General features: G+C 43.6%; 1 protein-coding gene and 1 long non-coding RNA gene across 4 annotated transcripts; one reads left to right on the top strand and one right to left on the bottom strand.

The window, feature by feature from the left end:
- Positions 1–5,249: 5,249 nt before the first annotated feature.
- LOC144499000 (uncharacterized) lies at positions 5,250–18,333 on the bottom strand. The gene is made up of 3 exons (XR_013498783.1): positions 18,232–18,333; positions 13,429–13,652; positions 5,250–8,822 (listed from the first exon to the last, which is right to left on the bottom strand). It is a non-coding gene; the product is annotated as an uncharacterized LOC144499000 (long non-coding RNA).
- Positions 17,923–206,505, top strand: bbox1 (butyrobetaine (gamma), 2-oxoglutarate dioxygenase (gamma-butyrobetaine hydroxylase) 1). 3 transcript variants are annotated; one of them, XM_078221036.1, is made up of 8 exons: positions 17,923–17,974; positions 40,281–40,761; positions 59,154–59,268; positions 121,929–122,127; positions 165,399–165,504; positions 191,605–191,801; positions 202,383–202,549; positions 203,797–206,505. In XM_078221036.1, exons 2-8 carry the CDS (start codon positions 40,390–40,392, stop codon positions 203,955–203,957), a joined length of 1,317 nt encoding a protein of 438 aa, XP_078077162.1. In that variant the 5' UTR covers positions 17,923–17,974; positions 40,281–40,389; the 3' UTR covers positions 203,958–206,505. The 3 variants fall into 3 exon arrangements, with proteins under 3 accessions (XP_078077162.1, XP_078077164.1, XP_078077163.1); XM_078221038.1 differs by lacking the exon at positions 17,923–17,974 and adding an exon at positions 18,420–18,501; XM_078221037.1 differs by lacking the exon at positions 17,923–17,974 and adding an exon at positions 18,918–19,352.
- Positions 206,506–243,793: the final 37,288 nt, after the last annotated feature.

Below are 243,793 nucleotides of genomic sequence, written 5' to 3'. Positions count from 1 at the left end.
ATTGCTTTTTTTTGCCTTTCACGAGTTGTGTCTTTCACCTCGCCAAAGTCTGAAAAGAAGTGCCAAGGTTTTCAACGGAGTCAAGTAGACAAAGCAAAGCAAACCGAATGCTTTTGGAAAGACATTCCTCCACGAGTTTACCTAGTGAGCAAAACATATCCAGAGATCTTGGGATGAATTTTCCCAGGGTTGGGCATCTCTGGAGACCTTTAAAATGATGGGCAGGGCCAGGTATTGCAATTCCCATCCCCATTCCAGACAGATCTCGTTTTTGCCAGCGGGAAAAAGGGGAGGAACAGGCATTTTACAGGTGGGAAACCCAAACTTTGCAGGGCCATGGGAAATCAGAGCCGAGTTCAAATGGACCCCATTTTCTCTGTTCCAAAGTTCTTACCCTGCAGAGTGAGAGTCGCAAATATATGCAGTAGGTATAAAAACTTGTGAAAAGTGGATACATTCTGTTTAAGGTTTTTTTAAATCCACCACCCTTTAAACATGAAATAAAAACAGGCTGAATTTGTCAGTTAGAGGTAAAAACATGTCTGCCGGATTGCTTTGTTTGACAGGTTATCTGGTACAAGTTTTAAAAAGTCTGTTCCTGTAGATTCAGTAGGGTTCTTTTTTGACCCAAGGGCAGTTATTCCAGCTGAGGTCATTACAAATGCTTGGCTAATCTTCAAAATCTAGAAAAGCATTTATCTCAGCTTGGGGTGGAGCTGCTGAATTTTGATTGAGTTTACAGAGGCTATTAAATGATTAGCTGTCCCTGATTATGGTTGCTGAATAAAATTGTATTTTTATAACTGATTGAGTACGAGAGGATTTAAAGGGGGCAATTCTCTGGCCATGTGTGCTCATGCACATATTGAGTTGGGGGCCACATGTGTCTGAGAATCATGCAGGAGGGGGCTATAGTATGTTTAGCACTGGCGAGAACCCCCTTTAGGATTCTTCCCATCCCCATGCCCAGTGAGCATGTTTAATTCTTGTTTAAATATGCCACGTCGGTTTGAAGCTGGACTCTCCCTACTCCTGGGATTCCCATAGCATCCCTACAGTGTAGGGATCCCTTCAGCCCATCTGCACCAGCTCTCTGAAACAGATCCCATTCAGACCCATCTCTCTGCCACATCCCTGTAAACCCACACATTTACCATGGCTAATCCACCTAATCTACACACTTTTGTGACACTAAGGAGCAATGTAGCATGGCCAATCCACCTAACCTGTACAGCTTTGGACTGGTCCTTGGGGCAGCAGGAATCTGGTGCCAATCACTACTGGTTCCAAAAAAGGATATCAGTCATAATGGCCATGTATTGGGGCTTGGGGGCCATTGAAGCCCCTGGGGTGGTGAGGGAAATACCTCTGCACTGCCAGGTTGACACTGCCACAGGGGGACTTAAAAAGATAGGCCGGAGGGGGGGGGGGGCCTTTAATGATACCATAGCGTGGTGTAGCTCACTTGAGGGGATGTGCTGGTATCAGTGAGTGGGGAGCGGTGGGGGGGGGGGGCAGGGTGGAAGTTGACATCGCTGCCTGGGACAGCATTTAGTGCCCATCTCTGATTGTCCTTGAGAAGATAATGGTGACCTGCCTTCTTGAACCACTGCAGCCCGTGCTGCAGATACACCCACAATGCTGTTAGGATGGGAGTTCCAGGATACCCTAACATTTGATATCTACCATTTATAAAATATCAAACCATATACACTTCACCCATAATAATTACCTTAGATTTACAAATTAACATGACAAACTATAGACATCCATTTTAATTGTCTAACATTGATAAATGTTTGAAGTATTTATTCGCTAGTACTCTTTTTCATTAGTATTTATACATTTACAATGAAATTGAATCATCAACATCTGCAGAATTATATTTTGGTTCTGAAATGTTTGGGATTTTATCCCCGATACATTAGGGGTCAACTTTTACATGAGCTTTATGAAAAATTTCGGTCAAAAGTCACGGAGGTGAACTTTTACATGAGATTGACTTTTATGCGAGTATATACAATATGCACGTGTGAACCTATTGGCTTTTGACCCATGTCACTTTCTTCTTCTGGGAAGAACTAATAACAGTAAGAAGTTTAACAACACCAGGTTAAAGTCCAACAGGTTTATTTGGTAGCAAAAGCCACACAAGCTTTCGAGGCTCTGAGCCCCTTCTTCAGGTGAGTGGGAATTCTGTTCACAAACAGAACTTATAAGACACAGACTCAATTTACATGAATAATGGTTGGAATGCGAATACTTACAACTAATCCAGTCTGGATTAGTTGTAAGTATTCGCATTCCAACCATTATTCATGTAAATTGAGTCTGTGTCTTATAAGTTCTGTTTGTGAACAGAATTCCCACTCACCTGAAGAAGGGGCTCAGAGCCTCGAAAGCTTGTGTGGCTTTTGCTACCAAATAAACCTGTTGGACTTTAACCTGGTGTTGTTAAACTTCTTACTGTGTTTACCCCAGTCCAACGCCGGCATCTCCACATCAAGAACTAATAAGACAGATCATCGTAATTACTAGAAATTAAAAGATGGCCCACTATACTGCTCAAATTCACAACCAAACATTTTAAAAAGCATCAGTTAAAAAATGGGTTTTAAAGAAAGTAAACCATCTCTCGGAGATCGTCCTTGGTTACAGCTATCAAAACAAACAACTCTCCAGGCCACTTGGCACTGACCCACAGTATATCCATCATATGTTTCAATGTAGGAGGGAAGGGAAGAATATTTTCAAGAATTTGAAATTCTTGAAAATATAGGAAGAAAACACCCACTAATCACGTGAATAACGGCAACCTTTCTATCAACAAGCTACCACATTTGTCTTGCTTAAGTGAGCAAACAGAGATGCTGCAAGATTTAAATATTATTTTAAAATTAATACACCTTTTCTTGATCCCAGCATTACTTCTAACAAACAAATTTGTTGGAAGACTGTCAAATGAAATGGCTGAATGTTAGAAACAAACAAACAGATCGGTGATAAAAGACCAATGGCAGTGGGGACCATAAAACGTGGCGAGCCGTTCAGAAGTCCATTGGCTTCAGTGGGACAGGTACACCCCACTGGCGACAGGGGTCAGAAAACTCCACCCCAAATCTTTTCCTAATATGTTACAGAAAAAGCATTTTACATAATTTTGCTATGTTTTCTGGGGGCTAGTGAGTGAGGGCATTAGAATCATAAAATGTTGCAGCACAGAAACAGCCTATTTGACCAATCGGGACTGTACTGTCAATTGTTTCCACCAGAGATCTTGTCTGATCCTATGCTACAGCTTGATCTTCTCTGACCCTTTAAAACAACAGGCCAGAACTTTCCGGCCTTTCACACCATTGGGATCTTCCAGTCCCGCAGACGGCACACCCCCACTACAGGTTTCCCGGTGGTAAGAGTTGCATTTAATGGGAAACTCCATTGAAAACGGTGGGACCAGAAGATTCCACTACCAGCCAATGGCGGGCCACCTCCGCCACTCCGAAACATGCAGCAGGTTGTGGTTAATCCCGCCCTCTAATTCCCCTTTTAAATAACTTGTGTGGATGGTGAGTGGGGCAAGCAAGGTGATGAGGACATGACCACAGGGGAGGTGATTTGATTTTGATTTGAATTGATTTATTATTGTCACATGTATTAACATACAGTGAAAAGCATTGTTTCTTGCACACAAAACATACTGTTCATAGAGAAGGAAACGAGAGTGCAGAATGTAGTGTTACAGTCATAGCTAGGGTGCAGATAAAGATCAACTTCATGCAACGTAAGTCCATTCAAAAGTCTGACAGCAGCAGGGAAGAAGCTGTCCTCGAGTCGGTTGGTATGTGACCTCAGACATTTGTATCTTTTTCCCAAAGGAAGAAGGTGGAAGAGAGAATGTCCTGGGTGCATGGGGTCCTTAATTATGCAGGCTGCTTTGCCTATGCAGGGAGAAGTGTAGACAGAGTCAATGGATGGCAGGCTGGTTTGCGTGATGGATTGGGCTACATTCATGACCTTTTGTAGTTTCTTGCGGTCTTGGGCAGAGCAGGAGCCGTACCAAGCTGTGATACAACCAGAAAGAATGCTTTCTATGGTGCATCTGCAAAAGTTGGCGAGAGTGAAGATGTGTGAGAGAGTGAGTGAGTGGCAGTGTCCCTTGAGCTGACAGTGACTGAGATTTTTGTAGACATGCAATGGGTGTGTGAGTGATGAAAAGAGTGATTTAGTCTGGCAGAATGAAGATCATTCATCCTCTTGCGGCACTGGATGGCTGTCCTCTTCTGCAGGGCGTTGGCATTGACTATGCTGCCACTGCCTCCCATGCTGGATGTGTCACCTTGGTTGCTGGTCTGCGCCAAGAGCATGGGTACAGTGCATCATGGGAGTGCATCCAGGGAGGTGTCAGTAAACTTGGAATGTTTCCTGGGTCTGGTAGCCATGACATCCCAGTGAACTCCAAAGTGTGCAGGGGCAGCCTTTAAATAGAGGGCATTGAAGTGATGGTGGGTGGGTGAATCAGAGGCTGCCTGCCAGTGATACGGTGTGGAACCCATGCCTGGAAGGGTTTTTCACCAAGCGCTGCACCATATGGCAGAAAAAAAATTGCTATTTCCGTCGGCAGGCAAAATGCCGCTTTCCCTGCCCGAAATCAGATTTTGCCGATTTCTAAGACAATTCCTCCGTCTAGTATTAAGCCTACAAGCAACTAACTTTGTGACCTGATAAAAACCCACCTCTTTGAGGGAATCCTGCAATGATTTTGAGAATAGATTTTAGTTATTGAATTCAGCGAGCTACAGTTCAAAGTGGAAAAGAACTTCTTTACCAGGCCTGCACCAAGGTGAGCAAAACACTGACTTGCAATGTATTCCTTTGTAATTTGTTAAAAGTGCATGATCTTCCTGAACTGTATTTGTCTTCTCGTGTGTCTATGCGTGTGTGCACGCATGCGTGAATGGCAAGTAAGTCACTTTGAGTTAGATTTTCAGGGTGAACAAGTCACCATGAAAAGCATGCTGCTGGTTATTCAAATTGACAGTATACTCAGGAGTTAAGATACACGCATCTTCCTTTTGAAAAAACACAATTACGGAGGGAATAGGGGTCTTAGTTCTCTCTCATCCCTGTCCATAACACTGTATGGAGTAGTGGCCTTTAATGAATGACTCCTGGGAAGTAGTCCAAAGTAAGCCAAGGAGCTGGAGGCCGGCTTTTTGCAAGCCCCAACTGGATGCAGCTGCCATGTGAAAAGTGGAGAGCGTACATGAAGGAACACTGAGAACAGAATGAAGATTTACAATGTGAGCAACCCTCTGATTGACTGTCTTTCTGACTTGCATTGAGCACCGCAACAGATTTAACTGAAGAGTTTTAAATTGCCAGTGAGCATAGAATAGGTAGATTATTGTTAGTGTGCCTTTCAAATATTTTAATTGATTTGGCAACAAATATTTTTGACATTATTTGAAAATATTTTAGAGTAGATGTGAATGCGAATGTGTATGTGATTTGCTTATCTGTAATTGTTAAAATTATACCATCTGAAAGTTTATAACTGAGTTTTATTTTGTTTTACCACAATTTACAGCAGTTGTAAAGTAGGCAGCTGTACAGTTTTAATACGAATGGCTAAGGTAAGATTTGGGTAAACCTGTATCATTAGCAAGTTAATAAGTATCATTTTTCTTAAATGTGAAAGTACGATAAAGGTTTCTTCCTATAATAAGTGCATTAACAGATTTTAATGCCAGCTGCAAACACAATACATTCTATTGGTGCAGCCCCCACTGACTAACCAAACGCAAGTAGCTCTGCTGTTCAAATAATTCCCTCCCCCGCTCCATTTGAGGAACTAGCAACTGTACAGATGCAATGGGATTAGTAGCCCATCCATGCTGTATGTTTTTATAATTCCAGTTTATGCAAAAAAAAGGAATAGTTTAGTATAAGGAAAATTATATCATATCGATAAGTCATCACAGTACAGTGACAATTTTCTGACATGCTAAGACTAAAGTCAATTCCACTGAGTTGCCATTTATTCACTTTCTCAAGTAAATTACATTCATTACCATGACCTCAATCACAATGTTAATTTTTTTTTACATATGCTAGCTTTCAATGTGTGGTAAAGATCTTTTAAAAAGTAAATGGCAATATGGTTTATGTCTATAGTGCGTCTTGGGAATCATACATCTTTGGCAGTTACATGTAGTAAAATTACCGATCCTATCAACGGCCGCCAGCTGCACAAAATGTTCCCAAACATTTAACCACATGCTGGCAAATTTAACCTCCCACTATAGCTGAAGTCCACAGAATAATCAGACTACAGTGCCTCACTAATGAAAGGGTTTTCTATGCAACTTCATGCTTACAAGACTTCATAAATCAGTCAACATTTGTGGCATCAATATTATAAATCTTTAACAACAATAAACAAACTATAAGCAACTCTCACTCAGCAGATAGCTTCCATTTATCCAATGTGTTTATAACAGTTGAAGGCCAGAAGTCTGTACAAGTCGCAAATTCTCCCCGTGTCAGCATGGGTTTCCTCCAGGTGCTCCGGTTTCCTCCCACACTCTAAAGATGTGCAGGCTAGGTTGATTGGTTATGCTAGATTGCCCCTTAGTGCTGGGGGATTAGTAGGGAAAATACGTGGGGTTACGGGGATAGGGCCTGGGTAAGATTGTTGTCGGTGCAGGCTCAAATGGGCTGAATGGCCTCCTTCTGCACTGTAGGGATTCTATGGAGTCAAAAGTCAATTTCATCATATTATTTTTATTATGGACATATTGTGATTTGGATTATTTTTAAACAAAGGTGATGCTATTTTGAACATAATTGTACCCTCCTCCGTGATCAGCAAGGCACAGAAATATGATCGATTTAAATATAAATGTACAAAGTGGTTCATTTCTCTTGAAACCACTGCTTATAGGCAATGAAGTCTCTGGAGCCAGATTTGAACTCATGACCTTCTGACTCCAAAGGCGAGACAGGGGATTTTCAGTAATCTCATTGCAGTGTGACTGTAAGCCTACTTGCGACACCAATAAATAATCATGGCTGACAAAAGTTCTATTGAATTGTAATTACCTTAATGTATTTATTTTTAAATATAGAAAAGCTTCTGATAACATAATATAGTACCTAATTTCAGGTACTATATCGCAAAATAAATTTCCAAGTAACTATAGCTTACATCATTAACATCATAATGTTTTGTTAATTATCCAATTATGTTATCAGAAGCTGTTATTTTCTATATTTTAAAAAAAATCCATTAAGGTTCTATAGAATTGTTGTCAGCCATGATTTTTTATTTATTTATTAGTGTCACAAGTAGGCTTACATTCACACTGCAATGATATGACTGTGAAAATCCCCTGTCTTGCCTTTGGAGTCAGAAGGTCATGGGTTCAAATCTGGCTCCAGAGAGTTCATTGCTTAATTTCACTGATGCCTCATGGCATACTGAGTCAGATGGTAAAATAAGGTATTGTGAGCCCTCTCAGGTGTGATTTGACGTTCTCTTGATAACCTGGTCAACCTTTATCCCTCAATTGACAATACTATAACAGTTAAGACAAATCAATTGATCATTTATTTCATTGATGTTTGTGGGATCTTGCTTTGCCTAAATTTGCTGCCGGGTTTCATAACATTCCAATCGTAACTATGTTCGGAAGTATTTAATTGCCCACAAATTCTTTTGGATATGCAGAGGTCCTAAAATAGTGCGTACAGGTTTGGTCTCCTTATCTAAAAAATGGACCTGGTAACATTGGAGAGACTCCAAAGAAGATTAACCAGGCTAATTCCTGGGATGAGAGGGTTGTCTTATCAAGAGAGACTAAATAGTCTGGTTCTGTATTCCTTGGAGTTTAGAAGAGTGAGGGGTGACCTTATTCAAACACATAAGATCCTGAGGGGGGTTGATTGGGTAGATGGTGAGTGTGTAGAAATTTCTTCTCAGAGGGCGGTGAATCTCTGGAATTCGCGGCCCCAACGGGTGCTGGAGGCTGGATCATTAGAAGTATTCAAAGTGGAGGTGAATAAATATTTGATAGACCGAGGAATAGAGGGCTATGGGAAATAGCACAGAAAAGGAGTAGAGGCCGGCATTGATCAGTCATGATCGTATTGAATGGTGGGGCAGGCTTGAAGGGCGTGATGGCCTACTTCTGCTTTTTTTCTTGTGTTTTTGTGTTCTAAAAGGCACCACCGTTAGAAGCATCCTGTACCAATGCACAGTGGCTGCAACGTGGACAATATCTATGGGATGCTGCAGTGCCAGAAATTTCTAATGCTTACTTTTGCTGACTAATGGATTCCCAGCTCTAACCTTACCATTACACTTTGCAGCATCTGCATTTTTTGACTGAGACGAATAATACATTTTAAATACATTCAATACTTTGATATATATATATATAAAATAGATATACTTTAAAATCATATTCATTTGTTTTAATACTGTTATTGCATTAACATATGAGCAAACAGTCCATATTAACTTGCGATAAAGAATCATTTAACCCCTTCTAGCTATCCTGTCACTGAAAAGATTACATCTGTTTGTCAATATCACTAGCTGATTAAAAATTCCCATCTCCAATGGTCTGTTAGCAAACAACTAAGGAAAAAATGTTCCGATGAGAGGTTATATAAAAATATTAGCTTATTTCTTTTTGCAGGTCTTGACAGTCCTGCTGTGGCCCTTGCAGCACTTCAGCGGGAGAGTGGCACTTAGGCGGCACCAGTAGCACGAACATGCATGAGAGCCATTTGCAAGGTCAGATGGTGAACAGCAAGTGCTAAATTAATGTCAGAAAACAACATTTACAGATGTAAGAGCACAGGTTAAAATATTTTGTTACCAAATGAATAAAAAAAAGCCTTCTAATTTCAGGCAGGTATACAACTATAAAGTAAGCTGAAAGCTCACCTTCTGAAGCTACAGTTCTTTGATTTGATTTATTATTGTCACATGTATTAACATACAGTGAAAAGTATTGTTCCTTGCGCGCTATACAGACAAAGCATATCATTCATAGAGAAGGAAACGAGAGCGTGCAGAATGTAGTGTTACAGTCATAGCTTCAGATGCAGATCATCTTCATTTATGCAAGGCCATTGTACAAAATTAAATAATCCAATCTGGCCTAGTGGGTATGGGGAATCTTGAACATATGACCATCTAATTCATTGAAGTGCTGCCATTTGTAATACTGCCTAAATAAGAACATAAGAACATAAGAAATAGGAGCAGGAGTAGGCCATCTAGCCCCTCGAGCCTGCCCCGCCATTCAATAAGATCATGGCTGATCTGACGTGGATCAGTACCACTTACCCGCCTGATCCCCATAACCCTTAATTCCCTTACCGATCAGGAATCCATCCATCCGCGCTTTAAACATATTCAGCGAGGTAGCCTCCACCACCTCAGTGGGCAGAGAATTCCAGAGATTCACCACCCTCTGGGAGAAGAAGTTCCTCCTCAACTCTGTCTTAAACCGACCCCCCTTTATTTTGAGGCTGTGTCCTCTAGTTTTAACTTCCTTACTAAGTGGAAAGAATCTCTCCGCCTCCACCCTATCCAGCCCCCGCATTATCTTATAAGTCTCCATAAGATCCCCCCTCATCCTTCTAAACTCCAACGAGTACAAACCCAATCTCCTCAGCCTCTCCTCATAATCCAAACCCCTCATCTCCGGTATCAACCTGGTGAACCTTCTCTGCACTCCCTCCAATGCCAATATATCCTTCCTCATATAAGGGGACCAATACTGCACACAGTATTCCAGCTGCGGCCTCACCAATGCCCTGTACAGGTGCATCAAGACATCCCTGCTTTTATATTCTATGCCCTTCGCAATATAGGCCAACATCCCATTTGCCTTCTTGATCACCTGTTGTACCTGCAGACTGGGCTTTTGCGTCTCATGCACAAGGACCCCCAGGTCCCTTTGCACGGTAGCATGTTTTAATTTGTTTCCATTGAGATAGTAATCCCATTTGTTATTATTTCCTCCAAAGTGTATAACCTCGCATTTCTCAACGTTATACTCCATTTGCCATATCCTCGCCCACTCACTCAGCCTGTCCAAATCTCTCTGCAGATCTTCTCCGTCCTCCACACGATTCACTTTTCCACTTATCTTTGTGTCGTCTGCAAACTTCGTTACCCTACACTCCGTCCCCTCCTCCAGATCATCTATATAAATGGTAAATAGTTGCGGCCCGAGTACCGATCCCTGCGGCACGCCACTAGTTACCTTCCTCCAACCGGAAAAACACCCATTTATTCCGACTCTTTGCTTCCTGTCGGATAGCCAGTCCCCAATCCACTTTAACACACTACCCCCAACTCCGTGTGCCCTAATCTTCTTCAGTAGCCTTTTATGGGGCACCTTATCAAACGCCTTTTGGAAATCCAAAAACACCGCATCCACCGGTTCTCCTCCATCAACCGCCCTAGTCACATCTTCATAAAAATCCAACATGTTCGTCAAGCACGACTTTCCCCTCATGAATCCATGCTGCGTCTGATTGATCGAACCATTTCTATCCAGATGCCCTGCTATCTCCTCTTTAATAATGGATTCCAGCATTTTCCCTACTACAGACGTTAAGCTGACCGGCCTATAGTTACCCGCCTTTTGTCTCCTTCCTTTTTTAAACAGCGGCGTAACATTAGCCGTTTTCCAATCAACCGGCACTACCCCAGAATGCAACGAGTTTTGATAAATAATCACTAATGCATCCACTATTACCTCTGACATTTCTTTCAATACCCTGGTTATTCACAATAAGTGTGTGAATGTCTGGAATCCAATATTCCTTCTGCGACCACTTGATGGCAAATTGAAGAGACGTCTATCAGTAACTGTGCCAAACATCAGTGGATTCCATCGATTCTATCTACACCCTGCAATTTGCAGTATAGTAAGTGGCTAATTGGATCAGCATGTCTGTGCTTGTTCTTTGGCAGAGTAATCCAAAATTAATCTCAACTGTCCTGTAACTTCCTCTGCTTCTAATATTTAGATAATATTCATCCAAAAGATAGAAAGATCTCCATCTCAATTATTCCCTATGAAAAAAACATTCTTTGTTCTAATAACACTGTGCAAAGTGATGCACAAGTGATGATATTCAATTGGCAAGCCCTTCTCGCGAACTGAAGTGAAGTTATTTTTAAAAATTGAATTTGCGGGATGTGGATGTTGCTGGCTAGGCCAGAATTTATTGCTCATCGATTATAAAAGCATCATAATTTTAAACAAAATCTATCTAGGATCTGAAAGTCAAGAAGAAAATAGTGATCCAATAATGATATCCATGGCAATGCAATTAATGAATGCCATCACTGAAATACTAAAAGTTATTAATGTGTTACTGGTACGATTTTATTGGAAGATAACCATTAGCTATATTTCCAGAGAAGAATCACACAAGATTAATGAGAAGAAAATGCAAAATGTTCCATGACTGGGCCATGCAAGTAATTTGGTAACTATTAATTTTCATAATAAAAGCACAATGAATCATTTAATGGAACTGGTTCCAACGTAACATAAACCTATGAGCACACATCTCATCATGGCAGCTGGGGCAATTTAAATTCAATTAATAAAGCATGAATTAAAAAGCTGCTCTCAGCAGTGATGATCATGAAACTAACGTGTGGAGGAAATATTGGTGTAGTGGAATATCACTGGACTAGTAATCCAGAGACCCGATTAATGGTCCGGCGGAATTTAAATTGAATTAATAAATCTGGAATATAAAGGAGGGCTCATTAACTGTAACCATGAAACTATCATCGATAGTTGTAAAAACACTTCTTGTTTACTTATGTCCTTCAGGGAAGGAAATCTGCCACCCTTACCTGACCTATGTGGCTCCAGATCCACAGCAAAAAGATTGACTCTTAACTTTCCTCTGAAAAGGGCCTAACAGACCATTCAATTACATCAAACCGCTACAAAAAGTTGAGGAAAAATAAGGACATGGGAACATAGGAACAGGAGTAGGCCATTCAGCCCCTTAAGCCTGCTTCATCATTCAATAAGACCTTGTCTGATCTGTGACCTAAATCCATGTATCTGCCCATATTCCTGGATACTTCTACTGAATAAAAAATTCTCTATCTCAGACCTAACCCGAACAATTGAACCAGCATCCACCGGCGTTTGAGGAAGAGAGTTCCAAACCCCCAGCACTCTCTGCGTGTAGAAGTGTTTTCTAACATCTCTCCTGAACGGCTTGGCCCTAATTTTTAGATTATAGGCCTCAACTAGTGGAAACAGTTTATCCTTATCCACCCTGTCCTTCCCTGTAAATATTTTGTAGACTTCTATCAGATCATCCCTCAACCTTCTGAGTTCAAGAGAAATAAAGGCCTAATCTCTTCGCAACTTAACTCTTGAAGCCAGGTATCATTCTTGCAACTTTGAGTTGAATTCCTTCCAGGGCCAAAGCATCCCTCCTAAGGTGCCGTGCCCATACCTGCTCACAAAGGGGTCTAACTAAGGTTTTGTACAACTGCAGCATTACATCTGCATTCCTGTACTCCAGCCCTTTATATGGTGAAGGCCAGCATTCCGTTGCCCTTTTTGACTATTTTAAGGAGCTATGCACCTGAACCTCCCAAATTTCATTGGGCGCCACTGAATTTAACTTTGTGCCTTCTAAAAACTACCCTGATCTATCCTTTTTTGATGTGAAATGGATAACCTCACACTTGTTTATATCAAAATCCATTCACCCAATCTATCAATGTCCTGCTGGAGTTTTATGCTGTCCTCAACACCATCTACAATACTGCCCAATTTTGTGCCATCTGCAAATTTGGATATTTAACATTTTATGCCATTATCTAAGTCGTTGATGAATATTATAAACATTGAGGCCCCTGCGGGACACCACTAGTCACATCCTCCCAATTAGAGGACTTACCCATTACTACACCTCCCTGTTTCCTGTTGCTCAACCAATTTCCTATCCATGTCAGTAATCTACCTTCAATTCCATGGGCTTCCACCTTAGCTAACAATCTCGTGTGCAGGACTTTATCAAAAGCCTTCTGGAAGTCCACATAAACAGCATCCATTGACTTACCTTTGTCTACCATCTTTATCACCTCTTCAAAAGAGTTATATGTGGTTTGCCAGGCATGACCTATCTTTCATGAATCGATGCTTACTCTCCCCGAATAACTGAAATTTCGAGGTGATCAGTTATCCTATCCTTGATTAATGACTCCAACAATTTCCCCACAACAGATGTTATGCTAACTGGTCTGTAATTCCCTGGTTTCCTTCAGTCATGAGCCAATTACTAGTCCAGAGGTATGATTCCTGAATCTAGGGAATTCTGAAAGATAATAGTAAGGACACCAGCAATGTGTTCACCTACCTCCTTTAACACGCATAGATGGGAACCATCAAGTCCTGGGGATTTGTCACTCTTTCCCATTATTGATAATTCAGTTAAGCTCATTTTAATTAGACCCTGTCCCTGATCCTCTGTTAGTGTCCTTGGGACTTCCAGCAAGCTATCCTCTCTTTCTACTGTGAAATAGAACTGGATCAACCATATAAAAAGGAAGTGATGCAAAAGCTCAGCCAGTTCAACAGCATCTGTGGAGAAAAAAAACAGAGTTAATATTTCGAGTCCAATATGACTCTTCTTCAGCAGGTCAGAGGCTGGGAATTCAAAGTCAACTAAGCTTCTGATTCCCCAAAGCCTTTCCACCATCTGCAAGTAGCAAGTAAGAAATATGATGGACTACTCACTCCACTTGCCTGACAGTTTAAATAGTGGCACTTTTAAAAATGCAATCAAAAATGATGTTTCAAATGTTGTTTCTATCAACTTTGTTGTTGGGTCCAGCATACCATTGCGCAATAGAGATCATACAGTTGTCAATGTTTACTGCAAGATCTTCGTGAACATGGCCAAGCTGTTTGACTCATACTTACAAGTGAAAAAAATGATTGAAAATATGTTTTTCTTTGGAAAAACGAGAACTATAATCTTTGTTATATCAAAAAGTGACATTTTTATGAACTAACATTTGTATATTGTCATCTCAATTCAGTTTGTTTTTGAGTTCTTCTTTTTAATGTAAACAGGACAGTAAAAATGATTTTTTTGTCCAATTTACAAGATTTAGAGTAAACAATCCAAATTGAGCAGAGGAACAGTTCTAATGGACAACCAAAAACGTTAACTTGTGTGTTCTCTCCACAGTTGGACTGTGGGTGGCACGGTGGCATAGTGATTAGCACTGCTGCATCACAGCTCCAGGGACCCGGGATCGATTCCCAGCTTGGGTCACTATCTGTGTAGAGTTTGCACATGCTCCCCGTGTCTGTGTGGGTTTCCTCCGGGTGCTCCGGTTTCCTCCCACAGTCCAAAGATGTGCGGATTAGATTGATTGGTCATGCTAAATTACCCCTTAGTGTCCCGGGATATGTAGGTTAGAGATTAGTGGGGTAAGTGTGTGGGGTTGTGGGGATAGGGTCTGGAGTGGGATTGTTGTTGGTGCAGACTCGATGGGCTGAATGGCCTCCTTCTGCACTGTAGGAATTCGAAGATGCTTTCTGGCCAGTTTGTTTAGTTCCTTAGACTGGAGAAAGGTTGGAAAGTAGTGTTTTGTAAGGCCCTGTAATGTTATTGACGTGAATTTAAGCAAAAGAATCTTGAAATTTATCGACAACCCCAAAGGAAGAGGTTTATTATACTGAGGACTGTAAAGTATGATTAAATGAGAAATCAGGTGGTAGATCCAATTTGGTGCACGCTGGTGTTGGGGGAAAACGCAAAGAATCAGTGGATAGATGGTTGTGGAAGAACAGCTATTCAGTAGTACAAATACCTAGTAGATAAGCCTTAAAATAGGCATTTTGGAAGGGAGACGTGATCACCTATTGCTTGGTTAGTAAGATGCTAAATGTGGGAACAGAGCAAAATGGATTTGAGGATACAATACATAAATGATGAAACATAGTGGTGCAGGTTAACAAAAAATGCAAGTCAAGCAATGATTTATTTCTGGTGCTTCAGAATTGAAAAGTGGCAATGTAACATTAGACTTTTATTGGGCCTCAGTTATAACACATGGAGTACAGTACACACTTCTTGTCTCCATTCTATAAAAAAGTGCTTTATGTGATGATAGTGTGCCTTTAAGAAATGTACTTTAATCATGTTTCTCTGCAGGATGTTTCAAACAGTCCCAGGCATTTTGTCAGAGTTGTTTTGTCTGCAGTCCGTATCCTCTATTGTTACTGAAGCAGTATGGTTGACATCGTGTTTGTTTCAATCTGAACTAATGCAGTGTTCTGTTGTTTCGATGTTCCTCTGGGATTGCAGTGTAGAGCTTAATTGGAATAATTGACAGGTCAGGCCATATGACTGGGGACAGCTATGTTTTCACAGAGAATTCCAGTTTAGTTTATCAGATGCTGTTTTAGATGCTGCAGAGAGAGAGAGAATTATCCTTTTCACTTTCTAAAGTCTGGAAGCTGCTAGACAGTGGATTTATTTCTGTTTTTGTGTCTTGAGGATATCTCCTCTGAAAATGGCTGTTTGGATTTCTGTCTATAGGTGTTAAATGCTGGAAATCTAGGAACATGTGAGCATACTTGTTTTAATGCTAACTAATTCTGAAGAAGGGTGTATGCCTATGGGGTATTGCTCTTAAATTGGAACAGCAGAGATAGCTAGCTGTTAAAAAGTTATACTGTGTCATGTTTAAGTTTTGTATTGGTAAAGATTATGCTAATTATTTTTTGTTATATTCCAACTGTGTTCTTAAATAAACTTTGTTTGACCTAGTGGGTCACTTGAAACATTCCTGAAGTGAAACCCCTTGCGGTCACCAAGCCAAAGTCAAATGTAAATCTTAGGGTCTAGGTTAACTTCACAAGACACCTTGGAGTTTCTGGCCTGGGCTTTAACATTTGGTAAAGATGCAAAACAGATTTGCAAAGATTACACAGAACAGAGAGGTTATACCTGTCAGGAAATATTAAACAGACTCTAGAAAAAAAAGAGAGGCTGGTCTCTTTAGAACAGTTTTAAAGAAAGGTTCTTGGCCTCAAACATTAACTCTGTTTCTTTCTCTACAGATACTGCAAGACTAAGATTTCCATCATCCACAGTTTTTTTGATAGACCAATAGGGTTAGATGGAGACAAGCAGGAAGAGGCGGAAAGAAGAATTTGGTGCTCAGCTGCAGATGAGGCCGGAGAATCCGGCCCGGAATAAATGTACCTTCCCTTTGATGTTTGAATGTTAAGCCCAGCAAAAACGATGTTTTGTTGAAGCTTTTCGTCTTGCGTTCATCAGAACACTCCTGATGTGTGCAGGTAATGCATGCAGGATGAAAAGAATTAACAAAGTATTTTGGGTTTTTTTCAGTAACACAAGTTCTGTACTACCTAACGACACTTCATAGAATCCCTACAGTGCAGAAGGAGGCCATTCAGCCCATCAAGTCAGCACCAATCACAATCCCACCCAGGCCCTATTCCCGTAACCCCAAATATTTACCCTGTTATCCGCCTGACACTTGGGTAAATTTAGCAGGGCCAATCAATCTAACCTGCACATGTTTGGACTGTGGGATGAAACCGGAGCACCCCCACGCAAACACAGGGAGAACGTGCAAACTCCACATAGACAATGACCTGAGGCCGGATTTGAACCCAGGTCTCTGGTGCTGTGAGGCAGCAGTGCTAACCACTGTGCCACCCTTCAGCTTAATATATCAACCAAAGGAAAATCCTAAACACAATCATGGCCAACTCAACCTCTGTATAATCTTTCCTGATAGGTATAGCCTCTCGCAAATCGTTTTTGCTCAGCTTTACCAAGACTCTTTTGGTGAAAATTGGGAGTAAATAAAAACTCTGCACCTGTGCAGGTTTCATTCACTGTGAAACCTGGGCAACCTGGTCTGTAAAAAGGTCGTGAATGTACCCCAATCCATCACACAAACCATCCTCCCATCCATTGACTCTGTCTACACTTCCTGCTCCCTCGGCAAAGCAACCAGAATAATTAAGGACCCCACGCAGCCCGGACATTCTCTCTTCCACCTTCTTCCATCAGGTAAAAGACAGAAGCAGGGAAGTTGTTTCCACTGGCAGGTGAAAGATAGAAGCAGGGAAGTTGTTTCCACTGGCAGGTGAAAATAGAACTAGGGTGTATGCCCTCAAAATAAGGGGAAGCAGATTTAGGACTGAGTTAAGGAGGAACTTCTTCACACAAAGGGTTGTGAATCTGTGGAATTCCCTGCCCAGTGAAGCAGTTGAGGCTACCTCATTGAATGTTTTTAAGGCAAGGCTAGATAGATTTTTGAACAATAAAGGAATTAAGGATTATGATGAGCGGGTGGGTAAGTGGAGCTGAGTCCATGAAAAGATCAGCCATGATCTTATTGAATGGCAGAGCAGGCTCGAGTGGCCGGATGGCCTACTCCTGCTCCTAGTTCTTATGATACAAAAATCTGAGGACCCGTACCAACCGACTCAAGAACAGCTTCTTCCCTGCTGCCATCAAACTTTTGAATGGACCTACCTCGCATTAAGTTGATCATCAACACCCTAGCTATGGCTGTAACATTACATTCTGCAGTCTCTCCTTTCCTCCTCTATGAACGGAATGCTTTGTCTGTATAGCGCGCAAGAAAGAATACTTTTCACTGTATGCTAATACATGTGACAATAATAAATCAAATCCAACCAAACCCAGTAGGAGACATCTGTTGTTTAAAAAGACAAGTCACACCTTTTTGTTCACTTTAGTGAATTAGTGACAAGCACCAAGGATCCCATTGGTAAGGTATTTTTAACCATGCAAACATAAGGCCACACAGAGCTCCTCCTCCAAACAATAGCTGATTGTACTGGTTTGTTGTGCTGAGCACAATCCCAGGGAGCTGTGGCAGCAGGTAGGAGACTATTTTAAATGATGCATTTGACATTCCAATAGCAGGTAACCAGATGTGTGTGTGAGTGAGAGGGAGGGATCTGGAAATTTCCAGTAAAACAATAATTTAACCTCCCCTCACCAATTCTCAGGGAGAGGGGAGGGGAACAAAGAATGAAAAGAGATGAGGGGCAGGAAAGCAGGTGTAACTGGTGCTGGAAATTTTAAAATCACACACACTTGTAAAACAGAGCGCGGAAAGAAATAAAAATAAGTCACCCCCTCCGAACGGGCGCCGCTCCGGCCTGCGAAAAGGGAAGCCCGACTTTATGTTGACAACTGGCCGGCGCCGACACAGGGGGGAGGGGAGGGAGTGCGCGCATGTGCAGCTCCCGGCGGCGCAGGGGAGGGAGTGCGCGTGTGCAGCTCCCGGCGGGAGCGGGGAGGGAATGCGCACGCGCAGTTCCCGGCGGGGCCGGGGAGAGGTCACCCGGTTCCGCGCCGGGCCGTTGATTGGTAGACTGGAGTCGGCCCCTCGCACGGCGATTGGTGGGTCGGTACTGTCAAGCGCGGGAGTGGAGAGCGCGCACGCGGGGTGACAGTTGTGGGAGGGGGAGCGCGTGCGCGCGCGGGGTGACAGTTGGGGGAGGGGGAGCGCGCGCGCGCGCGGGGTGACAGTTGGGCAGCAGAGATGACGACACGTTCACCGCCATCCTACAGTGGCGCAATACAAATCAAGGCACAACACCGCGGATGCTGGATGTGTTTTAATGTTTATTTATTAGTCACAAATAGACGTGCAGGAACACTGCAATGAAGTCACTGTGAAAATCCCAGTGTCCTCACACTCCGGCGCCTGTTCGGGTACACGGAGGCAGAATTTAGCACGGCCAATGGACCTAACCAACATTTGGACTGTGGGAGGAAACTGGAGCAAACCCACACAGAACTTTCCAACAGTCACCCAAGGCTGGAATTGAACCCGGATCCCTTGCCCTCAGGGGCAGTGGTGCTAACCACTGTGCCACCATGCCACACACAATGGAAACACAAAAATGCTGGCAATATTCAGTGGCTCTGACAACGTCTGTGGACAGATTTAAGGATTTGCAACGATGCATAGAGTAACTCACCTGACTCCCCAAAGGCACAGATTAGGAGTGTGATGGCATACTTTCCACTTGTCTGGATGAGTGCAGCTCCAACACTCAAGAAACTTGGCACCATCCAGGACAAAGCAGCCCTGCTTATTTGGCATCTCTTTCCACCACCTTGACCATTCATTCCCACCCCCAATGCACAGCAGCAGCTATGTGCCCCATCTACAGGATGTATGGCAGCAACTCACTGAGGCTTCTTCGACAATATTTTCATAACCCGCCACTCCTAACAACTGGAAGGTAAAGTCACCATCGTCCCAGATGACGATAGGTGCTTTGACTTATTTGATTTGTATTAGTATACAGTGAAAAGTATTGTTTCTTGCACACCATTCATGGAGAAGGAACAGGGAGAGTGCAGAATGTAGTTGGTTGCAGTCATAGCTAGGGTGTAGAGAAAGATCGACTTAATGCGAGGTAGGTCTATTCAAAAGTCTGATGGCAGCAGGGAAGAAGCTGTTCTTGAATTGGTTGATACGTGATGTCAGACTTTTGTCTCTTTCTCCGACGGTAGAAGTCGGAAGAGAGTATGTCCGGGGCATGTAGGGTCCATAATTATGCTGGCTGCTTTTCGAAGGCAGTGGGAAGTGTAAACAGTGTCAATGGATGAGAGGCTGGTTTGAGTGATGGACTGGACTTCATCAACAACCCTTTGTAGTTTCTTGTGATCTTGGGCAGAGCAGGAGCCATACCAAGCTGTGATACAACCAGAAAGAATGCTTTCTAAGGTGCATCTGTAAAAGTTGTAAAGAGTCACAATGGACATAAAGTTTATTTATTAGTGTGACAAGGAGGCTTACATTAACACTGCAATGAAGTTAGTGAAAATCCCCTCATCTCCACACTCCGGTGCTACCAAATTTCCTTAGTCTTCTGAAAAAAATGGTGGACTTTGACTATAGTGTTGACATGGGGGGGCGGGGGGGCGGGGAGTTGAAAGAGAGAGAAGAGAACTAGGACAGGTTCTTGGTGATCTGGACACCTAAAAACCTGAAGCTCTCAACCAGTTCTACTTCATCCCCATTGCTGTAGACAGGGACATATCCTCATTCAGAATGGAAATTGAACTCATTGTGTTGGTGTTGCTCTGCATTACTATCCTGCCAACTGAGCTAAACCAACACCCAGGGCATGGAACACTGGCACCTGCAAGTTCCTCTCCATAAGAAATACAAGTATATTGTGCCCAGGCATGACTCTCAACCCCTGGGGCCGTAGGCCTCTCCACACTTCTGACATGTCATCACAACTGGATTTGGAAACTAGTAGCAATTTGCACTGGCATGACGTCACTCTGCCTGGGGAGAGAAAAAACTGTTGTGGGTGAATGTAATGATATCAAGTTCATTAATTTAAATACATAAATCTAATAACTGGAAATCAGCTTCATGCCCTCACTGGGCATGAACCTGATTGTCACCAGCAATGATTGGTGGGGGAAGACAACCTCAAAACAGATCTCGCTGGCACAAATGCTGTAGCAGCAACAGGGTTGTTAGATCACAGCCACTAACTCGGTCATCATTTACAAGTTTAAGTCTTATACTGGTCTGTGTATACTTGGCATTTTCATTGTAAATATGGATAGAGGAGTTAGTATGAAATAAATTCAACAAAGTGCCTTGTAATGTTTTATTATGTCAAAGGTGCTATATAAATACAAGTTGTTGTTACACCCATCATATAATTTATTATATTGCTGCTGAAACCCTTGGGCATACTTTGGTTACTTTCAGGCTTAACTATTCCAATGCATTCCTTGGATGCTCAGCTACCCTTGTAAACCTGAACTGATTCAAACACTGCTGCTCATCATCCAATTTGCACTCCAATCAGCCTGCACTTGCCAACTACTTTGACCAGCTCGGTTTTAGAAGTTCTCATCTTGTATTTTAAATAAATTTTATAGCCTTACTCCTCCCTACCTCTGTAACCTCCTACCAGCCCTGCAATCCTTTAAGGTCTCTGCACCCCTTACACATCTTTGATTCCAATCTTTTTAGTAGGTTGTTATCTCTAAACTCATTTTGTTTAGTAAACTTTAGTTAACTATAATTACAAAAGATTGTTAGATCTGAGCAATTCACTAACTTTGAAATATTTCAGATACAGAAATAATAGATGCTAGATACGAGTATATGGTTGAGAATATCAGTTCAGAATTGATCAACTGTAATAATGTTAAAATAAGATAACATTACCAGGCCACCTTGTTTTGTACAAAAGCCTTTAATTGCAATCTACATTTGGCCAGAGCCTCAACAGCTGGTGGCCAAGTCTCTGATTAAATAGTTATGGAAAAGTTTCCAGTGTTTCTGTTGAACTAGGAAGTTTGGTTCTTCTTTTGGTGCTTTCATGAGAGGCCAAAAGTAAAGTAAATTTCTTGTTGTTCTAAATAATTAGAAAACATCTTGCACATTAAAAACATTAAGCTTTTATTGATAACAATATCCAGTCAATGAAATTCCACTGTCTTCAGCATTTAGACCTTTCACCAAGTAGGGGTGAGGGAATCATTGCACCAGGTTTACACCCCAAAAATCTATGTCCTCAGTTTTCCTTGACCTTTGTCCCATTCCAAGATGGAACTGGTGGCACAGTGGTTAGCATTGCTGCCTCAGTGCCAGCTTGGGTCACTCTGTGCAGAGTCTGCCCATTGTGCCTGCATGGGTTTCCTCCCACAGTCCAAGAGATGTGCTGGTTAGATGCATTGGCTAGGCCTCAGTTTACCAGAACAGGTGTCGGAGTGTTGGGACTAGAGGATTTTCACAGTAACTTCATTGCAGTGTTAATGTAAGCCTATTTGTGACACTAATGAATAAACTTTAAAACCTGCAGAGTTCCAAATACTTGCTGTGCAGTAAGTACAGGTTAGAAGGTGGAACTGAGGAGCTTTTAAATTGGAGTAGTGATCATTGCAGTTGAGTTCAACCTCTTGGAGTTGCTTCCAATTATCCTTCGACAACCCTTCCTCATTTGACAGGAACCCATGACCTCTATTATTTGGAACGACAAGGGCAGCAGACTCATTGAACATCACCTGCAGGTTCTCCAAGCCACACTATTCTGACTTGGAACTATAAATCGCTGTTATTTACAGTCAGTGGTTTATAATCATGGAACTTCCTTCCAAACACCAGCAAAGTACATACACCCTTGATTGTATCAATTTAACAAAGCAGCTCATCACAACCTTCTCAAGCACAATTAGGGATGGGTGCTAGCTGGCCTAGCCAGTGCCACCCACAACCTGTGAAAAAAAATATAAATCACATTAGTTAGCACTATTGCCTCACAGCGCCAGGGACCCAGGTTCAATTCTTGCCTTGGGTGACTGTGGAGTTTGCATGTTCTCCCTGTGGCTGCATGGGTTTCCTCCCACAGTCCAACAATATTAAAGGAGCAGATCAGAAACTCCAAAGTATATTATGAAGTTAACCTAGATCCTAACTTTTACATTTGATTTTGACATTAGTGTGAGCATAAGGTGTTTCACTCCAAGTATGAAACAAGTCAACCACAACGAGGCTTTTATCAAAACAAGTTTTATTTAACAGTTGAAATGTAACAAAGAATTAGCATAAATTTTACTAGTTAAATACTTAAACATGACAAAATATCATTCTTAACAACTGGCTATCTCTATTGGTTCAATTTAACTGTATCCCCCATAGGCATTAATCCTTTCTTTAGAAACAGTTAGCACAGAAACCAAAGATGCTTACATAAATACTCGATTTCCAGCCTTCTAACACTTCTGGAGAGTGATCCAGACAAACACCCGTCTTCATGCAGCAACTTCGAGAAAACCCCAGCCCCGACAGTAGAATCAGAGGAAAAGACTTATTTCTTGGCAGATTTCATTCTCCACTCCAAACAGAGCAAGAAATACAGAGAAAGCAACCTCTAAATATCTCAAAGCAAACTGCCTCGAGTTCTGTGAAAGTCTCGCTGTACCCAGTCAAAGGACCTTGTACACCAACCTAAATCAAGCACTACTCTGCAATATCCTAGGCAAAAACCACAAAGTAGAACCCTACATTAGTTCAGATTTAAAAAACATTGGAGCAATCAAGATCAATTATGTTGCTGCAATAATAGTGTTTTTGGATCCAGCCAAAACGATTCTGATAAAATGGAAGGGACTAGTAAACACACAGCATGAAACATGACTAAAATACTGTCTTAAAAGCACAGTATTGTCACAAGATGTGCAGGTTAGGCAGATTGGCCATGTTAAATTGCCCCTTATGTCCCAAGGTGTAGATTAGGGGGATTCACAGGGTAACTCTTTTAAGGTACCAACGTAATAAACTAACTCAAATTAACTGAGGGACAAAGTAAAAGGGGCAGCTCCCCAAAAGGAAGGGGGGGAACAACCCGAACCAAAAACAAAGTTGAAAGAAAACTTAAAACGTCAAACCAAAAGGTGATTATCGGGGTCGATAATACACCCCAGCCCCTGCAGCGCCCAGCAGTCACGGAAGGTGTCAACCACGCCCGTGGACACCGCATGCTCCCTCTCCAGAGACACCTGGCCGCAAATGTAGCCGCGGTAGAGGGGCAGACAGTCGGGATGGATGGCCCCGTCGATCGTCCGCTGCCTGGACCTATTGATGGCGCGTCTCGCCAGGCCCAGGTTCACGAGGAGGTCAGCATCCCGACCCGCCCCTCTCCGCACATATGTGGGGTTACAGGGATAGGGCCTGGGTAAGATGCTGTCAGAGTCAGTGCAAACTCAATAGGCCAAATGGCCTCCTTCTGCACTGTAGAGATTCTAGAAGGCTGAAACCCTCACAATCTTAAAACTAGAAATGCTGAGTGGCTGATATTGCAAAGGCTATGGGTCTTGACAATATTCCAGCAATAGTACTGAAGACTTGTGCTCCAGAACCTCTTCAACCCCAGCAAAGTTGTTCTAGTACAGCTACTGTAAGTTCCAGTTATTATTTGAACTTAAAATGTTTGTTGTGTTCATTTTAGACTTTAACTATTAGGCTAAAAAGGCAGTTTGGTGAAGCAAGTCAGGATTTTTAAAATAAGTTGTAGATTAATACTTCCAAAAGTAGGGCAGGACTTGACTAGCATGCTACAGCTCTTGCTTTCTGGTTCATCCTTAGGTGCAAGTTGTTACTTGGGGCGGGATTTTCTTTGCACATCCAAAGACTAGAAATCCCACCCAAGGTCAGCAGACCTTTAAATGGTTTGCCAAATCTTCTACCCCCACTCACGACAATTCCCATAGCAGGCAGGACAGGAATTTTCCAGCCTTGCTCTCTGTTCTCCCCCCATAATTTCTGCTTTCCTGTAAACAGCAAACTCTTTCAAAGTTGGTCAGTGAAAGCTGCTGTTTATTAACTGCTTACAGCATGATCAATCATGTTATTGGCTTAAGGGATACATGATCATCCTGTGATTGGCCCAAGTGGCGCATGATCAGTCTCTGATTGGTTTCTCAAGGGTGTAATCATCTATTGATTTCATTTCTCATTGGCCCTTAACTGGTCCTGGAAGGTGTCAATTACTTGTAGGACCATTGCTCTCATTAAAGTTTGTTTCTGTTACTTCCTCCTTGTTAAGATAAAATGTTTTATGATATCTTCCTTATCTATTTGTTCAGGATGTGGGAAAATATGCTTTCATGCCCCCATCATTGATGTCATTGTCTCAGACTTTTGTTTAATTAGTATGATCAGACCCCAATCAATGACTGTTTTAGAGGCCATTTTGGGTGATGTTATTTATCACTGGTTTCTTGGAATGAGTTATTTTGTTTTTAAAACAAAGGATAGAGTGATAAAGTTCCTTATTATCTTAAAACTAATAAAGAAGATTACAAAGTGGGTATTGGTTAGAATTTATATAACAAAGAACAATACAGCACAGGAACAGGCCCATCGGCCCTCCAAGCCTGCGTCGCTCATGTGCCCAACTAGACCATTCGTTTGTATCCCTCTATTCCCAGTCTGTTCATGTGGCTATCTAGATAAGTCTTAAACGACCCCAGCATGTCCGCCTCAATCACCTTACTTGGCAGTGCATTCCAGGCCCCCACCACCATCTGTGTAAAATACGTCCCCCTGACATCTGTGTTGAACCTTGCCCCCCTCACCTTGAACCCGTGACCCCTTGTGTTCGTCACCTCCGACCTGGGAAAAAGCTTCCCACTGTTCACCCTATCTATGCCCTTCATAATTTCATACACCTCTATTAGGTCGCGCCTCATCCTCGGTCTTTCCAGGGAGAACAACCCTAGTTTACCCAATCTCTCCTCATAGCTAAGACCCTCCATACCAGGCAACACCCTGGTAAACCTTTTCTGTACTCTCTCCAAAGCCTACACGTCCTTCTGGTAGTGTGGCAACCAGAACTGGACGCAGTATTCCAAATGTGGCCTAACCAACGTTCTCTACAGCTGCAACATCATATGCCAACTTTTATATTCTATACCCCGTCCAATAAAGGCAAGCATGCCATATGCCTTCTTGACCACCCTCTCCACCTGTGCTGCCACCTTTAAGAATCTGAGGACTTGTACACCCAGGTCCCTCTGTGTGTCTATACTCCTGATGGTTCTGCCATTTATTGTATAGCTCCCCCTTACATTAGATCTACCGAAATGCATCACTTCGCATTTATATGGATTAAATTCCATCTGCCATTTCTCCGTCCAATGTTCCAGCCTATCTATATCCTGCTGTATTCTCTGACAATGTTCATCACTATCCGCAACTCCAGCAATCTTCGTGTCGTCCGCAAACTTACTGATCACACCAGCTACATCTTCCTGCAAATCATTTATATATATCACAAACAACAGAGGTCCCAGTACAGAGCCCTGCGGAACACCACTAATTGGGAAACCATGCAGACGCTACGACAACGGATGAATGAACACCGCTCGACAATCACCAGGCAAGACTGTTCTCTTCCTGTGGGGGAGCACTTCAGCAGTCATGGGCATTCAGCCTTGGATCTTCAGGTAAGCGTTCTCCAAGGCGGCCTTCACGACACACGACAGCGCAGAGTCACTGAGCAGAAACTGATAGCCAAGTTCCGCACACATGAGGACGGTCTAAACCGGGATGTTGGATTTATGTCACATTATCAGTAACCCCCACAGCTTGCCTCCTGGACTTGCACAATTTCACAAGCTGTACTGTCTGGAGACAATACACATCTCTTTAACCTGTGTTGAATGCTCCCTCCACCCACATTGTCTGTACATTTAAGACCTGGCTGGCTGTAGAGATTTGCATTCTAATCAGTATTCTGTAATTTGATTTCTGTGTCTGTGCCCTGTTTGAGAACAGAGACCACTCCATCTGACGAAGGAGCATTGCTCCGAAAGCTTATGGTATTTGCTACCAAATAAACCTGTTGGACTTTAACCTGGTGTTGTGAGACATCTTACTGTGCTTACCCCAGTCCAACGCCGGCATCTCCACATCATGAACACCACTAGTCACAGACCTCCAAACGGAAAAAGACCCCTCCACTGTTTCCCTCTGTCTTCTATGGCTAAGCCAGTTCTCCACCCATCTAGCTAGCTCACGTTTTATCCCGTGAGATTTAACCTTTTGCACCAGCCTGCCATGAGGGACCTTGTCAAACGCTTTACTAAAATCCATATAGATGACATCCACGGCCCTTCCCTCGTCAATCATTTTTGTCACCTCCTTAAAAAACTCAACCAAATTTGTGAGGCATGACCTCCCTCGTACAAAACCATGCTGTCTATTGCTAATGAGATTATTCAGTTCTAAATGCACATATATCCTATCTCTAAGAATCTTTTCCAACAATTTCCCTACCACGGACGTCAAGCTCACTGGCCTATAATTACCCGGGTTATCCTTGCTACCCTTCTTAAATAACGGGACCACATTTGCTATCCTCCAATCCTCTGGGACCTCACCTGTGTCCAGTGAAGAGACAAAGATTTCTTTTAGAGGCCCAGCAATTTCATCTCTTGCCTCCCTGAGGAGTCTAGGATAGATGCCATCCGGCCCTGGGGACTTGTCTGTCTTAATGTTTCCTAAAAAACCGAACACTTCCTCCCTTGTAATTGAGATTTTTTCTAACGGGTCAACACATCTCTCTGAGACACTACCAGTCAACATGTCCCTCTCCTTTGTGAATACTGATGCAAAGTATTCGTTTAGGATCTCTCCTACTTCCTTTGGTTCTAAGCATAATTCCCCTCCTTTGTCCCTGAGAGGTCCGATTCTTTCCCTAACAACCCTCTTGTTCCTAACGTATGTATAAAATGCCTTAGGATTCTCCTTAATCCTGTCTGCCAAGGACATTTTGTGACCCCTTTTTGCCCTTCTAACTCCCTGTTTGAGTACTTTTCTACTTTCCCTGTATTCCTCCAGTGCTCCATCTGTTTTTAGCTGCCTGGACCTAATTTTTGCCTCTTTTTTCTTTTTGATTAGACCCACAATTTCACTGGTTATCACGGCTCCCGAATCCTACCTTTCCTATCCTTCCTCTTTACAGGCACATGCCTGTCCTGCAGTCCTATCAACTGCTCCTTAAAAGACTCCCATATGCCAGATGTGGATTTACCCTCGAATAGCCTCTCCCAATCAACAGCCACCAAATCCTGCCTAATCCAGCTGTAGTTAGCCTTCCCCCAATTCAGCACCTTACCCATAGGACAACACTTATCTTTTTCCATTACTATTCTAAAGTTTACAGAATTGTGGTCACTATTTGCCACATGTCCCCCTACTGAAACTTTGATGACCTGACCGGGCTCATTCCCCAGTCCTAGGTCCAGTATAGCCCCCTCTCTATTTGGACTGTCAACATATTGTTCCAAAGAACCTTCCTGTACGCATTTTATAAATTCTTTCCCGTCCAGGCCTCCAGCCCTAAGCGATTTCCAGTCTATACAACAGAAATTAAAGTCTCCCACTACGACAACCCTATTTTTTCTGCACCTGTCCAGAATCTCCTTACATTTCCGTTCCTCAGCTTCCCGTGGGCTGTTGGGAGGCCTGTAGTATACCCCCAGCATAGTGACTGCGCCCTTCCTGTTTCTGAGCTATGTAGGATATATATAGAATATAATGAGCAAGATTGGTTGCAATATCTGCTTTTATTTGAGATAAGACAGCATGTGATGTCTGGGAACATGGATTCATCAGTCCAGATGTCTATTTGACCCATAGGATCCAGTATATCCTGTAAAATGTCATTAAAATAGTTGCCTATCAATGTGTTTTTTTTCCTGAGAGAACTGCTTTTTCATAGTATGTCTTTGTTGGATCTGATGTGGAGATGCCGGCGTTGGACTGGGGTAAACACAGTAAGAAGTCTCACAACACCAGGTTAAAGTCCAACAGGTTTATTTGGTAGCAAATACCATAAGCTTTCGGAGCACTGCTCCTTCGTCAGATGGAGTGGAAATGTGCTCTCAAACAGTGCACAGACACAGAAATCAAGTTACAGAATACTAATTAGAATGCGAATCTCTACAGCCAGCCAGGTCTTAAAGGTACAGACAATGTGGGTGGAGGGAGCATTAAACACAGGTTAAAGAGATGTGTATTGTCTCCAGACAGAACAGCTAGTGAGATTCTGCAAGACCAGGGGGAAAGCTGTGTGGGTTACTGATAATGTGACATAAATCCAACATCCCGGTTTAGGCCGTCCTCATGTGTGCGGAACTTGGCTATCAGTTTCTGCTCAGCGACTCTGCGCTGTCGTGTGTCGTGAAGGCCGCCTTGGAGACCGCTTACCTGAAGATCCAAGGCTGAATGCCCGTGACTGCTGAAGTGCTCCCCCACAGGAAGAGAACAGTCTTGCCTGGTGATTGTCGAGCGGTGTTCATTCATCCGTTGTCGTAGCGTCTGCATGGTTTTCCCAATGTACCATGCCTCGGGACATCCTTTCCTGCAGCGTATCAGGTAGACAACGTTGGCCGAGTTGCAAGAGTAGGTACCGTGTATCTGGTAGATGGTCTCACGTGAGATGATGGCATCCGTGTCGATGATCCGGCACGTCTTGCAGAGGTTGCTGTGGCAGGGTTGTGTGGTGTCGTGGTCACTGTTCTCCTGAAGGCTGGGTAGTTTGCTGCGGACAATGGTCTGTTTGAGGTTGCGTGGTTGTTTGAAGGCAAGAAGTGGGGGTGTGGGGATGGCCTTGGCGAGATGTTCGTCTTCATCAATGACATGTTGAAGGCTCCGGAGGAGATGCTGTAGCTTCTCCGCTCCGGGGAAGTACTGGACGACGAAGGGTACTCTGTCCACCGTGTCCCGTGTTTGTCTTCTGAGGAGGTCGGTGCGGTTTTCGCTGTGGCGCGTCGAAACTGTTGATCGATGAGTCGAGCGCCATATCCTGTTCTTATGAGGGCATCTTTCAGCGTCTGGAGGTGTCTGTTGCGATCCTCCTCATCCGAGCAGATCCTGTGTATTCAGAGGGCTTGTCCGTAGGGGATGGCTTCTTTTACGTGTTTAGGGTGGAAGCTGGAGAAGTGGAGCATCATGAGGTTATCCGTGGGCTTGCGGTACAGTGAGGTGCTGAGGTGACCGTCCTTAATGGAGATGCGTGTGTCCAAGAATGCAACCGATTCCGGAGAGTAGTCCATGGTGAGTCTGATGGTAGGATGGAACTTGTTGATGTCATCATATAGTTGTTTCAGTGATTGCTCACCATGACTCCAAAGGAAGAAAATGTCATCGATGTATCTAGTGTATAGCATCGGTTGAAGGTCCTGTGCGGTGAAGAAGTCTTGTTCGAACCTGAGCATGAAGATGTTGGCATATTGAGGTGCGAATTTTGTCCCCATGGCTGTTCCGTGTCTCCGTGGATCTGTCAGTGCTTGAAGTAAGTCAATTAAAAATACAGAAAGCTTTACAAAACTTACAGAAATTATACGAAGTCTATATAAAACAATGCTCGAAAGTGATTGGTGTGCCAAATATACCAGAACACATTCAACTAATACATATTAAAATTTAAAAGAAGTATGGAGTTACAAAAACTAATTATAGAACTTAATTCAAACTTACAAAATCAAAGAATGTGACATGCTGTGAAAGAAAGTGACTTATTTAAAATATTTCAACTTCAATTGCACTAATTTAATTTAACTGCACAAGGCTGAATGTTTAAACACTTGATTTTCTTTGCACAATAGGTCTTTGAATTTAGAGAATGCAGCTGATAATTTTAACTGCATGGGAAGTGCCTGGTTCCATGCCAGTACTGTTCAACATTGGCGTCTTGCATCACTGGCTTAAGGGCTATAAGTTTTTCCTCCCTTGTCAATTGTGAGTGTGATGCTAAGACCAAGTCATTTGATGAGCTAGTGTCCCAGAATTCGGCATACAATTATATTGGGTTGACATACTTTGATTTGACTAATGCCCAAAACTAAACTACAAACTAGTTGCAAATAACTATCAGAATTAACCTTTCCCACACTACAACACTGGCACCTACCCGGCATTGTGGAAAATTGCCCAGGTATGTGCTGTACATGAAAAACAGGACTCGAAACATAGAATCATAGAATTTCTACAGCACAGAAGGAGGCCATTCGACCCATCGAGTCTGCATCGACCACAATCCCACCCAGGCCCTATGCTCGCAACCTCATATATTTACCCTTGCTAATCCCCCAATACTCCGGGGTAATTTGACATCTTTGGAGTTTGGAAATGTTGACTCTGTACTCTCTTCATATATGCTGTTAGCTTTGCTGAGATTTTCCACCATTTTCTGTTTTTGCAGCAAATTATTGCCCTATCAATTTACTCTTGATTGTTAGTAAAGTGATGGAAGGGATCATCAATAGTGCTATCAAGCGGCACTTGCTTAGCAGTAAAATGCTCACTGCCACTCAATTTGGGTTCCATCAGGGTCACTCAGCTCCTGACCTCATTGCAGCTTTAGTCCAAAATGGACAAAAGAGCTGACTTCCAGAGATGAGGTGAGAGTGACTGCCCGTGACATCAGGACAGCATTTGACTGAGTATGGCATCAAGAAGCCCAAGGATTATTGGAATCAATGAGAACCAGGGGCACACTGTCTGCTGGTTGGAATCATACCTGGCACAAAGGAAGATGGTTGTGATGGTTGTGGGTCAATCATCTCAGTTCTAGGACATTACTGCAGGAGTTCCTCAGAGTAATGTGTTAGGCTCAATTGACTTCGACTGCTCCATCACTGACCTTCCTTCTATCATTCGGTCAGAAGGGGGGATGTTCGTTGATGATTGCACTATGTTTCGCACCATTGGCGACTCCTCGGATACTGAAGCAGTCCATATTCAAATGCAACAAGGCCTGGACAATATCCAGGCTTGGGCTGACAAGTGGCATCGTGCCACACAAGTGTCAGGTAATGACCATCTACAACAAGAGAGGATTTAAAAATTGCCCCTTGACAATCAATGGCATTGGCATCACTGAACCTCCATCTGTCAACATCCTGGCGGTCACCTTTGACCAGAAACTGAACTGGACTAGCCATATAAATATCGTGGCTACTAGAGTAGGTCAGAGGCTGCTAATTCACCTTCTGACTCCCCAAATCCCTTCCATCATCTACAAGCCCAAGTATGACTGAATACTTTCCACTTCCCTGGATGAATGCAGCTCCAACCAAATTCAAGTATCCTGACATCATCCAGGACAAAGAGCTCACTTGATTGGCATCCCTTCCACAAACATTTACTCTCTCCACATCTGACAAACAGTGGCAGCAGTGTAAGATGCATTGCTGGAATTCACCAAGGCTCCTTGGGCAGTATGTTCCAAACCCACAACTGCTACCATCTGGAAGGACATGGGCAGCCACGTGGGAACACCACCATCTGGAGGTTCCCTTGCAAGTCATTCACCATCCTGACTTGGAAATATATCTTCATTTTTTCATTGTCACTGGGTCAAAACCCTGGAACACCCTCCCTAACAGCATTGGGTGTGTACCTACACCACAGAGACCACAGGGGTCAAAAAGGCAGCTTACCACCACCTTCTCAAGGGAAACTAGGGATGGGAAATAAATGTGGCCTAGTCAGCAAAGTCCACACCCCATAGATAAATTTTTTAAAAGATCTAGAAGCCGACCGTTTAAATCAGCTTTGCGACTCTGCCTTCTCAAATAGTTGAAATTAATCTAGTTGTTCCACATTAAACCAAATCAAAAATGTATCTGCATTCTTTTACTCCCTACCCCAAATCCCAAAATGGAACCCCTTTTGTCAAGTCGCAAACTAGTTTCTGGTTAGACTTTAGGGGGTTGATTCTCCCACCTCACTGTGCTAGTTTTCTAGTGCATCGTGGTGGGAGAATCTCGTGTCCGGGCATGTGCGGGATTCGCACATGTGTTCCCATCGTGCGTGCGTCTCCCAGCACCGGATTTCTGGCGCAGTCAGATCCAGGTAAGTTATTTGTGATGCGCGATTAATTCACTCGGGAGGCTAGGACGTACCCGGGAATAAAGGCTTTTATTCACAACAAGAATAGAGCATACTGCTTAACAATACTATCCCAGACTAAGGGCCACTCGGAAGTAGCAGTGACCTTTATACTCCTGTAAGAAGGCGGAGCCAAACGGAGTGTACCACAGAACAATGCTAACAGGTGGAACACCCCAATCCTAACCCCAACAGTAACAAGAGTAACATATGTAAAGTACCCATAGTGGTAACCATCTATGGTTCACCACAATTTGCATCTATTTTTAATGAAATTTTAATATGATTAGCAGGCCTGGGACTGAATTTGCCTGGCCCGCAAGCCTCAACCACCCCTCCAGAGTATTTCACTCCAGCGGGGTTTACAGTATGTCCCCACTTTTGGGGAACTATTGGGACGATCCCACTGGAGTGAAAGGGGGGCAATCCAGGACCCCGGAGGGTCAGGCGGTGGGGGGATGGTGCCCCCTGGGCATGGGCACTCTGGCAGTGTCAGCCTGTGCCCCAGCACTGCATAATGGGCAAAGTGTCAATGCCCATTGGGCATGGGGCAGTGCCAAGGGGGTAGGGCTTGGTGGGGCAAGGCTTAGGGGGTAATCAGTGGGGGTGGGGGTCCGCTGCCACTCTGCATGGGGATCGATGGGCACAGGAGGGAGGCCATTGGTCGATGGGGGTGTCCGATGCAGGGGGGGGCTCTGCCTGCTGTGGGGGGGGGGTAGGGGGATGCTGGAGATCGGGGCGGGCTGGGGGGTCAGGACTAGAATCTCCCACACTCCCACACTCTGTGTACTGCGTGAATATCATTAGATTAGGGGTCAGGAATCTGTTTTTGGGGGGGGGTTGGAGATTGGGACAGGCTGGGGTTGCCTGCCGAGGGGATGGGAGGGTCTTCCAAGGTAATTGACACTGTGGGGAGAGTTGGGGGGTTGCTGGCTGGAGATAGGCCGTTCAGGATGCGCGGGGGGGGCACAGTTGAGGTCTGGGAATGGTCGGGAGGGCCGTGATTAGGCCATGCGGAGTTTGGGGGGCAGCACTGTGAGGTATTCCAGGCTGGCCAGTGATTGAGCTGGCCACAAATGGGAGGCTGACAGTTCGAGACCACTGCGCATGTGCAGAGGCCTGCTGGTTTCAGCCTCCCGAGCAGGAATAGGCCCTGCCAACTGAAATCTAATGATATTCACGCAGTACACAGAGTGTGGGAGATTCTAGTGTGAAATCCCACTGAAAAAAACCAGTGTGAATTATTCCAATTTTCCCACAAATTTAACACTTAGAATCTTTTAGGGAGAATCACCCCCAACATTTCGAGTCATAGAGTCATAGAGGTTTACAGCATGGAAACAGGCCCTTCGGCCCAACTTGTCCATGGCGCCCTTTTTTTTTAAAACCCCTAAACTAATCCCAATTGCCCGCATTTGGTCCATATCCCTCTATACCCATCGTACCCATGTAACTATCTAAATGCTTTTTAAAAGATAAAATTGTACCCACCTCTACTACTACCTCTGGCAGCTTGTTCCAGACACTCACCACCCTATTGTCTAATTTCCATTGTATTCTTTCTTCTCTTAATTTGTGTTAGGGTTTTTTTTAATCGAACAATCTATTACTGCAAGGCACTAAGGACATGATTGTACTATTAGTAGGAATGCAGAGGTGGGTGTTACCCAGGGCTACTGTCCTTTATTGTTTACCGTATCCCATCAATAATTCTTGGGTAGGAATTGTTTAGTATCATCATTCTGTTGCTAAAAAGTGCTGCTGCATTGCAATACAAGTTTAAGACTTAAAAACAGGGCAGAGTGGAAAATTTACAGCTGCTGGTAAGGCTTCAATCTAGAGGACAATGTTTATTTAATTGTGGGCCCTAACTGGAACAAGTACTTTATCCCCAGTTTTAGTCATATTTGTAGGTGTGGGGCAAAATATTGACCATTAACCAGACACAAAATGGCCCACTGTGTGTTATGCTTCTCATTATTTGTAATGCAATATCCTCCTCTTCCCTGAATAAACAATTTTGGTCATCTTGGAATTCTACTGAATAATTTGAGTAATATAATTTAGAGATGCTTCATCCAAGGTGAAACCACAAGCTGACTGTGTGCTTTTAAAACATCACATCTGCAAAAGTAGCCTCATGTTTACTGGAACAGCCTAAAGTGTATACTGTTAACTGAAACTCATTACTTTTCCCCTCACTAATATCTTTGGATAATATACAAATTCATCCCCCAACAAACTTTGACTCCATACACTTTGAATACTTCAAACATATCGCAATGTTATTGCCGCTATCAGAGGAATCATTCCAGAACTAATATCCTTAATGGCTATTAATGGTCTGAAGCAGTCCATGTCTATACGCAGCGAGACTTGAACAACATTCAGGCTTGGGCTGGTAAGCGATTCGTGCCACACAAGTGCACCATCACTGGCAAAACAGAATCTAACCAATACCCCTTGACATTCAATGGCATTGTCATCATTGAATCCCTCATAGTCAACATCTTGGTAATTACCACTGATCAGAAACTGAACTGAACAAACCATATAAATGCTATGGCAACATGAGCAGAGGCTGGGAATGCTGTGCAGAGTAATTCATCTCCTGACTCCCCACATTCTGGCCACAATCTACAAGGCACATGTCACAAGTGTGATGGAATGCTCCCCACTTGCCAGGATGAGTTCAACTCCATCAACTGAACTGGCGTTGAATGGCAGCAGTGTGTACCATCTACAAGATGCACTGCAGCAACTCAACAAGTTTCGTTTGACAGCACTTTCCAAACCTTACCACCTAGGACAAGTCCAGCGGGTGCATAGGAATACCACCACTTGCAAATTCCCCACCAAGTCACACAAACTATATTGCTGTTCCTTCACTGTCACTGGATCAAAGTTCTGGAAGTCCCTTTTAACAGCACTGTGTATGTTCCTACAACATATGGCTGCAGCAGTTCAAGCAGGCTGCACACCACCAACTTCTCAAGAACAATTAGGGAAAGACAATAAATAGTCAGCAATGCCCATATCCCATAAATGAATACAAAATGGCAGCAGAATCCCATTTCTTGAATCTCACCCTTCAACTTGGCACCCACCATATTCACCAGAAGATAATGGCGGCGGATGTAACTCACACATCTATGGTTCACGGTGGTGTCTGCACATGGAAAAGCTCCCTTCAAACAGATCCAATTTTTCTTAGTGGGATATCCAAAACATGACTCATGGGCTTTAAACCTTTGAGGAAAAGACTAGAGTTATTTGGAGAGGTAGGATACCCATTTGTTAAGTTGAGGGACCTGTTGAATAGGTTAAAGCACTTCTTTGATAGAAGTAAGGTGTCCTTTAGGAGAGGTAAGTGACCTTTGGGATTGGTAAGAGTGGACATGAATGTGTAAGAAGTGGGTATGCTCTGTGGAACTCTCAAGTTTTCTAGGCATTTAAATCTCCTGTCCTTTAAAATTTTAAAACATCTACTATTTTTAAAAAGTCAGTTCTTCAAATTTCACTTTTGACATAGGCCTGAGAGTTACGATTATAAGATTAGTGCTGCATGTCTGATTCCACAACCTATCATTTTCACAATGGGGTGCGTGTCAATTCAGTATTTGATTGACAGCTCCAAATAACCATAACACCTATAATATGAGTCTATAAATACACATGTATTTTCATAATGGATTAAGTAGTTGAAAGTAGTTAAATGTATTGAATGGGTATTTAATCAACAAGTTTTTTTTAAATAGTGAAGTCCTCAGTAGACACTGGGTGGAGTTTTGTTCCCACTCTGCAGCATGTTTTGCTGTGGCAGGAGGCAGTGCGTACTCGCTGGTGGCAGGATTATACGATCCCGTCGCTGTCAACGGGGTTTTCAGTTGAACAACCTCGCTGCCGGGAAACCTGTGGTGGGGTGCACCATTGGCGGGATCATAAGATCACGCCGGCATGAATAGTAGCAGGGTTTTGGCAACTATTTTATTTCATTTCAGCATGGGTCCTGAGGACTGCCCATGGTAGATACTGGGTGAGTTAACCCGAAGGATGTCAGGGTAAAAGGTGGTGAATGAGGCACATGGGATTGCATGAGTTGGCTCTAAGTTGGCATAGAGGTATGAAGCATCATGGGGGTGGGAAGTGGGGCATAGGTTGGCATGGAGGGTATGAGGGGCATAGAACATGGATGAGGAGGTACGAGTTGGCTTGGGTAGGGCAAGGGGAATGTGTGGGGTGAGGGGGTATGAGGGATGAGATGCAGAATTTTTGTTTTATTCTTTCTCTTACAAATCCCATACACCAAGACTGGCCCTCTGCACCCAGCAGCCCTTGTGGCTGCCTCCAAACTCTTTCTCTTGGGGAGGGCCTGACTTCTAGAGGCAAATGAAATTTTGTCCTTCAGTGCTAGAGGGATGGAGTTTAAAAACAGCGAGGTTATGTTGCAGCTGTATAAGGTGCTGGTGAGGCCACACCTGGAGTACTGTGTACAGTTTTGGTGTCCTTACTTGAGAAAGGATATACTGGCACTGGAGGGGATGCAGAGGAGATTCACTAGGTTGATTCCAGAGTTGAGAGGGTTGGCTTATGAGGAGAGACTGAGTAGACTGTGGCTATACTCTTTGGAATTTAGAAGAATGATGGGAGATCTTATAGAAACATATAAGGTTATGAAAGGAATAGATAAGATAGAAGAAGGGAAGTTGTTTCCACTGGCGGGTAAAACTAGAACTAGGGGGCATAGCCTCAAAATAAGGGGAAGCAGATTTAGGACTGAGTTGAGGAGGAACTTCTTCACACAAAGGGTTGTGAATCTGTGGAATTCCCTGCCCAGTGAAGCAGGTGAGGCTACCTCATTGAATGTTTTTAAGGCAAGGATAGATAAATTTTTGACAGTAAAGGAATTAAGGGTTATGGTGAGCGGGTGGGTAAGTGAAGCTGAGTCCACAAAAAGGTCAGCCATGATCTTATTGAATGGCGGAGCAGGCTCGAGGGGCCAGATCGTCTACTCCTGCTCCTAGTTCTTTTGTTCTTATGTTCCAGAACACCGCCCCTTCCCCCTTCCAAAATGAAAATGAGAAAATCTGGGATTTCTCCCTAGTCCGGTTTGTGCAGTCAAGAATTTTCCTGACTCTGCACTCCTGTCTGGAGAGTGAAAATTCAGCCTAATGTCACTCTGCTTGCAAAATTAACTAATCACAGTACACTGATTCAAATTTTCACACCTTACATCAGTCTACCTTTCCATCTGATTTACAGATTCTCATTTGTTGTGTAATATAAATTTTGAGATTCAGTTTATTTTTATAACATGTAACTCTTTATGGATTGAACTACATGAATGCCTTTGAGACCAGTTTGTTGATTGATGAATATTCATAAAGGCACGAACAAAAGGAGGACAACAGGAAAGTCTGATGGTTAAAATGGTTAACTCTGTATCAGGCTAAGGACTGTGGAAGCAGCAAAGAACAGAATGTGCAGCTATGGAACAAGCACGGGAGTTGATTGCACAGTGGCTCTTGCTGTGTTTTGTGCTTCTGAAAGAATTACAACCTCCTGACAGGTACGACTCTTCAGCATTCATGACCAAAAAGACAGTGATTGATTAGCGCCTGTCCTGTGAGTACGTGACTAGAAGCATGATTAATGCCAGTAATATCTGTATAAGAATAAAAGATTTAGAGACATCCGCAGCAATGGGATCACCCATTGCCAAAGAAGCAGCATGACCCCAAGTCTCGGATTTGGAGATGTCAGAACAAAGCGTATCGGGAGGGAATCTGATCACTTCACCTCGTTACGTGTCTAAGTCCAAGTCGTGAGTTTGGATATTTTGTGAAGTTTTTGATATCTTCTGGATACTTTGTGTAAATCAAAATAGGTCAGATATTAGTTACTGTGTGTGCAATGAAGTAAATCAGAGGTTGGTTACTTTGTGTATAGCAAAGTTTTATGCCTGCTGTACTAATGTTTATGTAGTAGGGTTTGATACTTTTGTGGTAACTTGGTAGAATACAATAAAGGAGATTTGTTGTGCAACAATTCAAAAGTATGAGTGTCTTTGTCCATGTCATTATTTGGTCTGGGTTCGAGGGCAACAAGTTGTATTTTATTATCTTTGCTCTTTACAGATGATTGCTGTATAAGCCATATCCCTAAATTGCCCTGACATATATATACACTGACATCTGGATAATTTCCATGTCCTGACTTTGCACCACAACCAAATCGCTCATATGACACAATAATCACATGTTAAATGCCATTAATGGTGCAGTGGTGAGCTCAGCACCTAATTAATGGCATTGAGGTCTCCAGGGGGCAGGAGCTGCCTGTAGACTGCAACCGGCAAAGGCAGATGGCAGCCATAATGGAGACTGCTGCTGCCTTGCCAAAGAGAGCAGGGAGCAGTCTCACTGTGCAGGTAAGTGGCCAAACAGCCAAATGGAAGGTAATACAAATGATCTCCCAGGTCCTGAAACTTTTCATTATATAAAAGATAAACCTTTACTAATGTGCACAAGACTTGTCAGTTTCCAATTTGAATATTCCATTCTCACCCTCCTGGCCCATTAACAAGCTGGTCTATGAACTTAAAAGCGAAATACTGTGGATGCTGGAAATGTGAAATGAAAAGAAAACGCTGGAAAAATTCAGCAGACGTGTCAGCATCTGTGGAGAGAGAAACAGAATTAACGTTTTGAGTCCATATGACTAAGTCATATGGACAAGAGATATTAACTCTTGTTCTCTTTCCACAGCCGCAATCAGACTTGAGTTTTTCCAGCATTTACTGTTCTTATTTTAGTCTAAGTACTTAATGGGCTTTAAATTTATGGTGAGCAAGTTCCCTGTTACACCTCCACTTTGTCCCAGAGTGTCGGGATCCAGTGCTGCCCTCTGAGAAGGTGATTTTTAAATCAAACCCGCATCTGGAACCCTGCCAGCAATTGAAAATCCAACCCATAAAAATATTCAGTTAAATACATCACCTCAAACATGGAAATGTTTCATTGTAGGAACTTAATAAAATATACTGGAGTAGAAACGTTGACTCAACAGAATCAACACTGTATGGGCAACACTCACCAAGAGGCCTGAGGCCCATCCCCAAAGTTGGACCATGTCTAAATATTGTGGGTGAGCTGCCTATTCCACTTCCACAGGTAGTTTGCTCATCAAAAGGATTGCATTTTAGAATGCTTGCTAGGTAGAAGCAACCTCTGGTAAATCCTAAGAGGGTGGTGGAAGGACAGCTACTGGGGCAGTGGTAGGTGGGGGATGTTTTAGGCTCCTGTAAAACATCCAATCCCATTATGGTGCGAACATTGTTGGGAATCTTTGAGCACTGGTTATATCTCGGGGACACTCGTCAATTTGCTCCATGATCTCAAATATAGATTTTTAAAAATATTAGTAATTGCAATTGGTTGCTGTTATTAATTCTGAATTTTAAAAGCAGCACAGATTTTAAATTTCTCATTCTTGGTAATTGATAGGTTGTGTTTTCAATGCCAAGTAATGATAATTAGCAACAATGTTTTCTATAATTATTTTATTCTTCAAAGTCTCTACAGGAATCTTTGTATTCATTAGGATTGATTTCCCGGAATGGAGTTGTTTTACTTGACGATATCGTGATTCTGTAGTTTAAGTATGTGTCTGAGTTGCTTTCACATTAACAAAAATGACAATTCACTTCTCTTGATTATGTTTTGATTTATAGAAGCATCGCTGAATTTTGAGTGGACAGTGAGAATCCTGCTTCAAGCATTTGGACTGAAGATTCCGGGTGAGAGGCAGCTGACATCTTCTGAAAGATTTTGAAAGCGAAAATGTGGCGAACAATTACAAAACATTTGCTCAACAACAAAATGTATCAAAATGGAATGCAAATTCTACAGGCTGGACAGATATGTCATCCCAAACCAGTTGTTCCTTTCCAAGTTCACAGACAACACACACCTGCAGCTTTTAATATAAATGTGCCAATTCCAGCTATCCAAAAAGTAGAGACCTTTGATAAGCAGCGATGCATCACTGTTCACTGGGACGATGGAAACTACAGCCAATATCCTTATGTGTGGTTAAGGGATAACTGCCAATGTCCCCAGTGCTTCTTACCCTCAGCTAAAGCAAGAAAGTTTCCCATAGAAGATTTGGATGTGAACATTTCTGCAGAGAAAGTCACATTGACCAATTCAAAGGTACTGTTAATTTTTAAAATTCTCAATACAGTGTGTATACTGCTATATATTAAATTCTACATATTAATTTGGAATCATTTAGTGTGCTACAAAAGATTGTACCTATCCCTTTTTACTGTCATGTTTTACCTTGACTATAGCTCCTCACATCCTGTTTCCTGTAAGGTTACTTAACTACAGCTCCTCACACCCTGTTTCCTGTAAGATACCTTGACTACAGCTCCTCGCACCTGTTTCCTGGAAGGTACCTTGACTACAACATCTCACACCTTGCTTCTTGTGAGGACTTCATCCCATTCTCCCAGTTTTTCCACCTTCATTGCATCTGTTCTGATGATGCCACTTTTGAAAATGGTGCTTCTGATATCTGCCTTTTTCCTAAACTGAGGTTTTCCCCCTGTGGTTGACAAGACACTCAACTGGATTCGACCCATTTTCTGCACCTCTGTCCTCGCCCCTTCCCCTCCCTCCCAGAACCACTTTCCGCCCCACCAGCCTCTGTATCCAAAAGATCATCTTCTGCCATTTCCGCCAACTCCAGCATGATCTTTCCTTCATCCTCACCAGGAGGGAGGGTTTCAGATACGTGGACTACTGGGGTCTCTTCTGGGGCAGGTGGAACCTGTACAAGAAGGAGGGTTGCATCTAAACTGGAAAGGCATAAATATTCTGGCCGGGAGGTTTGCTAGTGTCACACAGGAGGATTTAAACTAGTTTGGCAGGGGGGTGGGAACCAAAGCAAAGGTGAATTAACTGAAGAAGAACCAGTGAGTAAGGCCATTAAGACTCAGAGAAAGAGCAGGCAGGGTGTGGTTGCTAATCAAAGTGCGTCTGGTGGACTGAAGTGCATTTGCTTCAATGCAAGAAGTGTAACAGGTAAGGCAGATGAACTTAGAGCTTGGATTAGTACTTGGAACTATGATGTTGTTGCCATTACAGAGACTTGGTTAAGGGAAGGACAGGATTGGCAGCTTAACGTTCCAGGATACTGATGTTTCAGGCGGGATAGAGGGGGATGTAAAAGGGGTCGGGGAGTTGCACTACTGGTTAAGGAGAATATCACAGCTGTACTGCGGGAGGACACCTTGGAGGGCTCATACAGCGAGGCAATATGGGCAGAGCTCAGGAATAGGAAGGGTGTAGTCACAATGTTGAGGGTTTACTATAGGCTGCCCAACAGCCAGTGGGAGATCGAGGAACAGATATGTAGGCGGATTTTGGCAGGGTGTAAAAGTAACAGGGTTGTTGTGGTGGGAGATTTTAACTTCCCCTATATTGACTGGGACTCACTTAGTGCTAGGGGCATGGATGGGATACAGTTTGTAAGGAGCATCCAGGAAGGCTACTTGAAACAGTATGTAGATAATCCAATTAGGAAAGGGGCCAAAATGGATCTGGTATTGGGGAATGAACCCAGCCAGTGGTTGACGTTTCAGTAGGGGCGCAGTTCGGGAACAGTGACCACAATTCAGTAAGCTTTAAGGTACTGATGGATAAAGATAAGTGTAGTCCTCAAGTGAAGGTGCTAAATTGGGGGAAGGCGAATTACAAGAATATTAAGCAGGAACTGAAGAATGAAGGGGGCAGATGTTTGAGGGCAAATCAACATCGGGCATGTGGCTGACTTTCAAGTGTAAGTTGATAGGGATTCAGGGCTGGCACATTCCTATAAGGATGAAGGATAAGTATGGCAAGTTTTGGGAATCTTGGATAATGAGAGATATTGTGAGCTTAGTCAAAGAGAAAAAGGAAGCATTTGTCAAGGCTAGTAGGCTGGGAACACAGGTAGCAAGTGTGGAATACAAGGAAAGTAGAAAGAAACTTAAGCAAGGATTAAGGAGGGCTAAAAGGGGTCACGAAAAATCATTGGCCAGCAAGATTAAGGGAAATCCCAAGGCTTTTTATACATATGTAAAGAGCAAGCGGGTAGCCAGGGAGAGGGTTGGCCCACTCAAGGACAGGGGAGGGGATCTATGCATGGAGCCAGAGAAAACGGGCGAGGTATTAAATTAGTACTTTGCATCAGTATTCACCAAAGAGAACCATTACCCTCCCTCCAGGAAAGGGTGTGTAGATAGTTTGAGTCATGTTGATATCAAAAAGGAGGAGGTATTGGGGTTCTTAAGAAACATTAAGGGAGACAAGTCCTCAGGACCTGATGGGATATACCCCAGAATACCAAGAGAGGCGAGGGAGGAAGTTGCTGGGGCCTTGAGAGAAATCTTTGTATCCTCACTGGCTACAGGGGAGGTCCCAGAGGATTGGGGAATAGCCAATGTTATTCCTTTGTTTAAGATGGCAAGAATAATCCAGGTAATTACAGGCCGGTGAGCCTTACATCAGTGGTAGGGAAATTATTGGAGCGGATTCTTTGAGACAGGATCTACTTCCACTTGGAAATAAGTGGACGTATTAGTGAGAGGCAACATGGTTTTGTGAAGGGGTGGTCGTGTCTCATTAACTTGATTGAGTTTTTCGAGGAATTGACGAAGATGATTGATGAGGGTAGGGCGGTTGTCTACATGGACTTCAGTAAGGCCTTTGACAAGGTACCTCATGGCAGACTGGTGCAGAAGGTGAAGTCACATGGGGTCAGAGGTGAGCTGGCAAGGTGGATACAGAACTGGCTCGGTCATAGAAGACAGAGGGTAGCAATGGAAGGGTGCGTTTCTGAATGGAGGGCTGTGACAAGTGGCGTTCCTCAGGGATCAGTGCTGGGACCTTTGCTGTTTGTACTATATAGAAATGATTTGGAGGAAAATGTAACTGGTTTGATTAGTAAGTTTGCAGATGACAGTTTGCGGATAGTGATGAGGACCATCAGACGATACAGCAGGATATAGATTGATTCGAGGCTTGAGCGGAGAGATAGCAGATGGAGTTTAATCTGGAGAAATGTGAGGTAATGCATTTTAGAAGGTCTAATACAGATAGGAAATATACAGTAAATGGTCTCTGAGTATTGATAGGTAGAGGGATCTGGGTGTACAGGTACACAGGTACACTGAAAGTGGCAATGCAGGTGGAGAAGGTAGTCAAGAAGGCATACGGCATGCTTGCCTTCATCAGTCGGGGCATTGAGTTTAAAAATTGGCAAGTCATGTTGCAGCTTTATAGAACCTTAGTTAGGACACACTTGGAATATAGTGTTCAATTCTGGTCGCCGTACTACCAGAAAGATATGGAGGCTTTGGAGAGGGTACAGAAAAGATTTACCAGGATATTGCCTGGCATGGAGGGCATTAGCTATGAGGAGAGGTTGGAGAAACTTTGTTTGTTCTCACTGGAACGACAGAGGTTGAGGGGCGACCTGATAGAAGTCTACAAGATTATGAGGGGCTTAGACAGAGTGGATAGTCAGAAGCTTTTTCCCAGGGTGGAAGAGTCAATTACTAGGGGGCACAGGTTTAAGGTGTGAGGGGCAAGGTTTAAAATTTCAGTTTCTTACTGGACATTTAGGGGGAAATTTTCCCATTCCGACCCTCTAAATTTTTGGTGGGTCGGAATGGGAGATGCATGTGTGCACCGATTTGTGGGATTCGCGCATGCGTTTTCGACGCATGCGTGTCTCCCACCGCCGGAAGCAGGCGCGGTCGGGACCATGCTGGAAACCAGTGGGAAGACCAGATAAGTAATTTTAATCTAATTTTAATGTTATTTAAATGTGATTATAGGGCCCGGGACTGAATTCTCCGCCCCAATAGCATCTCCTACCCTGCCAGGAGTATTTCACTCCGGCGGGGTTTAGAGTAGCTCCCGACTTTCAGGGAATTAGCGGGAGACCCTGCTGGAGTGAAGGGGGGCAAACGGGGCCCCCCCAGGAGATGGGTGGCAGGGAGTGGTGCCCCTCGGCATGGGCACCCTGGCAGTGCCAGCCTGTGCCCCCTGGCACTGCCCAAGGGGCAAAGTGCCCATGTTCTTGGGGCACTTTGGCACTTCCCACTAGGCATTGGGCAGTGCAAAAGGGGTGGTGCATAGAGGGCAATGCCAATGGAGCTGGGCTTAGGGGCGGGGCATATTGTGGGCGGGGCTTAGGGGCGATCGGTGGGGGTAGAGGTGTCCCGCTACCATTCTGAAGACAGGATTGGTCGGGGCTGGAGGAAGGCCAGCGATCGGGGCAGTTGGGATGGAGAGGGTGGTCTGCCGGGAGGGTCTGCCTCCCTGGAGGGGGTCTGCCTCCTGGTGGGGGGGAGGGGAGGGGGGGGCGGGATCTGCCAAGGTGGGGGTGGGTGGGTGGATGCTGGAGATCCGGGCGTTCTGGGATGAGGGGGGTTGGGGCTGGCCCGGGAATGCTTGATGTGGAGATGCCGGCGTTGGACTGGGGTAAACACAGTAAGAAGTTTAACAACACCAGGTTAAAGTCCAACAGGTTTATTTGGTAGCAAAAGCCACACAAGCTTTCGGAGCTCCAAGCCCCTTCTTCAGGTGAATGGGAATTCTGTTCACAAACAGGGCATATAAAGACACAAACTCAATTTACATGAATAATGGTTGGAATGCGAATACTTACAGCTAATCAAGTCTTTAAGATATAAACAATGTGAGTGGAGAGAGCATCAAGACAGGCTAAAGAGATGTGTATTGTCTCCAGACAGTGAGACTCTGCAGGTCCAGGCAAGCTGTGGGGATTACAAATAGTGTGACATGAACCCAATATCCCGGTTGAGGCCGTCCTCATGTATGCGGAACTTGGCTATCAGTTTCTGCTCAGCGACTCTGCGCCGTCGTATGTCGTGAAGGCCGCCTTGGAGAACACTTACCCGAATATCAGAGGCTGAATGTCCGTGACCGCTGAAGTGCTCCCCAACAGGAAGAGAACAGTCTTGCCTGGTGATTGTCGAGTGCAACAATCACCAGGCAAGACTGTTCTCTTCCTGTTGGGGAGCACTTCAGCGGTCACGGGCAATCGGCCTCTGATATTCGGGTAAGTGTTCTCCAAGGCGGCCTTCACGACACATGACGGCGCAGAGTCGCTGAGCAGAAACTGATAGCCAAGTTCCGCACACATGAGGACGGCCTCAACCGGGATATTGGGTTCATGTCACACTATTTGTAATCCCCACAGCTTGCCTGGACCTGCAGAGTCTCACTGTCTGGAGTCTCTTTAGCCTGTCTTGATGCTCTCTCCACTCACATTGTTTATATCTTAAAGACTTGATTAGCTGTAAGTATTCGCATTCCAACCATTATTCATGTAAATTGAGTTTGTGTCTTTATATGCCCTGTTTGTGAACAGAATTCCCACTCACCTGAAGAAGGGGCTTGGAGCTCCGAAAGCTTGTGTGGCTTTTGCTACCAAATAAACCTGTTGGACTTTAACCTGGTGTTGTTAAACTTCTTACCGGGAATGCTTGTCAGGGCCACAATTGGGCCGCTATCGTGCCATGGGGAGGAGCGGGGAGCTGGAGGGGCAGCAGTGTGAGGGTCCCAGGCTAGCCAGCGGTCGAGTTGGCCAGCGATCGGGGGGCTGATAGTTCGGGGCCATTGTGCATGCGCAGAGTTCCGGAACTGTCAGACATGGGCATGAATAGATGAATAGGCCCTGCTCCCCCAGCTTTTAATCATATTCTTGATTGTGATCTCTGCATTGCACAGAATTTGGGGCGGCACAGTAGCACAGTGGTTAGCACTGCTGCTTTACAGCTCCAGGGACCTGGATTCGAATCCCGGCTTGGATCACTGTCTGTGTGGAGTTTGCACATTCTCCTCGTGTCTGCGTGGGTTTCCTCCGGGTGCTCCGGTTTCCTCCCATAGTCCAAAGATGTGCAGGTTAGGTTGATTGGCCATGCTAAAATTGCCCTTAGTATCCTGGGATGCGTAGGTTAGAGGGATTAGTTGGTGGATATGGGGGTAGGACTTGGGTGGGATTGTGGTCGGTGCAGACTCGATGGGCCGAATGGCCTCTTTCTGTGCTGTAGGGTTTCTAAGAATGTGGGAGATTCGAGTCTGAACTCCCACTGAAAAAACAATCGTGTATTCCACCATTTTACCCGCCAATTCAATACTTAGAACTCCTTTGGGAGAATCGTCCCCTCAATGTCAAAAAGTTTAGGTTCCTCATCTAAAGGGGTTTGGGAAGAGTAATCTTGAAATGCATCCTGCACTGGGCAGGAATTCAGGGGCAAATATTTGGCGACGCTATAACCAAGCCCTTGAACCCACAATGACTCATTAGTCATGGAAAGAAATAAGACCTTTGGAGGCTCATGCTGACTCATTTCTTTTTCTCATTGATGCTGCAGAGAGAACCATCAGGTTGTTGGAGGCTAGATTTATTATTGCCTGCATAATTGTAGACAGGAGGACAGAAGGAGGAGAAAACTATGATGGCAGTGACAGGCTCGCCAAAATGTGGAGCTCCTTCCCACACGGAGGATGAGGCTCACAGAAACATTGTGTGTCGGTGCCTTGCAAGAGCCAGGGTGTACAGGACACACCTGTCTTTCCTGCAAATCAGTGAGAGACAGTGTCGCCAATGCTTCCACATTTCCATGGTCTCATGGCTCACAATTGACACATTCCCCAGGAATTAGTGCTTCAGGGACTGGGAGGACATCCATTGCCTGTGGCTCTGCAAGTCACTGTCACTGTGAACTTCCACTCCATTGACTGTTTCCAGGGTGAAACTGGGGACTCCTGTGAGATATCTCAGGCTTCTATGCATAAGTGCATGCAAGAGGTAACAGACACCCTTTTTGTCAAGGCCCACAATTACTTGCATGTCACAAGAGATCAAGCAGTCAAGCAAACCAGGATGCCAGATCACTGGTCTTTGCAGCAATTTCTGGTTTCCCACTGATGAAGGGTGCCATTGACTGTGCTCATGTGGCCATAAGATCTCCCTGGCAGCAGGCACTCCAACACATCAGTGGGAAAGTCTTCCAATCGCTGAATGTTCAGCTGGTCTGTGACCACAACAAACAAATCCTGCAGGTTTGCATAATGTATCTCAGAAGTTTCAATGTTTTCTACATCTTAACTACCACAGGGATCCGTACTAGGTTCCTTATTGTTTGTGATATATATAAATGATATAGATGAGAATGTGAGGGGAGGGACATGAAGATTGGCAGGGTAGTTAATAGTGAGGATGAAGGTCTTAGGTTGCAGGAAAATACGGATGGGTTGGTCAGGTGGGAAGATCAGTGGCAGATGGAATTTAACCCTGGTTAGTGCAAGGTGATGTACTTTGGAAGGAGTAACAAGAAGAGGGAGTACTCAATGAATGGCAGCCACCAGGAAGCTCAGAAGAACAGAGGGATTGAGGGGTGCTTGTTCACGGATTCCTGAAGGCAGCAGGACAGGTTAATAGGGCAGTTAAGAAGGCATACGGGACACTTGCCTTTGTCAGTCCTGTGAACAGGGAGGTTATGTTGGAGCTGTACAAAGCTTGGATTAGGCAGTACAGGTCACCTCATCATAGCAATGATGTGATTGTACTGGAGGGGTTGCAAAAGTGATTCACCGGGATGTTGTCGGGATGGAGCATTTGAGCTATGAAGAGAGGCTGGATAGGCTCAGGTTGTTTTCTCTAGAGCAGAGAAGTGTGAGGGAGAGACCTTATTGAGATATATAAATTTATGAGGGGTATAGATAGGGTGGATAGGAAGCAACTGTTCGCCTTAGTTGAAGGGTCAATATTGAGAGGGCATAATTTAAGGTGAGGGACCAGAGGTTTAGATGGGATTTGAGGAAAATTGTTTTTACTCAGAAGGTGGTGGGAGTCTGGAATGCATGCTTGGGTGGTGAGTAGAGGCAGGAAACCACACAACCTTTGAAAAATACATGATGTGGAGATGCCGGCGTTCGACTGGGTGGGTGGGTACAGTAAGAAGTCTCACAACACCAGGTTAAAGTCCAACAGGTTTATTTGGAATCACGAGTTTTTGGAGTGCTGCTCCTTCCTCAGGTGAGTGCAGAGTTGGGTTCACAAACACAGCATATATAGACAGAGACGCAATTGCAAGATAATGGTTGGAATGCGAGAATTTTCAGGTAATCAAGTCTTTACAGGTACAGACAATGCGAGTGGAGAGAGGGATAATCACAGGTTAAAGACATGTGACTTGTCTCAAGCCAGGACATTTAGTAGGATTTTGCAAGCCCAGTCCAAATGGTGGTGGTTAAATGCAGTGTGACATGAACCCAAGATCCCGGTTGAAGTCGCCCTCATGCATGCGGAAGTTGGCAATCAGTTTCTGCTTGGCAATTCTGCGTTGTCGTGTGTCTTGGAGGTTGCCTTGGAGAAAGCTTACCCGAAGATCGGTGGCTGAATGCTCTTGACTGCCGAAGTGTTCCCCGACAGGAAGAGAACACTCCTGCCTGGTGATTGTCGCACGGTGTCCGATAAGACACTATTATCCTATTGATAATATAAATGTTACATTCAAATTTGATGGCTAAATTTTTTTTTCTGAATTAAAAATGCACTCCCTTCAACCTGGCAGAGTTTGCAGTGTTCCATGATGCAGAACAATAGTTGAAACCTGCACTAACCATTCCTGATCACTTATAATCATTTTGTGACATTTGCAGATTGAATCTTACACTTCAGCTGCTTTTTGGGGACTTAAGTTTTTGATTAAAAAATTACAGTTAGCAGATGTAACCACATTCCTTTTTACCTGAAGTGTTCTCTCAAGGTGCAGGCCGGTGAACACATTGTACGTTACAGACAGTTACAGAGAGAACAGCCGGAAAGTAATAGTGAGACAAAACAGTAAGATAATTATCTTTTCAAAAGGAGTATTGGGTGCTCATTTTGAATTTTTTCAAAATTAAAGCAAAAAATCTGATCAGAATTCAGGACTGGCATGTTCCAGTAAGGAGGAAGGACACAGATGGTAAGGTAAGGGACCCTTGGATAATGAGGGAGGTTGTAAATTTAGTCAAAAAGGAAAAATAAGCATATAAAATCGGGCAGGGCCTGTATATAAGGAATATAAAGAAAGCAGGAAAGAACTCAAGCAGCGAATTAGAGCAAGGAGGAGCAATGAAATGACCTTGGCAAATGGGGTTAAAGAGAATCCCAAGGCATTTTTTACATACATTAAAAACAAGAGGATAAATAGGGAGAAGGTAGGACCCCTCAAGGATAAAGGATGGAACTTGTGCTTGGAGGCAAAGGGTGTGGGCCAGATTCTAAATGAGTACTTTCCATTGATATTCAGCAAGGAGAAGGACATGGAGGATCGTGAGATTGGGGGGAGCATGCTAATATGCTTGGGCATTTTGAGATCAAGAAAGAAATGATTTTGGGTTTCTTGTTGAGCATTAAGATGGACAAGTCCCCAGGGCCTGATGGGATCTACCCCAGGTTATTGAGAGAGACAAGAGAGGAGATTGCTGGGGTCCTGAGAAAGATCTTTGTATCCTCGCTAGCAACTGGAGAGGTCCTGGAGGACTGGCGAGTAGCTAATGTTGTTCACTGTTCAAGAAAGGAGAAAGAGATAATTCCAGAAGTTATAGACTGGTGACTCTCACATCAATATTTGGAAAGCTATTAGAGAGGATTCTTAGGGATAGGATTTATGCACATGGCCTAATTAAGGAAAGTCAACATGGCTTAGTGCGGGGCAGGTCATGTTTTACTAATTTGATTGATTTTTTTCAAGGAGGTGACAAAGGTGATTGATGAGGGTTTGGAGTGGATGTTGTCTACATGGATTTTAGTAAGGCTTTTGATAAGTCATCCAGAAGATTAAGATGCATGGGATCCACGGTGACTTGGCCACATGGATTCAGAATTGAATTGTCCATAGAAGTCAGAGAGTAGTGGTGGAAAAGTGTTTTTCTGGCTAGAATTCTGTGACTTGTGGTGTTCCACCGGGATCCGTACTGGGACCTCTGCTGTTTGTGATATATATAAATGACTTGAATGAAAATGTAGATGTAAGTTTGTAGATGACACAAAAATAGTTGGAGTTGAGGATAGTGTAGAAGGTTGTCAAAGGATGCAACGGGATATAGATCAGTTGCAGATATGGGCGGAGAAATGGCAGATGGAGTTTAATCCGGGCAAGTGTGAGGTGCTGCACTTTGGGAGATCAAATGTTAAGGGTAAGTATACAGTTAATGGCAGGACCCTGAACAGCATTGATGTATAGAAGGATCTTGGGGTTCAAGTCCATAGCTCCCTGAAAGTGGCCACACGAGTAGATAGGGTGGTAAAAAAGGCATATGGCATACTTGCCTTTATTGGTCGGGACACTGAGTACAAGAGTCAGGATGTCATGTTGCAGCTTTGTAAAACTTTGGTTAAGCCGCACTTAAAGTTAAAGTTAGAGTTTATTTATTAGTTACAAGTCGGCTTACATTAACACAGCAATTAAGTTACCGTGAAAATTCCCTAGTCGCCACACTCCGGTACCTGTTCGGGTCGGCTGAGGGAGAATTTGGCATGGCCAATGCACCTAACCTGCACATCTTTCGGACTGTGGAGGAAACCGGAGCATCCGGAGGAAACCCATGCAGACATGGGGAGAACATGCAAATTCCGCACAGACAGTAACCCAAGCTGGGAATCAAACCCAGGTCCTTGGCACTGTGAGGCAGCAGTGTTAACCACTGTGCCACCATGCCGCCCTCTTGCCACCACGCCAGCATTGTGTTCAATTCTGGTTGCCACATCACAGGAAAGACATGGATGCTTTAGAGAGGATGCAGCAGAGGTTTACCAGGATGCTACCTGCATTAGAGGGTATGAGGAAAGGCTGGACAAACTAGTGTTTTTTTCTCTGGAGCGGCAGAGGCTGAGGGGAGACCTGATAGAAATCAATAAAATTATGAGAGGCATAGATAGGGTTGATAGTCAGAATCTTTTTCCCAGATTTGAAATGTCTAATACTAGGGGGCATGCACTCAACGTGAGAGGGGGAAAAGGACAAGTTTTTTACACAGAGTGGTAGGTGGCTGGAACAGACTGCCAGGGGTGATGGTGCAGGCAGATACGATAGGGGCATTTAAGGGGCTTTTAGATAAGAACATGAGTATGCAAGGAATAGAGGGATATGGACCAAGGGCAGGCAGAAGGGATTAGTTTAATTTGGCGTCATGTTTGGTACAACATTGTGGGCCTAAGGGCCTGTTCCTATGCTGTACTGTTTTATGTTCTATGTTTTATCTTTAAAATCACAAAAGTTTCTCATACCATAATTTTTTAAAAAGAACGAAGAAAAGTACAGCACAGGAACAGGCTCATCGGCCCTCCAAGCCCGTGCCAACCATGATGCCCTAAGTAAACTAAAAAAACCTTTTGCCCTTAGTCCGTACCCCTCTATTCTCTCCCGATTCATGAACCCATCCAGATGCCTCTTCAATATTGCTGATATGCCTGCTTCCACCACCTCCTCTGGCAGCATGTTCCAGGTACTTTATCAATCGAGGGATTGAGTTTAGGAGTCCAGGGATAATGATGCAGCTATATAAGACCCTCATCAGACCCCACTTGGAGTACTGTGCTCAGATCTGGTCACCTCATTACAGGAAGGATGTGGAAAAGATTGAAAGGGTGCAGAGGAGATTTACAGGGATGTTGCCTGGATTGAGTGACATGCCTTATGAGGATAGGCTGAGGGAGCTCGGTCTTTTCTCCTTGGAGAGACATAGGATGAGAGGAGACCTAATAGAGGTATATAAGATGTTGAGAGGCATAGATCGGGTGGACTCTCAGAGGCTTTTTCCCAGGGTGGAAATGTCTGCTATGAGAGGACACAGGTTTAAGGTGCTGGGGTGTAGGTACAGGGGAAATGTTAGGGGGAAGTTTTTCACACAGAGGGTGGTGGGCGAGTGGAATCGGCTGCCATCAGTGGTGGTGGAGGCAAACTCAGTAGGGTCTTTTAAGGGACTCCTGGATGAGTACATGGGACTTAATAGGATGGAGGGTTATAGGTAGGCCTAAAAGGTAGGGATATGTTCGGCACAACTTGTGGGCCGAAGGGCCTGTTTTGTGCTGTAGTTTTCTATGTTTTTCTATGTTTTGTTTCTATGTACCCACTACTCTGCATGAAAAACCTCCCCTGCATATCTCCCTCAAACTTTTCCCTTCTCACGTTGAACTTGTGCCCCCTTGTGATTGACACTTCCACCCTGGGAAAAAGCCTCTGACTGTCCACCCTGCCTATGCCTCAATAATAATTGGCAAGAACTAAGCAAGAGTGTAAAACCAACCCTAAGGGAAGGAAAGCCAGGGTCATTTACATTCATGTAATGTGTGACTAAGATTTAAACTTTGGTCTCACTTATTGAGACTCAAATGTTATAATGTGATAGCTGCAAGGCTTCTCATGTGTACATTACACTTAAGTGCTTAGTGCTCTGAGAAACAAATGGCTCTCTGCTTATTTCTGTGGGAACTGGTTCGCTTAAGTATATGGTTCAAACATTTAAGATGATAATTTTCAAAGACACACTATTGACCAGTAAATGACAGCTATTTATTTTTACCATTATTTGTCTGCTAGCCCGCAATGCCGGCAGCATTGGTGCTTTTGTTCTACCTTATCATTGATCCTGGTTCATTCACATTCTTTTCCACAAAGTAGAAAAAGCTATAATTTTAGGTAATCCATATAATTTTGTTTTCCACACTATATTTTTCACTATTTTACCGCAGGAATGATATTCTAGTCTTCCAACAAGCCAAAATTTGAAGGCAGCGAGAAAACACAATGGTTTTGATATGTCTGACCTTCTTTAAAATAGTGATTGAAGCTAGGAAATGTGTTAATGTAGGAGTCCCTTGAAGTTATTTTGCTGCAAATTAGCTTGGGGCACAAGTCATTTACTGCTAAGTTGGATATAAAAGATGCAGTTATATTTAAGCTTATTTACAAGTTGCAGTATACTTTTCCAGTGATCTGCCTGTCAATTTTCTTAACCGGTAATCTGAAACAGTGAGTTTAAAATTCCTCAAATGGGACTGATGCTAATTCTACCTGTGGAATATGTGTCCTGCCCTTGGATGCAAAACAATGGATTTTTCCAAAGAGGAGGGAGAGTATCTTACAAAGTTTCAATACTTTTATCCTGGATTAATGTTACAGTAAACAGCAACTTGAAAGGAAAATGAAATGATTTGTGCAAAGATGAAGTTACATTTCTTTCGTCTCACAGATTATGTAAATGTTAACACTGGAGAATAGAAACAATTCTGGACACTCTGGGCTTCTCGGCAGAACAAGTTTCTTAAAATGCTGAAATGCTTTGACATTCTTTTAGTTGATATTTGTTAACCTGTTGCTTGCCATGTAACTTTTTTTGATGATGAATTTGTTGTAATGAATGTCAAAAATATATTCCAGTATCTGTCTTCAATACCCCACCATCTTTCTTTGTTTGCAAGTTCAACTCAAAACTACATTCGAACTAGCCAACAGCAGATTTTTAAAGGTCAAAGTATTCAACACCTGCAGAAAGTACAATCTAGCAAGCACTGTACAACTTACTTCCTTTCCTTGAGGCTTGCTATCACTATCAGATTTTCCTGCTGAAGCTCTTGTACACTGTTACATAAGTATTATTGTTTTTCACAGTAAAAGAAACATGAGGCAGAATGTTCTCTTTTATTTGACTAAGTGCTGGTTCAGGTGAGAAAAACAGTGGAGCATGCCAATTGCATAATCGGCTTTTCTCACCATATTTTTCAAAAATTAGACAAAAGAAATGCGCTAGCAACGTCAGTTTTCCAGTGATCAGAGCACCATTTTTTTAAGGGCATCCTGATCTTCACATCAAACCCTCCCCTCAAACCCACGAACATGGGGAAAGCCCCCAGTCCCCATGAACACAAGGAAATTCCCCCCCCACCACCGACATGAGGAAGACCCCATCCCCCCATGGACATGGGGAACATTCACCCCATGGAGCTTTTTAATTTTTTTTATCTGCCTGAGAGCAAAGTTCAAAAAAACAAGAAACCACAGAGACATACAAGATTAGAAAATATTTACAGTGGAAAGAGGCCACTTAAGGGCTGAATTGATGGTGGGGCTTAATCAGTGTCAAGGTGCTCACTTTCCACCCTCCCATCAGATTGAATGCCACACACCACCTAACACACCACAGTGGACGGCAATAAACTCTCCACTATGATTCATTGGTACATATTGTTCCATATTCATTACCCTATTAATTTTTAATTGCTTATCTTCTTAAGTCTTCTTATACCACACAGCATTTTCTGAGTTAGCAGATCACATAACCTACTCCCAAATGTCTATCAATAAAATTCTTGGCCAAACCATTAGTCAGCATTTGAAAGCAATCCATTTTGACTGATTCTTCTATTCCTTTTCTAGATTGGCAGTTTGCCTCCATTCAAGCCCTTTACACAAAAAATTCAGTTACTGATGTGAGTTTCTATTTGTTCACATCTTATAACTTAATGTTGCAAGTCATTGATATACAAATGCAACAATTCACAACTATATCTTTCTAAAACTATATCAATATCATTCTAAAATATGAAATAATCAAGGGGCAAAAGTCGGGGGGCGGAAATAAATACATTAACTATCACTGAAGAAAATGTATTAGAGAATCTAATGGGACTAAAGATTGACAAATCCCCTGGACCTGGTGGGTTGCATCTTTGGATATTAAAAGAAGTAGCTATGGAGATAGTGGATGCATTGATAGTAATCTTCTAAGAATCCTCAAATTCTGGAAAAGTTCCAGAGGATTGGAAAACTGACCTTATTCAAAAAGGGAGTAAAGAAATAGCCTAATATAGGCCAGTTAACTTCAATGTTGTCATTAGAAAAATGTTGGAGTCCATTATAAAAGATGTAATAGCAGTGCATTTAGAAATATATAACATAATCAAGCAGAATCAGCATGGCTTCATGAAGGAGAAATCATGCCAGATAAATCTAATAGGATTATTTGAGGTGGTAACAAGCAGAATAGCTAAAGGGGAACCAGTAGATGTAATATGCTTAGATTTCTAAAAAGTGTTTGATAAGTTACAACACAAAAGGCTTCTTAGTAATGTTATGGCCCTGGACCAGAATCCCAAATTAAATTAGGAAGCCAGACCACAACAATGTTTCTGTTTTGGCACAAATGTGAGGATAGGATGTTTCACTCCTGAAGTAATTCTGTTGACATATTAGGGTCCCTTTATAGTAAAACAAACGTTAGTTAATAATAGTTTAACTATAACTCGAACAAATGAAGCAGCTTAACTATACACATTGAATATTTAAACATGAAAAGAAACAACTCTAATTTCTAACCATAAAGGGTGTAGATACGCAGAGGGACCTGGGTGTGCAAGTCCACAGATCCTTGAAGGTGACGTCACAGGTGGAGAAGGTAGTGAATAAGGCATATGGCATGCTTGCCTTTATAGGACGGGGCATAGAGTATAAAAGTTGGGGTCTGATGTTGCAGTTGTATAGAACGTTGGTTCGGCCGCATTTGGAATACTGCGCCCAGTTCTGGTCGCCACACTACCAGAAGGACGTGGAGGCTTTAGAGAGAGTGCAGAGGAGGTTTACCAGGATGTTGCCTGGTATGGAAGGGCTTATTCATGAGGAGAGATTGGGTAAACTGGGGTTGTTTTCACTGGAAAAACGGAGGATGAGGGGTGGCCTAATAGAGGTGTATAAAATGATGAAAGGCATAGATAGGGTGAACGGTGGGAAGCTTTTTCCCAGGTCGGTGGTGACGTTCACGAGGGGTCATAGGTTCAAGGTGAAGGGGGGGAGGTTTAACATGGATATCAGAAGGACATATTTTACACAGAGGGTGGTGGGGGCCTGGAATGCGCTGCCGGGCAAGGTGGTGGAGGCGGACACACTGGGAACGTTTAAGACTTATCTAGATAGCCACATGAGCGGAGTGGGAATGGAGGGATACAAAAGAATGGTCTAGTTTGGACCAGGGAGCGGCGCAGGCTTAGAGGGCCGAAGGGCCTGTTCCTGTGTTGTATTGTTCTTTGTTCTTTGTTATCACTGTTTCAGTTCCAAATAAGCAATATTCTTCTTACAGACTGAAAAACCACTTTAAATATAGTTAGCAATTAGAAAAAATATATATACATACTTGCTATAATGGATGTAAATAGCCAGGAAGCTTTCAGAAAGATTTTGTGCAGAGAGCAGGCTTGCAGACCTCTGTCTTTAAACAAACCCCCACCAGAACTGAATACTCTTTCTCTCTGCTACCTCTGCCTCCTCCTATTAACCACATTATCACATGGCCCTGCATACCTAAACCCATCTTCTATTCCTATAAGCAAAAACCCCTGAGGACCTTTTCTTTTTGGAAACAAAAGTCCATTAGCTCTCTCCTAAGTAAACTCTCCATGACTAAAATGAGTAATTATCTTTCTTTCCCAGCATCTGAGCTATAGTCCTTCCAAACATACCAACAGCCTATAGTAAAAAACTGAACAATAAAAGTGTCCCCTTGAACATAAAAAACTATAAATTTCTATATATATTTGTGAATGATACAAAAATAGTTGGGAAAGCAAGTTGTGAGGATGACACAAAGAGTCCAGAGAGGGATATAGACAGGTTAAGTGAGTGGACAAAAACTTGACAGATGGAATATAATGTAGACTGTGACAGTGACTGTGACTGTGATACTTTTAGAAATGTATTTTTTAATCATGTTCTCGGCAGTTTGTAAGCAAGCCTTTTGTTTTTGTTGTGGTACCTGCTGCCTGATTAGACATCCTTTTATTGCAGCTTAAATGGTTTAAATGGGGTTTTGCTTATTTTAAATCTGGATCTAATGCACTTTCTGGAAGTTTACAACCTTTTGAATTGTTATGGGAAGAACGATTGACAGGTCAGGTGGGACAGTTTTTTTTTCTCTTCCCAAGAGTTCTTTCACTTTCAGTTTTGGACGTTGGTTGGTTGGAAGCTGTGTGGAATCCAGACTGATAAGTGTGTTCCTTGCCTCTTTCTCTGGAGTGAAAATTCTGCTCCAGGTGGTTTGCTAGCTAGTAACTAGAGGCAAAGATTGCCTCTGTCTCTTGCAGTGGTATGCTGGCTAAAGGCTAAAGGCCAGCCGTGTCCTTATCTCTACCTCAAGATGTGTCAAGGTCTGCTGGAAGTCACAAGGCTGAGAAGTCAGAGTTTCAATTCTCTATCCAAAGGACTAACTCACAGCAGATGTTGCAGAGCTCGGAAATCCAGCATCACGTGAGCGTTCTTTTTTTCTGGGCTAAACTGGGGACGGTGTATGTTTAGAAGGAGGTTTATTATGCTGGAACATTGCATTTAGTTGTTAAGGTTTATACAATATCATGGTTGTTTTTTCTCTTGTTTGTAATCGGTAAAGGTTAATATTTTCTTTCCATATGTCAACTGTATTCTTAAATAAACTTTCTTTGGTAAAAGCTCCCTAGCGGGCCATTTGAATCATACCTGAGGTGAAAAATCTTATGCTTACCTTAGCCAAATTCAAAGTGAAAAACCTATGACCCAGATTGACTTCATGAAATATCTTGGAGTTTCTGACCTGGATTATAACAAGACACATGTTATGCACTATGGTAGGCAGAATAAAGGAGCCTAAATAATGTCATTTAAATAGAGAAATACTGCAGTAAGCTGCAGCATAGATGGACCTGAGGTCCTTATGCATGAATCACAAAAAGCTATCATGCAAGTTCAACAGGTAACAGAGAAGGCAAATGGAATATTGGCTTTCATTCCAAAGGGAATTAAGTATAAAATTAGGAGAGTCTTGCAAAAAACTATACAAGACACTAGTTAGACCAGTCCTGGAATACTGTGAGGAGTGTTGGTCCCCTTATCTAAGAAAAGATATGCATTGGAGGCAGTCCAGAGAAAGTTCACTAGGTTGATCCCGGGTATGGAGGGATTTTCTTATAAGGAGAGGTTGAGTAGGTTGGGTCTGTACTCATTGGACTTCAGAAGAATGAGAGGCGACCTTATTGAGAGATATAGGATTCTCAGAGGGCTTGATAGTTTGGATGCGACAGTTGCTTCTCCTTGTGGAAGAGTCTTAGAACCAGAGAGCATAATCTCAGAGTAAGGGGGCCACCCAATTAAGACAGCGATGAGGAGGAATCTCTTCTCTGAGAGGATAGAGAGTCTGTGGAAGTAGAGGCTAGGGGTTTATGTATGTTCAAGGCTGAGATAGACAGATTTTTAATCAATAAGGGAATCAAGGGTTACAGGGATTAGACGGGAAAGTAGAGTTGAGGATTATCACATCCGATCAGTCATTATCTTATTGAATGGCAGAGCAGACTTGAAGGACTGAAAGCCTATTTTTGCTCCCATATCTCCTTATGGTCTTATGGCCTCAATAATTTAAACATTGAGTGCTACCACTACAGGTCTTAATGTAATCACCAATGGTGATTTGCTTTCAAATTCCATTCTGTAATTATCAATGTCTTCCTCTAGATTTCTGTTGTATGGCCTGACCAGCATGTTAGTGAATTCGATTCTAATTGGTTGAAAACAAGAAGTTTTGCCCAATCAGCAAGAAAGGAGAAACAAGAACAGCTTTTCTTAACAGGTAAGAACGTTATTCCTTAAATCTATTGTCACTGCACCCAGACAAGGAGATGAAGTGAATGTTAGTGTGTCTGAGAGCTTTATCACATTAAAGAACATTACATTTTGAATTGTTAGTTTCTGGTATAGCATAAAATGTTGCAAAAATATATTTTATATATGGGATAACATTTTCTTTCAGCAAATAAATGTATAAATATTAATACAGGAAAATAGTGCCTGAAGATTGTGTGGAATGTTGAACCTAAGATAGAAATTGTGAAGTGTTTTATCTTTCTGAACTTACAACATTTATTTTTGTTTGTTCAAAATCTCTGTAATTTTGCGGCTTTATTCTATTAGCAGATGTTTTAAATCTCTTTGTCAACTTTATTCAAAATGTTATTTGTTCCTAACCTGGGGTCTGCCCAAGGGTCATAACATAAATATATAAGATTCTGAGGTGACTTGACAGAATGGATGCTGAGAGGATGTTTTCCTTGTGTGAGAAATTGATTTGACTTGACTTGATTTATTATTGTCACATGTATTAACATACAGTGAAAAGTTTTGTTTCTTGCGCGCTATACAGACAAAGCATACCGTTCATAGAGAAGGAAATGAGAGAGTGCAGAATGTAGTGTTACAGTTATAGCTAGGGTGTAGAGAACGATCAACTTAATGCAAGGTAGGTCCATTCAAAAGTCTGATGGCAGCAGGAAGAAGCTGTTCTTGTGTCAGTTGGTACGTGACCTCAGATTTTTGTATCTTTTTCCAGATGGAAGAAGGTGGAAGAGAGAATGTCCGGGGTGCATGGGGTTCTTAATTATGCTGGCTGCTTTGCCAAGGCAGCGGCAAGTGTTAACAGAGTCAATGGATGGGAGGCTGGTTTGCGTGATGGATTGGGCTACATTCATGACCTTTTGCAGTTTCTTCCGGTCTTGGGCAGAGCAGGAGCCATATCAAGCTGTGAATAAACCAGAAAGAATGCTTTCTATGGTGCATCTGTAAAAATTGATGAGAGTCGTACTGATGTGCCAAATTTCCTTAGTCTTCTGAGAAAGTAGAGGCATTGTTGGGCTTTCTTAACTATAGTGTCGGATTGGAATTAGAACTAAAATTGAAATTGCATCTAAAAGACACAGCAGCTATTGCCAGTGGGTAGTGATCATTGATCCTTGCAAGCTGTGCATATGTGCAGCCATGCAGCATCCCAGAAGGTACCATTCAGGTTGTTTGCAGCTATGATGAAAGCTACACGCTGAAATGAACAGGCCTTGTACATTGAAAATAACTTTCCTTAGACATTACTATCAAAGCTGCAATGTCAGCCAAAATTCTCCCATCTCGCCTGCCACGGGAATCATGGCGGGAGAGACAAAAAATTCGGCGCACCACTTAAAGGTCTGTGAGCTCAAGCGAAATGTATGGTCTTGGGGTGCGCATGACCGGAGAATGCCGGCCATCCTGTCTTGGAGAGGTGGGACATTTCATTAACAGATTTAAAGTCGGGATTTAATCGAGGCTCCCACAGCGCAATTAAAAGCCTGACTAAAGTTTAACTACTGTACACAAGTTTCTCCCAAGACTCCAGAAAAGCAGCAGGGAAATGGAGGCAGGCGGTGCAAGCTTCAAAAGATCCTTTATAATAGCCCTTGCGGGCCAGCAAGAGATTCCCCTGCTCAACTCTACCCCCACACCATTCCACAAGGAAACATTCAGCTTGCCTTCTGGTGATCATGGCCTATCAGTAACTCCTGCTGTGATCACTTATCTTCCCTCCAATCTCCAGTGAACTCTCTCTCATACACACACCACCACCGTACCCTTCCCCTGCAATGATCGTGGCCAACCCCTCATCACCCTTTTTTTATGTGACTAGTTGGTCTCCCACAGTATTGCACATGAAGTTTTTTGTAGAGTTAAAGGTCAGAGGAATTTTGCTGGGTCAACATCAACTTCTTTGGACGCTGTAAAATAACCTCTACAAGAGAGCTATATGAACCAATTTTTAATAAATATTAAACCCTCATGCCCAAACCTTTTCCTGTTTGCCAATCTTTCCTGTAAAAACCAATGGAACATCCAGAAAGATTACTGGAAATTAAACTCAACAAGTAAACAGGAGGGATTTGTCTCTCCTTGTTCTATGAAGTGAACTTCAGTTAAAACTGAAAATGAAAAGTTCTGTAAGTGAATAAGTGAAGCTACATTGGGTCAAAAGGTAAACAGCATTTATGTACTGTAGGATTTGTTCAAACAAACTAAATGCTAAATAGGGAACAGTTTGAAAGATCTATTTTCTATCATGTTGAAATGAAAAGCTTGTACAACTTAACTTAAATCAACAAATCCAGGAGAAGGTGCCTTAGATTTAGCAAAAGACATGAATTAAAACATAGGCAGCTGCTGGAAAAACTCCTAAACCACTGTCAACTGTTAGAAAAAAATTTAAAATTTTCAATTTCATTGGACAATTTATTCAAATGACTGCCGGTATAGGCGTATCGGGTGCAATCGAATGAGATTTGCAAAGTAAAATTAGCACAAGTTATACACTAGTTAAATGGAGTCAAACAAGTTTATTAGGAAGGTTGTGGTTTAGTAGCTTCACATTATCATGGAAACTGGATGAAATGCAAAAATGTAGCAGATTATTTAACTTGGACCGTCAGCACAGAACTGGAGGAAGTAAGTACAAATTTAACAGTACTGCATTGTAAACACTTGAAAGGCGAGGTTCATCAATATTCTCTCTTACTCCGTTATATCTGAGATGGAGTAGGTTAGGTAGCAGTTTTTAGAAAAATAATAAAACACATAACACACCTTTTCTGCAACATCACACTTATTGTAACCTTTTTCTTGTAAGTTGTTTCTGGAACTCTTTAATCTTCTCTGAGATATTTGCGCTCATCGAATTCTGATCTCTCAAGCATTCCTGATTTTAATCACTCCACTGTTAGTGTCTGTGCCTACAGTTGCCCAGGCTCAAAGCTTTGGAATTCCCTCCCTAAATCTTTCTTCCCTCTACTTTGCTTTTCTCCATTACGACACTCCTGAAAGTCTACCTCTTTGTCCAAGATTTTGGTCATCTGGCTTCACAGGCACATCATGTGCCAGTTAGTGATTGGATACAGGTTCATAGTCATCCTTTCCCAGTTAATGAATACTCCGCCTTAACTCATAATTCAAATGGAATTTCCAGTGTCTTAGGAGCAAGTCGGGAAATGATGGATAAACGGAAGATTCAAAAGAATTTTAAAAATGAATTTGGACATTTATAAACTTTGCAATTTTCTTGTCATATCACCATATCTGAATCCCTGTAAATGGGCAAAATTTCTACTCTGTGAGTAATGCATGACATTATGTAGTAATTTGGCTAAAAACTGTTTATCTAAACTTAGAAATTCAGCATAACCTCCTTGCTATTGTACTCCATGGCTCTATTAATAAAGCCCAGGGTACCATATGTTCTATTAACTGCTCTCTCTGTCCTCCCACCTTCAGTTACCTATGCACTTAGACACCCAGGTCCCTCTACTTCTCCAGTCCCTTTAGTGTTATACCCTTTACTTTTTATTAGAATCACAGAATCATAGGGTCCATTGAGTCTGCACCTACATGCGAGAAAGACCTGAACTCCCACCTAATCCCGTCCACCAACACTTGGCCCATAGCCTTGAATGTTCTGACGTACCAAGTGCTCAGGTTATTTTTAAAGGATATGAAGTAACCTGCCTCTACCACCCTCCCAGGTAGCGCATTCCACACCTTCACCACCCTCAGCGTAAAAAAGTTTTTTCTCACATCCCCCCAAACCTCCTGCCCCTCCCCTTCAACCTATGTCCCCTCGTGACTGACCCTTCTAATAAGGAAAACAGCTGCTGCTTATCAACTCTGCTCATGTCCTTCATAATCTTGTACACTTGATCAAATCACCCTTCAGTCTTCTCTGCTCCAACAAAAACAACCCAAGCCTACCCGACCTCTTTTCAGAACTTAAATGTTCCATCCCAGGCAACATCCTGGTGAATCTCCTCTGCACCCTCTACGGTGCAACCACATCCTTCCTATAATGTGCCAACCAGTTGGCTGTCGATATTCTTTCTGCCAAAATAAATCACCTCACACTTGTCTGCATTGACGTTCATCTGCCACAAAATTGCCTATGTCCCTTTGAAGTTCTACATTAATCTCCTCACAGTTTACAGTATTATCCGCAAACTTTGAAATTGTGACCTGTTCAAGGTCTAGCTCTTTAATATATAACAGAAATATAAAAGAAATCAAGGGTATTCAGACATGATTGGGCAAATAAAATATATGGGCTTATAAATGTCAAATTTTAATGCAGATAAATGCAAGATTATACAAATTAAAGAAGGAACATTTAGGTATGTACACTATGAGCAAATGTCTATTGGAAAATGGAAGCACATACACTACATTAACATTTTTTATCCATATCCGATTAATTTGAAATTGTTGATCGCAAGGAAGATATTTAAATATTGGTTGCAAAGTTATTCTGATCTTTTTAACTAATTGGCAAGATTGCAAATATCATGTACAGTCTAGGGTACTTAACCTTCAAAAACACATCGATGGCTGCAAGGAGTTCAAAGAAGACTAATTAGAATGATTTCCACAGTTAAGTGATGAAGAGAAATTTGCAAATCTGAACTTATTTCATTAGGAAATAAAGATGATCAAGAGGAAACATGTAAAGGTTTTCAAAATGCTGAGAAGCAATTACTTCAGATAAAAATGGATTATTTAACTCGGACTGTTGATGCAGAATTAAAGGAAGCAAGTACAGCATTGACAAGCATCAAACAAGATATGCTTTTGCTTTTATGGCTGAGTCACAAGCTCAATTTCTAATCAAAATTGGTATGTTTCAGTTAATGAATAGCATTGAAGGTAGAAGGATAGGTGTAACTAAAAGTGTCAAGAAAGTAAAGGAACTTCTGTCTAGATAGCATCTTACAATTCCTCAAGACATAGAAACATGGAAATAAGAAGCAGGAGTAGACCATTCGGCCCTTCAGGCCTACTCCACCATTCATTTTGATCATGGCTGATCATCGAATTCAATATCCTGATCCCCCCCCCTCCCTCCCACATCCCTTGATCCCTTTAACCCCTAGAGCTATATCTAATTTTTTCTTGAAATCAGACAATGTTTTGGCCTCAACTACATTCTGTGGTAGTGAATTCCACACATTCACCACCCTCTAGGGGAAAGAATTTCTCCTCACCTCAGTTCTAAAAGGTTTACCCTTTATCCTCAAACTATGACCCCTAGTTCTGGACTCCCCCACCATTGGGAACATTCTCTGTGAATCAATCCTGTCTAACATTGTTAGAATTTTATAAGTTTCTATGAGATCCCCTCTCACTCCCAAAGTGTCTCACTCCCAAGTGCTTCACAAACATTGAAACACTTCTGAAATGTAGGCCGTGATTCTCTGATCTTGTTCACCCCACCATCACTGTCAGCAAGAATGGAGAATCTTGGCACTTAGCCAAAACTTCCATTCGCTGCAGCTGGACCAGAGAACCCCAGCTGTAGGCAAAGTCAGAGAATTTCAGCCATAGTAATTTTATTATGCAGGCATATGTACAGTCAATTGCATACAATAAAGTCCACCAAATAATATGTGAGCTGAATGACTAGATAATCTGGCTTACTGTTTTAATGATGTAGGCCTCGACATCTGGAGAACTTCCATGCTCTTATATAATTATGTGGAGAAGCTGGGATTGTTCTCTCTTGCGCAGAAAAGGTTAAGAGGAGATTGATTAGAAGTGTTTAGAATCATTAGCAATGTCAGCTGTGCTCAGTTAGCAGCACTCTTGTCTCTGAGTTACAAGGTTATGGATTCAAGTCTCTCTCCAGGGCCAGGTTTGGGCGGGCCTGGAAATTGCTGCTGAATGGTAATGGAAGTTTGTTGGTTCACCAAATTGGATTGGAAAATCCCGGCCTAGGACTTGAGCACAAAAATCAAGGCTGACAGTCTAGTGCAGTATTGAGAGTGCTGGTTGTCAGATGCGCTGTTTTTCAGATCACACATTAAATTGATTTGTTGCCTGCCCTTGCATGTTATCAAGAAGGAGTTAGATATAGCTCTTGGGGCTAAAGGATATGGGGGAAAGCGGGAACAGGTTATTGAGTTGGATGATCAGATGTGGTCAAAATAAATGGCGGGGCAAGCTCAAAGAGCTGAATGGCCTATTCCTCTTATTTTCTGTGTTTCTTGGTCATCATTAGACATAATTGAGGCTCATTCTATCCTCTTTCAAACATGCACTTTCAACAAAGATAACTGGAAAGTGATCAAGAGCAGAAACCTGGCCAGTTTTTGTTTCAATAACAATCCAGATTTTGATTGAATTTAAATTTCATAATCTTCTATGGTATGATTCCAACTCAGGTCCCAAGAGCATTGTGTTCCCAGCATACTGAAAGCAAATGAACAGTGGGGCTTCATTATGTCACTGTTATTTCATTTAAATGTGATATTTAGTGCCTATTGTATACTCCAATTTAAAAAGCCTCTGCATTCCTGGGGTAACAAACTCCAAGGCAAGTCAAAGAGAGCCAAAGACCCTGAATTGTGGCTCACTGCCCATTTTGTTCTTTGCACCCTGAAATTAAGCACCCTCAGCTACAAAGCAATAAAAACTTGACCTATCAAAGTCTAGAGGAATGCATTTTGTCTAATATAATCTTAGTAAGAACCTTTGGTTCTTTTTTAAATTATAGAAGCCCTACCATGAAGAAGGTGGCCACTCGGCCCTTCAAGTCTGCACCACGGTAGCACAGTGGTTAGCACTGCTGCTTCACAGCTCCAGGGTCCCGGGTTCAATTCCCGGCTCGGGTCACTGTCTGTGTGGAGTTTGCACATTCTCCTCGTGTCTGCGTGGGTTTCCTCCGGGTGCTCCGGTTTCCTCCCACAGTCCAAAGATGTGCGGGTTAGGTTGATTGACCAGGTTAAAAATTGGCCCTTAGAGTCCTGAGATGTGTGGATTAGCGGGTAAATATGTGGGGATAGGGCCTGGGTGGGATTGTGGTCGGTGCAGACTCGATGGGCCGAATGGCCTCCTTCTGCACTGTAGGGTTTCTATTCTATTTCTATTCTAACTCTCTGACATGGCAACTGTCCCAGGCCCGCACCCCCGCCCTAACCCCGTAACCCCCTACATTTACCTCACTAATCCTCCTAACTGACATATCTTGGGACAATAAAGGGCAATTTAGCATGACCAATCAACCTAACCTGCACATCTTTGGACTGTGGGAGGAAACCAGAGTACCCGGAGGAAACCCATGCAGATACAGGAAGAATGTGCAAATTCCATACAGATAATCACCCAAGGTTGGAAATGAACCCGCGTCCCTGGCGCTGTGAGGCAGCAGTGCTAACCACTCTGCCACTGTGCCACCCTTATTGGTTTTATTGCTGACAGGCTTTTAAATCTCTGCTCCCCCTCGCTGCTAGATTATGCCAGTGTTGTCAATTGAAATGAATGGCCTGAGTAGCTCCATTTACAAATAGTGGGGCATGGGACTTCAGACTGTTGCAGTAATGATTTCAACTGTTTAGCTTTGGGACTTCATGCTATGAAGGCTATGAAATCAACACTCTCAGGAACCTACTATTAAGGAGTGGAACACTGGCCAGGTTTCTGCTCTTGATCACTATCCAGTTCTCTGCTAAAACTGCATGTTTGGAAGAGAATAGGATTAGCCTTGATTATGCTTCTCAGAAAGTTTCTCTGTCAAGGCTCACACATGAACCTACTTAGGCAAGATAATTGAATCCTGAATTCTGGTCCGTTTCATGTTCAAATTGCTAACGCTTCTGGGTTTTAATACATTAATCATGAATAAGGTACAAAAAAAAACTATAGTGTTGAATATAGAATGATATACCATGTGCCAAAACACTTAGTATATTTAATAGAAAGTCTCAGGTGAAAGTTTTCCTTCTGAAAGTTTTCCTTGAGCAAATGATTTCAGCTTACTTCTATGGAAAGTTTTGTTCAGTTTCCTTTGTCAGAACATACGAGACTGATTTAGTGCTGTGAATACTACAGAGAAAACTGCCCGTGTCTTGCTAGCCTTGAGCAATTGGGACACAGCATGCACATGCCAGATGCAAAATAAGTGGTGCTGAAGGTTTCCAGAACTACCTGATTTCACCCAGACAGAGACCACTATGCTTGTACACTGGATGAGGACATGAAAAGTGAACTTCTGCTTCACAACCTAACAAGAAAATTTGGGCACAATACTATCTTTGAATTAAAACGAGCAGAAATATGGAAAATGAACACAAAACACAAGTGGGATGCTAGGATAAAGAGGCTACCTCTGAAATACTCCCCCATGTTGTGACGCCAAAATATTTTAATCTTGGAACTTGTGAGATCCTGCTCAAACCTTTGAACAAAGTACTGGAGGATCTCTATTGAAAGTAGGAGCATTTATTCTCAAGAAATACATTTCCATGTCTGTTTATGAATTTTAGGTCGCAGACTCTATGTGAAAGTACCTCACAGCTTCCAACTAGTTTTAAGGACCTATTCATGGGCTGACAATTGATGCAACTTTTTTCAAGCGAGGCTGTAACACCATCCTCTTTAAGAGGCTATTTGATTGAGGCATAAAAATGCACACAGTCGGATAAGGGGATATGTGTCTGCAGTTTATGTTTGTTCATTGTGAATATTGTCCAGGTAACCAATGAAATGTTCAAAGTATTTGTGTTGGAGTATAATCAGGAATGAGTTAACTGCTACATCCCTCACTTTATATATTTTAGTTCATTACAAAAATAATTACCATAAGAGGAAGGTGGATAATCTAATATATAATCCACACTTAAGGGATATTTTTATGTATCATTATATGGATCTACCAACATATGTACATAAAAAATAGGAGCAAAGGTAGACCATTTGGCCCATCGAGCCTGCTCAACCATTCAATAAGACCATGGTTGATCTGTTTGTATTTTGAGTTCAACATTCCCATCTACTCCAATAAACTTTGATTCCCTTACCCAACAAGAAGCTATCCACCTCCGGCTTTAAATTGTTCAGTGACCCCATCTCCACCGCCTTCTGAGACAGAGTCCCAAATTTGCACAACCTTCGGAAAGAAAAAAATCTCTTCACCTCTGTCCGAAAAGGGCGACCTCTCATTTTAAAATAATGTTCCCTAGTTCTGGAGTCACCCACAAAAGGAAACATCCTTTCCACTTCCACCATGTCAAGACCATTCCGGATGTTAGATACTTCAATTGAGTCACCCCTCATGATTTCCTCCCACAGTCTGAAAAGCGTGCTGGTTAGGTGCATTGGCCATGCTAAATTTTCCCTCAGTGTGCCCGAACAGGCGCCGGAGTGTGGCGACTAGGGAATTTTCACAATAACTTAATTGCAGTGTTAATGTAAGCCGACTTGTGACAATAATAAATAAATAAAAATAAACTCCAGTGGAAACAAGCCCATTCTTTCTCACCTTTCCTCATAAGACAACCTGCTCAATCCAGGTATCAATCTCGTAAACCTCCTCTGAACCACCTCCAACACATTTGCGTCCTTCCTTAATCAAGGAAATCAAAACAGCATTTGAGATTCAGTCTCATCAACATCCTGTATAATTGAAGCATAACATATTTTTTTGTTTTAATTCGTCTCATGTTAAAGGATAGCATTGTATTTCATCTTGATTACATGCTACACCTGCATACTAGCAATTTGTGACTCGTGCTCGAGAGCACCTAGATCCCTCTATACCTCGGCATCCTGCAGTTGTTCTCCATTTAATTTCTATGTGATCATGCTTATTCCTACTTCCAAAATGTTTTGATTTATTTCTTTGAGTCATTTTGTCAGATCTCTGCTGGAGTTCAATAAAACTGCTAGATTCAGATAAGCATTTAATAGTCTCCAACTTCACATTAACATTCCTGTGTAATGTGTTAATGCTCATGCAAGGACCGTGACATCTGGCTTTATTGTACATATGTTATAGGTTAATGGATCTTGATTAGTCTATAAGAATTTTCTTGTACATTTTCCCTTGAGGCTAATTCCTGTAATCGCTGGTTCTGCATTGGATTTGGATAGTCTTTTAATGGAGTCCTTCAGCCTAATGTCATTGCTTTGTTGGTGTTGGTTCTGGTGGGTACTTGGACTTCTGCTTCCTGCTTTCACTGGATAAACTAATTTTCATCATGTGTTGTTATACATCGTTTAGCAGGGCTAAATGGCTACGGTTATGATGCACTACCAATATGTATACTACCAGTTGGTGAAGTGCAAAAACTGAATTACTGCAAGTTGCAAACTGTACTGTGATTCTGAATAGAGAGCTCCATGTATATAGGCTAACAAACAGACAGAGAACTATTTTAAAGGCTTCAACAGGACCACGTGCTTTTGCAAAAACATCCTTTGAACATTCTTCTAATTAACGTGTTCAAGAGGTTTGATGAGAGTTTTTAAAACCCAAGTTCTCATTGCATTAGAATCACATGTCACATTGTGTAAAATGAGACATTGTATGACCACCTCCATGAGGGGGTCTCACACAGGTGATGGATAAGGATAGTTTTTGTTTGTTCTACATCCAGATCACTTGATACAGCAATATTAGAAAATCAGCTAGATCAGCATATACACCTGTAAAGGAGCATGTCCAATTTTCCTCAGTTAAATTTAATAAGTACAGATCAGGCGGATTCTTTAGGTGTTGTACCCTTCAATTTGCTCAGTCATCCTAGGCTCGCATTGTTTTGTTAAGGGAAAGATGTGCCTTACTGACTTATTTAATTTTTGTGAGTACGTAGCAAGGAGCATTGATGAGGGAAGTGCAGTGAAAGTCCTCTATTTTAATTATAGGATACCTATCCAATTTTGCTGCTCGGTTTATTGTTATTTTGTTCTCTCCACATATTCTTATGGTCTTATCAGTTTTGACTACTAGCACACTGAGAGCTGCCCACTCTGCAAATTGCACGGGCTTTATGATGTCCAAATCTTCTAATCGTCTCAGTTCAGTCTCCACCTTCTCATGCAACAAGTAAGGTACAGGCCTGGCACTATTGAATATTTTTGTAGCTTCCGGATCCATGTCATCTTTGGTCTTCAAGCCTTGGATTTTGCCCAATTCATCCTGAAATACTTCCTGGTACCTTCTGAGTACTTCATGTAGGTCTCCTTTACTAATTTGAAATGTTTCTGGCCAATTCAATTTAATTTCCTGAAGTCAATCTTGATTCATCAAGCTTGGCCCTTGGCCTACAATTACAAGTGAGGGTAGTTGGGCAGATTGCTATTTATAACTTACATAGTTGTCATTATTCCCAAGAACTGTATAGCTTCACCTGTGTATGTAGCCAGCTTGAGTACAGTGCTTTTTAATCTCAAGTTATGGATCCCTCCCTGTAAGTATCAATATATTTGCTCTCCCACTACTATGTCTACGTCCATTTTGAGTGGACACCTGTTGACCATCAGTATTATTGAGATAGGGGCTACTTTGCCTACTTCAGTATTATTCAACTTGTATAAATTTGGTCCTCCTTCAGAATTACTTTCCATGCTCTCCATTGGAGCCAGAACATTGACCCTGCTACCACCAGGCTGGCCCTGCTTGACCCTACATTTGCTTCTTACATGAACCTTTCTGCTGCAGGCATAACACACAGCTTCCTTGAACCTACACTTCTCCTGGGGGTAGTTTCCCCTGCACCAAAAGCGCTCTTCACAAATCTTAGTTTGTTGACTGAATCTCTTATACCTCTGCACTCTCCCGGGTCTGCATTTCTTTGCTTGTCAAACCTTGCTCCCTCATCCTTGGCATTGCTACCATGAACAGCTTCACTCCAAACTCGGTGGACCTTGCCACCTTGCACACCTTGAAGCTCCATTGTGCCCTTTCCGGCACTTTCCATGACAAGGGTAATTTTTAGTGCCTTCTTTAGGGTTATTTCTGCCTCTGTCAACAGTTTTTTCTGTGTGGCAGTATTATTTACCCCACACACTGGATAGTCTCTCAACATATCATTAAGGGCCGACCCAAATTCACAATGTTCAGCTGTTTGCCTCAATCCCGCCATTAAAGCTGCTGTTGTTTCCTTGAAGGGGGGGTGGGTGAGTATCACTGTTGAGTTGAACTTGTATCGAGGGCTTTGGGTGTTAATGTCCTTTTACCATTTATACTAATTTTTCAAAGGTTAATATAAAATATAACCAGTTACAACTTTTCAATTGTATTTCAAGAATATTACAAGTTAGGAAATGTATCTTGATTCGGTGTACTTCTCGATCTCTAGTATATAATACTGACTATCTGAAGTTGAATTTTTTTTTGTTATTTGACAGAAAAGACAAACTTATTATGAAAATAAAGAAGTATTTTGATGGTCAAAGGGTTAAATAACATTGTGGGCAAGTATGACCTCAGATGATGTGGTGGAAAATGTACTTTATAATTACAGTTGGAGTCAGAAGGGTACATTTTGTAGTTTCTTTTGTTTCTTACGCTTTTGATTGCTTAGACACATATCACCATAATTAATAGCTAAAGTGGTCAGGGAGCATATTTGCTTTAATAGTGGAAAAGTAAATAACTATATTTAACAATGTATTTTTAAAGTTTTAAACATCTGTAGTAGATGCAGAGAAACACTTCTGGGAATATTTATATTGGAATATTAATCGCTTTGTTCTAGTTCTTTTCCATTATGTAGCATAAATGTCATCACAGTATAAATCATATTTTTAATCTAATCACTGAGATCAGTCTGTCATTTACATTGAAACAAGACATTATGTGCACATCATTTGTTGTGCTCATATTCTTTGATCCTCTTTCACATTATCACATTTTGTGATTAACAGTTAGTTCATATCTGACAAAATTACATTGGAATTTAAATCGCTCTACCTTAAGCACTAATTGCTAAAATGAGACAATCCTAGCATCAAAAACGACAAAACCAAATTTTGTTCTCTATTTAACAGTCCACAGGAATTCCTTCGTGCTGTTGAAGACAGTCAGAGAATGTGTTTACTTATCACTGTCTTCATTAATTCACAAGTGAAAACTTAGAAACTAGAAGCAGGAGTAGGACAATTGGCCTTTCGAGCCTGCTCCACCATTCATTCTGATCATGGCTGGTCGATCACCGAATTCAATATCCTGATATCCCCTCTTTCCCCCATATCCTTTGACCCCTTTAGTCCCAAGAGCTATATCTAATTTCTTCTTGAAATCAGACAACGTTTTGGTGTCCAAAACGCGGATTTCCAGGAGCTGCAGCTGGAGACACCTCCTGCACACATGTTGGCCCTGGGCACTGGAAACATTGCCGGCATCCTATATGGAGCACAAGGAGCAGACCATGGCTTAGAGCTCTCCTGTCATGTCTTACCGCTTTAAATTAAACTTTTGAAAGCTGTTTTGTTTCAGATTACATCCAATTCTCTAGGGCCCTTCTTTCCTGCTCCTCGTTACTACCGAATATAACCTTTACAAACTATAAACCACAGAAATTACCTCTGAGACTACAAGTGATAAAATTATTAAATACTTACCTCCCTTTCTACTATACCCACTATACAATCAAGGTGACTGTGGTGACTTCTCCCAGAATGCTCCCCGGTGAAGTCTCTGCCGCCTCTGCTGGATCAAATGCAGGGGTAGAAATTGGTAAGCTCTTCTGGTTTTTTAAGATCCTTCTTTTTGACCCAGGAATTGTGCTCCCCACTTCACAGCTATCAAAATCAACACATCACACCACCAACACCATCCTTCCCCCAGTACCCTTCACCACTGTTCCCAGTCTACTCCAAATCCCCGAACTGAGGGCCACTGGCCATAAGGCAGGTGGCTCAAAGTTGGCCAACCTATCTGTGAGAGTGATTGTAACTTGTCACTTGCTTCAAGTGTGTGTTGCTTGCTCAAGGCTGTGTGTGGGCGCAGAATATTTCTGACTCCACTTGCTTTCAGTTTTACCTCGCTGACCTCTTTCAAAGATTATTTCAAGCAAAACAGACTATATCAACTAATTTTTTCCCTTCATCTCAAAACCTGACTATTCACAAGTACATTACATTTGTATAATTCATATTGAAACATTGTTCATAAAATGCTATTTTTGAAAAGATATTTCAGACATCTTTTGATATATATTTGTAGCACTCTCTTAGCAGGTTTTGAGTTATTATCCCACTTCAAATAGTTGAGTGCGTAATCTAGGCAGGCATTACTGAAGCAGGAAGGTATATTGCCATTCAGAAGAGACGTTAACTGAGATCTCATCTGCCCTCTCAAGTATGTAAAAGATCAGGGGAGTTCACCCCAGTTTCCAACATAACAAAAATGCAGATTTTTTCAACATTATTACATTGCGGTATGTGGGATATTGCTGTGTGTAAATTGGCTGCTGTGTTTCCTGGCAGTATAATAGCGACTACACTTCAAAAGTACTTAATTGGCTGAAAACTACATTGAGACATCTCTAAAATCTGTTATATAAATGCATATTTTTTTCTTTCTGTCTTTAGGTTTCATAACATTTAATATTATATAATATTTCTTTTGACCAATTTATGTGATGGAGAAGGGTTGTCCTCTTTTAAAACAGATGTTGATTAGTAAAAAGTTGAACACATATGTAAAGTTTATCAACAAGTACTCAGACTTTGATCCAGGAATGTTACTAAATGATAGTCAGAATCTTTACATTGGTATTAATAATTATACAGAAACCGTTTTTTTTAATAAACATTTCTTAGATTGTAGGCTGAAATTTTCTGACCAGTCGTGCCAGTGGGATCTTCCGGTCCTGTCGATGGCTCACCACCACCTTGGATTTCACAACAGTGAGGGGTGCATTCAAAGGGAAACCCCATTGACAATAGTGGAACCAGATGATTCCGCTGCCGGCCAATGATGGGCCACCTCCGCCACAGAGAAACATGCAGCGGGTTGCATGGAAAATCTGGCCCATAAAATTTATCTTGTAGTTGCTAAGAATGACATTAACTTACATGACATTTTAAATTTAAACTAATTAATTACATGGATCAGGCTAAAGAAGACTTGAATGGAATAGACTTCTTCCCTCTCTGTTCCCATAAAATACAATAATTCAAGGGTAGGTGAAATGACTTAATGATTGCTTGGTTTAATGGCCCTGAAATTCAGCTTTGTGGGAAACTTGTTTTGAACATTCTGTGCTGTTCCAGGAATCAAACGTGGCTTTTATTATAAGGATAGATTTATTTTCTTCAAATTTCCATTCATAACTATGAAAAGCATGCCATACCAATACAAAGCATACATTGTGCTTGCAACTTGCACTGTACTAGATTAGGGGGTTTGGGAACACAATGGGAGCAATCCGACCCTTTTTCACCCCACTTTTTGGACAAATTTCAGGACAATGCCTCTTGTTTCTGCTCTGCCCAAGAAGTGGCTGGCGAATTGAAATTTGGTGACTCCCAGGTCACCGCCCTGAAACAGACATTAGGCACCCACCACAGACAAGTCAGTGCCTTGTAGAATGCCAATTAAAATTGGTCACTAGGCAGAACTTGCATGTTGAACGTTCTTCTCAATTGTTCCAGGTCTTCAGTAGCCAAACCGGTTGTCGTTAACTGGTCTGTTGGAGATGGTGCACAAAAATATAAGGTTTTTTTATATAGTATATTTTCTTTGGAGTCAGTGGTATCAGGAGTAATAGTGCTAATAAAACACCGACCGCTGCTGGCCTAGGCTCAACTCCCTTCATGTTGTGTCCTCCCCAACTCAGGATCTATCTCTTGGCCGATTGGTGTAGGAACTACCTGAAATTCTTGACTTTCCGAGCAGCATTCTGCATCGTGGCATTCAATTAGCTCACTGCAGCACAGGCTTAATTATGATTGGGCTTCGGGTCTGCAGATTCAGTTGTACGATGGTATTTTAAACACCTTCACTATCTAACTTCAAGGGAATACATGTCACATTTATGCAATGTGTTCTCATAATTTTAACTTTTAGGTTAGATCATAGCTGATATTTTATATTAACACTACTTTCCCACCTATTCCCAAAAGTCTTTGCCTGGCATATACTCAATGACTCATCATCCATAACCCCCTGGGGGAAAGAATTCTAAAGATTCAAAACCCATCAGACCTCAAACCATAATCAATCTCCGCACTCACCACCATCACTGGGGGTGGCACTGTGAGGTTAGCACTGCTTCCTCACAGCGTCAGAGACCCGCATTAAATTCCGACCTTGGGTGACTGTCTGTGTGGAGTTTGCATGTTCTCCCTGTGTCTGCGTGGGTTTCCTCCAGGTACTACAGTTTCCTCCCACATTCCAAAGATGTGTAGGTTAGGTGGATTGGCCATGATAAATTGCCCCTTAGTATCCCAAGGTGTGTAGCTTAGCCATAGTAAATGTGTGGGGTTACAAGGATATGGTAGGGGAAAGGGCCTGGGTAAGATGCTCCGTAAGAGAGTTGATGCAGACTTGATGGGTCTTCTTCTGCACTATAGGGATTCTATGATTCTCATCTGCTCCCTGGCCCACAATCCAGAGCCCCTTCACCTGTGATTGCAATCCTGCCATGAACTTTCCAAATTACAATCCTATCCCCCCATTGGACACACCTGCTCTCTTTGACTCCAGCCTTTGTGCTATACCCTTCCCTTTCTGACATGTCCCCAGCCTGTAAATCGGGCAGCATTTGACCAGGAAATTGACCAAAAAATGTAAAAGTATTCGGAAAGCCTATTCTTCTGGATTTCCCGATGTTACAGCAGCTCCCCAATGCACAGAAAGCATCTGCAGGCAAAAGCCCTGGCCTAAATGACCCCTTGTTTCCAGACCTGCAATCAATCTACCCTGTCAAGCCTTCTCAGCAATTGATATGTTTCAATTATATAGGCCAGGATTTTCCCAAAGCAAAACTAAATGCCCAGTGGGCGGGAAAATGGGAGCTTTTTCTGCCCATTTTATGGGCGTACATAGCAGAATGAATCTCCAACAATCTATGTGCAATACAGAGTGTCTCAATGTGATTCACTCTGGAAAGTGGTGGCCGGCACCTATTCCCACCCAAGAGGCTGACAACATAATGCTGAGCGGGCCACTGTGCATGCGCTGATCTGTCAGTGTGGAGATCGACGCATGCACACTGGCAACCCCCCATCACTGGTCTCTTGATCGCCAGGCTTCCCTGCAACCCCCCAGTCGCTGGCCTTCCTGACACCTCTCTCTGATCCACTGGCCTCTCGGACCCCTCTGGGCCAGCCCCATTCTCCCCCATTCCCCCACCTCCATGGCCAGCCCCGAACCCACCTCCCCACGCTGATGACCAGCCTCATGCTCCCACCCCAAAAACCAGCCCCAATAGCCTCCTCCCTCCCCCACCGATCCCAGTGTACAGCGGCAGTGCGTTCCCCCTCACTACAATCGCCTCAGTAGAACCTGCCCAACCAGTATGCCCCACCCCTGTGGCCCCGCCCCCTTGGAACTGCCCAGTGCCCAGTGGGCAGTGCTAAGGTGCCTGGTGGGCAGTGACAGTTTGCCCCGTGGGCAGTACCAAGGTGGCATTGCCAAGCTGGCACTACCCAAGGGGCACCCCTCCTTGCCCCGAACCTCCCAGGGGGCCCTCAACGGCCTCTGGTCCCACCAGTGGGGTGAGGATGTCTGTTCCCCATTAGTGGGGAGCAACTGTAAACCCGCTGGTGGGAATCACTCACAGGGTGGGGAGGGAGAAGAGGAGGCGAGGGGGGGGGGGGGGGGGGTGGCGAGGAGAGACACTGGCAGGCCTGGAGAATATCGTCCCAGGCTCTCTAATCACATGGAAATTTCAATTTCAATGACATTTCTATATGATATTCAGCTCTGCGCCAATTTCTGTGCAGAGCTGATTGTACTAAGAAAAAGCGCTTGGGAGACTTGCGAAATGCCTCCCGCAGCGGGCCGGGAGAATCCTGGCCATGACCTTACATTCATCTAAGATCCACAGTGTCCTCAATATCTCCTCATAGGACTTTCTCTCATTCCACAGTAAACTTTTATTGCACCATTCCCCCTTTCCCCCTCTCTTTAAGTAAGGAAACCAAAACTGTAAACAGTACCTCTTACACCTACAATCTAACCCCCTTGCAATAACGATTAACATAGAATTTGCCTTTCTAATTGTTTGCTGTACATGAAAAATAACCTTTTACAACAAAAACTGAAAATGCTGGAAAATCTCCACATTTTTGACAGCATCTGTGGAAAGCAAAGAGACTTAATGTTTCATCTGCTTCGTCAGGCCTTTTGCAATTTGTGTACAAAAACGCTCAAAATTCCTTTGCATATCGTCATTTACCTTGAAGAGAATATTCTGTTTTTCTATTATTCCTACCAAAGTGAATAATTTCACATTTCCCACATAAGAGCAGGGAGGTTGCTTTAATTGGTATATTTTTCAGAAAGCTGGCACAGGCATAAAAGGTCGAATGGCCTGTTTCTATACTGTATAATTCTGTGATAACTGTGTGCTGAATATATTCCAGAAACCCATTGCCTTTACTATTTGAACTAATCCTGTAACCTGAATGAAAATTACAGTCTTTCAACATACCACATTGTTTTTGTCACATGCTTCCTGATCCAACTGTTTAGACATCGTCATATTGTATCACTTGTATCAGGAAGTCTATAGACAGCACTTACCAAACATTTGCTCTCTTTGCCATTCCTTAGTTCTCCCCTCTTTTATCCACAGTTTGATCACCCTTATTGAAATGCTTTAGTCCTACTGTGGTAAAGCTTTTACCAGTATTTCTACACTCCCTTCTTTTCTAGTTTCCCTGTCCTTTCTAATGATACCCTAGCCTGGAAACTTAAATTCCCAATCATTGATTGTAGTTTGGGTGTTTGTAATGACTGCTACATCGCAGCCTTTCAGCTGAGTTTGTGCTAATTTATTCCTTGAACTTTTATGGCCCTGTTGCAGTGGGGGGGGGGGGGGGGCGACGGGAGAGCAAAATGCAACAAGCCATTCAAAAGTCCATTGGCATCAGTGGAACCGGAAGATCCGACCAGCAGGAAGGGTCAGAACATTCTGCCCTTGAATTTCTTAATATTATGTGTGTACAGAAACTTTATCTGTGGGACAGTCTCCACTCTCTCCCACTGGTCTTCTTCTCATACTTTTAGACTTACCTAGTTGATTTTCCTCTCCCATTCCCTGACCTCCCTAACCATTTCTTAGTTCACTTGGAATTAACTGCAGTGACAACATAAGGGCATTCTTCTCCAAAACCTTGGAGCCACGGGGTGGGAGACATGAATTTTGAGCAATTATTTTGAATTAGTGAGCATCCTATTAATTTGTATGTTAGATTGTTCATGGATGTTTCTTATATCTTACCATCTGTCATTTTTGCTGCATCAGTTTAATAATCTGTAACTTTGGTGTCAATCTTCCAAAAGTGCCAAGGGATAAATCTGTCCAATTTCATGAATTGTAATTGCGAGATAGTTTCCATCATTGTTCTTTTTAACCAAGAGATGAATGGCCAAGTTATTTTGTGTTTGTGGGAATATTTGTGGTTGGCTGAATTACACACATATACACAGTTGAGAAAGTACATTCAGCTTTTGCCTGGTTTATATTAACTTTGTCATGGAACAATATTTGGTTTATGGTTAATACGTCTCATCGCTATTTTTATTACTTTTAAAGCAATTTGAAGTTTAGGTTCCAATTTCTTTTTTAAAAAAGGGACTGTAGTCAGTTTGCAAAATGAGCCACCGGTTTTGTTGGCTTATGTTTTAACTAAAGACATCTGTCTGTGAAATGCCAGTCCTTCATATCAGCTGCAATAGAATAACATTATGACGAGAGTCAGATGCAACCATTTGTTGGGAAATTACTAGACACAGATTTTGCAAAATGGAAAATTACTAGTTTAGAGTTTTAAAAACAATGAAATGCATCATTACTTCCAAAGAAAGCTTCTTCTAAGAATTACCCAACTTAATTGTGTTATTATTTGTAGCAAAGAGCAGTTTGACTATACACAGAACATCATTAAAAAACTGCAAACTTCTTTAATGAAATGATGGCTGGGATTTTCCCAAAAAAATTCTAACTTCCCAACTTGCGGGAAAATGGGAGTGAATCCTGCCTTTGTTTAGCATGATTTCCAGAATGAATCTCCGACACTCTGCATCACAGAGTGCCCTAGCGGGATTCACTCTAAAAACTAGGGGATGAGGTCTATTTCCGCCAAGAGGCCGGCAGCTTGGCACTGAGCAGGCCACTGTGCATGCGCCCAACCGTCAACATGGAGATCGGCGCATGCGCAGTGGCTACCCCCCCCTATTTCCGGCCCCCAATTCGCTGGCCAGCCCGATCACTGGATTACGCTGCAACCCCCCTGATCGTTGGCCAGCCCCGCAACCTTCCATTGCTGGCCTTGCAGACCCCCCCCCCACCACCAGTCACGATCACTGGCCTCCCGGACCTCCCCGGAACAACTCTTATGCCCCCCAGCCTCCGGCCAGCCCCGATCTCCCCGATCCCGGTGACCAGCCCCAATCGCCTTCACTCCCTCCCTCTGCCACCGATCCTGAATGCAGAGTAGCAGCAGGTCCTCCTTCACTGATTGACCCCCACTGGCCCTGCCCCCTTGGCACTGCCCAGAGCCTGGTGCCCAGTACCAAGGTGCCCCTTGGGCAGTGCTAGGCTGGCACTGCCCAAGAGGTACACCTGTCCCTGACCTTCCAGGGGGACCTCAATGGCCTCTCTTCCCTCCAGCAGGGTCAGGCCACCTGTTCCCCATTAGTGAGGAGCAGTAGTAAACCCACTAGAAGGAACCATTCCTGTTGGGGGGGGAAATGCTAGCGGACCTGGAGAATTCTGTCTCATGCCCACTAATCATATGGAAATGTCAATTACCATGACATTTCCATATGATAATCAGCTCCATGCCAGAGTTGATTACGTCAGAAAACTTAGGCTGGAGACGTGCGGAGGCTGTGACACCCAGCGCGAAGCCCGCGAAACGGCTGCCGCTGATATCTTCCGACCCACTGCACTACTCAAGCAGCGCAGCGGCTGGGAGAATCACCACTGATATTTTTAGAATTCAAATAAGATATAGAATTTTATGCATAATACATCCATTTTTACATGCAATTGTTGTAAGTTGAGATTTGTGGTTATTTCTAGTGATAGTGGAACAAAGTTGTTGGCAGGCTATATGCTCAATCTATCTGTGATTAAAAAAGATGACAGCCTCCTCTGGCAGAAGCAGCATGTGCTAGGACACATATCCTTCAAAAGCCAACTCAGAAGAATCTTGGCACCTCTCAAGGCAGCAGTACCCCTGCTGCCTCTAGAGGTAATTCTCTGAAATAAAGCAGCTTTAAGTTTACATATAGTTCTCTAACTAGAGGAGTAAAAGCAGCTGGAACACATTCTTAGCAATTAATAGTCAGCGGAATACTACAATGCTCAGCTTTTAGTCGCTGTTAAAGTTTCGTAACCACTTTTCTTGGTACTGAACTCAACTTTGTTCTCTTTATGGGACATGGTCTGCTGAATTTACACAGCACCAGACCTGAATCTTGTAAAATATGGCTCTACAAGCACTCTATACAAAGAGAGGTCCAGAGCCATTCAATCCAACACACGATTTGTCACCACACTGGCATTTCCTGACACAAACAACATAATTCGGAGAACTAAGTCAGCGTTTATACAGAATTGAAATCCACCAGCTGGGAGAATGGAGTTTGATACTTAGTTTAAATTCTGGCCTGGAATTAAATAAATTGAGATGCTTAGGGAAAAGGCTCAAAGTTGTGAATGAGGTGGAAATGTGTTATGAAGGTGGTACAAACTGATTAATTAAATGGAAAAGAGGAACCCTGCAAACATGATGAAAGAACCTTATTGTCATTATACTGTCAAATTCTTAACATTGTTGGGTGGGATTTCCCACCCTTATTTTCGGTGGGTGTGAATGGTGGTGGGAGCAGAGAATAGAGGGGAGTCCCAAAATGGCTTTCATATGGCAGTAGGACTTCCCCATCAATTGTCCCCGCCCTCCCCCGCCAATGATGTAATGGGATTCCTGCCATGCAAGGTTGTGAACTTCATTAGCATACACTTAACAGGCCTCCTACTGTATCCAGCCCCCACTCCCCCCTCCCCACCCTACTGAGATGACATCATGTTAACAGGGTTTACAACAGATTTTGTAAAACAGGGAACTGACGAATAATCTCCACCGGAGGATGGGAGTACAGGTCCGTACAGACCCTAAGATCATACCCAGGCAGTAGGGGGGAGTGCCTCCTCGAAGTGCTGCCTGGAAATGCCCTGACAGCGCCCCCGGCAGTGCCCAGACACTGACCCCCCGCACTGTCCTGTAGGGCCAGGGACATTGCTGGGGGAGGCTTCTGTCAGGAGGTTTCCCAGAGGGAGGGGAGGGTTCTCTTGTCCATGGGGGGATGTGTCCCGGGATTGGAACTCCCTGGGGGTTTGTTTTGTTTCATTTTCTTTAGATTGGGGTGCCCTTTCAGGGCGGACTCCAGCATGATGTTGTGGGACCCACCTTTTTTGGCAAAGTGTTTGAAAATATGGTGAGAAAAGCTGGCAGTGCAGCCAGTTGGCTACACCCTGCTTTTCTTTTCCGAGTTCACACTTTGCCAAAAGATAGGACAAATTCCGCCATTGTAACTGATTTTCTCCCATTAAAATATTTGTTGACCTAATGCAATGGATCATTCTGCTAAACAATTCTCAAACTTACATGTACATTTTCATACGTCCAACTGAAGAGAGTTAAAACCTGGTGAAAATCATCAAAATGAATTCTTCAAAGGTTTTTGCCCCATTAGTTGAAAATAAAACAGATAGTCCTGCTCTCAATTTGTTTTTTATTCAGTCAGACTCTATGGGCCCTATTTTACCATTTTTGTTCTAAGTGCTGGGCAGACTTGAAACTGGGTGTGTTTCAGATCCAACTTTTAGACCCGTTCTCAGGTGCCCCCATACGCACTCTGCCTGAAAAAATATCAGCAATTCCGAATCGCGCTGCCGAAGCTTGTGAACGGGGCTTAACGCGCCCGAAACACTGCAGCTCCGATCGGTACCTCCAACTACACATGCACAGAAAAAAAGATAGAAAAACGCTCCCCTGCCACATCGCTCCCAGGTCGGATAATGCCTCCCCCTGGCCCCCACTGTCATTGGCTCACCCCCACAACATTAATGACCCCCTTATACCCCCACCCCCCTGCTACCCAGACTGATTACTGCCCCCTCCCCCCCCCCCCCCCCCCCCCCCCCCACTGATCACAGCAGAGTGGCAGTGGACCCCCCGTACACCCCCCACTGATCACATGCAGAGTGGCTGCGGACCCCCCACCCCCCCCCCCCACCCCCCGACCCCACCGATCTGAGTGGAGCCATAGAGTCATAGAATCATAGAGGTTTACAGCATGGAAACAGTCCCTTCGGCCCAACTTGTCTATGCTGCCCTTTTTTTTAAACTCCTAAGCTAGTCCCAATTGCCCGCGTTTGGCCCATATCCCTCTGTAGTCATCATACCCATGCAACTGTCTAAACGCTTTTTAAAAGACAAAATTGTACCCGCCTCTACTATTACCTCTGGCAGCTTGTTCCAGACACTCACCACCTTCTGTGTGAAAAAATTTCCCCTCTGGACCCTTTTGTATCTCTCCCCTCTCACCTTAAACCTATGCCCTCTAGTTTTAAACTCCCCTACCTTTGGGGAAAGATATTGACTATCAAGCTGATCTATGCTCCTCATTATTTTCTAGACCTCTATAAGATCACCCCTCAGCCTCCTACACTCCAGGGAAAAAAGTCCCAGTCTATCCAGCCTCTCCTTATAACTCAAACCTAGCATCCTCGTAAATATTTTCTGCAGTCTTTCTAGTTTAATAACATCCTTTCTATAATAGGGTGACCAGAACTGTGTACAGTATTCCATGTGTGGCCTTACCAAAGTCTTGTATAACTTCAACAAGATGTCCCAACTCCTGTATTCAATGTTCTGACTGATGAAACCAAGCATGCCGAATGTTTTCTTGACCACTCTGTCCATCTGTGACTCCACTTTCAATGAGTTATGAACATGTACCCCTCGATCTCTTTGTTCTATAACTCTCTCCAACGCCCACCATTAACTGAGTAAGTCCTGCCCTGGTTCAATCTACCAAAATGCATCACCTCGCATTTATCTAAATTAAACTCCGCATCTGCCATTCGTCAGCCCACTGGCCCAATTGATTAAGATCCCATTGCAATCCTAGATAACCTTCTTCACTGGCCACTATGGCACCAATTTTGGTATCATCTGCAAACTTACTAACCATGCCTCCTAGATTCTCATCCAAATCATTAATATAAATGACAAATAACAGTGGACCCAGCACCGATCCCTGAGGCACTGGTCACAGACCTCCAGTTTGAAAAGCAACCCTCTACAACCATCCTCTGTCTTCTGTCATCAAGCCAATTTTGTATCCATTTAGCTACCTCACCCTGGATCACGTGAGATTTAACCTTATACAACAACCTACCACGCGGTACCTTGTCAAAGGCCTTGCTAAAGTCCATGTAGACAACATCAACTGCACTGCTCTCATCTATCTTCTTAGTTACCCCTTCAAAAAACTCTATCAAATTTGTGAGACATGATTTTCCATTCACAAAGCCATGCTGACTGTCCCTAATCAGTCCTTGCGTCTCTAAATGCCTGTAGATCCTGTCTCTCAAAATACCTTCTAACAACTTACCCACTACAGATATGAGGCTCACTGGCCTGTAGTTCCCAGGCTTTTCCCTGCAGCCTTTTTAAACAAAGGCACAACATTTGCCACCCTCCAATCTTCAGGCACCTCACCTGTGACTATCGATGATTCAAATATCTCTGCTAGGGGACCCGCAATTTCCTCCCTTGCCTCCCACAACATCCTGGGATACACTTCATCAGATCCCAAGGATTTATCTACCTGATGCACTTTAAGACTTCCAGCATCTCCTTCTCTGTTATATGTTACTCCTCAAGACATCACTATTTATTTCCCCAAGTTCCCTAACATCCATGTTTTCCTTAACAGTAAATACTGATGAGAAATATTCATTTAGAATCTTGCCCATCTCTTGTGGATCCGCACATAGATGACCTTGTTGATCCTTAAGAGGTCCTATTCTCTCCCTAGTTACTCTTTTGCCCTTTATGTATTTGTAGAAGCTCTTTGGATTCGCCTTTGCATTATCTGCAAAAATAATCTCGTGTCCCCTTTTTGCCCTCCTGATTTCTCTCTTAACTCTACTCCTATACCCTCCATAGTCTTCAAGGGATCCACTTGATCCCAGCTGCCTATTGCATGTCATGTGCCTTCTTCCTCTTGATCAGGGCCTCAATATCCCGATCATCCAGGGTTCTCTACTTCTACCAGCCTTGTCCTTCACTTTAGGAGGAATGAGCTTACCCTGAACTCTGGTTAACACACATTTGAAAGCCTCCCACTTACCAGACATCCCTTTGCCTTCTCACAGACTCCCCCAATTAACTGTTGATAGTTCCTGCCTGATACCATCAAAAATGGCCTTGCCCCAATATAGAATTTTAACTTTTAGGCCAGACCTATCATTCTCCATAGCTATCTTAAAACTAATAGAATTATGGTCACTGGTCCCAAAGTGATCCCTCAATAACACTTTTGTCACCTGCCCTTCCTTATTTCCCAAGAGGAGGTCAAGTTTTGCCCCCTCTCTAGTCAGGCTATCCACATACTGAATGAACAAAGAACAAAGAACAGAACAGCACAGGAAACAGGCCCTTCGGCCCTCCAAGCCTGTGCCGCTCATTGGTCCAAGTAGACCATTCGTTTGTATCCCTCCATTCCCAGACTGCTCATGTGACTATCCAGGTAAGTCTTAAACGATGCCAGCGTGTCTGCCTCCACCACCCTACTTGGCAGTGCATTCCAAGCTCCCACCACTCTCTGTGTAAAAAAACGTCCCTCTGATATCTGAGTTATACCTTGCCCCTCTCACCTTGAGCCCGTGACCCCTCGTGATCGTCACCTCCGACCTGGGAAAAAGCTTCCCACTGTTCACCCGATCTATACCCTTCATAATTTTGTACACCTCTATTAGGTCTCCCCTCATTCTCCGTCTTTCCAGGGAGAACAAGCCCAGTTTACCCAATCTCTCCTCATAGCTAAGACCCTCCATACCAGGCAACATCCTGGTAAACCTTCTCTGCACTCTCTCTAAATGAGACATCCCTCCTGAATACACTCAACAAATGTCTCTCCATCCAACCCTCTAATACTATGGCTGTCCCAGTTAATGTTGGGAAAGTTAAAATCCCCTACTATTGCCACCCTATTTTTCTTGGAGCTATCTGTAATCTCCTTACATATTTGCTCCTCAATTTCCCACTGACTATTTGGGGGCCTATAGTACAACCCTATCAAAGTGATTTCCCCCTTATTTCTCAGTTCTACCCATATTGATAGGCAAAGGGATCTGGGTGTACAGGTACATAGGTCACCGAAAGTGGCAATGCAGGTGGAGAAGGTAGTCAAGAAGACATACGGCATGCTTGCCTTCATCGGCCGGGGTATTGAGTTAAAAAATTAGCAAGTCATGTTGCAGCTTTATAGAACCTTAGTTAGGCCGCACTTGGAATATAGTGTTCAATTCTGGTCGCCACACTACCAGAAGGATGTGGAGGCTTTGGAGAGGGTACAGAAAAGATTTACCAGGATGTTGCCTGGTATGGAGGGCATTAGCTATGAGGAGAGGTTGGAGAAACTTGGTTTATTCTCACTGGTGCGACGGAGGTTGAGGGGAGACCTGATAGAAGTCTACAAGATTATGAGAGGCATGGACAGAGTGGATAGTCAGAAGCTTTTTCCCAGGGTGGAAGAGTCAATTACTAGGAGGCATAGGTTTAAGGTGCGAGGGGCAAGGTTTAAAAGAGATGTACGAGGCAGATTTTTTACACAGAGAGTGGTGGGTGCCTGGAACTCATTGCCGGGGGAGGTAGTGGAAGCGGAAACGGTAGTGACTTTTAAGGGTTGTCTTGACAAGTACATGAATGAGATGGGAATAGAGGGATATGGTCCCCGGAAGGTAGGGGGTTTTAGTTAAGTCGGGCAGCATGGTCGGTGCAGGCTTGGAGGGCCGAAGGGCCTGTTCCTGTGCAGTAATTTTCTTTGCTCTTTGTTCATATTGACTCAGTGGCCGAACCTCGGATATATCCCCTCTCAGTACTGCCGAGATGTTTTCCTTGATCAAAATTGCAACTCTCCCTTCTCTCCTACCTCCTGTTCTATCTTTCTATTAGCACCTGTACCCGGGAACATTGAGTTGCCAGTCCTATCCCTCCCTTAGCCATGTTTCAATAATTGCTATAATATGCCAGTCCAATGTACCCATTCATGCCTGAGTTCATCTGCCTTGCCCGTCAGGCCTCTTACATTGAAATAAATGCAGTTTAATCTGACATTTAATCTGACATTTCATCAAATGCAGCCATCTGACCCACCTTCTCCCCACCCCCCCCACCCCCCCCCCCCCCCCACGACGCCCATCCACCGATGTGAGTGGAGCCATCTGACCCACCTCCCTCTCCCCCCACCACCGATCTGAGTGAAGCCATCTGACCCACCTCTCCCCCCCCCCCACCACTCCCCCCCCGCCACCGCTCTGAGTGGAACCATCTGACCCACCTTCCCTCCCCTACCCCCCACCGATCTGAGTCAGAGAGCCGCCGGGTGTTCGGAATTTACCTCCTCAGAAGCTGGAGTTCCCGATTCGAACCTTTGTGGATCATGTCTGTTTCGCGCCGAATCTGGATGGGCGAACGCGGTGGCAAAGAGGGAAGTGCCGGTAAGTTTGGGCATGCAGCTCATTAAGTCAATTTAAATTAATGCAAATGGATTTAAATTGACGTTGCACCCGTTTCAGGCACGGTCCCGACAGTGGCCACTGGTAAAGGGGGAATGGGTGCGGAGGTGGGCGCGTATCGTGCTACTCACCTCATGCCCGACTTTACCAAGTTTTCGTGCCTGAAAACGGGTGCAACTTCATGGGAAAATTGGGCCCTGTGCGTGTCGATGGCTTGACACAATATTTGATTGTATCATTGCTTTACTTGTGAAATACGTTCTCTTTAGCAACCTGGAGATTTTTATGTTCCCAGGACATGACCGAGCCTAGTTTCAAAATTATTGGTAGTATTTTATGCCTGGTACTGCGAATAGGATTTATTGCCTCAATTAATAGTTGCTACTTCCCCTATTCACACACCACTTGGAGCCAGTTGATTATTTGGAAACTGGTGTATAAAAAGCATATGAGAAACTGGGGCTCTCACTGAACTCTGGAAAACTAATGTCCTCTTCCAATCAGCTCCCACAGCACAAACCAGGACCTTTTTCCATATCTTGGGAGCCTCTTCTTTTCAAAGGTAGACAGGCTATGAAATTCATCATCACCTCCAATGTGTCAGCTCAGCCTTCAACTGACTGAGGAAAAGAGCATTTGAGGACCAGTCTCTTAAACACATGACTAAGATAAAAGTTTACCAGATAGCAATGATCCCCGACATACTTTGGAGTCTTGGACAACTTATAGGAGGTTCCCCACGCAGTGGAGAAATACCATCAGCGGTGGCTCCATGAGATTCTCCAAATTCGGTGGCAGGACATGTTTGATTTGATTTGATTTGATTTATTATTGTGACATGTATTAACATACAGTGAAAAGTATTGTTTCTTGCGCATATATGTGGTCCAGCAGCAGCATCCTCTCCCAAACCAGCAGACAGCATTGAGGGGTGATGATCACTCAAAACTAGCTCCATTGGGCAGGACATATCTGCCTTACACCAGACTCCTGAAGTAGCTGGTCCACCCAGAACTCAGTCACAAGAGGAGAATTGCAGGAGGACAGTGAAAACACTTTAGACATGTTCTCAGGGCACCCCAGGAGAGGTCAAATATCCTCACCAATTTATGTGAGACCAAAATACAGAAGGTTCATTCAGGAAGGCACTGCCCCCTCTACTGTTCCCACCCACTGAAAATGGGGACAGTAAATCCCCCCATTGAAAACCAGTAAAAGGAATTTGGCTTTAAAGTCACGGCCTCAATTGTAAGCCATTACTTAAACCTGTTTTTCAACTTTTCACTGATTTAGAACTGTTGGACATTTTGGCTGCATCAGTTTTTGAAACTGTTCTTCAGCCCATTCTGAGTCTTGTCAATTCACGTTTATGTTGATTAATAGCATCCATTGGATGTGAATATAAATTAGGTTTCTTTGTCTGTTCTATTTGGTAGAATTGCACAAAGAGAAAATAACAGCTTTGGAGCAAACATAAATAACTCACTTTGCAAAATGCAAGTGCACAGGAGATAAATGCCAGCACTTGTTTTCAAATCCTTCCAGGTTCTCACCCTTCACTTTCTCTGTGAAGTTCCTCCAGCCATACAACCCTTCACTGTTCCTCCAATTCTGGTCTCTAACTCATACCTGATTGTCATTGCTTCAGCATCAATGACAGTGCCTTCAACTACCTCATTGAATTCCAGTACACCGTTGCCATAAATCTCTGTCCCTCTACCTCGCTCTCCTTCTTCCAGATGTTGGGCCGTTGCTCAAATGGTAGCAATCGTGCCTCTGAACCAGAAGGTTGTGGGTTCTTCACTCTAGGTTTTGGGCACTAAAATCTAGATTGACTGTCCAGTGTTGTGTTGAGTGAGTGCTGTACTTAGTGAGAGACATGATGTTATGGCAATGTCACAAGAACAGTAATCTAGAGGCCTAGGCTAACACTCTGGGGCAAGGGTTTACATCCCACCATGGCAGCTGGTTGAATTTAAACTCAATTAATAAATCTTAATTAAAAGTTAGTTTCAATAATGGTGACCGTGAAACTATCAACGATTGTCATGAAAACCCAACTGGTTCACTAATATCCTTCAGGGAAGGAAATTCTCACCTAGTCTGGCCAATATGTAACTTCAGATTCAGAGCAATGTGGCTGACTCTTAACTGCCCAATGCAATGGCCTAGCAAGCCACTCAGTTCAAGGGCAAATTGGGATGGACAACAAATGCTGGCCTTGCCAGTGATGCCCACATCCCATGAAACAAGAAGTAAAAAAATGTCAGAGGCTCCATCATTTTGATGAACTATAAGACTATAAGATCATAAGAAATAGGAATAGGAGTAGACCATTCGGCCCCTTGAGCCTGCTCTGCCATTCAATCAGATCATGGCTGATCCAACGTTTGTTACGTCCACTTTCCTGCCTTTTCTCCATAATCATTGATTGCCTGACTGATCAAAAATCTATCTCAACCTTAAATATACACAGCTCTCTGTGGCAAGGTGTTCCAAAGACTCACAACCCTCTTGAGGGAAGAAATTCTTCCTCTTAAATCAGTCATAAACTGGCGCCCCTTTATTCTGAGATTATGCCCTCTGGTCCTAGACTCTCTGATGAGGGGAAACATCCTCTCAGCATTTACCCTGTCAACCCTCTTAAGAATCCAATATGTTTCAATGAGATCACCTCATACTCTCCCAAATTCCAATGAGTGGAGTCCCAACCTGTTTAACCTTTTCTCATAAGACAAATCCTTCCATATAAGGGAACATCCAAGTGAACCTTCTCTGAACTGCCTCCAATATCTTTCCTTAAATAAGGGGACACAAACTACTCACAGTACTCCAGATTCCACAACACTATTTCGAAGAAGAGCAGCGGAGTTGTCCCTGATATCCTAGCCAACATTTATCCCTCAGTCAACATCACAGAAACAGAACATCTGGTCATTATTAAATTGTTGTGTGTGGGAGCTTGCTGTGCACAAATTGGCTGCCATGTTTCTTGCATTATAACAGTGACTACACTTCAAAAAGTACTTCACTGGCTGTAAAGCATGTTTGGACATCCAATGGTCATGGAAGTCACTACACTGGGGAATGCAGAGGAGTAAATTTATCCTCATACAAGTTCATTTTCAATTTCATTTTGTAAAAAAAGTGATCCATTTAATAATGAAAACATTATAGAAGGCATTTAGAATTTTGTAGTAGAGTGGCCTTGGGGGGAGGGTACGTGTTCTGAGGGTCATGTATCCTCAAGGTGAGGACCCTATCAATCTCACTGGCAGGAAGCTGAGCTAATTGGCAAGAGGGTGCGGACCACGGGTTGAGGAGGGACTGGCAGTTGGAGCCTGGGAATCCAGAGGAGCAGTTACACTTGTAGTCTAGTCTTACCTTGATGTTCTTGTATATAATTACTCTGTTGGCAATAAAGCCTTTATAGCTTTATAGTTGAAACTTTATTGAGTCGTCCGCGATCATTTACAAATTTGAATGACAAATTATACAATAAAATTCAGAGAATCTTACAGCACAAAAGATGGCTATTCAGCCCATTGTGTCTGTGCCCTCCTCAAAAGAACTATTCAATTACTCCAACCCTCATGCACTTTTTCAACAGTATGATTATAAGAAATGAGAGCAGGAGGTGGCTGTTCACCCCTTTGAGCCTTCTCCATCCTTCAGTAAAATTATGGCTGATCTGATTTGGCCTTTTCCTGCCTGTCCACCATAACACTTGCCTTCCTTGAAGATCAAAAATACATCTAACTCACAATATATCTAATTTTGTTTTGAAAGTTATTAATGAATCTGCTTCCATTACCCTTTCAGTCAGTGTATTTTAGATCATAACTTCCTGAGTTGTTGTGACCATATTAATTTTATTGAATGTAGAACTCTTCAAGTTTTGGGACACTGCCTATGCTCCATTAGTTCTGGTGTTAGATGCTGCACAATCTTTGTAAAACCTCCTTTCAATGTGTCTTCCTTTATCAACGTAGGATTCACCAATTCTTCTTATCTCTCTTTGCATTTGGAAGCATTTTCTACTGTTGCTTTGCAACGGAGACAGTATTTTAAATCGATATTTAAGAAAGCACATTAATCCTTGTTTCACATTTTAAAGAACAGGGAAAAATCCTACTGTTTTGAGGAGATTCTAAAAGACCCAAATGGTGTACATAACGTCCTTGCCTAAAAGCATTGTCCCTTCAGCACACAAACTGCAGCAATTCGAGAAGAATGCCATCCACTCAGTACCAATAAGGATATGAAAAGTGCCAGCCTTGCCAGTAATGCCCACTTTCCAAGAATTACTATTTATTTTTATAAAGACACCCAGCAAAGCACTAACATTAGAGAAAGCTTGGTTGGCAGTGAGGTTAAAAAAGGTGCATGCCATTTAAAGATTTTAAGGATATATTCTTCCACAAAAGTATGCTCTAGCCACGTACACACATTGCACAGCATTCTTTTACTGTGAAAGTTAATTTTCATGGTTGTGGCACTAAGAAAAATTTACTGCTGTTAAAATATTCACTCTTACTCTCGTGTCCAAAATCAAACAGAAGGGCTTTCATTAAACCATGGGTTTAAAGATCAGGATGGTTGATGTCATTGTGGAAATATTGAAGCTATGCTTAAACCATCATATTTATTACGACATCAGCCAAACTAGACACAAGACCACAACTAAAACATTAATCATGATTATTCCATCTCCTCTTGTGCACCGGGATCTGCTTGCTCATTAGCCATGGTCATTGAACAAAATTGTTTGTCAGCAGGTTGAATTTAACATCTCTATAGATCTCTCCCCAGTCAGTCCCCATTGCACCTCTGCAACTTTATATCCTGCTGTGCCTTCTGGCCCTCAACACCTCCCCACTCTTTCTCCTCCACCTTCAGTGGCACAGCCTTCAAATACTTGGCCATCTTCTTTCAAACCTCTAGCCCTTCTCCCCCCCTCAACCTCTGCCTCTCTATTTCCCTTGTTTTAAAATTCTTATTGAAAACACATCTCTTCAATTAATCTTTCAATAAAATCTCTCTTATGGTTAACATAGAATTAGATAGATACACAGTCCGCAAAAGGCCATTTGGCCAAATTAGTCAATGCTAGCACATATGATCCACTTGAAACTCCTCCTGTCCTTACTCATCCAACTCTATCAAAAAAACCTTGTATTCCCATCTCCCTCATATATTTGTATAGGTTCCCTTTAAATACATTTACAATACTTTCCTCAACAACTCCCTGTGGTAGCAAATTCCACGTGCTCACCACTCTTTAGGGAAAGAAGTTTCTTCTGAATTCCCTATTTTATTTCTTATTGAGTATAACTGCGATGAGTCAAAATCAGATGATATGAAATTCATGTTTATGTTGAAGTCATCAACCATTTTTGCCAGCAGTATAGCAAATTCCATAGAACGATGTTTGTGATAAGCTGAAATTTTGCATTGGTAACTTCAGATTATCTGAACTTGTCTAAGCTTGCAATGACCATTGCAACCAATTAGAGTGGAGTTAGACCACCACGCATTTTGGTAGAAATAATGTAGGGAGGAGCTATACGATAAATGGCAGAACCATAAAGGGTGTAGATACGCAGAGGGACCTGGGTGTGCAAGTCCACAGATCCTTGAAGGTGACGTCACAGGTGGAGAAGGTGGTGAAGAAGGCATATGGCATGCTTGCCTTTATAGGATGGGGCATAGAGTATAAAAGTTGGGGTCTGATGTTGCAGATGTATAGAACGCTGGTTCGGCCGCATTTGGAATACTGCGTCCAGTTCTGGTCGCCACACTACCAGAAAGACGTGGAGGCTTTGGAGAGAGTACAGAGGAGGTTTACCAGGATGTTGCCTGGTATGGAGGGGCTTAGTTATGAGGAGAGATTGGGTAAACTGGGGTTGCTCTCCCTGGAAAGATGGAGGATAAGGGGAGACTTAATAGAGGTGTATAAAATTATGAAAGGCATAGATAGGGTGAACGGTGGGAAGCTTTTCCCCAGGTCGGTGGTGACGTTCACGAGGGGTCATAGGTTCAAGGTGAAGGGGGGGGAGGTTTAACACAGATATCAGAAGGACATATTTTACACAGAGGGTAGTGGGGATCTGGAATGCGCTGCCAGGCAAGATGGTGGAGGCAGACACACTGGGAACGTTTAAGACTTATCTAGATAGCCATATGAACGGAGTGGGAATGGAGGGATACAAAAGAATGGTCTAGTTGGACCAGGGAGCGGCACGGGCTTGGAGGGCCGAAGGGCCTGTTCCTATGCTGTATTGTTCTTTGTTCTTTGTTCACACAAGCGCATGAAATCATGGAGTGCTGGGTGTAATAATTCTTTGGAGGCAGAAGTCCCTTCACCAAAATCCCTTTTTTACAAACTCTGACACCAATACACAGAGTGCTAGTAGTTTGCAGCCTATCTCTGGGGGTGTCAGAAGAACTGACACTCCCAGTTAAGTACAAGGCAAAGACTCCTTGATTGGCCCATCAATTTTATCCTTAATCAGAGAGTTCATACTCCAATAGGCCAACCTCAATGGCCTGAATGAAGTCATTACATTGGGCAAGCCACCACTTGACATCAAGAACTCCCTGTGAAAAGATATGACTAAACCTGTGAGAAGGCTAAAAGTGTTGATCGGAGAGAAGGTGAAGTTGATACAACAAGTGGAAAACCACGGGGTGAAGCAGAAAGCGGACATTGTGAAAGAGTGGGAGATTCAGCCATCAAGTTTGTGCACCATTATGAAACACAAGGAACATCTTGGAACAGTTCAACAAGCAGACATTCCAGCACTCTCCAGGAAGGCAAAGGATGGGAACAGCTGCCTATTCTGACATTGAAGAAGCTGTGGTAATGTGGTTCAAGGTAGCCCGAACAAAGAATGCTCCCATCTCTGGTCCAATTCTGCAGGAAAGGGGAGTCACCCTGGCAAAGAAGTTGTGCCACGTGGAGTTCTACTGCAGCTGGAATGATTCAAGACAAGGCATGATATTGTCTTCCGTCTGATAAGCAGTGAGGGTGCGGCAGTTATGGCAACAATGACACATAATTGGCCCCGAAATGGTTTCACCCACATCTTGAACGAAGTATGCACCAAGAAACAATTTTAATGTAAAGGAAATCATACTGTTTTACCATCTTTTGCCAGATTCCTCTTTGATGTTTAAAGGTATAACATGTAATGATGGAAGGTGGAGCAATGAACGTGTCACTGCTGATTACTCCACCAACACGGTGGAGTAATCAGCTATCACTAAGAAGCGGGAGTACAATCCAACTGTACAAGATGCCATGTTGAGGATGAAAAAGATATGGAAGATGGTGGCAGAAGCCAACTGCTTTCACCACATTGGGTTTAGACAGTTTATGACTGCATTTCAAATGAGGAGGAGCAGGGCGAGGGCAACCAGCCCGATGTCAAGGCACTCTTTGCTTAGCTGTAGGATACCAGCATGGAAATTCCAACAGAGACAACCATGGAAACTTATGTGGATGCTGTACAATGCATGATGGAACTGACAGCTGATGCTATTGTGGATGCAGTACATTCCAAAACCGAGGATTCTGAGGAAGCCAATAACCTTGATGTAAAGATGCTCATTCACCAGATTAGGGAAAACACAGCTCATTTATTTGCAGGTTAAAACTATACAGAGGCTTGCAATCAACTCCCAACGCTGTAGGATTTCTATGATTTCTATGATTTCTAAGATGACTCTGAGTACTGCAGCCCACGTTTACCAGGGTGATCCCACACCCTGCTCCCCTATTGGTTCCCCAGGCTGAGTGATCCTTATTCTGCAGATTGATCCTTAAAAGGACAATCACCACACCTGAAGAGTCCATTGAAGGTCTGCCTACCTGCCTGCCTGTTTCTCTAGCTGATGCCTCAAAGTCATAAATAAGTTCTGGGATTTCACATTGCAGCACAAAAATATGTTTGATTGCATTGAAGACATGGAGGACTGCATGCTTCATGTCTGCAAACAGCACACTCCACATAAGAAGATGGTGGAGTTTTTTCAGACTTAACTCCCAGCCTTTTCAATGCAAATCCTTGATATTTTGCAAATTCAGGTCATTGTAAGTTGTAAGTAGGGGGCAATTTTACCATTTTTTTCCAATTGCTGGGCAGACTTGAAACTGGGAGAGTTTCAGATCCATCTTTTGGGTGTGTTTTCAGCCCCCCCCATATGCACTCTGCCTGCAAAGATTTTGAGCAAGTCTGTTGCTCACTGCAGAAGCCTGTGGGCAGGGCATAACATGTCCGAAAGCCATCAGAGGGAGATACTGTGCATGTGCAGTAGCAGGGGTCTGACAGAAATGAGAGAGCTGTCAGGCCCCTGGTAGTGCAGGCAGCCTGAAGCAGCTCCCCACCCCCTCGCAATCGCAGGGGCTCACAGCCTGAGATACAGCCCCCACCGACCTTGCCCCCGCCACCCAGACCGAGCGCGGACCTCCCTTCCCCACCGATTGCGGACATGCCCCCCCCCCCCCCCCCACCAATCGCTGCAGAGTGGCAGTGGGCCCTTGTCCCTCCCTCCCCCCAATGATCTCTGCAGAGTGGCAGTGGACTCCCTCCCCCCACTGGTCCCACCCCTACTGGCCCCTCCCTAATTAGCCCCACCCCTGGCACTACCCGGTGGGCATTGTCCAGGTGCCAGGATGGCACTGCCAGATTGGCACTGCCCAAGGAGCACCCCCACCTGCCCTCGACTGCCAAGCAGTCCAAATCTCTGAATATCAATCTCACTTGCGTCACCATCATCTTTAAAGGAATTCTGCCTTCAGCCAGGAAACTTCCTGAACTGACGCTCCCTCTGGATCTGGCCTTTCTGGACTCTGGCAATCACACGAACTGATACCCATTCATGTGGTTCTTTTTTCTGTTAAGCTATTCATAGTTGTAAAACCCCTCTTTCCTATCTGGTTATGATATACTTGTATGTGTATCCAGGGGGCCACAATGGCCTCCAGTTCCACCGGCGAGGGCGAGTCGATGCTCCCCGTTTATAGGGACCATGTCTATTTCCCGTCGGCGAGAATCTTCCCGGCAAGATCATAAAGGGGAGCGAGCCCTGGCAATTGAGCGCCGGGCTCACTAAGCAGATGTAAAACAGTATTAAAATAAATGTAAGTACATTAACCTGCCTCTCGCCCAGTTCCAGCGAGAGGCTGACCGCGCCGGAAATCCAGCGCTCTTAAAATGAGGCCAGTTGCGAAAACAGATGCCAATTGCACTAAACACTTTACGACCCATGGGCGCAACGCGATGGTAAAGTCGCCCCATAGTCTGTGTTTATAGGTAAATGCGAAGTGATGCATTATAAATGCGAAGTGATGCATTTTGGAAGAAATAATGTAGGGAGGAGTTATACAATAAATGGCAGAGTCATCAGGAGTATAGAAACACAGAGGGACCTAGGCGTGCAAGTCCACAAATCCTTGAAGGTGGCAACACAGGTGGAGAAGGTGGTGAAGAAGGCATATGGTATGCTTGCCTTTATAGGACGGGGTATAGAGTATAAAAGCTGGAGTCTGATGATGCAGCTGTATAGAACGCTGGTTAGACCACATTTGGAGTACTGCGTCCAGTTCTGGTCGCCGCACTACCAGAAGGACGTGGAGGCATTGGAGAGAGTGCAGAGAAGGTTTACCAGGATGTTGCCTGGTATGGAGGGTCTTAGCTATGAGGAGAGATTGGGTAGACTGGGGTTGTTCTCCTTGGAGAGACGGAGAATGAGGGGAGATCTAATAGAGGTATACAAGATTATGAAGGGTATAGATAGGGTGAACAGTGGGAAGCTTTTTCCCAGGTCGGAGGTGACGATCACGAGGGGTCACGGGCTCAAGCTGAGAGGGGTGAAGTATAACTCAGACATCAGAGGGACGTTTTTTACACAGAGGGTGGTGGGGGCCTGGAATGCGCTGCCAAGTAGGGTGGTGGAGGCAGGCACGCTGACATCGTTTAAGACTTACCTGGATAGTTACATGAGCAGCCTGGGAATGGAGGGATACAAACGATTGGTCTAGTTGGACCAAGGAGCGGCACAGGCTTGGAGGGCCGAAGGGCCTGTTTCCTGTGCTGTACTGTTCTTTGTTCTTTGTATATTGGGTTACATAAATACTGTTACAAACAAGAGCGAGGCAAATCTAAACACTTTTTGTCTCTCACCTCTGTCCATAAGCAGAGGTGTTTATTTATTTTAAAAATAGACTGTGACATTTATTCCAAAAACCCTTTGTTTGTGCAGTCCGTTTTTAAAGTAACTTGCATTAAACTTTCCCAAGAGTAATTTGGAACTTCAGTTTATTCAAAAATTAACTCAAGGGAGACCCGCGGGCCTGCTAATGAAGATGGTAACTTCAGACACATACAAATATATCGTAACCAGATAGGAAAGAGGGGTTTTACAACTATGAATAACTTAACAGAAAAGGGCGGCACGGTAGCACAGTGGTTAGCACTGCTGCTTCACAGCTCCAGGGTCCCGGGTTCGATTCCCGGCTCGGGTCACTGTCTGTGTGGAGTTTGCACATTCTCCTCGTGTCTGCGTGGGTTTCCTCCTGGTGCTCCGGTTTCCTCCCACAGTCCAAAGATGTGCGGGTTAGGTTGATTGGCCAGGTTAAAAAAAATTGCCCCTTAGAGTCCTGAGATGCGTAGGTTAGAGGGATTAGTGGGTAAATATGTGGGGGTAGGGCCTTGGTGGGATTGTGGTCGGTGCAGACTCGATGGGCCGAATGGCCTCCTTCTGCACTGTAGGGTTTCTATGATTCTATGAAAAAAGAACCACATGAATGGGTATCAATTCACGTGATTGCCAGAGTCCAGAAAGTCCAGATCCAGAGGGAGCGTCAGTTCAGGAAGTTTCCTCGCTGAAGGCAGAATTCCTTTAAAGGTGATGGTGATGCAAGTGAGGTTGATATTCAGAGATTTGGACTGTTTGGCAGCTGGTGGCTTCCAGATAAACAGGTTTTGAGGAAGGCTTGTTGTAGGCTTCTTGATCAGCCTGAAGTCCCATTGTCAGATGTTTGAAGGTTGGAGTTAAATCAGCACTGGTCTGATTCTGAGTTCTCAATTGTATATAGAGATTCCAAAATGGTGTAGGAGGCTTAGGGGTGATCTTATAGAGGTCTATAAAAAAATTGAGGGGCATAGATCAGCTAGATAGTCAATATCTTTTCCCAAAGGTAGGGGAGTCTAAAACTAGAGGGCATGGGTTTAAGGTGAGAGGGGAGAGATACAAAAGGGTCCAGAGGGGCAATTCTTTCATATAGAAGATGGTGAGTGTCTGGAACGAGCTGCCAGACGTAGAGGCGGGTACAATTTTGTCTTTTAAAAAGCATTTAGACAGTTACATGGGTAAGATGGGTACTGAGGGATATGGGCCAAATGCAGGCAATTGGAACTAGTTTAGGGGTTAAAAAAAGCGGTGGCATAGACAAGTTGGGCCGAAGGGCCTGTTTCCATGCTTTAAGTCTCTATGACTCCAAGACCTCCTTCCTCCACAATGATTTCATAAAGAGATGTTTATCTCATGTCTTTGGCTTTTATTTTAAGGCTTATAATGTCCCAGTTATTTGTCTCTGAAAGAGTCATTATCCATATTGATATAGCTGTTCTTGGTAGGTATTGTCTTGGTAGCCCTTGAACTTTGACAGAGGGAAAAGCTTATAATGATGCAAATGATGTTCATTTCCTTTCAATTGTTCTTTTTTGAGATAGACTTTGGTGTGAGCTATTTGTCAGGGCATGTCTCCAGTGCAGTGTGTATAATGCCTTAGTGGTCACCTTACAATTCCAGACATCAGGTGGCTTGTGGTAGTCATCTTTTGGTTCAGAAAAGTTCATTTCTAAGTTAGCCAAAAAGAATAAAGTTTGATTTGCATGGTTTAAGATTTCTTTCATATCTTAGAGACATGTCAGAGATATATTTATGCGGGAATGGGCCTCCTCAGCTGTTATGAAGTTCTGCTCAACACAAGTTTGCAGGGAGATTCAGTTTGATTGACTCGTGGGGATTTGTTTGTATTTCGTACTGGTAGCCTCTAATTTTCACAAGGGGAAAATGCTGTCAGTGTCCACCCTATCAAATTTTTCGATAACTTTAAAGACCTCCATTAAGTCACCCCCAGTCCACGCAGATATGGGGATGAACGAGCAGACTCCACACAGACAGTGACCCAAGCTGGGAATTGAACCTGGGTCTCTGGCACTGTGAAGCAACAGTGCTACCCACTGTGCCACCATGCTGCCCACTATTAAATGTTATAGTGTTCTTCTTTTGACCCAGCAGATATAACCTTACTGTGTATTTTACTAGAAAATTCTTATTGATCCCTCAGTATGAAATTAAGTAATCCACTTCACTACTAAAGTTTACAACTAATCTAAATAATATTAATGGAAAATCAAGATAATTAAAGAGAAAAAGGCTACACATTTTTGACAATTTTTACTTTGTTACTGTTCTGTTTTTGTTGCTGTAATGCTAATGGCAGGTGGCATTCATGATATTTGAATTATCTCGCTATATGTCAAATTATGTCTAAAACTAGATTTGCATTTACCCTCATTTCATACATATAAAATATAGAGCAGGAGAAATGTCAATTTACTTGGTAATTTGAAAAACTGTGACAGAACCATTCTAATGCGTTAACCAGTGCAGCTTGCCTAACCAGCGTTTATTATTTTTAGACCCATTAAGGCAATGTTCAGCAAATTAAACTTTTCTTACTGAAACACGTGGGCTGGGAGTCTCCCAAAAAAATTCTAAGCCCCAATTCACATGAAAACAGGAGTAACTCCTGCTAGTTTTTATAGCGGGATTTTCAGATTGAATTTCCCACACTCTGAGCACTGCAGAGTGCCCTAGCAGGATTCCCTCTGAAAATCAGGGGGTGAGGGCCTATTCCTGCTGGAGAGGCCGGCAGCATAGTGCTGAGCAGCCCCTTGCGCATGCGCCAATCTGGGTGCACCAAGCAGTTGGAAACCCCGTGGGCCTGCTAATGATATTTTATTTTTATTCATTTGTTGGACATGGGCATCACTGGCTGGGCAGCATTTATTGCCCATCCCTAGTTGCCCGAGGACAGTTGAGAGTCAATCACATTGCTGTGGCTCTGAATTCACATGTAGGCCAGACTGGGTAAGGACGGCAGATTTCCTTCCCTAAAGAACATTAGTGAACCAGATGGGTTTTTCCAACCATCGACAATGCTTTCATGGTCATCAATAGATACTTAATTCCAGACATTTTTTATTGAATTCAAATTTCACCATCTGCAGTGGTGTGATTTGAACCGGGGTCCCAGAACATTAACTGAGTTTCTGGATTAATTGTCTAGCGATAATACCACTAGGCCATCGCTTAGTTAATTTAAATATTGAAATTGGTGGAGTTAATGACGCTCAAAATCTTGGAGCTGGAGACGTGCGGAGGGCTGGGCGTCCAGCGGGAAGCCCACGAAACGTCCTCCATTGATGTCTCCTGCCCGTTGTGCTGCAAGACCCCATGGAGTGCTGTTTCCCCTGCTTTTAACTTCTAAGACAAAATTTTCCTCAATTAGGTATTTTATTTAGTCAACTGTTTTGTACGCTCTCACCTCAGAGTACGTCATGTATTGTACTCCCGTGAGAATGTTAAATTTCTTTAAATCAAATCCTGCTCACGGCATACTGCTGCTGTTTTGAATGGAGCTGTTTTACAAATTGAATGGATTAGCAATTAAGACTTACTTTTAGACTATAGTTTTTTGATTGCACCTTTATATTATTGCGATTTTGAGGGTGTGCATTCTGTTTTATACTGCAATTTGTTAGTGATTGTACCTAAGTTACTGAAAATAATCTGTCAACAAACTGGTTTAATGTTTCTACAAAAATTTCCTGTTGCTTAGCAACACTAATCCCGGAAGTCAACAGCCAAATGTCTAAAAGCCCTTCAAAGGCTCCAAATATTCAGCACATTAAGATAGTGTTTTGAAACTAGGCTGGGAGCCAGGGGAATCCATATATTTTGTAATTAAGGAAGAATGGGACCTATTAACAATAGTTAAGCATACAGAAAGTAGCAATAACAGAAGTGAATAGCTACTTCCATTTAGAGATCCTGACATGACCTATTTTGAGAACAGATTATATTGGAATGCAGGTCAGATACTTAAATAGGCTAAAAGGACTCCGAGTAAACCTTATTTCTATCTGATAGAAACAATTATTTTTAAAACTGAATAAAAATCCTGCTTCTCACCAAATTAAATTAACAGTAAAAGATTCAGTTGCAAAACATTTGAATAAATACCGTCTTCCAATGTAAATTACATGTACTTTACATTAAAATTGCAACAGTTGAGAAAATCTTCAGTGTATGAAAGCTTAATTGGATAAATTTAGAACCATTTTTAAATAGAAATTCTGGTTCTTTTAATAAATCGCATAATATCAAGTATTTGCAGCAAAGCTAAAAGAAATTGGAAACAGATAAAAATTGCTTCCCAATTTGCAAGCTTGCTACTAAAATATTTCTCATAGTGTAAGTATAAACATCTGTTTCTGTGCATATGTATTTTATTTGGCATGAAAATAGCAATATATGGCAAGATATCCCTGATCCATTATCTGGAGCAAAATCTTGTACCAGAGTATGAGGAAAACATTTTATCTTTTTGCTACAAATAGAGGGAAAGAACAGAAAATCTTTCTGTCACCTGTTTGTCTAAAATGTATTCATCACTTCTATTGTTTAATGTCTGATATAAAATAATGATACGCTCCAAAGGGCAACAAAGTACAACAGTAGCCTCAACTTCAGTTTACAAGGGACAAAGTTTCCGTAAAAGTCTCAAAGGCTCCAGCACCCTGATATTCATTGAAGCCAAATGAGAATATTATATATATATAAAAATCAGCAATAGACTCAAATTGTCACCAGGGAAATTTGGCAATGTAACCAAGGATCAGATACATACACTGATATTGCTAATTATGGATCTGTTTTATTTCTCTGCTTATGCAGAATACATACTTGAGCATTTGTGTGTCAGCTGGGGCTCAGTCAGTGGCATGTTCATCTCTGAGTCGCAAAGGTCTTGGTTGAATTGCCAGGGGACAATCTTCCTAAAATAATTCTAAGTCCCAAACGAGCGGGAAAACGGGGGAGTTTCCGAACCATTTTTTGGGGAGTTTAAAAATCCAATCTTACGCCACTCTGAGCAAAACTGAAGCAAGATCTGTTTCCTGCCAGCAGGGGGAGGAAGTGGGGCCTAAGTTCACTAGAAAGTCTGCTGCTTACATCAGAGGGCGCCAGTGCGCATGTGCAGATCTTTCTCTTTTATTTGATTTGATTTGATTTCATTTCATTTATTATTGTCACTTGTATTGGTATACAGTGAAAAGTATTGTTTCCTGTGCACTACACAGACAAACCATACCGTTCATAGAGAAGGAAAGGAGAGAGTGCAGAATGTAGTGTTACAGTCATAGCTAGGGTGTAGAGAAAGGTCAACCTAATGCGAGGTAAGTCCATTCAAAAGTCTGATGGCAGCAGGGAAGAAGCTGTTCTTGAGTCAGTTGGTACATGTCCTCAGACTTTTGTATCTTTTTCCCGATGGAAGAATGTGGAAGAGAGTATGTCCGGGGTGCGTGCGGTCATTAATTATGCTAGCTGCTTTTCCAAGGCAGCGGGAACTGTCGACAGTATCAATGGGTGGGAGGCTGGTTTGAGTGAGGGACTGGAATTCATCCATGACCCTCTTGTAGTTTCTTGCGGCTTTGAACAGAGCAGGAGCCATACCAAGCTGTAATACAACCAGAAAGAGTGCAAGAAGAAAAGCCTGAAATACGAACAGCACACCTCCTGACAAGGCCATATAAACGTGGTTCGTCCAGCAGAGAGCCAAAACCATACCTGTATCTTGTCCTATTATTCAAGGTCAGGCTAAAAGTTTTTGCCACCAAATGAATGGAAATGCAAAAGTCCCAGGTGCCCTGCCTCTGGTTGCCTTACTATTCACCCTTGGAATGTACCTAGCCTGTGACTGAAGCATCTCTTTAAAGATCATCCCTTATTTTGTCAGAGTTTTTACTGTCAGTCTTTGGTTCTATTTTACCCGGGCTACATTCCCTCTCATCCCAATGAAATATATCAACGACTTTCTAAAATGCACTTTTTATCTAAATTCTCAAATGCTGCCCCATACTGGGAACTTTTACTTTTGACAATATATACTTACTCATAGAGACATGCTACGAGATTAAAATAAAGCAGTTTACAATATATCTTTTATGCATCAACATTGAATTTAAAAATTTTTGTTTGAAAGAGAAGGGAAAATGGCTAGTATAGGGCAGCACGGTGGTATAGTGGTTAGCATTGCTGCTACACAGCAGCAGGGACCCGGGTTCAATTCCCGCCTTGGGTCACCGTCTGTGTAGAGTCTGCACATTTTCCCTGTGTCTGCATGAGTTTCCTCTGGGTGCTCTGGTTTCCTCCCACAGTTCAAAAATATGCAGGTTAGGTGGATTGGCCATGCTAAATTGCCGCTTAGTGTCTCAAGATGTGTAGATTAGGGGGATAGGGCCTTGGTGTGATGCTCTGTCGGAGAGTCGATGCAGACTTGATGGGTTGAAAGGCCTTGTTCTGCACTGTAGAGATTGTATGATTCAAAATTCCTATACTGTGATATAATGCGTTTAACGGCCCTGCCCAGTTGTATATTATTAGCTTGTTTCGGTGTTCTAAATCTGTTTGCAGAACCCCATTGCCCAGAAGCCATCTCCTACAATTTATGCTGATAAATCTAATTTCAATAGACTTGCAGACTTGCATGAGACTTATAGATGGAGGTAACACTCGTCTGTTGAAACCAGAGTTACATCACATACACCAGAGGTCCGATTTTAACTGGGGTGTGAGTTATGCAGACAGGGACCAAAGTGGCAGCAAATCAGTTGCAAGATCCAGTGTAAAAATGGCACTCAACAGTTTCTGAAATCTGACCAATAAGAAAAGAGCCCAATGTTGGGAATTAAAACTTTTATGGACCCTGAAAACTAGGTCTGAAATAATGACTGAAGGAATCTCTGATAAAACGATAGCACCCTACAGAAACAATGAGGAAGGTGAAAGGTATGTTACTCTGTAATATTGCAATATTGCAATATCTTGCAATATTGCAAGAGAGAAAAGCATTTTCACAGGCATGTAATACGGATCTGAATTTAACACTTTTTCCACGATAAGTTTAAAGGGACAGTTACCTTGCAACTGGCAATTTAATATACATTTTATTGATGGCTCTGCATTGCTCCTTGGCATCTAATTGAGAGTTAAATATTAGCGTTGAGGAATATTTTTCTAATTCATTCAAAGTGAAATTTAAAAGTCTCCACAGAGCCAAATGGACTACCTGGGAATTTATAAAATTTACTTTGCACAGATAGAAGCCATACAAGCCAGTAGCACAGAATTCGTACAACACAGAAGGAGGCCATTTGGCCCATCAAGCCTTCACCAACAACAATCCCACCCAGGCCCTATCCCTGTAACCCCATGTATTTACCCTGCTAATCCCCCTGACAGTAAGGGGCAATTTAGCATTGCAAATCCACCTAACCTGCACATCTTTGGAGTGTGAGAGGAAACTGGAGCACCCGGAGGAAACCCACACAGACACGGGAAGAACTAGCGAGATGGATTCAGAACTGGCTCGGCCATAGAAGACAGAAGGTAGTGGTGGAAGGGTATTTTTCTGAATGGAGGTCTGTAACCAGTGGTGTTCTTAGAATCTTAGAATCCCTACAGCACAGAAAGAGGCCATTCGGCCCATCAAGTCTGCACCGACCACAATCCCACCCAGGCCCTACCCCCATATCCCTACATATTTACCCACTAATCCCTCTAACCTATGCATCCCAGGACACTAAGGGCAATGTTAGCACGGCCAATCAACCTAACCCGCACATCTTTGGACTGTGGGAGGAAACCGGAGCACCCAGAGAAAACCCACGCAGACACGAGGAGAATGTGCAAACTCCACACAGACAGTGACCCAAGCCGGGAATCGAACCCAGGTCCCTGGAGCTGTGAAGCAGCAGTGCTAACCACTATGCTACCGTGCTGCCCGTGTTCCTCAAGGATCAGTGCTGGGACCTCTGTTGTTTGTAATGTATATAAATGACTCAGAAGAAAGCATAGCTGGTCTGATTAGCAAGTTTGCGGATGATACTAAGATTGGTGGAGTTGCGGATAGTGATGAAGATTGCAGGATACAGATAGGCTGGAAAATTGAGCAGAGAAATGGCAGATAGAATTTAATCCAGACAAATGTGAGGTGTTGCATTTTGGTAGATCCAATTCAGGTGGGAGCTATAAAATAAACGGCAGAACCATCAGTATAGACACGCAGAGAGATCTGGAAGTACAGGTCCACAGATCCTTAAAAATGGCAGCACAGGTGGAAAAGGTGGTGAAGAAAGCATATGGCACGCTCGCCTTCATCGGGTGGGGCATGGAGTATGAAAGTTGGCAAATTATGTTACAGTTACATAAAACATTGGTTAGGCCACATTTGGAATACTGTGACCAATTCTGGGTGCCAGACTACCAGAAGGACATGGAGGCTTTAGAGGGAGTACAGAGAAGGTTGACCAGGATGTTGCCTGGTATGGAGGGTATTAGCTTTGGGGAGAGATTGAATAAACTGGGATTTTCTCTCTGGAAAGACGGAGGCTGAAGGTGACCTGATAGAAGTTTACAAAAGTGTGAGGGGCATAGATAAAGTGAACAGGTGGAAGTTTTTTCCCAGGGCAGAAATGACAATTACAAGGGGGCACAAGTTCAAGGTAAGGGGGGAAAGGTTCAGTAGGGATATGCGGGGGAAGTTTTTTTACACAGAGGATGGTGGGTGCCTGGAATGCACTGCCAAGTGAGGTGGTTGAGGCAGGCATGTTGGTGACATTTAAGACTTATCTGGACAGACACATGAACAGGCGGGAATAAAGGGATGCAGGCTTTTGGTCTAGATAGGACAACATGATCGGCACAGGCTGGGTGGGCCGAAGGGTCTGTTCTTGTACTGTACGACATAGAGCATAGAACAGTACAGCACAGAACAGGCCCTTCGGCCCACGATGTTGTGCCGAGCTTTATCTGAAACCAAGATCAAGCTATCCCACTCCCTATCATCCTGGTGTGCTCCATGTGCCTATCCAATAACTGCTTAAATGTTCCTAAAGTGTCTGACTCCACTATCACTGCAGGCAGTCCATTCCACACCCCAACCACTCTCTGCGTAAAGAACCTACCTCTGATATCCTTCCTGTATCTCCCACCACGAACCCTATAGTTATGCCCCCTTGTAATAGCTCCATCCACCCGAGGAAATAGTCTTTGAATGTTCACTCTATCTATCCCCTTCATCATTTTATAAACCTCTATTAAGTCTCCCCTCAGCCTCCTCCGCTCCAGAGAGAACAGCCCTAGCTCCCTCAACCTTTCCTCATAAGACCTACCCTCCAAACCAGGCAGCATCCTGGTAAATCTCCTCTGCACTCTTTCCAGCGCTTCCACATCCTTCTTATAGTGAGGTGACCAGAACTGCACACAATATTCCAAATGTGGTCTCACCAAGGTCCTGTACAGTTGCAGCATAACCCCACGGCTCTTAAACTCCAATCCCCTGTTAATAAAAGCTAACACACTATCGGCCTTCTTCACAGCTCTATCCACTTGAGTGGCAACCTTTAGAGATCTGTGGATATGAACCCCAAGATCTCTCTGTTCCTCCACAGTCTTCAGAACCCTACCTTTGACCCTGTAATCCACCTTTAAATTTGTCCTACCAAAATGAATCACCTCACATTTATCAGGGTTAAACTCCATTTGCCATTTTTCAGCCCAGCTTTGCATCCTATCTATGTCTCTTTGCAGCCTACACCAGCCCTCCACCTCATCCACTACTCCACCAATCTTGGTGTCATCAGCAAATTTACTGATCCACCCTTCAGCCCCCTCCTCTAAGTCATTAATAAAAATCACAAAGAGCAGAGGACCAAGCACTGATCCCTGCGGCACTCCGCTAGCAACCTGCCTCCAATCCGAAAATTTTCCATCAACCACCACCCTCTGTCTTCGATCAGACAGCCAGTTACCTATCCAATCGGCCAACTTTCCCTCTATCCCACACCTCCTCACTTTCATCATAAGCCGACCATGGGGGACCTTATCAAACGCCTTACTAAAATCCATGTATATGACATCAACTGCCCTACCTTCATCAACACACTTAGTTACCTCCTCACAGAATTCTATCAAATTTGTGAGGCTCGACTTGCCCTTCACAAATCCGTGCTGACTATCCCGGATTAGTCCACATCTTTCTAAATGGTCGTAAATCCCATCTCTAAGGACCTTTTCCATCAATTTACCAACCACCGAAGTAAGACTAACCGGTCTATAATTACCAGGGTCATTTCTATTCCCTTTCTTAAACAGAGGAACAACATTCGCCATTCTCCAGTCCTCTGGCACCATCCCCGTGGACAGCGAGGACCCAAAGATCAAAGCCAAAGGCTCTGCAATCTCATCCCTTGCCTCCCAAAGAATCCTAGGATACATTTCATCAGGCCCAGGGGACTTATCGACCTTCAGTTTATTCAAAACTGCCAGGACATCCTCCCTCCGAACATCTATTTCCTCCAGCCTATTAGCCTGTAACACCTTCTCTTCCTCAAAAACATGGCCCCTCTCCTTGGTGAACACTGAAGAAAAGTATTCATTCATCACCTCGCCTATCTCCACTGACTCCATACACAAGTTCCCACTACTGTCCTTGACCGGCCCTAACCTCACCCTGGTCATTCTCTTGTTCTTTGCTCTTCTTTGTTCACACAGACAGTCACCCAAAGCCGGAATTGAACACGGGTCTCTGGCACTGTAAGGCAGCAGTGCTAACCATAGCAGTACAAGATAACATCCTGGACATGACCAGACCCTACTTACTGAAATCCAATCCTTGCTGCTTTGTATGTGGTATAATTTACAGTAATCCAAAACTGAAAGAATCATGTCTTAGTACAAAGTGTGTAGTATAATGGCCTACAATAAACAAATTATTACATTTAGCACAAGAGTAAAAGACAAAGGGCCCAATTTTACCATCAGATTGCACCTGTTTTCCGGGGTGAAAACTTGGTAAAGTCGGGCATGAGGTGAGTAGCGCAATCAGCACCCACCTCCGCGCCGGTTTCCCCTTTACCAAGGGCTGAAAATGGTCGCGGTCGGGACCACGCCCAAAATGGGCGTGACGTCAATTTAAATGCATTTACATGCATTTAAATTGACTTAATGGGCTGCATGCCCAAACTTCCCCCTTTACCACTGCGTTTGCCCGTCCAGATTTGGCACGAAACAGACATGGTCCGCAAAGGTCCAATTTGGGCGCTCCAGCTTCTGAGGAGGTAATTTCCGAGCGTCTGGTGGCTCTCTGCTTCAGATCGGTGGGGCGGGGGAGGGAGGTGAGTCAGATGGCTCCCTGACTCAGATCGGTGGTGGGGGTGGGGGGAAGAGGGAGGTCGGTCAGATGGTTTTCTGACTCAGATTGGGGGAGGGGAGGTAGGTCAGATGGCTTTCTGACTCAAATCGGGGAGGGGTGGGTCAGATGACTCTCTGACTCAGATCAAGGGGCGGGGGGGGGAGGTGGATCAGATGGCTCCCTGACTCAGATCGGGGGTGGGGAGGGGAAGGTGGGTCAGATGGTTCTTTGACTCATGGGTGTGATCAGTGAGGGGGGCAGGGGGGTCCGCTGCTACTCTGTGTGTGATTAGTGGAAGGGTAGGGGCCCATAATCGGTCTGGGGGTGGGGGGGGGGTGGAAATGGGGTCAGTAATGTTGTGGGGGTGGGACAATGTCTGTAGGGACCAGGGGGGCAGGCATTATCCGGCCCGGGAGCGAAGTGGCAGGGGAGCGCTTTTCTATCTTTTTTTTCTGCGCATGCGTAGTTGGAGGCGCCGATCAGAGCTGCAGGATTTCAGACACGTTAAACCCTGCCCACAGGCTTCTGCAGCGCAATTCAGAATCACTGCTATTATTTCAGGCAGAGTGTGTATGGGGGCACCATGAGAACGGGTCGAAAAGTCGGATCTGAAACACTCCCAGTTTCAAGTCCGCCGAGCACTTCAAATGAAAATGGGCCCAAAGTGTGTCATTGTCATAAATACAATGGGAGGCAATGGCCTAGTGGTACAATCTCGGGACTATTAATCCAGAAACTCAGCTAATGCTCTGGGGACCCGGGTTCAAATCTCACCATGGCAGATATTGGAATTTGAATTCAATCTTTAAAAATCTGGAATTAAGAATCTACTGATGACCATGAAACTATTGCCGATTGTTGGAAAAACCCATCTGGTTCACTAATGTCCTTTAGGGAAGGAAATCTGCTGTCCTTACCTGCTCTGGCCTACATGTGACTCCAGAACCATAGCAATGTGGTTGACTCTTAACTGCCCTTCAAGGGCAACAAGGAATGGGCAATAAATGCTGGCCAGCCAGCGACGCCCAGGTCCCACAAATGGGTGAAAAAAGAACTGCTGGAATCAATAAAATGGTTGCAGAATTCCAATGTATTCAATGAACTGTCTGAGATTGGGCAAAGCAGGTGCTCTGAAGATGTTGACATTGTCAGAAACCCCACTTTCAGCTACTTTGTACAATGTGGGGCAAGTTAATGATAGGAGTCCCACCAGCAAAAGGCAAGATACTCCTTTTTATATCCAGAAAACTATATGGTGGAGTTTGGAGAGCAATTGTGTGTGATCAAAACTACAGCATTTAAAGGCAGAATGCATCTTAGAAGCGGTTTAAGTAAAAAGGAAATGGAGATAGTAACAGGGAAGAGGAGGAGGGGGAAGAGCAGTGAATTTCATAGGAAGTGACCTAAAGCTTCTCTTAGCTGGGAGGGGATGCAAATTTTTTTGGGCAAGAGGGAAGAAACTCTGCAGCTCACATTAGATGAAAAGAAGTAACGTTGGCAGTGAGTGAGACCTCTCTAACCCCGAAGGATGCCCCTCCAATATCAGAATTTAATGATCTGACAAAAGGGCAACAAAGACATCTGTCTGGCAAAAACGCACAGGAAGGAAAAAAACTTCCCTTCGCCTGAATTGTCAAGTATATGCCCTTTGGAAGGTCACGTTAAACAATAACTTTCCAGTTGCAGTTTGTCAATCACCAGGAGTCCTCCAATTAACCTTCCCTCCCATGCAGGCTTATTTTGTAAAACATTGGCCGGAATTCTTCACGCCCCACTACTGTTGCCAGCGAAGACGGAGAATTTGGCATTCAGCCAAATCTTCATTCATTGCAGCGGGGCAGGAAAACCCCACTGGCATGAACAGCCGGAAAATCCCACCTGTCATCCTTCAATTTAGAGCTCTCATGTAGTACTGGTATTACTTTTTCCCTTGCAATAGTTGAATGTTGATGGTAAGTGAAGAGAAAGATTTTGAGACTATAAAAAATTAAAACTACTCAATCTTCTTCCAGTAAATATAGTTTATAATCACAGAAACTGTGGAGGAGCAAAGTAATTTCGACGTCTATGTACACAAAATACGACATGGACTGATACAAAAAACCATCAAAAAGCCAAAGAGAATAACAGCAAATTAGTGTCGATGCTGGAATCTGAAACAAAAACAGAAAATGCTGGAAAATCCCAGCAGGTCTGACAACATCTATGGAGAGAGAACAGAGCCAATGTTTCAAGTCAGGATGGCTCTTCATCAGAGCAAAAGAGAACGTTGGCTTTTATTTCACGGGTTCTCAAGTTCAATGGAGAGAAAGATGTGGTTAAACCTGATCTAGAATACTGGGCACTGCATCTCTGTAAAGATATATTGGTCTTGGATATGGCACTGAACACACTGACAAGAATAATACCTGCCTAAAGTATATTATGAGGATTGTTTGCAAAAACATGGCTTGTATTCCCTCAAGCTTATAAGACTGAGGAGTGATCTAATCATTGTTTAAAATGTTAAGAGTATTCAGTCGAGTAGATACAAAGAAATGATAGCCTCTAATGGAGAAATAAAAAACAGGGGACCAATCTTTAAACTATAGCTTGGCCACTTAGGAATGCAATCAGGAAGCATTTCTTCATACAAAAGGTAGAAGAAACTGAAACACTCTCTCCTAAAAGGCTTTGGATGTAGGGGCAATTGAAACTTTTGAGATTGATGACTTTTGTTAAGGTTATCAAACTATCTGGGTGAAAGGTAGGTAAATAAGGTTGAGGCACAGATCAGCCATGACCTAATTGAGGGGCTGAATTGGCCAACTCCTGTTCCTTTCTTCCAAACTTGGCTGCTTTAACTGTGTTTATTGCTTTGGCTTGAGGCAATGTTTGGGGAATGCAGCTGAGGGACAACGGAAAATCGTATGTCTTGGACATGCAGCTCAATTGTGCAAGATGATAAATGGTCTTTGTGCATTTTACTGCCAATCAGACTGCAATTTCTGCAAAACCCAGATTTCCATTTTACCTCGGATCTTCAGAAGCATATGTTCCTAGGTGAACAAACTGAAACAATTTTGGCTGCAGATAATGTTTCCTTTGTCCCTCGGGAACAAACAAAACATTGCTAAATTGACATCAAAATAGTAAAGTACAATCCCTGAGCCAAGCTCCTCTTGTTCAAAGTCAAAGCCATTCAATTAATCCTGAGGTACATGACATAATTCTTCTTGTAGACCAAAAAAACTGATTAAGTATTGCAATTGAAGTGGACATAGCCAGTTACTTGGCTGTGCACAGAAGAGTTTCTTGGCAGTGGACAGGAAGAATACTTCAGGCCAACACAGTAAATATAATTGCTGACACTTTTTGGAACCCTAATTATTTTGAGAGTCACAGATCATCCTTGCTTGGCACTCGCTACACTGCTTTGCCCACCATAAATATTGGTGTTACAGGTTCATGTGAAATTTTAAAATAGAAGTACATTCTTAAGGAACAAAAGATGAAATTGAATTGAAATAAAAGCTGATGTGATTCCTGTGTTTGCTAAGGCACGTCAATTTTTGTTAAAAGGGAAGTTTACAACCTATCAGCTCAAAATTGGGCATTAGTGAGACGCTGTGGGCCATCAGCAGCAGAGTTGTTTCAATGACAATCTGCAACCTCATGGCCCAGCATATTTCTCACTCTACCATTAACATAGAGCCAGGGCATCAACCCTAGTTCAATGAGGAATGTCGAATTTCATGCCAGCAGCAACACCGGATGTACCTAAAAATGTGGTACTAACCTGGTGAAGCAACAAGACATGACTACGTGCATTCTAAAAAGTGAAAGCAGCATGTGATAAAGTTAAGTGGCCCCACAACCTTTGCATCAGATCAAAGCTCTGCAATTCTACCCACATCCAGTCGTGAATGATGCAACTCAATTTAAAGTGCATTTTGCCGATTGTACCCAAAGCTGAAACACTGCCCCAGTGTTTTTAGACAGCATCTTTCATATTAACATATCTCAAGTTACTCAAAAAATATATTTTCTGAAACATGGGCTAGAATTTTCTGTGGTTCATGCCAGTGGGATTCTCCAGTCCCTTTGCAGTGAACAGAGCTTTGGCTGAGCTCCAAATTCCCCATTCTCGCTTGCGGGTATGAACAGCCAGAAAATTCCAGCTATAATTCTTAGATAGAGGAATGTAACAACCTTTAAAGAAAATGAAGCAAATTAAGATGCTAAGAGCTTATCGGGCTTGCACAGTGTGCAGCTGGAATTTTCTCAGAGGTGTCCTTTTTATACCACCAAAACTTCATCGGATGTGTGGAAGAAACCCCATTGACATCTTGCCAGTCATCCGGAAAAGACTCAGGCAGTGGAGTATGAACAGCTTCAAGGAAATTCTGCACCAATATTTGTGATTTACAAATTAATATATAAAAATTAAACATTGAAACCTTTTGACTGTGAGAATGACAGAAACTTAACATACTGGGAAAAGAAACTCTGACAGCACTACATCTGAAAGCAGGCTCTGAAACTTGCAGCTCATAGAAACACAGAAAATAGGAGCAGGAAGAGGCCATTTGGCCCTTCGAGCCTGTTCCACCATTCATTATGATCATGGCTGATCATCTAACTCAATAGCCTGATCCTGACTTTCCCCATTAAGGATTCATGTGCAGTTCATGACCTTGATCGACTGAACCCATTTTGATGGTAATGTGCCTTTACGAAATGTATTTGTATCATGTTTCTTGTGAGGAGTATGTTTAAAATTCAGCTCTGGTTTACTTGGTTCGGATAAGGCCACAATAACCAGGCAGCTTCATGCTGAAAATGCAGGAGAATAATTAATCCTCGAAGATTGGGTGTTTGTTTTAATCTGAGTAATGCATTTTTGTGTATTTTAGGGTTTTCTCCTGGGGATTCAGAGTAGGGTTTAAATAGGTTAATTGGCAAGAGACAGAATCATGTGAATGAGCAGAGCTAAGCTTACAGGAAGAAGCAGTGAATCTCTGTTTGATCCTGAAAGAAGTCAGAGGTGTCTCCCTCTCTTTTTCGCTCTGGTTGTTGTCAGAAGACAGGAATCTCTCCATCCCTTTACCTCCAGAAATCTTCAAAAACGTGAGGACTGGTAGCCCACGTATCAGCACGTAAGCCTGTATTGTTTGCTAACTGATTTTGAAGAGGAGTTTAAATCTATGAGGAATATTGCTTAAATTAGAAATCGTAGAGATAGGTTGGCAATTAAGTACTGTATCTTGTCATTTTAAAGTATTTAAATTGGTAAAAATTAAGCTAATCCATTCATTATAATTAAACTGTATTGTCAATTAAGTTTGTTTTGATAAAAGCTTCCTAGTGGGCCAATAGAATCACGCCAGGAGTGAAACACCTTATCCTCATACTAATGCCAAAATAGAAAAATTGTTGGGGCCTAGTCTAATTTCATGATATGATGTGGAGATGCTGGCGTCAGACTGGGGTGAGCACAGTAAGAAGTCTCACAACACCAGGTTAAAGTCTAACAGGTTCATTTGGAATCACGAGCTTTCGGAGCGCCGCTCACCTGATGAAGGAGCAGCATTCCGAAAGCTCGTGGTTCCAAATAAACCTGTTGGACTTTAACCTGATGTTGTGAGACTAATTTCATAATATGCCTTGGTATTTCTGGTCCCTAACAGTAACTAAATGATTCGTTTTATTTACTTTACTTAACACTGTACTTGTGAGAAAGAATCATTCAATTAGTTGGCACAATGGTAGCTTTGCTACCTCTGGACCAGAAGCTCTGGGTTCAATTTGAATACATGGGGTGGGATCTTGTGGTCCCACCAACGGTAACCCTCTGCCGCAGGCTCCACTGCGTTGGAGGGTACGAACAATAGAAAACCCTGTTGACAGTGGTAGGACTGGAAAATCCTGCTACAAGCCAATGGCAGGCCGCCTCCACTGCAAAACACAGAACATGGAAAATACTGAAGGAGTGTTCATAATACGGTCCATGTGTGTATGTGTGTGGGTGTGTGCACGCGCATGTGCGCACACGTGTGTCTGTGAAAATCGGCTGAAAAAACAATCAACAACTTTTTTGTAAAATGTTGAAATGTGTCTCTCTTGTTTTTCTTTTCCTTAATTACTAGTATTTGAGTAACAGCAGGTGGGATTTTCCAGCACTGCCTGCTGCCGGGATAGTCCAGTCCCGTGGGAAGTCATTGGACTTTTGACTGGGCCGTTGATTCTTCCGCAGTTGGTGCCACCTTGATGGTGCCAGAAAATCCCAGCCAGCATTGAAGCTTTTTAAAATATTGCACAATTGACTAAATATTTCAAATGATTCTTGTTATTAAGGTAGCATACCCCTGACCTAGAGAATGGTCTACCTCCCCAAAACTGCTGTAAATTTGCACAGGCTGGTGCATTAATGCAGTAATATTCCATTTACTGGTTATTGTGTGGGAAAGAAATTGCATCAGAGATTTTTTAGGAACAAAGGGCAAATCTGAAGCAACAGCTGTATTTTTTTTAATGTTTATATCAAGTTCCGAACTAAGTGCTCAGATTGGCTCTCGAATTCAGTGGGGAAGTTGCAGTAATCTGTATCTGCAAGAGTCTCATAATTTTTTTATTTAATCCCACTTTAATTGATTTACAAAATGACAGCCAGTTAAGTAAGAACTTGCAGTTATTTAGCACCTTTCATGATTTTAAGACATTCAAAATGCTTCTCAGGCAACAAAGTGCTTGTTATGAATTCACACTATGGGCGGGATTGTCCCAGAAATCGGTATTGGATCCACCAGTGCCAATGGAGGGGTTGTTTTTCCGCCGTATTGTGCAGCACCCTTGTGCAAAAAATGAACACATACGGATTCCACATTGCATTGCTGGCAGGGCAGCTTCTGATTTACCCACTCTGCTGTGACCTTAGAACTTCGGTAATCCAGTCCTATATTTGAAGGGCACCCTTCAAGTGAAAGGAAACTCCTGGAGAATGCTGGCCACCAAATGGATGCCCAGTGTTCAGTTCATCTGATTTTTTTAAAATACTTTTCCAATTCAATCAAATCAAATCCAATTCAGAGTCTCAACAAGTTGAGACATTTCAGATCCAGGCTGACAAGACAGGGCGAGCGACCAAAATCACCCCGTCCTGGCCCTGATCTACATGAGCCAAGCTGATTGGAGAAGGGGGAGCTTCCTCCTCCAAGACTTGAGCTCATTTGCATCTTAGCCAAAAGGCCGAGATGCCGCTTTTAAAAATTGCTTCATATGAAACATATGAAGCTTCAGTGCAACCCAATGACCTCGACCAAGTGCGGCCGACCATGGGCTGCCGACCATACTACACTTGATCCTAGCCAAAAGGCCGAGAAGCGAGAAGTTCAGTTCATCTGATGCCTGACCAAAACTCCACCCTCATCTGCCCCACACCATATGACAGGATGTTGGCTTGAGCAGCAAGAGGCAGTGGGGCCTCAGTAAGGTCAAGGTGCTGGTGAACAGGGTACACTGCAATGCAAGCGCTCATCCGACCATGGGCGTATCTAGAAATCAGTGAAAGAGAATTAATGTCGGAGATGTCTTTGTATGTCCTGGGATGTGGTTTGTTCACATCTGCCAGTTTCTCCAAGATGAGCTGCTACCACATGGACCCTGGAGGAATATTGCAGAACTCCTGGCCTGCAATGAGTGAATGGTTGCCCGGTGCCTTTTAAATATGGTGCCAGGACCATTGACCCCATGAGCTAATGGCGTGGGGAAGGGGGCGTGGGGGAGGGGGCGTGGGGGAGGGGGCGTGGGGGAGGGGGCGTGGGGGGGTGGGCGTGGAGTGGCGGGCGTGGAGGGGGCGGACGTGGAGGGGTGGGGTGGGAGGTGGCGGGGGGGGCTGGATTCACAGTTGATGAGCAGCAGATTGTGCATGTTTAGCCATCCCACTGCGCAGCAGGAATCATGCTGACTTTCTCACTTGCTACCGGACTCCAATCCAGAATGGAAAATTCCATCCTTAAATCATCTTTGAAAATCTGTCATGGATTTTTTGTTTGCCTACCTGAATCGGCAAATTAAACATCTCAAGCATGCACCTCTGACAGTACAGCACACTCTCAGGCTCAGGACCGATTTTCAATTCTGTACCTAAATCCTGGAGTAGGATCTAAACCCACAAAACATCTGATTCAGCTGGTTAACTTGTAACTGTCCTGATGAAAGATCAATGGCCTGAAACCTTAATTCTGTTTCACTCTCCAGAGATGCTGCCAGACTTGCTGAGCATTTCCAAGAAGACACTATTCTGCTTTCCTTCATTACTCTTGTCAGGAAGCAGAGGTAGTTTAAAGTGATCTATGTTTGAATTGTTGTATATTAGAAATAAGGTATAGATTAAGTGAATTTAATTTAGTGTTTCTGTGTAAGAAAAGGTACAACTCCAGTTTGATTAGTGTTAAATAATGGTTGCATGTATAGGGGTTTGTTTTCAGCTCAAACTGTCTCTATTGTGCATAGCGAAAAGTAAACAAGAGTTTGGAGAAGGATTGGGCTGTCGCTTAGCAACTAGAGACCACTTTTTAAGTTAGAGGTACCTTTTTGAGTTTTGTTTAACTGAACCCAGAGCATTTGGAGCTAGGAAGCTAGAGAGTGAGCAGTTCTCTGAGCTCTGTCAGAATCAGAAGCCGAACAATGCAGTAATGGGCAAGAAAACAAGTCCCAGAAACTGAAGAACAGATCATTCTAGAAAACAAGGAGTGAAAAGAGAAATCCCAGGAAACGGAAGTTAAAAGAACAAAGACCCTGGAAACTGAAAAAACGTACTGTTCATTGAAGTTAAATACAGAGCTGAAAGGTGCAGACCTAATGAAGTTAGCCAGTAAGAAACCAGAGATCTGAATTAACCATAAGATTGATGATATCTTACTACAGCCTACAAAGCAATAGTTGAAGCAATTGAGAAGCAACTGCTGGCTGTATATCCAAGAGATTTTATGGAAGTTTGGATGTGCATGGCTATTCAAGACAAAGGACTACTGAAAGGAGAGTTGGAAATCCTGGATGTGGATCCTTGTTGAAAACAGTTGAGGAAAAGTATTGTTTGAAAGAAGATTCCAAGGCATGTCTTTTCGAGAGTGGGAAAACACTCGTGTGGAAGTTGGAGTCCAGTGAAATCAGTTGGCCCACAGTGTGATAATCATCTGGGGGGATTTGATGAGAAATCCACAGAAGTTCAAATGGGTGGTATCTGCCACTTGGTTTCAGAGTGGGGAGTGTCTGACCACAGTTGGCCTATTGGGTTATAGGAATTGTATGTTTACTGAGAACATGACAGCATAAGATATGCTTTGTATCCCGCGTTAACCTTAAAATCTGTATACATTTGTGGTGATAAATGGGAGTGAAGAAGTATTGTATTATAGTCAAACATGTTTAATAAATGTTTATTTTTCTGCTGCTAAAAGCTAACAGGCAGCCCTCTGACTCTGTTCATCTATGTTTTGTGAAAAAGAGTAAACGTTACAGTCTTTTGAGCCAGGTTTCCATTCTGGCACCTTCCCATCCAGTAGTGATATCAATTGGCATTGTAACACCCTTTGGCTCTATGGAAAACCATTGTCTCAACAGCAGAGACAGATTAATCACATGGCCCCTTGTCAGGCATGGCTATTCACCCTACAGGATGGAGGTTTGGAGACACAAGTTGGCTGCCACCCACCAAACCCTTAGAGGCATCCACCTCACCCTTGACTCTGTCTGCAACAGATGGCAAATTCCACAGAACGATTGGCAGATCCGCACCTTTTTGGGATCTCAGTGTTGTAAGACCCATGAGTTGAGAAGAAACCTGCTGCTGTGTGGTCTTCACTATAGAACATAGAACATTACAGCGCAGTACAGGCCCTTCGGCCCTCGATGTTGCGCCGACCAGTGAAACCAATCTAAAGCCCATCTAACCTACACTATTCCAATATCATCCATATGTTTATCCAATAACCATTTGAGTGCTCTTAATGTTGACGAGTCCACTACCGCTGCAGGCAGGGCATTCCACGCCCTTACTACTCTCTGAGTAAAGAACCTACCTCTAACATCTGTCCTATATCTCTCACCCCTCAATTTAAAGCTATGTCCCCTCGTGTTAGCCATCACCATCCGAGGAAAAAGGCTCTCACTATCCACTCTATCTAATCCTCTGATCATCTTGTAACCCTCTATTAAGTCACCTCTTAACCTTCTCTCTAACGAAAACAACCTCAAGCCCCTCAGCCTTTCCTCATATGATTTTCCCACCATACCAGGCAACATCCTGGTAAATCTCCTCTGCACCCTTTCCAACACTTCCACATCTTTCCTATAATGCGGTGACCAGAACTGTACGCAATACTCCAAGTGCGGCCGCACCAGAGTTTTGTACAGTTGCAACATGACCTCCTGGCTCCGAAACTCAATCCCTCTACCAATAAAAGCTAACACACCGTACGCCTTCTTAACAACCCTATCAACCTGGGTGCCAACTTTCAGGGATCTATGCACATGGACACCCAGATCCCTCTGTTCATCCACACTACCAAGTATCTTACCATTAGCCCAGTACTCTGTATTCCTGTTGCTCCTTCCAAAGTGAATCACTTCGCACTTTTCCGCATTAAACTCCATTTGCCACCTCTCAGCCCAGCTCTGCAGCTTATCTATGTCCCTCTGTAACCTGCCACTTCCCTCCGCACTGTCTACAACTCCACCGACTTTAGTGTCATCCGCAAATTTACTAACCCATCCTTCTATGCCCTCATCCAGGTCATTAATAAAAATGACAAACAGCAGTGGCCCTAAAACAGATCCTTGCGGTACACCACTAGTAACTGAACTCCAGGATGAATATTTCCCATCAACCACCACCCTCTGTTTTCTTACAGCTAGCCAATTCCTGATCCAAACCACTAAATCACCCTCAATCCCATGTGTCTGTATTTTCTGCAAAAGCTTACCATGGGGAACCTTATCAAACGCTTTGCTGAAATCCATATACACCACATCAACCGCTTTACCCTCATCCACCTCTTTGGTCACCTTCTCAAAGAACTCAATAAGGTTTGTGAGGCACGACCTACCCTTCACAAAACCGTGCTGACTATCCCTAATCAAATTATTCCTTTCTAGGTGATTATAAATCCTATCTCTTATAATCCTTTCCAATACTTTGCCCACAACAGAAGTAAGGCTGACCGGTCTATAATTACCAGGGTTATCCCTACTCCCCTTTTTGAACAAGGGGACAACATTTGTTATCCTCCAGTCTTCTGGCATTGTTCCAGTAGACAATGATGACCCAAAGATCAAAGCCAAAGGCTCTGCAATCTCCTCTCTCGCCTCCCAGAGAATCCTAGGATAAATCCCATCCGGCCCAGGGGACGTATCTATTTTTACCCTTTCCAGAATTGCTCACACCTCCTCCCTATGAACCTCAATCCCATCCAGTCCAACAGCCTGCATCTGAGTACTCCCCTCGACACTGTCCCTCTCCAGCGTGAATACTGACGAAAAATATTAATTTAGTGCCTCTCCTATCTCTTCAGACTCCACGCACAACTTCCCACTCCTGTCCTTGACTGGCCCTAATCTTACCCTAGTCATTCTTTTACTCCTGACATACCTATAGAAAGCTTTAGGGTTTTCCTTGATCCTACCTGCCAAAGACTTCTCATGTCCCCTCCTGGCTCTTCTTAACTCTTTCCTTAGGTCCTTCCTGGCTAACTTGTAACTTTCAAGCGCCCTAACTGAGCCTTCACGTCTCATCTTAACATAAGTCTCCTTCTTCCTCTTCACAAGAGATTCAACCTCCTTAGTAAACCATAGTTCCCTCACAAGTCTGCTTCCTCCCTGCCTGACAGGTACATATTTATCAAGGACACGTAGTAGCTGTTCCTTGAACAAGTTCCACATTTCAATTGTGCCCATCCCCTGCAGTTTCCTTCCCCAACCTATGCCAGCTAAATCTCGCCTAATCGCATCATAATTTCCTTTCCCCCAGCTATAACTCTTGCCCTTTGGTATATACCTATCCTTTTCCATAGCTAAGGTAAACGTAATCGAATTGTGGTCACCGTCACCAAAGTGCTCACCTACCTCCAAATCTAACACCTGGCCTGGTTCATTACCCAGTACCAAATCCAATGTGGCCTCGCCTCTTGTTGGTCTATCTACATACTGTGTCAGGAAGCCTTCCTGCACGCATTGAACAAAAACCAACCCTCCAAAGTACTCGAACTATAGCTTTTCCAGTCAATATTTGTAAAGTTAAAGTCCCCCAGTACAACTACCCTGCTACTTTCGCTCCTATCCAGAATCATCTTTGCAATCTTTTCCTCTACATAGAGAGGAGAACACAAATGAGCATGGTTGACATCCAGTTGCCTTAATTATTAGGGTGCCCCTTTAGTTGACCAATTGTGCTGATCTTGAATTCCATTCACCCAAAAAGTCTCTCTTCCCACTTTGAGCTATTTCACTTGCTGACTAACTGCGTGGTCAAGACCAGATTTTTAAAATGGTATGCGTCACATTCCAGATCTTGCTCCACCCACCTCTCCCTGTGACAAACCTCCTGGACCCATTCAATATCCCCATTCCTCTGTCAACCTTGAACCTCCCTCCATTGCCCATGACCCTATTATAATCCACATCCACATGCCTTCCCTCTCCTCAGAGCCAACGCCCTTTACTGTCCCCAGGCCCAGCCTGACCCTGCCCCGCCTGTTACCCTAACACCTATGTGACACACTCCTCCTGAGACCTTCATGTACCGAAATCTTACCCTGCACTTGCCTCCCTGCCCCACCCTTTCCCCACCCCCTCTTTGATTGTGACATTTCTCTTTTAGCACTTGTACCCTTAGTTCAGCCACCCAGGCCCCGACCGGTGACATCACTGATATCACCCTTTAAGACACTCTCTCATTCCCCAACAATTCTCACATTATCTCCCCCTTCCTCCAACACGCTCTTTCCCCCTTCCCCAGACATTCTCCCCACCCCACCCTCCCCTGGGCGCTCTTTTCACCCCTTACCTTGACACTGGTCTTCTATCTTGTACAGTTGTTTACTACAAACCATGTCTTTGAATGCAACTTTGAACAAGGATTCTAAATTTGTTTTGGAACAGATCAACAGAATTGGGGTTCAAATCTTCAAATCCCTACTGTCAACTTTGAGGAGGTGCTGGACAATGATGAAGTTGCCTATCAATGGCTGAGAACTCTCCGTCAAATAGGAATTGTGCGATTAAAGAATGCTCCCATAAAGAAAGGACAAGTGGCTAAATTGGGAAAGAGGATTGGCTACCTAAGATTGACATTTTACGGGTAGGTAAAACAAATAATTCAAACCATTATAAATGTTGCAACAAAATGGCGTTCTCCTACTCATCTTGAAAATAATTGTAAATCCATTCAAACAAACCCTGCGATCAATAAATATTCACATTTGTGGAAGTAACAATGGATCAAAGAGGTAATGCATGAAAGGCTAGTGGTGCAGAATGTTTAGGAGGTTCATAAGGCTGGAGGAAATCTTCTTTCAACTTTGTTCATTGTATTTACTGCTCACAGTATGGTCTCTTCTACACTGGGGAGATCAAATGTAGATTGGGTGACCGCTTTGCATAACACATCCATTCAGTCCGCCAGCATGACCCCCAACTTTCCAGTCACTTGCCATTTCAATTCACCACCTTGCTCTCATGCTTAATTTCCTGTCTTCGGCCTGTTGCAGTGTTCCAGTGAAACCCAACACAAGCTGGAAGAACAGCAGCTTATCTTCCAATTAGGCATTTTACAATGTTCTGGGCTCAGCATTGAGCTCACCAACTTCAGACCATGAACTCTGCTCTCCATTTTGTTTTTTCCTCTCGTGCCAGTTTGTTACTTGTTCTCATGTTTTAATTTTATAGACAGCATGACCTTTATTCTGCTATTAAAACTTACTCTAGACAAATGCTTTTTTCATTTACTACTCCCATTCCCATTCACTTTGCCTTTTGTTCCATGTCATCTATGCTATTTAATCTTCTTTGCTGTCTAACCAATCTTTTTGTTGCTTCACCTAACCCTTCCCTCTTTTTTCAACAGCATAAAATCCATCACACTTTACCTCTCTTTAGTTCAGAAGAGGAGTCATATTGAGCGGTTTGACAGGGTAGATGCTGAGAGGTTGTTTTGCCTTGAGAGTCTAGGACCAGAAGGCATATTCTCAGAGTTAGGGTTGCCCATTTAAAACAGAGAGGCTGAGATAGGGGGAGAGGTTAGCAATGTTGCAACGGTGCAAATAGGTAGTCTTGATAAGATGTTGACTTAAGGATCAGCTTTGGGTTAAAATAGCCACCAAGATTTTGAGATTTTCATTCATCTCAAGAATGTGGTGAGCAAGGGTGATGAAAACTTGGAAGTGACAGGTTGCAAAAGCACACAGTATCATAGAATCCCTAGAGTGCAGAAGGAGGCCATTCGGCCCATTGAGTTTGCACCGACCACATTCCCACCTGCCCCAACCCCATAGCCCCATGTATTTACCCTGCTAGTTAAGTAGCAATTTAGCATGGCCAATCAACCTAACCTGCACATCTTTGGACTGAGCTGGGGGAAAACCGGAGCACCCGGAGGAAACTCATGCAGACATGAGGAGAATGTGCAAACTCCACACAGACAGTGACCCAAGCGGGGAATCAAACCCAGGTCCCTGGTGCTGTGAGGCAGCAGTGCTAACCACTGTGCCACCATGCCACCCATCCTGGGCTTCATTAATAGGACCAAAGATTACAAGAGTAAGTAGGTTATGCTGAACTTGTGTAAGTCACTGGTTCAGCGTTAGCTCGAGTATTGTGTCCAGTTCAGGAAAGATGTGAAAGCATTGGAAAGAATGTAGAAAAAGTTCATGAGTTGTTTCATGGATGAAGAAGATCGATTATGAAGATGGATTGGAGAAGTTAGGACTGTTTTCCTTAGAGAAAAGAAGGTTGAGAGGAGATTGGATGGAGGTATTCAAAACTATGAGGGGTATGGAAAGTGTAGATAGGAAGAAACTGTTCCCACTCGTGAAAGGATCAGGAATGAAGGGGTTTAGATTGAAAGTAATTAGTGAAAGAAGCAAAAGTGATATGAATAATAGCAACGAGTGATTATGGTTTGGAATAAACTGCCTGAGAGTCTGGTGCCAAGACTGTTATCTGAAAAGGAAAAATGTGCAGGTGGAGGAGTGTACAAGGTGAGTTGCTCAGCTGAAGTGCATTCAGGATGGGCCATGGTAAAGAAGACAAGGATGGATCCTGAAGATTTGATTTGATTTATTATTGTCACATGTTTTGGGATGCAGTGAAAAATATTGTTTCTTGCTCACTATACAGACAAAACATACCGTTGATAGAGTACAATGTGGAGAAGGAAAGGAGAGGGTGCAGGATATAGTGTTACACTCATAGCTGGGGTGTAGAGAAAGATCAGCTTAATATATGGTGGGTCCATTCAAAAGTCTGATGGCAGCAGGGAAGAAGCTGTTCTTGAGTCAGTTGGTATGTGATTTCAGACTTTTGTATCTTTTTCTCGACAGAAGGCGGAAGAAAATATGTCTGGGGTGTGTAGGGTCCTTGATTATGCTGGCTGCTTTGTCAAGGCTGCGGGAAGTGTAGACAGAGCCAATGGATGGGAGGCTGGTTTGCGTGATGTACTGGGCTACATTCACAACCCTTTGAAGTTTCTTGCAGTCTTGATCAGAGCAGGAGCCAGATCAAGCTGTGATACATCCGGAAAGGATGCCTTTTATGGTGCATCCGTAAAAATTGGTGAGAGTCATAGTGGACAATTTGAATTTCCTTAGCCTCCTGATAAATTGGAGGTGTCAGTGGGCTTTCTTAACTACAGCGTCACTGTCGAGGGGCCAGGACAGGATTTGGTGATCTGGACACCTAGAAACTTGAAACTATCGACCATTTCCACTTTGTCACTGTTGACGTAGACAAGGGCATGTCTTCCACTGCACTTAGAATCATAGAATTCCTACATTGCAGAAGGAGGCCATTCGACCCATCGAGTCTGCACCGACCACAATCCTACCCAGGCCCTATTCCCGTAGCACCACATATTCTGTAAATCCCCCTGACATTGGGGTCAATTTAGCATGGCCAATCAACCTAACCCGCACATCTTTGGACTGTGGGAGGAAACCGGCCCAGAGGAAACCCACTTCCTGAAGTTGATGGCTATCTCCTTCATTTTACTGACATTGAGGGGAGAGGTTATTGTCATCGCACCATTTCACCAGATTCTCTACTTCTTTCCTGTACTCAGTCTCATCATTGTTTGAGATCCGTCATGGGAGTGGATATTGCAAGCAAGGAAATAGAAACCATGGCTGGAGATGAACTCTAAGATAAAAGCAATTACTGCGGATGCTGGAATCTGAAACAAAAACAGAAAATGCTGGAAAGTCTCAGCAGGTCTGACAGCATCTGTGGAGAGAATGGAGCTAACGTTTTGAGTCTGGTTGACACTGCTGAGATTTTCCAGCGTTTTCTGTTTTTGCTGGAGATGAACTTCTGCATGGTTCCATTCAGAATGGAGAAAGGAAGAGGTATTGAATTAATGCAAGGTGAGGGAGACACAGCATGATCACACACACATTACATGCAATTCGTAACTGGATATGGCTACTTCAGTGCTGTAGAAGGACAGAACTCAGAACAAATGAATTAAAACAGGGAATTTAAGCAAAAAGAAAAATGCAACTGGGAGACAGAGCCTTAATTTATGTATTTATATCATGAACTTTAAGGAAAAAAGCAAAGTTGGATGTGATAAGCATTGGACAGGAGTGAAAGTTGAGGATGATTTTTGTTTAAGGAGGCGATGATTGTGGTTTTGAAGGAGAGAAAAATGATGTCTGAGAAGGGGGTGGGGGAACTGTCTTAGAGCAGCAGATATGTTTCTTGGGTGAGATAAACATGGATTGGGTGGCATGATACTTGTAAAACTTCAAAAAGACAGGAATGCTGGGCTAATGCAAGTGTAAAATCTCACCAGAGCCATCTGTTTATTGGGTTCAATTTGTTTAAATGAATTTAAACTAAAGCTTGACAGCTAGCTGTCCCCTGGTGCATTTGCTATTACAGCATGTCTTTTTTCAGCAATACACAAATAAGATATCATAGAATATCATGGAATCCTTACAGTGCTGATGGAGGCCATTCAGTCCATCAAGCCTGCACCGACAATAATCCCACCCAGGCCCTATCCCCATAATCCCATATATTTACCCTGCTAATAGCCCGGACACAAAGGGGCAATTTTGCATCGCCAATCAACCTAATTTGCACATCTTTGAAGTGTGGGAGGAAACTGGAGAAATTGGAGGAAACCCACGCAGACACGGGTGAATGTGCAAACTCCACATAAACAGTCACCCAATGACGGAATTGAACCTGGAGCTGTGAGGCAGCAGTACTAACCGTTGTGCCACTGTAATAAAAAATAATTTAAAGAGTAAACTAAAAAGGCGCACATTGTCTTTTGTGAAACAAAGAAGTGTTTTGTACTGAACAAAAATGATGGATTTTAGCAGTGGATGTCATATAAAAGTCATGGGCCACTCAATTTCAGAAGATGTTCAAGTAAAGAAGTTCTGTTTGTTCATGGTGAGCCTGCAGTTCCATCACCTCTCTTTCCCGCAGCCCTACATATGCACCTGCTAATTTCTATGCCCTGACATTTACAGAAGAACAAGCAGTTTTGTTCAACGTGATTTATATTCAGCAGCAATCTCCAGTGGCTACTTTGTCCCATGCTTGCTCAATTATTAATGTAGGGATGAAAACCTTGGAATGTGTTAATGGTGTTATGCACTAAAGAGTTGATTTACCTTCTGACTTCAATATACCTTCTGTTGTTGCGAATAATGATTGTTTCTATTCAACTGCACCAATACACATAGTGTTAAGGGCTTGGATAGAGTAGATTTGTTGAAAGGTGTACAGGTGAATGTTTTAAATTAATAAGTGGAGAGTCCAACAAGGGAAGGAGCTGTGCTGTACCTAATTCTAGGGAATGAAGCCAGACAGGTGGTTGGGGTGGTGGTGGGGGAGCATTTTAGTAATAGCGATCACAACATGGTATAATTTAAGCTTGTTATGGGCAAGGAAATAGACAGGCTGCAAAAAAGTTTTGGATTGGGGGAGAGTGGATTTTAGTAAAATAAGACAGGATCTGAAGGGCGGCACGGTAGCACAGTGGTTAGCACTGCTGCTTCACAGCTCCAGGGATCTGGGTTCGATTCCCGGTTTGGGTCACTGTCTGTGTGGAGTTTGCACATTCTCCTCGTGTTTGCGTGGGTTTCCTCCGGGTGCTCTGGTTTCCTCCCACAGTCCAAAGATGTGCGGGTTAGGTTGATTGGCCATGCTAAAAATTGCCCTTAGTGTCCTGAGATGCGTAGGTTAGAGGGATTAGTGGGTAAAATCTGTAGGGATATGGTGGTAGGGCCTTGGTGGGATTGTGGTCGGTGCAGACCCGATGGGCCGAATGGCCTCTTTCTGGACTGTAGGGTTTCTATGATTTCTATGAAGATAGACTGGGAACAGCTACTAATGGGAAAATCTAGGGACCAAGGGGACAATCTGTGGGTGGAGCCAGAGGACATTGGCAGAGTGTTGAATGAATACTTCACATCCGTCTCCACCCAAGAGAATGAGGACGATGGTGTGGAATTCAGGGAGAGTGACTGAAGATCTTGAGCAAGTTAACATAGGGAAGGAGAAGGCTTTGGAGTTGTTGGCAGCCTTAAAAGTGAATAAATCTCCAGGTCCAGGTGAATTGTGCCCTAGGCTGCTGTGGGAGGCAAGGGAGGACATTGCAGAAGCTTTGGCCCAAATTTTCAATTCCTCTCTGGCCACGGGGGAGGTGCCAGACGACTGGAGAATAGCTAATGTGGTTCTGCTATTTAAGAAATATTATGGAGATAAACCAGAGAAGCACAGACCAGTGAACCTCACGTCAGTGGTAGGGAAACTATTAGAGAAACTTCTGAAGGAGAACATCGATCTCCACTTGGAGAGGCAAAGTATGACTTCGTCAGAGGGACGTCATGCCTAACAAATTTGATTGAATTTTTTGAGGAGGTGTGTAGACAAGGATAGTACAGTCGATGTAGTTTATATGGATTTCAGCAAAGCCTTTGACAAGTCTCACATGGGAGACTTGTAAAGAAGGTAAATTCACATGCAATGCAGGGTAATTTAATAAAGTGGATTCAAAATTGGCTCAGTTGCAGGAGACAGAGGGTAATGACAGAAGGCTGCTTTAGTGACTCGAAGCTAGTGTCCAGTGGCGTACCACAGGGATCTGTGTTGGGTCCCTTATTATTCGTCATTTAAATAAATGACATTGATGACTATGCGGGGGATAGGATTAGAATGTTTGTGGATGACACAAAGATTGGACGGGTAGTTAATATGAGGCGGAGTGTCTTAGGCTACAAGAAGATATAAATGGAATGTTCAAATGGACAGATAAGTGGCAGATGAAATTTAACCCTGAAAAGTGTGAAGTGATACACTTTGGAACGAGTAATTTGACAAGAAAGCACTCAATGAGTGGTAGGACACTTGGAGGTTCTGCGAAACAAAGGAACATTGGTGTGTTTGTCCACTGATCTTTGAAGGTGGAAGGACATGTTAGTAGGGTGGTGAAAAAGGTATATGGGACACTTGCCTTTATCAATCGAGGCATAGATTACAAAAGCAAGGAAGTCATGTTGGTGTTGTATATAATTTTGGTGAGGCCACAGCTGGAGTACTGCGTGCAGCTCTGGTCGCCACATTATCGGAAGGATATGACTGCACCGGAGGGGGTGCAGAGGAGATTCGCCACAATGCTGCCTGGGATGGAACATTTAAGTTATGAAGAGAGGTTGCGTAAGCTTGGGTTGTTTTAATTGGAACAGGGAAGACTGAGGGGTGACCTGATCGAGGTGTACAAGATTATGAGGGACATGGACAGAGTGGATAAGGAGCAGCTGTTCCCCTTAGTTGAAGGGTCAGTCACAAGGGGACATAGGTTCAAGGTGAGGGGCAGGAGATTTCGGAGGGATGTGAGGAAAAACCTTTTTACCCAGAGTGTGGTGACGGTCTGGAAAGCGCTGCCTGAGAGGGTGGTAGAGGCGGGTTGCCTCACATCCTTTAAAAGTATCTTGATGAGCACTTGGCACATCATAACATTCAGGGCTATGGGCCAAGTGCTGGTAAATGGGATTAGGTGGGAGTTCAGGTGTTTCTAATGTATAAGTGCAGACTCAATGGGCCGAAGGGCCTCTTTTGCGCTGTATGGTTCTATGATTCTAGAATACCACAGGTCTAATAATGGCTTTCAGCTAGAATTGTAGGAATATGTACACAGTCCCAGATAAAATCACGTTGTTAAAATTTGCAGTTCTTAAAACATCATTACGTTTCCATTTATCGCTTTCATGGTAAGCCTGACAGTGTTATAGTTCGACTTACACTTGCATTTTTTCTTGCATGGAAGTTACTGAAAGTGAAACTGTATAATGTCACAGTGAGGGAAATTGTTTATCTGGAACCTGATTGAACAAGGCAATCCAATTGTTTATTTCCTTAACCAACCAAATCAAATTGAAGGACTGAAACTGACAGCGCAAGGACTGATTGGAATGGGTGAATTCAAAGTCAACCAGGTAGAGAAAGAAAAAAAGAGGAAAGAAAGATTGGATCAAGAGAGTACAAGAAAAGAACAAAGAACAAGACAGCACAGGAACAGGCCCTTCGGCCCTCCAAGCCTGCGCCGCTCATGTGCCCAACTAGACCATTCGTTCGTATCCCTCTATTCCCAGTCTGTTCATGTGGCTATCTAGATAAGTCTTAAACGACCCCAGCGTGTCCGCCTCAATCACCTTGCTTGGGAGTGCATTCCAGGCCCCCATCACCCTCTGTGTAAAATACGTCCCCCGCATATCTGTACTGAACCTTGTCCCCCTCACCTTGAACCTGTGACCCCTTGTGTTCGTCACCTCCAACCTGGGAAAAAGCTTCCCACTGTTCACCCTATCTATGCCCTTCATAATTTTATACACCTCTATTAGGTCGCCCCTCATCCTCCGTCTTTCCAGGGAGAACATCCCCAGTTTACCCAATCTCTCCTCATAGCTAAGACAACATCCTGGTAAACCTTTTCTGTACTCTCTCCAAAACCTCCACGTCCTTCTGGTAGTGTGGCGACCAGAACTGGACGCAGTATTCCAAATGTGGCCTAACCAACGTTCTACACAGCCGCAACATCATATGCCAACTTTTATATTCTATGCCCCGTCCAATAAAGGCAAGCATGCCATATGCCTTCTTGACGACACTCTCCACCTGTGCTGCCACCTTTAAGGATCTGTGGACTTGTACACCCAGGTCCCTCTGTGTGTCTATACTCCTGATGGTTCTGCCATTTATTGTATAGCTCCCCCTTACATTAGATCTACCGAAATGCATCACTTCGCATTTATCCGGATTAAATTCCATCTGCCATTTCTCCGCCCAATGTTCCAGCCTATCTATATCCTACTGTATTCTCTGACAATGTTCATCACTATCCGCAACTCCAGCAATCTTCGTGTCGTCCGCAAACTTACTGATCACACCAGCTACATCTTCCTCCAAATCATTTATATATATGGATGATATTGGAATAGTGTAGATTAGAGGGGCTTTAGATTGGTTTCACTGGTCGGCGCAACATCGAGGGCCAAAGGGTCTGTACTGCTCTGTAATGTTCTATGTTCTAATGTTCTATGTTCTATATCACAAACAGCAGAGGTCCCAGTACAGAGCCCTGCGGAACACCACTAGTCACAGACCTCCAACCGGAAAAAGACCGCTCCGCTGTTACCCTCTGTCTTCTATGGCTAAGCCAGTTCTCCACCCATCTAGCTAGCTCACCTTTTATCCCGTGAAATTTAACCTTTTGCACCAGCCTGCCATGTGGGACCTTGTCAAACGCTTTACTAAAATCCATATAGACGACATCCACGGCCCTTCCCTCGTCAATCGTTTTTGTCACCTCCTCAAAAAACTCAACCAAATTTGTGAGGCATGACCTCCCTCGTACAAAACCATGCTGTCTATCGCTAATGAGATTATTCAGTTCTAAATGCGCATATATCCTATCTCTAAGAATCTTCTCCAACAATTTCCCTACCACGGACGTCAAGCTCACCGGCCCATAATCACCCGGGTTATCCTTGCTACCCTTCTTAAATAACGGGACCACATTTGCTATCCTCCAATCCTCTGGGACCTCACCTGTGTCCAGTGAAGAGACAAAGATTTCTGTTAGAGGCCCAGCAATTTCATCTCTTGCCTCCCTGAGGAGTCTAGGATAGATGCCATCCGGCCCTGGGGATTTGTCTGTCTTAATGTTTCCTAAAAAACCTAACTCTTCCTCCCTTGTAATTGAGATTTTTTCTAACGGGTCAACACATCTCTCTGAGACACTACCAGTCAACATGTCCCTCTCCTTTGTGAATCCTGATGCAAAGTATTCGTTTAGGATCTCACCTACTTCCTTTGGTTCTAAGCATAATTCCCCTCCTTTGTCCCTGAGAGGTCCGATTCTTTCTCTAACAACCCTCTTGTTCCTAACGTATGTATAAAATGCCTTAGGATTCTCCTTAATCCTGTTTGCCAAGGACATTTTGTGACCCCTTTTTGCCCTTCTAACTCCCTGTTTGAGTTCTTTTCTACTTTCCCTGTATTCCTCCAGTGCTCCATCTGTTTCTAGCTGCCTGGACCTCATGTATGCCTCTTTTTTCTTTTTGATTAGACCCACAATTTCACTGGCTATCCACGGCTCTCGAATCCTACCTTTCCTATCCTTTCTCTTACAGGCACATGCCTGTCCTGCAGTCCTATCAACTGCTCCTTAAAAGACTCCCACATGCCAGATGTGGATTTACCCTTGAACAGCCTCTCCCAATCAACAGCCACCAAATCCTGCCTAATCCGGCTGTAGTTAGCCTTCCCCCAATTCAGCACCTTACCCATAGGACAACACTCATCTTTTTCCATTACTATCCTAAAGTTTACAGAATTGTGGTCACTATTTGCCACATGTTCCCGCACTGAAACTTTGATGACCTGACCGGGCTCATTCCCCAGTCCTAGGTCCAGTATAGCCCCCTCTCTGGTTGGACTGTCAACATACTGTTCCAAAGAACCTTCCTGTACGCATTTTATAAATTCTTCCCCGTCCAGGCCCCCAGCCCTAAGCAATTTCCAGTCTAAGCGATTTCCAGTCTATGTGATGGAAATTAAAGTCTCCCACTACAACAACCCTATTTTTTCTGCACCTGTCCAGAATCTCCTTACATATCCGTTCCTCAACTTCCCGTGGGCTGTTGGGAGGCCTGTAGTATACCCCCAGCATAGTGACTGCGCCCTTTCTGTTTCTAAGCTCCACCCACAGTGACTCGTTACCTGACCCTTCCAAATTGTCCACCCTCTGTACCGCTGTAATATTCTCCCTTACCAGCATTGCTACTCCCTCACCTCTCCTAGCCCCTCCTCTGTCTCGCCTAAAATACTTATACCACGGAATATTCAGCTGCCAGTCCTGTCCTTTTAACCAAGTCTCCATCACTGCAACTACATCCAAGTTCCGCGCAAGTATTAAGGCTCTAAGCTCGTCTGTCTTGCCCGTGACGTTCCTTGCATTGAAGCAGATGCACTCCAGATCCCCAGGCCCACTGAGGTCATCCTCCCCCAGAATGCTCTTCCTCTTAGATAGCCTTGTCTTGGCCCCAACTTCGTCCCCAGCCTCTATGCTTATTGACCTATTGTTCTGATCCCCACCCCCCTGCCACATTAGTTTAAACCCACCCGAACCGCACTAGCAAAACTCCCAGCTAGGATATTCGTGCCCCATCAAAGAAATGAAAAAAGAATCAAAGAAATGAAAAATGGTATCTCACTACAATTAAATCCTGAGGAAAATGATACTCAACACTTGTGAGTTAGCTTACTGTTTTAATCACAATATTTAATCATATATCAACTCCTTCTCTGAGTTTGGTCATTAATAACCATAAGCACTGTTGGCCTGAATTCTTTTTTGATTGTAAAATCCGAGCCACTATCACCATCTAGGATATATTTTGGTCCCTGCTCCATCCTCTACTCACTACTTGTATTCTGTATGTGGCATCATCTCAGCCAGCTGCACCAGGAAATTAAATTACTGAGAAGTTACTTTTAAATTGAAGCCCCAAATTAGAGATTCCTTGAAAATGACTGCCTGTTCATATCTGACAGCTGGTCAGGCATCCATGTTTTCTTTATGAAGAAAAAAATAGTATAAACAAGACCCAGGCTTTCATTCGGCATCCAGACACTGGCTAGATGAATATGAAATTCTGAGAAACACTTTAAAAATGTTATTTACAGAGTTGCATAAGTGCAAACATAAAAGCTATTGCCTGTATGCTGGAGTAAGCCTTTCAGATTTCTTGACTAAAGAGCAATTCATTGCTATGTTGACAAGTAAATAAAACTTGTTTACCATAGCAACAATGAAAATATTATATCCTGATAGCAGCAGTTATTATGTCGGAAAACTCATGAATATTTGGTTCTTCCAGTTTAAACAAAATTATCCTTAATCTGGAAATGCTAACTTTTCTGAATGCTATTTGGTTACTTATTTTATTTACCAAGATATTATAATCTCAGATGTACTGGGGAGACAGATTTTGTCTTAGAATAGTTGGACATGTGGAACAAATTGTTCTGCCAATATCTGATGGAAGTAAAATACCATGAGTGAAACATTGCCTACTATTTGTACCAATGGCACCATACCCTATTTAATGTAACTTTAAGAATGGGCGGAATTTAACATAGGCCAGTGGGGTTTAGCCCACTGGCTGGATAGCTGACTAGATCGCCATGTCATCTCTTTTTGGGAAGATCCACTGAATTACGTGTCACTCAAGGTTAGTTCATGTCAGCTGGCTTTCTGAATTAAGCTAACATAGAAACATAGAAGATAGGAGCCTGCTCAACCATTCACCGTGACCATAACTGGGCTGAGGCTCTATCTCAATGCCATACTCCTGCTCTCTCCTCATGCCCTTAGACACCTTTCGAATCTAGAAATTTATCAATTTCTTTCTTAAATACGTGATTTTGCCTCCACAGCCTTATGTGGTACAGAATTCCACAGATTCTCCACCCTCTTGAGTGAAGAAATTTCTCCTCATCTCAGTCCTAAATAGCCTACCCCATATCTTGAGACTGTGACCCCTTGTTCTAAACCCCCAGCCAGAGGAAACAACATCCTTGTATCCAGTCTGTCACAATTTTATATTTTCAATTAGATCCCCTTTCATTTTTCTGAACTCCAGTGAATACAGGCCTAGTTGACCCAATCTCTCTTCATATCACAGTCCTGCCATCCAAGGAAAAAGTATGGTGAACTTTTGCAGCACTCCTTCCAAGGCAAGTAAGGAAACCGAAATTGCACACAATATTCCAGGTATGGTTTCACCAACGCCCTATACAGCTGCAGTAAGACATCCTTGCTCTTGTACTTAAATTCTCTTGCAATGCAGGCCAGCATAATATTTGCCTTCCTACTGCTTACTGCACCTGCAAATTTGTTTTCATTGACTGGTGTACAAGGGCACCCAGCTCCCTTTGTACATACAAAAGGAATAAATTGTCTGCACAGATAGAGAGAGATAAATATGTATGACCGGATAGGCATTACAAAGACATGGTTGAAAGGTGACTAAGGGTAGAGATAAGAAATATTAAAAGGTAAGAGGTTGCTAATGGCAGTGGTTTATAAAAAAAAGGGGCAGCACGGTGGCACAGTGGTTAGCAATTCTGCCTCACAGCGTCATGGACCCAGGTTCGATTCCAGCCTCAGGTCACTGTCTGTGTGGAGTTTGCACATTCTCCTTATGTCTGCGTGGGTTTCCTCTGGGTGCTCCAGTTTCCTCTCACAGTCCAAAGATGTTAGGGTTAGATTGATTGGCCATGCTAAATTGACCCTAGTGTCAGGGGATTAGGAGGGTAAATATGTGAGGTTATGGGAATAGGGCCTGGAAAATAGCCAGGATTGTGGTCAGTGTAGACTCGATGGGCTGAACGGCCTCCTTCTGCACTGTAGGAATTCTATGGAATTCTATGTAACATCAACATTTCTCAATCTATCACCATTTAAATAATCCTCTGCCATTCTGTTTTTCCTACTGAAGTGGATAATGTCACACGTTAAACTGCATCTGCCATGTATTTGCCCACTCACGCAACTTGTCTAAATCACTTTGAAGCCTCTTTACTTTGTCCACACCACTCACAATTCTGCATAGTTCTGTGTTGTCAGCAAACTTGATTCCCTCATCCAAGGTAGGTGAGTTTGTTAATGCAGGAAAAGAGAATGAATATTGCATTATTGAACGATTAGTTGCTTGGTTTGGAATTGTTTTAGGTTTCCATCCGTGTCAGCCACCTGACTGACCAAAAATAAATATGTAAATAAAAACTTTTATTGATAGATAATTTATTTTCTACAAGTGTAAAATCTACTCCTTGTCTGACAAATCTGTTAGAGTTTTTTGAGGAGGTAACAAGGAAGTTAGATAAAGGAGAGCCAGTGGACATGATTTATTTAGATTTCCAGAAGGCCTCTGACAAGGTGCCGCATAGGAGACTGTTAAATAAGTTAAATGCCCGTGGTGTTAAGGGTAAGATTCTGACATGGATAGAGGATTGGCTGACTGGCAGAAGACAGAGAGTGGGAATAAAGGGGTCCTTTTCAGGATGACTATGGTGTGCCTCAGGGGTCAGTGCTCGGACCACAACTTTTCACAATAAACATTAACGATTTGGAAGAAGGAAATGAGGGCACTGTTGCTAAGTTTGCAGATGATATGAAGATATGTAGAGGGACAGGTAGTATTGAGGAAGCAGGGGGGGCTGCAGAAGGACTTGGACAGGTTAGGAGAGTGGGCAAAGAAGTGGCAGATGGAAAACAATGTGAAAAAGTGTGAGGTTATGCACTTTGGAAGGAGGAATGGAGGCATAGACTATTTTCTAAATGGGAAAATGCTTAAGAAATCAGAAACGCAAAGAGACTTGGGAGTCATTGTTCAAGATTCTCTTAAGGTTAACATGCAGGTTCAGTCAGCAGTTAGGAAGGCAAATGCAGTGTTAGCATTCATGTCGAGAGGGCTAGAATACAAGAGCAGGGATGTACTTCTGAGGCTGTATAAGGCTTTGGTCAGACCCCATTTGGAATATTGTGAGCAGTTTTGGCCCCATGTCTAAAGAAGGTTGTGCTGGCCTTGGAAAAGGTCCAGAGGAGGTTCACAAGAATGATCCCTGGAATGAAGAGCTTGTCGTATGAGGAATGGTTGAGGTGTCTAGGTCTGTAATTGTTGGAGTTTAGAAGGATGAGGGGGGATCTTATTGAAACTTACAGGATATCGCGAGGCCTGGATAGGGTGGACGTGGAGAGGATGTTTCCACTAGTAGGAAAAACTAGATCCAGAGGACACAACCTCAGGCGAAAGGGACAATCCTTCAGCCAGAGAGTGATGAATCTGTGGAACTCTTTGCTGCAGAAGGCTGTGGAGGTCAGGTCATTGAGTGTTTTTAAGACAGAGATAGATAGGTTCTTGATTGATAAGGGGATCAGGGGTTATGGGGAAAAGGCAGGAGAATGGGGATGATAAAACTATCAGCCACGATTGAATGGCAGAGCAGATTCGATGGACCAAGTGGCCTAATTCTGCTCCTATGTCTTCATAGAATCATAGAAACCCTACAGTGCAGAAGGAGGCCATTTGGCCCATCGAGTCTGCACCGACCACAATCCCACCCAGGCCCTACCCCCACATATTTACCCGCTAATCCCTCTAACCTATGCATCTCAGGACTCTAAGGGGCAATTTCTTCTTTTTTTTTAACCTGGCCAATCAACCTAACCCGCACATCTTTGGACTGTGGGAGGAAACCGGAGCACCCGGAGGAAACCCACGCAGACACGAGGAGAATGTGCAAACTCCACACAGACAGTGACCCGAGCTGGGAATCGAACCCGGGACCCTGGAGCTGTGAAGCAGCAGTGCTAACCACTGTGCTACCGTCCCGTCTTATGGTCTTATGGTCTGCCATTGGAATATGAAACGTGAGCCATGTGGGTCTCCAAGACAGGATTAACATTTGGTCAGGCAACCTGGCTACTGAGGGCAGCAATTCTTCCCAGTGAATTCAAAAAGATCTTGCAAGGCAATGCCATAATTATCAAAATGACCACCACCTTTCTCCCCATCTTCATCCCAGCCAACTTTCCGACCAGCACATGAAACTGTAACATTACATTCTGCATCCTCTCCTTTCCTTCTCCCCTATGTACTCTATGAATGGTATACTTTTCACTATATACCAATATATGTGACAATAATAAATCAAATCAAATCAAAAAGTAAGGAGGTTGAAAGTGATTTTTATTTTAATTGCTTCTTCCATCTGGATGGCTATACACCTCATCTCATTTAGCTGAGTAATCTCCAGAAGAATGCAAAGCCCCTTGTGAGCCAAGGAAGCAGGAATGCTTGGCTGAGGGTGTCCCTGACTCTGGCCGCATTTCTTGTCGGCATTTGCCATTTTGTAACTAATTCTGCTGCCAATTTAGCACAGGAAGCCTTGGTCTTCCAACTAATCAAAAAAAAAGAATCTTTGATCTTTTAACTTCAACATTTAAAATGCAGAAAATTCACAGAGGTAGCATTTCCTGTGTATTCACTCCCAGAGCGCTGTTAGTTTCCATATGTACATTGATGACACCTAACTCTATATACATTGTTGTTGTTGAAAGTAATCAAGGCATTAGGCAAATATCTGGCATAAAAGATTTTTTAAAATCAGTCGCAAGCCACTAAACCACATCCACCTCGCTCTTCTATGTCCATGTCCAAACATATCTCAGCTCATTATAATGGCTCCATCCCCCAGCCTAATTTTCCTGCAATTATGTTGATTCAAATTCGATGTAAACTTAACCACTACATTAGGTGCAGCAGTGTGTTTATTGACATTTTATTGGGTGATTTTTATTTTAAACTATACCCTCATTGAAACCTATTCTGTACATTTTATTCCTGTGAATCCATTTTCATGGTATCAGTAGTAAGTTGTATTGAAAATCTTCCATGATTGCACATATTGGGGGCGATTCTCCCATTGCAACCTGCAAACTTGCTGGCGGATCCGGTCGGGAGAATCGCGTGTCGGCCATTTTGCAAGGTGCACGCATGTGTTCCCGACGCATACGCGTCTCCCAGATCCAGGGACCACGCTGGAAACAGGCGGGAAGAGAGGTAAGTGATTTAAATCTGTTTTTAATATATTTTAAATGTAGTTTAAATGTAATTATCGGGCCCGGCATGGAACTTGCCAGGCCCAATAGCACCTCCCACCCCGCCAGAGTGAAGGGGGGGAACAATCCTCCCAGGGGGTAAGGCAGCGGGAGATGACTCCTGGGTATGGGCACCCTGGCAGTGCCAGCCTGTGCCCCCTGGCACTGCCCAAGGAGCAAAGTGCCTATGCCCACGGGGCACCTTGGTACTGCCCATTGGGCACTGGGCAGTGCCAAGGGGGGGGCCTATTGTGGGCTGGGCCTAGGGGGCGATTGATGGGAGTGGGGGGGTCCTGCTGCCACTCTGCATGGGGATCGGTCAAAGAACAAAGAACCATACAGCACAGGAACAGGCCCTTCGGCCCTCCAAGCCTGCACCGATCATGTGTTCCTAACTAGACCATCCGTTTGTATTCCTCTATTCCCAGTCTGTTCATGTGGCTATCTAGATAAGTCTTAAATGATCCTAGCGTGTCTGCCTCAACCACCTTGCTTGGTAGTGCATTCCACCCTCTGTGTAAAATACATCCCCCGCATATCTGTATTGAACCTTGCCCCCCTTACCTTGAACTTGTGACCTCTCGTGTTTGTCATTTCTGACCTGGGAAAAAGCTTCCAACTGTTCACCCTATCTATGACCTTCATAATTGTATAAACTTCTATTAGGTCGCCCCTCAACCTCCGTCTTTCCAGGGAGAACAACCCTAGTTTACTCAATCTCTTCTCATAGCTAATACCCTCCATACCAGGCAACATCCTGGTAAACCTTTTCTGCACTCTCTCCAAAGCCTCCATGTCCTTCTGGTAGTGTGGCAACCAGAACTGGATGCAGTATTCCAAATGTGGCCAAACCAACGTTCTACATAACTGCAACATCATATGCCAACTTTTATACTCTATGCCCCATCCAATAAAGGCAAGCATGCCATATGCCTTCTTCACCACTTTTTCCACCTGTGCTGCCACCTTTAAGGACCTGTGGACTTGCACACCCAGATCCCTCTGTGTATCTATATTCCTGATGGTTCTGCCATTTATTGTATAGCTTCCTCCTGCATAGTATAAAAGCTGGAGTCTGAGAGTATAAAAGCTGGAGTCTGATGATGCAGCTGTATAGAACGCTGGTTAGGCCACATTTGGAGTACTGCGTCCAGTTCTGGTCGCCGCACTACCAGAAGGACGTGGAGGCGTTAGAGAGAGTGCAGAGAAGGTTTACCAGGATGTTGCCTGGTATGGAGGGTCTTAGCTATGAGGAGAGATTGGGTAGACTAGGGTTGTTCTCCTTGGAAAGACGGAGAATGAGGGGAGATCTAATAGAGGTGTACAAGATTATGAAGGGTATAGATAGGGTGAACAGTGGGAAGCTTTTTCCCAGGTCGGAGGTGACGATCACGAGGGGTCACGGGCTCAAGCTGAGAGGGGCGAAGTATAACTCAGATATCAGAGGGACGTTTTTTACACAGAGGGTGGTGGGGGCCTGGAATGCGCTGCCAAGTAGGGTGGTGGAGGCAGGCACGCTGACATCGTTTAAGACTTACCTGGATAGTCACATGAGCAGCCTGGGAATGGAGGGATACAAACGATTGGTCTAGTTGGACCAAGGAGCGGCACAGGCTTGGAGGGCCGAAGGGCCTGTTTCCTGTGCTGTACTGTTCTTTGTTCTTTGCATTAGATCTACCAAAATGCATCACTTCGCATTTATCTGGATTAAATTCCACCTACCATTTCTCCACCCAATTTTCTAGCCTTTTTATATCCTGCTGTATTCTCTGACAATGTTCATCACTATCCGCAACTCCAGCAATCTTTGTGTCATCTGCAAACTTATAATCAGACCAGCTACAACTTCTTCCAAATCATTCATATATATCACAAACAGCAGAGGTCCCAGTACAGAGCCCTGCCGAACACCACTAGTCACAGACCTCCAATCAGAAAAAGACCCCTCCACTGCTACCGTCTGTCTTCTATGGCCAAGCCAGTTCTGTACCCATCTCGCTAGTTCACTGGGCTGGAGTGAGGCCAGCGATTGGGGCGGCCTGGGGGTGGTGGTCTTCTGGGAGAGGTCTGCCTCGCGGTGGGGGAGGGGGTCAGCAGGTGGGGGTTCAGCAGGGGGCTCTGCCTGCGTGAGGGGGGTGGGAGGATCCCCACTGCTGGGGGAGGGGCTTGGGCTGGACATCGGGACGCTCTGGGGTGGGGGGATCAGGGCTGGCCCGGGAATTGTTGTGGGAGCCGCGATCGGGCCGTGGGGGGGAGGTGCTGGAGGGGCAGCACTGCGGGGTTCCCGGGTTGGCCAGTGATTCAGCTGGACAGCAAATGGGGAGACTGACAGATCGGGGCCACTGCGCATGTGCAGAGTTCCAGAACTGTCAAACTCTGGCGCGAATAGGCCCCCCTCCACCCAGATTTTTAATGAGATTCACGATTGTGACCTCTGCATTGCACAGAGTGCAGAGATTCGGGTCTGAAGTTGCACTGAAAAAACAGTCGTGATCTAGATCAGTTTTCCCACCAATTCAGCACTTTTGGGAGAATCGCCCCCATTGTGCTAAATGTGCACGAATGATATTCAGGTGGAATTTGTATTTTCAGATTTAGAGAATAGAATGATGTGGGATTTATTCCGTCAGGCCAGATTGTTTAAAGTTTTAAAGTTTATTTATTATTGTCACAAGTAGGCTTACATTAACACTGCAATGCAGTTACTGTGAAAATCCCCTAGTCGCCACACTCCGACGCCTGTTCGGGTACACTGAGGAAGAATTTAGCATAGTCAATGCACCTAACCAGCACGTCTTTCGGACTTAGGGAGGAAACCGGAGCTCCTGGAGGAAACCCACGCAGACATGGGGAGAATGTACAGACTCCACACAGACCCAAACCGGGAATCGAACCAGGGTCACTAATGCTGTGAGGCAGCAGTGCTAACCACTGTGCCACTGTGCCGCCCATAGATTGATTACGCTTATTTCTATTTGTTTAGGCCCATATACATTTTCTAATGAGCTTAGCCTGATGTCAATAGATATTGTTAAAATGGGTGCTTCCCAATTACATCCCCACAGTAAATTCAAGCACGCTAATTAGGAGCAGGATTGGGCCAATCGGCCCCTCGAGCCAGCTCCGCTATTCAATAAGATCATGGCTGATCAGATTGTGGCCTCAACTCCACATCCACATTCAGGTGCTACACAGTGGTTAGCACTGCTGCCTCACAGCACTCGGGACCCAGGTTCAATTATGGCCTTGGGTGACTGTGAGGAGTTTGCATGTTCTCCCTCTGCCTGCGTGGGTTTCGTCCGGGTGCTCTGGTTTCCTTCCACAGTTCAAAGATGTGCCGGTTAGGTGAAGTGGCCATGCTAAATTTCCCCTTGGTGTCCAAAGATGTATAGGTTAGGTGGATTAGCCATGATAAATGTGTGGGGTTATGGGGAAAGGGTAGAGGGGAGGGCCTGGGTGGGATGCTCTTTTGGAGAGCTGGTGCAGACTCGATGGACCGAATGTCCTCTTTCCAAACTGTAGGGATTCTATACTTCTATCCTGCCTACCCCCTCATAAGATTCACAATCCTCTAAGAGAAAAACTTTTTCTCATCTCCATCTTAATTGGGAAAATTATTATATTTGAACTGTGTCACCCTAAGTCTAGTCTCTCCCACAAGCGGATTCATCCTTTCAGGATCCAGCCTGTTAAGTCCCCTCAGGATCTTACATGTCTCAATAACATCACTCTTATTCTTCTAAACTACAGGCCTGGCATGTTCAACATTTCTTCATAAAATAACAACTCCATCCCAAATCCCAGTTATCAGTCTGATGAACTTTCTCCGAGCTACTTCTAACACATTTAGATCCTTTCTGAAATAAGGAGACAAAAAAACTGTGATGATACTCTAGATGAGGTCTCACTAACACCCTGTACAACTGTGGCTGGCGCTAGGGAACTCCCTCCCTAACAGCACTGTGGGTGTACCTACACAACATGGACTGCAGGCAGCTTACCACCACCTTCTCAAGTGCCCTTGTAGCCTCGCCAGCCACATTACATGAACAAATAAAATCTCTAATTTTATATTCCATTTCCCTTGTAACAAACAACATTTCATTTGCCTTCCTAATCACTTGCTGTCCCTGCATACTATTTTTTCCTGATTCATGTACCAGGACACCCAGATCCCTCTGTACCTCAAAGTTCTGCAATCTCTCTCCATTCAAATTCCATAGTGTTTTGTTGCATGAAACACGTGTTTGCGATTCTTTCCATTAAATGTTATTGGTTATGTTTTAAATGTAGCATATAGTGACAAATGTTTTTTTTTTATCATTACGATTGAACAAATATGAGAAATAATTCTGCATCCCTTCATTCAATAATTGTTCTGATGTAAGTATATATTAAGGTGGGAAATATGTTGTATATTTAACAAGAATCCATGCCCACACCATGAAATCTTTAAGGAATAATAAATAAAAATGACTTCATTTCACACTTCATCAGCTCACAAGTTGTTTCAAAAGTATTTTTGCAGATTTTTCATAGGAATTTGTTATGTAATAATTTTCCTGTGGTGATTATTGCTTAGAAATGTGGTTTTAATATTGTAAGTACAATCTGTTTTGCAGATCTGTATAGATCAAGGTGAGTAGATTAATATGGCAGAGATTTTCCATCAAAACAGGCCAGAATTTGTTGCAGCAGAACGTCTATCAACATCTATGATTAGTTAGATTTGAATGTTTAAGTTTAAAAATTTGTTTGTTTGGCAAGTTGCTGATAGTGTGAGCTAATATAGTTGCAGAGAGGGAAACTTAGGGGTCCTTGTACACCAGTCACTGAAAGCAAGCACGTAGGTACAGCAAGCAGTTAGGAAGGCAAATGGCATGTTTGCCTTCATTGCAAGAGGTTTTGAGTACAGGAGCTAGGATGTCTTAGTGCAGTCGTAAAGGGTCGTGGTGAGACCACACCTGGAGTATTGCGTGTAGTTTTGGTCTCTTTACCTAAGAAAGGACATACTTGCCATTGAGGGAGTGCAGCAAAGTTTCACCAGACTGATTCGTGGGATGGCAGGATTGCAGTATTAGGAGAGATTGGGTTGGCTAGGTCTTTCTTCACTGGAGTTTAGAAGAATGAGGAGACCTCATTGAGACATATAGAGATTCTCCGACCTCCCAGCCATGTGTTTTCCGTTGGTGGGAGATGGCGTGTTATTTGCTAGCAGCAGAATTCTCTGGTCCCGCCGCTAGTCAATGGGAATTCCCATTGACGTCATCCCACGCCTGCGGGAAACCCGCGGACAAGGGTGCACTGCTGGTGAGACAAGAGAATCCTGCTGGCGTGAACAGCCAGAGAATTCTGGCCATAGAATTCTGACAGAGCTGGACAGACTGGATGCAGGGATGTTGCCCCGATGTTTCCCCTGGCTAAGGCATCTGGAACAGGGGGCCACAGTCTCAGGATATTGGGTAGGCCATTTAGAATTAAGGTGAGAAATTTCTTCACTCCAAGGATGGTAAACCTGTGAAAATCTCTTTTGTAGGCTGTGGAAGCCAAGTCACTGAATATGTTTAAGAAGGGAATAGATAGATTTTGAGACACTAAGGGCATCAAGTGGAGTTAGTGGGAATATGGCATTGAGATGGACAATCAGCCATGGTCATATTGAATGGTGGAGCAGGCTCAAGGGGTTGAATGGCCTATTCCTGCTCCTGTTTTCTTTGTTTCTACTTTTAGGCATCTGGAACCTGACTGAACAATGAAAGCAATTGTGCATCTCCTACACCATTTTTGGTTAAGGAGATGCACAATTAAACTCAGATTAAAGGATCATGAAATTAACAATGCAAGACTAACAATGAGAAACAGAAAGGGAAAGGTTAAAAAAAGCATACTTTTAAATCTCTAACAACAATTAAAACCTGAGGAAATGAGACTCCACACTGATTATGCACTAAGTGCCATAGAGGTTGACTGGTGGTAATTAATACTTGTCACATTGTTAGAGAGTACTTAGACTGCAATGGACAAAACTTGACTTTCTGTGGTAAGTTTAGTTCATATCTCATGCATAAATACAGCAAATTCATGCCACTCAATACATTTCAGTGCTGGGACAGACATAGCATCTTGGACAGAAACAATTGGCTAATCCTATTTAACCATGAATCTGACCTTTGCCTGAAGTTGCTGTAGCTTTTGCACATCAATAACAGCAAATAAGATCATTATTTTGACAGATAATTATGGTCCGTTAAGTTTGAAATATGAAGTTTCTTAAAACAGTTGACTGTAATAGGTGCTGTTTACTAATGGCATTGTGTGTTGGTGTAACAACTAGACATAGCTTTGGAAAAGTTAAATTCCTGATGACATTGACCCAGATGGACACTGAAGTTACAGGAGAAATTGTGCGAAGCTTACGTTAGACAAGCATTCTTAAACTTCCTTGGGCCTTGTTTTTTCTTGCGCCAACTGTTCAAGTTCAGTAAGTGCTGATTAAGTGTGTATCTGAACTTTGTGAAAAATGGGAAGAATTCCAAGTAAAAATACTGTGTGGAGCAAAATTCCATGAGCACAAGATGTGGTGTGTAATGCTGTGCCATTGATGTCGTGAGCAGATGTTTTGTATTGATACAGAATTTTGAAATGCAGCTGGTATAAATATGGACATCCTGATTCCAGACAAGGAGCTATTTGGTCATAATCTTGTGCAAGTATGACAGGCTGACCACAGCTCTCAAAGGTTGCAAAACAAAAACAATTTTTGGCACACAATTGTCTTACTCATCCAATCTGGTGTTAATTGATTTGGACTGTATTGTCTCCTGTGGAATCTTGGATTTTCTCCCCAACCAACCAAATAAAACAAAACCACAATATTCCACCCCTAAGCAGACAGGTTTTGCAGAAACACTGCAGTTGCTGACCGTGTCAAGTCGGCCATGTAGTCTTGGCAGATTCTCAGTCTTTTATCAAATTTCTCTCCACGTTTATCAGTTTCTTTTCTCCAGCATAACTTGATTGCGGTTACTAACTCAGGAAACTGAATGACTACACTTGACAAGAGATGAGAATGTTATTAAGGAAAGATGCTGCATTGTTTGCCAAGATACCGGTTTCACTTCTTTCATGTTGAAATGGTCATTTTTCTAATTCTGACTTTTCTTCATGCAGTGATTCAATCACCAGTCTTTCTTGAACAGGGGAGTTAACCACAATGTAGAGAATAAACAATCTATTCATGACAGCCATCAAATTGCTAGTCCAAAGATGTTTTTTGATTTGATTTATTATTGTCACATGTATTAACATACAGTGAAAAGTATTGTTTCTTGCGTGCTATACAAACAAAGCGTACCGTTCATAGAGAAGGAAACAAGAGAGTGCAGAATGTAGTGTTACAGTCATAGCTAGGGTGTAGAGAAAGATCAACTTAATGCAAGGTAAGTCCATTCAAAAGTCTGACAGCAGCAGGGAAGAAGCTGTTCTTGAGTCGGTTAGTACGTGACCTCAGACTTTTGCATCTTTTTCCCAACAGAAGAAGGTGGAAGAGAGAATGTCCGGGGTGCGTGGGGTCCTTAATTATGCTGGCTGCTTTGACGAGGCAATGGGAAGCATAGATAGAGTCAATGGATGGGAGGCTGGTTTACGTGATGGATTGGGCTACATTCACGACCTTTTGTAGTTCCTTGCGGTCTTGGGCAGAGCAGGTGCCATACCAAGTGTGATACAACCAGAAAGAATGCTTTCTTTGGTGCATCTGTAAAAGATGGTGAGAGTCGTAGCTGACATGCCAAATTTCCTTAGTCTTCTGAGAAAGTAGAGGGTTGGTGGGCTTTCTTAACTATAGTAATGGCATGAGGGGACCAGGACAGGTTGTTGGAGATCTGGACACCTAAAAACATGAAGCTTTCGACCCTTTCTACTTTTTCATCCCCATTGATGTAGACAGGGCATGTTCTCCTTTACACTTCCTGAAGTCGATGACAATCTCCTTCATTTTGTTGACATTGAGGGGGAGATTATTGTTGCTGCACCAGTTCACCAGATTCCCTATCTCATTCCTGTACTCTGTCCCATCATTGTTTGAGATCCGACCCACTACAATGGTGTCACCAGCAAACTTGAAAATCGAATTGGAGGGGAATTTGGCCACAGAGTCAGAGGTGTATAAGGAGTATAGTAGGGGGCTGAGAACACAGCCTTGTGTGGCACCGGTGTTGAGAATGATTGGGGAGGACCTGTTGTTGCCTATCCTTACTGATTTTTCCTTTCCAGGATACAGATGTTTCAGGCGGGATAGAGGGGGATATAAAAGGGGTAGGGGAGTTGCACTATTGGTTAAGGAGAATATCACAGCTGTACTCCGGGAGGACACCTCGGAGGGTTCATACAGCGAGGCAATATGGGTAGAGCTCAGGAATAGGAACGGTGTAGTCACAATGTTGGGGTTTACTATAGGCCACCCAACTGCCAGCGGGAGATAGAGGAACAGATATGTAGGCAGATTTTGGCAAGGTGTAAAAGTAACAGGGTTGTTGTGGTGGGAGATTTTAACTTCCCCTATATTGACTGGGACTCACTTAGTGCTAGGGGCATGGATGGGGCAGAGTTTGTAAGGAGCATCCAGGAAGGCTTCTTGAAACAGTATGTAGATAGTCCAACTAGGGAAGGGGCCATACTGGACCTGGTATTGGGGAAACAGCCCAGCCAGGTGGTCGATGTTTCAGCAGGGGAGCAGTTCGGGAACAGTGGCCACAATTCAGTAAGCTTTAAGGTACTGATGGATAAAAATAAGTGTAGTCCTCAAGTTAAGGTGCTAAATTAAGGCTAATTACAACAATATTAGGCAGGAACTGAAGAATGTAGATTGGGGGCAGATGTTTGAGGGCAAATCAACATCTGGCATGTGGGAGGCTTTCAAGTGTAAGTTGATAGGGATTCAGGACCGGCACATTCCTGTAAGGATGAAGGATAAGTATGGCAAGTTTTGGGAACCTTGGATAACAAGAGATATTGTGAGCCTAGTCAAAGAGAAAAAGGAAGCATTTGTCAAAGCTAGGAAGCTGGGAACACACAAAGCAAGTGTGGAATACAGGGAAAGTAGAAAGAAACTTAAGCAAGGAGTAAGGAGGGCTAAAAGAGGTCACGAAAAAGCATTGGCCAGCAGGATTAAGGAAAATCCCAAGGCTTTTTATACATAAATAAAGAGCAAGAGGGTAGCCAGGGAGAAGGTTGGCCCACTCAAGGACAAGGGAGGGAATCTATGTGTGGAGCCAGAGGAAATGGGCGAGGTATTAAATGAGTACTTTGCGTCAGTATTCACCAAAGAGAAGGACTTGGTAGATGATGAGTCTGGAAAAGGATGTGCAGATAGTTTGAGTCATGTTGAGATCAAAAAGGAGGAGGTATTGGGGTTGTTGAGAAGCATTAAGGTAGACAAGTCCCCAAGGCCTGATGGGATATACCCCAGAATACTGAGAGAGGCAAGGGAGGAAATTGCTGGGGCCTTGAGAGAAATCTTTGTATCCTCACTGGCTACAGGGGAGGTCCCAGAGGATTGGAGAATAGCCAATGTTGTTCCTTTGTTTAAGAAGGGAAACAAGAATAATCCAGGTAATTACAGGCCGGTGAGCCTTACATCGGTGGTAGGGAAATTATTGGAGAGGATTCTTCGAGACAGGATTTATTCCCACTTGGAAATAAGTGAACGTATTAGTGAGAAGCAACATGGTTTTGTGAAGGCGGGGGGTCGTGTCTCACAAACTTGATCGAGTTTTTCGAGGAAGTGACGAAGATGCTTGATGAGGGTAGGACAGTGGATGTTGTCTACGTGGACTTCAATAAGGCCTTTAACAAGGTCCCTCATGGCAGACTGGTGCAGAAGGTGAAGTCGCATGGGATCAGAGGTGAGCTGGCAAGGTGGATACAAAACTGGCTCGGTCAAAGAAGAGAGGGTAGCAGTGGAAGGGTGTGTTTCTGAATGGAGGGCTGTGACAAGTGGTGTTCCTCAGGGATCAGTGCTGGGACCTCTGCTATTTGTAATATATATAAATGATTTGGAGGAAAATGTAGCTGGTTTGATTAGTAAGTTTGCGGATGACACAAAGGTTGGTGGATTTGCGGACAGCGATGAGGACCATCAGAGGATACAGCAGGATATAGATCAGTTGGAGACTTGGTTGGAGAGATGGCAGATGGAGTTTAATCTGGACAAATGTGAGGTAATGCATTTTGGAAGGTCTAATACAGATAGGAAATATACAGTAAATGGTAGAACCCTTAAGAGTATTGATAGGCAAAGGGATCTGGGTGTACAGGTACACAGGTCACTGAACGTGGCAATGCAGGTGGAGAAGGTAGTCAATAAGGCATTCGGCATGCTTGCCTTCATCGGCCGGGGCATTGAGTTTAAAAATTGGCAAGTCATGTTGCAGCTTTATAGAACCTTAGTTCCACAGGAGCAGGCTGAGGGTAAGGGAGCTTGTTTGTGCACTAATTTATTTAATTATTTTTCAGTTAAATTAGTGAAAAAAATCGGAGGTTTTTTTCTAAACAGGAAATAGGCCCAGCAGCAGCCTGGGAAGGTTTTGGAGGGTTTAAAAGTAGGCCGCACCTTTGAGCGGGCAGCGTCGTTAGCGGGCAGCGGAGTGAGCAGGGGACAGAGTGAAAGCTATAAGGGCTTTGGCTCACAGGGCTTCAGCGCAGGCGAGGAAGGTTGTTTGTTTGTTTTTCTTCGGTCACACCCCCTTTTTGTTTTATCCCAAAAACTAAAAAGGACATGGCTGGTATGAGTGGGAGGCCAGTATACTGCAGTCGGTGTGGGATGTGGGAGTTCCTGGAGACAACTTGCCTCCCGGAAGTCCATATCTGTGCCAGATGTGTGGAACTGCAACTCCTGAAGGATCGTGTAAGGGAGCTGGAGCTGAGGCTCGATGAACTCAGTTTAGTTAGGGAAAATGAGAGAGTAATAGATAAAAGTTATAGTCAGGTAGTGACACCAGGGTCTCGGAAGGAAGACACGTGGGTCACGGTTAGGAGGGGTAATAGTCAGAAGGGTGATGTGCCAGAAAGTACCCCAGTGGCAGTCTCCCATAAAAGAAAGGGATGGGCAACAGATGGGAGAAGGGAAGGGAGTGAGCAGTCTGTGGAAGGATCCCCTGTGGTTGTCCCCCTCCAAAATAGGTATATTGTTTTGGATTCTGTGGAGGGGGATGACCCTCCAGGGGTAAGCCACGAGGACCAGATCGCCTCCACGGAGACAGGCTCAGGGGTCCGGAAGGGAAAGAAGGGGTTTAGGAGAGCGATAGTTGTGGGGGACGCAATGGTTAGAGGCACGGACAGGCGCTTCTGTGGGACTGAACGAGAATCCAGGATGGTAGTCTGCCTCCCTGGTGCCGGGGTACTGGATGTCTCCGAGAGGGTAGGAAGCATATTTAAAAAGGAAGGTAGTCAAACGGATGTGATTGTACACATTGGTGGAAATGATGTAGGTAGGAAGAGCAGGGGGGTCATACGAGAGAAATTCAGGGAGTTGGGTGCTAGGCTAAAAAGTAAGACCTCCAGGGTAGCAATCTCTGGACTGCTCCCGGTGTCTAGTGCAAGTGAGGCTCGGAACAGGGAGATTCTACAGTTGAACGCGTGGCTAAAGGACTGGTGCAAGAGGGAGGGTTTTAAATTCATAGATAACTGGGAAATCTTCAAGTCAGGATGGCAACTGTACAGAAAGGATGGGTTACACCTTAACTGGAAGGGAGCAAATATCCTGGCTGGGAGTTTTGCTAGAGTGTTTCGGCAGGATTTAAACTAGTGTGGCAGGGGGGTGGGGAACAAAACAGGAGGTCAGTAAATACTGAGGCTGGGGTTGAGCTGGGGGCCAGGGCAAGGCTAGCTAAGAAGAGGAGCACTCTGGAGGAGGAGGACCTGACTGGGCCTGGAGGTCTGGAGTGCATCTGCTTCAATGCGAGGAGTGTAACGGGTAAAACAGACGAACTTAGGGCCTTAATGCTTATGCGGAATTTGGATGTGGTTGCGGTGACGGAAACTTGGTTAAAAGAAGGACAGGACTGGCAGCTGAATATTCCGGGTATAAGTGTTTTAGGCGAGACAGAGGAGGGGCTAAAAAAGGTGGGGGAGTAGCGAAAGTAGTTAAGGAGCATATTACCGCGGTGCAGAGGGTAGACAACTTAGAGGGGTCATGTATTGAGTCGCTGTGGGTGGAACTCAGAAACAGGAAGGGTGCAGTCACTATGCTGGGGGTGTACTACAGACCACCCAACAGCCCACGGGAAGTGGAGGAAAGGATATGTCAGGAGATTCTGGATAGGTGCAGAAAACATAGGGTTGTTGTAGTGGGGGACTTTAATTTCCCTGGCACAGACTGGAAAGTGCTTAGAGCTGGGGGTCCGGACGGGGAGGAATTTTTAAAATGCGTACTGGAAGGTTCTTTGGAACAGTATGTAGATAGCCCGACTAGAGAGGGGGCTATACTGGACCTAGTTCTGGGAAATGAGCCCGGTCAGGTCGTCAAAGTTTCGGTAGGGGAACATGTGGCAAATAGTGACCACAACTCTGTTAACTTTAGGATAGTAATGGACAAGGATGAGTGCTGTCCTACGGGCAGAGTGCTAAATTGGGGGAAGGCTGACTATAGCCGGATTAGGCAGGAATTGGTGGATGTTGATTGGGAGAGGATATTCGAGGGTAAGTCCGCATCTGGCATGTGGGAGTCTTTTAAGGAACTATTGATAAGGCTGCAGGATAGGCATGTGCCTGTAAAAAGGAAAGATAGGAAAGGTAGGATTCGAGAGCCGTGGATAACCAGGGAAATTGAGGATCTGATTAAAATGAAAAGGGAGGCGTACGTTAAGTCCAGGCAACTGAAAACAGATGGAGCTCTGGAGGAATACAGAGAGAGTAGGAAAGATCTCAAACGGGGAGTTAGAAGGGCAAAAAGAGGTCACGAGATGTTCTTGGCAGGCAGGATTAAGGAGAATCCTAAGGCATTCTATTCATACGTTAGGAACAAAAGAGTTGTCAGGGAGAAAATTGGACCTCTCAGGGACAAAGGAGGGGAATTATGCTTAGAACCCAAGGGAATAGGGGAGATCCTAAATGAATACTTTGCATCGGTATTCACGAAGGAGAGGGGCGTGTTAACCGGGAGTGTCTCGGAGGGAGGAGTTGACCCGTTAGAGAAAATCTCCATTACAAGAGAGGAAGTGTTAGGTTTTTTAGGGAACATTAAAACTGACAAAGCCCAGGGCCTGATGGCATCTATCCTCGACTGCTCAGGGAGACGAGAGGTGAAATTGCTGGGCCTCTGACGGAAATCTTTGTCGCTTCTTTGGACACGGGTGAGGTCCCTGAGGATTGGAGGATAGCAAATGTGGTCCCGTTGTTTAAGAAGGGTAGCAGGGATAACCCAGGAAATTATAGGCCGGTGAGCTTGATGTCCGTGGTAGGGAAGTTGTTGGAGAGGATTCTTAGAGACAGGATGTATGTGCATTTAGAACGAAACAATCTCATTAGTGACAGACAGCATGGTTTTGTAAGAGGGAGGTCGTGCCTTACAAATTTGGTGGAGTTTTTTGAGGAAGTGACAAAAACGGTTGATGAAGGAAGGGCCGTGGATGTCGTCTATATGGATTTCAGTAAGGCATTTGACAAAGTCCCACATGGCAGGTTGGTTAAGAAGGTTAAGGCTCATGGGGTACAAGGAGAAGTGGCTAGATGGGTGGAGAACTGGCTTGGCCATAGGAGACAGAGGGTAGTGGTCGAAGGGTCTTTTTCCGGCTGGAGGTCTGTGACCAGTGGTGTTCCGCAGGGCTCTGTACTGGGACCTCTGCTATTTGTGATATATATAAATGATTTGGAAGAAGGTGTAACTGGTGTAATCAGCAAGTTTGCGGATGACACGAAGATGGCTGGAATTGCGGATAGCGAAGAGCATTGTTGGGCAATACAGCAGGATATAAATAGGCTGGAAAATTGGGCGGAGAGGTGGCAGATGGAGTTTAATCCGGATAAATGCGAAGTGATGCATTTTGGAAGAAATAATGTAGGGAGGAGTTATACAATAAATGGCAGAGTCATCTGGAGTATAGAAACACAGAGGGACCTAGGTGTGCAAGTCCACAAATACTTGAAGGTGGCAACACAGGTGGAGAAGATGGTGAAGAAGGCATATGGTATGCTTGCCTTTATAGGACGGGTTATAGAGTATAAAAGCTGGAGTCTGATGATGCAGCTGTATAGAACGCTGGTTAGGCCACATTTGGAGTACTGCGTCCAGTTCTGGTCGCCGCACTACCAGAAGGACGTGGAGGCATTGGAGAGAGTGCAGAGAAGGTTTACCAGGATGTTGCCTGGTATGGAGGGTCTTAGCTATGAGGAGAGATTGGGTAGACTGGGGTTGTTCTCCTTGGAAAGACGGAGAATGAGGGGAGATCTAATAGAGGTATACAAGATTATGAAGGGTATAGATAGGGTGAACAGTGGGAAGCTTTTTCCCAGGTCGGAGGTGACGATCACGAGGGGTCACGGGCTCAAGCTGAGAGGGGCGAAGTATAACTCAGACATCAGAGGGACGTTTTTTACACAGAGGGTGGTGGGGGCCTGCAATGCGCTGCCAAGTAGGGTGGTGGAGGCAGGCACGCTGACATCGTTTAAGACTTACCTGGATAGTCACATGAGCAGCCTGGGAATGGAGGGATACAAACGATTGGTCTAGTTGGACCAAGGAGCGGCACAGGCTTGGAGGGCCAAAGGGTCTGTTTCCTGTGCTGTACTGTTCTTTGTTCTTTGTTAGTTCGGCCGCACTTGGAATACAGTGTTCAATTCTGGTCGCCACACTACCAGAAGGATGTGGAGGCTTTGGAGAGGGTACAGAAAAGATTTGCCAGGATGTTGCCTGGTATGGAGGGTATTAGCTATGAGGAGAGGTTGGAGAAACTTGGTTTATTCTCACTGGAACGACGGAGGTTGAGGGGTGACCTGATAGAAGTCCATGGACAGAGTGGATAGTCAGAAGCTTTTTCCCAGGGTGGAAGAGTCAATTACTAGGGGGCATAGGTTTAAGGTGCGAGGGGCAAGGTTTAAAGGAGATGTACGAGGCAGATTTTCTACACAGAGAGTAGTGGGTGCCTGGAACTCGTTGCCGGGGGAGGTAGTAGAAATGGATACGGTAGTGACTTTTAAGGGGCATCTTGACAAATACATGAATAGGATGGGAATGGAGGGATATGGTCCCCAGAAGCGTAGGGGGTTTTAGTTAAATTGAACAGCATGGTCGGTGCAGGCTTGGAGGGACGAAGGGCCTGTTTCTGTGCTGTAATTTTGTTTCTTCTTTCTTTCTTTCTTGATTGTGGTCTGTGAGTTAGGAAGTTCAGGATCCAGTCGCAGAGGGAGGTGCCGAGGCCCAAGCCACGGAGTTTGGAGATGAGTTTTGTGGGAATAATGGTGTTGAAGATGTGCAGGTTAGGTGGATTGACCATGCTAAGTTGCCCCTTGCTGTCCAAAGAAGTATAGATTAGGTAAATTAATGGTAAATGTGCAGCTTTACAGGAATAGCTTTTATTTATTTATTAGTCACAAGTAGGCTTACATTCACACTGCAATGAAGTTACTGTGAAAATCCCCTCGTCGCCACACTCCGGCGCCCGTTCGGGTACACTGAGGGAGAATGATGATCTTTTCAAGAGTCGATGCAGACTCGAAGAGTCCAATGGCCTCCTTCTGAACTGTGGGGATTCTATGGTTCTAAATGTATGAATGATGACAGGACTATATATCCTCCTCCTGGCTGCTGCATTCACATTGTTAAACTCTGACAAATCTCCACCAATAATTAAAATCTGAAAGAATGAGGGTGCAATCTTACCTGTCGTTCAAACCACACTCCTGCTGCAGCGAGATCAGAGACGGCAGCCAGTCAAATCTCCGTTCACTGAAGTGGGATGGGAAAATCCACCGGGCGTGAACGGTGATAAGAAGCCTGAGACTCTTAAGTATTTGGTGGCATAGAGGTTGTTCAGTAGTAATTAAGATGTGTAACGTGGTTAAAAGGATACTTATATTGGAATGGATAAGCTCCAACATTTTGGTGAGTTTAGTGTGGATGTTCTGTTATGGACAGGATGTTTGTATGTAAGATGTGTGTTTTTCCTTTTCCTCAGAGTAATTTTTCCTCATTTAAAGTAATTCCAGCAGCAGGCCTTTTGATGATTTTAAAAATAAAGAGTCATTTTTTGTAGTGCACATGCCTCAGATATTTCAAATGCAACATCTCAATCACTCGCCTCACTCGCATTATCATACATAAGAACATAAGAACTAGGAGCAGGAGTAGGCCATCTGGCCCCTCAAGCCTGCTCCGCCATTCAATAAGATCATGGCTGATCTTTTTGTGGACTCAGCTCCACTTACCTGCCCACAGTATGGAAACAGACCCTTCAGCCCAACTTGTCCATGCCGCTCTTTTTTTTTAAAACCCCTAAACTAAACCCAATTGCCCGCATTTGACCCATATCCCTCTATACCCACCATACCCATGTAACTATCTTAAGTAGAGTCATAGATGTTTACAGTGAAGGCCTTGTGTCTTCTTAGTTGAATTGATACTTTAGTTGGGATGAAATACTTTCAGAAACAAAGGATTCTCATGAATCTGTGAATTCCTTTGTAGAAGAGTAGCCAGGAGATTTGGTTCACAGGTGGACTTGGAAGCTGGAACAAATACAGTGCTTTGGCTGCATTAGAAGACTTTCAACTATGATGGTTCAGTTGTTTCAGATGTTTCATTGTTCAGGTTGTATTCTACTGCAGTATCTGAAAGCAGTTTCAGTCACACGACTGCACTTCTGGGGTCCAGACCACCATGATACAAAGAACAAAAAACAAAGAAAATTACAGCACAGGAACAGGCCCTTCGGCCCTCCAAGCCTGCACCGACCATGCTGCCCGACTTAACTAAAACCCCCGACGCTTCCGGGGAACATATCCCTCTATTCCCATCTCATTCATGTACTTGTCAAGACGCCCCTTAAAAGTCACTACCGTATCAGCTTCCACTACCTCCCCCGGCAACGAGTTCCAGGCACCCACTACTCTCTGTGTAAAAAATCTGCCTCGTACGTCTCTTTTAAAACTTGCCCCTCGCACCTTAAACCTATGCCCCCTAGTAATTGACTCTTCCACCCTGGGAAAAAGCTTCTGACTATCCACTCTGTCCATGCCTCTCATAATCTTGTAGACTTCTATCAGATCTCCCCTTAACCTCCATTGCTCATAGCTAATGCCCTCCATACCAGGCAACATCCTGGTAAATCTTTTCTGTACCCTCTCCAAAGCCTCCACATCCTTCTGGTAGTGGGCGACCAGAATTGAACACTATATTCCAACTGCGGCCGAACTAAGGTTCTATAAAGCTGCAACATGACTTGCCAATTTTTAAACTCAGTACCCCGGCCAATGAAGGCAAGCATGCCGTATGCCTTCTTGACTACCTTCTCCACCTGCATTGCCACTTTCAGTGACCTGTGTACCTTTGCCTATCAGTACTCCAAAGGGTTCTGCCATTTACTGTATATTTCCTATTTGTATTAGACCTTCCAAAATGCATTACCTCACATTTGCCCCGATTAAACTCCATCTGCCATCTCTCCGCCCAAGTCTCCAACTGATCTATATCCTGCTGTATCCTCTGATGGTCCTCATCGCTATCCGCAAATCCACCAACCTTTGTGTCATCCGCAAACTTACTAATCAATCCAGTTACATTTTCCTCCAAATCATTTATATATATTACAAACAGCAAAGGTCCCAGCACTGATCCCTGTGGAACACCGCTTGTCACAGTCCTCCATTCAGAAACGCACCCTTCCACTGCTACCCTCTGTCTTCTTTGACCGAGCCAGTTTTGTATCCACCTTGCCAGCTCACCTCTGATCCCATGCTACTTCACCTTCTGCACCAGTCTGCCATGAGGGACCTTGTTAAAGGCCTTATTGAAGTCCATGTAGACAACATCCACTGCCCTACCCTCATCAATCATCTTCGCCACTTCCTCGAAAAAAATAATGGCGGCTCTTCAGCCAAATTTCTGAAATCCTGGTTCATCCTTAAAAAATGATGTCCATAAACTTCACAGGTGATTGCAAAGTACCGTCATTCATGCTCATGTTTAACCAGAATCAAACACTGTTAAAGATTTAATGCCCACAGCCACCTGATAAGTTGCAGCCATCTTAACAGGTTTTGTGGCCACTTTCACAATGCATCACCTTACTGTTTATGTATTATAATATCCAATATTCCCATGCTTGTACTGAGAATGGCAATATCAATTAATTACAGCAAATTCTGGTTCCATTTATTTCAGTTGTGCTCTCAGCAAGATACAATTATAGTGCAACATCTGGAGGAGGGCATCTCAGACAGCAACTTTCTCATTTATGCATTTAACTACACCTTGGGAGACACTAGGGGCGGGATTTTCCAGCCCCTCTCAAGGGCTGGATTTTTCACTCCTGCTAAAGTTGATGGAGTTTTGAATGGTCTGCCGCATTTTACTGCCCCGCTCTAGTTATTGCTGCCTGATATACACATCAATAATAGTGAACACTAATAGCCTTACTGTTGTTTTCACTGCAAAATCCAGCCATGGTGTATGATTGGACCATCATTAATACTCGGGTGGGTGGGAAATAGCTGTTTGTTCAGTTGGAAAAAGTCTTCCCGAAGCTAAATGAAAGAGTAGGAAAAATAAGTATGTATGACTATAAATCATCTAGCAAACCTGCAGGAGTATAAAGAAAGCTTGAACAGTTAGATAATTTGGAGAGCCATTCTCATAGTAATAGCCTACATTTGGCTGAGATCCCTTAAGGAACACAAGGCACCAATATGGTCATGTGTCCACAAGTAGTTTTAGAAGAAAGCTTCAACCTTGGACCATAGAGGCTCATTAAACACTGCAGTTGAAGCCAAAGTAGGGTAAGTGGGCCAAAGTTTCCAAGGTACAGCTGTTGACAGCAGTAAGAAAAGAAAGAACTCAAATTGCAAGATAGGGAGTTAATGGACTATGCTGGCGTCTCATCAGATTTGCAAAAATGGGGTACAGTCCAATATGATGCAAATAATCGTGTGGACGAATTTCACAGTTTGGAATCTTCTGATCATTTTTTCATGAAGTATTTGAAAAAAGTATTTACTTGAAAAATGTCGCAAAACAAAACATATTCCTGCAAATTAAAGGTGATCTGAAACAGTAGGTGCATTAATGTCAATGATTTAGTTATGATGTTGTTTCCTCATAGCCCACAAATAATAAGCAATAACCTAGCTAGTCCAATTGATAAATAAACAACTCACTATCATCTTGGAAGGCTGTGAACAACTAGAAATAATGGGAGACAGACTGGGATTTAATGGAGCCAATCTCAGTGGTCTAGGTAATGGGTAGGCCACTTTATCGGGGGTGAGGACCTGCAGCGCATTCCTGCCAACAGGAGAACCTACTGCCAGGTAATCAGCAGCAGGTTTGAGTCAACACAGGCAACCCACCTGTTGGCTAATTGAGCTCACCATTTGGGACCACTTAAAGATCATTATCCCTGAGCCTACCGAGATTTAGTGGTGACTCAAGGATTCTCCTGAACTCATCTGGGCATCCCAAGATTCTTTTTTTTAATTTATTCGTGGGACATGGGCATCTCTGGCTGGCCAGTATTTATTGCCCATACCTAGTTGCTCTTGGAGGGCTGTTGAGAGTCATATTGCTGGGGTTCTGGAGTCACATGTAGGCCAGACTAGGTAAGGATGGCAGATTTCCTTCCACAATTTCCAGATTTGTGTGTGTGGATTTGTGTGTGTGAGGTCCTTAACGAGTACTTTGCATCAGTATTCACAAAGGAGAAGGATATAGTGGATGGTAACCAAAAGAGAAAATGCTGGAAAATCTGGCAAAAGAGTTGACGTTTCGAGACCAGACGATCCTTGACAAAGGGTCATCTGGCCTCGAAACGTCAACTCTTTTCCCCCCTTACAGATGCTGCCAGACCGGCTGAGATTTTCCGGCATGTTCTCTTTTGGTTTCAGATTCCAGCATCCACAGTAATTTTCTTTTATTTATTATGTGGTGGGTGTTAAGTGCGGAAAGGAAGATGTTGACATTCTAGGACATGTTGAGCTAAAAAGGGAGGAGGTATTGGAGGTTTTGAAAAACATTAAGGTGGACAAGTCCTCAGGGCCAGATAGGGTCTACCCCAGAATACTGAGAGAGGCGAGGGAAGAAATTGCTGAGGCCTTGGCCAAAATCTTTGTATCCTCTTTAGCAACAGGCGAGGTACCAGAGGATTGGAGAGTAGCTAACATTGTTCCTCTGTTTAAGAAAAGCAGTAGAGACAATCCGAGAAATTACAAGCCTTTGAGCTTTACGTCAGTGGTGGGGAAATTATTGGAGAAGATTCTTAGGGACAGGATGTACTCACATCTGGAAGAGAATAGGCTTATTTGCGATAGGCAGCATGGTTTTGCAAAGGGGAGGTCGCGTCTCACAAACTTGATTGAGTTCTTTGAGGAAGTGACAAGAAAAATTGACCAGGGCAGGGCAGTGGGTGTTGTATCCATGGACTTTAATAAAGTCTTCAATAAGATTCCTCATGGCAGGCTGATACAGAAGGTTAAGTCATATGGGATCCAAGGTGAGCTGGTAAAATGGATACAAAACTGGCTTGGGCATAGAAAGCAGAGAGTGGCAATGGAAGGGTACTCTTCTAACTGGAGGTCTATGATTCTATGATTCTCCTACTCCCCAGACTTCTTCCATCTCTGTGAAGCATCTTGGTGTCTTTTAATGCACTCTGATATGCAGTCTGCGGCAATTAACTTAAAAAGAAAGGAGAAAATTGCTTTACCATGCCTGATGTTCAAAAAGAAAATACTTGCACCAAAAAAGAATGCGCCAAAAGTAAATTTGCACTGAAACAGCCACTTGACAGTACACCAGAGCTATTAATGGATGGAAAAGATAAAAGTATATGGCGGAGTTAACTGAACTGGAGGCAAAAATGGAGCTAGCATGCAACAATCGAATGTTACCCACATTTTCCAAGTTCAACAAGTGAAGCATAAGTAGGACTGCATCTATTTTTAAATCAAAGGTTGATAGAGGAAATTGGAGGCCCTGATGAGAGAATATTTTTGTAATACATTGCTCAAAGCCAGTAGCAGCCTTCTACTAGCAAAAGAAAGCTTGGCCTTTTTTTACTCCAGTCTTATTGTATATTAGCAAAATGTGAACTAAGTCATAGCAAACTCTTGGCAGAGAAAACGTTTGAAAAAAAAGACTTGGAACTAATCCAAATATACTGACATCAATGCTGGGATGTGGACTGTTTCCACTGTGGTTGAGGAGGGGAAGGTGGAGGGGGTAGGGTGGATAAAGGATGACTCCCTTGATTGCTGTAGCAAAGGCATGTCAACATAATTAATGGCTAAATTCCTCAAAAAATATTATTTTTAGGAAAGGATTATACTTATTTGCACAAATTCTTCAAGTATCTCTAGGAATAAGTACGGTATATTGAAATGAAGCATAGATCTTCTTCCCTTTCACAGTTATTACAGATAGCCACAGGCTGCAATGAGCTTCTGAACAAAATAGTATTAACAGAAATACAGGAATGTAGATTTTACTGTCCTTGGAAATGTTGCTCTTTGATGCCACTAAGAACCTAAATCCCCTTAGTCAGCTCCTCAAACTATTTGATCAGTACTCATATTTTGCAACCCATATCAAAGGTTAAAAGAGGAGTCTTAGACACAGACAAACAGCTTAAAATGAATAGCATTTTTTGTAATGGTTTGATTTTTTAAGGAGGGTGCTGATGATAAGCTTCTTTCCTTAAATCTTGGTTACAATCATGAGCCATAACTTTCCCTTGGAGCTTTGGATATTGGCAATGCAGTATAGCATAACGTTTTTTCAACAGGTCAAAAAGTTGGAACTTTCCTCCTCTCTTCTCCACTGGATGTTGTTTGTTTGAATTAAGCCTTCTGTGCGATGAGTGATGTATTCCAGACTGTGCATCCAAAACTTCTGGGACCGCCGGGACTGAACTTTTGTCACTGTGCTTTTATGCTGGGGATAATTTGTTTAAACATGCTAATTTACTATGGCATTTCATTTAAAAAGTTAATTATCGAGACAATAATAACCGTGATTTCTTTTTGTCTATTGCTTAAGAAAATACTAAATTTGGCAGAAGAATGCATTCTTTCCAGCTTAGGACATAGAAATGGAGGCTTCTCGTTCTAATACAGTATGCCACATTTGACAGCAAATGGGCCTTTTTACTTGTGTAATACAGTTGATATGTCAAATGTGGTATTGATTTTAAAAATATGCTTATATGCTAAAAAAAGTTTGGATCTCAGAAGGCAAGCTGATACTTCAATATCATTCAGAATGATGCATGAACTAATTTCAGCGTGTCAGCTGTAGCTCAGCTGTATCACTCCTGACTGAATCAGAAGGTTGTGAGACTTGAGCACCAAAATCTAGGTCCTGTGCAGTACTGAGGAGCGCTGCACTGGCAGAAGTGCAGAGTCGATAGGCCGACTAGCCTCCTTCTGCACTGTAGGGATTCCATGATTCTATGATTCTCAGATGGATGTTAAAGGTCTCACAACAGTATTTTGAAGAAGAGCTGAGGAAGGGTCACAAAACTGAAACATGTAAGGGTGGAATTTTCCAGCTGTTCACACTGATGGGATCCTGTGGTCCCACTGCTGAGGGCCAAATTCTCCATCCTTGCAGTGGCAATGGGGCGTGAACAGCTGGAAAATCTGGGCCTAACTCTTTTTCTCTCTGCACTGATGCTGCCTGTCCTGCTGAATACTTCCAATATTTTCTGTTCTTATTCCAGATTTCCAGCAGTATTTTTTCTCTAATTTTGAGTTGTCCCTGGTGTCCTGATCAATATTTATCTCTCAAAAAAAAATTATCTGGTCATCATCACATTACTGATGTGGGACCTTGCTATTGCAAATTATCTGCTATGTTTCCTACATCACAACAGTCATGTAAATACTTCATTGGGGCAACACAGTGGCTAGCGCTGCTGCCTTACGGCACCAGGGACCCGGGTTAGATTCCCAGCTTGGGTCACTGTCTGTGTGGAGTCTTCACATTCTCCCCGCTTCTGCGTGGGATTCCTCTGGATGCTCCAGTTTCCTCCCACAGTCCAAAGATGTGCTGGTTAAGTGGATTGGCTATGCTATATTCTCGCTCCATGTACCCGAACAGGCGCCAGAGTGTAGCGACTAAAAACTTTCACAGTAACTTCATTGCAGTGTTAATGTAAGCCTACTTGTGACTAATAAATAAACTTTAACTTTAACTGAAGTGTGGTTACTGTTATGTTATAGGGAAACCTAGCAGATAACTTACGCAGAGCAAGAACCCATACTGAAATAAATGGCTGATCATCAATTTCTTACAGAATCACAGGGTTGTTGCAGAGTAGAAGGAGGCAATTTGGCCCATTGTGTCTGCACTGGCTCTCTGAATATTTTGTGATGATGGTTAAGGGATAATTGTTGGCACAACCTTCTTGGAGAATTTCCTGGCTCTTCTTTGAATAGGGCAATGTGATCTTTTCATCCACCGAATGTGGACAGATAGAGTTTCCGGTTAAAAGCTCATTGAAAGTTGGCATCTTTGAAACTCTAGTTTCACTTAGGATAGTATTGGACTGAAGTGCCCATGTAGATTATGTGCCAAACTCTCTGAAATGGGGCTGGCTCAGAGCTTAGATGCATGCATCCTGCATTGATAGTTTTGTCTACTTCCTGATTATTTTCAAATGATCCAAATTACATGCTGGAATTCAAATATTTTCTTTTACAAAGTTACAAACTGCACTTAATTTTAATTAAATGTGCTTTCATGAAAGATTCAAACACAAAGGGCCCGATTTTACTAAAACTTTGTGCCCGTTTTTGGGCGCGAAACCGCGGTAAAGTTGGGCGTCGGGCCTAAACCGCGATCTGCACCCGATTCCGAGCAGATCGCAGCTTTACCGACACCCAATTACTGAGTAATCAGAACTCCCACCCACCTGACGAAGGGACAGCCTGTTCCGAAAGCTCGTGGCCTTTGCTACCAAATAAACCTGTTGGACTTTAACCTGGTGTTGTTAGACTTCTTACTGTGTTATGGTAATAAGGCAGCTTACTTTGGCCCAGTTCAGTGATTAGCTTAGCCAATTAAGTAAAATGTTATACAGAATCAACTTATAATTATTCATTTTTTGATCAAATGGTGGCCAATTACTAGCGAGACACTGATAAAAGTTGTCGCCCTGAAGTTAACCTCTGGCTTTTCATCTTACAGTTCTAGTTCGTAGTGCCTTCTGTTGAGCCTAGTTAAAAATGTATAGATTAGCAACTGGAAAGAGAGCAGGTAAGCAAGAAGAAAAATGAAAGTAGGTGGTACTTCCAATTAAATACTTTAGATTTCCTTGAATTACACACATTTATGGAAAAGGTAAATGCAGACCTATATCAAAGCACAAAGCTATGGAATATCAAATAATGGGGCAGAATTAACTGCTGCTTTATCTTACTGTGCAAGAAGCGGTATAAATACAAGTTATTATTCTTGCTATAGTGGCTATGGAATGAATGGCACCTACTGTTAGTAAACGTGCTCATTTACCATCTTATTGCACTAGAAGTGTGGAATTTAATGAGTCCAAAGATATGCAGATTAGGTGGATTGACCATGCTAAATTGTCCCTTAGTGTCCAGAGATATGCGGATTGGGTGGATTGGCCAGGCTAAATTACCCTTTGATGTCCAAAGATGTGGAGGTTAGGTGAATTAGCCATGGTAAATGTGCAGGGTTATGGGGATAGGGCGGAGGGGAGGGTCTGGGTGGGATGCTCTTTTGGAGAGTTGGTGAAGAATCGATGGGCCGAATGGCCTCTTTCTGTATTGTAGGGATTCTATGGTCCTATGGATGTGGAGGGGCATGGCAACCGTCACAAAGACTCATGGCGCCCCCACTGACCAGATCTCTGGGCACCCTAAGGGAATTAATTCCTGAATTGGCAGCAGAAACCTTGTCGGCAGGACTCCTGGCTTCATGGGGGACATTTAATTCCAGGGCTACCCCCAGCTGGGCAGAAATGACTCCCCCGAAAGCTGCCAGTGAATCAGGCCGGTAGTGTCAACGGGAACAGTAGCTGCCGCCAGGAACGTGTCCCTGAGATGCTGGGTCCCTTGATCAGGCACTGAGTGCCTTTGAACCAGAGACTCCGCCATGCATTTGGCTGCAAGCCAATCCAACAGCTTTGCATTAATTGGCCAGCTAAGGGCTTCAGTTGACATCTGAGTGGGAAAGCCAATCTGGAGCCATCCCCACTCCAGGCAGAAGGAGGCAAGGACGTGGCAGGTTCCCCACCCATATCCTCCTGCCCAACCAACTGCCACCCCCACCTCCATATTCACCTCTGGGGGAGACATGAAATTCCATCCGGCTTTTCTGCATGTTTTAGATCCAAATGGCATTGCACCTTCTATATGGTATCTGGGACCTAGTGAATAGATTGGTGTAGGCAATCTTGTGTCTCCTTGAGCAAAAGAATTAAAGAATTGCTAATCAACAGTTCAGTCAAAAACAGGATGTGTTAGAATGGTGTCAAGTCAGACACAGAAAGCAAAATAAAGAGAGGGAGGAATTCAATTGAGAGAGAGAAAAAGTCAAAGTAAATGTTTAAAAAAAAGTAATTTTAAAATTTTTAGTCTCCCAACATTAATTAAAGTCTGAAGCAATGAGGCTCCACACTTGTAAAAGTTCATTTTCAGTGCCACAGTGGCAATTGGGAGTAATTAAGACTTAAAGAACAGTACAGCACAGGAAACAGGCCCTTCGGCCCTCCAAGCCTGTGCCGCGCATTGGTCCAACTAAACCATTCGTTTGTATCCCTCCATTCCCAGAATGTGACTATCCAGGTAAGACTTAAACAATGCCAGCGTGTCTGCCTCCACCACCCTACTTGGCAGCGCATTCCAGGCCCCCACCACTCTCTGTGTAAAAAACGTCCCTCTGATATCTGAGTTATACCTCGTCCCTCTCACCTTGAGCCCGTGACCCCTCGTGATCATCACCTCCGACCTGGGAAAAAGCTTCCCACTGTTCACCCTATCTATACCCTTCATAATTTTGTACACCTCTATTAGGTCTCCCCTCATTCTCCGTCTTTCCAGGGAGAACAAACCCAGTTGACCCAATCTCTCCTCATAGCTAAGACCCTCCATACCAGGCAACATCCTGGTAAACCTTCTCTGCACTCTCTCTAAAGCCTCCACGTCCTTCTGGTAGTGCGGCGACCAGAACTGGACGCAGTACTCCAAATGTGGCCTAACCAGCGTTCCATACAGCCGCAACATCAGACTCCAGCTTTTATACTCTATACCCCGTCCTATAAAGGCAAGCATACCATATGCCTTCTTGACCACCTTCTCCGCCTGTGCTGCCACCTTCAAGAAGAGGATGCTTAGACTGAAATGGTCAACTTCTAAGATTCTTTGGTGAGTTTCGTCAATTTCTACTAACATTGAATACATTTGAATGGAGAGCCAGGCAGTGAGACATCCTCATCATCCATCTTTGATTTTTTTCAGGTTTTCATGTTTAACAGCACACCTGCACTCACGTGAAGTTGCTGTCTAATTTATGCAGAAAATGCAGATAGTATCACTTATTTTCACAATAAGTTCGGGTCCAATATTTTTGTTAATAATTTCAAGAAATATAAACTTCACAGCAGTGTTCAAAAATTTAAAAACTATTAAACAGATAATCACCGAAATAACGTGGTCTTTTTTTCAAGAATACCTGGGCCCAGTAGTAAGTCATGAATTTATATGCTATTGATTGAAGTACATTAATGCATCAAGATTGTTAAATGCACTTTAACAGTTTACACAATACTAATGTATTTCTTCCTTAAGTTAATTAAACGACTAAAGGCAAGGAACAAAGTATACAAGTTTAATCTTATTATTTTTGGCCAAATTAAGCAACACTACATTTCAAAGAGTTTATTTGGCAAAAACATGTTACAACCTAACTTCATTTTATCTGCCTGTCTTCTTTTTAAAAGGCTTACTTGGCAAGTGGAGGACAAGGTTGATGCAAACAATGTAGCTTACACATCTGCGAAACTGAGCCTTCATACCGACTACCCAGCACTGCAAGATCCTCCTGGGGTAAGACTACTTGCTGTTCCCTAAAACTCATTAAACTACTTTCTTTTCTTAAAAAAAGAGAAAATAGAACATTATGCAAAGAAAATATCAAGTGGGTTGGATGCAAGTCCATGTCTGATTTTATTGAAAATATTTGTCTACTGTTGCTTATACTGCATGTTCTAATGTAACTGTTTTGCAGTGCATGGATCTTTTTACACAAACATCATTTTTAGAGCGAAAACAATAACCAATAACAAAAACAATATTTGTGATAATGCACTGAGACACCAGGCATTTTTGTTATGCTTTAAGCACTCTTAGAGAAGAGAGGAAGAGGGTTGACACAGGAGTGCAGGGACAGACTGGTATTTGCACTGAAAGGAAACAGAATGTTATGCAGTAAGTCAGGTACAACAATGCTCAGAGGCTAAGTGATTCTAATAGTTTAAGAAACCAATTTAACATTATCCTTCACTTTTGAGGATCCAAAGTCATGTTTGAATAGAAATGTTATTTGACTATGCTCTCTCAAATACATCAATTAATCAGATACATACAGTTAGGGGCGGCACATGATGGCAGAGAGGTGGCACAGTGACACAGTGGTTAGCACTGCTGCCTCACAAGGCCAGGGACCCAGGTTCGATTCCTGGCTTGGGTCACTGTCTATGTGGAGTTTGCACATTCTCCCTGTGTCTGCGTGGGTTTCTTCCCACAGTCTGAAAGATGTGCTGATTAGGTGCATTGACCCGAATAGGCGCCGGACTGTGGCGACTCGGGGATTTTCACAGTAACTTCATTGCAATGTTAATGTAAGCCTTACTTGTGACTAATAAATAAACTTTACTTTAAAAAATGTTAAAGTCATGGAAACCAGAGGAATTTCAATTCTGCAGCTGATAAAGGTCCAAGAAAGCTAAAGTATTTGCACTTCAATATGGAAGCTAGGACCACACTGTAAAAGTTATGGAGAATTCTTTGCATACTAACCCACTTCAAGTCAACCTAACTTCTATTATTTTTTGTTTTCAGTGCTGAGAATTGTCACAGTAATTTAGGCAATTTACTTGATCCAGAGGGAAACTGAAATCCCTTGATTGGCTCTCATGTATGTGTCAGCAATGGCTCTGTTGTCAACATATTCACCCAAGTCAGAAGATTGTGGGTTTAAGTACAACCTCAGGGATGTAAGCATAAAAACTAGACTGACATTCCAGTGTACTACTGAGGGAATGCTGCACTGTCAGATGTACCACCTTTTAGATGAGACATTATAATTGATGTCCTGTCAGATCTCTAAGATTACATGAAGAAAACTCCACAGCACTGTTCTGAAAAACAGGAGAGATATTACCAGTGTCCTGGCCAATATATATATCCCTCAGTCAACGTCACTAAAAGATAATTAAAGTTTTTATTTATTTATTTGTCGCAAGTATGCTTACATTAACACTGCAATGAAATTACTGTGAAAACCACCTAGTCGCCGCACTCCTGCGCCTGTTTGGATAGAGTCATAGAGGTTTACAACATGGAAACAGGCCCTTCGGCCCAACTTGTCCATGCCGCCCTTTTTTTTAAAACCCCTAAACTAGTCCCAACTGCCCGCATTTGGCCCATATCCCTCTATACCCATCTTATCCATGTAATTGTTTAAACACTTTTTAAAAGACAAAATTGTACCCACCTCTACTATTACCTCTGGCAGCTTTTTCCAGACACTCACCACCCTCTGAGTGAAAGCATTGCCCCTCTGGACCCTTTTGCATCTCTCCCCTCTCACCTTAAACCTATGCCCTCTATTTTTAGACTTCCCTACCTTTGGGGAAAGATATTGACTATCTAGCTGATCTATGCCCCTCATTATTTTATAGACCTCTATAAGATCACCCCTCAACCTCCTACGCTCCAGAGAAAAAAGTCCTAGTCTATCCAGCCTTTCCTTATAACTCAAACCATCAAGTCCCGGTAGCATCCTGGTAAATCTCTCCTGCACTCTTTCTAGTTTAATAATATCCTTTCTATAATAGGGTGACCAGAACTGTACACAGTATTCCAAGTGTGGCCTTACCAATGTCTTGTCCAACTTCAACAAGATGTCCCAACTCCTGTATTCAATGTTCTGTAAGAGTTTTAACAACACCAGGTTCAAGTCCAACAGGTTTATTTGGTAGCAAATGCCATTAGCTTTCGGAGCGCTGCTCCTTCGTCAGATGGAGTGGATATCTGCTCTCAAACAGGGCATATAGAGACACAAAATCAAGTTACAGAATACTGATTAGAATGCGAATCTTTACAGCTGATCAGGTCTTAAAGATACAGACAATGTGAGTGGAGGGAGCATTAGGCACAGGTTAAAGAAATGTGTATTGTCTCCAGACAGGACAGCAGTGAGATTCTGCAAGTCCAGGAGGCAAGCTGTGGGGGTTACCGATAGTGTGACGTGAACCCAAGATCCCGGTTTAGGCCGTCCTCATGTGTGCGGAACTTGGCTATCAGTTTCTGCTCAGCGACTCTGCGCTGTCGTGTGTCATGAAGACCGCCTTGGAGAATGCTTACCCGAAGATAGAGGCTGAATGCCCGTGACTGCTGAAGTGCTCCCCCACAGGAAGATAACAGTCTTGCCTGGTGATTGTCGAGCGGTGTTCATTCATCCATTGTCATAGCGTCTGCATGGTTTCCCCAATGTACCATGCCCCGAGACATCCTTTCCTGCAGCGTATCAGGTAGACAATCTTGGCCGAGTTGCAAGAGTAAGTACCGTGTACCTGGTAGATGGTGTTCTCACGTGAGATGATGGCATCCGTGTCGCTGATCCGGCATGTACTGCAGAGGTTGCTGTGGCAGGGTTGTGTGGTGTCGTGGTCACTGTTCTCCTGAAGGCTGGGTATTTTGCTGCGGACAATGGTCTGTTTGAGGTTGTGCGGTTGTTTGAAGGCAAGAAGTGGGGGTGTGGGGATGGCCTTGGCGAGATGTTCGTCTTCATCAATGACATGTTGAAGGCTCCGGAGGAGATGCTGTAGCTTTTCCGCTCCGGGGAAGTACTGGACGATGAAGGGTACTCTGTCCGCCATGTCCCATGTTTGTCTTCCGAGGAGGTCAGTGCGGTTTTTCGCTGTGGCGCGTCGGAACTGTCGATCGATGAGTCGAGCGCCATATCCTGTTCTTATGAGGGCATCTTTCAGCATCTGGAGGTGTCTGTTGCGATCCTCCTCATCCGAGCAGATCCTGTGTATACGGAGGGCTTGTCCGTCAGGGATGGCTTCTTTAACATGTTTAGTGTGGAAGCTGGAGAAGTGGAGCATCGTGAGGACTTGCAGAATCTCACTGGCTGTCCTGTCTGGAGACAATACACATTTCTTTAACCTGTGCCTAATGCTCCCTCCACTCACGTTGTCTGTATCTTTAAGACCTGATCAGCTGTAAAGATTCGCATTCTAATCAGTATTCTGTAACTTGATTTTATGTCTCTGTATGCCCTGTTTGAGAGCAGATATCCACTCCATCTTATGAAGGAGCAGCACTCCGAAAGCTAATGGCATTTGCTACCAAATAAACCTGTTGGACTTTAACCTGGTGTTGTTAAAACTCTCACTGTGTTTACCCCAGTCCAACGCCGGCATTTCCACTTCAATGTTCTGACCAATGAAACCAAGTAGACTGAATGCCTTCTTCAATACTCTGTCCTCCTGTGATTCCACTTTCAAGGAGCTATGAACCTGTACCCCTAGATCTCTTTGTTCTATAACTCTCCCCAACTCCCTACCAGAACAAAGAGATCTAGGGGTACAGGTTCATAGCTTCATAGGGTACACTTTTTAGTATGGCCGATTCACCTAACCAGCAGGTCTTTCGGATGGTGGGAAGAAACCGGAGCAGCTGGAGGAAACCCACGCAGACACGGGGAGAACATGCAAACTCCACACAGAGAGTGACCCAAGCCAGGAATTGAACCCAGGTCCCTGGCACTGTGAGGCAGCAGTGCCGCCCACCATTAGCACACCGCGGGTAGGAGCTTGCTATGCACATATTGGCTGCCATGATTTCTACATTACAATTGTGACTACACTTCAAACGTACTTCATTGACTTTGGAATATCCTGAGGCACAAAGTCTTTCTTTAGTCTTTCTAATTAGATTACAGAACAACAGCAGTCAAGGAAGAGAACGAAAGCTAGAGAAAAAGAGAAAAATATTGATTGCTGAGAAGCTGCTTTTAAATCAATTGCAAAACAAATCATCAATTAAACATTCTGAAGTATATTTACTTGGAAAATGGCAAGCTTTCCAACGTATTCAGTCCAAAGATGTGGGGGCTAGGTAGATTGGCCATGCTAAATTGCCCCTTAGTGTCAGGGGGACTAGCTAGGGTAAATGTGTGGGGTTATGGGGATAGGGCCTGGGTAGGTTTGTGGTTGGTGCAGACTCGATGGGCTGAATGGCCTCCTTCTGCAGTGTAGGATTCTATGAAATACAATATTTCGCCTTCCATCGTATTGCGGTGTCTTTATTCTATATGTTTTGAGTTCTGTGTTGGACACTTCTGAATGAAAACCCGTCTATCATTGGGTCGATTGAAGAAGAACTGAATATACAATTTGGATCAAAATAGGTTCAATAACACTCATCTCTTTAATTCAAAGAGCTCCTCTGTGCATTTGCAATGTCCTTTTCAAATCTGATGAATTAATACACCTGATATCACAGCAGTTTTATATTGTTAATAAAATGGGATTGTGGTTGTGGGAGGCGGATCAGTGTGCACCTGACCCCTCATAGCCTAATGTGAAACTTTATTGCATGTTTTCCTGAGTGATCCTGTTTAAATTGTGCTAATTCAGTGGATTTGGTGGGGGGAAGGAGAAGGAAAATAAGTGAAATATTTGTGTTTCTTGTGGTCTAAAGCTATCTACTGGGAATATCCAATGGCTGGAATTCCAAAAACATCTGGGGAGCTGGTTGACTGGAGCAAAGAATGCTTGCTACTTATTGAATCACGTGTGCAGGTTTTGATTTCTCTGCATTTTTGGTGCAGTGAGATATCTGGGACAAAGCCAAAAAGCACTTCATGATGAAAGCTGGGCTGAAGCTCTCTAGAATACAGGTGGATGCAGTTTCTAGCACACATCAATACAAATCAGTCAAAAGTCTGTGTTCCTATCAATTTTCTACTGAAAAACAAAACAGTAAAAAGGAGCTACACTGCCAAGACCAGCATTTATTCTCTAGCCTATCCCTTGTCTCCCATAAGCATGTAGTGTCAATCCACGTTCTTAAATCGCTGCAGTCCATGTGGTGAAGATACTTCACAGTGCTGTTAGCTAGGTATGTGGCTTGGAGGGAACGCGAAAATGCTGGGTTTCTATTCATCAGCTGCCCTCGTCATTCTCGATGATAAATATTGCATAATGTTTGAAGGTGTTGTCAAAGAAACCTTGGTGTGCATTGCATCTTATAGATGGTACACTCTGCAGCATTGTTTGCACTGGTGGTGGACAGGGTGAATGTTTAAGGGGGTGGATAGGATACCGATCAAGCTAGCTATTTTCTCTTGGATTTGTGTCAAGCTTTTTGACTGTTGTTGGGACTTCACTCATCCAGGCAAGTGGAAATATTCCACCACATTCCTGACTTGTGCCTGTCAGCGATGGATAGGAAGTCAGGGGGTCAATCACTCTTTTTTTTTCATTCAAGGGATATGGGTGTTGCTGTCTAGACCTATACTTATTGCTCATCCCTAATTGCCCTTCAGAAGATCTTGAACTGTTACAGTCCCTGTCTTGTATGTACACATAGAGTGCTGTTAGGTGTTCTAAGATTTTAACCCAGTGACAGTGAAGGGACGGCAATATATTTCCAAGTCAGGATAGTGAGTGACTTGGAGGGGAAGTCCCAGATGGTGGTGTTCCCATATGTCAGTTACCTTGGTCCTTCTAGATAGTGGTGGTTGTGGGTTTGGAAGATGCTGTCTGAGGAGGCTTGGTGAGTTCCTGCAGTGCATCCTGCTACTACTGTTTGTCGATTGTGGATGGGATGAAATCAAGTGGACTGCTTTGGTGTCAAACTTCTTGAATGTTGTTGGAGCTGCACTCATCCAGGCAAGTAGACAGTGTTCAATTACACTCCTGACTTGTGCTTTGTCTACAAGGCACCCACTCTGGGAATGTGCAAACTCCACACTGTCTGTGCGGAGTTTGCACATTCTCCCCGTGTCTGCGTGGGTTTCCTCCGGGTGCTCCGGTTTCCTCCCACAGTCCAAAGATGTGCGGGTTAGGTTGATTGGCCAAGCTAAATTGCCCCTTAGTGTCCCGGGATGCGTAGATTAGAGGGATTGGCAGGTAAATATGAGGGTTGGAGGGATTAGCAGGTAAATATGTAGGGATAGGGGATAGGGCCTGGGTGGGATTGTGGTCGGTGCAGACTCGATGGGCCAAATGGCCTCTTTCTGCACTGTAGGGTTTCTATGGTTCCATGGTTCTATGGAGTCAGGAAACTCTGTTCTGCCATCAGCCACTGGGGGGCAGCCTCCACTACTACAAAACACATGGCAGGCGGTGCAGGAAATTGGGCTCTATGTGCAGTCATAAAGCTGATAATATACTAAAACAAATTCAGTACATATTTTAAAACCCATTGACCACTGCCCTTTGTTACCTTTTTATGTAGAAACCATTGATAAAACAAAACAATTTGATTTTGATTTGATTTATTATTGTCACATGTATTAACATACAGTGAAAAGTATTGTTTCTTGCACGCTATACAGACTAAACATACCATTCATAGAGAAGGAAACGAGAGAGTGCAGAATGTTGTGTTACAGTAAGCATAGAACAAGAGTAAAAGATAGAATTAGAAGGTATGCTGGGCACAGCTTGCAAGAGGTCGCCTCGCTCTGGTGCCATCTTGGAACAAGAAACGAATGTGCTTGCAGGAAGTCTTACAATGCAGTGATAGCGCCCCTACCTCTGTGCCAGAAGTTTCAGGTTCAAGTGCCACTTCAGGATTTGATGGCCATGGAAGATGAATTCATAATGTGGCTGAACAGGTTGATGATCAGCCTGGAAATCCTTTCAATATGGCAGGCGATAAGAGTGTGAGTATTTCCTAGTCAACCATACTGCAGAAGGCAACAGCAAACCATTGCGGTGCTTTGCCAAGGATAATTATGGACCAGTCTGATGGAAGTCTATGGTTGCCAAAGTCCTGTGAGGGCATGGGTCCCTGAAGGAGGAGGATTAGGGTTAGGTTAGAAGGAGGAATGTGTTTGCAAGTGAACAAAACTGTACCTGAAATGTAAAATTGGTAATGCAATGTTTGTGTTAAGGATAACGCTCCTACCAGAGTTGGTGTTATCTGGTTCTAGTACTTGTGTTTTCACAATGTTGTTTTTGGATTGTTTCAAACAAATGCTTCAGTAAATTGTACATAGCACCTTTCAGGTTCTGAGGACGTGCCAAAGTATTTCAAAGCTAATGAAGTGCCTTTGATAAGAGCCACTGTTGTTATGTAGGCAAATACAGAAGCTAGTTTTACACAGAGCTTTAGTTCCAAAAACAGCAATGAGGTAAAAGATTGATTCATCAATTTTAGGATTTCTGACCAGCTCACTGGGCAAACTTTGCTCTTATTAGAATTGTATCATTTTCTATCCACCTGAGGAGACAGATAAGATCTCAGTTTATAATCTCTATGAAACAGCACCTTCAACAATACAGCACTCCCTCTGTACTGTTCTGAAGTATCAGCCAAGTTTACATGCTAACTCAAGACTCTTAGTACCACCACAGAGCCAAATCTGACACTTGGAAATGCGTGCAAATGAGATATCATTTAGGTTAGGCTTATAGAAGCGCCACATGCATTTGTCAATTTTTGTGCCTGTAGAACAATACTTCAATACGTCAAGCAGTAGAATGGATTAATGCATGTCGAGTTTTTGTATATAAAAAAATCTTGACTGACAGGCGTATCATTATGCCTTCAATCCAACAGATCTTGGTTCTCCATAGTTCGCGACTCCTCAGATAGCAAAGCAATCCATGTTCAAATGCAACAAGATCTGGACAGTATCCAGGCTGGGCTGACAAGTGGCAAGTAACATTCGCGTCACACAAATGCCAGGTCATGACCATCACCAATAAGAGACCCTCTAACCACCGCCCTTGACATTCAATGGTGTTACCTCACTGAATCCCCCACTGTCAACATCCTTGGGATTATCAGTGACCAGAAACTCAACTGGACTCGCCACATAAACACAGTGGCTACAAGAACAGGTCAGAGGCTGTGGCGAGTAACTCACCTCCTGACTCCCCAAAGCCTGTCCACCATCTACAGGACACAAGGCAGGAGTGTGATGGTATACCCCCCACTTGTCTGGCTGGGTGCAGCTCCAACAACCCTCAAGAAGCTTGACACCATCCACCACAAAGCAGCCCGCTTGATTGGCACCACATCCACACCCTCCAACACCTATGCTCAGTAGCAGCAGTATGTACTATCTACAAGATGTACTGCAGCATTCACCAAAGATCATTAGACAGTGCCTTCCAAACCCACGACCACTTCCATCTAGAAGGACAAGGACAGCAGATACATGGGAACACTACCTCCTGCAAGTTCGCCTCCAAGCCACTCACCATCCTGACTTGGAAATATATCCTTCATAGTCACTGGAATTCATTCCCTAATGGCACTGTGGGTCAACCCACAGCAGCGATTCAAGAAGGCAGCTCACGACCACCTTCTCAAGGGCAACTAGGGACAATAAATGCTGGCCAGCCAGCGATGTCCATGTCCCACGAATGAAGAAAATGTTGATGCTTATCTTGATGCTGTACTTTTCTTTGTTCTTCGTTCAAATCAAATCAAATCAAAACAATCAAAAAACAGTTTGAGATTATCTGTCAGGCTTACAATGTGGCTCACTTACATTTGCCAGAAGCTAGATGAATCCACAAACCGAGCCATGTTCTTTGCAGACAGAAAGAGCATGCCCACACATTGCACCTTTTTCAACTAAACAGAAACTTGGGTGACAGCCATTCCCTGGTTTATTCCTCGTGGCAATACCTTGACCAGAGTCAACCTGTCTGGTTTGAATTTAAACAAAAGCTTGGCTGTTAACTGTATCCCTGGTGTATTCTCTATGGCAACTGCTGTACTAATCAGAGTTGACTTGCTGACCAATCAGAATTCCCTTCTCATGCAGTATAAATGATTGTTCCCTTTACAATTGGAATTGAAAATCTGTCCTGATGAGTGCATGTCATTTTGAAGCAATTCAAAAGTTCCTTTTGTTGGTTGAAAACCATGGAATCTTGTGACTTCATTCTGAGTTGGTAACCAGGATTTCAAAATGTAAAAAAGTCACTGGTTCCTAACCAGTAAAGCTCTCCCAATACTCAGTTGTAATACTCTTCTTGGTAATATTGTTAGCCTCTTCTTTTAATCTAATTCTATCTATAACCTCCATAGTTAGTCACAGTTGGCTCTTTTTTATGAAATATTTCTTCAAATGTTTACCATTTTTCATTTCTTATTATATCTTTTAATCTAATTTCCCAAGCCATCTTAGACAACTCCCCCTTATACCTATAAGCTTTCTCTACATTTAATAATCCAGCTTTAGAATTCATACATCACTCATCTTAATGTGAAATTTTAAAGGTTCATGGCACAGGGGGGTAACATATAGAATCATAGATAGACTCTTACAGTGCAGAAGGAGGCCATTCAGTCCATCGAATCTGCACTAACCACAATCCCACCCAGGCCCTATCCCCATAACCCCATGCATTTACCCTAGCTCGTCCCCCTAACACCAAGAGGCAATTTACCATGGCCAATCCACCTAACCCGCATATCTTTGGACTGTGGGATGAAACCAGAGCACCCAGAGGAAACCCACACAGGCACGGGGAGAATGTGCAAACTCCACACAGACAATGACCCAAGCCAGGAATTGAACCCAGGTCCCTGGAGCTGTGAGGCAGCAGTGCTTGCCACCGTGCCACCCGAAGCAAGGTTGGTTGGCTGTCAGAAAACAGAGGGGTAAATGTTACAATCCCTCCAACTCGATTTTCAAGTTTGCTGACGACACCACCGCAGTGGGTCAGCTCTCAAACAATGACAAGACAGAATACAGGAATGAGATAGAGAATCTGGTGAACTGGTGCAGCAACAATAATCACTCCCTCAATGTCAACGAAACAAAGGAGATTGTCATCGACTTCAGGAAGCGTAGGGGAGAACATGCCCCTGTCTACATCAACAGGGACGAGGTAGAAATGGTCGAGAGCTTCAAGTTTTTAGGCATCCAGATCACCAACAACCTGTCCTGGTCCCCCCATGCTGACACTATAATTAATAAAGCCCACCAATGCCTCTACTTTCTCAGAAGAGTAAGGAAATTTGGCATGTCAGCTACGACTTTTGCAGATGCACCATAGAAAGCATTCTTTGTGGTTGTATCACAGCTTGGTATGGCTCCTGCTCTGCCCAAGACCGCAAGGAACTACAAAGGATCGTGAATGTAGCCTAATCCATCATGCAACCAGCCTCCCATCCACTGACTGTCTACACTTCCCACTGCCTCTGCAAAGCAGCCAGCATAATTAAGGACCCCACGCACCCCGGACATTCTCTCTTCCACCTTCTTCCGTTGAGAAAAAGATATAAAAGTCTGAGGTCACGTACTAACTGATTCAAGAACTGTTTCTTCTCTGCTGCCATCAGACTTTTGAATGGACCTATCTTGCATTAAGTTGATCTTTCTCTACACCCTAGCTGTAATACTACATTCTGCACTCTCTCGTTTCCTTCTCTTTGAACGGTAAGCTTTGTCTGTATAGCGCGCAAGAAACACTTTTCACTGTGTACGAATACATGTGACAATAATAAATCAATCAAATCAAATCAGTTGCAGGCAGGACAGACGATTAGATGATCCGTTTAAAGGTCCATTGACCTCAGACAGGAATTTCCGGGCTCAGGGAGAGTCCATAAATTATAGTCTTTTTCTGATTGGCAGGATGTGATGAGTGAAGTTATTCAACATGCAGACACTTACTGCAGCTGCGGTTAGCTGGGATCTCAATGCTGCCCACAAATTCCCGCATGTTTCAATCGTGGCACGCTGCTTCTATTCCAACCCTACAAAATCTGTGTTTTGTTTACTCAACTAATTAATCCAAGTACTTGATTTTGTTTAAATTATGGGCAGATTAATTCAAATTATTTAGCTGTAAACCACTAGCACTTCAGGCAAAAAGCAGCACCTCCTTCCCTCTCTGTGCCAAATTTCTAGCTTTCACACTCATGTCTGTCAGCAGATTTTTTAAACACCATTTTTGGTGTTTAAATTACAAGTGCCGACTCAGTTTCCTGTTCGCAGTGATCAGCACCCATTTAGACAATTACATAACAGCTGATCAACTGCAAACAGTTATCTGGAGCATTTAGGTATTGACTAACATAGAACTTTAAAATTTGTAAAATAAGCAAAGTTAAATTCAAAAAGCTAAACTTAGGCTCCTAATTAACTTTTGAGAATTTCTGCCATGCATGATGCCAGCCACCCTGTCCACAAAATGACTGAAACAGTTTGGGAGGAAAGCATACACTTGATTTTTGAGCATCGTATGAGACTTGGAAAGTGTTACAAAACAAAACAATTTGCTTTGAGAGAGGAAGGACAAATTCCCTCTACAGAGTGCTTTCTTAGCTTTCACAAAAACAATATAACCTCATTTAGTATCTTTGATTCATTGCAGTGGCTGCCACATTATAAACTGCCTCAAATGATCCTTCTACCAGGGAGTTGTCTATTATATAGTTCTTGAAAATCTCTGAAGCTTGACATGAGAATCTCTGGAGGGGGCTTCTTGAAGGCAAAAATGCATCTACAGAGATGTAGTGGTAATATAGAGGTGTGCAGCACAAGAAAAGGCCCTTCGGTCCAGCCCGTCTGCACCATTTAAAGACAAACCACCCAACTATTCTAATCCGAATTTGCAGTACTCGATCCATAGCCTTGTATGCCTTGGCATCGCAAATGCACTCACATGTCAATGGATACACAATCTAGAGGCCCAGGCTTTGGGGACAACGATACAAATACCATTATGACAGAAGGTAGAATTTAAATTAAGTTAAGAAAATCTGGATTATACAGCTACTTTCAGTAATGTTGGCTTTACCAGCGACGCCCACACCCCGGGCTCGGTGCATACTAGACAGGCTTGTGGATAGACAAGCAGCTGCAAACCCAACTGACTCATGACCAACTTGTGACTATTTTTGGGAGAGAGAAGCTAAACAACATCTGTTTAGCATTGAGATGCTTACAAGATGATCTGCTTAGGACTAAAAGATCAAAACAAGTCTATGTAGGTGCCAATGACACAGACAAAACAGGAACTAAGGATCTGCAGAGGGAGTATGAAGAGCTAGGGAACAAATTAAAAAGCAGAACCAACAAGGTGGTAATCTCTGGATTACTACCTGAGCCACGCGCGAATTGGCGCAGGGTTAATAGGATTAAGGAGACGAATGCGTGGCTCAAGGATTGGTGTGGGAAGAATGGGTTCGAATTCATGGGACATTGGCACCAGTATTTGGGCAGATGGGACCTGTATAGATGGGATGGTCTCCGTTTGAACCGTGCTGGGACCAGAGTCCTAGCGAATCGTATCACTAGGGCTGTAGATAGGGCTTTAAACTAATTTATGGGGGGGAGGGTGCAGAGGTAAGAGGAATTACGAAATCAATGGTAGAGGAGAGGGAGCGAGTGCAAGTGAATGAGGGCATTCAAGTAGTTAAAGGAGTAGAGGGCGAGGGAGAGGTTGATAGCGTTTCATCAAATCGGGTCCAGATAAAAGCTGGAATAAAGACACTTTGCCTGAATGCACGAAGCATTCGAAACAAAGTTAATGAGTTGATGGTGCAAATCAGCACAAATGGGTATGATCTAGTGGCCATTACAGAAATGTGGCTGCAGGGAGACCAGGACTGGGAGATGAATATCCAGGGGTATCAGGCATTAAGGAAGAATAGACAGGAAGGAAAAGGTGGTGGGGTAGCTCTGTTAATAAAAGATAATATCAGGGTAGAACATAGAACATAGAAAGCCACAGCACAAACAGGCCCTTCGGCCCACAAGTTGCGCTGATCATATCCCTACCTCTAGGCCTATCTATAGCCCTCAATCCCATTAAATCCCATGTACTCATCCAGAAGTCTCTTAAAAGACCCCAACGAGTTTGCCTCCACCACCACCGACGTCAGCCGATTCCACTCACCCACCACCCTCTGAGTGAAAAACTTACCCCTGACATCTCCTCTGTACCTACCCCCCAGCACCTTAAACCTGTGTCTTCTCGTAGCAACCATTTCAGCCCTTGGAAATAGCCTCTGAGAGTCTACCCTATCCAGACCTCTCAACATCTTGTAAACCTCTATCAGGTCACCTCTCATCCTTCGTCTCTCCAGGGAGAAGAGACCAAGCTCCCTCAACCTATCCTCATAAGGCATGCCCCCCAATCCAGGCAACATCCTTGTAAATCTCCTCTGCACCCTTTCAATGGCTTCAACATCTTTCCTGTAATGAGGTGACCAGAACTGCGCGCAGTACTCCAAGTGGGGTCTAACCAGGGGCCTATAAAGCTGCAGCATTATCTCCCGACTCCTAAACTCAATCCCTCGATTAATGAAGGCTAGTACGCCGTACGCCTTCTTGACCGCATCCTCCACCTGCGAGGCCGATTTAAGAGTCCTATGGTCCCGGACCCCAAGGTCCTTCTGATCCTCTACACTGCTAAGAATGGTACCCTTCATATTATACTGCTGCTTCATCCCATTGGATCTGCCAAAATGGATCACTACACACTTATCCGGGTTGAAGTCCATCTGCCACTTCTCCGCCCAGTCTTGCATTCTATCTATGTCTCGCTGCAACTTCTGACATCCCTCCAAACTATCCACAACACCACCTACCTTGGTGTCGTCAGCAAACTTACCAACCCATCCCTCCACTTCCTCATCCAGGTCATTTATGAAAATGACAAACAGCAAGGGTCCCAGAACAGATCCCTGGGGCACTCCACTGGTCACTGACCTCCATGCAGAGAAAGACCCCTCCACAGCCACTCTCTGCCTTCTGCAGGCAAGCCAGTTCTGGATCCACAAGGCAACAGCCCCTTGGATCCCATGCCCTCTCACTTTCTCAAGAAGTCTTGCATGGGGGACCTTATCGAACGCCTTGCTGAAGTCCATATAGACCACATCCACCGCTCTTCCTTCGTCAATGTGTTTGGTCACATTTTCAAAGAACTCAACCAGGCTCGTAAGGCACAACCTGCCCTTGACAAAGCCGTGCTGACTACTTTTGATCATACTAAACTTCTCTAGATGATCATAAATCCTGTCTCTCAGGATCCTCTCCATCAACTTACCAACCACTGAGGTTAGACTCACCGGTCGGTAATTTCCCGGGCTGTCCCTGTTCCCTTCCTTGAATATAGGGACCACATCTGCAATCCTCCAATCCTCCGGAACCTCTCCCGTCTCCATCGACGATGCAAAGATCATCGCCAAAGGCTCCGCAATCTCCTCCCTCGCCTCCCACAGTAACCTGGGGTACATCCCATCCGGTCCTGGCGACTTACCAACCTTGATGCCATTCAATAGTTCCAACACATCCTCTTTCTTTATGTCCACATGCTCGATCCTTTCTGTCCACCGCAAACCAGCAGTACAACCACCCAGATCCCTTTCCACCGTGAATACCGAGGTAAAGTATTCATTAAGCACCTCCGCCATTTCTAACGGTTCCGCACAAACTTTTCCCCCTTCACCTTTTAAGGGTCCTATGCCTTCACATCTCATCCTTTTACTCTTGACATATTTGTAGAAAGCTTTGGGATTCTCCTTAATCTTACCCGCCAAGGTCTTCTCATGACCCCTTCTCGCTCTCCTAATTTCCTTCTTAAGCTCCTTCCTACATCCCGTATACTCCTCTAAATCCTTAACACCTCCTAGCTCTCTGAACCTTCTGTACGCCTCTCTTTTCTTATTCACCAGGTTCATCACAACCTTCGTGCACCACGGTTCCCGTACCCTACCAACACCCCCCTGTCTCATCGGAACGTTGTCATGCAGAGCTCCAGACAAACATTCCTTGAAAATAGTAGTGAGGGATGACATAGGCTCTAAGGAACAAAATGTGGAATCGTTATGGGTAGAGATAAGGAATAGTAGGGGGGAGAAAGACACTAGTAGGCGTGGTCTATAGGCTCCCAAATAATAACGCTGAGGTGGGGAGGGCTATAAACAAGCAAATAATGGATGTGTGCAAAAACAGAACGGCAATAATCATGGGGGACTTCAACCTGCATATTGATTGGCTGACTCAAGTTGGAAGGAGTGGGATGGCGGAAGAGTTCTTAGAATGCTGTCGGGATAGTTACCTTGAACAGTATGTTACAGAACCGATGAGGGAACGAGTTATCTTAGATCTGGTAATGTGTAACGAGGTAGGTAGAATTAAGGATGTTCTTGTGAAGGACCTTCTTGGGTCAAGTGATCACAATCTGGTCGAATTTCTGGTACAAATGGAAGAGGAGAAAGTAGGGTCCCATACCAGTGTCCTCTGTTTGAACAGAGGGAAGTACGATAGGATGAGGGCTGAATTTGCTAAGGTGGATTGGGAGAGCAGACTGGTAGGTAGGACAGCTGAGGAACAGTGGAGGATTTTTAAGGAGATCCTTTTCAGTACTCAGCAACAATATATTCCGGTGATAAAGAAGGACTGTAAGAAAAGGGATAACCAGCCATGGATAACGAAGGAAATTAAGCAGAGTATTAAATTAAAGACCGATGCGTACAGAGTGGCCAAAAATAGTGGAGAATCGGAAGATTGGGAAAACTTTAAGAAACAACAAAGAATGACTAAGAAAGCGATAAAGAAAGGAAAGATAGGTTATGAAGCTAGGCTAGCTCTAAATATAAAAAATGATAGTAAAAGCTTTTACAAATATATAAAAAGGAATAGAGTGGCAAGAGTGAATGTTGGACCCTTGGAGGATGAGAGGGGGGATTTAATAGTGGGAAATGAGGAAATGGCTAAAACTTTAAATAAGTTTTTTGTGTCGGTCTTCACGGTGGAAGACACAAATAGTTTACCGACTATTAACGATAGAGGGTTGGTAGGAGGAGAGGTATTCAATACAATTAATATTACCAGGGAGGCAGTGCTTGGTAGACTAACGGGACTGAAGGTGGACAAGTCCCCGGGCCCAGATGGAATGCATCCCAGGGTACTGAAAGAAATGTCAGAGGTAATAGCGGATGCGTTAGTGGTTATTTATCAAAATTCGTTGGATTCTGGGGTAGTGCTGGCGGATTGGAAAACGGCTAATGTTACACCGCTGTTTAAAAAAGGAAATAGACAAAAGGCGGGTAACTACAGATGCAAAAACCCAGTCTGCAGGTGCAACAGGTGATCAAGAAGGCAAATGGGATGTTGGCCTATATCGCAAGGGGGATAGAATATAAAAGCAGAGATGTCCTGCTGCATCTGTACAGGGCATTGGTATGGCCGCAGCTGGAATACTGTGTGCAGTATTGATCCCCTTATTTGCGGAAGGATATATTGGCCTTGGAGGGAGTGCAGAGAAGGTTCACCAGGTTGATACCAGAGATGAGGGGTGTTGATTATGAGAAGAGACTGAGCAGATTGGGTTTGTACTCGTTGGAATTTAGAAGGCTGAGGGGGGATGTTATAGAGACCTATAAGATAATGAAGGGGCTGGATAGGGTAGAGGTGGAGAGATTCTTTCCACTTAGAAAGGAAGCTAGAACTAGAGGGCACAGCCTCAAAATAAAGGGGGGTCAGTTTAGGACAGAGTTGAGGAGGAACTTCTTCTCTCAGAGGGTGGTGAATCTCTGGAATTCTCTGCCCACTGATGTGGTGGAGGCTACCTCGTTGAATATGTTTAAATCACGGATAGATGGATTCCTGATCGGTAAGGGAATTAGGGGTTATGGGGATCAGGCGGGTAAGTGGAACTGATCCACTTCAGATCAGCCATGATCTTATTGAATGGCGGGGCAGGTTCGAGGGGCTAGATGGCCTACTCCTGCTCCTATTTCTTATGTTCTTATGTTCTTATCCTCATTTGCAATCTTTCTGATTAGATATCTGAACCAGTCAAAGCTGCAACTTGCCAGATATGATCTAAGGAGATCCATCAAAGATGCCAAAAGATAGAACTCGAACCAAGCTTGAGTCCCAGGCTAGCCACATGGGCCCCCCACCAACTATGGCAAGGTCTGCAAGACATAACGGGTTACAAGATGAAGGCATGTAAAATGGCCAGCTCCAACGCACCCCTCCCTGATGAGCTCAATGCATTCTACGCCTGTTTTGAACAAGAGGTCAGCGAGAGCACCCCCTCCACTCCGGAAGCCTCAGATGAACCTGCATCCAAGGTCACCATTGCAGATGTCAGAGCAGCCTTCTTGAAGGTCAATCCATGGAAGGCGACTGGCCCAGATGGGGTACTCGGAGGAGCACTCAGATCCATGATCAGATCAGCTGGCAGGGGTATTCACAGACATCTTCAACCTCTCTTTACAACAATCTGAGGTCTCTATCTGCTTCAAGAAGATGACCATCATCCCGGTACCAAAGAAAAACCAAGCAGCATGCCTTAATGACTATCACCCGGTGGCTCTGACATCCATCATTATGAAGTGCCTCAAAAGGTTAGTGATGGCACGAATCAATTCCGGCCTCTCGGACTACCTGGATCCATTGCAGTTCGCCTACTGTCGCAACAGGTCCACAGTAGACGCCATCTCCCTGGCCCTGCGCTCAACCCTGGAACACCTAGATAACAAAGACAACTATATCAGACTCCTATTTATCGACTACAGCTCAGCCTTCAACACCATTATTCCTATGAAATTCACCTCCAAACTCCGTGGCCTGGGCCTCGGCTCCTCCCCCTGCAACTGGATTCTGAACTTCCTAACCCCCAGACCACAATCAGTAAGAATAGGCAACAAACCTCCTCCACGATCATCTTCAAGACCTGTGCCCCACAAGGCTGTGTCCTCAGCCCCTTACTATACTCCTTATACACCTATGACTGTGTGGCCAAATTCCCCTCCAACTTGATTTTCAAGTTTGCAAATAACACCACCATAGTGGGTCGGATCCCAAACAATGACCAGACGGAGTACAGGAAAGAGATAGAGAATCTGGTGTGATGACAATAACCTCTCCCTCAATGTCAACAAAACGAAGGAGATAGTCATTGACTTCAGGAAGCATAGTGGGGGACATGCCCCTGTCTACATCAATGGGGATGAAGTAGAAATGGTCGAGAGCTTCAACTTCTTAGGTGACCGGATCACCAACAACCTGTCTCGGTCCCCCCATGCCGATACTTTAATCAAGAAAGCCCACCAACGCCTCTACTTTCTCAGAATACTAAAGAAATTTGGTATGTCCACTATGACTCTCACCAACTTTTACAGATGGCGCATCTGTAAAAGTTGGTGAGAGTCGTAGTGGACATACCAAATTTCTTTAGTATTCTGAGAAAGTAGAGGCGTTGGTGGGCTTTCTTGATTAAAGTATCGGCATGGGGGGACCGAGACAGGTTGTTGGTGATCCGGTCACCTAAGAAGTTGAAGCTCTCGACCATTTCTACTTCATCTGGTTGTATCACAGCTTGGTATGGCTCCTGCTCTATCCAAGACCACAGGAAACTACAAAGGGTCGTGAACAAAGCCCAGTCCATTACTCAAACCCGCCTCCCACTCATTGATACTGTCCACACTTCCCCGTTGCAATGGAGAAGCAGCCAGCATAATTAAGGACTCCACACACCCCGGACATACTCTCTTCCACCTTCTTCCTTTGGGAAAAAGTTACAAAAGTCTGGGGACACATACCAACCAAATCAAGAACAGCGTCTTCTCTGCTGCCATCAGACTTTTGAATGGACCTACCTCGCATTAAGTTGATCTTTCTCTGCACCCTAACTATGACTGTAACACTACATTCTGCACTCTCTCCTTTCCTTCTCTATGAATGGTATGCTTTGTCTGTATAGTGCGTAAGAAACAATACTTTTCACTAATGTGACAATATAAATCAAATCAAGTTGGTGATTAATCAACGAAACTGGTTCATTAATTAGATCTGGAAGAACATTGTTGGCAAAGAACTGGCATTCATGATATTCAGCTCAAGATGTCTGTGAAAGCCAATTCTCTAATGGGTAGAGTGATCTGAACCTGACCACTTTAGCAGTAGTAGGTTAAACTCCTGCAGTAAACTTCCTCAGCCTTAGGTCTAACCTGCACCTTTGTTTTATGGGCTTGGGTAAGTAGGTGCCTTCTATGAGATGAGCATCTGTATGGCAACTCGACTTGTTGATTCCTCCATAGTTTGGTTTAGAGTCTTTTAAGCATCTAGATGAGTTTCCATACATGCCAGATACCTAGCTACCCCAAAGAATAACTGGTCTATTATAGAGCGCCAATGACACCAGCCAGCAAATGTTGTGACCCAGACAGTTTCACTCTCCGAGGTAAAGAGGAGGAAGCTTGGCGGCAAACTGTTGCAATAAGAAAAATCTAACAGGTCATAAAAAGGTGTTAAAAAATAAATCAGAAAATATTAACTGTTTACATTTGTAGAAGTATGCAAAACCTTAGTTTCCTGAAAGACCATTTCTGCCGCTGTGTACTGTCCTTGTGCATCTATACAAGCATTCCTAAGATTACAAAAATACCCCTGATATTTAATCTCCAAATAAATTTCTAATGCATCCCTTGTTCCACATTGAACTCCAGCCTGCCATCTAATGAAAACGTCCATTCTCAATCCACTTGTGATACTGCATAGTGCACAACATATTTTGGTTTATGCTGGCAGCACTCTGTGCACAGTACTGCACCCAACATGTAAACTGGAGGAGGATCATCAAAATATTGGGACTACGGTTTTGAAAACCAATAATCTGTAATATTGTAAAACAATATTGCAATACAACTTGCATAATGCCAAATTAATAAAAAGATGAGCCATGCCTTGAATACTTACCAGTAAAAGCATCAAAAGACCATTTTTAATCTGTTAAGATTGGTAACCTTTTATACATGAATATTGCATCTTTTTTGATTCATTAAGATCCCCACTCATATGTTTGCAGGGACAATACAACTTCAAATCTGTGAATCAGGAGAATTTTAGTTAAGCTTTAGTTAAGGACACATTATGAGACATATTTCTGTGATTTGCCTTGAAGCACCATCATAGTATCTGACTTTGTTAAAATTCACAATTTTATTAAACCTAAATTCATTCAGCATATTTAGGGCTGCCACTTCTGGATATATGGTAGTCTTAAAATAATCAAAGGATACATTACAAAAGTGCTGTGTAAGAAATAACTATGACCATTCACAAACCTTACTATTTGCCACATTTTTGTCACACCTTTTCAATCATACATTTCTGTCAACATATCCTGCGTGCTTTTGCTGTTTCAGCCATCACAATTTAATTGCAGGTTCTGGTCACTAGGTGGTTCTGTGGATGAGTTTCTCAGGTCTTTTATCACTGTGATGATCTTGTTTGTAAATTAATAAAATACAGATCTATCAAATGACCACATGTTTCACAATAGGCAATTTATTAATAATTGAAAGAAATATAAAGCCTGGTTTGTGGGTGTGCATTTCAAAAGAAGGCGTGTACCAACACAAAAGTCTAGTCAACATGGGAAGCTAAGCATTTTCCAAATACATCCTAAATCCTTCTGTATAACCCTCACTACTTTTCCCATATTCGTTCTGAGGCTGCTGCCAAAGCTGGTCTGTACAGGTTGCAAATTTGCAAATTATCACACTGTTCCCAGAATTATCTTGTTTGATATAATACAGCTACTTTAGTAGCTGCTAACAGGGTTGGTTTAACTCAGCTGGCTGGATGGCTGGCTAGTGGTGCAGTGCCAACAGCACGGGTTCAATTCCTGTACTGGCTGAGGTTATTCATGATAGCTTTGCCCTCTTAATCTTACCTGAGGTGTGGTGATGCTCAGGTTAAATCACCACCAGTCAGCTCTCCCCCTTCATAGGAGATAGAGCAACCTATGGTCTTTTGAGATTATGGTGACTTTACCTTACTTTAGTATATACTTTTCAATATACTGCTCATCAGTGTCAGTCTGATTAGCTGCTTCCTGAGGTGTACAGAAGAGGAGCAATGCTTTGTAACAACACAACTCAATCAAATGAAAGCCTATTGTTAGGAATAAGATTTAAATTGGAATCAAGTTAAGATAATTTTATCGCTAATATTAATTTTTATTCGAGTCTTCATTCCTATAGTGTATGCATCACTTAAAATTATTTTAAAATTACTTCCTGGAAAATCACTAGTCTAATCCATAATCAGATCAGTGACTTAAAGTGATTTAAGATCAGTTGCTTTTTATTTGATACTGAAAAGTTACAAAGTTTCCAGTAGAAAATTGTTAGTAGCATAACCCAAGATAACAGAAGCCAAAGTTGCAGAGGTACTAAAGATTTTTTGGACCAAAATTATTTTTAAAATGAATACTTATTAATCACTTAATTGTAGGCTTGTCATATATCTACCAATTCCAAAGCCGTTTTCCACTGATGTCCCGATTCTTTGCTAGAAAGCTGCCAAGAAATGCAAAATAATCTATACTGTCTCATGGCATTTAATTGATTGGGGAAAATTGGTGAGGGGATGGTTACCAAATTTTCTGATGACACAAAGATCGGTAAGAAAGTAAGTTGTGAAGAGAGACATATGGAGACTACAAAAAGATACAGATAGGTTAAGTGAGTGGGAAAAGATCTGGCCAATGGAGTATAATGTGGGAAAGTCTAAAATTTTCCATTTTGGCAGGGAGACGGAAATAGAAGCATATTTTCTAAATGGAGAGAGATTGTACAGCTCTGAGATGCAGAGGGATCTGGGTGTCTTGAGTGCATGAATCACAAAAGGCTAAAATGCAGGTACAGCAAGTAATTAGGAAGGCTAATAGAATGTTATCATTTATTTCAAGGGAAATTGGATACAAAAGTAGGGAAATTATGCTTCAGTTCTACAGAGCATTAGTGAGACCACATTTGGCGTATTGTGTACAGTATTGGTTACCTTATTTAAGGAAAGATGTAAATGCATTGGAAACAGTTCAGAGAAAGTTTACCTGACTAATAGCTGGAATGGGTGGTTATCTTATGAGGAAAGATTGGGGAGGCTAAGCTCGTATCCACTGGAGTTTAGAAGAGTAAGTGGTGACTTGATTGAAACATAAGGTCCTGAGGGATCTTGGCAAGGTGGATGTGCAGAGGATAAAGTGGTTAAGAAGGCATATGATATATTTTCCTTTATTGGCCGAGGCATAAGGCAGGATTTTCCGGCTGCGCTCGCCCCTAGACTGGAAAATCCCACCCGAGGTTAAGGACCTTTGCTTGGTCTGCCCTCCCCCGCTCGCTACAATTCCCGTGGCAGATGGGACGGGAAAATTCCATCCATAGAGTTTAAGAGAAAGGAGGTTCTGCTAGAACTATATAAAAGATTGGTTAGGCCATAGCTGGTGTATTGTGTGCAGTTATGTAATCCATATTATAGGAGGGATGTGACAGCCTTGGAAAGGGTGCAAAGGAAATTAACCTGGGCTGGAGAGTTTTAGTTATGAAGAGAGATTGGATAGACTGGGGTCATTTTCCTTGGAGCAGAGGAGACTGAGGGACTGAAGGATGTGTGAAATTATGAGGGGCATAGATAGAGCAGACAAGAAGAAACTTTTCCCCTTAGTGGAGGGATCAATGATTAGGAGGCATAGATTTAAGGTAAGGTACAGGAGCTTTGGAAGGGATGTGAGAAAAAAAATTTTTCACTCAAAGGGTGGTAGGAGTCTGTCTGAACTCATTGCCTTAAAAGGTGATGGGGGCAGAGACCCTCATAATATTTAAGAAATATTTAAATGTGCACTTGCAATGCCAAGGCGTACAAGGCTTTGGACCAAGTACTGGAAAATGGGATCAGAATAGTCAGGTGGTTTGTCTTTGACCGGCATAAACACGATGGGCCGAAGGGCCTTTTTCTGTGCTGTAGAGCTCTATGACTCTCTGACTCTATGTACTTGATTATCGAGGCATTGACGTAAAATGGAAAATTTTCATTTGAATTCATCCTTTGCAAAATCATTAATCAGACATGAAGTTTGCTCCAAGTATAATTGAAACCTGCTGCCAACAACCAAACCCTTTTCTGATTTCAAGGGTAATCATCAAAACCAGAATGATTCTTCAATTATTTGAAGTCACTGTTGCAGATGTCAGAGCAGCCTTCGTGAAGGTCAACCCACGGAAAGCAACTGGTCCGGATGGGGTACCCGGGTGAGCACTCAGATCCTGCGCGGATCAGCTGGCGAGAGTATTCGCAGACATCTTCAATCTCTTTTACAACAATCTGAGGTCCCTTCAAGAAGATGACCATCATCCCGGTACCAAAGAAAAGCCAAGCATTGTGCCTTAATGACTGTCGTCCAGTGGCTCTGACAACCATCATTATGACGTATTTCGAAAGGTTAGTCATGGCACAAATCAATTCCAGCCTCCCGGATTGCCTGGATCCACTACAGTTCACTTACCACCACAACAGGTCCACAGCAGACACCATCTCCCTGGCCCTGCACTCAATCCTGGAACACCTAGATAACAAAGATACCTATGTCAAACTCCTATTTATTGGCTACAGCTCAGCCTTCAACTCCATTATTCCTACGAAACTCATCTCCAAACTCCATGGCCTGGGCCTCAGCTCCTTCCTCTGTGATGGATCCTGAACTTCCTAGCCCACAGACCACAATCAATAAGGATAGGCAACAACATCTCCTCCACGATCATCCTCAACACCGGTGCCCCACAAGGCTGTGTCCTCAGCCCTCTACTATACTCCTTATATACCTATGACTGTGTGGTTTTCAAGTTTATTGATGTCACCACCATAGTGGGTCGGATCTCAGACAATGACGAGAGTACAGGAATGAGATAGAGAATCTGGTGAACTGGTACGATGACAATAATCTCTCCCTCAATGTCAACAAAATGAAGGAGATTGTCATCGACTTCAGGAAGCATAGTGGAGGACATGCCCCTGTCTACACTTGGGGACAAATTAGAAATGGTCGAGCGCTTCAAGTTTTTAGGTGTCCAGATCACCAACAACCTGTCCTGGTCCCCCCATGCTGACACTGTAGTTAATAAAATCCACCAATGCCTCTACTTTCTCAGAAGACTAAGGAAATCTGCCACAGGAATGTCAACTACGACTCTCACCAACTTTTACAGATGCACCATACAAAGCATTCTTCCTGGTTGCATCACAACTTATTTGGCATCTCTTCTGCCCAACACCGCAAGAAACCTACAAAAGGTCGTGAATGTAGCCCAATTCATCACGCAATGGTGCAAACAGGACTGGAGTATTACCATACTTATCCAAATTAAGGGACACCACCAGGTGTGCACCCAGCCCCCTAACATCCAAAATCAGTCCACAATCTATAAATTTGGACTAAATTGCCAGCACTTGTACAGATTCTTGTGTCACCTGCAAACTTGTGTTGCATTGCACGCCTAATATTAGAGTTAGCTATGAAAAAAGATCATCTGGGTCATTTATCTCAGACCTGTTTGTGGAGCTTGCTGTACATAAATTGGCTGCCATGTTTATTATGTCACCACAATGACTACACTTTAAAAGTACTTCATCATTTGTCAAATGCTCTGGGGTGTCTTGAAATCCTCAGCAAGGTGTATGGATTTGTCTTCAAAATCAAACTCCAATAATAGAGACAGATAATAATGAAATTCAAATCTCATTTTTGCTGCTTTGAAGTTGATGTGACTGTACTCTAATGCAAACTTCCAAAATAGGCCGATACTTCAGAACTGATTTGCTGAATGTAGAGAGTAAGATCCTCTGGCAAAGAGGATCACCTGTGCTGATGGCCTTTGTTAACATTTGATTTTTGATGAGTTCATTGACAAATGTGTCCTCCTCTGGAGATGCCATGTTCTTAGATACTGTTAAATATGTCCATTTCAGTAAAAATGATGTGAATTATGTTTGTAATGATATTAGCAACTATCATTTAGGAATATAATGGTTACAGTGGATATTGTAGATATGGTAGTAATTTTTGTATTGCAACAAAAATGAATTGTCATACACTAGTAGTAAATAAATAGTATAAACACTCTAAATATAAGTTTAAAATAAGCAACATTCTTTGTTAGTTTGTGCTAATCAATATGACTATCACCAATATCAGTTACCAGTGTTCTCCAGGAAATCGAAGAGATAAGGTCCAGTTATTCTCTCCACTGAAGCTACCAGAATCCTTAGTGTTCAGGATTCTTCTGTGGCCCCACAAAGAGTATGAGTTGTTCCCACAAAGATTGATTTTAACTCTTCCCACCCGATAGAAACCAGACAAGTGTACAATTGAAAATTGAAGGGTGGGGCAGTGTAATAAGCTCCTTTCCCACCCTGGTCAAAGACACCATAGCTTGAGCCAAGGGGGCAAGGCCACCGGTCCAAAGTCAGGATGTAATTACTATTTCGACTAAGCCCAAAAGTGGGAGGAGTGTTGCCCTCAACTGCCAGAAACAGGAGCTAGGCTCAGAAGCAGAGACATGTTCATCAGTCAAAAATGCTTCTTTATCAATTTTCTTGGGTAGGAGCCAATCCATTTTAAGTGCTGTTAATAGTTTTATACAAGAAGGTAAAATTTGAAGAAGTGCAGTCTGCATAAATCACCAACTTGCCTCTCCCCACCTCCCAAGGCAATCTCTAACTCAACATCCTGCTCATGAAGCCTGTGGAACTACTACTCAGCATCTTTTGCCTTTTATATTCCTATGAATTCCACACAAGCAAAATGTACAACAATGCTATTATTTAAAACCAAAGTAAACTGTGGCAATGTGAATGTATCCTCTCTTAAATGTGTCGTAATGGTAAAAATTTATTTGCCTCTTTTGTTCAAGCTTCAACTTCTTCACTGCTTAAAACCGGCAGAAGTTGGAGGTGAAACAGAGATAGTGGATGGATTCCATGTGGCCAATCAACTCAGACAAGTGAATCCTGAAGCTTTCCGACTCCTCACCTCAGTTTTGGTCAATTTCACAGACACTGGGGTTGACTGCTATGACTTCGCACTTCAATCCAAGCATAAAATCATTGAGTGAGTACAAAAGCGAGCAGATGACATAATTGCATCCACATTTCTAGCATGCCAATGTTTCTTCAAAAAGTGAAAAGTCCTAGATTAGAATTAGTCTTTTCCCCCTCAGCTAGTTCACTGCCAAAGAGGTGTCAGAACTACATGTCCACCTGCCAAGACTCCCATTAAATATTCACAGCCGGATCCTGGTGCAGTTGAGGCCCTCTATAAGGAGACATACCTCTGGCGTGGAGGGACCACTAAAGGCAAATCTGGTCCTACTGCAGCATAAAATTGGCTGCAACACCTCAAAGAGGCAGGCCAGCCATGAAATGATTGCCAACATTTATTTACATTACTGTACTGGGTGGGAAGACTATTAGAAGTCTTCCTATTTAAGGAAAGATATACTTGTATTGGAAACCATTCAGAGAAGGTTCACTAGGCTGATTCCTGTAATTATCGTATGAGGAAAATTGGAGCTGGTTAGATGTATACTCATTGGAGTTTAGAAGAATGAGAGGTGATCTTATTGAAATTTGACAGAGTAGATGCTGAGAGGATGTTTTCCCTTGTGGGGGAATCTGGAATGAGGGGGCACAGTTTAAAAATAAGGGGTCTCCCATTTAAGGTGGAAATGAGGAGAGATTTCTTCTCTCATAGGATCATTAATCTTTGAAATTTGCTCTCCCAGTGAGCAGTGGAGGCTCATTGAATCAATTCAAGGCTGAGTTAGACAGACTTTTGATCTACAAGCAAGTCGAGAGTCATGTGAGGCAGATGGAAAAGTGAAGTTAAGGCCACTATCAGATAAGCCATGGTTTTATTGAAGGGAGTAAGAGTTTTAACAACACCAGGTTAAAGTCCAACAGGTTTATTTGGTAGCAAATACCATTAGCTTTCGGAGCGCTGCTCCTTCGTCAGATGGAGTGGAAATGTGTTCTCAAACAGTGCACATTTGAGAGCACATTTCCACTCCATCTGACGAAGGAGCAGCGCTCCGAAAGCTAATAGTGTTTGCTACCAAATAAACCTGTTGGACTTTAACCTGGTGTTGTTAAAACTCTTACTGTGTTCACCCCAGTCCAACGCCGGCATCTCCACATTATTGAAGGGAGGCAGAATCAAGTGACCAAATGTCCTACTCGTGCTCCTACCTCTTATGCTCTTTCTTATGTTTTGACACCAGCTGGCTGTAGTCTGGAAGGAAATCCAAGCCACTGTCTCTCCTAACCCGGCAGCATGAATAAAAATATTCCATTGATAAATCATACACCAGGGCTGTCTGCTCAACAAATCTGCCAAGTCCAGTTATTATGCTGAGGTTTCCTTGTTCTTGGCTCTCCTCCTAGTTTAGATGTCTTGTGGTAATAGAACATTGTGCTTCTAGGGGAGTGGGGAAGGATTGTGTGTAGACCAAAGTTCAGCAGTGGCAATGTATTATAATAACTTGCTGGAATGCAGGAACAGGCCTTGATTTCAACTCTGGTGGAAACCAAATCAGGGGGATTTAAAATGAGGACAGCGACTTTCCCTCTGTGACCCGCTACCTTCGTGGGCAGGATACTCAACCTATGTTGGCAGGGTCTTGGTTAAATATGTAGATTTTGTTGGAGGTGTCAGCAGCAATAGTTTCCCCATCATGCCATGTCGAGAGGACGTTGAGATCTTTGCAGTGCCATGTCTACTAAGCATGATGAAAATGTAGCACTTTTGTTGAAGATCCAGCCTGGATGTGACTTCTCCAACATCATAAAGTAGATAAAAACCAACCTCTCTAAGAAAAAAAACCAAGCCTTTGTTAAACCACTAATATCTGCATTCAATTACTTTGCCTCAGCCAAATTTACAAGGGAAGAGTCAAGCTACTAAATTCAAACACAAACATTTTGAGGGATGTGTCAAATATGTGGTTGCCGAAAGCTTTTTCAAAAGTATTATTTAAACTTGTTTGCTCTGGAAATCATTTCTCAGCTTGACCTCTTCGGAATGGAGAGTGTGCCTTGGGAGCTTGGAAGGACAGGGAAAAGAACTGTGACACAAAAATACACAGCTCAGCAGAACATTAGTGGTGTTTAGAAAAAAAACACTGGAAACACACAAACATATCAGGCAGCATCGATCGAGAAACAATCGTAATGTTTCAGGTCAATGCCCTTTTATCAGAACTGGGAGCAGTTAGCGATTTAACAGTATATAAGTCAATACTTTATTGCAAGAGGATTTGAGTACAGGAGTAAAAACATCTTGCTGCAATTATACCAAGCCTTACTGAGACTGCACTTGGTGTGTTGTGCAGAGTTTTGGTCTCCTTATCTAAGGAAGGATATACTTACCATAGAAGGAATGCCATGAAGGTTCACCAGACTGATCCCTGAGATGGCAGGATTGTCATCTGAGCGAGGACAGATTGAGGAGACTGCCTGTATGTACTAGAGTTTAGACGAATGAGGAGTGATTTCATTGAAGCATACAAAATTCTTACAGAGCTTGACAGGATAGCTGGAAGAAGGATGTGTTTCCTGCCTGATGGTCTAGAACCAGGGGACACAGTCTCAGAATAAAGAGCAAGTAATTTAGACTGAGGTTAGAAGGACTTTCGTTTTGTTTCTGTTAATTAATTAATGGAGAAAATACCCTTCCTGTTGTTCAGTATACTGGTTGCTTACCAAGTAATGCTTAGTTAATGTTGATTTTAGTTTGTTACAGTAAAAGTTTTAAAATGTAAAATCTTGAGTTTTCTTTCTATTGTTCACTGGGAAAACTTTTAAAAAGAGATCAAGTCACTATGGCGATTGTAACAGTATACAAAACACTCTGCCCTCGACCTCCCTCACTCCAAATACCTTTCACCTATCACTCATGCGCTCATTAATCTACATTGGCTCCTAGTAAGTAACATCCCGATTTTAAAATTTTCATCCTTATTTTCAAACATGAGACACGAGAAACACGTGACACAAGAAATGGTGGTGTGGTAAATAGCGAGGAGGAAAGCCTTAGATTACAGGATGATATAAACAGGCTGGTCAGATGGGCAGAACAGTGGCAAATGGGATTGAACCCTGAAAAGTGTGAAGTAATGCATTTTGGGAGGTCTAACAAGGCCTACACAATGGAATACACAATGAATGGTAGGATGCCAGGAAGTACAGAAGACTAGAGGGACTTGGGATGCATGTCCAAGATCCCTGAAGGCAGCAGGACAGGTAGATAAGGTGGTTAGGAAGACATATGGGATACTTGCCTTCATTAGCCAAAGTATAGAATATCTGTGTGAGTTCCTTCCAGGATATTCTGGTTTCCGTGCTCAGTCCAAAGATCTGCAGGTTAGGTGGATTGGCAGTGCTAAATTGCCCCTTAGTGTCCAAAGATGTGTCGGTTAGGTGCATTAGCCATGGTAAATGAGTGGGGTTACAGGGATTGGGCAGAGGGGAGGGCCTGGGTGGGATGCTCTTTAGGAGATTTTGTGCAGACTCAATGGGCCAAATTGCCTCTTTCTGCACTGTAGGGGTTCTATGATTCCATAAGAGCAGGGACATTATGATGGAGCTGTGCGAAATGCTCATTAGGATACAGATAGAGTACTGTGTGCAGTATTGGCCACCACACCAAAGGAAGGATGCGCCCGAAAATGGGTGCAACTTGATGGGAAAATTGGGCCCACTGTCTCTTTTTCTTCCTTGAAGACAAACATTTATCAATTTTCCTTACTATCTATTTCATGGCTCTGTGTCATTATTGTTTCATAATGTTCCTGTGAAGCTGCTGAAACAGGCATGTCCTTGGTGGAAGGTCTTTTGACAACGACAGTTGCCAATGAGTGGTGTAAAATGTGCAGTGAGCCATTCTATCCAGAATGGACCCACTTAAAATCTACTCCACTGTCTCACCTCTACCAATATGTGGCAATAATGAGAGGCTAACATATGGACAGCAGCTTGGTTGATTTAAAGGTGCTGTTTAAATTCAGGTTGTTGTAGGTCCATACAGTTGTGCAACGGTGATTAAACTCCAAAAATGTTTTCTAAAGTATGGTTTAAATTAGTTTGATAACTCATGTATGGCATAAAATGTAATAAGTTCAGTGTTAGAAAGTTTCAAGATCACATTGCAGTGCCCTTAGTGTAATAGATGCAAGTGTTAATATAGACAACATAATCCCTCAGGTTTAACACTGTCAGATTTCCCTAAAAACCACCCATTTACAAAATTCAGACAATTTAGACTAGTTTGCAATCAACTCACACCATACGAGGAAAGGAACTAAAGAAGCATAAAATATTGGTAAATGACAATTAAGCAAGAAAAATATCCTGCTGTCAATTATTGGGGCACTGAGAACTTCAAAAATTCAGTGTTACTGCCATCTATTGGTACAATGCATTACTGCAAATGTCATCTCTCATTATTGCCACCTATTGGTAGAGGTGAGACAGTGGAGTAGATTTTAATTGGGTCCATTCTCGATGGAATGGTTCACTGTACATTTTACACCACTCTTTGGCTACTGTCATTCTCAAAAGATCTTCCACCAAGCACATGCTTGTTTTAGCCAGTAAGCCTAGCACGTACATAGGACTTGAATTGCAACCAAGCAGAGTGAGCAGCACCTCAAATGAAGCCCCAAAAAGGGAGCTTTAAAATAATTGTTTGATAAGGTTGCAAGGAGCAGTGCAGCTTGGGCTCCACAAGAATAATATGCAGCGACGCTCTCCCAAGTATTCACATTCAGATGTGGCTAAGATGCATAACCACATTTTATTAGCTGCCTATATATTGATGATAGACCAATGCAATCCATCACCACTCTGGATTTCGGCTGTGAGTACCTGTGAAGGAAAATGCAGTTCTTAAAAAGCAGACAGCAGCTTTCAGACATGCATTTTGTTTTTAGTGGTTGAATAATGATTTACGGGTGCATAGAAGTGCATTAACATACTAATGGCATAATAGATCAGGGTGTGATTAGGAATACTTGGTGTGGATTAGTTTCCACACCAGTTGTCACATGTATTAGTATACAGCGAAAAGTATTGTTTCTTGCGCGTTATACAGACAAAACATACCATTCATACAGAAGGAAAGGAGAGAGTGCAGAATGTAGTGTTACAGTCATAGCTAGGGTGTAGAGAAAGATCAACTTAATGCAAGGTAAGTTCATTCAAACGTCTGACAGCAGCAGGGAAGAAGCTGTTCTTGAGTCGGTTGGTATGTGACCTCAGACTTTTGTATCTTTTTCCCGACGGAAGAAGGTGGAAGAGAGAATATCCGGGGTGCGTGGGGTCTTTAATTATGCTGGCTGCTTTGATGAGGCAGCAGGAAGTGTAGACAGAGTCAATGGATGGGAGGCTGGTTTCCTAGTACAGAAAAAAATGATGTGCACTGTGAGTTACCACAGATAAATCAATTGGGTTATGATGTGGTACACAGGAACAAAACCTTGAGTAGTCTTACTGTGAACAGTTCTGGGCAGCATACCTTAGGAAGATGTATTGACCTTGAATAGGAAACTGAGTAGATTTACCAGAATGACCTGGACTCCAAGGATTAAATTATGAGAACAGATTATATAAAATATGGGGAGAGAATAGAGCCAACAGAGCTTCGTCAGCTCTGATGAAGGGCCATCAAGTCTCGAAGCGTTGGCTCTATTCTCTCCCCACAGGTGCTGTCAGACATGCTGAGATTTTCCAGCATTTTCTGTTTTTGTTTCATAAACTATGACTGTATTAATCAGAATTTAGAAGGTTGAGGAGTGATTTGATTTAAGTTTGGGTTTTAATTACCCTTTCATGGGATGTTGATTTGACTGATAAGGACAGCATTTATATCCCATCCCTACTTGCCCTTGAACTGAGTATTCTATTATGTCATTTTTATGCCACTGTACTTTCATGTCATGGCACAGTGGTTAGCATTGCTGCCTCAGAGTGCCAGGGACCCAGGTTCAATTCCAACCTTGGGTGACTGTGTGTGGAGTCTGCACGTTCTCTCCGTGCCTGCGTGAGTTTCCTCCAGGTGCTCCAGTTTCCTCCCACAGTCCAAAAATGTGCAGGTTAGGTAGATTAGCCATGCTAAATTGCCCCCTCAATGTCCCAAAATGTGTAAGTTTGATGGATTAACCATTGTGAATGTGCAGGGTTATGGGGATAGGAAGGGGAAGAGGGCCTGGGTAAGATGCACTGTCAGATCGTAGGTGCAGGCGCGATGGGCTGAATAGCCTCCTGTAGGAATTCTTTGATTCTATGATTTCACAAAGCGGTTAAGAGTCTGAAGTCACAAATAGGCCAAACCAGGTAAGGACAGCAGATTTCCTTCCCTAAAGGATATTCGTGAACCAGATGGGTTTTTACGACAATCGATGATAGTTTTATAGTCACCATTACTGAGACTTACTGACAATTCCAGATTTGAGTTTAAAATTCGGCCGGCTACAATGATGGGATATAAACCCATGCTCCTAATGTGTCAGCCTTGGCCTCTGAATTTTTTTTAAATTTCAAAAATATACTTTATTCATAAATACTCTGAAATAAACCATTACAGAAACAACATTTCCAATCATTACAAACAGTGCAAAAACAGTCATATTTACAATTTCCGTAACTTCAATATTTTACAGTGCTCAGTTGCAAGACATTGCATACATTCCAGTTCAATTCTTTAACAAACTATACACATTCCTCATATTTCACTCTGTGCTGTTTTTACAGAGTTGCACACATTTACGCAGTCCAAGGGATTTTTACAGTTTGGTCTGCCTTGGTTGAAAGGCTTTAAACGGTGGCCTTTCCCCATTGTGCCTTTCCGGCAGCTGCCCCAAGCTTGAGAGCATCCCTCAGCATGTAGTCGTGGACCTTGGAATGTGCCAGTCTGCAACACCCGGTTGAGGACAAATCTTTGCACTGGAAGATCAGCAAGTTCGGGCAGACCAAAGAGTGTCCTTCACCGAGTTGATGACCCTCCAGCAGCAGTTAATAGTTGTCTCGGTGTGCATCCCTGGAAACAGCCCGAAGAGCACAGAGTCCTGCGTCACCGAGCTGCTCGGGATGAACCTCGACAAATGAACCACTGCATCTCACTCCAGACCATCTTTGCAAAGGCACATTCCACAAGGAGTGTGCGACCATCTCATCGCCCCCGCAGCCACTTCTAGGGCAGTGTGCGGTTATGTTGAGACCTCGGGCATGCATGAAGGATCTGACGGGAAGTGCCCTACTCACCACCAGCCAAGCCAGGCCTTGGTGCTTGTTTGAAAATTCTGGTGATGAGGTATTCTGCCAAATGAGACTGACAGTCTGCTCAGGTAACCATCCGACAGGATCCACCATCTCCTTTTAAGAACATAAGAAATAGGAGCAGGAGTAGGCCATCTAGCCCCTCGAGCCTGCCCCGCCATTCAATAAGATCATGGCTGATCTGTTTTCCCTCAGGGACTCGAGGACATTACCCGCTGACCACTGCTTGATCGCCATGTGGTCAAAGGTGTGTTTCTGGAAGAATTTCTCCACGAAGGACAGGTGCTGCTACTTGGAGCGTTGCATGGCAATGTGGCCAGGCCCATCCTCCACAACACTTGGGACAGGTAGAACCTCAAAAGATAGTGGCGCTCGGTGTTAGCGTACCGAGGATCTACACACAGCTTGATGTAGCCGCACACAAAGGTGAACATTAGGATGAGGGCGGCGTTGGGAACATTTTTCCCTTCATCCTCCAGAGATTTATGCATCGTTTCCCTCTGGACATGATCCATCTTAGATCTCCAGATAAATTTGAAGAATGCCCGGGTGACTGCTGCTGCTCAGGACTTGGGAATTGGCCAGACCTGCGCTACATACAATAAAACAGACAGTATCTCACACCAGACGATCAGGTTTTTGCCGGTGATAGAGAGGGAGTGTTGCTCCCAGAAGTCCAATTTCTGCCTTATTTTGGCGATGCACTCTTCCCAGTTTTCGGCGCACGCCCCCACCACTCCAAACCATATCCCCAGCACCTTAAGGTAGTTTGCCCTGACGGTGAAGGGAACAAAGGATCAGTCAGCCCAGTTCCCTAAGAACATGGCTTCGCTCTTGCCCCGGTTGACTTTGGCTTCCGAGGCCAGTTTGAACTGCTCACAGACTTGGAGAAGCCTGCAAACAGACAACGGGTCCAAGCAGAAGACCTCTGAATTACTCATCCAGTGACATCACCATCATCTCCCCACAAAATATTAAAGACTTCCACTAGCCTTTTTATGAAAAGGTGCTTCATCCCTGAAATGGTCTTGCACTATTGTTTTTTTAAGAAGGAGGTTTGGCACTAATTTTTTTTTATTTCAAAAATATACTTTATTCATTAAAAAAAACTCTCAAATAAGCTATTGCAAAATGACGTATCCAATAATTACAGACAGTGCAAAAAAAAGTCATTTTTACAGTACTACACGATGCTTATTTACACGACATTACATTCATTACATTTCAGTACTTGAAACTATATACATACATCAGGTTTTACTGTGTGCTGTTGTTTTTCAGATTAGCACACAGTTGCGCAGGCCGAGGGTGTTCTACAGTTACCCGGCCCTCGGTCTGCCTCAGTTGAAAGGCTTTACACGGTGGCCTTTCCCCATTGTGCCTTTGCGGCGGCTGCCCCAAACTTGAGCGGGTCCCTCAGCACGTAGTCCTGGACCTTGGAATGTGACAGTCTGCAACACTCGGTCGAGGACAAATCTTTCAACTGGAAGATCAGCAAGTTTCAGACGGACCAAAGTGCGTCCTTCACCGCGTTGATGACCCTCCAGCAGCAGTTAATATTTGACTCGGTGTGCGTCCCTGGAAACAGCCTGTAGAGCACAGAGCCCTGCGTCACCGAGGTGCTCGGGACGAATCTCAGCAAATACCACTGCATCTCACTCCAGACCTTCTTTGCAAAGGCACATCCCACAAGGAAGTGTGCGACCGTCTCATTATCCCCGCAGCCACTTCGAGGGCAGCGTGCGGTGATGTTGAGACCTCGAGCGTGCATAAAAGATCTGATGGAGAGTGCCCTTCTCACCACCAGCCAAGCCAGGTCTTGGTGCTTGTTTGTGAGTTCTGGTGATGAGGCATTCTGCCAGATGACACTGACAGTCTGCTCAGGGAACCATCCGACAGGATCCGCCATCTCCTTTTCTCTCAGGGCCTCAATGACATTACATGCTGACCACTGCTTGATCGCCATGTGGTCAAAGGTGTGTTTCCGGAAAAATTTCTCCATGAAGGACAGGTGCTGCGCTACAGTCCACCTCCTTGGAGCGTTCCGCGGCAGTGTGGCCAGACCCATCCTCCACAACACTTGGGACAGGTAGAACCTCAAAAAGTAGTGGCACTGGTTTGGCACTAATTTTAAGACAATGCCCTTTTGTTCTGGATTCCCAGAGAGAGGAAATAATTTTTCTGTACAACAGTATCTGGTGGTTGTCACCTTAAGATCAGCCTTACTGATTGAGGGTCATGTAGTTTAAACAGCCAATCAACAACCAGTGTGGGGAATCTCTCTAAGGAGAGGAGTTATCTTGGTTGGAAAGTGTGCACTATGGACTAGCTCGAAGTATGCAATTAATTAAGCAATCCGGAAACACAATTTAAGGAGCCTCCAGGAGTACGTCTCCATACTATCAGATTCCTTTTATCATTTTAAACAGCTCAATTCACAGAATTTCTACAGTGCAGAAAGAAGCCATTCAGCCTATTGACACTGCACCGACAACAATCCCACCCAGACCCTATCCCTGTAACCTGACGTATTTACCCTGCTAATCTCCCTGAGACTAATGGGCAATTGAGTGTTGCCAATCCACGTAATGCGCACATTTTTGGAGTGTGGGAGGAAACCGGAGCACCCAGAGAAAGCTCACGCAGACACGGGGAGAATGTGCAAACTCCACACAGTCACCGAAAGCCCACAATCGAACCCTGGCACTGTGAGGCAACAGTGCTAATCACTATGCCACCATGGCATTACACAATCCTCCAACCTTCTAAACTCAAGTGAATACAACCCCAGTTCAAGCAGTATTTTAAAATTCATATACTGTTGCATTATTTCATTTTGCAACGTGTTACTTTCATAATTAAATTCTCAAAAAAAAGTAGCAAAATTATTTTTCAGGATTTAAGAAATATCTAGAGATATACTACCGAAGCTTTGCTCTTGGGGTAAGATGCAAATACTGTAAATCGAATCCAAATTGCAATAAATAAAAAATCAAATCAAGCTATCAGTATATGTGGATTAAATATTTATTTGGGATATCCAATTTGAACTTCAAGGGTCATGAAGAATTCATCATGATCAGTTAACACTCGTCTAAACTTGTCAAGAAAATAAAATTACATTTTAATTTAGATGTTGTTCATTTTATCCTCAGAATCAAATCCTAGAGCTGTTAAATGCTTGGGTCATTAATAAATTGCCTTAATTTAGTGTGCTTATATCTGTGGGAAAATGTTGACTACCAATTCCAGAATTATGAGCTAAGAACTTATTTCACAAAAGCAAAAATGAAATGGTCTATTTGAAGAGATTCCAGTGCAGCAATTCTAAAACTTTCTTTTCCCCCTAATTTTCATATAGTCTGGATCATAATGGAAAGGTTGTTCAAATTAACTTTAACAATGCTACTCGGGACTCAGTCTTTGATGTCCCTGTGGAACTTGTGCACCCATTCCTTTCTGCTCTCAAGCAATACGTGGAACTTATGTACAAGCCAGAAAACATAGTTACCTTCAAGATGGAAGCAGGTGAGTTTACCCTGACAGTATCATTTTAAATGCTGCATTCTTTAGTAATCAATGCTGTACAGTGGGACGGATGCTTCTTCTTGTGGGGCATTCTAGGATGAGGGGTCATAGTCTTAGGATAAGGGGTAGCAAATTTAAAGCAGAGTTGAGTAGAAACTACTTCTCCCAAAGGGTTGTGAATCTGTGGAATTTGCTATCCCAAAGTACCGTGGATGCTGGGACAGTCAGTAAATTTAAGGAGGAGTTAGACAGATTTTTTAATTGGTAATGAGTTGAATGGGGAGAAGGCAGGAAAATGGGGATGAGGAGCATATCAGCCATGATCGAATGGTGGAGTGGACTCGATGGGCCGAATGGCCTAATTCTGCTCCCATATCTTATGAACTTATGAACATCCAGCGTACTATCCAATAAGCAATCCATGGGGCCTCCAAGAGTAGCACCTTCAAATCATGAAGTACACAATCCTGTTGCTTGCATGGGTTCAAATATTTAATCACAATTTTGAAAAGTGCTAACCGCAGTTTAACTACAGGGCACAGTTGAAGAATTGCAGTTTCTTTGGAGAAACATGGCAGTCCATTTTAAGACCTTGCCTACAGAAAATGTCACGCCATTCTCACCTGGTGGCATTTCATCTTCACTGACATTGAAGTCATCCAAGATTCCTGTTGGTAAAGATGCCAGTTTAAATCTAGAGCTCGAGGCCCTTTGCGATCATTGGCAGCTTAACAGGAATTGAACTAAATCTTATAGAAGCCATTTGCACACTATCAAACCTAGCCGGGAGCAATAGAATAGCTAGAAGATATTAAGGCCGCATTTGACCGCGTGTGGTGTTAAGGAGCCCAGCACAAATGGAGTCAACTGGAATCAGAGGGAAAACATTCCATTTGTTGGAGTCATACCTAGCACAAAGAATGATGGTTGGAGGTAACCCCTCTTCATTTAACCTAAAAATACTGACTAAAGAGGAGAGCCAACAATATTTCAGTCTATATTACTTGTTTGTGAGATGATCAAATAATTTCTTCCATAAAACCATAGAATCCCCACAATGCAGAAGGAGGCCATTCGGTCCATTAGTGAGAAAGATAAGAGAGACAAACCCCAGTGAGCTGTATGGGTGAGATGACAAAAAAGTCATGAAACACTACCTGTTTTTTAACTTTAAGCAATCGATTAGGAACTGGAACGTTCCTGTATAGATTTGCACTTAAAGAAACAATGCTTTTTTTTGATTGCAGGTGATGTACTAACCTTCAATAACTGGAGGATATTGCATGGCCGTCGGGACTACATTTCTGCTGCTGGTTCTGCTCGTCACCTGGAAGGGGCATACGCAAACTGGGATGAGGCTATGTCACAACTTCGTTGTCTAGAGCAAGCACTGCACGGCAACAAATAGTAGATGTGAAAGAGGCTTTAACAGACCTGTTCATCAGTGTCAGGAAAGTGATTTTCTGCATTAAACAGTAATTCTTAATGTTTTAAGAATGCATGCCACAAATATGGGAGAAACATGATCTTTGGGTTAATAGCTATTTGCATTCAGGAGCAAGGAAGTGTGAGCATTTCAAAGGAGTTCACTTAGGGCGGGTTTAGGGCGGCACGGTAGCACAGTGGTTAGCACTGCTGCTTCACAGCTCCAGGGTCCTGGGTTCGATTCCTGGCTCGGGTCACTGTCTGTGTGGAGTTTGCACATTCTCCTCGTGTCTGCGTGGGTTTCCTCCGGGTGCTCCGGTTTCCTCCCACAGTCCAAAGATGTGCGGGTTAGGTTGATTGGCCAGGTTAAGAATTGCCCCTTAGAGACCTGGGATGTGTAGGTTAGAGGGATTAGCGGGTAAATATGTGGGGGTAGGGCCTGGGTGGGATTGTGGTCGGTGCAGACTCGATGGGCCAAATGGCCTCCTTCTGCACTGTAGGGTTTCTATGTTTCTAAATTAAGCTATAATGTCTAGGAAAGATATATGGCTAAGAAACAGGTGCTGAGTGGTGTTTGTTCCCTTTAAGATGCACACCTGTGTGGTCAAATAACAGTCCATCAAATGTCACACACTTCATCCTTGCAGCCGTACACATCCTGATGGTTAAATTAGGCTTATTGACTCTCTAGACCACGGAGCAAAGAACTAGTAAACTCCCTCACTACAGGACATTAATGACAGGAGCCAAATCTGACATGAGTAATGAGGGTGGAATTAACAGCCAAAATTCATCCTGTCAGTTGTTGGAGGTCAAAGTTATGTTGCCTTTTTTGCAACCTGTGCACTGACTCCTCTACCCACCATTTCCCTCCTGCCCAACCCTCCAGCTGGTGGCCTCCCTCGTTCCGCCCTCTCTAGAACCCTTGCTCACAGCGAGGGTTGGGGAGAGGGAACCACTGAGCGGAACGGGGGTGGTGATTCAGGAGAGGGCGAGTCAGGAGAGGTGGCTAGCTGGAGTTAGGTAGAAACTTATCGCAATTGGGGTGAAATCATAAAATGCAGTGAGCCATTCAAAATTCCATTGACTTCAGCAGGACCATAAAATCCCACACATTGTAAGTTACTAAGAGGATTTTTGCAATTATTAATACTGACCAACTCATTCTGCTGGAGCTGACTTTGTAGAATTATTAAAGGAAGATTGATCCCAAAGATATTCAGCACACTAAAAACACAGGGGCAGTTCCAGGGAGTTTGCAAAAAAATGTTTTGGATTCATAGCCAAGATCGCCAACTAATAATGCAAAGGTTCTTGAGAGGTTATTTCATGGGACATTTTAAACTGTACACTTTCCAAATGCTAAATTCACTTTTATATGCATTGTGAGAGATGGTTTATTTTAAAAAGATTAAGCTATTTTCATTGCTATTCATAACAGGTTTCAATAAAGAAAACACGCAATAAGGTGAAAAAAATTGCCTTTTGCACATTTTCTATCATTTAAAAGGCAAACTTCCTCAGCTCTTCCTAACTTGAGCTCGGGCAATTGAAACAGAGGATTCTTGTCCAATCTTGAGCCATTGCTACCAGTTCAACTTTCTTCTGTCAAATAATTAAAATACTGTGACAATTTTTTTTAAAAGCCAAACAAATGTCTCTCCCATGTGTGGTAGTGTAGTGGTTATGGCACTGAACTTAAAACAAAATTGAATTCAGTAAATCGGTTAGTTCTAGACTTACATGTTAGTGTCAATGGCTGGGTGACATTCTTTCATACTGATGGTACATTTTAAAAGATGAATGTAACATTTTAAAGCTTAATAAACACTTTCAAAAATCGGTATAGCTTTTTTTATTTCTACTGCTGGCGTACGTCCACACATTGTCTTGACATTGGTGCAAATAATAACATTTATTCCACATATGGGTGGAAATAAATTATAGGGAACACTGGGACCAAGCATTCCTGTTTTGATCTATCTCAGAGGTATGTTTTAACAATTGATCATTGGTTAGTTAACTGAACCAGTTTGGAAATCTGGAAAGCGAACTGCTATTTGGAGAACATGTATTAGACATCTTCCCAGATCAACAGATTAATTGGTTATTTACCTCATCGCAGTGTAGGATGGCTGCGATATTGTTGTACACAACAGTTAGAGTACTGTATTCCAAAAGTGGAGTCCTTCAGGACATACAGTAAGTCAAACTTAGAAGCCTCAAAAAATAGTCTCTCCAAACACCAGGGTCCAGTAGAAATGTGAACTACCGGTATGGATGGTTTACATCTTTGTCTTTCATTACATCCCATTCCTGACATTGACCAGGGGTCAGTTTAGCTCAGTTGGCTGGGGTTAGTGATGCAGAGCAACGCCAGCAGTGTGGGTTCAATTCCCATACTGGCTGAGGTTATTCATGAAGGTCCTGCCTTCTCAACCTTGCCTCTCACTTGAGGTGTGGTGATTCTCAGGTTAAATCACCACCAGTCAGCTCTCCCCCTCAAAAGGGAAAAGCAGCCTGTGGTCACCTGGGACTATGGCATCCTTAGAACATAGAAAAACTACAGCACAAACAGGCCCTTCGGCCCACAAGTTGTGCCGAACACATCCCTACCTTCTAGACCTACCTATAACCCTCCATCCTATTAAGCTCCATGTACTCATCCAGGAGTCTCTTAAAAGACCCTATTGAGTTCGCCTCCACCACCCCTGACGGCAGCCGATTCCACTCGCCCACCACCCTCTGTGTGAAAAACTTACCCCTAACATCTCCCCTGTACCTACCCCCCAGCACCTTAAACCTGTGTCCTCTCATAGCAGACATTTCCACCCTGGGAAAAAGCCTCTGAGAGTCCATCCGATCTATGCCTTTCAACATCTTATACACCTCTATTAGATCTCCTCTCATCCTTCATCTCTCCAAGGAGAAAAGACCGAGCTCCCTCAGCCTATCCTCATAAGGCATGCCACTCAATCCAGGCAACATCCTTGTAAATCTCCTCTGCACCCTTTCAATCTTTTCCACATCCTTCCTATAGTGAGGCGACCAGAACTGAGCACAGTACTCCAAGTGGGGTCTGACGAGGGTCTTATATAGCTGCATCATTATCCCCGGACTCCTAAACTCAATCCCTCGATTGATGAAGGCCAGCACACCATACGCCTTCTTAACCACCTCCTCCACCTGTGGGGCCGATTTCAGAGTCCTATGGACCCGGACCCCAAGGTCCTTCTGATCCTCTACAGTACTAAGAGTCTTTCCCTTTATATTGTACTCCTTCATCCCATTTGACCTGCCAAAATGGACCAGCTTACCTCACCATTCGCTACATGGGTTCTGCACTGTGTGGACGTGTCTTAAACTCCAACGTACCTTTGTGACAATGGCCATATCACTTGCTTGATCTGTTACACTCAGTTAAAAAGTGCCAGTAAGTAAAACATCCATTTGTTGAGTGAAAAATTGATGACTACTTATGAGAGTATAGCATGTTGAAGGGGGCTGGTTTCGCTTATACACTGGGTTAATGCATTGGGGGCAAAATGAATCAACTTCTACACCACAATCTAGGGTAAGCACAATGTAAAATGAAAGTACTTTTTTTAAATGCTGTATATAGTGACAAAGCTGTATAAGTTTTAAAAAGTACAGAATCAAGTATGGCAACAAATAGGAATACGTATCAAACATATGTTGCAAATGGAAAAAAAATCAAAGTCCTACGAATAAAAAGTGCTCTATTTTCCAACCTGTTCGCAGAAGTCAAATTTAATGTTTGAAAAATTAGTAGCTGATTTAACCAAATGAAAAAATGCGATGAACTGGTAAATTAAACATCTGTCTAAAATGTATAAGCCAAGAGAGAAATTTCCAATTGCTCCTTCAAGCACTAAAGCATCTCAAAGAAGTGATATTGAGCTGAATTGACAGTTCATCCTGGGTTTCATGCAATCATCTTTCTCAAATGGAGGTTCCGGTAGAATTGGTGCCAGTTTGATCCAGTTCCGAATTGATGGCACTGTACAGCATGCCAGTAAACTACAAAGGGTCGTGAATGAAATCCAGTCCATCACTCAAACCAACCTCCTACCCATTGACTCTGTCTACACTTCCCACTGCCTCGGGAATGCAGCCAGCATAATTAAGGACCCCACACAGCCCGGACATACTCTCTTCCACCTTCTTCCGTCAGGAAAAAGATACAAAAGTCTGAGGTCACGTACCAACCGACTCAAGAACAGCTTCTTCCCTGCTGCCGTCAGACTTTTAAATGTACCTACCTCGCACTAAGTTGATCTTTCTCTACACCCTAGCTATGACTGTAACACTGCATTCTGCATTCTCTCCTTTCCTTCTCTATGGTTTGTCCGTATAGTGCGCAAGAAACATTACTTTTCATTGTATACTAATACATGTGACAATAATAAATCAAATCAAATAAAAAATGCGGAGCTGGTAAATTTAACATCTGTCTAAAATGTATAAGGCGAGGAAGAAAATTTCAATGGCTGCTTCAAGCACTAAAGCATCTCCAAGAAGTGATATTGAGCTGAATCAACAGTTCATCCTGTGTTTCGTGCAACCATCTTTCTCAAATGGAGGTTCCGGTAGTATTGTTTGATCCAGTTCCAAATTGATGGCACCGTACACCATGCCAGTAAAATTGGTGATCTTGCCGGTTGTACTGACCCAGGCAGTAGTGCCGGTGGAGCTGACTCGAGTGGATGAATGTTTCCAGTTGAACACCAGTCACAAGCTGGATTTATTGCTGTATTTCAGGCTCGAATGAGGAACAACCCATGTCAATAATTAACTGAAAGCATGCAGGCAGGTATGTGTGCACATGTGTGAAGGTGCTCTGGATTAAAAAGCAGAATTTGAGGTTATATCTCCATATATCCAGACAAAATACTCAAATAAAAGTTGGAGTAAAAACTGTGCAGATTTTGTGGAAAATAAAAAGGGCCAGACACATCTAAATACAGTCACTACACAGTGTTTATAATTGACAGAAGACAAAATATTCAGAATAAAAGTTTGTTGTACAAATTTTAATCAGAGAAAATGGGGAACAAATACATAATTAACACATTTCACTGCTTGCGGTTGATTTTGAATAGCTTTTGATGTTTTGTTTAGATTCCTGATCTTTTCTGTGATATTGTTCAGCCTCACAAGCTGTTTGAAGACTGCCTCCTTGTGTGCAGTTGATGGGTGAAGCATGCTGCAGATGGGCAGAGAAGAGAGACAAAATGAGCAATGACTTATTGAAACTTTTAAAGTTGTAACTAAAATCACAACTAATAGATAAGGGACATCGATGATGGAAAGATTTAAACAGAAAACGCGATCAAAAACAGATCATTTAAAATGAATGCAATCTAAAAAATAGTGCTTTCACAACTATTGATCTTCCTCAGTGAGAGTGGGGGTTTTGCCCTGAGAGGGTTATCATCAGAGTTAATGAAGATACCTTCTCCGTTAGATGGAGCTGTCCCTGAGAAAGCGGACCTCCATATAATAGTAGCCAGGAACTTGACAAATAATGAGTGGGTCCTCTGGCCAGTCACGGAGGTTGATTGCCGCTCAGTGACCTTGATCATGCCCTGTGATTGCACCTGTGGGGAAAAGCATCTGTATCCTTTGTTGCAATCCCATTTGATGTTATAACTGGACAGAAAGATCCCAGAATGGAACCCGAGCTCAAAAGACTGTAACTTTAGCTTATTTTTAGAAAACATGGAGGAACAGAGTCACAGGACTGCTAATTAGTGTTAACAACAAGAAAAAACATTTATTAAACATTTGAAGTTTGATTATCATACAATACTCCTTTCCTTATACTTATCTTCGTGAATATACGCAGATTTTCAGGTTAACATGGGTTACACAGTATATCTTAGGCTATAATGGTCTCAGTAATGCACAGGTCCCTTTACAAACATAGGCTGGCTTTGGTCAGACATAAATCCACTCAGGTTCAGAGTAGTGTATGTGGATTTCTCCTCAAAGCTTCCCAGATGATTCTTATACCGAGCGCCACCTTGTTTCATTGGACTCCGGCTTCCACACAAGAGATTTCAAATCCCACGTTCAAAAAGACACATTTTCAAATATTTTTTTAAAATAATGCTTCCCTCAGCTGCTCTCATCAATGTTTCACTTCCAGGTTTTACACCTCCCCCTTCAGGCTTCCATTGTCTTGTCTATGTGTAACACAAATTCTTCACAATTGCTTTATCGAATCCCAGACTATATTAAGTTGGCACCAAACTTTTGATTTATCTCTGAAGTCTGCTTGCCCATTTAAATCTAGGTAGTGCAGCTGTCTCTTTAACTCAGAACACTTTACCTGCTTTTCCCTTGAATTCTCCTGAACATTATCTTGTTCAATTTCTTGGTCTCTGTTCACTTTAACTTCAGTCTTCCTATGATATTGGCCCATAACTTCCGTCCTGCACATGCACGGTGGGACAATACGGAAGTCCCGACTCATGGACTTGCGTGCTGAAAGCATGCCAAGTTTAAACTTCCAGTTCTGTCTTCGCAAGCTGTGGGATTGAAGCGCTGCGCTGAAATTCCTCAAAGCAAAGCCCTAACTTCCTTTATATGCCCTGATGACAGGTGAGTATTTACACTTACTTATTTTCACACTTTTTTTCTGCTCTAGCTGCAGTGAGTAGAGACATTCTAAGAGTGGGTTAATTTTTTTGTATTAAAAGATGTTTAAAATATGTGTAATGCACAGAAAGTGAAAGAAAGTGTCTTTTTTTATGATATACTGTTAATTCCAGTAAAAAGTATATTTATGCATATCAAAGTGGATTTGCAGTCTCTGGAAAAGTCTGAGCTAAAGTCCATTTGGATTTTGCTATGTATTTTAAGCAGTGTTGTCTATCCCAATTTTAAGAGTCTCCCTGATGCAATGTTGAATCTTAGAAGCTTCTTAGTGAAATTAGTTCTCCATTTGCAGTGGGAAGAATGCAACTTGATTAGTTCAAATGCTTCAGGAAAATGTTGAAAGTACTCCTGTAAGCTGATGTGAACTCACTATCCCATTGTAAATGTAGAACTCATTTCACCCCAAATCTTAAGAGCTTGTTACATATAAATGTACTTTTTACTGGAATTAGTCTGCCATGACAAAGTTGTGAAAAAATTAATCTTTCACTTTCTGTGCATTACATATATTTTAAACACCTTTTTAAAACATTTATGAAAAAATTAACCCACCTAAAGAATGTTTGCTGCCTCTACTCACTGTAGCTAGACCAGAAAAAAAAGTATGTAAATAAGTGTAAATACTCATCTCACATCGGGGCAAGTGATGGACGTTAGGGAGAGATTACAGCGCTTCAATCCTGACAGCTTTACAAAACCGAATCGGAAGTTTTAGCTCAGGGTGCTTCCTTCTCGCATGTCCATGCATCGGAATTTCCATTTTGTCCTGACGCACATGTGCAGCGCACAATCCACTTAAGTCGAGATTCGGGCCAGAGGTTATGGGCCATTAAATCAGATGGATCTCAGTGCAGGGCAATTGCCAATGGCAAATTTGAAATTCTCAGGCATGAGAATTCTGGATGAGTTTGGGAGGCGGGTGGGAGGTTTTCCCAACGCATCTTTGGGCTCCCCGGGCCACTTAGACATACTGCCCTGAGCTCAGAAGCTACTGGCCAATGTTTCATTCTTGCTCCGTCCCAGTTTTTTTCTCTGATTATGCCCTTTAAGAACTCGGAACATTTTTATACCTGAGAAAGCACTACATAAATACAAAATATCACTGGACCTGCTGGACACTTCATAAACTTACTTTTCAACATTAATTGAAAGATGTTCCTGACCACTTGTTTAAAATCATCCAGAGAGTGAAGATCTGTGCAAACCCGTTTGTGGCTGAACTTAATATGATCCCAGTAGGCAGTGCTGTCAATGTGTACTCAATTGCACACTTCGTTACACAATCACAGTTATCACATGTCACAGTAAAGCAGCAGCCGAGATATCTTATCACCTTAGATACCATTTCCAATGCACCTTCATTTCAATTGGTGTGCAAGGTCTAAATTTATTACTACTTAAATTTAATCTGTTCCATCTCAAAGGGATAGTTTTACTTCAATGAACTGAACAATGCTTTGAGACCCCGTTTGGTCTACAATATAAAAGGTAACAATGAGAATTAGGCAGACAACACATTTATTTAGCACCTTTAATGTGATGAAACACACCAAGTTGCTTCACAGGAACATGATAAAATAATTATGACACTGAATCACAAAAGGGAATGTTAGTTCAGATGCCAATAGCTTGAACAAAGAGGTAGGTTTTAAAGACTGTTCTAAAAGAAGAAAGAGAGGTGGGAGAGATTACAAGTCGACAATTCCACCGAGTGTATTACATGTATCACAATTGTATTGAACTACCTGTTAGGGTCCCAGACCAGAACCCCAAGTTACATTAGGAGGCCAGATTAGACCCCAACAATTTTTCTATTTTGACATGAATATGAGAAAGGGATGCTTTACTCCAGGAATAATTCCACTGACAAAGTAGGGATCTTTTGTAGTAAAACAAACTTTATTTAATAACACAGTTTCAATATAACTAACAAATGTAACTATTAATAGTTGAACAATATTTAGAAATTTAAAACAACTTTAATTTCTAACATCACTTTTTCAGTTCCAAATAAGCAACATTCCTCTTACAAACTTAAATGCCACTTTAAAAACAGTTAGCAACAATAAATATACTTGCCATAATAAGTGCAGACATTCTTGAAGCTTTCAGAAAGAAAATGAATTTCAGAGCAGCTTGCAGAAGCCTCTGTGTTCAAACAATTCCCAGTCAGATCTTCAACTCTAAACTGCTTTCTGTGAAAGGCTTTTTCCTGCTCCGATAGACCCAGCTCTGCACATTAATCACATGACCCTGTCATCACTCTAATCAGAATTACCAGGGGAACTTAAGTAAACAGTCTATTAACTCTACTTAAAATAAACACTTGCAAGGTTGAAATGAGTAATTATCCTGCTATCCCAAAATTAGTGCTGCATTCCCCCTAGACATATCAACTGTAGCATAAAGCTAAATTTTTAAACATCCCCTTTAAACCCAAAAAATGCAATATACATATATCCATATCAATTGCACTGCTATCATTATACACCTCAGAGTCCAACATGATCTATGTCGAAAACTTGATTATCATTGCACTTTTAGTGATGGCTATTTTGGAATGTTGTAACATTCTTTCAGATATCTTATGAATAAAGTATATTTTTGCAAAAAATACTTCCACCGTCTCTAAGATCCTTTAATATTCTTGTTGCAGAATAAATACATGAATAGGATGGAAATAGAGGGATATGGTCCCCGGAAGGGTAGGGGGCTTTAGTTCAGTCGGGCAGTATGGTTGGTGCAGGCTTGGAGGGCCGAAGGGCCTGTTCCTGTGCTGTAATTTTCTTTGTTCTTAAAATGTAGGGTTATTTACTGAAAAAACAGTAGTTGAACTTATGACTATAAATCATAAAGGTATTTTATCCTGAAATTCCCGGTTAAATATAAAAACTTACATTTGCACTCAAGCTATGACTTCAATTTACTAACTCTTGTTTGAATTCTTTACAATCACCTTATCACAACATGAAGTCAATTGTTCCCACCTATATTTAGCTTTCAAAGAATGAAAAATACAGGGCTGCTCTTTGTTGTAGAAAGATAACGCACAGTTAAGACATTGTAAGAGATCTCTGGTGGAGCGGATCCACTTTAATTCGATAAGCCGCCTTACAATTAGGTTGGAAGTAAGCGAGTACCTCCCCACAGACGCACATTAACCAGTTACTTATCCAAGCAAAATGATTGGAGATAAATGTGGTGCCCGTGAGCTGTGAGCAGGTTAGGGATGAATGAATCCAGTCCGAGCCTGTTTAATTCCATTCAGTCTGTGCTAACACACTCTGCTGAACATAAAACTAATATATTTATGAGTCTGCTGCCTTCATTATGTTAGTTAATGGAGGTCAGTTCGGCTTCAAAGTTGGTCGAAACCCAACTTCTAAAATGTTCAATATGATCCATCCTAATCAGGAATGGAAATTTGACCCTTCCCCACTCCCACCCCCCACCTCATAAACCAAACTGACAACTGGTTTAGATGCATTCTCATGCATGGCCTGGCAAAAAAAAACATAGAATCACAGAATCCCTGCAGTGCAGAAAAGGCCATTTGGCCCATCGAGTCTGCACCAATTCTGTGACAAGAGTATCTCACCCAGGTCCTCTCCACTACCCTATTCCCGTAACCCCACACATTTACCATGGCTAATCTATCTAACCTACACATTTTAGGACACTAAGGGGCAATTTAGCATGGCTAATCCACCTAACCTACACATCTTTGGATTGTGGGAGGAAACCAGATTATTTCATGCTGAAATCAGTCCATACAACCCATAAAATCCCAATAGAAGTTCTAACAGTTGGACCTCTATTATGTATATTCCCATATTTCTTTGTTAACAAAACTATACCCACATAATGCGGAAGAACAAACTATTATGGATGCGATTCACCGTACAAGGTGCTTTTGGCATGCCATTCTACATTGCCCAAGCTGCACTGGTAGTATTCTTCATCCAACAACAACTTGTCTTTATATAGTATCTTTGACATAATAAAATGTCCTAAGGTCCTTATGGGAGCATCATAAAACTTTACCAGTACTAATGATATTAGATCAGATGACCAAAAGTTTGTCGTAGAGAGAGGTGTTAAGGAGCGGCTTAAAAAGAAGGAAGGAGAGAGACAGAGTGACATAGGGAATTAATTTTAAAGCTTAGGGTCAGGCTGAAGATAGAGTGGTAGAGTAATTAAAAATCAAAGATGAACATTAGGGGAGAATTAAAAGAACGCAACTATGACAACGCTGAAGAGAGGGAACTATTAACAACATTGGCTAACATATACTTATGTAGGAGCAACTTGGAAGTTCACTTAATTTAAATTATACTGCAAATAAAATCTATTTTTTGTAAATTGAATTTTTACATGTTCAGAGAAAGCACGCCTCCCAAATCTCACAAGAATGTAACCGCGACTTGCAATAGCATGGCATTGCCACAAGGTGTCAGCGGTTGTGTCTTTAGTGAAATATTTTTCAGTCTGGAATGTGAATAAAATGGGGCAGAACTTTAGATTTCAGTAGAATATTATGCTCCATTATATAATGCTATAGAATATTCCTGTCATTATAAAATAATGTAATATTTTGACTATCATAATCAGTGTTATTGGAGAGTCATTATAAAATCAATCTGTTCTCATAGCTGTCACATTATAATCAAATTACTGAGGTCTGACTTGTGACTCTTTTTTTGCAGTTTTTCTATCACTATTTTTAAATACACTTTAAAAGAGAAACACTGGGCTCAATCTCCAACTGTTCCAGTATCTCAACCCACAAACTGCGCCGTTTAAACTTCTTTTTAGAATCCAGATTAATCTCAATCATATTACACCCAGCAACATCCTCTCTGCTAATTCTCCCACAATCTGGGATCCCTCTCAACTCCCTAAAAAAATCACTTTTCCTCCTTCCAGTGCTCCCCACATCCATAAACTCTCCCCTACCCTAGTTACACCAATTCTCTCACTTTATCTCAATCACCACCTTCCCTAACAACTTATAAAATCCATTGACTAACCTGCACATCTTTGGAGTGTGGGAGGAAACCGGAGCACCCAGAGGAAACCCAAGCAGACACGGGGAGAACATGCAAACTCCACACAGACAGTGACCCAAGGCCAGAATTGAACCCGGGCCCCTGGTGCTGTGAGGCAGCAGTGCTAACCACTGTGCCACCGTGCCAACCTCATTGTAAAATTCCTCAAATACAGTGCTTCGTTGGGGTCCTTTATTTAAAACTATTTGGCTGGATTTTGAAGGGGTGGGGGGGTTTAGGGGGGATGGAGGGCGATGCCTGGCTTAACCAATGATAAAAGTCTGCCCCATGGCAATAACGCACAGTGGGCGGCGACACCAAGGCTGGAACTTTCCAGCCCCAGCATGGGAGAGGCCATTCGAACATCCACTGACTTGGACAAGGCTGGAAAATCCCGTTGGTGGAAGGGTCTGGAAAATTCCAGCCCAAGCGTGGGACTTCTGCCCCTCACTGGAATGAAGATCCACCCCTCGGAGCTGTCGGCCAACCTAATTTGTTGGCAGCTCTTTCAGACCCTGGAGCGCCGGAGGTCAGTAGTGGGAGATGCTGGGATTGCGAGAGGATCCACGGTGAAGGACCAAATGGATCCCGGACTTCAGAAGTCAGGACAGGGTGGGATAAGGCACCTTGGGGTTGGGGGGGGGGGGGGGGGGGGGGGTTAAATTGCAGACAGGGAGGAAGATAGGGATGGTGGTGTCCCCAATGCACAAAGGACACACACAACCCTGCCCCTCCCCACCAAAGGCAGGAACCCTTCCTATTAATAACCTTTTTGAAAGAAAAGGCTGCTGAGACATGTCCCCTTGCTTATGCTAACCATATTACAGTATGGGCAGCATAATATTATCAAGCTTGTCTACAAAACAGTTCACCCTGTGATATTTATTTACATGTGGTGGGGGTGAGGAGGGGGCTGCTGATTGCAGCATCAGCTCACACCCTCTGCCCCGCTGGCCATCGCATTATGGGGGACAGCTCAGTGGTGGATGCCAAGATGGTAGGTCAGCCAGCCCTCGTATTTTGCACGCTGATCCCTGCCACTTCCCCCCACCCCCTCACCCCCGACTCCCGCTGAAACAGACACAGGGAGGCCATAAAATCCAGGCCACTGTGTGTAAAGTCCAGTTATTGAGAAAGGTAGAACAGACTCCAAAAACCTCGCAACCTATCAAAATACGACCTTTAGAAAAGCTAATCACTTTCAGTTTGAAAAATGAAGTCATGATCTAAACTTGAATTCAAAAACAACTGTAAATTCAGGGCGTTGGACAGTCTTTTCAACCAGTTTCGTAAGATTCACAGCCACATCAGCGTTAAGTTTGTAAATCATTTAGTCCAAGTTTGTTAATCATTTATTTGGGCAAGTGATGTAATTTTCTGTCCATTTTGCAATTTCATCTCTCATCTGTTTGGAGGCCAATTCTGGAACATTACAAACATATTATCGGCAATGTATTCCTGTTACTGATTATCCCACACAAAAGCCATGGTTAATGACGCATAGAACATAGAACATTACAGCGCAGTACAGGCCCTTCGGCCCGCGATGTTGCGCCGACCTGTGAAACTAATCTAAAGCCCATCTAACCTACACTATTCCAATATCATCCATATGTTTATCCAATGACCCTTTAAATGCCCTTAATGTTGGCAAGTCCACTACTGTTGCAGGCAGGGCATTCCACACCCTTACTACTCTCTGAGTAAAGAACCTACCTCTGACATCTGTCCTATATCTATCACCCCTCAATTTAAAGCTATGTCCCCTCGTGCTAGCCATCACCATCCGAGGAAGAAGGCTCACACTGTCCACCCTATCTAATCCTCTGATCATCCTGTATGCCTCTATTAAGTCACCTCTTAACCTTCTTCTCTCGAATGAAAACAGCCTCAAGTCACTCAGCCTTTCCTCATAAGACCTTCCCACCATACCAGGCAACATCCTGGTAAATCTCCTCTGCACCCTTTCCAATGCTTCCACATCCTTCCTATAATACGGCGACCAGAACTGTACGCAATACTCCAAGTGCGGCCTCACCAGGGTTTTGTACAGCTGCAACATGACATCATGGCTCTGAAACTCAATCCCTCTACCAATAAAAGCTAACACACTGTACGCCTTCTTAACAACCCTATCAACCTGGGTGCCAACTTTCAGGGATCTATGCACATGGACACCGAGATCTCTCTGCTCATCCACACTACCAAGTATCTTACCATTAGCCCAGTACTCTGTATTCCTGTTACTCCTTCCAAAGTGAATCACCTCACATGTTTCCGCATTAAACTCCGTTTGCCACCTCTCAGCCCAGCTCTGCAGCTTATCTATGTCCCTCTATAACCTGCAACGTCCTTCCGCACTGTCCACAACTCCACCGACTTTAGTGTCATCCGCAAATTTACGAACCCATCCTTCTACGCCCTCATCCAGGTCATTAATAAAAATGACAAACAGCAGTGGCCCCAAAACAGATCCTTGCGTTACACCACTCGTAACTGAACTCCAGGATGAATATTTCCCATCAACCACCACCCTCTGTCTTCTTACAGCTAGCCAATTTCTGATCCAAACGGCAAAATCACCCTCAATCCCTTGCCTCCGTATTTTCTGCAGTAGCCTGAATGAATCATTTCTGGTTACTGTCCCTCCAGCATTCTATCTTCTAATGACAGATGATGGACAGTAGATTGTTAGTAAATGCACGGCACCAAGTGGAAGTGAACTCATTGTTTAGCAGGGGAAGATTGTTGCCTTCCCTCCTAGTCACAGTCCCACACGTCAAAGTTGCTCACGGCTGATGAAGAATTGTTTAAGGAGGGGAATGAGATTCCCTAACCAGTCGAGAAGAAGCTGGTTAACAGAGGGGTCTTGAGATTGTTAAACATAGAGGCCCCTGCCAGGGGCAGTTCCAATTAAGCATGGTACACCCCACATATAGATTTATTATTAATGCAAACATTCTCCAGGTCTGCTTCATGTATTTTACTGCACTTGCATTTTATTGATTGGGGCAGGGGGGGACAGGAGTTGAGGGAAGAGATTTTGTGGGTGTGGGGGTCGAGGGGTAGTGTCAGAGGGTTCTGGAATGCTCTTTTCAAGACCGCAAGAAACTACAAAGGGTCGTGAACGAAGCCCAGTCCATCACTCAAACCAGCCTCCCACCCAGTGACTCTGTCTACACTTCCCACTACCTCGGAAAAGCAGCCAGCATAATCAAGGCCTCCACGCACCCCGGACATTCTCTCTTCCACCTTCTTCTTTCGAGAAAAAGATACAAAAGTCTGAGGTCACGTACCAACCGACTCAAGAACATCTTCTTTCCTGCTGCTGTCAGACTTTTGAATGGACCTAGCTTATATTAAGTTGATCATTCTCTATACCCTAGCTATGACTGTAACACTATAGTCTGCGACCTCTCCTTTCCTTCTCCCCTAGGTACTCTGTGAATGGTATGCTTTGTCTGTAAAGCATGCAAGAAACAATACTTTTTACAGTGTACTGAAACATGTGACAATAATAAATCAAATCAAATCAAAATCACAGTCCCAAAACATTTTTGGTTTGGTTCTGGGTGGAAAGGTCAAAGAGTTAGTTATTGGTGAGTTACCCTTGGGAAATACTGGCAAATGCAAATGCTCAGTCAGGCATTAAAATGAGTTTATAAAAAGTGCCTGGAGGCTTCATTGTCCTTACGGATAACTATTTTTGAAGTTACCTGGAGTTAATTAGATCTTTTAGGCATGTTAGAAATTTTCCAGTGTTCGGCAGTGACAGAGGAGCCAAATCAGCAAGTCCGACAAACGGAGAAGACATTTCCCAGTCTTCCAGTTTACCCTGGAGCACGTGGCAACTCTAGATCGACAGACAGCAGAAAGCCCCTAACAAACACTGAGATGTCCCAAAGGGAGTCAGCTCTTCCTCCTTGTTTGCTGACAGTGCTGACCCAGAAGGCTCAGCTACCCAGTGAAGAGTTTCCCTCTTCAAGTCTCATTTGGAGCTTCATTGAATTTTGGCAAGTGGATCCAAGTGCCTAATTCAAGCGAGGTTGCTGAAATGCACTTGCATGTTGCTGCCCTCTCTCCACCTGGCATTGTATGGACACATTTACCGGGACCTTGAATGATCGCAGAGAATGGAGAAAATATACCAAGGGCTTTGCTGTTCAGGCAGGAGGTTAAGTTTGAAAATGGATCTATTGCTGATTTTAACAGCATCCTCAGTTTGAGGATAACACAGCATCCAAACATGGATTGGACGGCACGGTGGCACAGTGGTTAGCACTGTTACCTCACAGCGCCAGGGATCCGGGTTCGATTCCCAGCTTCGGTCACTGTCTGTGCGGAGTCTGCATGTTCTCCCTATGTCTGGTTAGGTGCATTCGCCAGGCTAAATTCTACCCCCATGTACCCGAACGGGTGCCGGAGTGTGGCAACTAGGGGATTTTCACAGAGACTTCATTGCAGTGTTAATGTAAGTCTACTTGTGACACTAATAAATAAATACCTTGACTGGGGAGTGCACATCAAGAAGAAGGTAGGCTGAGATTAGAAGCTTGCACATCACAGGCACTAAGGATAATGTGTGGTGAAAAGGACTAGGTACACTCATGGCACAGCTTCTCAGTAAGGTAATAGCTGCACTGAAGTTGTTGTGTTCAGAAAGTGATGAGGTGACAAAGATAGAAGTCAGGACTATGAGAAATGTCTCTAGACAAAGGCATCTTTGTGGTGTTAAAGGGAATAATTTATTCAGCATTCACTTCGCATGCAATCACATCTTGCAGCTCTGGCTAATTCAGCAATGGTAAAGGACGAAGGGTCTCAGGTTCTTCATAAGTGACGAGGTTCAGTAATTATATGGAAAGTTTTTAAGTGCGGTTTTGTACACAAATTGAGGAGTGGTGCCTTTAAGCCTAATGGGATGTTTTGCCCGCACATGCAGTTCCTCAGGCAGAAAAGCAGCCAGTTCTTTGCAGACAGAATTCCTGTCTGTAAAAGTGACCGCACTGAAGTCTGCTGACTTCAAACTTTCATCCCAGTTTCCACACTGCCAAGAATAGAAGTTTTCCTTTTGAAAACCGACTTGTGTCCAATATTATTTATTGTAAATAAATCTTTAAAAGATTTAAATCTTTTCATGACCACCTGCTTCAGTCAATGTAATTCTGCTGTCTCAGCCACTGTTACCGTCACATTATATCAACTACCCATCAATCATCGCTCAGGGGTTGTTAGGAGAGGTTAAACTTATTGGAGGAAGCTGCTTCCAACAAATGCGATGGCTGAAGCTCTATCACCCCAACCACCCCCCCCCCCACCCCCCCGACTCCCCCCCCCCCCCCCCCCCCCCCCCCCCCGCCCCCCGACCCCCCCGCCTTTCCCCTGGAATCGGGCGGGCGAGGTTCCCAGAACAGAAATCTCCATCGGCCTTGCGCGTGATTTTATGATCTCGCTCGAGCGAGGCAGTAATATCCCGCCCGATGAATCAGTCCCATTAGAGCCTGCGGATGTACTGGTGACCCCACAATGAATGTTAGATATAAAAAGTAAATGAGTTTATTTATTGGTCACAAGTAGGCTTACATTAACACTGCAATGTAGTTACTGTGAAAATCCCCTAGTTGCCACACTCTGTCCGGGTACACTGAGGGAGAATTTAGCACGGCCAATGCATCTAACCAGCACGTCTTTCAGACTGTGGGAGGAAACCGGAGCACCCGGAGGAAACCCACGCAGACACGGGGAGAATGTGCAGACTCAGCACAGACAGTGGCCCAAGCAGGGAATCGAACCCAGGTCCCTGGAAGCGGTGCTAACCACTGTGCCACTGTGCCACCCCTTGCAAGTGTACTATTTCCTTCACCCAGAGACTGGTGAATGTGTGGAATTCACTACCACAGAAAGTAGTTGAGGCCAAAACATTGTGTGATGTCAAGAAGAAATTAGATATACTCTTGGGACTAAAACATGTTGGTTAGGTGCATTAGCCATGCTAAATTCTCCCTCAGTGTACCCGAACAGGTGTCGGAGTGTGGCGACTCGGGGATTTTCACAGTAACTTTATTGCAGTGTTAATGTAAGCCTATTTGTGACACTAATAAATAAACTATAACTTTAAATAAACTTTAACTTAAAGTCCATCACCTGTGAGGTGCCATGCCCCACTTGGACCTCATCCAGAGTCTTTGTCCATCCCCTTCCAGTAAATGATGTGCTTTCCCTTTTAACCCCCTTGTTTGTGAGCTTTTCATGCAGCCATATTGGGATCTGGCTTCCCTCCCCTCGGTCTTCCCTCTGCCTCCCATTGTTCATCTTCTTCATCCACCTCCTTGTCTCTCTGCGTGCCATTGCAGGTCCTCACACTTCACTTCCTCCCTCCTTGCACTACCCCTCTTCCACATTGCCCCCCTGCCCCCCCCCCGCCCCCCCCCCCCCCCCCCTTATTTCCGTTAGGCCTCCCATGTGGCCTCACCACACACTCCAGCCCGGTCAAACTTCGGACCTTTGTTAAACTAAAGGGATCAAGGGATATGGGGGGAAGGGGGGGGATCAGGATATGGAATTCGATGATCAGCCATGATCAAAATGATTGGTTCAGCAGGCCTGAAGGGCTGAATGGCTACTTCTGCTCCTAGTTTCTATGTTTCTATTGCACCAGAACTATTAAAATCTGAAACTACAATCTGAAGGAATCTGGTCTCTCACAAAGTTGACCTTTCTCTACACCCTAGCTATGACTGTAACACTACATTCTGCACTCTCTCCGTTCCTTCTCTATGAACGGTATGCTTTGTCTGTATAGCGCGCAAGAAACAATACTTTTCACTGTCTACTAATACATGTGACAATAATAAATCAAATCAAATCAAATCAAAAAGTGCTCATGGGGCTGTTAAAAACCTCGAGAATGCCAGCCTATTCTGGAGAAACACCATTAGCACACAAAGGCAGAGACCGACAACAAGCGATTCCAAGACGACAAAAGCTGGAAGGATAATTGCCTGATTAAATTGATCAGAAAGTCCCGAGATAATCTCAATGTCCAGACATTGCCCAAAAATAGGAGGGAATTGATTCACTTATGAACCAGTTTCGCGAAGGAACAGTAGTTTGCCAAAATATACTTCACAGGCTGTCCCTAAAATGTGATAACTACCAAGAACAAAGAACAAAGAAAATTACAGCACAAGAACTGGCCCTTTGGCCCTCCAAACCTGCACCGACCATGCTGCCCAACTGAACTAAAACCTCCTACCCTTCTGGGGACCATATCCCTCTATTACCATCCTATTCATGTATTTGTCAAGATGCCCCTTAAAAGTCACTATCGTATCTGCTTCCACTACCTCCCCCTGCAGCGAGTTCCAGGCACCCCCCAAACTCTGTGTAAAACCTTGCCTCATACATCTCCTTTAAACCTTGCCCCTCGCGCCTTAAACCTATGCCCCTGGTAATTGACTCTTCCACCCTGGGAAAAACCTTCTGACTATCCACTCTGTCCATGCCCCTCATAATCTTATAGACTTCTGTCAGGTTGCCCCTCAACCGCCGTCGTTCCAGTGAGAACAAACCAAGCTTCTGCAACCTCACCTCATTCTGGTAAATGCCCTCTCCAAAGCCTCCACATCCTTCTGGTAGTGTGGCGACCAGAATTGAACACGATATTCCAAGTGCGACCGAAGGTTCTATAAAGCGGCAACATGACTTGCCAATTTTTAAACTCAATGCCCCGGCCAATGAAGGCAAGCATGCCGTATGCCTTCTTGACTACCTTCTCCACCTGCATTGCCACTTTCAGTGACCTGTACACCCAGATCCCTCTGCCTATCAATACTCTTAAGGATTCTGCCTTTTACTGTATATTTCCTATCTGTATTAGACCTTCCAAAATGCATTACCTCACATTTATCCGGATTAAACTCCATCTGCCCTCTCTCCGCCCAAGTCTCCAACTGATCTATATCCTGCTGTATCCTCTGATGGTCCTCATCGCTATCCGCAAATCCACCAACCTTTGTGTCGTCCACAAACTTACTAATCAAACCAGTTACATTTTCCTCCAAATCATTTATATATATTACAAACAGTCTGTAAAATCACCTTCTGATGCATTTACTGTGTTTTTATTGACTAACAGCACTCAGCATGCCCCCCCCCCAACCCCTCGCAATCCCCACCCCCACCCCTCCCCCCTGGCCCCGCACCCTCCCTCCAATCCCCACCTCTGGCACAAATACACATTTCACATTTTTAATAGGTTGACTCAAGCAGTCAGGAGATTTTGGCAATGAGAGGTTCCGGGAACACACTGTTTATTCTGATGTTTCCTTTTGATGAGGAGCACAGATAGGTTTTGCTGCATTAAATCAACTAATTTAAAACTACATTGCATTTGTACGTGATGCAGAAAATGACAGTCCTGGATCACATCCACTGCTTTACGTTCATACAGTCATCCTTCACATCAATGAGGCTACAGCAGCAAGATTCATACAGCACAGGAATTTCAAAATGTCCACACAATCAACCAAACAAAGTTCATTTTCCTCAATACACAAGTGAAATATGTTTCCCCCGATGCAGAACGTGCCTTTAGTAAAATTGGGTACTCTTTGGGTGGATTTTTCCAGACCCCCCGTGGCATGTTTTCCTGCAGCAGAGGCAGCACACCATCGTCTACCAACAGGATCTTCCAGTCCTGACAACTTTTGCAGTGTCCTGTGTGGTTTGCCTGTCTCGCCACTCGGCAACTCATTGGGGGTTGAGGGTGAAGGGGGGATGGGGTGGGGTGGGGGAACCTGCAGCAGGACTGGAAGATCCCACCGGCGGGAAGGGCCAGAAAATCCTACCCTTCATCTCTACCTGTTGAATATGTAAGTAAGTGTTAGCTGATAGTCTGTGGTTGTTGTTGTGGATATATGGTTGCAGAGATGAGAGTACAATCCTATCAAAGATAGGAACAGGGGTAGGCCATTCAGCCCATAAAGCCTACTCTGTCATTCAATTTGATCACGGTCGATTGTCTATCTCAATGTTATTTTCCTGCACTGTCTCCATATTACTTGATGTCATTAGTCTCCAGAGATCTAGCGAATTCTGTTTTGAACAGGCTCTGTGATTGAGCTTCCACAGTGCTCTGGGGAATTCTAAAGGTAATTCAAATGGAATGGCGGAGTAGGTTTGATGGGCTGAACGGCCTACTTCTGTTCCTACTTTTGATAGGATTGTACTCCCATCGCTCCAGCCATACATCCACAAAAACAACCATAGACTATTAGCCAACACTTATTTACACATTCAACAGGCAGACATAATCAGGAGCCAATTCTACTAAAGATGTGTTCTGTCATTGTGGGCGGGATTTTCTGGCTGTGCTCCCTCCGAAACCGGAAAAACCCGCTCCAGGTCAACGGATCTTTTCATCGCCCACCCCTCACCTGCTCCGATTCCTGTGGCAGGCGGAACGGGAAAATTCGCCCCTGTATCTCTCCACGTCATCTCTTTGAATAACACAAACCGAGGTTTCAACCTTGAAGCCACTGGGTCTTCTGTGGAACCTAAGAGCAAAATAAAAGTGTAGGTCGGTGAACTTTAGCTCGAGAACCCGATCACTATCCACTTGTCACGGAGCCATTTCTCCAGAGATTCTGCTGACATTGAACTTAAAATTGGTGAGTGTAATTAGATGTAGTGATACAAATTCTTCTGCTCCAGCATTTAATATGCGCCTTTCAGAACATTTGTCTGGTCTTTCACACAGATACACCTGAGGCCAATAATCTTCATGTTAAGAAACTGTGATTTAGGTGGTTAAGTAAATTGGCACCAAAAGTGGGCCAATTTGTTAGCCAAGTTTTCATTCATTGTGAATTCTGGGGTTCTTTATCATGTAAATAGGTCTGTTCTTTCTATGCCTATGGCAATGTTTAGAATTTGCATATAATTTTGTTTAATGATGTTATATTTTGCCAATGACACTAGTCTCCTCCCTTTAAAGAGGATTTAAGTACTTACATTTAATTTACAGCAAATATCGAGATTGGGGCCGAAACGCGATTAATTCTATTTTACCACATAACTGATGTGCATTTGTAGGATTGTTAAAAGCCTAATCCTTCTGGGATTCTAAGCAGCTGCTCTCTTTGTTACAGGAAAATACCACAAAAAACAAGAATGGGAAAGTAAATCTAAACAAACTGTAATCTAAATGTCGCTGTAACTGAATTTAGACTTGGAGGCTGGATGGATTATGCTCATTTGTCTTGTTCATTAGTCAGAGAGGGTTAAGGTTCAACTAAACGTGGCGCCTGTATAATTATCCCCGAGAATGGGCAGCTACAACCTTCAGCTTTCCCTTCCCTGGTTTAACCTATCGGAGCACATCCCGGGGTGGAATTCCCTGTGTGCCTGTGGTCAGAGACATGGGCAATCAGGGGGCAAAGTTAACACCTGCCAAAAAAAAATTGACGAATCCCGGGTGTAAGCATGATTTCCTTGCCCCTGTGTGACCATCTATCAATGCCTGCCCTCCATCCTAACCGCCCCAAAGCTAAAAAGCTGCACAAGGAAGTCTTCTTGTAACTGAGTGTAAAAGAAAACCTGGAATTCCAGACAGAGCAGGAAACCATTGGCTAGACTATGTTCCAGTGACACAGGTCTCCCCCAATGCACTTGCACTGGACAGCATCTGGCGTCCCACACAATCAAGGCCCCCAGTGGGGGCAGAAACCCTGTCTGCAAGAGTAAAGGAGGTGGTAGAAGCAGCTACAATTACAACATTTAAAAGACATTTGGACAGGTGAAGGTTTAGAGGGATATGGGCCAAACAAAGGCAAGTGGGACTAATTCAGTTCAGGAAACCTGGCTGGGACGAGTTGGGCCGAAGGGCCTGTTTCTGAGCTGTATTTCTCTATGAGTCTATAAAAGCCTCCAGCCAACCAGCGGTGGCTGCTGTTGGTAATGCACCGAGGGATGGGTCCAGGATCACTGAGTGCCGCTGGTGAGTGAGGGTGGGATACGGGTCGTGGGAGAGAGTTGTTGGAGAGTTGGGGTGGTAGGGGGTGGCTTTCAGCAGACTCCCTTTGTGAGGCCTGCTGAAAGGATGGTGCACCAAGTGCCTGTCAATGTGGGATCCCCACCCTCCCCCCCCCCTCACCTCTCTGAAGTTAGGCGGGGCCTTCGGATGACCCTGTGAACCCCAGTAAACCCTGGGCCACCACTAAATTCAGGTAGCCTCTGGGATAAATTTCTTTAAGTGTCTCATTAATGAAACTTGATGCCTCGTGTACCAGGCCCTTCTCACTCCCAAGGTAACTGGGGACAGTTTTACAGATGTTGAGAGTCCAGTGAGAACTCCCACCTGATTCTCTCCGCCTCTCCTCATCATTCTCAGCCAGGCAAACCCCGCTAAATCCGGTCCACGGTCACTTTTCGGATGTTTTATTCCTTCTTTTGAACTATTTAAAGTAAAAATGATTCTTACTGATACCTCTACTGCATTTGCTGTTTCCCTGCATGTATTTTTACAGTGGTTAGCACTGCTGCCTCACAGCGCCAGGGACCCGGGTTCAATTCCGGCCTCGGGTCACTGTCTGTGTGGAGTCTACACATTCTCCCCGTGTCTGCATGGGTTTCCACCCGGTTTCCTCCCACATTCCAAAGATGTGCAGGTTGGGTTGATTGGCCATGCTAAATTGGTCCTAGTGTCAGGGGGGACTAGTCGGGTAAATATGTAGAGTTACGGGAATAGGATCTGGATGAGATTGTGGTCAGTGCAAATGGCCTCCTTCTGCACTGTAGAGATTCTATGATTCTATGATCAGTTCAGGTCACGTTAAAAATTGATAAGCATTGATTGCACAATTCTGTCTTAATGTGCGGGAATGATAGTTTCAACGCTTGAAATTTGAATGTCTTCAGGCCGAAGAGTTAATGTCGAAAGGTTCTTATTTTCTTTCTGTCTGGACTATGCCTCAGAACACAGCCTTCGTGGTGGCTGTATGTGCTATTCAGTAATCAGCCAGCAGGAGGTGCAGTCTGAGCAAGGTTGGTGAATATCTCCATTGCGTGAGTCACACTAACTGTACCAAAGGTGACCAGCTGGAGGATTTCTCTGTGTCTGACTGCAACTATCACTATCTTGTTTCCTTTCCTCTTACCTTCCTTACCGTGTTATTTTGGATTTCGCAAGATTCTCAGGGGGGAATTGACAGGGTAGATGCTGGGAGAACCCTTCCTCTCGTGGGGGAGGAGGGGGCAGTCTGGAACCAGGGGAATGATGTGGGATCTCCCTTTTATTATTTATTAGTGCCACAAGTAAAGCTTACATTAACACCGTAATGAAGTTACTGTGAAAATCCCCTAGTCGCAACACTCCAGGCGTCTTTTCGGGTACACTGAGGGAAAGTTTAGCACGGCCAATGCTAAAAATACATAAAAATACAAAGAAGAACAAGTTGTGAATAACTATCATGAAAAAAAACAGTTAAAAAGACTATGATGCAAGTCACTCTCACACAAGTGTATAATTCTGTGGCTATATCATTTATTCCACTTAATAAAAACCCAGATCCTGTACAGAACTGTTGTCTTCAATATGAAGATTAAAACAACCTAAAAAACTCATCCTCAAAGTAAAGCAGAGGATACAGTTCTTCTAAAAGCATTTCAACTGAAGACTAAGTCTAGGGATGCAAAAATGTACAAACCAGCTTTAAGAATTCTACTTACTAAATAAGGCCAACTGTCATGTTTTTCAGACTGTGGGAGGAAACCGGAGCACCCAGAGGAAACCCACGCAGACACGGGGAGAATGTGCAAACTCCACACAGACAGTGACCCTAGCCGGGAATCGAACCCGGGTCCCTGGCGCTGTGAGGCAGCAGTGCTAACCACCGACGGAGATAAGGAGGAATTTTTGGCTGGGAATTTTCAGCCCCAGCAGGGCTGGGAGTTCCGTGGTGGAGGGAAGTTCTGTAGTATAAGGGGGGGAATGGGGGTGCATGGAGGAGGAGGGGGGGAGGTGGGTGTTTCAATTTAATTGACATTGCCCTTCCTTCAGAACCCTGAGTTACTGATGCGGCGGACTCTGATCAGCATGATGTGGTGGGACCCGCCCCTGACATTCCTTTTTGTCCATCAGTTTATAAATAAGGCAGGAAAACCCACACATCCCGCTGGCGAGCTACCCTCAACTTTTCCTGCCCAAAATAACACTTTGCCAAAAAGATGGCAAAGTTCCACCCGTTGCTTCCTGGTCTGGTGACGTCTGGATTTTGAGAAATTCACATCCCTCCCGTGGTCTCACATCCCCCCGGCTCCCCCCTCCCCCCCCCACCCCACCCCAACCCACCCCCACCCCCACCATGCTATTTCTGTAGCCACCCCCTGCCCTACAACCTTTCACATTTCTACTCCTCCCATCCTGGCCTCTTGCTGTTCCAGGATTTGAATCATCCCACCATTGGCAGCCGGGCTTTCTGCAGGCCGTGACCTCTGGGTTCCCTTCCTAAACATCTCTGCCGCCCTCTCTCCATCTTTAATGGACTCCTTAAAGTCTATCCCTTTGATCAAGTATTCCTTCCCCCGCCCCAATATCCCTTCATATGATTCAGTTACGAATTTTGTTTGCTAACATTCAGGTGAAGTGCCATGGGATGTTTTCCGACAATGAAAGGTGCTATATAAATGCAAGTTGCTGTTGTGGTGATGGCTCATTTGACTTTCAGTTTGGAATTCACTTCATGTGAATGAAGTTGTTCCCCCTGTGAAAATCTGATGCATCCAATAACTTGGGACAAACGTAGAGACGCTCGAGCGGTAACTGACTTCAACAAATTATAACAAAATATAAAAGTGTTTTTTAGGTATTCTGCTCTGGTGACGATAATGAACCATGGAACATATGGGACAACTGTGTTGCTCAGGCTTTGGCACAGGTGGCCCTCTTCACTGACCGACAAGATTGATGTCTGACTGCTTCTGAGAGCAAGTCTAGTCCAAGTCAAACAAAAGTCCAAAATGAAAGGAGGCCTCATTGGAAAATGAACAAGGTAATTAGTGGGGGTTGGGGTTGTGCTTAGTTGACAATAATCTAATCACTGACGCTTGGTTTGGGTTCCGCCAGGGCCACTCAGCTCCTGACCTCAATGCAGCTTTGTTCTAAGCATGGACAAAAGGGTTAATGTTTGAAGACATTCACTGTAACAAAGGACTAAAAGCACCAATGACTAAACAGTATCTTTGTAGGCAATATTAAACTTCAAACTACAGAAGAGAATATCCCTTTTTATTTTAGCACAATCATGAAAACATATTGCATCAGTTTGCATTACACTGCCCTTCAAGTAGACAATCAATTTTCGTGAAATCGGTCCAGAATAAATCTAGTCTCCTGAGGATTTACTTCTCTTCATTTCCTTTCTCAGCCCAGAACTGTCCTTAGTGGTTAGCACTGGTAACCTCACAGCACCAGGGACTTGGGTTCGATTCCCGGCTTGGGTCACTGTCTGTGTGGAGTTTGCACGTTCTCCCCATGTCTGCGTGGGTTTCCTCCGGGTGCTCCGGTTTCCTCCCACAGTCTGAAAGACGTGCTGGCTAGGTGCATTGGCCATGCTAAATTCTCCTTCAGTGTACCCGGACAGGCACCGGAGTGTGGCGACTCAGAGGTTTTCATAGTAACTTCATTGCAGTGTTAATGTAAGCCTACTTGTAGCATTAATAAATAAAACTTTTAAACTTTCATGTGGAGGGTATTACTGGAAATCTCTCCCCCCCCCCCCGCCCCCAGTGCAAGCTAGGCAAATCTTCCAGCCTCATTTCTGTTTTTGTATCCTTTCACACAATTTGGATCACAGGTTAAGCCAACATTCATTACCCATCCTAATTAACCTTGAGAAAGTGGGAAGCTGCTTTCTTGAATTGCAGTAAGAAGTCTCACAATACCAGGTTAAAGTCCAACAGGTGTATTTGGTAGCACGAGCTTTCGGAGCGCTGCCCCACTCACCTGATGAAAGCTCGTGCTACCAAATAAACCTGTTGGACTTTAACATGGCGTTGTGAGACTTCTTACTGTGCCCACCCGAGTCCAACACCGGCATCTCCACTTCTTGAACTGCTGCAGTGAATGTGATGCAGGTCCACCCAAGTGCTGTTAGGAAGGGCGATCCAGGATTTTTACCCAGCGATAGTGATGGTGTCTTGCTTGAAGGGGAACTTGCAGGTGGTGGTGCTCCCATGCATCTGCTGCCATTGTCCTTCGAGATGGTGGAGGTCATGGGTTTGGAAGGTGGTGTTGAAACAGCCTTGTTGAGTTGCTGCAATGCATCTTATAGATGGTACACACTGCTGCCACTGTGCATCAGGGGTGGAGGGAGTGAATGTAGAATGTGGCAGATGGGGTAGCAATTGGGCTGCTTTGTCTTGAGTGTTGCTTCAGCTCCTTACAGATTTGCTGTTTTCAATCCGAGCAGTCACTTCCAGCCGCATTCCAGCATGTTGAATCAGAAAGATTTTGGCCTTTTCATGTTCTCACTCTCTCTCCCAGACTCTGGCAGATTAACCATGCCTGTGAGTTTTCATGGTCCCCTCGGACAGCATTTCTATGGCAACAAGAATCACATGGGCCTTTTATCCAGGTAGAGATGCTGATTAGCAGTCCTTGAGAGCCCAACTCTCTTTCATCTTGAAGCAAAATGGACAGTTTTAAGAATTAAAGTAAAGTTTATTTTTTAGTCACAAGTAGGCTTACATTAACACTGCAATGAAGTTACTGTGGAAATATAACCCAACATCTTCAACAGTTTTCTAGGACTCACAGTCTATCCACGATTAGCACACAAGCTGCTGCCATTGTCTCCAAGGGAAAACACCTTGCCCCTTCTTTCCGGTAAAAGAACCGGGGCGCCCTCTGATCTCCAACAATCTATCCACCCAGGCGTGTTGTCAGGCAGATTTCAGAAGAGGTCACATGACCCCCCTTTAGTTTTACCTTAAATTAAAGACACTGTCCCAAAAAATAACAATCCTATAAACCTCTTAATTGTAAACTTGCACACGAAAGCATCTCAAACCCCAAGTGCATTTTTATTACAGATAAACAAGGTTACATTCCGTTGTCCAGACCCTCACTGGCTTTCCTACGTCTGAGGTTTCAGAAATGTTTTCTGTGAGTTAACTCCTCACTTTGGTCACTCGTCAGACATCAAAGCAACAGCAAGAAGAAAGATAAGAATTCATCCTTTACAGAAGGTATACAGGCTAAGGACTAATTAAAGGGCCTTGACAGAGCAACAAGATGTGTGGCAATTCAGTCTCATGGGCAATGCCCTTACCAGCATCTCCCACATGCTCATTAAACAGCTGGAATCCCCATTCTTCACAGCATTGAAGCTGCCTCAAACAATGAGTGAAACTTTACTCTGATCTGTTGCCTTAGTTTATCGTCAGTGACAATCTAGCATGGAAAAAATATTGTTTTGGTTCTGAAGCAAACATGTTTACCACCGACAGTTCCTTAACATCCCCACTCAAGATAATATCCTTGAATTGTTAATGACAGCACAGAGTTACAATCAACGCCAAACAACTTACAGCGCTGGTACAGACTATTCAGCCTAACTTCTGTAAATATGTTGCTCTGGCTAAGCAGTTTGATGTGATTTTTTTGAACTGTGGAACTTGTGATTTTGTACATTTTACTTGTTTGCATTAGGTCCTTTTTAATGAATATGTCTCTGCAAAGAAAATAAGCACTTTAAATAAATTTTAAAGTTTATTTATTAGTGTCACAAGTCGGCTTACATTAACACTGCAATGAAGTTACTGTGAAAATCCCCTAGTCACCACACTTCAGCGCTTGTTCGGGTACACTGAGGGGGAATTTAGCATATCCGATGCACCTAACCAGCACATCTTTAACTGATGAGTCTAATCCAATAACCGCAGATGCCATCTTTTTTTATTCATTTGTGGAACCTGGACGTTGCTGGCTGGCAAGAATTTATTGCACATCCCTAGTTGTCCTTGGAGGGCAGTTGCTGTGGCTCTGGAGTCACATGTAGGCCAGGACGGCAGATTTCCTTCCTTAAAGGACATTAGTGAACCAGATGGATTTTTCCAACAATTAACAATGGTTTCATGGTCATCAGTAGACTTTTAATTCCAGATATTTTTTATTGAATTCAAATTCCACTAACTGCCGTGGCAGGATTTGAACGTGGGTCCCCAGAACATTAGCTGAGTTTCTGGATTAATAGTCCAGCAATAACACCATTGCCTCTTGAGGATCACAAGTTTGATCCTTGACTTCATCTAATAATTACACTTAACTTCCAATCATGTTAATAATTAAAGGAGTAATTAATAGTGATAGAAAAACATTTTGTCATCAGTTTTCAAATACAGTTGAAGGATGAAATAAATTGTTACATTTCACCGTGAATTTCTACTTCATGTGATGTGAAGCAAAGACTATGGGCGAATTTTCCCATCCTGCCCACCACAGGAATCATAGCGGGTGGGACACCTACATTGCAAAGGTCCGTTAACCTTGGGTGGGATTTTCCAGTCTTGGGATGAGTGCGGCTGGAAGATCCCATTCTATGGCTGGAATTCTCCGGTCTTGCAGACGCCCGTTCACCACTGCCAGTAAGAATGGAGAATTTGGCGCTCAGCCAAATCTTCATTCACTGCAGCGGGACCGAGAATCCCAGCCGCGGGAGAGGTCGGAGAATCCCAGCCGCAGGTGAGGTCGGAGAATCCCAGCCGTGAGCGAGGTCGGAGAATCCCAGCCGCGGGCGAGGTCGGAGAATCCCAGCCGCAGGTGAGGTCGGAGAATCCCAGCTGCAGGCGAGGTGGGAGAATCCCAGCTGCAGGCGAGGTGGGAGAATCCCAGCTTGGAGAATTGGGCCTATGTCAATCTTGTCTTAGATAATCTGTCTCACTCTTCTTGATTTTGGTATGCTCGGACAGTTGGTCACTACCATCACATTGTATGATGATTGACATCACCTTTATGTCAATTTACATCTGAGGCTGCTTTGTCACAGTATTTAAGTGGTTAATAGGTTAAATCCCTAATTTTCAGTTTTACAAATCTTCCACAGTTTACATCTTGCTCCAATTCAGTGAGCACAAAGACTGACTGGAAAGTGACAAACTTTTGATTCCAAGCCAAAGCCATTAATTTACAATGTTCACTGAGAAATCAGGATCATTCAATACCGACAGAGTAGAAGGAGGCCATTCAGCCCATCAAGCCTGTACTGACAACAATCCCACACAGGCCCTATCCCCGTAACCCCATCTATTTACCCTGCTTGTCCCTTTGACACGAAGGGACAATTTAGCATGGCCAATCAACCTAACCAGCATGTCTTTTGGACTGTGGGAGGAAACTGGAGCACCCGGAGGAAACCCTCACAGACACAGGGAGAGCCTGCAGACTCCACACAGATAGTGACCCAAGCCAGGAATCGAACCCGGTACTTGGCACTGTGAGGCAGCAGTGCTAACCACTGTGCCACCGTGCCACAAGGGTTGTGGGAGCGAGGAATGTTTTTTTCTGCAGCGAGTGACTGAAGCAGAAGCCATTCGTATCCTTCAAGGGTGAGTTGGATAACCATCTGAAGCAGAGAATTATAAAACTGCATGGAGAGCACGAGGCATTGGGATTACTTTCGGAATTCAGGAGGAAAAAGCCCGATGGCTTTCTGCTGTGCAGTTAACATCTCATAGTATTGGGGAACAAAAATAAAAAGAGAGTGGACACAGTAGATTATACGGCTGCCAAAATCTGACACTGCTGCTGAGGAACTATTGCTTATGATTTCAGGCAGTGCTTGGGTTAACATTGAGATCCTCTGGATTCCATTGAACGCTCTACAATTCCTACTTGTCATCAATTATGACTCATAAAAAAAAAGCACCAACAAACTTTGTATATGCCTCAATATAAAATTAGTCTGATTCAATTTTAGATGTCCTCTCTGCTGTTCTGCACCATTCTTCCAAAGTAGATTATTACCATTTTAGCAGCAACGAATAAGTATAAATGTTGTTATCTCACATATAATGCTGTTGTTTTATTTTCTTTTTGGATCGCATTGTACAGGAGGCTGTAATTAAGGGCTTATGCAGTCATGACAATCACAAAATTTCTGACAGACCGGTTATGGCAAGTAGATGTCTTATTAAATCCTCACACGCCCTGCAGTAAATCCTGATTAAAATACCAGTGCGAGAAGCAGAGTGATGGGAGGGTGGGGAGAATTAAGCGCTGGCAGACACTTTGATTGTACTTGCCAAGTTGCAGATGAAAATATCGTTAGTACCTGTAATTTGTTCTTGCGTGTATTCTGTGAAATCACCAAATTGATCTCAGATTTTTCTCACAGGAGAACAAAGGGGTGCGTAAATCCTACTTTTATAAAAGAGTGTGTGCGTGATCTCAGCTGGGCTGGTGACTGAGGTGCTGAACTGGCTTCATCAACTCCTGAAACAGGAAATAGGTCTGGGCTCCCTCTGCACTGACCACGCAAAAATGGAACAATATGTATATGTTACACAGTCATCGGGCCTGTCTTTAGCTGCAATGTGAAGGGAGGTCACTCTAACAGGGACTACCTGCTTTAAAGTTTATTTATTAGTATCACAAGTAGGGTGGCACGGGAGCACAGTGGTTTGCACTGCTGCTTCACAGCTCCAGGGACCTGGGTTCGATTCCCGGCTTGGGTCACTGTCTGTGTGGAGTTTGCACATTCTCCTCGTGTCTGCGTGGGTTTCCTCCGGGTGCTCTGGTTTCCTCCCACAGTCCAAAGATGTGCGGGTTAGGTTGATTGGCCATGCTAAAATTGCCCTTAGTGTCCTGAGATGTGTAGGTTAGAGGGATTAGTGGATAAATATGTAGGGATATGGGGGTAGGGCTTGGGTGGGATTGTGGTCGGTGCAGACTTGATGGGCCAAATGGCCTCTTTCTGCACTGTAGGGTTTCTATGATGAATCTATGAAGTAGGCTTACATTAACACTGTAATGAAGTTACTGTGAAAATCCCCTAGTCGCCACACTCCAGCACCCGTTCGGGTACACTGAGGGAGAATTTAGCATGGCCAATGCATCTAACCAGCACGTCTTTCAGACTGTGGGAGGAAACTGGAGCACCCGGAGGAAACCCACGCAGACACGGGGAGAACGTGCAGCACAAACAGTGACCTCAGCCAGGAATCGAACCCAAGTCCCTGGTGCTGTGAGGCAGCAATGCTAACCACTGTACCACTGTGCCACCCTAGCTGCAATGTGAAGGGAGGTCACTCTAACAGGGGTTACCTGAGAGTGGTCCTTGTGATAGAGATTATTTAGCAGCAATAATCAGCATTGGTAGGAGCGAAAAGAGGGAGATTAAATCTGAAAAGGCTTCTCGGCCTTTTGGCTGAGATCAAGCATCAGATCAAATCCAAGATGGGGGGGGCATAGTGGTTAGCATTGCTGCCTCACAGCGCCAAGGACCGGGGTTCAATTCCGGCCATGGCTGATTATCTGTGTGGAGTTGCATGTTCTCCCCGTGTCTGCGTGGGTTTCCTCGGGTTGCTCCAGTTTCCTTCGACAGTCCAAAGAGATGTAGGTTAGGTGGATTGGCCATGCTAAATTGCCCCTTAGTGTCCCAAGATGTGTCAGGGGATTAACATGGGAATAAATACACGGGGTTACAGGGATAGGACCTGGGTAAGACGCTCTGTCAGAAAGTCGGTGCGGACTTGATGGGCCAAGTGCCTTCCCTCTGCATTGTAGATTTCTATTATATCTATGATCTTGTCAGCTTGGATTTTTTTTAACTCATTCGTGGGACATGGGTGTCACTGGCAAGCGAGCATTTATTGCCCATCCCTAGTTCCCCTCAAACAAAGTGGCTTGCTAGGCTATTTCAGAGGGTAGTTGAGAGTCAACCACATTGCTGTGGCTCTGGTGTCATATGTAGACATGATGTGGAGATGCCGGCGTTGGACTGGGGTAAACACAGTAAGAAGTTTAACAACACCAGGTTAAAGTCCAACAGGTTTATTTGGTAGCAAAAGCCACACAAGCTTTCGGAGCTGCACGCCCCTTCTTCAGGTGAGTGGGAATTCTGTTCACAAACAGAGCATATAAAGACACAAACTCAACTTGAGTTTGTGTCTTTATATGCTCTGTTTGTGAACAGAATTCCCACTCACCTGAAGAAGGGGCTTGCAGCTCCGAAAGCTTGTGTGCCTTTTGCTACCAAATAAACCTGTTGGACTTTAACCTGGTGTTGTTAAACTTCTTACTGTCATATGTAGGCCAGACCAGGTAAGGACTGCAGATTTCCTTCCCTAAAGGACATTAGTGAATCAGATGGGTTTCTTTGACATTTGACAATGTCATGGCCATCAGTAGATTCTTAATTCCAGATATTTTTTATTGAATTCAAATTCCACCAACTGCCGTGGCAAGATTTGAACCCAGGTCCCCAGATCTTTAGCTGAGTTTCTGGAGTGATAGTCTAGCAATAACACCACTAAGGCCATCGCCTCCCCTCATCTTGATCTTGTTTGTCTCTCTTGCAGGAACCTTGAATTGGATTCAATTGGATTTTGAATTTGTTTTTTGTAGCAAGTTTGGATTTGGGTTTGCCTGGTCCATTCTGAGTAACTTTGTAACTTTAAGGATGGAGTAAAAAATTTTTAAAAACAGGAAAATTCAAAAGGGTGTTTAAATATTTGTTCCAGTATCAGAACACAGACCTCTGACCCTTACAAACCATCCCAGTAGAAACATTTCAGGTTAAATCAGAGAGGCATGTACTTGCAATATTACACCATAATCTTCATTGGTTAGTTTGTTTGTACTCATAGAAACATAGAAAATAGAAGCAGGAATAGTCCATTCAGCCCTTCGAACCTGCTCCACCATTCATTTTGAACATGGCTGATTACCAAATAATACCCTCATCCCACCTTCCCTCCATATCCCCTGATCCCTTAGGCTCCAAGAGCTATATCTAATTCCTTCTTGAAATCACACAATGTTTTGACCTCAACTACTTTCTGTGGGAGTGAATTCCACACATTCACCACCCTCAGGGTGAAGAAATTTCTCCTCACCTCAGTTCTAAAAGGTTTACCCCTTATCCTCAAAGTATGACCCCCTAGTTCTGGACTCCCCCACCATCGGGAACATTCTTTCTGAGTCTACCCTGTCTAACCCTGTTAGAATTTTATAAGTTCCTATGATATCCCGGCTCACTCTTCTAAACTCCAGTGAATATAATCCTAACTGACTTAGTCTCTCTTCATATGACAGACTTGCCATCCCAGGAATCCGCCTGGTAAACCTTCACTGTACTCCCTCTATAGCAAGGATATCTTTCCTGATATAAGGACACCAAAACTACACACAATGCTCCAGGTGAGGCCTCACCAACGCCCTATACAATTGCAGTAAAACATCTCCATTCCTGTTTTTAAATCCTCTTGCTATGAAGACCAACATACCATTGCCTTCTTTACTGCCTGCTGTACCTGCACACTTACTTTCAGTAACTGAAGCACGAGGACACGAAGGTCTCACTGAGTATCTATCTCCCTCAATTTACACCCACTCAAATAATAATCTGCCTTCCTATTTTTGCTACCAATGTGGATAACCTCACATTTATCCACATTATACTGCGTCTGCCATGCAGTATACACACGCAGCCTGTCTAAATCACACCGAAGCATCTCTGCATCCTCCTCACAGCTCACCCTCCCACCCAAGTTTGTATCATCTGCAAATCTGGAGATAATACATTTAGTTCCCTCTTCCAAATCATTAATATATAATGTGAACAGTTGGGGTCCTAGCACAGATCCCTATGGAACCCCACTAGTCACTGCCTGCCAATTGGAAAAAGGCCCATTAATGCCAACTCTTTGTTTCCTGCCTGCTAACCAGCTTTCTAGCCATCTGTGACATGTTTGACAAAATAGACACATGGTTTCTAGAATGTATTTTGCCAGCTGTTGTGACATTGAAGCTAAACAGAGACAGTCCAGGTAATACAACTGGGGACATGACTGGGAGTCTAGAATGTGAGTGATTCCCAAGCTAGGCATATTTCCAAAGGATCTCTCAAAACATCAGAGGAAGTGGTTGATAGAAGTCCATGTCTTGAGGAGTGTACTTACAACAGAGAAGGAGGTGTTGGAAGTCTTATAGTGCATCAAGGTAGATAAATCCCCGGGACACTGTGGGAGGCTAGGGAGGAAATTGCAGGTCCCCTCGCAGAGATTTTGAATTATCGATCATCACAGGTGAGGTGCCTGAAGATTGGAGGGTGGCAAATGTTGTGCCTTTGTTTAAGAAAGGCTGAAGGGAAAAGTGTGGGAACTACAGGCCGGTGAGCCTCACATCTGTAGTGGGTAAATTGTGAGAAGATATTTTGAGAGACAGTATCTACAGGCATTTAGAGTTGCAAGGACTGATTAAGGACATCAGCATGGCTTTGTGAGTGGAAAATCATGTCTCACAAATTTGATTGAGTTTTTTGAATGGGTAGCCAAGAAGGTAGATGAGGGCAGTGCAGTTGATGTTATCTATATGGACTTTAGCAAGGTCTTTGTCAAGGTATCGCATGGTAGTTTGTTGCACAAGGATAAAACTCATGGGATCCAGAGTGAGGTAGCTAAATGGATACAAAATTGGCTTGATGACAGAAAACAGTGGGTGGTTGTAGAGAGTTGTTTTTCAGACTGGAGGCCTGTGACCAGCAGTGTGCCTCAGGGATTAGTGCTGGGTCCACTGTTACTTGTCATTTATATTAATGATTTGGATGAGAATTTAGTAGGCATGGTTAGTAAGTTTGCAGATGACACCAAGATTGGTGGCATAGTTGACAGTGAAGAAGGTTATCTCGGATTGCAACTAGATCTTGATCAATTGGGCATGTGGGCTGATGAATGGCAGATGGAGTTTAATTTAGATAAATGCGAGGTGATGCATTTTGGTAGACCAAACCAGGGCAGGACTTACTCAGTTAATGGTAGGGTGTTGGGAAGAGTTATAAAACAAAGTGATCTGGGGGTACAGGTTCATAACTCCTTGAAAGTGGAGTCACAGGTGGACAGAGTGGTGAAGAAGGCATTCAGCATGCTTGGTTTCATTGGTCAGAATATTGAATACAGGAGTTGGGATGTCTTGTTGAAGATGTACAAGACATTGGTAAGGCCACACTTGGAATACTGTGTGCAGTTCTGGTCACCCTATTATAGAAAGGATATTATTAAACTAGAAGGAGTGCAGAAAAGATTTACTAGGATGCTACCGGGACTTGATGGTTTGAGTTATAAGGAGAGGCTGGATAGACTGGGACTTTTTTCTCTGGGGCGTAGGAGGCTTAGGGGTGATCTTATAGAGGTCTATAAAATAATAAGGGGCATAGATCAGCTAGATAGTCAATATCTTTTCCCAAAGGTAGGGGAGCCTAAAACTAGAGGGCATAGGTTTAAGGTGAGAGGGGAGAGATACAAAAGGGTCCAGAGGGGCAATTTGTTCACACAGAGGAGGTGAGTGTCTGGAACAAGCTGCCAGAGGTAGTAGTAGAGGCGGGGACAATTTTGTCTGTTATAAAACGCTTAGACAGTTACATGGGTAAGACGGATATAGCGGGATATGGACCAAACGTGGGCAATTGGGACTAGCTTAGAGGTTAAATAAAGGGGCAGCATGGACAAGTTGAGCCGAAGAGCCTGTTTCCATGCTGTAAACCTCTATGATTCTATCTGTACAAATTAATATTTACAGAAGACTGAAAGAGGTTTCAAAATGTAACATTTTCTTTCCATTTAGACCGGTCTTCATGAGCAATTATTTTATTTTTGCTTTTGCCGATTAAAATGGGCTGAAGTACTACAATTTCAAAGGTTGTCTAGGTTCAGACTGATAGGTGCACATTATACATGTCGTTAATCTCTTATTGAACACCAAGAGATCCTATCGCGCACACAGGCAATTCAACTTTATTGGCTTCACCGTCTCTAGCATTTTTGGTCCAGGCTTTGTCAGGGACATTTCTCATTGCCTCTTCCACACAGCCAGTTATGAGTGCAGGTCTCCCACTCCACCTGACGAAGGAGCAGCGCTCCGAAAGCTAGTGGCGTTTGCTGCCAAATAAACCTGTTGGACTTTAACCAGGTGTTGTGAGACTTCTTACTGTGTTTACCCCAGTCCAATGCCGGCATCTCCACATACAGAAAATCTGCTAGGAATCTCAGTAAAACTCACATTGTTGGCATTCACACCCTTTTCCTTCAGCTTCCTTTGTTCCTCTTTGTTCTGCTGTATCATTGCCTCCTCCTTTGAACTTTTTTCTTCTCTTGCTCTCTATCCTCGCTTAGGGCAGAATTCTCTCATTTTGAGACTAAATGCAGTGGTGGGAGGCTCCGATGGTGCCTATCCCACTAACCAGAATAGTGGGATCCCGTGCCAGAGTCTGCTTGGAAGCTCATTAATTATGCACAGTCAGAGTTGCCCTCTGACCCTCCTGGCAGGTCGGCAGCTGATTTATCTGCCCGCTCTCAGCTGATGGGTTGAAAGTCTCGCCGTCATATTTAAACACCGGTCCAGGACACTCACATCCCCTTCTCCAGCCCACCTATCCTTACCAGACCCTGCAGGTGTCAGCAACCCAGAGGGAAACTGTTAGCAGCCTCACGAATAAGTCTGTTCCTCAATTCATCACTCTGCTCCCAGGCGTCAGGGTGACGCAGTGGTTAGCACTGCTGCCTCAGAGCCCCAGGAACCCAGGTTCGATTCCCGGCTTTGGTCACTGTCTGTGTGGAGTTTGCACGTTCTCCCCATGTCTGCATGGGTTTCCTCCGGGTGCTCCGGTTTCCTCCCACAGCCTGAAAGACGTGCTGGTTAGGTGCATTGGCCATGCTAAATTCTCACTCAGTGTACCTGAACAGAGTGTGGCGACTAGGGGATTTTCACAGTAACTTCATTGCAGTGTTAATGTAAGTCTACTTGTGACTAATAAATAAACTCATTTACTTTTTATATCTAACATTCATTGTGGGGTCACCAGTACATCCGCAGGCTCTAATGGGACTGATTCATCGGGCGGGATATTACTGCCTCGCTCGAGCGAGATCATAAAATCACGCGCAAGGCCGACGGAGATTTCCGCTCTGGGAACCTCGCCTGCCCGATTCCCTTAACGTGTTCTCTTTAATTTCTGTGCTGTCCTCAACCTTCTCTTCTGACTCCCGACTGCTTTGGGTCCCAACCCCCTGCCAAACTAGTTTAAACCCAATTTAAACCCAATTTAGCATTGGCCATGCTAAATTCTCCCTCAGTGTATCCGAACAGGTGCCCGAGTGTGGCGACTAGGGTATTTTCACAGTAACTTCATTGCAGTGTTAATGTAAGTCTACTTGTGACACTAATAAATAAACTTCAACTTTAAGTCCATCACCTGTGAGGTGCCCATGTCCCATTTGGACCTCTGCTCATCACACCTGGAGTCTTTGTCCATCCCCTGCCAGTAAATGATGTGCTGTCCATTTTACCCCCTTGTTGCTGAGATTTTCATGCAGTTACATCGAGATCCAACTTCCCTCCCCTCGATCTTCCCTCTGTCTCACATTGTTAATCCTCTTCATCCACACCCTTGTTTCTCTGTGTGCCATTGCGAGTCCTCACCCTTCCCCCCATCCTCCTACACAGCTCTCATTCCACACTGCCTCCCACTTGCCTCGCACCCCCTTCATCCTGGCCTCACCCCATGCTCCACCCCTGGTCAAACTTCAGACCTTTGTTGCGTTGGCTGCATGAGTCCCGCAGCACAATGCTGTCCAGATAAACATTGCTGTGTGGCACTGGGGGAAGGAGGCCCCTGTACCCTCCAATGCCAGGCGCTGTACTGATCTGGCTCGGTGACACAGGAGGGTCCATGGGTCCAGCAGCACAATGCTGTCCATGAAGACCAGCTCAGCATGGAGGCAGGAACCGGTCTGCCCCAGCAGAGTGGGGAACGGCGCATCAGCAGCAGCGCAGCACTGTGGCAGAAAGCTGTTGTACTCACCCCAAAGTCTCTGGTGAACTGAGGACCACTCTGTACATATCACTCATTGGCAATCAGGTTTTTGACCAATGTAAATTCCCGCTGGCGTGACATAAGATTGAACGGCCTGACGGGATGCTGGGGCGGGGGGGGGGGGGGCAGGGTGGCGGCGGGGTGGGGAATGTTGGGGGGGGGGGGGTAGTGACAGCTGTTTTATTGAGCATTCATGAGATGCAAGTTAATGCAAATGGAGTTTGCACCACCTGCCAATGGGAAGAGCGACCCGCCATTGGGAGAATTGCAATGGGATTTCACTCTGGCGGGTTTCCACGTTTTTGGCTGCTGCCAGACTTACCAAACCCGCCACCAAACCCCCCCGCAGGCCGGCTGGAACAATCCCGCCCTTAATTTCTCCATTTTCCTCTTTATTTCCCTCTTTCCCTTTGCTTCTGGAGCTCAGTATCTTCTCCTTTGCTTCTCTTTGACAAGCACTCTCCATTTCTCTCGTGCTTGCTCTCCATGCTGCCATTGCAGAAGTCGGGACATCTGTGACTTCAAGGACAGACCGACTTGACAATAATTCCAAAAACCTAATTTTAAAGATGAGATTAGCTGCGGGGTTTTGGCAGCTCTTGTGCTCGACTGCCCCAGAGCCTGTGCAGCTGCCAATTCCATACCTATGCTCTCAATCTCTGGGTGTGTCCTACAGGGAGAGAGGGAGTGTGCGTGCTCCAGAAGGCTAACAGAAAGCATTCATCAGGCTTCCTTAGCAACTTGGAGATGTTAAATGGTGACAGACTTTCACTCATTACACAGCTGTCTCAGTCAAACCAGCCTCCCATCCATTGACTCTGTCTACATTTCCCGCTGCCTCGGCAAAGCAGCCAGCATAATTAAGGACCCCACGCACCCCGGACATTCTCTCTTCCACCTTCTTCCGTCGGGAAAACGATACAAAAGTCTGAGGTCACGTACCAACTGACTCAAGAACAGCTTCTTCCCTGCTGCTGTCAGACTTTTGAATGACTTCT

Source organism: Mustelus asterias, chromosome 9 (assembly GCF_964213995.1).
Source record: "Mustelus asterias chromosome 9, sMusAst1.hap1.1, whole genome shotgun sequence".
NCBI classification, from domain to species: Eukaryota; Metazoa; Chordata; class Chondrichthyes; order Carcharhiniformes; family Triakidae; genus Mustelus; species Mustelus asterias.
Note: the sequence above shows the minus strand (reverse complement) of the source record. Positions and strands in the feature narration are given on the sequence as shown.

Coding starts and splice junctions, on each gene's coding strand:
- bbox1 (XM_078221036.1), top strand. CDS start 40,390: ATGTGGCGAACAATTACAAAACATTTGCTCAACAACAAAATGTATCAA. Junction 40,762..59,153: donor TCACATTGACCAATTCAAAG/GTACTGTTAATT, acceptor GTCTTCCTCTAG/ATTTCTGTTGTATGGCCTGA. Junction 165,505..191,604: donor CACTGCAAGATCCTCCTGGG/GTAAGACTACTT, acceptor CTTTTGTTCAAG/CTTCAACTTCTTCACTGCTT.